The sequence below is a fragment of the Phoenix dactylifera genome, chromosome 16 (assembly GCF_051530095.1).
Source record: "Phoenix dactylifera cultivar Ajwa chromosome 16, Ajwa_hap1_PhDact_Kaust_v1.1, whole genome shotgun sequence".
Lineage (NCBI taxonomy): Eukaryota > Viridiplantae > Streptophyta > Magnoliopsida > Arecales > Arecaceae > Phoenix > Phoenix dactylifera.
Genome location: NC_143205.1, coordinates 13955636 through 14212500, shown reverse-complemented (window position 1 = coordinate 14212500; position 256865 = coordinate 13955636). Strand labels below are relative to the sequence as shown.

The window sequence follows — 256865 nt, the reverse complement described above, 5'->3', positions numbered from 1 at the left end:
TGGTCAAACCCCTTCTCTCATATATGTCCTGGAACATCAAGCACAAGCAGGGCTTAATATTTTTCTGAATTTTATTGCTGCTGTTTCTTTTTTCTTTTTCAAATGGGTTTGCCTTGTCAATGCAGCTTCTGGAATGAGATTAACATATGCAACATCATAGTTGGTGTCTTATATTACTAATTCCTTTTCCAAGAAATCATCGTTAGATATTTGCTAAAAATGTTCTATATTGTTGATATTCTATATTGTTGATATTGGCAGATCTCTGTGCATAGCATTAGCGCTATGATACCTAACAAATTTGCTTCCCTGGAACAGGCAAAACGTATCGTTTCCGTGTCCACAATGTCGGCATCTCTACGAGCTTGAACTTAAGAATCCAAAATCACAACTTGCTTCTTGTAGAGACAGAAGGAACTTACACGATGCAACAGAATTATACCAACTTAGATATCCATGTGGGACAATCATACTCATTCCTGGTTACGATGGATCAGAATGCAAGCAGCGACTACTACATCGTGGCAAGTCCTAGATTTGTAAATGAGTCACTTTGGACCAGAGTTACGGGTGTTGCCATTTTGCACTATTCAAATTCCAAAGGCAAAGCATCTGGCCCTCTTCCAGATGGTCCTAATGATTTCTACGATAAAACCTGGTCAATGAATCAGGCACAGTCTATCAGGTTTGTGCACAATTCATGGGTATCCTATCCATATGGAGAAAAGTTGTTCCTTGCCTTTGTGAAATACATGTACTTTCCTATTTTTTTATATGTTATGGATTTGGCTTTTCTGGATTTATGTTCTGAGCTTGTTTATTTCTAAGAAGTATTATGTTTTGGCTTGGCTTAAATAAGAAATTTGTAAAATAACTTGTTTTTGCTGGTTTTTTCTCCAAATATAGAAAAGATCTTTCCAGCACTGATGCCTTTTTGCTCACCAGCTGCAGCATGTTTTATAAAGTAAATAAAAGAGTTTGATATTATATATCTGTAACAAACAATAGGATTATGTACTATCTGAGGACTTGTATTGTCTATAACCTCCTTTTCTTTGGTACATAGGATCCATCATATTTTTAATTAAAAGTGTTATGTTCTAATTTATCAGGACAAATGTTACTTCTGGTGCTGCACGCCCCAACCCTCAGGGATCTTTTAGATATGGTTCAATCAATGTGACCCAGGTGTATGTGTTAAAAAACAAGCCACCTGTGGTCATTAATGGAAAACGTCGAGCTACGCTCAACGGAATCTCGTATTCTCCCCCTGCCACACCATTGAGGCTTGCTGATGATTATGATAAGAAGGGAATTTATACACTTGATTTCCCTACTAGGCCACTTGATGGGCCACCTCGAATTGGAGCATCTGTAATCAATGGTACATACAGGGGCTTCATGGAAATTATATTTCAGAACAATGATACTATAGTTCAGACCTACCATATGGACGGATATGCATTTTTTGTAGCTGGGTATGGACAACATCTCTCATTTGCATTATAAGCTTCATGCTTCTTTTGGATTTTAACTAGATGTTTTTTTCCTTGTTAATTACAGAATGGCTTATGGGGAGTGGACTGAGGATAGCAGAAGTCAGTATAATAAGTGGGATGGTGTCTCTCGCTGTACCACACAGGTCTGCCTATATGCCAGTCCTTCATGTTTTTTTATCTAAAGATAAAGTATTTGAGTTTGGTATTCTTGATAATTATTTTGCACTGCCGAAATTAAATGTCTTATCTGTTTCATCCTTAATCAGTGGATATGTTTGAATAGTTTTTTCGTTTTTTCCCTTACTTTTAATTCTGATTTTCCTCTATTCACATCATAGGCACAAATACTCATGAAAAATTACTGTCACAATCTGACTTGTGAATGATGCCATTTTCTTTTCTCTTTTTCCTTTTTTTAATGCTCTAATGTAACATAAGTAGAAAATTTTAGATTATTTTTTAAGCAGCCATTGAATTAGCATGGTGATAACTGTATCCAACAGCCAAAAGAAGTTCTATTTTTCAATGTAAAGCGTTTTGGATAAGCTTCATTTACAGTCCAACAAACATCTTTCTTCAAGATATTTTCTTTTATGTACTGCTTACCATTTGATTAGTTTACATCTAATATCTTAACAAACATTGTGCTTCATCACTTTTCATCTAATGCATGCCACTTCAGTCACTTTCTAGCTTCTTTTTTCCTTTCCAATCCAAGCGTTATTCCATTGCTATTCTGAAGTCATTCTCTCTTTTCCTCTGTGATTCTTTAACCTTTTCCAGTTATATTTTTGATTATTAAAACCATGTGCACCAGCTGTATTCTTGATTATTAAAACCATGTCCACCAGTTGTATTCTTGACCACTAAAACCATATTTATCTTGTTTTTATTTGTTTCTTGAATTCTGTACCTATGCGCAACTTCTATCCATGTGCTTTTTTACAGAATATTCAGTTTCTAACGTACTGTAGAAAGCAGTGCAGTTCAATTTGGCTCCTCTAAAACAGTATACTGAAATCATGGTACTAGTTTGCAAAATCTTAAAATGATGCCAGACTTGTATTAGAAATCACTAAGTTACATATTCATGTATGTGTGTGTGTCAACCTATATGCATACAAAATAATATTACAATTGCATATGCGCACATGCGTGAGAGATAGAGAGATAGAGAGAGAGAGAGAGAGAGAGAGAGAGAGAGAGGAGAGCAGCAGGTGGAAATAAAATCACCAAGGAAGATAACTTTCTCTTATCTAAATTCCTGTGGACCTTAAATTCTGGTCAACTATTGTGAAGTTTACATTTCCACCTTTCCTTTTATATTTATAAATTCTTTTAGTCATACGCAATGTGTTAAAGCTTTATTGTCTGGATCTTACAATCCATGATCCAGATTGAAATGGCCTTGAGAAATCTGCATTGCAGTGTTCTGTTGAGTATACTGTCAAACATTTGGGCAATATTATGTAGCTATATGCTGCAAATCAAAACAACCTTGTCCAAAATAATTGTCATATCTTTTCCCCCCAGAACTAGAACTGCTTCAACTGTGACATTTGAAAATTTAGCTTCCAATCTTTTGTACAAATGGATGATGTTGCTCTGGCTGCATGATATGTTGTGATTAGACCTAAAGTGAAAAAATCCTGCCATTTATTGATTAAAAACAAATGATTGTTAGTGGACCCTCAAAAAGAACACAAAGTGATGCATTTGTCTTGTCTTATTTATGAATATTCTTATTTGATTGTCTAAAATGTTCTCCTTTGCATGTCCATGTTAGCTTTTGCTCGTTTCTTCTCCCAATACCTGGATAGAAGACCATGCTGAGTTGACACTTGATGTCAGATTCTAGCCAAGCCACGTTATTTACCTAGTTACATTTCTATGCACTTTGATTTCAGGTTTTCCCAGGAGCATGGACTGCTGTCTTGGTCTCACTGGATAATGTGGGCTTTTGGAATGTGCGTGCCGAAAATCTTGATACGTGGTACCTTGGGCAGGAAGTGTACATAAAGGTTGTCAACCCTGAAAGTAATGACAAGACTGAGTCGCCTAAACCTGATAATGCTCTCTATTGTGGTGTCCTTGAAAATTTGCAGAAGTATGTTACTGAAAGCTTTGTTACGTTTTCTTTTGGCCAAACTAAGCCCTTTTTTCTCTCTCTCTTCTTTACAATTGATATTTGTTTCAATTTTAATAATTTCAGGCCTCAGAAACCTCATGGCTCAAGTGAAGCTTCATCTTCTTCAATTCTAGGTGTTGGAAGCAAGCTGCTCACCTTGATGCTACTCCTGGCTTCAATTGCCATTTTTGCATGATTATTTCAGTAGAAAACATTATGATTGTTCAGGTGCTCTTTTCTCCCCTTTGAGGAACAGGACATGATTTAAAGCCTTGAGTGTAGGATTTTAGGTGTGCAGATATTTTCTTGTCAATATGAATTTTCTAGTGTTCGTGACATGCTTTCGGGATGCATCTCATTTTGTTGTCTTCATACTCTTCAGCTTTGACCATTCATTCAATCTAAAAATTGTGTACTGATCATTTATGAAATCCAACTTATCTGAAAGCGTGCAAAAGTTTTTCTTGTCGAGGGGTGAAACTCAATTATTTCCAGCCACTACAGGGGCATAAGGGGGTGCTTGCTCAATTCTTTTACTCTTTGCCATTTGCTAAGTTTTATCTGTTACAAGGCCAGAAGAGTTTTATCTGCTTGATCTTCCGTTTGTCGTCCTTTGTTTGAATCGTTGCAATTGCTATGAGTGTGTTATCTACTTGGTTCCTTAATGCTTTTCATTTTCTGAAGTCAAATAGAAGTTTATTGGAAGGTGACAGCGACATGGGGTTGATGTTTCTGAACACGTAACGACAGTAGCTATCTGCTGTACTGCTTGGGTGCACATTGAAGGCTGCAATCTATGCCATAAGCATTACGTTTTGGTGCAATTTAAAAGCTGGAAAACTTGTCTATTTTGTGACCATCTATTTGAAACTATCATTTAGCATTTTAGCTGTCTTATATGGGATTAATCAGCTTCTCAAACAGCACTTTAATTCAGGAAAAAAGAAATGTCAAAGTGTTGTGAGGCTCTGAGAACCAGACACTTGGTTGTTGGACCCGTTAAATCTAGCAATTTTGGGCATGCTTAGTTGGAGGGTGTTGGGCTCTGGGATGGAAATAGGAACAAGTGACTCCCATTCTAGCTGTTTGGTTAAGGGAGTCCTATTTCACTTTTAGAGAGGAATGAGAATATTCCAGTCTCCTAAAATTTAATTCGGACTCTCCCATAGTATTTAAATTTTATTTAGATTCCGATTTCAATCACGAACTAACATACGTTAGAGAATATGACTATTCCGATTTTCATTCCGATCCATTCCGATTTCAATTGCGAACCAAATACATCTGTAGTGAATTAGATACCGAAGGACCTAGGTTCAAAAGTTGTGGGGCTTATTTGGACGTGGCATGAAACGGAGATCAACCCAACAAAAAATCTAGCCTTGGTGCTTGAATTATATTTGTTTCTGGCTCCAGCTTGGTTTATATGGCTTGCATGTTAAATCTTTCTTGTGCCTTTCCAAGTTACATAATAGTTACATGATGCAATGCTATACGTGACAGTGATCTTGCTGTTTATATGCTATCATGGTTGCTGCATGGAGCACATGAATTATATTAGCAGCAACATTATATTTTTACTATGACTTCGTCAACCGTGCTCGAGCCAGAGTGCACACTGTACTTTACGGAGCCTGAGCTGCGGGGGTTGCAACTGGGTGGGTTTGGTCAGGTTACAGGTCTATCTAGACCCAACTTGACAGATTTTATACACAATTCTCATTGGGTTGGGTTAAGAGCAAACCCTAGCCAAATCCAGTCAGGAAAAGAGACAGCCAGGTTTAGCAAAAAAAAAAAAAAAAAAAAAAAAAAAGAGACAGCCAGAACCAGACCCAACCTGCCAAGGTAACCAACCGCACAAATCCCACCCAGACCAACTTAAAAGATCTTACAGGTTTCAATCCGAACACAACTTGGTTGGATCGGGTTGGTTCTGCCAAAAGCCTACAAAAATAACGGCAGATACGGGGGTTGGATTGACTTGGAAATTTAGGACCGCGTTCAAACTGGATGTATCATCCCAACTCAACCCGACTCTTTTTGCGCAAAAACCAGCCATATAGTTCTAGATTGCAACCATCTAGATTTGACAGGGTTTTGGGTTTTCTGAATTGAGTTGCAGTCCTAACAGTAGCAAGCTCTATATTTCATCTCTCATCAAGAAATATGGTGTCAGCTTATCCAAATAGATTAGAATATGGGAACAAATCCAGATGGAACTTTCACCCTGTGCTGATGGATACGTCCGCTAAATCAAATCTGTTTCCAGCCCATGTAAAGAACAGTTACATTGTGCCATCCCAGATCCTTAAACAGCACAAGAATAAAAGAAGGACATAATTTATAAGCTCCTTTGGTCTCCATGCTATTTATATTCTTCACTTATTCCAAAGACATTACAGGATTGAGGTCAGGAACCTGCGTCTATATTGCGAATGTCCTACCCTCTTCTCAAGCATTCCACCTCCAATTTTGCAGAACTTTGTGGTTTCATGATCAAAGCACTGGCTTTTGCAATGCGAAGTAAATTAAGATCTTCATGATGCAAAGATCCATCAAAAACTGTACATAAAAGTGAGAAACAAATATGGAAAAACAGCAAAAGCTAAAAATTGTCACCCCCTTTTCTGACATAATTCCATGGAACTAATACTCTCCATGTCATGCAATCCAATATCTGCTGACTTGATTGACATAAAACAGTTATCTGACTGCCGATTCTTTTATTTCATGCGCATTGGAATACCGTGAGACTTGGTGCAGCATCTCCATCACCCTGTTGCCTTTCAGAACATTCATCATTTTGAAAGCCAATAAATAATTAGGAACAGAGTGCAAGCTGCTATGACTGCAGAGAGAATAAGTGTGTCCTTTGAGCGCTTCCTTCTGATGGCACCTGCAAGTAGAGAAGCAGCAGTAAGGACCATTATAATTAGCACCAAAAGAAAAGAGTATTTTAGAACAGGATGCCTGAATACCAAGAAGGCCTCGAATTATAGGAAATTTGTCACCCAGCTGCTTGACCTTTCCCTGAACATCACCAAACAAAGCCCTCTGTGTGCCTAGAACTGATCTTGTGGCCTGTGCTTGACCAATAACCTCATCAATCTGGTAGAAGTAATTAGTTAGAATACATGAAGCAGCCTTACTAACAGGAGAGGTTGGTCTAGGGAGAAAGTCCATCATCTGAGAAGATTAGCTTTGCTCGTCCATACAAAGAAAACCAATGTAACATTTTCAATCCACTACAAAGTTGCTGTTGAAAGGTGCAATGAATGGTATGAATGCAAATATTAAGAACAAGAATGGCTGAGGTCATACATATATGCAAAACCATCAGCGCATATTATTGCAACAAATAAAGATCTAAAACACAATAACAGAATAAATTTTCTTTATTATCACAATTATTTACTAAATTTCTCTAACATTCCTCAATTCTGTGAATTTTACTTGTCCAAATAAATGCCGGTCATGGTGGGAATCAGACCGAAGTTTCTGGAGACCACTGAGAGACTATCATCAAGCAAACTAGCACCTTAATTTTTTTTTTTTAAGTAATCAAATGAAATCCCCACCAAGCAACAAATGCAGATTTCATACAAGAAAATCTATCTTTAGGAAAAAGTTTTCCCTCAAACTAGCTGGATTTTATCAAATGCAAAATTTAAGATTATGTCCAAAAAGGCACACAAGAAACTAGCCCCAATGCAACACCTTGGAGCCATGAGCCAAGTACTTGGGCATTTCATGCTCATGAGCCCAGTGACAGAGCATCAGGGAATTACACGTTTATACAAGCCACTCTTACTTTAGAAAATGCTGATCAGAAGCATAAACATTGACTTATGTACCTACACACATCAGTATCCTGAAGGTAGATGTTTGCGGTCTCTTCCATCAGAGAAAGTATTGAATTAGGCCTCCAATTGGCTTCACACCTGGAGCTCAGAACCAGTTCTGCTTGGCCATCAAACTCCAAGTCCATCTATAGCTCAGCCATTCCTCATCCTTAAGGAGAAGCACACAGTTGTACACATAGGTGAACCCCCCAACACCCCCCCCCCCCCCCCCCCCCCCCAACAAAAAAAGGTCAAACCGATAGAAAGGCTAATATCCCACACAAAAATAGTGGAAACCACATCAAAGCTTGTCCTTAGTTGGAGAAATCCTTATATCTGAATGTAAGTGCTGGACCAGAGGTGCTAGAACTTTATCCACGCAAGTTACTTGATAACATACTCGCTTTAAATAAGGACAGATAATTTATCCAGGCCTATAAATGGGTTGGATTCAGGTCAGGTTGATCTAAAAATTGATCATCCGATTTATATGACACTGCAGGCTTCAATTATAACAAGAAAACAGCTGACACAACATACTTGATGGAAACATATTTAAACCACAAGTATTCAAACCTCAAAAAAAATAAAAAAAGTGCCAAAAAAGGAATGGAATTAATAGCTTTACAAATCTATTTTATAACAAATATGCAACTTATATGCTATACTAGCAAAAGAAAAGGCTGTTCATTAAGGAAAGCGTACAAGTACTATCTATTTCATTTTTAAAGACTCTTACTTGATTTATGCTTCCATGAATTGAAGCTCTCTCCCTTAACAAATTTATCCTGGGTGACATGCTCCCAGATGCCTGTTTGAAGTCACTAGAATTAAATCAAATATCAAATAAGAGCTAACTATATAATAAATAGCCGAAATCACAATTTCTGCTCACCTTTGATTCACTGATATCATTTTTAACAGAGTTCAGAAGCTCAGCATGCTCCATCATGGAGTTCAAGTTTCCCCTTGTTCTTTTAAATTCCTAAGCAGATGATTTCAACATAGAAGAAATTACATTAAGTTGCAATTTAAGCATTGTATATTCCTCTGGATAACGATCAAAACAACACAAAAAATCTAAAAACCATATAATAGACATTTCTGTTGTCACCTATTTAGTTTACTTGTAACTAAATTTTGTTGTTGATGTACAAGTATAGAAATTGAATTGCATTAGAGTTTTACTTTCAGCAAGTTGATTATATGACAATAATGACACACTGCAACAAACACAGGTTTAAACACACATATTTTTCATTTCAAACAAAAAAAAGAGAATGCATTTCCTACATTTATTAAGAATAATTCGTCACTGTAAAGGAGCCAAAAAGATAGTAGAAATCTAAGTTTGTGATTTGCTACTAATATCAGAAGAAAACCTCCCCAACATGTTTATGTAAGTAAAACATTGCAATATGAAACTGTCCATGTAATATACTAAAGGAAATTTTGAAAGGACATTCCTTGTCCAATGAGAAGTGTGTGCAACGCGAGCACGAGAGAGAGAGAGAGAGAGTACATATGTTTCCTAATAAAAAGTTCCATTAAATACAATGACAACTATAGGCAGGAGCATGTCATTGTTTCCTGCCTAACAAAAAGTTCCATTAAATACAGTGACAACCATAAGCGGGAACATGCCATTGTTTCCCGTCAAGACACAATTTAATATCTAAATTTGACCTGAAGATCAGCAGAGGTGTACCAAGCAAACTGACTGACAACCACGTATTGCCAAAATGGTTACTTGAAATGCATCAAGAGCCCGTGTAAAATAGACAATAACAACCAGTAAATTCTGTCCAAAGTCCAAACTATTGGAATTGGAAATTACAGAAATATCTGGCATGTCCTACTTGTTTAGAAAAAGAATTAGAGGCTTTCTGAAAATAAAGTCGCAAAATATGGATATCTCAGCACAAGGCTTAAAAAATTACGATTAGGGTATGCAGCTGAAAAAGTCTAGTGTGAAGGATGCATGGAAAATCCCGCTTACAACCAAGCACCTGCCATTCTCTCTACCCAAGTGAGATGCAGACCGCATGATTTTACATATGCAGATGATCAACTATATAATTGATGGCAAGAGAAAAGCTTGTCTAACTTAGTAGGTGGCTATGATGTTAAACTACTAAATGGTACCAGAAGTGGAAGTGACCACCCCAATGCTTGATTGGAATAATATATTGAATTGTAAGCCAGATAAGAGAAGATGTTGGAAAGATACTATTAGCTTTTATAAAATAGGATGGCGGTCTCATTCAGATTCTTGAACTAAAAAAATACAGGAGAGCCCTTAAACAGCTTGGTTTACTAATTTACTGCTGCAATTCATTGAGTTTGATTCTAAGATGGTATAGAATTGGATAGCAACACAATAAGGTAAAATGAAATATAGTGTCCAAATCTCTAAGCTAATAACGTATGAATGTTTTGCTTGCTCGTAAGTGGATGCCCATAATTGCAGTTCAATTGGAACTGTCCAATTAGGTTATTAAGGGCACGCCAAAGTGTAGGAAGTGAAGTTCTCATTTCATTCATTTTGGACTGCTCTGAATTTGGGATGGAGGGGGGAGTGAAGGGGCTGATACTATCACCATTCTCTTTCTCTCGAATAGTCAGTCCCTTTTCTATTTTCCCTCTCCTCCTCCACTCTCTCCTTCCAAACTCCACGCTGGAGGATTGGGGCTCAACACACACACAAAAAAGGAAAAACAAATCTCCTCCTTGGTTCTAATTGGCACTCCTCTTAGAATCAGATCATCTTTGGTCCCCTCTCCAGAATCCAGTACTTTACAGGATCCCTCTCCTGTTGTTCTTCCTCCAAGTTTGACTGAAATACTAGTTTGCATGGGGAGTGAAGGGGCAGATATTATCACCATTCTCTTTCTCTCAAAACACTTATTCCCCCTTCTATTTGCCCTCCCCTCTACTCTGTCCTTCCAAACTCCACACTGCAGAGGATTGGGGCTCAACACACACACAAAAAAAAAACTCCTCCTTGGTTCCAATCAGCACTCCTCTTAGAATCAGATCATCTTTGACCCCTCTCCAGATACATTCATACATACATATTATGTATAAAGAATTATAAAGAAACAAAGAAATAGGTAATTAAAAGTGTGATGTGTACATGATTTTTATAGAAAGTAAATTTGATAAACATTTATACCAAAAAAAGAAAAAAAGCATTGTTAAGTGGACAAGTGGGAGGGAGGGTAGAGAAGTGTGAATATGGGATTGGGAGGAGGTTATGGTTACCAGTGAAAACTCACACAGTGACATCGAAACATATAACTTATCACATGGTTGTCACTATACTAGGACACAATGAATAAACTTCCATAGATAATCTTTGATTAATAGCCAATTATTTATTTCTACTATAGATGCTTCTCTGTCCATACTCTAGGTCCATGCTTTTCTCTTAAGGAGGAAGCCTGTGCCTACCACAGACAAACACCTGAGCTTGTTATTCTCGATATTGTCCATTGAAACAATTCCAATGCCTCAACACACGAACTTGCTTATGCAAAAGAAATGATCATAGCTTTCCAAGAAAGTGCATCTTCTCTTAAAATTTTTCTCAAACACCCAATATGTAAAATTGAAATCTCTAGTAGCAGAAGAGGATATTTGTAACTTTCTCAATCGTTTGTTGTTCTCCCGCTCCAAACCAAATTATAATCCTTAGTGGAAGTCCAACACATTAAAAACACCAGAATATCAGTCCCAACAAACTAAATCATTAAGCATTTACCCTCAAATAAAGTTTCTCCATTCAATCTAAATGCCTGTACATACACATCTAAATGTTAAAATGCGACTCCAGAAACTCAACATATGCTACTAACAACCATGGACAAGACATGGATTTTAAGTGAGAATTAAAAAGTCCAAAACATGAATAGAGATTACATGAAAGCAAATGTTTCTTTCCAAAACTCTGATTAATTACTTTTAGCAAATATTTTCTAATAAAGTTTTCCATGAAAATTAATTATTTTTGCCCCAAGGGCAAATTTTACAAAACTAAAATCCCCATTTCACCAGCATTTCCTCCCTGTTCTCTGCTCATTTGTCCCTCAGCATTATCACATAGATTCTCCTTGCCGTTTTAAATTGGCAGGTAGTCCTAGAAGCCCCAACCCTGAAATATTTTTGGTTCAACGTTTCTACATTGGTCTGTCAACAGATTTATGCTATGTTAAAAAAAAGCCTGAAAATAGAGATGGAAGTAGAAACTAGAGCACTCGAACCTGGGATAGAAGCACCAGGAAGTCCAGGAATTTATAAAATCTAACAGAGTGGTAAAGTTATTTGAAGGGACAAACAGAGGATTCTTGGAGAGTAGATCATCAGTTCTTTAAAGATGGTTAATAAAATTGAGGATATAGAGAGGCCAAAGGTGTAGCAAATTGAATTAGATCTGAAGGATTGTAGGAAAGAATTAGGCCACATATTGCTCAAAATGTGTCAGATAGATAAGATGTCTTCTGAGGATAATGATGGAAGACTTCTTGAAACCAGAAATAGAATTGCCTTTTGGGCCTTCTACCAAAATAAAATTGTTTTGATATGAATAGAAGAACATATTATCCAGTACAATATCTAAATGCTAGTTTAGAAATTTATATGAACATGATAACAAGAGTTATGCTTGATGTGTATAGCACTATTTCAAGAGAAACGACAGATTAAGTGATATGTTACCTTGATTCCACTACCTAGGTGACTAAGGCATGTGACAGTGCTGAAAATTATCAACATTATATTGGGTATTGGGGTTTTGGTTCTTGCAACATTCTTTGAGTTTTGTAAATGAAATTGATTATGACAAGAACAAGTCCTCAAAGAAACCTCTAAGTTACCAACACATGTTTCCAAAACATATGACATATTAATGAAACACTAGAATATGGTTAGAAGACATTGTTGGACTTGATCTTCTATTGGTAGTCAGGATTCTTTTACGTGATAACTATGTACTTTTTTTTCGGGGTATAACTGATGATATGTGTCATGTAACAGTAACCAAAGCAATTCAGCCTTATCCAAAATATATGGGGTTGGCTTTATCAATTCACATTCACCGAGATTCTTATTTAGAGCTAACAATAATATTCTTACAACTTCTAGCTGTCACATTAGGTCTTCCCCTCCTCTTCCTGCATCCTTCAACAAATTATGTTACCCCTCCTTACGCGTCTTCCAATCTTTATACATTCCTATGTTATCTTAGTTGACTCTCTATTACAAAATTTGAATTTATGTAATTCATACAACACCTCTAATATATTTATTTCTCACACTATCTTTCTACTTTTACCACACATTCACCTCAAATTTCTCATTTTTTGCATTAAACTTGTTTTCTTGGACCCTATTTATTACGCAACATCATGAGCCATGCAACACAGCAAACCTGACTGTTGTTCTATAAGATTTTCCTTTAAGTTGACAACATATTCACTAATCACACAGCAAGCAATAATCAAATAATATCATCCAACCAGATTTGACTCTATTATGTGTATCTTCAGCCATTATTTTGTATAACAGATCACAGATAACAAGGTCAAACAATACATGATATCTCTTGCTCATCCATCTTATCAGAACCTAATCTTCATTTCTATTTTTGCTAAAAATTGTATTTTGCATATTCTATTTTAATGATTTTTAAGCCCTTATCCTCTAAGGCTTTCTTGGAATATCCAATTTAGCATCTGATATTGTTCTTTCCTTATCAATTGACATTACATTATCTACAAAAGCACGGTGATGGTACATCTTCCTGATAATTGAAATATTTAATTTCTACAGCTGGTACCAATATGAGTATCCAGCAAACATAACAAGATATATATGATGTAAATACTAGGCCAATGCACTGAAATCTATTAAAATGAAATAACAATGGCCATTTTAGGCAGGTCCTTTTGCAGGAAAGAATTATATATAGTAGGCTGCTACTATGAGTAATGGTAGAAAAGGAAAATTCTGATAGGCCTAAACTTTTGACAGCTGGACAAAGCATAAACGAATGGACAGATAACTGATTGAGAACACAAATTTAACAACAAAATGAAAAATGGAATAACATATGCGCTAACAAATATCAAGCAAGACATGTACCTTGTCCTTGTGACCAATATGTTCTTGGGCTCTATATTTTCTTACCTTTCATTTACTTCTCTTCAACAAAAGGTTTCAATAATTAGATTATGTTTATGTATATATGAATGGATATATGTGTGTGTGGGCGTGCATGTGTGTAGGCAAAACATGCATAAATACACATGCAGATATATATTTACACGCAGCAAATACTTGCCAAAATTTGATAGGAGATTTTTGTTAGGCTGAGGTCTGCTAGCAGTACATTCCCGAACCTCAATAGGTCATGCACTGATCCTCTTGGATGATACCAAAATGGTAGGATTTGGCTTGCTGACTAAAGTTAACTTAGTGTTACTTGCTTAAGTTAATCTGATGAAGCTGGTATGACAAGGAGTGAAGGAAAGTTAAAAGTGATTACAGTTCTCACCTGTGTGAATTCATGAAGTATGTCTCTGTGTCTTGCAAGCTTTTGGGTTACAGAAGTGGTAGGTACTGCTGATGCAGCACATCGACTCAGTGCATCATTAATATCCAGTAGCTTCTCTAGTAAAGACTGGATTTCAATTTCCATAGACTTCCATGATCTGCTGGATGCAACAGGTGAACTACTGTCTGCATAACCTGAAACATTAAATGGTTTCTGAATAAGAAGATTACCTTTATTGAACATCTCTGGCAATTTATATTTGTGAGCTTCAGCAATCTACACCTTGCTAAGATAGTATTTATCATACAACAAAAAAAAACTGAAAAAAAGTTCTCTTGTGAAACTAAAACACTGCTTAAAACAAAATCTTTCTCATCTCGTAATTTAAGAAATTTAAACTAGAAAAATCATCATCAAAACATATGGCTCCATTTTGAGAAAAAAGGCTACAAATGGAGGGTTGCCTTGGTGGTGCATCCCCAAGAATATGGGCCTAAGTTGTTATAACACGAGTAGGTCTCTCTCCCCTTCTCTCAAAAAGTTATGAGAAAAAAACATTACTAAGATGAGCGAGATAGACTTTCAATCCCTGCTCAAGACAAGCGTGCAAACAAGACTCTGTAGATGATTCTAGCTATAAGCTGAATAATGGAGACCTCTTTGAACTAAGGAAAAATTTATGGTTTCATTGTAGATTTTATCCTAACATAAAATAAAAGTCATGCCTGAACCTGACATCAAAGGGAGACATCTAGCCATACCTCGAACTCCCTGATATAAGAGCCTAACCTTATTGCTGGAAGTGCATATATAACATATATACAAGGATTTCACTGCTGCAATAAGCAGAAGAATAGAAGGAGCAACGCTAAGAGACCTAAACCGACAAAACAAGTACCGACAATAGCTTACATCATTCTTTTTTTTGCTCTACTAATGATCAGAAAGACAATAATTACCAACAGTTCTTGCCCCCAACATGTTGTGCATTGTTAAATAACTAATAACAAATATTTCATTGTAGCAAAACTTAGTTCTGGTTAGAATCAATAACTATTTTATTGAGCTTGGTACATAACAAATATTTCATCACGAGTATTAAGTGTTAAATAACTATAGCAATTAAAACCAGAGTTAATTGTGGCTAGAACTAAGGAAACTTATATTAATATTCCTTAAGATGGTGCAAGATCCTCATTTAAGCAAATAATTGGAAAACTATTGAAACAAACCGTCATATTACCAAAACTTTAACCATAACACCAACATTAGACTTGGCCATAAGCATGCAGATCATAAAAATTAAAATGAAATAGATTAGCTCAGTTGTTTCCCGTAATTCAAGACAAATCCCACATTACCAGTCCTGAAGACTTCGGTCAATAGATTACCAAAGAACAAGACCAAAATTCTATCACGGAATCAATGCCTCGTAGATTTGATTTTGTTTCGTCAATCTTGTTCGAGATCCATCCAAGAGGCAGCGGATTTTGATAATTCAGATCAGATCTGAAAGAATTTAGGAAAGGAGAGGAGAGAGCGAAGACAAAAAAAGAGTACCCGAAGAGTGAGAGAATCGGGCGCCAAGCTTGGCATAGGAGGAGAGCTTGACGTCGATATCGCCCTCGATCTTTCTCGCCTCCTTGCGAAGCTCCTCCCACCCCGATTCCTGGAGCTCCAAACTCGAATCCCCCATCCCCTTCTTCTCTCCTCCTCCTCCTCCTCTTCTGCTTCTTCTAATGGCGGCGGCGATCGCGAGGGATGGGATTTGCCATCCGGCGGCGGCGGCGGCCGCGGCAGAGACTTCTTTTTCTTTTTCCTCTCTTGTCCTTCTGATCGCCGCGGCGACGGCAGCGATGTAGTTGAGCAGGCTGGGATTTACTGGAACAGGGAAGTTTTCCCTTTCGGTTGTTGCAATTTGCTGCCTGGTTTATGATGGGCGAGATTGGTTGAGGTCTCCTTTATTATTTTTGTTGGCTTTGACAGTGGAAGGAGGAAATGTTTATTTCTTTCTCACTCTTTTTTCTTTTTTGCCCTTTTATTTAATTAGATTTTTTTTTAAAAAATTGTTTTTTATATATAATAAAAAATTTGGAGAAATTTTAGATGTTCATTGGAGTACACGTTTTATTTTAAATTAAATTTTTTTGTATAAATATCTTTCTAAATATATAATTTTACGTGAATATCCTTTCAAAATTGATATTTGCATATATACCCTCGTCAAACTCTGTTATTTTACAAATATTTTTAATATAACGATTGTTCTAACGATGTTAAAAAAAATTATATTTATATTAATTAAAAATAAAATAAAAATTTAAAATAACATTATTATCCTTTCTCTACCCTGCCAAATTTATGAGGGTATACATGAAAATATCAATTTTAGAAGGGTATTCAAGCAAAATCCTATATTTAGAAGGGTATCTATGCAAAAAAAACTCTTTTAATATTGGTCACTACTTATCTGAAATTTGGCATTTATGGAAGAAAAACACTTGCAAAGTTAAATATTGAGATTTAATAAACAATTACTGCAGCACAATTAACAGTGTTTACCGAGAATATTCTAATTCAAAAAGGTAAGGGTGACAAAAGGTTTTTTTTTTTTCATCCTTTTGTACTATTCATTTCCTTGATTGTTAGGCTATTTAGTAATCCAAAAAATTATTCTGAGAAAATATTATGCACTACAAGTGTAATCATCTAAAAGGCTTCTTATCTTTTTCTAATAATGTATGTAAAAAATTCTTTCTTAGAATTACGATCCATGATGAAAGAAACAATGATGCTTAATATCATATATAGTTGCCATCCGGAGCACCTCTTATTTACTTAATCGACAATACATGGGCCTTGCATGAATAACATAACCATTAAATAATAAAATCAGTTTCTGCAGTGATCAGTCAACTGATAAAATCCATCAATGGTGGCCTCAGCCTAGCCACTTGGGGGAGATTCCCATTTAACGCGCAATGCTCGAGCATCTCTTGATTAATCCTTTTAGGTTTTATATATTTCATAATCTTTTGATTAGCTCCTCCAAGAAACACTCGAGGATTATCATACTTGAAATCAAAGATGTATGAATTTGTATTCTTCCATATTTGTCACAACATAGAAGAAAAGAAAATCTATCTTATCTTGAGCATGATAAAGTATCCAAATCTTATTCTTCCATACTCTCAGAAAAGGAAAAAGATAACTTCCAGCATCCGTTCAAATTTCTTAGGATATTAGAAGCATCACGATATTTGAAGAAAAGATACTAGAGGATTTTAGTCTGCATATTATAAATAGGATTAATCTTTTCAAATAACCTAATTGGAATCCATGAAGTAATCTGAATCCTCCATAATTTCTTCCATATTCTCTATTTTTTTTAACTTCTTATCGCATGATAACTTTTCCATCCTTGCCTCCAAATCTCAATGAAGATAACATTTGGTCCTAGGGACTTTACCAACTTAATAAACTAGCGTTTTCTTTCCACCCATTCCATTTATCAAAATGTGGGCCACATACCTTATTAAAAAGCTATAAACTAATTGGGTCTTTGCCCATGTCTAAGGCATAAGCCAATTGTACCAACTAGGACTTGGGCATGTAAAGTAGTAATAGCTGTGATTACCAAAAGTAAGCATATTTTTAAGTCTTATATGATAAATGTACTTTCACTTTAGTTTGCAAACTCCTTTTATTTCTATTACTTGAAAAGAAAAGGTGAGGTAATTAGGGTAATATTTATTTAAAACAAGGTATATATAGGGTAGGGCATCTTAATAGATAGTGGGAATCTTTGAATAGTGGGTTGATTAGGGTTGTAATATTTGCATTATAATCATAGAGATATTGCTATCTTGCAAATATGCTTCTATTTTTTCTTCTATCCCGGTTTATTCAATTTTCAAGAATTTCCAAGCACACGTATTAACTCGAAAAAAAAAGTGATGCATTTACAAAGGAGATAGAGGGCATATTATGATTATTGAGTTTTCATTACATTAAGAGTTCGCATAAAAAAAATATAAGGTATTAATTTTTAATGAACAATCAAATTCTATCTAAAGATTAAGAAATGCAGATTAGGAAAAAAGATCTAGATTCAAGTAGGTGGAATTATCATGACTTACAACCATGTCGTGTTGGTTCTAAGCATTTGTGGGTTATCTGATGCATATAGAATGTTGGTGTGGATCTAAAAGGATGACATAGGGTCTATTCCGGAATTAAAGGACAGATTATGACTTGGATTTACTATATGTCCGTATGCATAGTAGGTGATTTTTTTGGTTTGATAAGGAACAAGGATGAAGCCCACTACAAAATATTCGAACTTTAAACTACTCCTTAGTTATTACATATTAAAAAGCCACATCCTCTTCCATGGATACTCACCAAGTAATTAGCAGTACCCATAGGGAAGATGGTCATTCAAAGTTAGAAATTATTCACCAAGCAAGTAATGCAAGACGAGGGATTTGCACTCATAATATGAGAAACATAGAATGAAGAAGGTGCCTACCATTCTCTAATACCCATAATATATGGACGAGATCATGAGTGTTTGTTTTTATTAAGGTCTTCAACAAAAGTGATGTCATGCCTTTAAACAACTTTTGGCTATTATTAGAATTTTTTTTTAAAAAAAAACTTCATTGACTTGAGGATTTCAGTTACATAGGGCTTTTCTTTTTTTCCTTTTCTTTGATAAACAATACTACTGATTTTGTTTAGTTGATCTAACAATAAAATAATGGATGCCATGCTATTTGGTTAGTGAGATATTGAATTGAGCATTAGTTATATGCAAAACTTTATAGCCTGTGTCTCCTGATTCACAGTAAATATATTTGATGTTGGTGGTAATGCAGAAGATGATAGTGATTTTTGGATGACTAATATTGTACATGAGCATGTTTTTCTTGTTCTACGTAAGTAAATACTAAAGAAATTTCTCCACAAAGACAATTTAGTACCTCCAATATGACTATGAGTAGTAAAATATATCCAAGGGGCCATGAGATTTTTCAGTTAATAAAGTTAGATCGCACTGTAATAGTAATTAAAATACATATGTCTTACTTGATTAATTGTCTTGTCAAGCTACGGTCATATATCCCAACAAGTTATAAATTTTTATGGCCCATTGGATTTAATAGTTTACCACAGGATAGTTTGTTTTATTAAGTAAGTCACAACTTATAGTCAAAGCCCCGCTTATACTCTCTGAATTCTAGCCCAGCCTGTTGACACCAAAAAGCCCAAAGGTCCTTAAAGAAGAACGTTTTTGCCCAGCAAAGCCCGAAGGGAGCTGTACTCTAAACTTCTACAGTAGCCAAGGCTAAAAACGGCCCACCTATGCTCAGAAGGCCTTCAAGAAGGGACTCCGTAGACTTTTGGGCCCAGCCAGGCTTCTCATCTGAACTATTAAAGCTGAAAGATGCCTCTGTTCATAAGATTTTTCTTGGCAATGCTCGTTTAATGTTAGAAGAGTCCCAAAGCTAATTAAAGCTAACAAATCCCGCATATTGATTGACAAATATATATATATATATATATATATATAATAGACACAGAGAGAGAGAGAGAGTGCCAATTTAAACTAGTCGAGCTAAAACTTGGCTCACCAAACCCATATAAGGCAAAGAGTTCGCCTTGGAACTGTGGTCCATGAGAGGCCACTAATACAAGCTGGAAAGAAGGGTTTGACTTCTGATTAATAAATAAATGGGACTTGCAGTACTTGTTATGGCTACTAATATAATGAGGTCAACGTAGGAACCAAATCTCGAATGTCGAAAAGATTGTATTTGCACACTCATTGATAGATCCTAAGTAAACCTAGGATAATCTCTCAGCAGCCCTTGCATGACCCGAGACAGCACTGTTAATGTGCCAATGGGCCCAATTGTACATTGTCTTGGACTAGGCCCATTGAAAAGTTTGCAAGACCTAATTAGGAAGCCCATGCCTAGCTGACATATGAAGTATCAAAGTAGCATTAAGGATTCTATTACCTATGAGGGCCCGGTTTAGTTGTGATCTGATGGCAGCATTGAGATGAACCGAGATCTGTCTTGGCCAAAATGTAGGTAGGGAATTTTGAAAATGCCAAGAATTTTTGAGAAATATATATACAAATATCGGTTTCAAGATTTATAATTAAGAAAACTTATTTAAAAATAAAATAATTAAAAATATCATAAAAAATTTCATGTTGGTTCGATATCTCGAATTTTTGTTGGCTTATATCGGTCGAGATAATAGAATCAAGGTGTGGGTAGATAGATGGATGGATAGATAAATCCTACGCCGATAAGTCAAGTTGTTGGATATGATTTGCTGTATTTACATAGCTTACACCAAAAATTACATAATTTGGAGATCCTTGGCTTATACATTAAGCGGTAAAAAAATATAAATTTTTTATGTTATTTAATCTATCTAAATTTTCGACCACTTGATGGATAGGCTTGAAGTTTCAAAAATATATAATTTTTTATGTATAAGCAATTTATGCAACAACTTATATTATCGGTGCAGGAAATTCGTTGCCGATCTAAACTTGACAAGATTTGATGGAGTTCCATTTGAGTGGAGTCAAGGTTTTTTTTTGTATACATACCATATATACATATATGTTATATTTGAAGAATACTTGATACTCATTCAAACCGGGATAAGATAAACACTCTCTCTCTCTCTCTCTCTCTCTCTCTCTCTCTCTGTGCAAAACATAGATTTTAATATGTGAAGAGAATAAATTACTCAATTCTAATCTGCAAACAGGAAGTGATTGTAAAAAGCGAGAGAGTACCATGCAAGTTGGAGAGGAGCCCCTGAACTCCGAGTGAAGAAAAGGCCTAGGGCTCGGAGAGGACAAGTGGGAGCTGTAGCTTTTCACAAGAAGAGTCCGATCTCAAAAGCAATCTTTCTACGTCTTTATCCTAGCTTAATTTAGACGCTGGCCCACGGAGGAGTAAGCATCAATCGCTGAGCACAAAAGCATTGTCCCCTCAGCCTTTCAAGAGTTCTTTTGCGAACCAAGATGACAAGTTCCCATTGTTCTTCACAGTCAAAGACATCAGACGTAGTAACTACTGGTACAACAATACAACATAACGTACTGCATACGAAAATAATTGGTTGTAGCTCAGAGACCTGATGTTGATATTTTTTATTTCAGCTTCTTCACAGGATTGAGAACCTGAAGTCGGCAAATCACTGTAGCATTTCTTGTCTTCTTCTATAATTTTTATCAATTATATATTAAAAATACGGTGAACAACTGAAAATGTTATTTTTAAATTCAACCCGCATCCTCTTCATGGCCCATGCATTAAGGAGAGGGCGATTCAAGCAAGAGACCCAATTGTCATACCATATGAGTTGCTTCTTATATAAACTCCTAGATAGTCTTATTAATTCAATATATTTGAGGTCCGCTTCATGAATTAACTGTCATTTTTCATTTAGTTCCCACTGGTTAAAACTTTAATTATAACCTTGTTCTTAATGGCTATTATAAGTACTTGAGGCATGGACCTCATACATACTCAAACATGACTGTGTGCAGAAGTGATATAATTCTATGTGGATTAAGGTGTAGGTATACACGAAAAAGATGTCACTACGTGTAAAACGCTAGTCGATTGTGTGCAGGATTAAACATAAAATGCTATGAGTGTGCAAGGGCTATGGTTAAATGATCATCAAAGAAAGATTTTACATATATACAAATTCCCTCATCAAATTTTCGATAAAAACTATCTATAGTAATACCCTTTTTTTACACTTGGTAGGAATTTATGGTGATGTATTAATTATATTAGTTTTTATATAATTTTTTGTGCTTCAGAGGTCATGTTTGATGATTTTTGCACTTAGTTGATGTCACGCCCCGAATTTGGCTCATGACACGGCCGTGCTATTGCGAACCCTTGCCCACAATAACACGCAGCTACTTTAAAACTTTAAATCAATTATGAACAATTTCTTTCCTGAATGTTATCAAATGTTTCATCAATAAAAGATTGATTACAAAGCATCTAAAAATAGCAACATTTAATGTGTCATTTTCTTTTCCCCATAACCCTGAGAGCCCTTTCCAATACATCTTGGTAACTTGTGAAAATCAGAACGGCCAATCTGGATCTGATCTTATATCTCAAACCCTGTTCAAACCTATTAGCTTTACTTATCTCTTCCTCCATAAACTAAGGATAAAACCTGCCCAATTCATTGAACTTGCTAGCATATTCCAATACTGTCATACTCTCAGTTTGTTTCAGGGCCAAAAATTCATTTTGCTTCACCAATCTCATTGATTGAGGGAAGTACTGATTGTAGAATTTATCTTTGAATTCCTCCCATGTCAATTGTTTACCATTTCCTTGAACAGCAGCTTTCATAGCTATCCACCAGAACTTGGCGTTTCCTCTGAGCATAGGAACCGCCAAGTTGACCTTGACCTCCTCGGAAAATTGTAGGGTATCAAACATCTCCTCTATCTCCCGAATCCAGGTCTCAGCAGCCAAGTAATCAGCCCCTCCCTCAAACATTGGAGGATGCAGCCTCCGAAACTTCTCATAATAGGTATCTGTGGACGATACAGGTTGGAAGGTGAGCTGCGTCTGCTGCTGCTGCTGAAGAAGTTGTGCCACCACTTGGCATACACCAGCAAGATCTGCCTGAGTGGCTATGGTGTTTGGAGTTGGCCCAGCTGGCATGTTGGTAGCTTCTTGGGATGATGCTTTCACTCCTTTTCTTTTATAGTTAGCCAGTAGTTCATTCTCGCTATCACTCATTGTTACCTATCAAAATATAGTATTAATCATTATTCATTTCATCACTATATATATATATATATAATTAAAATATTGTTATTGTTCTTACTGTGATTCTAATTATGTGAAAGCTAACTTAGCTACCCATTCCCATGATTAATTTTAAAGTTTTAAATCATGGTTAAACCTATTGCTCTGATACCACTGAATGTCATGCCCCGAATTTGGTTCATGACACGGCCGTGCTATTGCGAACCCTTGCCCACAATAACATGCAGCCACTTTAAAACTTTAAATCAATTATGAACAATTTCTTTCTTGAATGCTATCAAATGTTTCATCAATAAAAGATTGATTACAAAGCATCTAAAAATAGCAACATTTAATGTGTCATTTTCTTTTCCCCATAACCCTGAAGCATGTCACGCTCCTCGTTCCTAGCATCTCCTATTCATCTGTAAGAACATAAATAAATGGGTATGAGCTATAAAGCTCAGTAAGTAACCATGCATAATCTTATCTGATCAATCATAATATTTTCTCATACTAGTGCATTAATTTAAGAAACTAATAGTTATAACAAAGTAAGCATTTCATATAACAAACCAGTCATATAAACTATGCATGTCCATTTATGCAACTTCATAAACATGGCTATGCATCATAAAACTTTTGTCATTATCCCATGCTTTGAAATCCGCGCTCATCATTATTCATGCTTTGAAATCCGTGCTCATCATTATTCATGCTTTGAAATCCGTGCTCATCATTATTCATGCTTTGAAATCCGTACTCATCATTATTCATGCTTTGAAATCCGTGCTCATCATTATTCATACTTTGAAATTCGTGCTCATCATTATTCATGCTTTGAAATCCGTCCTCATCATTATTCATGCTTTGAAATCCGTACTCATCATTATTCATGCTTTGAAAGCCGTACTCATCATTATTCATGCTTTGAAATCCGTACTTATCATTATTCATACTTTGAAATTCGTGCTCTCAGATGATAGTGCAGCTATGGTCACTATTATTACCCGTGACAGGGCCATAATCTTTACCAACTATTATTCCCCGTTGGCAGGGTCTAAGCCAAGCTACTATAACCCGCTGGCGAGGGCCGTATGCTAAGCTACTGTAACCCGCTGGCGAGGGCCATAATCTTTGCCAACTATTGTTCCCCGTTGGCAAGGTCTAAACCAAGCTACTATAACCCGCTGGCGAGGGCCGTATGCCGAGCTACTGTAACCTGCTGGCGAGGGCCATAATCTTTGCCAACTATTATTCCCCGTTGGCAGGGTCTAAACCAAGCTACTATAACCCGCTGGCGAGGGCCGTACATAGCGATCTGAGAGTTCTTAAAAACATATCATGCTTTTCATAAATCTTTTCTCATCGGTACATTGGAAAGTGAGTAATGGCATTATGCTGAATAAAATTCATGATCATGCTGAAAACTTTATTTTTCTTTCCATGCATCTTTCTACCTCATCATAATAATGTGTAAATAATATAATAATCATTATGGATGCTATTTATCCAAAATCATGCAATCATTTGCTAACATATGTTGGATCCTAATTTTGTGAAAATATAAATAATCATATACAATTTCATAATCAAATAGTCACAAGTATTTGATAAAACATAAGATTATATCCGGGTTACTTATATTTTTCACAATTCATATACACAATTCCAATTCTATAAATAATACTTTTTCACCATATAAAACGTGATACATGATCCATAATAAGATTAAGACATGTTACTTACTTTAATTTGCCCATCAAATGCCAATTCTTCAATACCTAGCAAGATCATTAAATTACATGTCACTGACATATTTAATTTCTATTTATTTATAATCTTAAAGTCATTTACAACCCATCCATAGGACTCAATTTCATTTTCGGGTCCATAGCCCAATTTAATTTCTGGTTCAGGCCCATGGCCCAATTCAATTTCTGGTTCTGGTCTAATCTACTTCCTGGTTCGGATTTGATTAAATTCCTGATTCAGGTCTGGTTCACCTTCTGGTTCGGGTTTGACCCAATTGCTCTCTGGTTCAGGTCAGGGCCCATTTGCATTCAGGCCCAAAGTTTAATTGGTTTCTGGATCAGGCCCGTGGCCTGATTCAATTATTGGGCCCATTTGTATTCAGGCCCAGAAACACAATTAGTTAATTTATAATTAATCCTTATCAGTTCTAATTAATTTAAAAGGGAGCCTAGTCTCAAACTATATTCAATTTAGTCCCTATATTAAAATTTGAGCTCTTCAAGCCCAGTTAGTTTTAGTTTTAAGAACACTAGGCTTGAATCAGGGCCCAGCCCGGCTTCAGGCTTCTAAAGCCAAGTTTATTTGAAGCCCACTCCGGAATCAGGCTCATTTCGGAATCAGGCCCATTTCGGCCCACAGCCATTTTTTTTTCTTTTCTTTTCTTTCCCTTTTTTTTTTTCTTTTCTTTCTTCTCCACTCTTCCCGAATCTTCCTTTCCGAAGCTTCTCCCTTTCTTCTTCCATTTCCACCGCGATCTCCTCCCCCTCTTCTTGTCCTCTCCTCCCACGAGGCAAGGAGGCTCGGGAGGGACGAGCAACGGCCGACGGCGTCCGGCGCCCGGCCTGCGGCGCCCACGGTCGCGCTCGCAGCTGTGCTTGCGGTCGTGCCCGTGGCCGCATCGGCGTCCCGCATCCCACGGCCGACGACCCGCGGCGGAGGTCGGCGCCCGCGGATCGACCACCGGTAAGTATTTCTATTTTATTTTATTTTTCTTCTTCTTCCTCTCTTCTTCTTTTTCTTCCTCCCCTTCTTTCTTCTCCCGTGGAGGGGAGATCGGACCCGAAGAGGCCTGACCCACAGCCGGTGGCGCTCTCCGGCCAATCAGTGGCACCGGCCGCCCTTGCGGCCGCGCCCGCAGCTGCAAGTGGTGCTCGCGGCCGATGGTCTGCGGCCACCGTGACCTGTGGCCGACGCTGTTCGCGGCCGCCCCGGCCAACGCCCGTTTTTTTTTTCTTTTTTTTTTATTTCTCTAATTTTTTTTTTGTTCTAATCATTTATCCGGACAGGTCGGAATATGAGATGGAAAGGATAGAGTGATCAGAAGATTCACCTAGCTCCAGAAAGGGGCTGTGAGCGACGATGTCGAGCTGGGGTGCCTCCTCCTCCGGCGCCGCCGCTCTCAATCCAATTCCTTGTAGCAGGAGAAAGAGGGTAAGAGACAGTGAAGGATGGTCGATGGAATCTCACAGAGGAGCCATGGCATTTATAGCCTCATCGGAAGGTAGGGGGAGGGAGAACGGCCACTGTTGAGTGGTTATAACCGCCTCAATAGCTTTCTCCCCGAAGCTCCCACTGTTGGACCTCCAGATAGGCCACCGACTACGATCCAAGTTGGCCCGTCTGGGCCCAATAATTACAGTTGATCTTCGCAGCTAATATAGATACATCCCTTTCCATTTGCCAGAAGTTGAAGGTCTGAATTCTGGTAGCAGCATTCTGATCCTATTTCTAAAATCAATGCAACTGCACCGATCTGAAGACAATGCAAACAGGTGATCCTAGAATGACAACTGCACAAGCATCAAGTGATCTCTTTCTGGGTTACGATCCCACAATGCCACACCAACCAAAGAGTTAGAGACCCTTCTAAGCAAGTCAAGTAATGTAAATGAGGTAGCGTTTCACTAATTTCTAACCAAAAAGCGGGGGTCACTTAGTGCAAATGTGAAAATTCCTCTTAAGTAATAAATCAAGACTTGTCACATACCCAATTCAATATATGTACGTATGCAGGTATGCGAATGTGTGAATGTGTATATGTATGTATGTATCCTAATATGAAACCAAAACTTTCTGGGAGACCCACCCTAAATGATTCATGAACATGACAAACGCCCGGAGCTATAGCTCTATCCGTTTGGTATTAGATCTCCGGAGGTCATTTCCATCCACTCCGCTGCTCAAACATGTAGTATCACATAATGTACAAAGACACCTGCACTTTGTACGCATGTATAAGTGATTCGCTTGAAATTATTTTATGTACCTTAATCAATACATATTCTAATTAATAAAAACAAGTATAAGGTGCATTGTACTGGGTATGAGACTTGATGAATCATTATAATGTTTGGAAGTCATAATAAAATGGTATGGACATTGCCGAACTCCAAGTTGTCCAGCCAAAAAGAGATAAAAAACAGGTGTCTGGAAGGAAGAGATGATTAGTGAAGCCACTAAAGAAATATTAAGGTGGGGCTGACAACAAGCGTGGAAAGAAAGCAGGATGGAAGGATTGGCGTAGAGGTGGTAGAATGATGGAGGGTCACATGAGAGCTTTCACGCAGGCATCATGCTATCTTCCTCCACAAACATTATGCACTTACGACACCACTCTTAATCATTCCTCTTCCCCATTCCTATCCCATGCGTTAGTGTGCATGCATGTATGTCCACTTAATTCCCAGCAACCCACCCTTTTTTGACCTTGGACTCTCTCTCTCTCTCTCCGTCTGTGTGGTATAGAAAATTGGGTTGCTTTAAAGAGACGAGGGAGTTGGCTTGCTTGCTTGCATGGCTTTCATGTGGTTTCTTTCCTTCACCTATATAAACCACAAGCCAAGTAGGTGGGAAGCAATATTGGTTTATGCTTGCTTCTCAAAAGGGATTAAGCTTTACTGCTTCTTTTCTTGCCACAAGTTTTCAACTAGATTGTCTTTAGGGATTGAATGCATTTTTCCCTTAATTATTTTTTGATAGCTTCCCTTTTGCATTGCAGCTTTATGTCATCGTTCGCCACTCCTCAGGGTAGGTTGCGTTTTCATTTGCGTTCTTCACAGATCTAATGGGTTCTTTGTTTGCAGTAGCTCCTCCCTCCCCCTCCCGCCATTTCTAACAATACTTATTCTTCGTGGATGATATGCAGTTTAGGTATATATAGCTTCTCCTAATAACTTATTGAAGCTGAGCTCTTTTGCATAAGGCTACCTTAGGCTCTCTTAACAGTTTCACTTCACCAGTTTATAGTTATACCAAGGGGCTTCAACGGTACCAAAGATCAAAAATGATTTATTTTCGCTCATTTCAACCTCAATAAAACCCAAACCTCACCTGATAGGTTTGTGCACCATAGAGGATAATTTGATGAATGCATGAGGGACAGTTCCACAGGGACATGCGTTGTTGTGTTTTGGGTGAACAGAACCGTGATGGTCGGGATCTAGGCATGCCGCTCATTGTAATTAGAGAGATGTTAGGGTTCTGTGCTTGTGTCAACGAGGCTTCCTAGTCATGCCTCACCCACATATATGGATGACATGAAAAACAGTTTCTGAAAACAATTTCAGGTTCTGGTATGTTAGCATGATCTAGTGGCTATACTTTTGAATCTAAATATGTGATCCATTAATTTGTGCCACTTCTGCATTGAGTCATGCTCAATAATTTCATCCTTTCTGAATGAACAAAGGCTAGATGGTTGTCTTACTCTTTTTGTTACTATTCCCTAGCTTAATTACATATAAAGGTTAGTGGTTGTTGTTGACATCTAGAAATTGAAACAAGCAAACCATAAATTGGTGGGGCTATTGTACCATCATGCATGTTGCTAAAAAAAGGAAAAATAGTGCTGAACTTTTTTTGTAAGAGAGCATCTTAGCTGCTGATAGGAAGAACTAAGCTATTATGATTTTAATATGGTTATGGTTGTGTTATGACTATTGCAGTAGTAGCAGTAGCAGTAATGATTTTATGTAGTTGTTCTTGATATTATGTACATGCTGTTACTGCTGCTATTGTTGTTTTTATTTTTCTTAAGCTGGAGATACGATGTTACTTTTCTTCAATCAAAAAAAAAAAAAAAATTATGTTAATTTGTAGAAATTTCTTGATATGAATCAAATATAAGTTATTCATTACCTGGAGTGCAACAAAGTTCGAAGTCCCATTCTTTTTTCTCCATATGTTTTTCTGCTACTTTAATGTGTGCTTAGTGCTTACTCTAAAGAAAATGATCCTTACTTTATCCGTTCCCAAAATAGTTTTGAGATAAGATTCATCAGGCTAGCTAATATGTATGTCCTATCCAGGTATCTTTTTCTTTTTTTTTTTTGCTAAGGATGGAATCATTTTCTTTAGGAAGTAAGGTAGGGAGCCTCTTAATTTCTCTTGATTATACTTGCTCTTTTCTGGTAGTCGAAGATGGAGTGTTACTACTTACTTCTTTTAAAAATTAATTAACAAACAAAAACTTCACAAGGTGTAACTTTATTGTATTGTTTGTAAAAATAATTATTCTGCATTAGTTCATTTTTCCCCCAAAAAATTATATGAATTTGCAAACATTGCTCATGGTTTGAATTCATGATATACAACTAGAATATTATGTCAAGATATAACTTGATGTCCAAATAATAAATATATATGCATTACAAAGTAGTAGAACAACTTGTCACATCTGAGGATGTTAATAATTGTTTTATTTGAAGATGATCTTTTTGCTTCTGGAAGAATGCTACGATTTTCATTAGAAAAATACAAAATTGCATCATTCTTTATGCAAAAAAAAATCCTACTACATTAATTTTTGACTTTTAGGCATATAATGTGCAGCAGTTTAGAATAACCTTAATGTATTCTGTAATCAGAGCTTAAATTTCAACAGTAGAGCTCGAGCTCAATCAATAGGCAAGCATGTCATGCACCTGCACTTGTTGGACCTTACTGAAGAATGCATCTACTTGGATTTGAAATAACCTGTTAAAAGCTGCAATTATAAACAACACAATTATATTATTATTGCTGATTTAGTTTTATTACTTAGGACACTATTTTCTTATATACAAAGATTTCCCGTTTCTGACTTTTATACCTCTTTCCAGAGCAAGCAGCCTCCTAATCTTTTTCTTTTTTTTCTTTCTTTCCTTTTTGCTAATTATGGTCTTTTTTTTTTGAAACATTTAAAGTTTTCTTGAATTCTATCATTACTTATTTGCTGTTTTTAAATTCTGCCCACAAGACATATATATGCATTGAACAACAAAGCTGATTTGTTCATCAAAACCCTCAACTGCATCAACCATCACCTTATTCATATCAGTTATTCCTCATCAGCTACTACTACAAATGTCTGAAGCACAACTGATGCTACAATTTTCAGTCGCTTATGTACAAAAGCCATAATCATGCCTTGTCCATCTGATTGATATCATATTACCTAAGATCACTAATTATATATACGTCTAATTCCATCATTATACTGTTTCACTTCCATGGATCAATTTGGCAGCTTGAGGTGGATGTTGAAGCATACTCCACTGCCACTTCTTGTTTACCGGAAACTTGAAGAATATCAGCTGTATCTGAATACTCAGGTCCTTTTGTTACGTCATGGCTAAGCTGAGAAGCAACAAACCTGTCAAGAACTCTCCAATCTGTAACTTGCTCAACTGCTTGCTCTATATCTCCACTGGTATTATAAAACGTGACCATCTGAAGTTGGTGGCTAGGCTGCACTGTTTTGTCCTCCGAAGAAGTAAAGGATTGGAGGGAGTTTCCATGGTTGATGTAGTTAGGAAGTTTACGGCTCTCTAGTTGAGGGAGCTGGTAGAAAGGTTCATATGGCAAGTGGCAGTGCATTTTTGTCTCTCTTTTGTAGGATTGAAGATGCTGGTGGTACGCCATGTTAGGCTGCATCGAAATACTATTTGGGGAATCAAGGCAGTCTTGCATGACGGATGATTGTTCGTCATACCAACAAGGAGACTCAAGCTCACTTGGTTTTCTTACTGTAGGCACTCGTTTCTTGAACACTCTGCAGACAACCCAACCTTCTTCCTGTAACATGAAATTGAACAATTGGTCATGGAATCACAGTTTGAGGCTCTTTGATCTTTAAATAACTGAAGTAGCACAGCAAAAAATTATAACTGAAAAATCTGCTGCAGTTCAGTGTGAAAGATTGACTTTGGTGCAAAACAATATATTGCAGTTGCAAGAACATCTTTGCCCAAAAGAAAGACGTGCCATTTGCGAGAAAAATTGAGAGAGGACTTCTTAATTATGTGTAAGAATAATGACAGCAAATCGCTGGCTCATTATTAATTAAATTTCCTCGTGAATTTGAATGAGTCAAGATTAGCTCATCAAAGAGATCGAGAGTCCAAAGGAAGTTGAAAAGCATGTGATTCTGGTCTTTCCTAAGACTTAGTCTCAAGATGTCATTAATTTATCGTTTCCTTCTTTCACTTCTAGGAAGACCAGAATCCCATGCTTTCCTGGGACCAATTCAGATCATTATGTTGGCTACGCTTACTCGCTTTTTGCTTCTTCATATGGGAGTTGCTGGATGAATATCCAATGTTGTGCTGCAATGCAAGATTTTGAGATTGCACTTTGTTACAATTTATGACCTCACCCAAAAAGACTGGCCGAACATATTATTTAGATTTCTTAGTTCTGTATAAATACTCAAGATCTCTCGAAAAAAAAAACTGATGTGGGACTAAATATATGCCTGCATAGTTCTCACATACTTGTCAACCAATTGAATTTTTTCCTGCATTCATGTAACTTCATCAATAATGCACATTCATCTGTTCTTGGGAAATTTTATTCAGGCTTCAAATCATAAGTTCCTTGGTCAGATTTGTTTCGTTTCTTTTCTTCTTTTTTTTCCCGAGAAATGGAATTCTAAGGATATGATATATCAAATTTAAAAAATAGCTAAGAAATATAAGGTGTTTACATATATAAGACTTGAGAAGAAAAACGTTAGATTCAGCAACAAGTTTGCATCCCAAATACCAAAATGACAAATCACTTAGAAATTAAAAATGTCATTGGACTCAGAGCATAAGTCATAAATGAAAACCTCTTGCAGGTTTCCAAAGTAGGAATTGCCCTTGCATATGGTTCATTTCATTTTTGGCTCATAGAGATTTTATTATTTTAGCAACAAGATGCATATCAATTCTATTTAAAACCACTAGGAAGCCTGCAATTGGACATTATACTAACATTGTGGAAATCACTTGCATGAAAATTTATATGTGATTCACTGTTAACCACTTTATATCTACAGTGGTGCAACTGTGGTCGATCAGTTCGAACAGATACCTGAACTCCATCAGGTTAAAGTGTAGATTTGGTAGCATTGGACATGGCACATTCTGATTTAATTGTTCTAAAAAAAATGAAGAAAAAGAATCAAAATGTTTGTTAATTAATTCAAAAAAAAAAAGCAAAGCTAGCCTATATCAAGACAAAGCAACCAAAAGCTGCACAGAAATATGTTTGATCTGACTTGACATGCCACAAGATGGATCTGATCAGCATCCAGATTATACATGTTTTAAAGCAATTTAAGTTTGCGTCAGATCTATGCATGTTTGTCCAGATCTTTAACTGAGCTGCACTAGGATGAGTATTTATGTCATTACATTTCAAAGTAATATAATAAGATATAGTGAAAAAAAGAAACCAAAATATGCTGTGTTTTAGTAAAAACTCTTCTTAACATCCAAATTATATGAAGCCTATGATCTAATAGTAATGATTAATGGATTTATTCACCTAATGTTTTAAAACATGCAACAAGTATACATTTCTTCCCTTTCATCGAGAAAAAATATATTTCTTTTTTGACAAAAGAAAAAAAATAATTTCCTTCTTTATTCTCTTAATTTTATTTCTGATAGAATTATTTAATATAAGAATTATGTCATTTGCTTGTTCTAAACATTGATCTTTTACCACCATCTTGGTCCATTCCTCTAAACTTACAAATTTTACCTTACAAATTGATTTTCGTTTTCTGGAATAAAATCCTAGAAATTGAAAGAGGCAGATTAATCATAAAAACATAACAATGCGATATAATTGCTTGTCGTATTGAATCGAAACTTTTAACTTGGTTATTGTCAAATGACTCATCAGTAAAATTGAAGTTCGAGTTTAAGAATACTTGCCTGGGGAGGCCCGTTTTCATGAGTTTCAAGCCGATACTCATGCATGATCCAATCTGACTTTTGCCCATTAGGTGCTCTTCCTTTATAAAATACTAAAGTCTTCCTCATGCCAATGAGGTTATGCTTTGAGTAAATTGGCTTGTCTCTTCCAGTGGCTTTCCAAAATCCTGCTGCTGTTGCTCTATTAGTGCGAGTGCCAGTTGGATACTTCTTATCTTTGTGACTAAAAAGGTACCATTCAAGCTGTTCTTCTGCTCCTATCCTACATTTTTCTTTTTAAAGGAACATGTCAGCTGAAAATAGAAATGTCTATGAAATCAACTTGCATTTCATCATCATTAACAACTTCTAGTTGTAAATGGTACCTTGAAGATCCCATGGCTCAATTTTGTACAAATCAACATCCTTTATTACATCTAGGTCAATCTTTTTTGAAGCAACTTTTTTTCTAAGATAGTAATCCACAAGTTCTTCATCAGAAGGATGGAATCGAAAACCTGGAGGAACACGTGAGAAAGCATCCATATTCTCGTCGATGTATCAAGTCCTGTAACTAATGAAAAAAGTATCATCAGCATGGAGATTAATTAACAATCCCATAATGTCAATTTATGTGATGGCGTTTGTGTTATCCTTCTACCTTAATCATGACATCTAATATTAAACAACACAAATGATATAAAATATATTGACATTTTTGAAAGGCTGCCATTGAGGTAACAGCCTCCTAAAATATTACATTGCAAAGCTAGCTAGAAATTTAGGGTTTTGATTTTAATTTAGGGCCTGAATAAAATACAAAATTCTAAAAATATCACTTCAAACACACATTGCCCACCTTCAACGAGAAAGTTAACAAAAGAAATAAAAACTATTTGACATGAAGATGTTATAAATTTCACATATTTCAAGTAGGCAAAGGTTTTTCCTGTATGATCTCAAAAAAATTCTGTTTCCTACTTAACTTTTGGCATTTCTGGAATATAAGTGTGGAAAATATTTGCAAACTTTGGATCTTCAAATCAATTTGCTCACCTAATTACATTTTGCAAACTTCTGGAATATAAGCTTTTTTATGAACACACATGTCATCCTCTTATAGGTATAACAAGACCTTAGTCACAGCCCTGAATTGTTTCTTCTCTCATTTATGTTTCTTTTTAACTTGAAATTTTAATGGACTAGGGAAATTCATGGATGAAAGATTAATCTATCTGAATTTGCCGTGGTTTGAAAAACTAAGATTGAGAAAATATGTGCATGTTGAACCAAATCTAGACTAACTTTGATACAAGAAAATGGGCCTTGGATCCTATATAGCTAGGGTAAGAAAGGAGAAATGGAAGACGTACGAAAACCTAATATTATAAATAGAGAGCGATATTTGAAAACTTTTAAATTAAAAGGTCCTTTAAGAACAACATAGTGAATACAAATCCATAAACCAGACTCAAATATTGAAACATAAGAAATTATATAAGTACTTAGAAACAGATTTACTGAACATGGATTGCCTATTAAGTTTCTAACAGTTACTAAAGAATCGGCTAGTCATATGGGGGGGAACACTAAGGAAAATGATAAGCTCCATACAATAGCATTAGGGAACTAATAGTAAGTTAGGACCATCAACAAGAGGAAGAGGAAGGCTTTGATTCGATTATTTACCATTTATTTTTTTTATAATACTTGAAAGTAACTTTGCATTCTTCTAGTTTTTCTACTTAACTGCAAGAATTTGAATTTTTGTTTAGGTCATCTACGTATATAGTATAACAAAAATTCCTCTTCTTTATTGTTTATAGGAGTTTTTCCTTGCACATGTAAGCCTTAGGAAATAAGGTAGGAAATCCCCTCCCATCAGCTGTATTATATAATTCTTTAGAATGTACTGATATGTCTTATATGAAAATATAGAGAAGATATCTGGTTCAAAAGTTTGATTCTCTAAATATTTTTTTGTAATATATTGTTAAGATGTTGACACCAACAACTAGCACAAAAATTTACTTTCTGTCATATGTTGCAAATCTTAATTGGCAAAAACAGATCAATATTGCTTGTAAAGAGTATGTTGATATTGTAATTGTATATAACGTTTACTAGAGGATTTAAAGCATGAAGGACATATTTCATATGTACATTTTGCTTTAGCCATTGTACGTGGCAAATCAGTGCATGGCTCTATAAACGAATTCCATGGGTATAAATGTATAAGTGTTTTCCATCAGCTAGACTACAACATGTGATGCAATTAACGTCGTTGCACGCACTAGATAGAGCAAAGAAGGCATATAAATGTATCCCTGTGGATCATCATTGAGTATAACAGTATTCCTTTAATTTGTTCAAGGAAGTATTTCAGAACCAACCTATGACGAATTTTGATGTCATCTAGTCACTTTTTTCATTATTTTCTTGCCTTTTGGATAATTTGTCTTGGATATTTTACCCCATAGTAAAATATAAAAACACATTCTCTGAAAGTAATCATAAGCCCTTTTTAATTAATGAAGCATTACATTGGCCTTCATGGATAAGATAAAGAATGCTCTTCCTTCTATATTTTCTTCAACCAAAGGAAATAAGACCACAAACAATTCTCTTTATAACCCTCCATTAACAATCTTCTACCACTAATTGGTTCGATCAATGCTTGGAGCCAACTCCATCAGATGTAAACAAGATGACAATGACTATGAGCAAGATGGTTTATCTTCAGCTAGCAAATATAAGGATGAGATACTGGCATTCTATTGAAATCTCTGCTAAAACAACTTATTGAGGATGGGAAACGTCCTAACGTGTCAAATGATCGATCGGTTATAGGCTTTGGACATCGAACCACTCAACCATCAAACTCAGAGATCTTCTATTGTTTCAAACCAAAAACTAGAGGATAGATCCTCTTGAGCTAGCCTTGCTAAAAATCTCTGCAGCCAAAAACAAAAACATAAATAAAACCATAGAAAGGTTGTAGATCTACTCAACTATAAATCCTTGGCTAAAATGCATAAACCTATCCACTCGCGTTTAGGGTTGGAGGGGTGGGGCGAGGAGAGAGAGAGAGAGAGAGCGAAAGAGCTCACCGGTTGCAGCACTCGGATTCCCTTGCTGTCAGCCCAAGTATTTGCTGTGCTTCTGAGCGATTGTTGCCGCTTCTTTGATCCAACTCAGCAAGATCGAGTACTTCTCGGGAGAGAAGGGGAGAGAGGGAAGGAGAGAGAGCGCTTTTAGCCTAGCTCTTTTTGTCCGGGAGCAACATCAACCAACCTTGGGACTTGAACCCCTGAACCTCGTCTCCCTTTCCCCAGCAGTTACAGTTCACGAGCACTGAGAGGAATCTGATCCCAAAGCAAACAAAACCCAGAGAGAGAACCTGATCCCAAGGCAAACAAACCCCAGAGAGAGAGAGAGAGAGAAGAAAGAAGGCTAGATGCCGTTTCGTACCTATATCTAAGGAAATGAATATGGCGAGAAAGGATTAATTGCTCGTATATAGAGACTTCCTGGCGTGAAAAATGGCGGGGAGAAAGCCTTCGCCGCAACCGCTACCCACCCGCCTCCGACAACGACCAGATCCGATTGCCTCTCTGGAGGGGGAGGGGAAGAGAGAGAGAGAGAGGGTGGCAGCAAACGGAACGGGAGAGAAAGCAAAACAGGGAGAACCAGAACTCAAGCTTAGTTAAAAGCTTGTAAACTTCGGAACACCACCTTCCCACTCTCACACAACCAAAGCCAAGAACCTAAAGAATGCTGGTAAAATATATGTAAAGAAACACAAAAACGTTCTCTGGAACGGGGGAACGGAGAAAGAAAGGAAGATATAGAGAAGACGTGATAGAACGGCCACCTCGGCCACTCCACCCTTGTGGCCCCCACCCCAACCTTCCATTACCTTTCCATTATACCCCTCTTTTTCCCCCACCCCTGGCTCCTAGCCATCTCACACCGTGCTTTTCACTAATAGCTCATGGTAAAAGTTTTTAAGGGACAAAAGGAATGTGATCCAAAGAGAGTACAACCTTCAATCTCCCCTAGCAGTCCAGGGACCGTTCTAAGCTTTCAAAAGTGTTCACCCCCACCGTAGATATGTATCTCTCCATGGTTGGTTGGCCAGTGACTCCTATTTCTCTCTACGCTTTTGTCGAGCTTCCCTTGCAGTCGCTTTTGGGTCACGGACCCCACCAACCGACCTACGATAAGGACAGCCCTCCAATAGAACTCCACACGCAGAGAGACAGAGAGGGGGAGAGAGAGAGAGCTAGGCCTGCTCCGTTCTGAGGCACTTGGGGACGAGAGGGAAGCGGCAACGGGGCCAGAGTGAGTGGGGGTGGGACCCATAGGGGGACGGAAATGATGGGGGATGGGGGTGGTGTGGGGGAGCGGCTCGGTGTCCGGCGTGGGCTGGCCCTGATCATTAGGCTCGCAATTTGGGTGCTGGCCTGTTGTCCTCCATGGGCCCCGCATCACGCACGTGGGACCGCGCTCCCGAAGGTTGGCACGTGCCGTGGGGGGTACAGTCTGCGTTTGCTGGGTCTGACGAGGACTGCGCTGGCTGGCTGGTTCATCGCGGATGGCCACCCCCAGTTTCCCTTATACTTATTTTGCCTTCAAAATCTAAGAATTTTTCTGCATTTCATCCATGCAAGGCTTAATTTTGGCCTGCCATTTTGTTTGGGCATTTATCAGATGAATGCTAATGGAGAGATATGTGTTGCAGGCAATCCAACGTTTAAATCAAGTCTTATGGATGGAGGTAATGTTTGTGCATGTGTTTTAGGTCATGTAGAAAAATGAAGCAAGTAGCATCTTTTCTTTATGTCTCATCTTGTTTATATATATAAAAATATGAAGCAATAAGTGTCACCTGCGATGCAGGAGCATCGTACCAGCCCATTTTCAAATAGCCCATATATTAGTTTAAATCAAAAGTCTAGCCAACAAGAATACTTATCAGTTATCAATAACCAGTGGTTATTATTATGTTTTAGTTATGTATCATTCAATGGATTATTGTCGCAAAATCACTTTCTAGCTAGATATAGTTAAGATGAAGCTTGTGCGTGCAACTGTCAATCCCTCGCAGGCAACTCATAATTCAGCCTACTATACTGAAGAAGTATGGAAGATCTATCCAGCATAGGTAACATGCCCATGTTCATTTCTAGCGATGAAGTATCCCGCCTTTAAGTACCTAACGGATCCATCAATATTGATTTTAGCCACATCATAAAGAGGGAAAATCCAACAAACAATGGAAGGAGAAGTTAAGGGGCTTGGATGGCTAAAGGTATCCTAGTGTCATAATAAGGTAGTTAATATGGAAGTAGTCAAAACCTAGCCACTCGCTAGAATTAAGCATCTTGAAACTGCCGAAGTATGCGATTGAAAAATAGCAGCTCCTAGCAATCCAAATACACCAGCTAACATAGCAAAGAAGCTGTTGAAATGGATTTAAAAGGAACAAGGTACTCAGGGCACAAAACAAGTAAAACTAAAAAGACTCGAGAACAAAGAAAGAAGAAAAAAATATAGCATACATGCACAATTTTATATGGTTTAGATACAGACCTATGTCCTTGAGCAAGGATAAAGCAGAGATTCAATTATAAGCAAAAAAGGATGGAGTACATGCATAGAATTGTCTCTCAACAAACCCTAACATCTAATACACATATTTCAGCATTTATTTCTAAAACCAGGCACCATATATGTTAAAAACATGTCAGGTCCATACTGCAGGGGCTCTGCCCTTGCACCCAGAAGAGGTCAGTGGTGAGCTTCGGTTTAGACCTATCAGCTCAAACCCTTTGTTACCTTCATAGACCTCACAAAAAAAAAATCATTAGTCTTTTTCTCCAAATTTGTCAAACGAAACAGGACGGATCAAGAACTTTTCTTGGCAGAAGTTCTCTCATCTTTAGTCAACATTGTTATGAGAGTAGCAAACACCTTGAATGAGGATAATATTATTCCTTTTCTAAAATGATCAGAGACCTGGATTAATGTAATTATTCCTCATCGACGCTTTGATATATAGCTATTGATGAGACCCTCAAGGGAGACTAAGTTGACGTTGCACCAATCTAATGGTTGCAGTCAACATGACTATGATGTAGTTTTGAACCAAATCTAGCTTTGGAAACACTGGAAACATTCCTGTGGTACAGCTATCGTCAAGGGAACTCTAGCAGCACAACATGACATGCAAATTAGACGTAATTTTTTTGTTAGGATAAATATGAGATGCAGCAAACTTTGTCTTAATGTAGTCGGTGGAACCTAGCTTCTGGCTCTTTCTTTTTATTTTTCTTTCAAAAATATGATGGGCCAAAAATCAAATAGAATAAACATCTTTATAGAGATGATCCCGTAGCAAGCAAGAAGCTTGGAGCATATGGAAGACTTTCATATTTTACTTAATTGTAAATGAGGAGTTGCTTTAACAAAAAAAACCAACGATAGACTGAAGTTTCGGACAACCTTATTCATTTTTGCCCTTCAACTCCCTATGAGAGGTGAATATCCTTTAATCCTTGTAAGAAGATGATAAAAACAAGGAAAGACGCTTAACGGTTCCTCAAACAATAGAAAAAGGGAGTGTGCTTGAAAGTCCAAGTAGGCCCTTTTGAGGTCAGGTGAGCACCTTATTTCAGTCAACCTTTCAAATACTTCTATATCGATCATAATATGCATATGGAAATAATTTAGCTCCACAAAAAGGTTAACGTGAGCCCTAGCAAAACGCTTATGCTTATGACCGGAAGGGGACCATTCATGACCAACTTAACGGACGCCATGGAAACAAGTATTAAAGATGTGATTATGAATATTCCTGAAGTAATGTTTTCCACTAACATATGTTTCAGGACAAGGATTGTCGTCAAATCCCTTGTCATTATTGTCTATCATCAGTTTCAAATGCTAATTAATGTTTCAAGAGTTATCTTCTTGTTAACTTTCATTCAAACGAAAAAAAAATCTATGCAAAATATTTCATTGCTTACCTCTCTCATCACTCACTTTGTAATCATATTTACGTGGGAGTCCGGCAGAAAAAAAGTGTTCTGTTTATGTATGCAAGTGTACGGTCCGAGTCAGAGGTGCATGTGTGAGAGACCATACCAAAAAGATCGGTTTATATAGCTTTTTATGCTACATCAGAATTTATCATGTTTCTTCTTGTATATAACATCACGAGTATTGACTCCTGAGGCCAAGCCTTTTGACTTCAAAAGCTTGTCCTCTTCTCTTGACTGGCTCCTCATGTTCTAGAGAGTTGGCCCACCTTAATGGGTTTCATAATGGCGTACTACTGTCTTAGTATTGATGCCACTTTGTTGCGGGGGGTTGTGAAATATATGAGATCTCACCTAAAAATAATGATAATAATAGTAGGAAAACATATGATTGCATTTTGTTCATCTGTCCCATTCAACATAATAACATCTGTTATCGTCATATCAGTAGAACACAGCGATAAAGATCATTTATGAGCGGAATATGGAATGATTAGGATCATGCTCTCAAAAGGTAGTGTATGGGATGGAAAGAAAAGCAGACACATGCAGTTCATACCATTAATGGAAGGAGGATTAAGACTAGTATTAGGATGGAGAAATGTTGTTTAGAAAGATTGATGTACATTTTAGCATGCTTTTAGTCCAGTTGGAGAGCAGGTGCCATTTTCTAACAGATAACACCCTTGGACTTTAATAGAAGCCAGCAGCAGGTTCTGCTCGAGAAAAGAAGAATAGATAAATTATTAGAGCATTCTAAGTTGATGGGTTATTTACTATCCACTCAAGAAAGGAAGTATAGGTCCTTGCCAAGTTCAGCCATTACTTTTGCAGCTAAAGGTTCTTTCTCAAGAGAGTAGAGAACTTAGGACAGGACATCAACTGAGGATAATAACATAATTTGCTGTTACATTGACTAAGATCATCAGAAAGCTGCTTATTAGATTATGCTACTGCTTTGACCATGGCAACCTCAACCAGAGTTATATTTGGATCAAGGGAGATTCAGGACAACACAACTTAGAACAACAATATATGCTGAAAGCTGATCAAGTTCTCTTCATTGCTCTTGCTTTAAATTTCACACTAAGATAATTATATCGATGTAGCTTCAAATATAGTTGCTCCAGTGTTCGAAGCACGTATCTATTGTCTCTAGTGCCAAATCAGTTTTACCTATTCAAGTGAGTGCTTCCATCCATGAACAACGACATCATCTTTCGATTTAGATTTTTTCTTTTTCTTTTTTACTTTTTCATATTGAATAATGATCGATCTAGTTTTTCATTTTGAAGTAGAAATTAACTAGTATGCATTTGATTTCGGGCCTCACATGATCATACTTGTAATATTTAGCCTAAATGACTTGATTTCTAAGATTGTTATCAGGTCCAGTAAGCTGTATTCATCAGAAGAGCTTCCCCTGCTAAGGTTGAGCCTACCAAGCCCACTAATAGTTAGAGACAGATTGAGAACATCCCAATTCATCATGCGATTACATTTAATAGTTAAACAAGAGGGGAGAAAAGAAGGCAGTTCTTAAACATCCTAGGCTCCTGATAATAGTCCTTCTTCTTTTCGTTTCAACATCTTTCTTTCTTCTGATAAATTGGGTGGCTCTGCCTCCCCTTTCCTTCAAAAAAGAAAGTATTCTAAGCGACATAGCATTAGCACTGCTGAATTATCCAATACTCCACTTACAGGAATAAGCTATATTTTTGTACCTTGCCTGCAGAACTTCATGAGATTAATTTCTACTGGTGTTCACTGCACATAATCATTGAATCTTAGATTAACCTGTGGATGCCTCTTTCAAGAACTTGAATTGGGGTAGGGTTTCTAAATTTCTTAAGAAACATTGCTTCACATCTTTCTTTTCAAAGTGAAAGGCAGTCGAAACATTTTTCCAGTGGAATATGAATTATTACTACAAGTTTCAACCGACTCTTTAGTTTTACTCTCCACAGTTTTCCATGGAGAACTGAAGATGTTAGTTAATTTGGATTCCTCCTTTTACATAACAATGTTCATGGTTTTAATGAAGCTGTCATGGGTTCGGTAGCACCACTAAATTGCTTCAAATTCTCAAATATCACTGTACTGAAGGCATCTTGCAAATTTTGGAGCAAGATTGTAAAGGACCAGAATCTGCATAAAAGGAAGCTCCAGTTGTAAAGAGTAGAATCAATAGCTAGACTGCATTGCATTATCATTTCTAATAACAAATATAGATACAGGGTGCAGCATCATGTAGTTACAACCATAGGAGCATTCTGTTCCATACAGCTGCAAAGTCATTCCATTCCTAAGTGGTCACCACCATAGAACAGTCAACAGGTGCTTTATTCTGATCCAGTGGTTACAATCAAGAGATATTCTGTTCTCATCCAATAGTTGATGAACAGCCAGATGATGGCTAAGACTAATACCCTTTCAATGTGTGAACCTTGAAGAAACACCGCAGGACAACCATTTATTTTACAGGTGAGGCTAAAGGGAGCAAATCACAGCTGAGCTCATGCTAAGGGGATGGCAGAACACTTGATGCTGGAGATAAAACCTTGGTTATGTGCCATTAACATTGCGCTGCATAATTCGCATTTTTGACAGGCTTCTTATACCTAATTTCGGAGGCAGATTCTTTCAACTGTCCAGAATCTGATATTTAAAATAGTTGAAGAACGCTCAAGTTGCTTATTTGTAAAGTTAGTGCTTGAATACAAGAAAGTTTTCCAATATAGCCTGGCAATTCATTCTTCTGAAGAAATGATGGTTCCACCACTGCTTGCCTCAGAGTTTGCGAACATGCATTTCTAACAAGGTGGAATAGTTGGATCTTGTTCATATATGGATTAAGGCCAAGGCATTTGAAATCATTTTAAACGAATTATTTGCTTCTATTATTAAGAAATATTTGCTTCTATGATAAAAGAAGACCCTGGAGAACTGGGCTAGCCTAAAACCTAACAAGTTGAAACTGCGTGATCATGAACAGTATTTAGTTCAGACATTACATCAGGGCAAAGAACTGATTCAATTGTTAATGCAATTGTTTGCTATATTTTTCTCCTAGAAGAAGATTAGCCAGTGGTTCTCATCTGTTTGGTACCAATGGTAACTAAGTAGTGTTTTTTTAGCACTTTTATGAACCTATAGCCCGATATACACGCACTAGATTTGATATGAACTGTGGTTTCAAGATACTGGGAAGATCAGTATCTTTTGACCGATGATATGGATGCTCTTCATTTTTGGAGATATGTGAGATGATGATATATGACTTGGAAATTAACTGTTGCAAGTTTATCTAGTTAGTGCAATTTATTGCTTTTAATACAGAGAGTGACAAATGCTTCAATAATTGAAGTCTGATAAATTAGTCGCTAGCCTTTGAAAGCAATGTTCATCTGATCCTAAAGAAACATCTTTCCATGCTGAAAAATCCAAGCTGGTTATTTTCCTTCATAAGCTCTCTTGCTATACACATTGGACTTTTAGATTAGCATTGCAGTTCTTGATAACTTTTCCAATGCAATAGTATACACATGATTACGAACACAGATCTCAAAATTCAATGTGTATGGCATGCAGGCATTCGGCGGTGGAAGCTCTCGAGATATGGACAGAGAAGGCTGGAAGAACATTCAAAGCTACCCTGAACTTTTGCTTTCCTGTGCACCAATGATGCCCAACTTGAAGTGAAAAAGTTTCAGTGATGCTGCTCGTCACCTAGAGTACAGGGATGGTTACATGTCAGGATAACTACAGAGTATAAGTGATGCACTTCTAACCAAAGGCAAGGAAACAGCTAGATCGCATTAAATTGGCCAGAGCCCAGGGCTACATTTGATTGTGCATGATTTTATAGGAACTGTCAACATTGCCCTTTTGATCATGACACCATAGATTTATAATAGAAGAGAATTGATGAACAAGTTGCCAGGTGATTTTTTTTTGTGAAGTAGTGATGGAAGCATCTATCGTTTCTTGTTTGAGTTTGCAACCTTTTTCTAATACAAGCATTGAGGAGAGAACAGATGGACTCACTAACTAGTCAACTTAGATAGATTTAGAATCAAATACCTATCTTGCCACAACACTAGATATTAACAAAAAAAAAAATTAAAAATAGTATCAGCACATCTTGTCACAAAGAAAGTTACTTACTTTTCTCTATATATGTCTTGGTACATACATTGGAGGGTTTCTTCACATAGTTTCTCCTTGAATCTCTATTTAAGGGTATGCTCAAAACTTGTTTTATTTTTTATTTTTATTTTTTGGAAAAACTAAGAAATTTAGAAACTTTTGTTCTCAAAGCAGAATTTTTTTTAAAAAAATGCTACCATATTTCAAAAGAATATAGAATTTCTTTTTCTTTTTCTTTTTCATAGATTTCGTTATAACAAAACATAACCTAAGTGTTTCATTTATATACTTATCAAAACATCTAATAGGTCGCGTGTTTAGTTATTTATTAACAAAAAAATTCTTTGCTTTGTGCCAACGGGACTTTAGTCCACCTTCCATGCATATGCAATAAGGAGAGATGATCCCAGTCCGGACTCATAAAGACTAAGTTATCTACCTTGTTATCAAAGTAAAAACACTCAGCTTTTTGTTATATGGTACATCTTGCCACAAAGAAGAAGGCATAGTAGCTGTGTGATCCTCCTTATGTTCAAAAACATATGATAGAAATTACAACTCTCAAAGATTTTTCGTGGTAGAACACTTGATCCAAAAAAAAAAAAAAAATTGAAACACCAACCTAGCCCTTTCAGCCAAATTGCTGCCTATAATCCAACAAGATCAGCGGAGGAGGGCTTAGGTATTTCATGCGGATGGCCATCAGGGGCTTTCATACGTCCGACTGCCCAATGATGCATTGGAGATGCTTTGAGACGCATGATCTCGGGTGATCATGCAAGATCAAGTGATAGTACATGATTGCACATCTTAAAGTATGATTGGATGGTCTAAATGGTTGCTTTTATTACACCCCTCCAATGGAGAAATTATATTATGCTCTGCATGCACACCGATCACTGAGATGTACTCTTGCGAGTCAATCAACAAAATGGGCGCATATCTCAGTGATTGGCGTGGTGCACGGCTACCCGGTGCATGCGGTACGAGATATAATTTTTTTTTAGAATGATAAATCAAGAAACAGAAGATATTTATAGAACCTAGAAGAGGAAGATAGTGGTTCCTAAACCAAACCGGTGCCCTTGCGGCAAGGCTATTCTCCATCCCATATCCACAGTTCAGATAAATATCAGCGAGAAACAGAGGAGCATCCAACATCAAACGCCTTTAAAACAGAGGATATCAGACACAAGACATCAACCCAAACCCACCCCGCCTGGCCACACGGAAACACAGAGGACTCCTTCCGTTCCATAACACTCTCACAGCTCTCGGCCCTTCGCCTATGCTCCCCAACTCCTATATCTCCTCCCGCCTCGCTCGCTCGCTCTCTCAACAGGGGAGGCTCCCTTGTTCTTCCCTTCTCTCCTAAAAAGATCGAACTTGTCCGACGTCGGCCCGACCTTGTCCGGCCTCACCATATCCATCGCTGACACCCGGCCCTTCTCCTAAACCCCACTCTCTCTCCCCTTTCCCTGCTACCGATCTATCCATAAGAAGACACCTTCTTTCCTCCAACCATGAAGAAATTTAGAGGTTTTAGGCTGCGAAGAAGGCTAGTGCGAATTTGGAGATGGGCCTTTAGGAGACGCTCTTGCAAAGGTTACCTTCGCCTCGCCCCCACCACTCCTCCTCCGTCATCCCAACTCCAACTTCACCGCATAAAGGCCGCACCTTTGACGACGAAGCTCCGCCGGTGGGGCCGCTGCCTTGCCCGCGGGCTCGGCAGCGGAGGAGATGTTGCCCGGACGGAACGGGAAGCGGCGGCGATGCAGCTGCTAGAGGGCGGCGGAGGAAGGGAGTCTCCACCGCCATCGACGCCGAAAGGGCACCTAGCCGTGTACGTGAGCGGCGGGAGGAAGGGGGAGGAGGCAGTTTCGCCGCGGCGATTCGTGGTGCCCGTGATCGACTTCAACCACCCGCTCTTCGTGGAGTTGTTGAGGGAGGCGGAGGAGGAGTTCGGGTTCCACCACCCCGGTGGCATCACCATCCCCTGTCCCGTCTCCCGGTTCGAGCGCGTCCGGAACCGTATCGCTGCCGAGCCCGCCCGGAAGGGGATAAGGGGAGAGCCGTCCTGAGCCGCCACATAGATCTTGGACATGGCGACCTTGCTGATGCCATTTTGATGGGCTACTTTTTCTCTTTTATTTCCCCATAAAATAAACTACTTTGCTCACGTAGATGTGATGATTAGTGACATTTCCAAGAACGGATCTACTCGTTGGTGTGCCTTTAGATTTTAGCTGTTGAAAAATTTATGTTTCAATTTATGAAAAAATCATTTTATAATGAAAATATGAGAGATTCTTGGAAAATTAATATGTCACTAGAAAAGGAAAAAAAAACTTACTACATGTTATTATAATGCCAATAAAAATTACCACATACATGTAGGGGTGGCAATTTAATCCACTCCATCAAGTATTTAACCTACCCCGATCCTCGTGGAGCAACATTATCTGACCTGTAATAGATTCAGCATAGGTGCAAGCAATGGTAAAATCCGTCCCAAATCTAACTCGGATATATATATATATATATATATATATATATATATATATATATATATATATATATATATATATATATATATATATATATATATATATATATATATATATATATATAGCCCTTCACAAATTTCTTCCTCACCTTTTATCCTAGTTGCTCCACTTGCGAGAAAGATTGAACATACGAAAGGTTCTATATCATGATGTTTTGTTTTTCATTTTTTTAGTTGATTTCTTTTTTTAGTTTAATAGGTATTTAAATTCTTAAAGAACAATATTTTTATTTATTATGTTTATTATTAATGAAAATTAATTTTATCTATATCTTCTACTCTTATTTTATTTAATATTGTGAAGTACTAAGAATTACATTTATCCTCTTCTTTATTTATTTTATTTATATAAAAAATTAATTTTTGTATTTTCACCTAATCCGATCTATCCAACCAACTACGTTTAACTCTATCCACCTTGCCCTGCCTCACCCCAAAGCGAGAATGGGATAGGGATGGGTAATGGCATGCCTGACTTGGTGCCATCCATAGCCATATGTAATATGATTTTTCCTAGCTACTACTCGCCTTTTGACCATTAAAACTTTTACCTTTATAATCATGTAATGCATCATGTATGGAAAATGAATTATAGTTAAAAAATAACTTTAGAATGAAATATGGATAAGATGCAGAAATATGACAATACAGATAAACATGTATATGAATATGTGGCCTCGTCTTATAAGAAGGTTATTTATGGGTCTGTGTATATATGTTTTTCTAGTAGCATTTTATAAGTATCATGCAATCATTTTTTTCCTTTTTTTAAGTATTATACATGCATAGGTTAGAGATAGCGAAATTTGAATCTATAGTTGCTTACACCCCATCTCAACAACTTAAACAACAGTGGTGAGTAAGCACCACATGGACAAGATTAAAAGATCAGAGTAGATGGAATCACATGACCTAAGCCGGACTTAACAGGATTCGGCCATGATAATAGTATAGAAGAATAGGCTGAAAGAGTAGGACTCGGCTAGGGCTTATGCAGGCATAGGTCAAAGGATGTTAGTTTTATTTGAAAAGGATTTGCCTTGTGGTTATGCTATATATGAAGCATGTGGACTCATGGGGGCAATCTTCTAGAACCGTTGAAGATTGTAATGATATGGTAAGTTATAAGAGTTAGCGATTATTTTACAATTGTTGTTATGTATATAAATAAGTGGATGTACTATAAATTGAGGACCCTTTCAATACATCAATAAATGTAGTTTATTTTTAATTATCTGTAGTTTAACTTTATTTTTCCTCACTCATACTTTACTAGTAGGACTCTACCTTTATTAGTTAGCAGTAGACCACCTCAATCGTAGCCCAGGCTACATTCTATCTTACTCTATCCATCTTCTTTCGAATGAGCAGTATGACGGAGCGAAAGTCCTTCAAAGTCAAAGCACCTAGACCCATGCTACCCTCATCATCTTTCTTCGATCATCCTAATTTCGGCTAATCCAACGCCCACCACTAGCTTGTGATCCCATATCGGGGAAAAATATTTCATTTTTAAACTATGATAACTGGAAAGATGTTAAGCCTGATATATTTTGTCGAATCTTCTCTATTAGTTAAGCTTCTTGGATTAATTAGTTAATTAGCATGCTACCAAAACCAAGTTTGTTAGAGGTTACAATTTTGAATCTCGTGTTCAATTATTAATCCTAATGTACATTATTGGCCTTTTCATTATTAGCTTAAACTTTTGGGATCAATTGGTTCTATTTGCACCAGCTAGTGTATAGCTTCATTATATTTCTTTCAAATTTATAAAATTTAAATTCTTATAGCTAACATATACATAGTTTGCTTCTTGGCTTGCGTGCCTTTCATAATGCAAACTCAAGAGTGGGCCTACTAATAATAAAATTTTTATTTGATCAAATGATCAGATTAAATGAAATCTCCATCCAGTTGAGGGTATTTACTTCATGAAACATTTGATGACAGAAAGGGGACAATTTAAAGGATGAAAATTGGCATGTTAAAATAGCCAAGTGGATTTTCCTTGTGATTTCAATATTATTTCTGCTATATACTGAGAGTGCCTTTCATTATTGAACTTCTTTTTTGTTAATATACATAGATGTAGCTAAATTTTCTATAAGGAATTTTCTCTCTCAAAAGAAAAACAAAAAGGATGATTAAACATGTTTCCCATAATCAAAAGAAAAAAGGGTCCGGAATAATCATAGATATCAGTAAACCTATCCATCTCGAGAATCTCAAACACATCATAGGAAATGTTTAGAGTTCTAACCTTAAAAAGTTCTCTAATATCATAAACCTCTGCCAATCTATTTTTCTCATAGGATAAATCAGTGCTGATATCGTTTTTCACATCATTTAACTGGTGGTCTGATGTTGTAGCACCATCGCTTTCTCCTCAAGAGAGAGAGCCATTGTATGATAAGGCCCAGTGAGGGCATAGAGATTGTTTGTTCTCTTAGTATCCTATGTGTTTTGAGTCAACTAATATGGCTGAACTATCTTGAATGGAAGACGTCTACCATCCCAGAAGAAAGTTGGTAATGATTGATATGGCTGAACTTTGTCAACTAAAACTTCTGGAAAAATAAATGCGTGGGCTAGAAAGTAGATGGTGAGAGCTTTAGCAGTTCCACATAGTTAATAACATATCAACATACTTGAGAAGCCAAGCTTTTAGACATGCACTTTACCGAAGCTTATAACTTCGCAAGGGTGGTCATGAGTAGATCTATCCGTGAGGCAGTTCCATCTTTGAAAGCGTACCTTTTAACCATGTTGGGATGTTATTAACCATGTGGGATGGGATCTACCTCTCTACAAAGCATATTTTAAGCAAGTTAGGACTTAAAGGGCTCCATATTTATGATAAGCAAAGCTGGAAGATATGGAATATGCTAGTTGACCGTAAAAGTTAAAGCTGTGTTTCCGGAAATCATGCTATATGAAATATTAAAGGCGAGTTGGGTGTTGCTTAAGAGTACTTTTGAAAATTTTAAACCAAAAAAATGCTTATAAAAAAAAGTATTCAGTGATATCATAAATGCTTTAGTCAAGAAACCTACCTTCTGAATTCTCACTTCTCTCCGGAGTATTCTTCCTACGTGTCAGACGCTGAGCAGTCGGACCAGGCCCACCATAAATGGGTCTTTACATCAATGGTGTTTTCGTCTCATCAGCTCTGTCTCCCTTCTTCAAACTCCTCCATGAAATGATCTTTGTGAGCTTTAACCAGAAGAATGACCAATGTCCCCAATGAAATCCTCACATGGGAAGAAAACACTGTCGGGAAGAGTTATGGCCAGATGGTTGTAGGATAAATTGATAGTGTTTAGTTGGGGCATGTAATCACTGAGTGACATGACCTGAGAGCTAGCTTGCTGTTGGAGAGATCCAAGCTTGTCAAGTTCTGCAGGCTCATAAGGATTTGAGGTGTCTCTGCAGTCAGTTCACTCCTACTAAGATCCGGTGGCTGGACTGCCGAACAGTTCCCTAGCCAGGGCCGGCTCAATCCGCAGGTGACTGAGGCGGTCACCTAAGGCTCCGGCCTAAAAACTCTTAGCTATAAATACATGCCCCCAAAAGACTCTTAATTCTAAATGTATTGAGGTCCTCAAGCCTAAAGATTCTTAGCTATAAATTGCAGCATTGAGGCCCTCAAGCATAAAGGCTCTTAGCTATAAAAGCATTGAGGCCCTCAAAAGACTCCTAGCTATAAATACATTGAGGCTCCTAAATAATTTCTAAATGCATTTATTATTATTATTAGTGAGTTCGCTTTAAGCTTCTAAATCTATTGAGCCGCTCCTGTCCCCAGCTCTGGTGGTATTGGCCCACTCAGATGGTTCATGGATAGGTCAAGGATAACAAGGCAGGTCAAGCGTCCAAGCCCTGGGGGGACTGGTCTCCAGAGTCCATTTCTACTGAGGTAGAGATATTTTAGAAGGCCTAGTAAACTCAGTGATGAAGGGATCCAATTGATCAGTCCATTGTCCGACAGATTTAGGATAGAAATTTGTTGGGGATATCCAATAACTGGTGGAATTGGACCAGAAAGCTGAGTTCGATTGAGGTACAGACCATGTAGCTGAGTCAGATAACTGAGTGATGAAGGCACAGCACCTGTCAAATAGTTATTCTGACAATGAAGCATTAGGTTCCCCAATTCTTGGGGTGATTGAACCAGAAATTCTGTTAAAGCTCAGGTTTAGAGCAACAAGATTTGTCAGGCTCCTCAGTTCTCGGGGGATCGAACCGGTGAGTCTGCTTCCATCAAGGCCTAAACTGAAAAGATTTCCTCAGTTGTTGAGCAGGAGAGAGTCCAACTCACCAGTCATGTTCCCAGAAACATCAAGGTATGTAAGGTGGGAAAGACTGTCACCGATGTGTGAGCTGAGGTCGAGATATCTGAGGTCTGGAGAGAAGCAGCTCAAGTTAAGTGTGCCATTGAAGTGGTTACCGTGGACATTGAGGTGGATGAGAGGAAGCAAGCAGAGAGCAATAAAACTGCACAGATAAGTGGCTGTCTTTATTCTTTTCTATCCATGCTTCTGATGCCAATGCTGTCTTGCAGTTGAAGTTATATCTAGGACACGTGGATTTAGCCTCCAGTTCCACTTCTACTGAGGAAGTGTAGACCTGCTAGAGAAGATAACCTAGAACTGGCGACTGGCGTTATGGGGAGGTGATATTCCAAGCCCAAAGTAAGGTTTCCACACGTTTGATTTGGACTACAAAAACGCCGCGGCTTTTCCACTAATTGGCTTCCTCATGGATGTCTCTATGCATGGTCAAGAGTGCGGGTGGCAATTTATGATCTGACCGATCAATCTAACATGTGAACAATCTGCTTTAAGTAGGTTTGGATTTGACATAAACGAATTTGGTTCATAAATTTTGGGTCAGCCCATCTAGATCTGTTTATTAAATGGGTTCAGTTCAAATTTAGACTTTTGATCCGTTTAACCCATTTTCACCGATTGAATAATTGGGTCGGATCATAACCCGACCCATTTAACTAAGCCTACAAATGGGTTGGGTTGACCCGTGATTCGACCCAACCCCATTAGACCCGATCCAACCCATTTTACAGGACCCATGGGGTCGGGTTGGGTTCTAAAATTGGACCCGTTTCTTTTTGGGGGTCGAGTCTGGATTTTCTGAATTCGGACCCGACCCGACCCGACCCGACCCGACCCAATCTGTTTGAAAGTTGGACAATTTTAGGTTCCCAACTCTACAACCCGACCGGATTAGAGCCTAGCTAAACCATTTGGGCTTGTGGGCTGTCGGGGTGCAGGCCCAGCCGCCAAGCTAGTGCTTAAGGCTCGGCCTAGAGTCTTAACTCTTTGTTCCTAATCGCTCTTCTGAAGTTGACAGTGAGTAAAAATATATAATAATATAATGATATCGAGCTTCGTGGTGGTCTCAAACTATGGGGTTGCATTTTTTTAATTAAGGTAGATGGGTTAGGTAAGAGATTGATGCTCGTTAGGAGTATGAATACTTTGACTGATTGAAATCAAAAGAAAAGGAAAAAATATGCATGGAAAAATTTATTTTCTTAAAAAGAAGAAGAAGCAACAGATGCAGCAACATGTAGAGGAATTAGTGTTGCAGATCAAATCAACTTTAAAAAACATAGCAAATGTCACTGATGCCAAAAACAGGTGAGGGTCCATAAGTTTATTGTGCATGTCTGGCAATGTAGACCCAACCTTTTAGTATTATTGGGTCGAGGCTTTGTTTGGTGTTAGGTTCAGTGGTAGTAGGGCTTTTGCAGGTAGCTTGAGCCTCATGAGTCTTTGTTCTTTGCAACTTGCTGCTTTGGTTTAATGAACTAAAAGTGGGGCGATAAATGACTAATAATATCTTAACTCAGTTTATACCTGAACTTAGTAGTGCCAGCTTGTGGTAATAATATCTCAAGCATATTCTACATATTAAATATGATAAACATTAACCCATTTTTAAGTAAAATAAATATATATTCTTTATTTTTATACAACAACATTTGATTTTTAAATCTCTGTCAATCTTTTGAGGAAGTGAAAATTTCTTAAATACAGTTATTTGTGATGTAAACAAAGTCACTAGAGTATTGGCTTATATTATTATCCGGATCCGAATCAGATACGATCTGAAAATTTTTTGGATTGGAACCGGATTATACATAGACCTGACCCAACTCAAATGACTCGTTGGGTCAAAAATTGTAGCCATAGACCCGACCCGACCAGACCTGACCTGATCTAATAAGGAACCGGATTAAGTCAGGGATCACTCATGACCTGGTCCTACCTGACCTATTTGCACCCCCACGTTTAACCTATTTAGCTTGTTTAAAATCTGCTTAACCTGTTTCTGATCTATTTAATCCGACCCACTTAACTTATTTAATCTATTTAAATCCATTTAATTCGTTAAAAATTTGTTTAACCTGACTCGATATGTTTAATAAACAGATTATATGGGTTGGATTATGTTACTTGTTTAATAAACATGTCTGATTTAGATCTGAAATTTTAACCTATTTAATAAATATGTCGGATTCGGATTGAAATTTCGACCCGACCTGATTTTAATCCAACCCATATCTAACCCGACCCGACATGATTACCACGTCAAGCCAAGAGTCTTTGGCTTCTCCTAAAACTATTCTCCCGCCAGATTATCAATCTCCCAACTACAAAGAAGCTGCATTCTAATCAACTATCTTGATGTCACATAGGAATCTCCAAAAACTTCTAATGTGTGATGGAGAATGCAGAGAAGTTTTGTGAGGATCCATGCAGGCATGTGTTTAGTCCCACATCGGTTATTCGTTGGGTAGATCTTGGGTACTTATATAGGATCAAGAAATTCAAATAATACCTTTTGGCTAGCTATTTTGGCGGAGGTCCTAAGTTGTTGCAAATTTCGTTTCCGACCTTCTTAGAAAATGATGGAGAACTTAGAAAATGATGCTTCTTAGTATGTGTTGGGGAAAAAATGGATTGCTCAAAACACGTGGATATATCGCTGGCACTTGATGGCGAGCGCGACGGCGGCAACCCTCATGGCGCCCGACCTCAAGGCGCCTAACCTCAAGACGCCCAACCTCAGCATGCCCGGCCTCAGAGCTTGCAGCCTTAATCTCGGTTAAGTTGATCCCGATCGACCTCAAGCCCAAAGGAGACCCCGTCAAAGGAAGAAGCAGACCCCTCCACTCCACCGAAAATCAAGTCCCCCTCCTCCTCATCCGGGGTCCAATCTCGCGATCTCCGCCCCAGCGACTGTCAACGATTAAATGCGCACGATCTCAACGGACCTCCAGCCAGCCCAAAATCTCGGGCCATCCACGTGAACTCATTAATTTGCACAATCATGTCGCAGGTAACCTATACACCCCTCTTATAAAATGGGGGGACTTTTTTCCATCTGGAGAGAGATCTTTATTTTACGTAACCTCTCTACTGGCTCCACCAAAAAATCCCTTCTGACTTAAGCATTGGAAGGCCGGCGCCGGAACTTCCGACCACCGACTTCTTGCAAGTCCCTCGGAGAAAGCTATTGTTCGTCCGATTCCTGTCTAACTAAAAATATGCTAGACAGATCGTTGTTAGAACCGACGAACAAAAGTTAATTTAAATTTTACTCTTACCTGTTCTACTCGAAGAATAGTGGTTGTAAGAGGTCGATCCACAGGGAGGCGATTGGAGTTGCATAAAAATTAGAACGTTCACTCGGATTCAAAATCGATTTTTGAATAACAAAAGAAAAACATTACGTCGGGGATGTTGATGGATTCTCTAGTCTACCGGAGAATGATTTTTAATTGAAATTAACTAGAAGACATGTACTTAGATTCAAAAAACATTTTTAATGAAAAATAAAGCTGGCATAAAATTAAAATGGATGAAACTAAGAGGATTGAAGCAAACATAAATTTCATAAAAGAAGATTTAATGTATTGCATAAAAGAAATTAAAATTTCAGCAGAAATAAAATCTTAAAAGTAAAACACTCCACCAAAATAAAATTCTCTAAAGTTAAAAAATTAAAACATTGCTCTCAATTAAACTAAAGAAATAGGAACACATAATACCCAAAATCACTAATACAAAACATAACTTCTAAAAAATAAACAACAAAAACAATAATAATTAAAAAAAAAAAACTAAGGAAGCGTGATGCTCTGTTTTCAAATCTGAAAACAGAGCATTCTCTTCCCTTCTTTCTTCTCTCACAAACAAAAGGTTACGTTCCCCTGTTTCTTCTTCTTCCTTGGATCAACCGAAGCAACGGAGCACCTTCTTCTTCCTTGGACCAGCCCCAACCGAGCACCCCCCTTTCCCTCTTCCTCCTTCTCCTCTTATAGCCGCGGACGGATGCCTGATGCGGAAGGGAGATGGCTGACGCGGTGAGGACGCGGGGAGGAGTCGATCTTGGCGTGATCCGGGCGCTGTGAGGAGCTGGATGCGGTGATCACGGGCGGAAGCTTCGTGGTCGGCTGCTGGGAGGAGCTGGATGCGGTGAGATGGACGGCTGCGAGGCGGAGGAGGAGCGATCTTGTTTGGGGCTTCCTTCTTCGGATGCTGGGATCTTCCGTGATTGCTGGGAGGAGCCGATCACGGTTTGGGGACGTGGACTTCCTTCTTCAGCCACGCGATGCCGCTGGGAGGATGGGCTGGCTCCGGAATCATTGCTGATTTCCGTGGGATCGCAGGAGGGTGCCGTGGGATGCTTGAAGATGGCGGCCTGATGCGGAAGGAAGGATCACGGGCTCGCTGGGAATCCGGCTTAGATCACGGGAGAGGCTGATCTGGATGCTTTGTGCTGTGATTCCGCTGAGGACGGACGGCTGGCTGTGAACGCGTTGATGGCGTGGAGGATTTGGAGACGCCTTGCAGCTGGGCTGGCATGCTGGAAGGTTGCTTCTGGGCTGATCGCGAGAAGAACGGGATCACGGGATGAGATGGATCCGTGGGTGCAGAGGCGTGTCACGGATGCGGTGGATCTTGAACGCAGAAGGAGGGAGGAGCCGGGAGCTTTGTGATGCGTGCGGACGGCTGGGAGGATATGGGAGACATCAAGTTCCATCCGATTAGTCATATAGTATGATATGAAATTTTGCTTGTAGACGGATGGGTCATCTATTCTGGCTGGAGGTCAAGTGCAATTCTTTCAAGTCATGGGTCACCCAGCACCTTATGGCAAATTTAAATTTGCCCGGAATTATTTTCCAAAGGCTCAAAAGAAATGGATCCGATTCGGACCCGAACCCGACTCGGACCCGATTTGAAGTCAAATTTGTAGTCAATGTGCATTTTATCTATAATTTATACTAATCTATGTTAAATCCAAATATAATATTAATCTAGTGAATTTATTATTATCGGTTAACAATAACACTAATTTTAGTAATATGTAGGTCGCACTTTTGTGCTCTCATCACACCCCCCAACTAGCTTATTGCTAGTCTCTAGCAATTCAGTGCGAAAATGATAAAATGAGAGAGCAAAAGCGTTATTTATTATATAAATATCCTAAGATAAATACTCACTTTCGTAGAGCATTACGATTGCACTTAGCACGTGCAATAAGCCGTTAAACCCCTAGGTTACCCTAGCGGACGAGTGTTGTCTTGTGTGGGTTTGCAGTGAAGTTACCCACAAACTTCATCAGTCAGGAATTTCCAAATTTTAACTCGAAATTTGAACAAGTATTACTGTATGAAACTAGAATTGCAAGGACAATAGAGACTTGTTGTTATTATATTTAAACAAACTCTAACTCAAGTTTCATTACACCCCATCTATCTGCTAACAAGTCAAGAATGTAGTGAGGTGCAAGATAGTATCATATAAATGAGTGGCTTTCACTTACTTCCAACATGATCACTCCAATTTTCAAGACTTTCTAGAGTTAAATGGTAATGAACACCCCGGATTTATTTATTCTTTTTTTTTTTTTACTCAGACTGAATGCTAAGAAGAATGACTTGTGCAATATCTAGCCTTATTAAGTTTTCTAGCTAACCCATGTAGCGAGTGTTAGGCCAATGACTCCCGATCCAGATGGCTCAGGGCACTAGGTGTAGAGACACCCTAACAGGCTTAATAACTCAAGTTAACTAGGCTTCAAGGCCAAATTAGTCACTCAGAGTTTAATCTCAATGTCCTCACCTTTTCACGCGAACACTCGCTGCTTGCCAGGCAAGAGGCCCGGTTACTCAGTGAGGAGACTTAAATTAAACTCATTATTTTATTTTATCTCTTCTTTTTTTTCTTTTTCTTTTTTTTTTTTGGTTAGGTTAGGGTGTTCATCACAAATATAATCCCGAAGATTAAAAGTATTCATATTAGTCGTAAGTTTACATACCCCACTATTCATGTGCTTATGTGTAGGTGCTAACTCATCTTGTATTATGTTAGCAGAAGATAAGTGGGATGACAACTCAAGCTAAAACTGCTATCATATTTCTTAACTCAAATCTATTGTCAAAGCAATTCCTACTTTATACAGCCAAAAAGATTAGATTTTGAGTTAAAAATTTGAAATCCCCCTCTTTTTTTTATTATTTTTTAATTTTAATATATATTTTTTTAATTGCATCAAAAATATTCTCTCCCCCACACCTAAATCTAACATTGTCCTCAATGTGAAAGAAAATTTTAAAACAGTAATAGGATAGAGGAGAAGTTACCTGATATGGGTAGGTAAAGTGACAATAGGGGCAAAAATCACAAACCTGCAAATTTTTTTTTTTTTTTTGAAAATATTTACATATTGGGTTGCCTCCCAAGAGCGCTAAGTTTTATGTCTTCAGCCAGACAAAATGTAAATCTCCATTTTTTCAACCATTATCTAAGAATGGTTTTGGAAGAGTCCAAGGAAGAACAGTTGGCTGGTGACGATCTATGCTTATAAGAGGAACAGGACTAGGGGGTGCATGCTCGACCACTTCCTCAGAATGGGCAAGGTAAGCTTCTAAAGGGTCCTTATTATAAGTTTGTAAGAAAGTCTCCTGAACCAGACTTTCAATCATGTCAACTTCATTGATTTTTTTGTCGTCTGGTGGTTGTTTACTTATATTAAAGACATTAAGCTCGACTTTCATGTTGCCAAAAGATAACTTCAGCATCCCATTTCGACAGTTGATCACAGCATTTGTTGTGGCTAAGAAAGGTCTACCTAAAATTATAGGTGTGTGACTGTCTGGATGTATTGCAGGTTCAGTCTCAAGGATAACGAAGTCCACAGGATAGTAAAACTCATTTACTTTCACTATTACATCCTCTACAATCCCCTTGGGGTACTTCACTGTCCTATCTGCTAAGGAAAGGGTAATATTTGTAGGCTTTAATTCCCCCAAACCTAATTTTTGGTACACATAGTAGGGAAGTAGGTTTACACTGGCTCCTAAATCTAATAGAGCTCTCTGGATGATCGTCTCTCCTATTTTTATTTCAATAGTTGGGCAACCAGGGTCTTTGAATTTCGGGGCAATCTGTTGTTGAATGAGAGATGAGGCTTGTGCAGCCATAACAGCTTGCCTAGGAATATTGGTTTTTCTTTTGACCGTGGTGAGGTCTTTCAAGAATTTTGTAAAGGAGGGAATTTGTCTTATGGCATCGAGAAAAGGTATATTTATTTGAACAGTTTTAAAGACTTCCATGATTTCATCAAAGTTAGATTGTTTCTTGGAGTCCTGAAGTCTACTGGAAAAGGGAACCTTGGGTTTGTATGTTTCTATGGGTTCTTCCCTCTTTTCCGGTTTGTCCTGTTCTTGACCCCTCTTCTGAATAGGGTTCTTATCGGATTCAGTTTTATTTTCTTTTTCATGTTCAGGAAGTTGGACTTTATTGTCCACTTGCTTGCCAGACCTTAAAGTGGTAATTGCCTGGACTTCATAGGTCGAATTTCCATTAGAATTGATTTGATACTGACCTATCTGACCTTGATTTTGTTGTCTACTAGGGTTAGGCACTGGTTGACTAGGTAGTTCACCTTTCTTCCTATCCCCTAGAGAGTTAGCTATTTGGCTCAGACTAACCTCAAGTTTTGCAATTGCTTGCGCATGGAATTGGTTAGTCTGGGCTTGGGCTGTATTGGTCTGTTGTTGTTGCTTGATAAAATCTTGTTGTTGTTTCATCATATTAGCCATCATGGTTTCTAATTGTGAAGGTTGCTGTGGGATAGGGGCATTATAAGGCGGTACAGATGGAACCAAAGGTTGGTTCATTTGTGGTGGACCTATCCTGGGGAAGTTGTTCTGAAAATCTGGCGGACCACTTTGATGCTGAATAGGTTCATTTTGCTTGTATGAGAAATTTGAATGGAACCTATTATCAGGGTGGTAGACTGGACTGAATGAATTGGGAGTGGGCTTTTTGAAGGCACTATATGAATTTAGAACATTTGCTTGCTCGGCCTTAATGGTGGGTAAACTAGGACAACTCTCCACTAGATGCTCAGAACTGTTACACAAGATACATAAACTTTGTAACTCATGATCCACTTTCATGATGGGATTTAACTCTTTATATGAACTTGAGCTAGTGGAAACAGTGAAAGCATCAAACTTTTTGCTTAAGTTGTTCATTCCAGTCACCAGATTGGACATGACATTTTTGAGTTCTGGGTCTGCTTTCATTTCATAATTACTTAGTTTTCTAGACCCAAACTCATCTCTATTTACTTCCTCACCATAGCTACTCCAATTTTGGGCGTTCTCGGCTAAGTCAACAAGAAATTCATAGGCCTGATCCGGGGTTTGGTCCATGAACCTACCCTTGTGCATGGACTCAATCATGTTTCTATGTGCCGGAGGTAGTCCTTTGTAAAAGAAATGTACTAGATCAGCCTTATCAAGCCCATGGTGTGGGCATTTGACCAACAAGTCATGGAATCGTTCCCAAGTTTGGGAAAATTCCTCCTCAGATTTTCCTCTAAAAGTTCTGATGGCATCTTTAATTTTTTCAGTCTTTACCATAGGATAGAACTTAGCCATGAACTTCCTAGATAGTTATTCCCATGATGTGATGGAATTTGAAGCTAGGGAATACAGCCATGCAGCAGCACGATCTTCTAAAGTCATGGGAAATAACCTTAATTTAATACCCTCTTCATCTAAGTTTTGATTTCTAAACGTTTGACATATTGTCAAAAATTTGTTTAGATGAATATAGGGTTGTTCACTCTCGAACCCATGAAACTTGGGTAACATGTTTATTGTTGCAGCCCGAATTTCAAATTGGGTTGCATTATTAATTGGTAATACTATGCAAGTAGGGGAACTAGCGGATGCGGGTGCAAACAATTCATTCAGGGTTCTAATATGTTCACCCATTGTAGAGATCGACGGTTGGTTTACAGTTCGCAGGTTATGATGAAAAGTTCTGTCAATCTCAGGATCAAATGGGGTTAGCTTATCCCTTAATGACCTTCTACCATGCATACATTATCAACACTTCATTATATTTGACTCCTAAAATGAACGAAATCCTAAGAGAAGAGAAGGGCTAGACACAGATGACCACAACCAACACCACACAACAATTTGACCCTATTAGTCTTAGAACTAAGTGAGGTTTAGCAGCTTCTTAAATCTAGTTGCACAGAGATGTATCAGGTTAAAAAGTTCCTGAAATTCTCTCCTAGATTAGACAGCTCCTAATCTCTCTTTCAGATTAAGCTTGAGCTTACCAGTTAAGCAATCCAGTAATCAGTGACCAGGAAAGTCCCAGGGTGTGTGGTGGTGCCAGAAGGGATACACCGATACCACAATACCCGTAACAGTTCTCACTGTTGTAAAACTTTCCTAGACATCACCAATTACTAAATTCTCACTGGAGTGGCTTTCAGCCGCTTCTTTCCAAGAGCCTAATTGAGCTCGAAAACCCTAAGGCCAACGTCTAATTTGATTTTAATTTAATTTGGCTTAGGATAAGTATGCAAGATGGTGATTTTTGGGCTAAGGACAGGTAATGACTTTCCGACCTTATCTTTTTAATGGGTTTTGCCCTTAATTACTTTATGCAAATGCTTAATACTAAATGCAACAAATAATCAATGGTTTTTTTTAAAGTTTATGCAATGTCATTAGGTTGTACTGATTAAATGAGCAAACAATTTTTTTTATTTTTCTTAAATTTTTTTTAATTTTATGTTGTTTTTTTTTTAATTTCTAATATAGGAATAACTTGAATGTAAACTAAAACTAATCCTTATGCGTCAGTCAATCTCCGAATGCCCATTGAATAAGCTTTGGAGATTACTCCGTGAGGAGTCCCAATAGAGGTATGATCACCTCGGAGGATTGCACCCTATCAATTACTAGCAAAAATAATATTTTTTTTTTGAAATTTTTTTTAATTTAATTAACTTTTTTTTTAAATTTTTTTTTTAAAATTTCAAATTTCGAATCACAGAATTCAAATTTTGAATTTAAATTTTTTGAATTTTGAAAATTTTTTCAATTTTTTTTTACTTTTTTAGAAAACTTTAAATTTCGAATTTCAAATTTCAGAATAACTAATAAAAAAACTTATAATAACTAATAATAACTACGAAATTACTAACTAAAAATAATCAAAATAAGAAAAATTAATAAAAATAAAAACTTACTACCGGAGTGCGTTCACTCCGGGCATCCAAAATCCGATTTGATCTTCGTGATCGTTCTTGCTTCTCGATTTGCCTCCCCGACAACAACGCCAAAATTCTGTTCGTCCGATTTCTGTCTAACTAAAAATATGCTAGACAGATCATTGTTAGAACCGACGAACAAAAGTTAATTTAAATTTTACTCTTACCTGTTCTACTCGAAGAATAGTGGTTGTAAGAGGTCGATCCACAGGGAGGCGATTGGAGTTGCATAAAAATTAGAACGTTCACTCGGATTCAAAATCGATTTTTGAATAACAAAAGAAAAACATTACGTCGGGGATGTTGATGGATTCTCTAGTCTACCGGAGAATGATTTTTAATTGAAATTAACTAGAAGACATGTACTTAGATTCAAAAAATATTTTTAATGAAAAATAAAGCTGGCATAAAATTAAAATGGATGAAACTAAGAGGATTGAAGCAAACATAAATTTCATAAAAGAAGATTTAATGTATTGCATAAAAGAAATTAAAATTTCAGCAGAAATAAGATCTTAAAAGTAAAACACTCCACCAAAATAAAATTCTCTAAAGTTAAAAAATTAAAACATTGCTCTCAATTAAACTAAAGAAATAGGAACACATAATACCCAAAATCACTAATACAAAACATAACTTCTAAAAAATAAACAACAAAAACAATAATAATAAAAAAAAAAAAACTAAGGAAGCGTGATGCTCTGTTTTCAAATCTGAAAACAGAGCATTCTCTTCCCCTCTTTCTTCTCTCACAAACAAAAGGTTCCGTTCCCCTGTTTCTTCTTCTTCCTTGGATCAACCAAAGCAACGGAGCACCTTCTTCTTCCTTGGACCAGCCCCAACCGAGCACCCCCCTTTCCCTCTTCCTCCTTCTCCTCTTATAGCCGCGGACGGATGCCTGATGCGGAAGGGAGATGGCTGACGCGGTGAGGACGCGGGGAGGAGTCGATCTTGGCGTGATCCGGGCGCTGTGAGGAGCTGGATGCGGTGATCACGGGCGGAAGCTTCGTGGACGGCTGCTGGGAGGAGCTGGATGCGGTGAGATGGACGGCTGCGTGGCGGAGGAGGAGCGATCTTGTTTGGGGCTTCCTTCTTCGGATGCTGGGATCTTCCGTGATTGCTGGGAGGAGCCGATCACGGTTTGGGGACGTGGACTTCCTTCTTCAGCCACGCGATGCCGCTGGGAGGATGGGCTGGCTCCGGAATCATTGCTGATTTCCGTGGGATCGTAGGAGGGTGCCGTGGGATGCTTGAAGATGGCGGCCTGATGCGGAAGGAAGGATCACGGGCTCGCTGGGAATCCGGCTTAGATCACGGGAGAGGCTGATCTGGATGCTTTGTGCTGTGATTCCGCTGAGGACGGACGGCTGGCTGTGAACGCGTTGATGGCGTGAAGGATTTGGAGACGCCTTGCAGCTGGGCTGGCATGCTGGAAGGTTGCTTCTGGGCTGATCGCGAGAAGAACGGGATCACGGGATGAGATGGATCCGTGGGTGCAGAGGCGTGTCACGGATGCGGTGGATCTTGAACACGGAAGGAGGGAGGAGCCGGGAGCTTTGTGATGCGTGCGGACGGCTGGGAGGATATGGGAGACATCAAGTTCCATCCGATTAGTCATATAGTATGATATGAAATTTTGCTTGTAGACGGATGGGTCATCTATTCTGGCTGGAGGTCAAGTGCAATTCTTTCAAGTCATGGGTCACCCAGCACCTTATGGCAAATTTAGATTTGCCCGGAATTATTTTCCAAAGGCTCAAAAGAAATGGATCCGATTCGGACCCGATTTGAAGTCAAATTTGTAGTCAATGTGCATTTTATCTATAATTTATACTAATCTATGTTAAATCCAAATATAATATTAATCTAGTGAATTTATTATTATCGGTTAACAATAACACTAATTTTAGTAATATGTAGGTCGCACTTTTGTGCTCTCATCAGCTGTCTACCGCCGCACCCCCTGTCGGAGCTCCTCCTCCTCGGTCCGCGGTCACCCCCGGGTCCAGTTTCCAGCAACAGTTGGCACTAGAGGAAGGGATCGACTCGTGACCATGACGCTAAGGAGTAAAGGAGCCTTTAACGCCTCTCGGCACGCGCACCAAGTTCCGGCCACCGGCTTCTTACAAGTCCCATGGAGAAAGCTGTCCACCGCCGCACCCCCTACCCGAGCTCCTCCTCCTCGGTCCACGGTCATCCCCGGGTCCAGTTTCGAGCAACAGTATGTATCATTGTCATTGGGGTCTCATCATATCGAAAGACTCTCCTAAGCCACTGAAATCAACATAATACTCCATCCTTAGCAAGAAGATCAAAGAAAACACTTCACCTCCCCTCCACTCCCACCGGATTTCTTAGCAATCCGGAAGAATTAGATCCTCCACTCTAACATCAGTTCCCGGGACAGCAAAATTAGTCTATTACTAGTACTCTCCAAGTAACCAGAGACATTGGATATCACTATAATCGCCTACTGATAAGAATTTCAGATATCCATGGTTACAAGAATCGATTCCATGTGCCATCCATAGCCCTTAGATTTAGGCCCATTAGCACCGTTAAAACCCCAACCCATCCCATTTCCATAGATTTAAGCCCATTACCACCGTTAAAGAAACCAAGAAGTGAAGAAGGAACACCCCAACCCATCCCATTTCCACGAGCACGCTAATCGGAAAGAAGCCATGACGGTGGAAGAGCTTGATTTCGTGTTGGTACCCGTTGGCCTCGCCGTGATGGTCCTCTACCATCTATGGCTCCTCCACCGGATCATCAAATACCCCACCACCACCGTCATTGGAATCAACGCCATAAATCGCCGCAATTGGGTCCGTACCATCATGGAGGTTTGCATACCCTTCAATTCAACCTACGATGATTTGTTTTATTTAATTTATGTTTTTATAGAATTCTTTTGTTCTACGAAAAGAAACGTCTCTGATAATTTTAATTTCCTTTTATTATAAATTTGGTGATGTAGGATCCTCTCAACAACGGGATTCTTGCGGTGCAAACGCTAAGAAACAACATCATGGCGTCGACCCTCCTGGCAACGATGGCGATCACGCTGTGCTCGTCGATGGTGGTGTTGATGACGAAAAGCGACGGCGGCGGCTACCGCGTCCTCCGATGGGAGGGTTTCGTGCTCGGCGACACGGGCGATCTCGCACTCTCCGTCAAATTCTTGGCCATCTTGGTCTGCTTCTTGCTTGCTTTCCTTCTGAACGTGCAGTCGATCCGGTACTACAGCCATGCCGGCATTCTCATCACCGTGCCGGCGAGGAGTCGCCGGGTTGAGCCGGACCTCGCGGCGGAGTACGTCGCCCGGGCTTTGAACCAGGGGAGCTGTTTCTGGTCCCTTGGCCTCAGAGCTTTCTACTTCTCCATCCCTTTGTTCCTTTGCATCTTCGGGCCTGTGCCCACGTTTGTTAGCTGCTTGGTTTTGGTCTTCGTGCTATATTTTCTTGATGTGGACTCGGGTTGGGGAGAGAATGGGGAGGAGGCCAGAGGAGGAGGACGAGGTGGTGCATGAGCGGTGGTGAGGACAAGAGGCAGGTCGAGGTAAAGATCCGGATTCAACGCTTGTTGGATCCCTAGGGTTCTTCCTCTCGTTTGCATCCCCTGGTCAATTTGATGGAAACGTGATCGGGGTGAAGCCATTGTAGTGCGTAATCTTGCTAAACCACTTATCAAAGCAGAGGGGTTTGGTGCGACGGGGGGCTGTAAATACATGGACTTTGTGAAGCTGTCATTCTGAGTTGAAGTTTGATTCTGGACTTGCGATTGCAGAAAATTTTAAAAAATTACTTTTGATAAATAACTTTGTTAAAAATAGATTTTTACCTTTAAAAAAGTCCAATCCTTTATACTTTGATATCTGTTACATCTGTATGTGTGTGTATTACAAATTAATATATGATGAACTTTGCTCCTATGAGAAGAATAGTTTATCTACCCTTCTCGATTATTGAAGACCTATACAATTGATTATGATCTATACCACTAAATATGCTCAGAAATCACAAATCAGTTATTTAGGTAGTCTCCAATCTATGCATTAAGTAGGTGCAAAAATAACAATAAATATGATGTCATAACATATTTTGTTATTAACTAAGCATTAAAATCTATTAATTTTAAATCTATATATGTTTTAATATATTAGATCATAAATAATAAGGTAGATTCATAATGTAAATATTTTATTATATATTTTAATATACCAGAATAATTGAAACCAAATATATGATATTTGGTTTCTAAATCCCTTTTAGTAGTATAGATCGTGGACGATTATGTGGATTTTTATTTGAATCCTCTATTGTTTATTTTAAACTCCGCTCAGGACGAGCATACTCTATCCCAATTAATACATACTTTGAAATATGCATTAGTTGAATCAAATAATCTTATTTTATTATTAATTATTTCATGAAATTTAAATATTAGTATTTATTTCTAAAAATATGAATATGACCATCATATGCACATTCACTCCCTCATAAAGCATGTATGTATTAAATAAAATACTATTATTTTATTATTGATTATTTACTTCTTATGTAAAGGAAAAACATTTTATTATTTCTATCAAATTTGAATATAACTCTATATATATCATATTTGTTAACTAATAAAAAGCTATTTTAATATTATTTGTTATTAACCATTGATTATTAATATAATACCATTGTATTATTAATTTATACAGTATTATTCTGTATTAATATTTAAATAATAAATAGTAGTATTATTAAGAATAAATAAATCTTACATAATATTTAATTATTGATTTTGGTAATTATGATTGAATAAGATAATCTTAATATTATTTTTAACATTAAAATAATGTTAAAATTTGATTATTTATATTATTTATTATTGAATTATGACTATAATGGATATTAGGAAAAAGTTGGTGCAAGTTAGAGATCTTCCTTTTTTTTCAAAATTTCATGTTTTCAAGTAATTTCGGGATCTATGTGGTCTAAAGTCACTCTACCCCTCTCCATCTATCTTAGGGCCTGTCTGGTTTGCGGAAAAAGAAGGAGAAAAAGTTTGGTCAACAGAAAAGTAATGAGATACCTCTTGTTTGGTTGGAGTTTTCAAAGGAGAGAGATGGAAAAGTTGTATTCCCATAAAAATATGATTTTCCGCTAAGCTTTCTTGTTTCATGCCTTCTGGCTCTGCGTAACATAACATCAACTGACAGACATTTCATGGAAAAGTCTTTCCCATGAGAAACATGGGAAAGTTACTTTTCCATGAGGCGGAAATCACTTCATCTTTATTTTTTCCCCAAAAAGGCCCTTCAGCATTAAAGAGACATTAAAAACCTAATTTTTATTAAGGGTATAATAGGAATTACACATAACTTTTTCAGGAAAGTGGATGGTCAACCAAATATAAGTACTCTGAAAATCTGTCACTTTTCCATATTTAACCAAACATGCCAAAAGTATATTTCCAGACATTCTCTTCTTAGGAATCTTCTTCCCAGAAACCATATTTCTAGGAGGAAAAATACTTCCCGCGAACCAAACGAACCCTTAAAATTAATGTCACTTAGTGCCAAAGTGATTTTCATCCACTTCACCGTAACCAAACATGCTCTTATGCAAGCACATGTTTATGGTGGCATGGATAAGGTGTGATTTACATTTGTGAAGACCAAAATCCAATATTTATATAGGCAAATATGCCTGCTAAACCCTTGGTTTCATATAAAATGAGATGAGTTTTAAACATTCAAATTCATAGATCTCTAGATCCATGCTACAGTGGACAATAAAAGCTTTTTAATACAATAATTCACCATCATTATGCCTAAGTTACCGGTCAAGATTTTGGCTCCAAAATATTACTAATGCAATCAAATTTTGTTTGTGCACTTAGGACTAATGGACGACTTAGAAAAACAACCACTCAAGGCTTATTCACTATAATGCATTCTACCAATGATCCAAATCTGCCAAGCACATTTTGTAGAAGTGGTTGGCTTCAAAGTTTACAGAATGAAGCCATGTTACAATATGAAGCTTTACTTTAAGCTTCTTAATATCCATGTTACACATCTTGGAGCATGCTAACAAGCTACAAGGTGTATCTGAAGTCTCGAGTCTAATTTAGGTTGATTTAGTTTACTGCAAACCGAATTCACATATTTTGAGTTATGAGGTAAGAAAAGGGTGTTGCAACCTAAATCTAGAGAGTTGCACTGCAGCTCAAATTGCAATGCTTGAGTTCCTTGCACTCCTTCAGCATGGGAGAAGAAAGGAAGTGGCTTCCGTCTTGCGATCCCAATGGGTGATTGAAAAGGGGTGGTCGTTGTTGCCAACATTAGATTGGTGAAGAAGACACGGTTTTGCAAGTGGATAATAGACTAGCTCCTATAGGTGTATGACCAACCTAATAGACCAACTCTAAGTTAACAAAATGGTTTAGCAAGTTCAAAGATTAAGTTTATATTAGCCTCCATCCTAGCTTGCTCTAAAGTCCAATGACTAATTTATTACATAGTCTATAACCAGCCAAAATTTCAAAAGCATCTTCCTTTGATGTGCTCGTTTTACAAGATGGAACAATGATTATGGCTCATAAGGTTAATCTTCTACTTCTTTTAAGAGTAGGACCAAAAGAAAAGGGGAACTAATGACTGGTCTATTTTTTGACCGGTCTCTAACGTTTAATTCCTATTGACTGGTTGTTTGACAACTGATCCAAGTATATTTCAACATTCCAACATGAGACGAAAATGCCCCTGCTTCTCCCATTCCCACCGAAGGAGGGGAGATTTCTTAACTTTGTGCCATGCTAGATTAAGTATGTTCCAAGCTTACTTAACTGTGTGCCGAGAAGATTTAACTGTGTGTCAGGCTAGATTAAGTGTTTAAACATTGATTAATTGCGTGCCGAGCTTACTTAAATGTGTGCCATACTATATTACGTCTGTACCAAGCTTACTAACCTAATTGCAGAGAAGATTTAACTGTATTTCAAGATGATTTAATTGTATGCCAGATTAGATTAAGTGTGTTCCAAGCTTACTTAACCATGTGTCAGGCTAGATTAATTGTTCAAATATTGATTAACTGCGTGCCAAACTTACTTAAATATATACCATGCTATATTATTGCAATAGTGAATTAACTTTGTTTTTCTTTTCTTTTTTTTCTTCCTTTTACTTTTCTTTTCTTTTCTTTTTTCTTTTCTTTTCTTTTCTTTTCTTTTTTTCTTTTCTTTTTATACATTCATTCATATATATATATTCTTTATTTTCTTTCCTTTTCTTTTCTTTTTTTTAATTTCTTTTCTTTTTCTTTTCTTTTTTCTGAAGCTTCTTCTTCTACTTTTTTTTTTTTTTTTCTCTTCCCTCCTGTCTTCTTCTCCCGCGAGGCCGGCAGCACCGGAAGAGTGCCAAGGCCGGCAGCAGCTCGGCGACGTGGCCGGTGGAGCGTGGCCGAGACCCTTTCTCCTCCGAATCCTCTCATCGGTGACGACGGTGGGAAGAAGCACGAGTGGAGGGCGAGGGAAAGGAGGTAACGGCGGAGAGGGAGTCGCACTTGGCTTGGAGGTCGGAGGTCTGGTAGTTGGCGGCTAAGTGCGCGGAGGCTGCGGAGAGGAGGGCAAAGGCAAGGGAAGCGAGGAGGAAGAGGAGGTCGGGAGTGAGGGGGTGCGGAAGGAAGAGGGTGGTGGCAGCGAGAAAGAGGAAGATTAGGAGTGTGACGGCGGACTGGAGGGTGCCAAGGTGGTGGACGAGGGAGCGGCTGTCGGCCGTGGTGTGGGATAGGAAGGCGTAATGGGGGAAGAAGAAGATGAGTTTTGGTTTGGGAAGAAGAAACTAGAAACTTATGAGGAATTTATTGTTATGCTGAAGTCTTTCGGAGGGTGGGAATTAATTTCCCCAAAGAAAAACTTGGCGGATAGCATTAATACAAAGAGAAAGAAGTCTTAGATGTGGGTTGCAGCATGAAAGAAAGTTTGCCTTTAATCATGGGTTGGCAGCTCATGACTTGACCCGCCAACCCCACATAAAGTTGATTCATGATAAGTAGGTTTGGATTTGATGCAAATAAGTTTGGGTCATAAATAGATTTCTTCAGCTATCCGATTTGTTAAATACATTGGCTTCAAGTTTGGAGTTCTAACCCTGAATATATTTAGACCTATTTAATAATCATGTTTACTCAAGTTTTCTCCCTCACAATCGAACTTTTAATATACCCATAGACAGGCGCCACCTCAATCAAGTGTGCGGAGCAAGGAGGTGTATCTAAACGGCTGAATCTCCATCCATAGAATTCAATGATTCAAAAACAACCGTCGGATTGGATGGTAATCAACTCCGACTCTGCCTTATTATTGTTTTTCTTAAATAAAAAGAACGAAAAATCTACCAAGTCAAGCGCGTTGATAGGAGAGGTTGGAGCGGGCCCCACCTCTCGTTGCTCTTATGGGGATCTCCCGTGCTTCTCTCTTCCGCTGCGAGTGAATCCTTATGTATCTATTTTCTAATGGATGGAAAAGCTGTGAGGTGTTATGAGACGAACAGCGGAGTCGTCCTCGACGGAGCGAGAGCGAGCAACACGACGGGAGCGAAATGCACTCGCATATGGCCCGCAATTTCGTGTGCATTTCACTTCCATTTCGTCCGACCCTCGTGGACGCCTATAAATAGAAGACCCTTAGAGTTGGCTTTGGCTTCGCACGCGTTGGGCGAGGGAGGAGCTCTGAGGGAAAGGCTCGCCCGAGAGAGGGAGAGAGTGCTTGGCTTGTTATCCGCTTCTGTTTCCCCTTTTGGATCGCTTATTGGGGTTGCTCCTCAGCTTTCACGGTCTCTCTCCTCCTGCTGCCATTTGGTTTGCCCGTAAGTCTCCCTTTCCTTTCTCGATTTGAGGAAATATAACTAGGGTTAGGGTTAAGATTAGGGTTAGTTTTAGTAAAGGAAAATGGTACAATCTGTTCGGGCTGATCTGTTATGATCTCAATATTTATTTGTTTTGAGGTTTTTAGACCGTGTTTTCTGTTGATTGGTGATGTCTTATATGGGAGTACACGAAGCAACTAGTCATGATGTTGTCTTTAATGTGGTGTTTTCGTTTAATATATTTGGATTGGTATTAGAGAGTGTGTTTTGCTGCCTACTTGTGATATAGTTGTGGCTATATATATATTGTTATCTTTATCAACCAAAACGCGGTAAAAGGGATCTCGGTTAGAGCTATATGAATTGCCGGAATGTTGCACGACATTCCGGGGAGTTCTTGTGGACGTCCATAGCAGAGCTTCCGCCCTTTTTGTACTCTTTACTTTCTTTTGACTTGGCAGGATGTACTCAGGTTAGAGCTATATGAATTGCCGTTTTCACCAAAAAAAAAAAAAAAAGATCTCGGTTCTTATGGATTGTGAATTGACTAGAAACATTAAACATGTGATGGATATGTAGTGATCGACAAGAAAGTTGTAAATTTTAATCCATCTAGCTACAGCTGATATTGCGATGGCGCACCAAAGTGGTAGCGCAGTTGGAACGGAGCTTTGCTTCCACCGGTGCGGTTCAGGTTCGAAACGCGCGGGCGTCGATTAAATGTTGGGGACTGGATGCCCCCTGTCTAGATATGCTTGGTGGGAATGCTGTCTGGTCCAGCTGGCACTGGGGTAACGTACTCACACATGGGGTGACCTATGGGTCGAGGAGGGCATGAGCAAAAATTTTTACCCGCATTGAACATTTTCTGGCGGAAGGGGGGCTAGTGGGGGCTGCTACGAGGGTGTGAGGTTTTCCTCCCCCCCCCCCCCCCCCCCCCACCTCCTAACCAAAAAAAAAAAAAGAAAACAGTTCATAATTTTATAGGTCAAGAAAGTTGTAATTTTTTCGACTTTTGTAACCAATACCGTTAGTCATAGGGTAAAAGGTTTCCCACGTAGATCTATCCATGAACGCTGGTTGGTTGCACAGTAAAGCCAGCAATACATTGTCTTTGTCATAATATTAGTGTTTGATGATGATCTAAAATTTATGTTTGAGTTAATAGAAGAGAGAGCATAAAAGTTAAACTTGTGTAAGAAATAGTATGCCATCCATTTTGCATATAGTTTGTTTACCTTGTAAACAAGTATTTTCTTGTGAAAATACTTTTTGTCCTTCCAGCATAATTGATTGTCGACCTCTCAGTGTAACATATGAAAAAATTGGGAAAGCAAAATGGATGAGCAAGTACCTTCCCAAGCTTAACTAAAGGATCAAGGGAAGGAAATTTGATGAATGATCGTGTGTTTGGTTTCTTATATATGATTATTAATATTGCAAAAGTTTCAGTTTTATACAGTCTTCCTCACAGTTATATTTCTCATCATCTGCAGTTTGATTCTAGGAATCTGGGGTGACTCCATTAGCTTTGGATGCATTTGCCACTCAATGTTTTTGAAACAGAGCAAAATATCCTTTCTACTTTTCTCATCCTTCCCTTTTTTTCTTTGAACTGCAGAGAGGATTTGGTGTGCTAAAAGCTGGTAGAGACATTCAATACGAGCAATGGAGGTATATGGAAAACCTATGATTGCTGAGCCGAGCAATGTCATTTATTTGTCCAGTATTCTCAACCAGGATGGGCCGATCCCTAGTCACAAATGTGACATGAGATGCCAAAACGAACATGTGTTTGGGAATGTTTATCGCTGCAAACTAACAGGATTCACACACATATGCGATAAGAATTGTAACCAGAGAATACTGTACGATAACCATAGCTCGCTTTGCAGGGTGAGTGGGCAGTTGTTCCCTCTTTCACCAGAGGAAGAGCAGGCTGTGAGAGGAGTTCGGAGGAAGTTTGAAATGGAGAACTCTGATGGCTGTGCTTTTAAGCGCAGACGTGATGCTCAGCTGCATCCTTCTCCTTTTGAGATGTCTTTTTCAACGGTTGCTCCAATCTGCAGTCAAGTTGGAGATGGCATGGACATGAGTTAGAGATCATTAATTCCATTTGCTTTTGCTTTTCTTCTTCCCCATTTATCTTTCCTTGGAACTCGAGAACTTTCGTACTATGGTGGGACTTGAAAAGGAACTGAATATGTTTCAGACATGTAGGGATTATCTTTATAGCTCTTATCGAGCAGCCTTATAGGAACAGTACTTATGTAATATTTAACTGATTAAACTCTTCAGATTTCTAGAACCAATTGGTGTGGGATATTTCCTTAGGGGATTTCTTTGGAAAGTGGATGGGAATTATATATTCTAACATAGTCTGAGCTATAACATGGCTGAAGGATTTTTGAGTCTTTACAATTCTGCATTGATGTAGTGTAATATGTGGAGTTGTTTAAAGTTTCTAATTCTTGCTATTTCTTCTTGATTGCATTACATTGTATTCTTTTATTTTGTCTGTGTCATCAGGTATGTTAGACTGCTTATCTCTTCCATTCTTGTGAAATGATTATTAGTGATTGTGATACTGCTCAAATGATATATTCACTTCATCATTATCAGTGATTATTAGTGATGATTGTAATTATTAGTGACTGTTTAATGTTTGTATTCACTCCATCATTTTTGCATACAATTCAATTGGAGTTTTGTACTCAAAAGATGTGTATGAGAATATAAAGCAAGTTGTACTACAAGATCAAATGTGTTGTGTCTTTGTTTCCAAATGGCAGGTCGTCGTGGGCCTATTGAAGGGTGTTTCATGGTTTGTATTAGTAGATGTTTATCATGTCATATTCGCTTTTTTCTTAGGAATTTGTGGTGGAATTTCTTCACTTCCTTCTTTATCTGCTCTTTATATTGGATATCTAGTCTTAAACTTTCAAGTTATTTTGCAGGAGCTTTCCCTCATCACGTACCCATCAGAACTCACAAATACTGCTTTGCTTTATTTTGTTTCACATAATACAAGTGACTAATGTTTTGCTTTGTATTTTGTAGGACATCTCTCCCATTCGTCAGAAACCTTCACTGTTGCATTAATGACTTTTGCAGCCCGAGTGCAGTATTACATGAAGCAAGTGTAGCAGCTGTTTAGCATTGCTCCTCAGCCACTGATCATTTCAACTGCATTATTTGATTGTTGGAGCAGTCCTTTCAAAGGTAGTGCAATTTTGGAGGGATCCACGAAGTCTTTCGACCTGCCAATTCGAAGTGGCCGCTATGCATGAGTAGGTGCTCGGCTGTGCTACAGATAGTTCTCTATATGCTTTTGACCTTTCACTTTCTTTCCACATTGCAAATATGAACTCAATGACTTGCTCCAGGGGTGGGTGAGCCTTGTTGTGTTGCTGTATGGTGAGGGTCTCGTGTATTAGGTCACTCCTTTTTTTATATAATATATTGGCTCTTGAAGCTGCCATGCTGTTTTCAAACTCTTCTCACCATTGTTTCTTGGTATGTTGGTGACTGAGCATGTTTTGTTTTGACTTTGTTGATACAAGAACTTTTTTATTTATATCCTTTGAAATTTTCCTTTATAATCTTCCATTCTAAATTTCATTGTTTTTTGTTGACTATTAACATGCAATTGTTTTTTAAGCCCCTAAGATTACTTTATGTAATCTTTCTGGGAGTCGATCTCTTCTTTACCTGTTAATCCTCTGGATGCCTACTATTGCAGTAATTTGTATTGTGTCAGGGGAAAATAAACCATTACGGGAACATTGTGCTCTGTTTTTTCTTTGTGAACTATTATCATTGTTTTATAGATTATGAAATTCTGATACTGGTGTCTTGCTTCCTGCGCCCTCGTGTGAAATGGGTTGTAGTTGCTGAATGTTACACTGGAACGATTGGTTTGGGCCAACCCAGATTTAAGAATTCAACTAGTATAAGTATGTTGACATAATTGTTTTTGTGTTATCAACTTAGCAAATAATTTGACAGTGATGTAGCAGCTTAGAAGGTCTTTTATGTCAGTTAAAAAAGAAAAAGCTATTGTATGCACATGTTGACAATACTTAATATTAATGTTAGAAGTAATGTTGACGTACTAAAGCAGTAAAAATAACGTTTTATTATTTCGTGTATGATAGCTACTGTGCGTAATTTCAAAATTGCTCTCTTTTATCTAAACAAGTTCCTTATTGGTTGGTGCATCACTCATTTCGTTTCTTAAAGTAGGGCAAAAACTGTGTCACAACGAGAAGAGTAGAATTCCAAGTAGTTGGTCTTCATATCCTTCTCCAATAGAGAGGTTTTCCCCTCCTTTTTCCAATTCAGAGTTGAGAGTGAGATGACCGGTCTGTTTCCCCTTCCATTTTTCAATGAACTTCTGTCACGTACGCCTTTGATAAATAAAAGGATGAATAGGCTATTTTTAGCTTGTGATTTTAGGAAATTGATTATATAATCCTTTATCAATTATGGTAAACTGTTTTGCAGCTTGGTGTTTCTCTTCCATGGTAAGGTACATGATACAAAGTAGTTCCATGAGAAACCTGCTTTATGTAGTAGTTTATCTCCTTATTCAGTTTGAAATTGAAAGGAAGATGACTGCTTTGATTTCTCCTTCTCCCCCACAATATCCCGAGCATCAAGACTCTAATAAAACAATTAATTCTAGACTATAATTTGAGGAGCTTAATTTTGTTTGTGTTTGTTTTTTTAAAATTTTTATATGAAACTTAGTTCAAATAGGCTAAACACATGTTCGTATTGTTTTTTCTGGCGTCCTCGTCAGTGTAAAAGGTCATATCATGATTGATCCATAGTCAGTTTTAATAAATCCGTGCGATTCTGATACCAGCTGGAATAATTTAAGACCTTGTCCATCTAAAATCTACTCAGCTAAATTGATATGTAATATAATAATGGATTGACGTTTAAACGAAGATTTGCAAGTCCAAAGCCACATCATCCTTGGGTCCGTCTATCCCAGCATCAGCTCCATTTCGTTTTTAGCTTCCCCTGATCATAACGCAGCTCGCAAGCAATCGCAACCGTCCATCTCTCATGTTGTTCAACCGAAAAAAACCAACAATTCCCACCAAATAATACGCTTCTCCATTGCTAGGAAACGGATTTTCTTTTTTTTTTTAAAAAAAAACACCAATAAAACAGAGAAAAGGAATAGATTGAGATTTATAATTCACTCTGTTCTATTGATTCAATCTTATCTCAGTAAGAAAACAAATTCGCACCAACAAAAAAAAAAAAAAACAGAAGAAAAATTCGGGTCACCGCTTCCATTAAAGAGTACAACAAAAAGAACAGAACTTTTTTATTTGTTGATCTCTCCATTCAATTGCTCTGCTCTTTATTCTTTAAGCCGACGAGGAGTCAGCGGTGGGACGCCGACGGCAACAGCGAGGAGGACGAGCCAATAATCCTGCGGGCTTCCTCGAGCTCGTCGGAGAGCGCCTTGATCCGGCGGTGGTAATCCCTCGCCTGGGCCACGGCCTCCGCCTCGATCTCCCCCAATTGAACGCAGAGCCGCTCCTCCGCCTCCTCCACCGCCCTCAACCGTGCCCTCGACCTCTCCAACTCCCTCCTCATCTCCTCCTCTCCCGTCCTCCTCTCTCTCACCTCCCTCTCCAGCTCCTCGTTCCTCCGCCGCAGCCCCTCCACCTCTTCCTCCGCCGCCGCCGCCGCCGGCCTCAGCCCGAGGCCAAGACCTAGCTTCCCGAAGGCCGGATAGGTGATTGCCATTCCGGGAGCCATCGGCGAGCGTCCTTCGCTGCTCTCTGGTTTTTCTAAGAATGCGGGAAAAACACGAAGAATTCCGGGGGATTCGATCGACTTGGTTAGAGAACACGGAGCTCCAGCCTCCGGATTTATTGATAGGTGAGAGGAGGCGAGAAGGCGTCCAGGTTCGATGTATCTGGTCGTTGAAGGATTCAAGGAGGGGTCTTTATCTCGCCACGAAGCACGCTGCCATCCAAGGAGGCGTCTTCGGAAACTGGAGCGAAGTGGGGCCCGCCTTAGAACGGCGTCCGTCTAAGGTGCCGTTAAGTTTTCCTCATCGTACTTTTTTTTTTGACGGAGTTGCACGTAAAACAAAAGATTTCCATCATAAATAATGTCAATTTTAGTTGATTTTATTACTTAGATCGCAAATAAAAACAACAACAAAAAATAAAAGAAAAGCAATACGGGCAGTTAGCCAACATTAGAATAATATAGTTGATGGAGTTCAACATTGCTTCAAAACATGGTTATTACATGATAAAAGGTGAAAATTAATCCCTTCTTATCTCAAAAAAAAAATATAATATAATTATCACACGTCAAAGAAAAAAGATAATAATTATTATGATATATTATTTAGTAATAATATGTTATAACATAAATAATGAATATTATTATAAAATATTTGTTTTTTTCCAAAATTTTAAAAAGTATGATCTAGAAACAACAATTTTCATTTATAAAACTGACTGAAAGGATAATATTGTTATTTTTTTCTTTATATTCTATTATAATAGTATTGTACTTGATTATAGTAGAAATATATAGAATGAAAACTGAAAATAATAAGCTTGTGAAAACTAGCGTAAGGGTGAAGTAAGCTGCAAGCGCTAGGACAGTCGCAAACGGGGGCTGCTAACCGTAAGGATGGGAATAAATCCACGTCAGGGATGACGCTCCGCTTGTTAAAAGTCTCGCACGCATAGCTGTTGCAGCCTTATGAGCCGAAAGCAATGAAGATGGGTGCTCAGAAGGGGGCTGCCCTTGCTACCCAAGGGCCCAGAAGTAGACTAGTGAAGGTACAAAGATTAGGTTTCCTACTTTAGGCTCGTTTGTTCCGCAGAAAATATTTTTTCTTCTATAAATATAATTTTTAAAAAAATTTTTCCAAAAAAAAAATCTAAAACTGTATTTTTAGCATGTTTGGTTAAACATGTAAAAGTGATAGATTTTTAGAGTGTTTATGTTTGGTTGACCATTCACTTTTTTAGAAAAGTTATGTGTAATTCCTATTATACCGTTAATAAAAATTAGGTCTTTAATGCGTCTTTAATACTGAAGGATCTTTTTAGGAAAAAATAAAAAAAAGTGATTCCTGCCTTATGAAAAAATAATTTTTCTATATTTTTTTTATGAGAAAGAGTTTTTTATGAAACGTGAGAATCATATTTTCATGTAAATACAACTTTTCTATCTCTCTCTTTTGAAAACTTCAACCAAATAAGAGGCATCCTATTACCTTTCCATTGATCATACTTTTTTCTCATTCTTTTCCCACGAACCAAACAAGCCCTTTAAGAAATCATTGGAGGCTCCACTATAATAATATGTAACACGTGCTTTGAATCTGTCGAATTATCATTGTTATGAGATGGACATGATGTGTGATATGGACCAAACCTCTCATACTTAAGGTTCAAGTGCAGCTTCTTGTCTCCCTTCACCACCAGGGTTATCATAAATTTCTGGTCAAATGTTCATGAGAAATTTGCTCCCTAAGTTGGTCCATTAAGCTGATCGATTGATATGTAATGTATGGATGGATTGACTTTTGAATGAAGCTTTGCAAAATATTTTGAACAATCAGTTTCCAATAATTATGCTGCAGCAGGATTTGTAATAAGGAACAAACAAAGCAGTATGTTATTTGCTTATGGCAAAAGACTTAATAAAGTTACAGTTCCACATGCAGAGCTAGTAGTAGCTTGGCTGGGAATTGGCACAGTATTACTATTGTTTCAAGCACAAAAAATTTGGATTGAAGGAGACCCGGCAATAGTGATTAATTGAATAAAATTTTCTCACACTTGCAGGCATGCAGACCATCTTTCGATCAGAGATATTTTTAATTGGCAGTAAATTTTGTTTGCGTTTCAGACGACCCATATCTACCACGAGGCAAACGAGGTTTGCCCTAGTTTTTTGGGTGCCCCTACCCTTTAGTCATCTCAAAATGAACTTTGACGACTGCATATCGGTGGATGGTGTGTCTGGAGATGTAGGATTTGTGATTAGAGATTCCTTTCGCACACTAGTAGCAGCTGGTGGTCGCCATACGTCAGGATTTACCGTTGTTGGGACAGAGATCTGGGCAGCGTGGGAGGGCTTATCTTATGCGAGGCAGGTACTTGGTGCTGAACGGGTGCATCTGGAGGGGGATTCATCAGTAGTGATCGACTGGATTTGGAGAGTGGACAGGTATGGTAATGGTCATCCCCTTATCCGCGAGATCCGTAGACTGGCTCAGGAGATGGACGATTTTCAGACAGCACATATGTTCGAGGCGAACCGGCCTGCAAACTGCATCGCCTCTTTTGTTGCCCGGCATGCCGGGGAGGTCCTTTGAACTTCAGTAATAGACGCTCCCTCCTTTCTATATTCTTTACTTTCTCGTGATTTGGCAGGATGTACTCATGTTAGAGCTTTATAAATTACCATTTTTATCAATAAAAAATAAAATTAAAAAAGGAAACCAAGAGTAGATTCAATTGCGAAATATGCTTACAGGGTGTCATCTACCTTATTTCCACCGGCCTTATATTATGATGCCTAAGACGGTAAAGTTTTTGCTACGAGGATAGCCTCATCCTTGTATCAAATACATAAATAAATTAATAAATAAATAATTAATGAAGCTTTGCAAATCCAATTTCCAAATGAACATCATCCTTGGGTCCAACCATCCCAGCAGCCGATCCATTTCATTTTCGGTTTCCCTGCTCTTAACGCAGCTCCCAAGCAATCGCAACCGTCCATCTATCATTTCTTGAACCAAAAGTACGAGAACCAACAATTCCCCACCACGTAATACGCTTTTCCATCGCCAAAAGACGGTTTTTTTTTTTTTTGATAAACTAAAACACCAATAACAGAGAAAAAGAAATATATTTGGGATTTGAATTCACTCGGTTACATCTGACTAACAGAACAAATTTGCGCAAAAAAAAAAAAAAAAGAAATAAGAAAAATTCTTGTATCTTCTTCCAGTATATATATAATACAATAAAAAGAACAGAACATTTTTTTAGGTCTTAAATTTTTAAGCAACTTATCTTTCCTCCTTTCATTTGCTCTGTTTCTTTATTCTCTTAGTTCCATCCGTCCACGCCGACGAGAAGCCGGCGGTGGGACGCCGATGGCGACGAGGAGGAGGAAGAGCCGAGAATCCTGCGGGCTTCCTCGAGCTCGTCGGAGAGCGCGTTGATCCGGCGGTGGTAATCCCTCGCCTCTACCACGGCCTCCGCCTCGATCTCCCCCAGTTGAACGCAGAGCCGCTCCTCCGCCTCCTCCACCACCCTCAACTGCGCCCTCGTCCTCTCCAATTCCCTCGTCATCTCCTCCTCCCTGGCCCTCTTCTCCCTAAGCTCCCTCTCCAGCTCCTCGTTCCTCCGTCGCAGCTCCTCCACCTCCTCCGCCGCCGCCGCGGCCTGCCTCAGCTCGAAGCCAAACCCTAGCTTCCCTAACGCCGGATCGGCGATGGCCATTCCGGGAGCCATCGGCGAGAGCCCTTCTCTTTTCTCTGGGTTTTCTAAGAATGCAGGAAAAATACGAAAAATTCGGAGTATCCGACAGAGTCGATTTACGAACGCGGAACTAGGACCTCCGTATTTATAGGACGGGCGAGAACGCTAGAAGGCGTCCAGGTTCGATGTAACGGGTTTGGTAAGAGGCGCGAGGAGGCTAGAAGGCGTCCAGGTTCGATGTATCCCGTTTGGTAGGTTTTTGGGGGGGGGGGGGGGGAGGTCTTTTATCTCGCCACGGTGGCGGCTGGATTTCCCCTGGAATATGCGGCGGCTGTGCAAACTTGAGAAAAGTGGGGCCCGCTTTAGAACGACGCCTGTCTGCATTTATCTATTGCCGTTAAATTATGAAGTATTTTTTTTCATTTGACGTAAACAAAAAGTTTTTTTTTTTATATGGCAGGCATTTCTCCCACTACAACAAAAATAGGCTATTCCGACTCTTATGTGTTGACGTACGAAAGCCGTATCAGCAATTTCATAAGTGCACCAAAATTTACCGACATTTTTTAGTAGCTAGGGCGGGATGAAACTAAGACGAAGCTAATTAGCATTATAGAACTAAATTTATAAGACGACGCTCGTCGGACGCCAAAGAGTAAAACAGTAGACGACACTTCAGAAACTAACATACTAAATCCTTCACTTAACACAAATTTTTTTTCTAAACATATTAAAAGTAACTTAAGACGACGCTTTTAAGCGTCGTCGTACACCACTTGAGCCAGACGACGCTTAAAAGGGTCGTCGGACACTACCCCACTCCCGAACAAAATCCCCACCCCTCCCCTTCCGAACAAAATCCCTAACACTTTTAAGATGCTCCCCTCAAGCCAACTCTCACCACCTCTGAGTCCAGATTGGGGTTTGCCTTTTTCGATTTGCAGAGGAAGGGATTCTAGTGTTGGAGTACGTACCAAGTGGAAGCCTCCACGAGAAACTCTACGGCGGCGGCGCCCTTGCATGGGCGCAGAGGATGCGGATCACACACGAGGTTGCCGGCGCCATGGAGTACCTCCACGAGGGGTCCGGCGAACTCCCGATCGTCCATGGCGACATCACGGCGGTGAACGTCATCCTCGATGGCCGACTCGACCCGAAGCTCTACGACTTTGGATCGGCCTAGGCCGGGTTCTCGTTGGCGGTTCGGTCGGCCGAACCGATGGATAAGGCCGCCCCCCTCCTCCAGCTGCCCCCTTCCAACCCGGACGATGCTTAAAACCAAATCTCTTCTAATGGCATCTGCTGCTACGATTTCCAGTTCAATCTCTTCACATTCGCTCATCTCCTGCGATGCTAGAGATGCATTTTCTTTCTCCCAATTTTCTTCGCCTTTTGGTTTTTTGAGATAGATGGTTCTTGGCGTAGCTGGCCTAATTGGATCCGTGAGGCATCTGGAGGCATTAATCATGCCGTTGATGCTCAACTGTCCTTTCCGGAGGCGACGGGCCATGAAGCCGCTCCATGTAGTGGAGCCTACCTGGAGGAACAACTCCGTGGCGCTGCTGGCGGTAGTGCTGGCTACGATGGCGGAAGTGGTGGTGGAGGAGAAGGGGAAGGGGAGGGAGGAGGAAGAGAAGGTGGATTATGATCAGCTGGCGAGAGAGCTCGAGAACGCTTCTCTCGAGATCATGGATAAGACCCTTGAGAAATTTGGGAACGACATCGCCATCACCTTCAGGTTTAATCTCTTATCTCTTTGTCTCTTTTTTTTCCTCTTTTTTTTTTCTCTTGTATTCTCTATGGCAGCCGACTGATGGTGAGTCCCGAGCGTGGCAACATATGATAGGCACCACAACCTCCGGCAATGAGCATCGCATTCTCCAATGGCCGTCATCCTTCTTCTATTAGGGACATCTTAATTTTTTTTCTTAGATTTTGAATTCAAATTAGCAATTCATTTGCCGATTTCCTTCCAGATGAAGTTGGCAAATAATTCATTTGTCGATTTCCTTCCGATGGTTATTGCCATTTCATTTATTTTCTTATATTTTCTCTTAATTTCTATGCATAACTATTGATCTTATCTGAAGCCAGAAATGTAATATTATTTTGAGTTTGCTAAATGGGAAGGCGCCACGGTACTGGGAGGATGATCTCTGCAAATTTTTCAATGACCTTTATAGCTTACTAAAAGAGGAAAAAAATTAAATTATTTTTTTTTAAAAAATTATTACAATGATGCTTTAAAGCGTTGTTTTAAAAAATATAAAAGATTAATAGCCAACGCTTTGAACCGTCGCTAACTACCCGACGCTTATAAGCGTCGGTTTTTAGCGACACTAAAAAACATCGCTAAAAGCTCACGCCGTCAGCGACTCTTTTATAAAGCGTCGGCAATTTTTTTTTCCCACCCCCACCTAACCGACGCTTTTGTGACTCTTTAAAAAATGTCGGCGAAAAAATTACTGACGTTTATAAGCAATGGTATAGGCTTTAAAAAGTATCAGGTTAGCCTATTTTTGTTGTAGTGTTCGTAGCCACCTACTTGCATATGCCTTCATAGCCACATACTTGCATCAGCCACCAATAGATCTCGAAAATAACCACAGATGAGATTTTCAACAATTTGGATCCACTATGATTAGCAACAAAAGAAGCCATGTAGTTAGCTTCTCTGTTAGCATCTTTGAATATATGTTTTGCCATATAAAATGTAATACTCGATTTTAATCAAAAAATACCCAGCAATAATGGATGAATAGGCTCCTGCAGAAGTTTTTCTGTCATAATCCAGAATATAATTGTTCTAGAGTCCCCTTCCAACATAATATGCTCTACATATAGAACAATGATAGGATATAACCCTTCAGCCTTTAATTCAATTAGTGAGATTGCAACATCATGGAGATGAGAGCCTCCTACTACAACAAAAGCTGCCTTGAAATTATTAATAATAAAATCTGCTTCACCAATCCGACTCTTGTTCTTCACACTGCCATCAAAGTTAATTTTGATGAAATTAGAGGGTGGGGTTCCCAGGTGTAAAATAAAGGGGTTTCATTCTAAATATTGTTCACCCTATTTCATTTTATTTCTTACATTTTGCAAACAAAAACAATGTGATCTAGAGTATTGTAAATAGAGTCACATGCAACTCAAGATGCAAGTTTAGATGCCTGCAGCTAAAATTGTACAATACGATGAGTAGCTTATTACATATGTAATAGGACCCTACCCATATAATCCGTTTACTAAATAAGTCGAGTCAAGTTAAACAAATTAAGTGGGTTTTTAATAAATTAAATGGATTTAAATAGATTAAATATGTTAAGCAAGTCAAGTTAGACAGGACAAAAATAGATTAAGAAGGTTTTAAATAGGGTAAATAGGTCTTAAAGGAGTTAAATGAGTGAGGTCATGACCTGACCCAATTATTATATGGGTTAAGAGGTCAAAAGTCTAAACTTGAACCTAATCTATTTAATAAACAGGATTGGAAGGGTTGATCAATTTATAACGCAAACCTATTTATGTCAAACCAAACCTACTTAAAATAGGTCATTTGCATGTTGGGTTGATGGGTTGCATCATAAATTGCCCTACCTATCTCATACTTCACCATGCCACCCTTCTCCTTCACCTCACCTCTTCCTCCCCCACCACTACCCACTTCCTCTGCTCCTCCTTTTCACCTTCACTACCATCCTCCAAGTCTACATCACCATTTGATCCTCCCTATCAGCGCCAAGGTCCATGCTCAAGCCCTTGCCACTAGTGGCTTCGACATCGACCTCTTTATTCAGAAGACCCTCATCTTTTTGTATACTACCAGAGACAGCCCTCTTTTCCCAAACTTTCCTTCAAATGCAAGAAGTGAACTTTCTTATAATTTGACCACTAGTGCAACTTTAACTACAGAGCTTTAAATAGCTTGTTACCTCAAGTTGCAAGTACAAGCTAGCCTACTTGTTGGATGTCTCCAACTCAAATTATATAGTAGGTTGAGTTACTCATTAGATTCCAAGTTAAAACTATCTTGTGTTAGGTTAACTTGAAGAAATCTCCTAGTATATGAAAGAACGAAAAAGTGCTTTCGTTGTTGTGGAATAAGATAAACGCTCGAGTATGTTTCTTAATTTTAGAAAAAGAATTTTTCTTTCTTTTCTTTTCCTTTCCTCCATTCCGCCTCCTCCTCCTCCACTATCGCCGATCCTTTCTATCTCTGAGCCGCTATTCACCTTCTTTAACACCCACTTCGTCTCTCCTTCATCTTCCTCATGCTTCTCAAGGCCTGCAGCCTCACCCGTCACTCATTCTCTCCTTAAGGGCACCCACATACATGCCCAAGCCTTTGCCATCGGCAGTTTTGACGTCGATCTCTTTATTCAGAATACTCTCATTTCTATGTACGTAAGTGTTCTGACTCAACATCCAAACACAAGATGTTCGATGGAATATATATACGAGATCTCTCTTTTTCTTAGACTTTCCTCCAAACACAAGAAGTAAGCTTTCTTATAAGTCAAGTATTGTAACATAAGTCAATGCTAGTTGAGTCACAATGCAACTTCAATTGCAGGATTCTAAGCATTTCCTTGATATAATTGATAGAGATTCAATTCTGGTTAAACACATCCTTTAATGTACAGAGATAATGGGAAGAGTATAAGATAAAAAGTAGATATTAATCATTTTTTATCTCAAAAAAATAAATACTATAATAATTATACAGTCTCCTTAAGCAATAGGTATGGCAAAGAAAAATAGTAATCATTGTAATATATTATTTAGTAGTAATAATATATGATAACATAAATAATTATTATTAGTTGAAAATGTATTTGTATATAAAAACATAATTTTAAAAATTTAAATTTTATATACCATTTCTTTAAAAATGATTGTATAATCTAAAAATATTTTTTTTATTTACAAAATGGAAAGAAAATATCATTATTTTTGTTCATTTTCTATTACTATAATATATCATAACAGATTAGAATAAAATTGTTTAGATATAAAAATTAAAGATAATATTTTTTGAAACAAATGTTGTCCGTCATAACGGCATAACATGTTATTTAGAGCTTGCACACGGGTAAGGACCAGTGGTTAGGTCAAAATGTATTCATATCTAAATTAATAACAAGAGCATATAACTTACCTGGTCTAAACCTCTGCTATAGTCTTGTTCCTTTTCTTGAAAGGTCACAAGTTAGAGGCATGCCATGCACAGTTTCTATATGGTATTATATGCAGGATCTGTACTTGTAACTTGGCTTAATTTCTTCTGTTTTGTGAATAAATAGATATGATTCTTATCCAATACAAGAACGATTTCATATGACTACTTTATAGAAGTCTTGCTCGCTTTGTTCCTATTGTTGCAATTTAAGCTGATCTAATCCAATCATATGTCTGGTTAAAATTTTTGGAGTAGGACCATGTTGAAGTTCACTCTTTTTTTGGTATAAGGTTCACCTCAGGGTTTGTATTTTGTTTAGCCATGTTAGATTTCGATGATCGACCTAATTCAAATCTTCCAAATTGTACTCATGGTGGTCCAGCTACAACTTCAAGGCAGGGGTAGCAATAGTTGGGTTCATCTCAGGTTCATGTCGAGCCAAATGCTCAAATAAACCAATTCAACTTTGACAATTGGACTCGACGCCAAGTGAGGACTTGCTCGGCCTAAACCAACCTATTCCCACCTCTTCTCCATATAACAGTGAATTAGAATCCATTCTCCATTCAAATCTGACCCAATCTGGCCTGACCTAGATAAAATTTAATTCTCATGGCTCCACTAAGGTGGAAGCTTCAAACCAGACCTGACCCTTTCCAATTTTGGGTCAAAATGCTGACCAAACCCAGCCCAATCTTAACCGTTGGCCGGAACCAGCCAAGGGAGGGTTAGGTTTACAGTTGGTGCGGATTCAGGGAGAGGGTACGTAGGTCATTTCAATCAAGTAGGCCATTAGGGTTTCGGCACTCGCTCGTATATATACCTCCGATGGCTCTCATTTCAACCCATGGCTGTGGGTTTCAACGTTTCAAAGCTTCAAAAAAATCATCGCAGCCACAACTTTTCCAGATTGAAGGTCTTTTGGGCTGCTCTTTGGTCTTTGTTACGCTATCATTCTCTCCTTAGCTTTAAGAATTTTGCTCGATTTGTTTCGTTTTGTTATTGTTTTGGTATTTATGGATTCATGCGTTGTCGAGCAATGAATCAGGCAGCCCCTTTGCCCAATCCACTGGCACTGGAGGTGTTGTTTTGCTCGGAGAATAACGTCTAGCTTTTGCTCTTCAGATTGGCTGAGAGGAAGGGGGCTTCTCCCTTTCTCCCTGAGGCTGATCTAGTAGGCTTAAGTACATCTCCTTTTCATGGATCCAATTAGGCTATTTTTTTTGTTCAAATTCGATCATTCAATTGATATCATTTCTATTTTTCTTTAGTTTTTGTTCGTATTTTGTTATTCTAGTAATAAATATTTGATCAGTGGAAGAATTTAAATTTGCTCCCTTTGCCAATTTTATCTGCTCCAATTAGATAAGGAGAAAGGGCTCCATATCTAGTATTGACAAAACTAGATCCTTAGAATTATAGGAAGGAAGGGTATGTCTTGAAGAGTCTTGGAAGCTATTGCTAACAATTAGTTCTTGTGAAAGCAATGGAGGATGGTTTGGCGATGGATCACTTTCTTGCGAGCCATACATCAAACAAGAGGTGGTCATTTTGGTTATTGAACTCCCGAGGCAAAACATTGCGCATATTGGTGTTTGAGTGATTGTCTCAATGAACAAAGACACTAAAACGATCCAATAATTTTTGACCTTGGACGGGACATTAGATTCCAAGAGTAATCCAAAACCCTAACATGTCAAACCATTATTCTTAGCTCTCCTTAATAAAGGAGGATGGCCGAGTGACTTTGCGGGAAAATTCTATTGTTTGTGTTAGATAGCTCATATGTTCTAATTTTGTTATTTTGTTTCTAATTTAGTTATTCGAACTATCTCGGAACTTTTTTTTTATAAATTTACTCTTTTTTAAGAATTGAAATCATTATATCTAGCCTATTAGCTTGATTCGGGCGAAATGAAGCATGCCATACTGTACTGATTCAGTACTGGTATTGGTATGCGGCAAGGGTGGCAAAGCGATATTCGATGACTCTGTGCCGTACTGATATAGTGCTAATATGGCATTGGTATGGGGTCTAGTATCAAGACGGCGAATCTTGATTGCAAACATACAACTTGAGACTATAGCATGATGATAAATTTATATCATAGGTTGAGTTGGTTATAAGTAGGGCTAAAGACAAAGTGATATTAGTATACATAATATGCCATTTCTGCTTGGCTTATGTGATTTGTATACTAAGCTGATGCTTGTATCAACAATTATGCTACAAATGCTAAAATAAAATAATGAATCAATACTATATATTTTTTTTGTGTATGATATGATCAAATTTCATCATTTAATTATCTAAGATAAATCTTAAAGTCACCCAACTTTCTTTTTCTATTTTCTGTATCAAGCAAATCATCAAAGGAAGAACAAAGGAATCGCCCCACCGACTGTGCTTCTCGAAATGGAGACTTTGGTTCTATTTCACCTCAACAATGTTGATCCAAACTGCCACTTGAATAAATAGGAATTAGCGAAATGATCCGTACCATGACATTAAGGAAATAACCTACCAATAAATTGATATCCTACTCACTTGAACTGGCGATCACTTTATCAACCTTGGCCATATTGCTGGGGAGTTGAACGTTGCAAGGCATTTCTGGAGACAAATGCAGGGCGTACACCATTAATGTCCGGATGGTACCAATTGACCTTCTGAATTGGCCTGCAATTTATTTCCCTAATCGGACAAAGGATTTAAGGATTTCCAAGCAGGTGAGGATTTTGAAGGGGTATTTGAAGTTGCTAATGCAAGAAATATTCCTGCACCACCTCCTTGAACTCTCTCTAATCTAACTCATGGGCTCAAATATTGACATGCAATCATCATCAACAAAAAGAAGATGAGATGACTGAATTTACCGAAAAATAGAACTGGACCGAGGACATGACCATGAAATGTACTTCCAGAATTCTTTGACATGGGCTCAATTGGTGCCAGGCTAAGTTCACTCAAGCCGGATCGAAATGGAAATTTAACTTCGTAATCTTGAATTGATTTCAAGTCAGCTTGGGTTTATGCAAACAAATCGGGTTGTTTGACCCTGCCAAAATTTTTATAATGGATCCTTAACAGATCCAACTTGTGCCTAACCTAAGTTATTGGTAGCGCTCCCAGCCAAAACTTAATCCATACTTTTGTAACCAAGCTTTCAGCTCTCAAAGTATCTGAAATCTGACTTCAATCAGTATAACTCAATCCAAACTACCTTAAGCCAAACGGACCACAACTTGGCTTAACCCACCAAAATTGCTACCCTACCTCGGTACCAATTGGATCCAACATCTAGCATGACATCAACAACTGAGACAGCTTACTCACAAAGTCATAGTTATAATTGCAAACATCATTGGTGTCCGCCACTAGGGGCTCGTTTGGTTCGCGGGAAAAGAAGGGGGAAAAGTGTGGTCAACGGGAAAGTAATGAGATGCCTCTTGTTTGGTTGGAGTTTTCAAAGGAGAGAGAAGGGAAAGTTATATTCCCATGGGAATGTGATTCCCATATTTCATGGGAAAGTCTTTCCCATGAGAAACATGGGAAAGTTACTTTCCCATGAGGCGGGAATCACTCCATTTTTACTTTTTCCCAAAAAGTCCTTTCAGCATTAAAGAAGCATTAAAGAGGCATTAAAAACCTAATTTTTATTAAGGGCATAATAGGAATTATATATAACTTTCCTAGGAAAGTGGATGGCCAACCAAACATAAGCACCTTCGAAATTTGTCACTTTCCCATTGTCAACCAAACATGCCAAAAGTACTTTCCTAGGCATCCTCTTCCTAGGAATTTGTTTCCCAGGAATCATATTCCTAGGAAGGAAAATGCTTCCCGCGAACCAAACGAGCCCTAGGATTCCGCAGGGGACGTGGGCCCATGGTGCCACCTACGCCCTGGCGTCCACTTTAATCTTTCCCCTCCGTGCTCCTCAGGTTGCATGGGGCTTGGACGCTTCCTTTTTGCCAGCCCAAACCACTTTGATCCCCTTCCACTCTAAATCACCCAAATCTCCACCAACCTGACCACTCGGCCTTCTCGTGGTTAGCTTTTGAAGCAAGTCTCCAATTATATAACGTTACTTTAACGGTCGCTGGGACCGCAGAACCACTGGTCCGGCCATTGTTTGAGATCAGGGCTCAGTTGGACGGCTGTGTTTTGAGATTCCATACAATCCAAAAAGGATGGCACATCATAGAATTGGGATATGTGACTGGGGTTTTAATTCAATTATGACTGTTATAAAACGGCCATGGAAAATTTAATGGCTTATTATTTATCCAAGAAGATTCTAGAAAGTATCACAATGGATATCATAGCAACATATGATGACTTGCAAGATTTGCTACATTGATACCAAATACCATACTAATATATGCTGCTATAATGCCGATATTTTCGGAACGGGATCGGTTCTACGTACCAACTCTCGATTTCTATTACCAAATATCGGTTTGGTATTAATATGGTACGATATATATATTGAATCTTGATGGCACATAATGATTGAATAATTTTATTATAAATATATATTATCTATTTAAATATTATTTTCTTAATTCATATCAATGTTTTGAAATAATGATGAAGTTAGCAGAAGATAGTGTTATTGTAAGCATCCATTAAGTTTTAAATTACTTAGAAATTGGGAAATGTATCCATGGTAAACTTGCCAGCAAATTGTATGGAGAGGAATCTTACGTGTAGTTCCACTTCAAACAAAGATTGGTGTCTTACAATACGGACGCATTCAGCATATGCAATCCAATATCAATAGTAATGATATAAAGTAAAATTAATGATATAATTACAGATTCTAAAGCCTAGAATACAACATATATAAAATTAAATATTACATTGGAAAGGCAGGTCAAATCACTAAAAAAAGACCTTTATTCAATTAGAAATCCTAATTGCAATGAATGTGTGAGAAGAACTTTTTTTATCAGATTTAATAGTAAGTATATGTATACAAGATGGTAAATTTTACATTATATTATTTGAGTTACAATGACAAGTAAACAAAGATTTGATGTCCAATATCATGGCATGCCGTTCAATATATAATTATAAAGCTCTAACCAATATGTCGTCATACATGGTCAATATATCATCTATCTTATGACTAATCAATACACAAAGAATTATTTGATATCAAACTCTATTTTTTGTAAATGCGAGATTTTGCTAACTAGATTATATTTTGAAACCTGATATCATATCCCCATTATTGAAACCTAGGTCACTTTAGTATTTCTCCAAGCTGCCTAAATGATCTTGTTGTCTACCACCACCACTTTGTTAGTCCTTATAGAAAAGATTTTTTTAAAAAATAAAAGTCTAAGAGTTTTAAAACATAGGAACATGATTCACCATAATTTTTTCTATAGCCGGGCAATATATTGAGTTAACTTTGCAGATCAACACAAAATACCTAAGTAATATATAACATAAATAATATAAAATAAAAATAAAAATACAATATGCAAGAAATACAAGATAATTTACAAATTTTAAATAATATATAGTCAAAATAATTAGCACATATATTATGTACAAGATACCTATAAAATATTTTTTTAAGGGCAATACCAGGAGGTTGATTAAGTTGACAACGAATCCAACTAAAAACTACTCCAATTACTGAGTCAAATTGCCAGGATTTACGTTATTTAGGCTGTGAATTTTAAGCAGATTGGATCGATCAAAGAGATAATCCACCCAAAATTAAATTGATGGCATGATACTTGGGTTCCTTTTGGTACTTAGACAGCATGATACAGTCGTTAGACGCAAGAAATTTGACTGAATATATACGTTGAAAGCAACTTTTGTGACAACGAAGTCCGAAATATCGTAGTCCCTTCAAACTTAGGCTTGCCACGAAAATAAAGTGCCACTACCTTCCTTCCCTTTAAAGGAAAAACGATATTAATAATAAAATACCAATAATAAACGTTTAATATCATTTTAGGAAACATAAATGACGAGATTATTTCTCCGCATGGCCTCCCCCGTTTATGCCTCCCTCGGTTCCCATTATAAAATTTCATTTCATGTGGGTTTCATTTCCGCTGTCCTCTCTCTCAAACACACGGCTGCTCTCCTCTCTCTCTCTCTCTCCTCCGATTCCGGAGCGAAGGAGAAACCCCTCAGCGATCTTTTCGCGGTCGCGGAAGGTAGACTCTTTTTCTGGATCCGGCTTCTTGGGTTTGGTTTTTATGTTTTTTAATCGTAGATCGTTTAGATTCAGATTTTTCGGCGAGTTTTCTGGTTCTTTTGTGTGGATCTGTTGACGGGCGTGATCTAGTTTATGGTTGGATCGGATCTTTTGTTGGTCTTGTTGGATCTCTGTGATTGATGACTTGAAGGAACGTACTTTTGATTTTTTTTCCCAATTTCTTTTGGTAATTTTGGAATTTTTTAAGATCATGATGTTGATCGATGTCAAAATTGTTTAACGTTGTTGCTATAGATTTAGGTTGATCTGCTCTCCGGCTAGGGTTAGATTTGGCCGGATGGAATATGTGAGATGTTATTGAGGGTCGTGAAATTAAGTGAAGTGATCGGGCCTGAAAATGTGATTTGGAAGTGACTCGGGATTTTATAATTTTAAAATAATTTGCATGTATTTATATATAGATTATGTTAAATCCCAATGAGTGCATCGTTAGTTGATTACTAATTCATGGAATGCATGCGGTACTCCTAATTGGGCGTGATTGGACGCATTCAACATGATCTGAGCATGCCTAAATGCATTTCCCAGTGATGTGAGTTAGTTAAATATTACAAATTTGAAGATGGAAATAACTAAATGAAAGTCTTTTGGGATTTTTCTTGGTTGGTTTTGAAAGTTGATTTGGTTCATTTGAATTCATGAGAACAATGATTTGCTGTCAGGAGTATAATATTAGCTTAGGAATTGCTTTAAAGCCTCTTATAAGTTCCTGATGCATATTGAATTTCTGGTCTGTTGTAGTCATTGGTGTCAGTATGAAATGTTGTGATTTTAAACAACCAAAAGAACACACACACGCACACACATATACATACACATTCATACATACATTTCTGTATACATACATTTATACATACATATACCTACATGCATGCATGCATGCGTGCATACTTATATGTATATACATATATGTACACATTTATTTTATATTGAAATTGTTCCATTCATTGTAGTCAAAGCATATATCACCTTGGATGGAGCTCAATATCCTAAGACAAGTGGGATTATTGAATGCAACTCCTTATAATTTACCTTATTTCACTGTTTTAGTGTTGTGCTTTGCTGGGGAAGTGAGAAGAGAATGGAAATGTGATAAGTCTATGCTAATCTAATCACTTTTTGAGGATAAATCAAGGCATATCTCCATTTGTTTGCCCTGGAAGAACCTTGGGTTTTTAAGATACATCTTTCATTCTGAATTTTGAAAAGAATGTGACTATTTGACTTTTCTTTTGAAAATTCAAAGAAGAAGTCTTTTTGTTATACATATCTATTTTAACACCAGTACTGCTTACATGATGTTTTTGTTTATTTATTTTTGGATGTGAATTACTCTCTTTGATTTTTAGATTCTGTAATCTTTATGGAAGTTAAAGCGATGAGACATAAATTATGATATATATGATGCTTATACATGTCAATAATGTCTTTATTTTTTCCACTGCACCTAATGATTTTAAATTCATTTTCAGCAATCATAAGTCTCCTTAATTGTTAGAATGGTTAAAGGCAAGAAGGGAATGATTGACTTGAAAGATTCTTTTGGACCAGGTTTTTTTTTTTTTTTATTAAGAAAAGGTCAGGCAAAGGCCTCATTGCTTTCGTTCGGTAAATGAGAGTGAAGATTACAGAAGAGAACTGGAGGGGGAAGAAGAAAGATGAAGTTGGAAGAAATTACAAAAGTTATTGAAAGATAATATTTCTATATTTTAGAGCCACAAGACCAGTCCAGTTATTCAAAACAGAAATAGAATGGATAATCTCTAGCACATCAGATTCCAAATTGCAGAAATTACATATATTATTTCCTGTCCATAAGGACCAGCGAGTTGTAGCTGCTAGAGTATCCCAACTAATTTTCCCATCTTTGTCTTGATAATTTGCTGTCTCCAAGTTGTCCATAGGCTAAAACCTTGCATGGCAAACTGGGTAGGTTGAGCCAACATTAAAACTGTTTCCAGATGCTGGCTGAGAAAGGACAATTAAGGAATAAATGATCCAAAGATTCTTCATCATTTTTTGCAAAGCACACAGATGGAAGGACCAATCAATTTTTTGTTTCAAAGTTTATCAACTGTACGTGGTTTTTCGTAGGATAACACAAGTTTTAACCTTTCGGGTAGATATGTTTTCCAAGCAAAAGATGTAATAGGAGATAATTTGCCACCATTTATCAAATAGTATATGTGTCCTTGACGGTGAATTCCATGCTTATTCCATCTACAAAAAAATCCATCAGTATTTAGTATTGGATGGAAGTATTGCAGCATATTAAACAGTCCTGTAGATTATGTCCCACTATAATTGAATTGCTGTTAAAAGAATCTTAAAACTCAAGGTCCCAAGGAAATTTCAGGATATCTACTAGAGTTTGTAGTGTCTCATAACAAGGCACGTAGAATAGAAGCTTGCATTTGTCATAACAAGGCATATAGAAGAGAAACTTGTGCAATTCATTATGTTGTCTTTGTTCTACTTAGAGGCTAATACTTAAAGTTCTCAAATGCAAGATATGCATCTAATGGGTTAAGTGTAATATAACTGGACAGGAAATTCTTGCTTAAAATGATCATAGCAATTTGAGTTGTAGAAGAAAGTACTACTAGATATAAATGGTGAACTCTTTTAGTGGTAATCTCACCTATAGAAAAGCCTTTAGTAGGATTGAAGTTGAACTTGCTTTTGACTTTTGGAAAACTGCACCAATAGGAAATTTTTGTATTATTTGGATCTTGCAAATTATCTTGATAGGGAGATCGAGTGCTAGCTTCCAATAACTCCTCCTATCATGGTTTAATTGTGAGCAGTGTAGAAATATCTATACTTTATAATGCACAATTCACTCACAGAATTTATATTGGGAAAGCATTACAAGTATTGTTTCTGTACCTGTAGCAAACCTACTCTTAAATGATCTAGATCCTTGATTAAGATACAACACACGATGGTTGTGTTAACAATGTCATATTGTTATATCCATTGAAGTTAGAATATGTAGAGAATTCCATAACATCCTTTTGAGGGTGCATTGTGCAAACAGAATTTGAAGCCCTTACCCAAGAAGGTTGAACCATAAGTCTATTCAAGTTCTATGCCAATATGAAGATGAGGTCAAGCATGCAAGTAGCACCTAAAAGAAAATGCTCCATAAGTTGAAGTACTCCCCCCTCTCCCTTTCCTTGGTCTCGTACTTGTGACCTAACAGGAGTTTAAGGTCATCTGCGTGGGGAAGTTAATAACTCTAAATGCAACGAGTTCAGTTTTAACAGTGTTCCTTTTTAAGCAAATATATCGTTTTCAAGGAGCCTTGGTCAGCATAAGTTGGTTGGAAGTCTTCTTAGGATTAAGAAGCATTTTATGCCTGTTTGGTCGATATAGATATCTATCAATGATAGGTGCTGACTCTACATAGATTTTATGAAATGTTAAGAATAAAATTTATTTCAAGGTGGATTCCGTCTTTTCTTTTTTCCCCTTGTTTTCTTTACTTTCTTCATTCTCCATTCACTGTTATTAGATTTTATTTTGCCTTCTTTACATTTCTGATTTCTTAACAATTTGCATGCATACCTTAACAAGAAATTTTCTCAAAATTGTATTGTTTTTTTGTTATTAGGGAGGGGGCAATAATTTTTATTTTTCCAAATCTTAGGTTGAGACTGGATTTCAAGGTCTAGTGAAGTTAGGACTCCTGATCTCTCTTTCAATTTAACCAAATGGTTTCCATACAGTGGCTTACACCCATATTTGCTGCCATCTTATTCCAGAGTTAGTTGCACCAGCCTTATTACTTAATTAGGAACATGTTACGATGTTCTCATAACATACTAAGTTGCTAATATCTGTTTTAGGAAGGAATAGATGGTACTCATGAAATGCCTTGGTGAAGTTTCTATATGGTATTAGAATATAGGATATCCTGTCAGTGTAGCTGTCCTTCCTTTACAAGAGCACTAAAATCAGGATTCCTACTCCTTGCTTTACCATTATTGCATGCCTAGAAATCTGAATTGTCGAGATGCCAAAAGTTAAAAGGAAATTTACCTTCTGGTTTTGCTGTACCTTTTTCTTTCGATAAGCAGGTGGTGCTCTTGGTTAAATTATGGATAAAAGCTGCATGAGATTAATAAAAGGATGCTACCTTGTTGACAATTTTGTTCTCAATTAGGATTCTGGTTGTACTTGTATCTCTACCTATTTCCTCACTTTATTAGCAAAATGTTGCAAAAAGGAAAATACAGAGTCATCCAGTGAGCATGTTTTTAATCCAAAATAACACAATGACCTCACTATTCCAAGTAATTCTGGATTTTTAATCTAGATGTGCAAAGATGCACTTTTTTGAAGTTGCTGTTTACATTTTTTGTTGTCATTCGAGCTTTGCATGTTCTGATCTAAAAAATAAAATAAGACAACATAGCTCTGAATGTTTTGTCAACTTCCCTTTGGTTCGCATGAGCATGATCTGCTTCTGGGTGGTGTTTGAAAAGTTCAGTAGCTGTTTTCTTTATGTAATTCATCATTATTCATGCATAGTTCCAAAGTGGCAGCCTTTTATGCTTGATAAGAGCTGGCACATTATTTGAATATCAAAGAAATGAAAAACTTAATTCAGCTTAATATAATGCTTTATCACAATTGTGAAATGTATATTATCCAGCTTGTGTCACTCGCAATGTTTATTTGTTGTTCTTTGCATTCCTCTATCATATTCCTATTATCTTGCAAAGATGGAACATTGAGAAAATGGTGAAGGTAAGGTTCATTCTCATTCACTTGATTCAGATAAAATAACTGTTGCTCAAAGATAAGTATGATAATGAGTGCACAACATCTGGAAATGATTCTTGGAGTTTTATTTTATTTATATGAATTTATGATATTCTTCTACTTCATAATTTCCTGTCATCCAGCGTCAAGAACTTTCTTTGCATCCCAATATACCAGCTCTAAGTGTTGCAGCATTATTTAACTTCTAACCTTCTAATGAATAGGCTGTGTGCAAGTTTAACGTAAAGTATGGCTGATGCCGAGGACATTCAACCCCTGGTCTGTGACAATGGAACAGGGATGGTGAAGGTGAGAAATATGTTTGAAATCATATTGTAGGGCTGACATTTAGGAAAGAATGGAGGAAGGTGCATCTAATGTTTTCACGTAGTGTAAATACCTTGAATCCTTCTTTGCAATAGGCTGGATTTGCTGGAGATGATGCCCCCCGAGCTGTTTTTCCAAGCATCGTTGGTCGGCCCCGCCACACTGGTGTCATGGTTGGGATGGGACAGAAAGATGCTTATGTTGGTGATGAGGCCCAGTCCAAGAGAGGTATTCTGACTTTGAAATACCCTATTGAGCATGGAATTGTCAGTAATTGGGATGATATGGAGAAGATCTGGCATCATACCTTCTACAATGAGCTCCGTGTAGCACCTGAAGAACATCCAGTTCTTCTCACAGAAGCCCCTCTGAATCCGAAGGCCAACAGGGAAAAGATGACCCAAATAATGTTTGAGACGTTTAATGTTCCTGCCATGTATGTTGCCATTCAAGCTGTCCTCTCCCTTTATGCCAGTGGACGTACCACAGGTATGTTTAGTTATATGCTTTATTTGAATGTTATGTTATTGAATCTCCTCTGTTAAGGTACTTGGACATAATTTTTTTTGTGTCTGCCAATTTTAATTTATTCTGTTTAGTTGTGCTATATGATTATGTGGATAATCAAAGTCTTTTGAGCATCTGTATATGCTTTTACCCAAGAACTGGTCAAAATTGTTTACCAAAACAAAAAAAAAAGCCCTAGGCATCAACATTTTTTTCTCTCTTTTGCTGTTGCTACCTTAGTCACCAAGAGTTAATCTCCTGGCCAAGGTTTATTATCTCGGTACTGGACCCCATACCGGTGCCACACTAGCACAGTGTCGGTATAGTATGGTATGAAACTTTTTCGGCATACCGAGTGCCACCCATATTATGTACCATACGAAACTGGTATGGTACGGCACGTCCCGTACTGCCCGGTTTGGGCCGGTACGGTGAACCATGCTCCTGGCTGCTTTTTTAAGCTCTGATTCCCTCTCCTTGTTTTACACCCATCATTTCCAGGGATCATTAGATTTGTGGTAATTTTTTGGTGTCTAAATTTTTGATCAAATTTAGGTGAAATGGCAATCTGTTTGCTTTCTTTTATCTCAATTGTTCTCATGCAGAATTGTACCAACTTATTAGGATCTCAATCTCTCTGATGCAGTTTTAGCACCATGCCTTTGTTCGGTTATGATTTTCCTGAAGTGATCATAATTCCTGGGCTTTCAGAAACAATTTTTTCTCATGTTGAAACTATCAGAGTCTAAATTGTGCAACGAAAAACACATCATGAAAACTTGACAACAATGCTTTCAGGCTCATTTTTTCACGTTAAAAATTGATTACCAAATGCTTGTCCATATCAGCTCAATCTGTTCACTCTGCCCAGGTATTGTGCTGGACTCTGGTGATGGTGTCAGCCACACAGTCCCAATCTATGAGGGATATGCACTTCCACATGCTATCTTACGGCTTGATCTTGCTGGTAGAGATCTGACAGATGCTCTGATGAAGATTTTGACTGAGAGGGGGTACTCCTTCACTACCACAGCCGAGCGGGAAATTGTTCGTGACATTAAAGAGAAGCTTGCTTATGTAGCGCTTGATTACGAGCAAGAGCTCGAGACTGCCAAAAGCAGCTCGGCAGTTGAGAAAAGCTATGAGCTACCTGATGGCCAGGTCATCACCATTGGGGCCGAACGCTTCAGGTGCCCTGAGGTGCTCTTCCAGCCTGCTCTCATTGGTATGGAAACCCCTGGTATCCACGAGACTACCTACAATTCTATAATGAAGTGCGACGTGGATATCAGGAAAGACTTGTATGGGAACATTGTGCTTAGCGGAGGGTCCACCATGTTCCCGGGCATTGCCGACCGTATGAGCAAAGAGATCACTGCACTTGCTCCTAGCAGCATGAAGATCAAGGTGGTGGCACCACCTGAAAGGAAGTATAGCGTCTGGATCGGAGGTTCCATTTTGGCTTCTCTAAGCACATTCCAGCAGGTAAACCATTATCATTTGTCCTCTCTCTCCAATTTTGGATCTGCCTTGGTGCCCTATTTTCTTTCTCCTCTGATGATTCTATTTGCTTGGCCTTTTGAATGCATTGCAGATGTGGATATCCAAGGCAGAATATGATGAATCTGGACCAGCTATTGTTCACAGGAAGTGCTTCTAGATGTTCTTTCAGGATATTGGTTCTGCATCTTTATGTATCTGATGGTAGTAGATGCATCTGAGGTATGGTCTTGTTGGTTGGTTAATTTTATGTTTGTTTGTTTTTTTCTTGTTTTTTTGCCCTTTTTCTTGTTTTGTTTTTTCTTTTTTTTGGGGTGGGGGGTGGACTCTTTTTCCACCTTGTTATATCGGATATATTGTTATCAAAGTATGCTAGATATGTACCTGTACAAGTAGTTTGGATTGAGCTACTCTGAAGGTCAATGCTTTGCTGAAATTTCTACAACGCTGCTGCATCCTCCCTTGATCATGTTTAGATTTGTTGTTGGGTTTATTTGTTGATCTCTTCAGTCTTCTTGCTAGAAGAATTGTTTTGTTTTTTACCGCATTCTGACTATCAAAGCAGTACGCATTTACCCATGTTAGTCTGTGGTGGTTGGTGAGACTGGTCCTCGGAGCGGATGGGCTCGAGGGCGGTTGTGCCGTCTGCAGGGATCGTTGGCAACGGCACTGCAGAACAGCCGGTGGCCATTCTAACTCTCCGCCAACACGGAGAGTTCAGGTGCCGTGGAGTGGCCACGACTCGGCAGCAACTCTGCTCCGAGAAAGACGGAGCGGAACTTTCCCCTATTCGGGCTCTTTGAGCTTGGGCTGAAGCCGGCTGGGCCTTCCGGCTTCAGCCCATTTAGAGCCGGCTTCAGCCCATTTAGACCATTCTCACAGTTAGATGATTCAAAGGCATGACAAAAAAAAATATAATGGAATTTGTTAAACAGAAGAATAAAAGGATCCAATCTCCACTAAAAACAACAAAAAAGAATTACATGATCATAATCATTGGCAAGAAAAAAAATTGTAAAACTAACTGATTAAAAGAAAGAGTTGGATATCTCAAGTAAGAAATATGAAAGACTTTTTGGATTCTGTCAATTTTTTAGCTAGAAATGGCAAAAGATTGCCAAGAACGTCAAGGTTTGGTAGTGTATTAGCATAATGATATATTTTAGGAACAAAAAATAAGATCACTGGCTGATGTAAAACCAATTTTACTCGTTTAGCTATATCCTTTGGTTTTCATTGTTTGCATGATTTCCTTTTTTTTCTTTTCCCCGTTCCTGACCAATTCGTTCTGTTTGTCTTGCTTATTGTTAGTGTGGGCTGTGATCCACACTGGCTTTCTTTATCCGGTGTTACTGCTAGCCCGCTCTGGGCGGATCCAGAGCGGGCGTCCCGAGCAAGGTCTTTCCGAGGTGGTCAAGTGTTTCTACTAATTTTTGGATAAATGCTGTTCATAGAATTTTTTTTTTCTTTTAACATCTTATGCCGGCTAATCTCGCATAGAAACTCATATGTGCGTGCCTGGATGGTGCTAACTTTTGGGTGTTTGCCAGTGGGTTCCAGCTGACGGTTCAACGGTCGAGACCGTTACCACATGTGAATTTTGTGCTGGCAGTCGTAAAAGTTGACGCGTGTCAAAGGCATTCTTGGCACCTTTTTGATCCTTCAAAAGTACTTTTAGATAAAATAGCAATGTTTAATAAAAACGTTGGAAAGCTGTTTTAGCTTTCTTAGAAAGCTAAAAACAGATTTTAAAAGAAGCTCCATTTTGGCGATTTCCAAAAAAGCACTTTTAGATCCGGTCGGAAAGCTTTTTTTTTTTTTTGACCAAAATATCTGTAATAAAATATAACAATTACACAAAATGTTCTTTTAATAATTATTTAACCAATTTTATTACCTAGCTAGAAAATTTGTTATATTATAAAAAATTAATTTACACTAATAATTATAATATTTTATATTTTTATTATTGTATTATACTATAAATATGATATTGTTGTGGTTTAAATTTGGCCCGAGGGTGACCACGCTGGAGGAGTCGGAGGAGCTGCTGACCGGGACGAAGAAAGGACGCCACCTCCTGCGCACCCGGTGTACATGCACGAAGCCCCACCGGTGATTCCGGTGAGGGCTCTCCGATGCTTAAGTTAGCATGGAGTTTTAGTTGGCCCAAAAAAGTCCTTAGGCATTACCTGATGGGGCTATTTATAGTCCCCGTGAAGGTGCCTAGTTGGCGGAGAGCTGGTGTATCCTCATCATGGGAGGAAATGGCTTTAGCCACGTGGCGTGTGGCCACGGCTTGCTTGAGGCACATGATTTGGGCCGTTCTTGTTCACGGCATGGCGTCAGGGTATGGCCCTTGTCAGTAGGCATGGCTGAGGCAGCAAGGCGTAGTCCTTGGTCGATGTGTCTTGATGTGGCCAGCAAGCAAAGCATGGTGTGGTGAGGTTAGCATGTCCGACCGCATGTGCGGGCATGGGCGCGATCGCAAGCGAGATCAGGTAGACTTGGAGGCCACAGCAGAAAGCCGAGGTCTGCTCGGCAGGGTGCCCCGAGCTCAGGTCAGGGCGTCATTATCTGTGGTCGACAGGGTTTTTTCGGCTCTTGGTCGACGCTGCAGGGCGACCCGAGCTCGGGCCCGGGACGTCATTATAGAAACCTGCGGCTGACGGGGCCTCTTCAGCTCTTGGTCGGCGCTGCAGGGCGCCCTGAGCTCGGGCATGGGACGTCGTTATAAGCATCAAAGGAGGTTGCTGCAGGTCACGACAGCGGAGAGATCTGGCCGAGGTCGGCTTGGCCTTCGACGAGGTCCGAGATCGGACTGGCTCTTAGAGGGACCGAGGTATGGCCTGGTCGGTGCTGAGGTCTGCTTGGCCAGAATGGGATGGTCCCACGCTGTAGCAGGACGATCCATTTTGCCCCCCCATCAAATATTATATTATATTATATCATAATATATTAACATGTTATGTTAAATAATTTAATATTATATTAAATTATTATGCTATAGTATACAATATTATATTACTATATTATAATAATATTATATTATATTACAATATTATACTATATCATATATTTATGCATTAATATATATTATATTTTATTATGCTCTATTGTATAATTCTATGTAATATCCTTTATAGCCATTTTGTTATACCAAAAATATTTTCTCAGTTTGTTTATCAAATATATATTAAAGTGGCACCGCACTTTAGAAGTATAGTTACCAAACAGCAAATGACTTTTTATAAAAGTTTTACTTCAAAAAATTTCTACTTTCAAAATTTTTATTTTTAAAAGCTCTGTTGCCGGCTCTCTAAACGGGGCCTTAATCAAGTTCACATTTATTAGTCTTCTTTTTATGTTTTCTGCTATGAGTCCAAATGGGGCCTTAATCAAGTTCACATTTATTAGTCTTCTTCTTTTATCTTTTCTGCTATGAGTCCAGATGGGGCCTTAATCAAGTTCACATTTATTAGTCTTCTTCTTTTACCTTTTCTGCTATGAGTCCAAATGGGGCCTTAATCAAGTTCACATTTATTAGTCTTCGCCTATGAGGTCTTCCATGGAAGACAAGCATATCTTAGGCCCTGTTTGGGGGAGCTATTGGTAGTAGAGCTGTTAGAAGTAGAGCTGTTGGAATTATAGCTGTCTGAAGTAGAGCTGTTATAAAAAGCTGTTTGCTGTTTGGTAACTACATTCGTAAAGTGCTGTGGTACTTTGTTTTGTGTTTGGTAAACAAACTGAGAAAGTACTTTTGTATGACAAAATTACCATAAAGGACATTGCATAGTATTATATAACAGAACATAATAAAACATAACATAAATTAATACATAAATATATGATATAGTATAATATTATTGTAATATAAAATAATATTATGTTGATATAGCATAATAGTGATATAATTATTAGAGTAAATTAATATTTGGTAATATAACATAATATTAAATTATTTAATATAACATATTAATGTATTATGATATAATGTAATATATATTATATTTATAGTATAATACAATAATAAAAGTATAAACTATTATAATTATTAGTATAAATTAATTTCTCATAATATAACATAATATTAAATTATTTAAAATAACATATTAATGTATTATAATGTAATGTAATATAATACATTAATATGTTATTTTAATATGAACATTTTTGTCAAAAATACAGCTTTCCGAAAAAGCTGAAACAGCTTCCTTCCAAAAGCTCCAAATTGGAGCTTCCTCCCAAAAGCTGTTTTCAGCTTCCCGCAAAAGCTGAAATAGCTTTTTGAAAAATTTACCAAACACAGTTTTTCATCTAAAAGTACTTTTGGAAAGCTAAAAAGTGCTTTCTGGCCCTCTAAAAGCCCCAAACAGGACCTTAGGCATTTTACGTACTCTTGGAGGACCAACCCAGCTGGCAAATAAGCTTGTGCATGTCACACCAAGATTAACATCCGTTCCCCATCCAGGCAACAGAGAGTTTACCTCATGCTGCATTGCCACCTGCACACAGTCCAAGAATTTTCGCCCGATGTGCCCAGGAAAGAGGAGTACGAGGACTTAATTACCGGGCGACCGAAAAAGCAAAAGAAAAACGAAGTCTTCCGCACGTTTTTCCACTACAGAGAGAGAAGAGCTTTAATATCTTATTCAACTTTCCCCACGATCGACAACTCCCTACATCCCTCCGGGACAGTGAACATAAGTTTTGAAACTGGAGAGTCAATTTGCCATGCTTGATGACTTTATTAGCCAAAAAAAAAAAAAAAAAAAAACCAAATGAAGCTATATGATGGCCTGGGTACGGAAACGGCAATACTTTCAATTTTACCTCCATTCATTAAATGAATAGAATACCAGTTTAAATCTTAGGACAACTTTAGTTTGCAACAAAAATTTTTTTACTGGATTATTTTTTCTGAAAAACTGATTTCAAAAACATATGATATCTAAGAAAATAATTTTGACATCTTTGGCTGACAATGAGAAAACAGTACAATCTAAAATGACTTATATTTGGTTGAGCATCTAATTTCTTAGCAAAATTGTGAAAAATATCTATTATATCCTTAATAAAAAAATATTATCCATAAATTTTGATGGCTTAAAAGAGTAGTTTTGGAAAAAAAATTTAAATTTTTAGCTTTTCCATGTTCCTCGTAAATTTTCTTCTTTATAAAATATGAAAACTTATTCCAAAAAAAATGATATATTTTTTTTTTTAAAAAAAATTCAACCAAATAAGAGGCCTTTTCCTCCTTGAAGCAACGTGGGACTAAAATATTTCGCGTGGACCCGCCGCCCAAGCCAAGTCCGTCTAAAGACAGACGACTCCAGATATCCACCGGCCCAGAAATCCTACTATAAAGTTTGCCTGCTCTTAGAAGGCTTCATCCAAAGCCTCCACCAAGCTATGTGGTTTATTGTTTTCCTCTCGATCGACTTCCTAGGAGCGCGCATGGGATATCTCTCCAACTCGCAGAGGGCATGCTCTTGGTGCTCCTCTCTCATGTGTGCAACTCTTCTACTCTTGTGTCCTTTTGTGCTTTCATCTCCCCAATCTCCTGCTATCACCACCAGCACTGCAACCTCCTCGGCGGGGAACAACAGAAAAAGCGTAAGCGACCACTCAGCTCTCATTTCATTCAAGTCCAATATATATGATGATCCATATGGGGCTCTGTCCTCCTGGGACAACAAGTCGCTTCATTTCTGCCAGTGGCAAGGCGTCACATGTGGTAGTCGGCACCCTGAGAGGGTCATTGCTCTGGATTTACCCTCCCTTGGCCTGGCCGGAACCATATCACCATCCGTAGCCAACCTCGCCTTCCTCAGAAGACTGAGTCTCCAAGAGAACAAACTCGACGGATCCATCCCTCAAGAGCTCGGCCATTTGCATCGACTGCGACTTCTCAACCTAAGCGTGAATTCTCTAGAAGGACAAATTCCATCCAGTCTTGGCAACTGCAGACATCTGATTTCGCTTGACCTAGGTAAGAACCTCCTCAACGGACAAGTGCCCCATGAGTTGGGATCACTTCCTCAGCTCATCGGCTTGATCCTCCGATCGAATAATCTTACGGGAGCCATGCCAACATCTTTGGCCAACCTCTCCTCTTTGGACTACCTCGACTTGTCGCAAAACATGATTACGGGCGGCATCCCACATTGGGTAGCGAACCTGACCTCCGTCATCACTTTTGGTCTTGTAAGCAACGCTCTGTCGGGGGGCATTCCATCTTCATTATGTCGTCTTCCCTCTCTTGCTGCCCTCGGTGTACAAGAAAACCAGTTATCAGGCATGATTCCTCCCTGTCTCTACAATCTCTCAAGCATCCGTGTCTTGGGTCTTTCGTTTAACAGTCTCGGAGGGACTATCCCATCTGACATAGGCAGCACTCTTCCCAACCTCATAGATCTCCAGATGGGCGGCAATCACTTCATCGGACTTATCCCTTCTTCATTATCCAATGCTTCTGGACTGGTTTCAATTCAGTTACAAAGGAACAATCTCCATGGAAAAATCCCTCATAATCTTGGAACCTTGAACTTGTCAGTCCTGGCACTTTGGTGGAACCAACTAGTAGCCAAGGATGCCGATGATTGGAGCTTCCTCACTGCTCTAACCAACTGCAGCAAAATGACAGTACTACATATCGGCGAAAATTACCTCGCTGGTGTCTTACCCAACTCCATATCCAACCTCTCCACAGATACGCGTCTCCTTTTGTTTGAGAATAACCAGATATCTGGAAGGCTGCCTTCAGATATAGGGAATCTGAAAAACCTGGCTGTACTTTACATGGGTGCAAACCTTCTCACAGGTAATATCCCTGCCTCTCTTGGATATCTTAAAGCACTGCATCAGCTCGATATGTCTCTAAACTCCTTCTCCGGCCAAATTCCACCTTCACTGGGAAACATTAGTCAGTTGAATGAACTCTATCTGGGAGGAAACACATTGAATGGAACCATTCCAACCCACCTTGGAAACTGCAAGAACTTGCAGTCACTAGATCTCTCCCACAATCAGCTTACAGGCCCTATACCCATAGAGATTCTTGGCCTCTCTTCCCTATCTAAACTCCTACACGTATCACACAACGCATTACAAGGCTTCTTCCCTTCAGAAATTGGCAGCTTGATAAATGTCAATGACCTCGATGTTTCCGAGAACAGACTGTATGGCGAAATCCCTGATAGCATTGGCAAATGCGTGGTCCTCGTAAACCTTAATATGCGCGGTAATTTTTTTGAGGGGATCATCCCGACACCGTGGGCAATCTAAAAGGCCTTCAATTTCTGGACCTCTCAAGCAACAGCCTGTCCGGGCATGTACCAGAATATTTCCAGATGTTTCACTCGCTCCAGTTTCTGAATCTCTCTTTCAACAACCTTGAAGGTGACGTTCCGCTAGGTGGGGTCTTCGCAAATATGAGCGCATTTTCACTTATTGGAAATCGAAAGATCTGTGGTGGAATCCATGAACTGCACCTGCCACCATGCCCCTCTACTCAACCCCATGGGAAAAAACACAAAGCGACTATCTTGGTTGTGATCATCGCAGTTGCCAGTGGAGTTCTAGGTGTGACTCTGATTCTCTTCTTCGTGTTACATTACCGGACTCGAAAGACAAGAATGAGACGTTCATCCATGGCAGCCATGAGAACAGAACATGTTAGAGTCTCTTACACCGAATTGGTCAGTGCAACTGATGGGTTCTCTTCAGCAAATCTGATTGGTGTTGGGGGTTTCGGTTCTGTATATAAAGGGGTCATGGATTGGGATGATATAAAAATGGTTGCTGTAAAGATACTGAACCTTCAGCAGCAGGGGGCTTCAAGGAGTTTCATAGCTGAATATGAGGCCTTGAGAAGCATCCGACACCGGAACCTGGTCAAAATCATAACTGCATGCTCTAGTGTTGATTTTAGAGGTAATGATTTCAAAGCATTGGTTCTTGAATTTATGGAGAATGGAAGCTTGGAACGATGGCTGCATCCGGAAGTGAATGAGCAATGACCGATGAGTAATTTGAATTTAGAACAGAGAGTGAGCATAGCCATCGACGTGGCTTCTGCACTGGATTACCTTCATCATCACAGCCCGGTGCCAATCGTGCATTGTGATCTCAAGCCAAGCAACATTCTTCTGGACGGCGACATGACTGCCCGTGTGAGTGACTTCGGACTGGCGAAGTTTCTCTCTGAATCTACTGACTCATTCTCCATATCTGCTAGCTGGGCGGCAATAAAAGGATCGGTTGGATACATCGCTCCAGGTGAGACTCCATTTTCTTCCTAGGTAGGCTAATATATACTAATAATGAGCAGCTAAAGACAGATAGACTAATCTGGTTCATTCATTATGGTACAACATATTTATACCTTTTGATTTGAATTTATGCTTCTAATATAATCTTTCGGTGGCATAGAGAAATGATCCACTTCTTTGTTTTGTTTGTGGAGCGATTTATCTTGATTGTTTAATTATGTTAATTTTGCCGTTGTCTTTGTACAAACATATATCAGAGTATGGTTTGGGAAGCCAAGTATCGACCCAAGGAGATGTGTACAGCTATGGAATACTTCTCTTGGAGATGTTTACGGGAAGGAGACCCACAGATGAAACCTTCAATGAGAGCTTAGATCTTCATCGATTTGCTGAGATGGCTTTTCCTAGTCAAATTTTGAACATCGTAGATCCGCAGTTGATACGAGAGGAAGAGTATGAAATTATCGATGAAATACAACAAAGGTGGGCTGAACAAGACAGGATACAAGAGTGCTTAATTTCAGTGATCAACATTGGGCTACAATGTTCCAGCAAATTACCCAAAGAACGAATGCATACGGGAGATATTCTTAAAAAAATGACGGCAGCGAGGCAGATACTTTGCAGGGTCTAAAGTTAGAGAGAATGATCCACAAATATTAGTAAGATATTATGAAGGCTTACATAAACATACATTATGTAGCTGCTGTTACTTTCCTAAGCCGCTTGTTTTTGCTGTTGCTTCCTGTGCTCATTTCCTTCGACTTGTTTTCATTTTTTTGGTTTTTGCCTTTTGTCTGTGCCTGCTATTGTTTGAGGGGGCTCTCTTTGGATGCTCTACAATCACATGGCCTGGGATATCGGGATGAACTGCTCCATGGATTTGAAATGAGTTTTGTTTAATCTTTCTCGATAATAAAAAGTGTGTTAACTGTGTACGAAATCAATATAAGTATATATAAAGTAAGGCATAGGTATAATTAAATATGAGAGACTGAAAGATGAAATTAAGTAAGATACGTAATTAAGTGGGAGTCCAACTCATAATAAAATAAAAAAAATGAAAAAACAGAAGAAAGAAAGAAAAGAAACTTGTAGTTACCTATGTGATGCGTTCTGAATGGCATGTGGTACTGGAATGGGCATGTCCCTATTGAACTGTGACGCAATTATGCTTGTCATGGTTGCAAAACCGGATGATCCTACGCAGGAGGACTTTCCAATGCCCATGACTTTTAAGAACAAACGCCAGTAGAAAAATTATACTGGAGAGAATATAAAAACTTTATTAAATAATAAAAGTATTACAACTTACTTTTGAAGCAAAATTCTTTCTTTAAGGACATCTAACCCTTCTCTTCAAAAATACATTTAAAAAATAATAATAATAAGTAAAGTTGACAGGTTCTATATGAGCCGAGCTTCTATTTCGTTTCACAATAAGGCTCATGTTCGGGCAATGCGGAGGAGAGAGGACTTCGAAAGCTCTATCTCCCCCTCCCTCCGTCTCTCTCGGTCTCCGCCACTGTCTCCCTCTCACTCTCTCCCTTCCTTCCTCTCCCTTTTCCTCCTCCTTTCTCTCTCTATTTTTCTCTTTCTTTCTTCCTCTCCCTTTCCTTCGCTGGTTTCTTGATCCAAAGGTCGGAATCGTTTCGGATGGCTTTTGATACGGCTTGATACACCTCAAATCGGACGATTCGGGACAATATTGTCGACCTTAATGCCATCTAATGTTGTGGTCCCTCTTGCAGAGATGAGGGGATCCTGGGAGAATTTGCTTTATGCAATCATTATACTAAAGGCCTCCAATGTAATTCTTGGGAGGGACCTAGGATGGTTAATAGTTAGTTAGTTGATCAGCAAATTTATCTTGAGAATTTCCGCACTATCTTGGAGGACATAAGGAGGCTCATCAGTATCCTGCAATCTTTTAAGGCTATCCATATTTACAAGAAAGTGAACAATGCAGCGAACTAGATAGTCTTCTATATTGCTAGACACTCAAGTTCAGTTATTTGGGATCTGATTGAGAAGTATCAATTCTATTGCGAAATATGTTTAACTGTAGATGTTGGAAGCTCTATTTATTGTAAAGCCCTGTAATTGTGACTTTAAAAAAAGGTAATTAAAGATCAAGGCTCCATCAAGGAGATAATTGACCCAACCCAAGGATTCCAAGAACAAGTAATTGATGCTCGCGGCTTCTTTACAAGAACGGCCCACCAAGTAATTAATTTCACAGAATTGGATCATCTCCAATTCCGCGGTTCCTCATGGAATAGGCTTCATGGCGGTCTTCCGGAGACTCTTTCCTCGTGCAAGGCTATGAAAACTTTGGACCCAGTTGAAAATCACCTTTATGGCCAAATTCCAACGAGTTCCTTCAAAAACCTACAGGCTCTCTCCCATGTCTTACTTTCTACATATAAGTTTTTCAATATCATAGAAAAATTGGTAGCATTTTGGGAGTGCTGGAACTTGACTACTCTCATTCTAACAATGAACTATCAAGGAGAGAAGATACCGGAGGATGGAATACAAAGTTCTATATGGGTTCTTACCATTGTAAATTGTGCTCACAAAGGTTCTAACCCCTTGTGGCTGAGGAATTTAAAGAATTAGAATTGCTAGATTTGTCAGGGAATTAATCGACTGGAGTCATTCCACTGTGGATGCGTGAGCTGGATAATGTCTTCTACTTGGACTTGTCTATTAATTCACTCACTGGGGAGACTCGCCTAAGATTGTCTCAACTCGAAAGCCTTCCATTTGAAATTCCAAATAGTGATACGTTTTCTGATGAGTTTGTTCTTCAAGAAAAATCAGACTATTGAGGCTGGGCACACTGGGTACCCAAGTTTTCTTCCAACATTACATGGAGCAATAAGTGGGTAAGTTTTGGGCTAACTGTAATGTTGCTCCATTATGACATGGGTGTCCGGAATTCAAAACACAAGAACAGCTTTTCTACTCCACAGTATCGGGAACCTCATATACTAGAACATTTTGTTTAAATATTTGAGCAACAACTTATCGAATGCATCCATTTGGAATGAGTTTGGGAATATCTAAGCATGAATCACCTCTCTGTTTTCTATACCTGCTGAATTGTTGGGGCATGTGCAACTCAGTGATGATGGATTTATCTTTCAATAGTCCTTCAAGAATAATTCCTCAAGCTCGCTAACAGTTTTCTCATCGTCCTGCGTGGCCCATAATTGCTTAAAAGATCCAATCCCAGTAGGAAGCGAGTCCTTTAGCTTCCCGATCACATGCTTTGGACAATGCGGGCAATATTTCTTCTTCTGTAACTCAATTGAGGGTCCTGCCTCCCCTCCAGCCGCATTAAGCATGGATCGTGAGGCAGTGATGCAAGAGGATGAAAATTCCATCATAGGATTGGCAATTGTCATGGGGGCTATAGTTGGCTTTGTGGCAATAAATATCTAAAACATGATTAGATGGAATACTTTTAGGATACAGGAGAGGTTGAGAAACTTGGAGGGCTTTTATTTTGGTTTTATGATACAAGAGAGGTTGAGAAAATTGGAGTACTTTATTTTGGTTTGGTTCTTTGGAAGCACCATAGTTTTAATTCTCCAACTTTGTGTTATTCGATACATTATTAAACACCTCTATAATGCAAGTGTCGTGATGGATGCAATTTTGATTATTAAAACACCTCTATAACAAAGTCGGTGCGGTCGGACAATTTACAGGCGTAGTGGTGGAGGCTGTAGGATTTGGGAGTCGGACAACTTATAGTTTTATTATACCCATTCCACACAAGTTGCTCGATCACAAGTAGGGCTGCAAATGGGTCGGGTTGGGTCGGGTCCTAGGTGACCCCGATCCGACCCGGTTGCATGTTCGGGTCCTAATTTTGGACCCAGACCCGACCCGGTTGAAAAACGGATCGGGTCGGGTCGGGTCCATACCTACCCCGATGGGTCATTCGGGTCGGGTCGGGTCCGGGTAAATGGCATCTATGACACGTGGCGAATATCATGTCGCCCTTAATGATGATGGGACGGCTAAAGATATGGGCGGCCCCCCTCCCCTTTTCCATCCGAAATCGGGTAAAAAACTCAAATTAATTAATTAACATTTTCATAAATAGTAAGATTATTTTTTTAAGAGAAAACGAACTAAAAAAAAAAAAGAGATAGTGGCTTAGCTTTTTCTTTTGGTTTTTTGGGCTGCAGGGCAGTGGAAATGGAAGGAGTCACAGTGGCTGCTGCAGCACCACTCTTACCAGTCTTTCTTCGCAGAGGGATCCACACCACACTGCAGTAGATCGAGCAAATCAAAACTATATTGAGAAAAAAAAAAAGAGAGAAAAAATATAAAAAGATGAAAAATAAAAAAGAAGTTGATCTTACCGTGCATCTTCTTCTTCTCTTCCTTGGAGATTCTCTAGTTCTTGCTGAAAGGATGGAAAATCAAGAGACAGAGGAGAGAAATCGGAATAGAAAGGGTTTTAGTCTTTGAGATGAGGTATCTTGAAGAAGCTGATGGAGGTTTTAACTTTTGAGGGAGTTAGGGTTTGAGGAAGACTAGATCGTTGAGGAAAGAAGCTCGGAGTCTGTCGATCTAGAGGGATTTAGAGCCTTAGAGGTCAATCTTTCCCATGCAGCAAGATTTCAGGCTCTCACCGCTCGGAGTTGGTTGATCAGTTGATGGAAGCGGCAAAGGTGTGAATGGGTAGGCTAGTAGTTTAGTCAATAGAAGAAAACCTGGAAACCCTAAGGAACGGAGGTCGGTGGATGGAAGAACTGAAGAACCTCAAAACCCTCAAAGACTAGATGGAATGTGGCGGAGAACCAGAGAAGAAGTTGCTAGAGAAGAGAATAGAGATGGACAGACTCATGGAGTACCTATAGTGATCGGTGGATGGAAGAACCGAAGAACCTCAAAACCCTCAAGGATGAAAGATCGGATGGTAAGTGGAACAGGGGAAGAGAACCAGCGTCCAGGGAAGAAGTCTCTAGAGAAGAGATCGAGAGAATGGAGACGGACAACGACGGACTGATGGAGAATGGACAGTGGACTGGAGAATGCAGTACGGCGCCTGAGTAGGACCACGTGGGCGGCCGAAGGCGAGAAGGCAGGATTTAGGCATTTAGCTTTATATAGTAACGGGTCGGGTCGGGTCCCGGATCAAGATTGGGTGGATCCGACCCGACCCGAAAAATAGATCGGGTCTAAATTTAGGACCCGACCCGGCTCCGCGGGTCCTAAAATTCGGGTCGGGTCGGGTCTAAAGTGGGTCGGGTCGGGTCGGGTCCCGGGTCGACCCGACCCATTTGCAGCCTTAATCACAAGTAGGGCGAGGTTCAAGTTTGGAAAAATCTAGGCCTAACCCTAGACCCAGGTTTTTTTCCTCACCCTGCCCAAGGATCATGTTGGGTCCTATCAAAGTTTTCAAGTCGAGTTCGGTAGCATTCGCACTTTGAGCTGGGATTCTCGCTGTTGGACTGGAGAGGTGGCATTTTTTTGCTATGGTGGGTCCCCCCCTCACTCACGGTTGTTGTGGCATACAAGGACGGTTGTAATTAGTAAATAGGCCCTCTCTAGTCCATCAATGGAAATGGAGAGGATCTGAATTCTGTACTTTAATAAAAAATTATTAATAAAACATCCAATACTTCAAAAATTAAATTATAAGAAGCACTTGATAGTTCATTATATGACAGAAATTGGCAAAAAAAATTCAAATACACTTAATCCAAAGTTAAGTACAAACACCATAACATGTTTAATGTGATTAGTTTGATCCTTTATACTTTATTGAGCTGTAGTATTAAGTTTCATATTGGGTCTAAAAATCTCAAAACTAGATCTCACCCGAAATTTTCAATGAATTCGGCTTCAGATCCATACCAACCCATTCACGATGGGTCAATGTTGCGTTCATATCAAGGTTGGGTCAAGGCTGTCTCAGAAATCAAGTTTGCAGGTTGGAGTGGCCGACCAGTACCCTAGCCACAAGCCAGCCATATATTTGAAATGGGTCCTAGCGCACTTGAACTCTTTATTTTCCTAGGAAAAATCTCTTCCTACTTTTGTCTGGATTGAAGATTTGTGGGATAGAAACTTATTTTCAAATCTCTTGTTGGGATGCACCTTATTTTTTTAATCCTTGAACTATGCAGAGAACAAGACACGAGCATATATGAGATGAGAAAGTATGACTAGTGAAGATTATTAGGCCTAACAAAACTAACTAGGCTTCGCCTAATCTTTCTTAATAACAAAGAAGAGCAAGTGCATTTAAGTGCATATAAAATAGGTATAAGTATAAAAAAAGCAAGCATATAGTATTTTATATATATATATATATATAAAGTATGCATATATGTATATATATATGCACACGTGTGTGTGAGAGAGACTGAGTGAGAGAGAGAGAGAGAGAGAGAGAGAGAGAGAGAGAGAGAGAGAGAGAGAGAGATGATATTTAAATTAAATATGACTAAATCATTAATCTGTAGCGGAAAAAAAAAGGAAAGAGTTGAAGTCAAGTCAATTTCTGGATGTTGTCTGTTTATTAGCCTTCTTTTATCTTCCCTGCTACCAGGTCGTCCGTGTAAAACTTATATATCTTAATCAAAAATACCTCGGCGGCTTAAAATTTTCACCCAAAAATTTACACGGTGTGTTAGCGCCATGTGATCTGAGAAATTTTTAGTTGGATTAGATCCACCACTGAGCGGATGGATCAATGCAACCATGAGCCAACATGCACAGAAATAGAAATGGACAAAAAGAAAATGAGAGAGAAAAAGGAAGCAATGCATGCATAGATAAGATGAAAAAGGAGAGAAAAAAAATCATTGGGCTGGATGCTTTGATCCAATGTAATGGGGAAAATATGGAACATCTTGACCTCAACCTGAACCAACCTCCTTGACCACAGTATTAACCGAGGTGAACAACCTCGGAGAAAAACGATGTGCCATTTTGCTCGTGCTAATAAATACTAGCAGTTATAGCGATAATGCATCCAATGCATGATCAACGTAATTGCCATCGCATGTTGCTCACGCGGGACGGTTACCATGTTGTTAAAGTGCTGCCAACCGTTACTTAACAGTTAAGGCACGTTGCATCAAATCAGGTAACATATCAGTATTCTACTGTAGAGAAAGTGGTGGCCATGAGATCCTCAGATAAGCTAATTTGGAGACTTCTCTACAATTTTCTCCTTCCACACTAGCCCGGGGATCCTCAGGTATCCCAACTAATTCGCCCATCTTTTTCTTGATAATTTGCTGCCTCCAAGTTGTCCATAGGCTAAAACCTTGCATGGTAAACTGGGTAGGTTGAGCCAACATTAAAACTGCTTCCAGATGCTGGCTGAAAAAGGGCAATTAAGGAATAAATGATCCAAAGATTCATCATCATTTTTTGCAGCGCACACAGATGGAAAGACCAATCAATTTTTTGTTTCAAAGTTTATCAACTGTACATAGTTTCCCGTAGGATAACACAATTTTTAACCTTTCAGGTAGATATGTTTTCCAGGCAAAAGATGGAACAAGAGATCAGTTGCCCCCATGTATCAAAATAGTATATGTGTCCTTGACAATGAAAATTCCATGCTTATTCCATCTACAAAAATTTCCATCAGGATATAGTATTGGATGGAAGTATTGCAGCATATTAAACAGTCCTGTAGATTCATGTCCCGATATAATTGAATTGCTGTTAGAATCTTTGAAGCCAAGGTCCCAAGGCAATTTTATGATATCTACTAGAGTTTGGAGTGTCTCATAACAAGGCACATAGAAGGCAAGCTTGCATTTGTCGTAACAAGGCATATAGAAGAGAAACTTGCGCAATTCATTATGTTGCTTTGTTCCACGCACTTAGAGGCTTATACAAAGTTCTCAAATGCAAGATATGCGTCTAATGGTTTTAAGTGTAATATAACTGGACAGGAAATTCTTGCCCAAAATGATCATTGCAATTTGAGTTGTAGAAGAAAGTACCACTAGATATCAATGGCGAACCCTTTTAGTGGGAATCTCACCCGTAGAAAAGCCTTTAGTAGTAGGATTGAAGTTGAATTTGCTTTTGATTTTTGGAAAGCTGCACCAATAGGAAATTCTCGTATTATTTGGATCTTGCAAATTATCTTGATAGGGAGATCGAGTGCTAGCTTCCAATAACTAGCTCCTCTATCATGGTTTAATTGTGAGCAGTGTAGAAATATCTATACTCTGTAATGCACAATTCACTTACAGAATTCATATTGGGAAAGCATTACGAGTATTGTTTCTGCACCTGTAGCAAACCTACTCTTAGCTGATCTAGATCCTCGATCAAGATACACCACATGATGATGATGGCTGTGTTAATAGCTATGCTACCTTCATTTTGAATTTCGTGCGGGCAGTCGTCGTTGTGGGAGACCGATATCAACGGCTCAAATCGTTGAAACGTAGGGAAGGGGGTAGCGTCCTTTGAGGTTCACAGCGTATATAACGTTAAAACAATAAAATATCAGCCGGTGAAATTGTTGAAAGCGACATATCTGACTCCGACGCGTGTCCAAGACGACAACGCTAATGTCCTTCTCAGGCTTAATCAAGTCCGCATTCAGATCATTCTCCACTTGTTTTAGTCTTCCTTTTATCTTTTCTGCTATGACTGAGATTTGCACTCATGTTGCACTGCTATGAGGTAGTCTTCCGTGGAAGACAAGCATATATTAGTCAAGGAGATTAGAGATTTCCACACTTGTTTGCACTGGCGTCAGCAAACAGTGGTCCAAGAAGTTTCGCGCGATGTGCCCTGGAAGACAGATACCATGTCTTGTTCATCGTCGGAACAAAAAAAAGTGCAACGCCTTCCACACGCTTGTTTCGATCGGGTGCTGCAACTTTCCAGTCAATACAGCTCAACCAGATGTTGATACAAGGTGAGTCGGTAACAAGCGTTGAAAGCAAATATGATGAAATTTACTTTTCTTTGCAATTATTTTTCTAGATAAATAATTTTCAAAAATTATCAGACTATCTCATAGTCTGACGTACCCCAACCAAATGAATCTTAAGTTTCTTCTCTGGAGACCCAACACCCAAGATAAGCCGGCACTAAGTGGAGACTCCTCCAAATATCACCCAGCCAAGAAATCCCACTAGCTATAAAGCCTGCCTGCTCTTGGAAGGTCATCCAAAGCCTCCACCAAGCTATATTGTTCATTGTTTTCCTTTCGACCTCCAAGTTGCGCACATGGGATATCTCTCCAACTCACAGAGGGCATGCTCTTGGTGGTCCTCTCTCATGCGTGCAACTCTTCTACTCTTGTGTCCTTTTGTGCTCTCATCTCCCCAATCTCCTGCTATTACCACCAGCACTGCAACCTCTTTGGTGGGGAACAACAGCAAAAACGTAAGCGACCACTTGGCTCTCATTTCATTCAAGTCCAATATATATGATGATCCATATGGGGCTCTGTCCTCTTGGGACAACAAGTCGCTTCATTTCTGCCAGTGGCAAGGCGTCACCTGTGGTGGTCGTCACCCTGAAAGGGTCATTGCTCTGGACTTACCCTCCCTGGGCCTGTCCGGCACCTTATCACCATCCATAGCCAACCTCACCTTCCTCAGAAGACTGAGTCTCCAAGAGAACAAACTCGAAGGATCCATCCCTCAAGAGCTTGGCCATTTGCATCGACTGCGACTTCTCAACCTAAGCGTGAATTCTCTAGAAGGACAAATTCCATCCAGTCTTGGCTACTGCAGACATCTGAGTTGGATCGACTTACTCGGCAACAATCTCAACGGACAAGTGCCCCATGAGTTGGGATTACTTCCTCAGCTCATCGGCTTGATCCTCCGATCGAATAATCTTACGGGAGCCATGCCAACATCTTTGGCCAACCTCTCCTCTTTGGACAACCTCGACTTGTCGCACAACAGTATTACGGGCGGCATCCCACCTTGGCTAGGGAACATGTCCTCTATCACCATGCTTTTTATTGGATTGAACCCTCTGTTAGGAGGCATTCCATCTTCATTATGCCGTCTATCCTCTCTTTCTATACTCGAAGTAGCAGTCAACCAGTTATCAGGCATGATTCCTCCCTGTCTCTACAATCTCTCGAGCATCCGTGTCCTCGATGTGGGGTTGAACAATCTCAGTGGGACCATCCCATCTGACATAGGTAGTACTCTTCCCCGCCTCGAAAAGCTCTACATGCTCTACAATCAGCTCACGGGAATTATCCCTTCTTCATTATCCAATGCTTCTGGACTGTACAGCATTCAGTTCCAAATGAACAATCTCCATGGAAAAATCCCTCATAACCTTGGAACCTTACAGAACTTGTCAGTCCTGGCACTTTGGTGGAACCAACTAGTAGCCAAGGATGCCGATGATTGGAGCTTCCTCACTGCTCTAACCAACTGCAGCAAAATGACAGTACTACATATCGGCGAAAATTACCTCGCTGGTGTCTTACCCAACTCCATATCCAACCTCTCCACAGATATGCGTCTCCTTTTGTTTGAGAATAACCAGATATCTGGAAGGCTGCCTTCAGATATAGGGAATCTGAAAAACCTGGCTGTACTTTACATGGGTGCAAACCTTCTCACAGGTAATATCCCTGCCTCTCTTGGATATCTTAAAGCACTGCATCAGCTCGATATGTCTTTAAACTCTTTCTCCGGCCAAATTCCACCTTCACTGGGAAACATTAGTCAGTTGAATGAACTCTATCTGGGAGGAAACATATTGAATGGAACCATTCCAACCCACCTTGGAAACTGCAAGAACTTGCAGTCACTAGATCTCTCCCACAATCAGCTTACAGGCCCTATACCCATAGAGATTCTTGGCCTCTCTTCCCTATCTAAACTCCTACACGTATCACACAACGCATTACAAGGCTTCTTCCCTTCAGAAATTGGCAGCTTGATAAATGTCAATGACCTCGATGTTTCCGAGAACAGACTGTATGGCGAAATCCCTGATAGCATTGGCAAATGCGTGGTCCTCGTAAACCTTAATATGCGCGGTAATTTTTTTGAGGGGATCATCCCGACACCGTGGGCAATCTAAAAGGCCTTCAATTTCTGGACCTCTCAAGCAACAACCTGTCCGGGCATGTACCAGAATATTTCCAAATGTTTCACTCGCTCCAGTTTCTGAATCTCTCTTTCAACAACCTTGAAGGTGACGTTCCGCTAGGTGGGTTCTTCGCAAATATGAGCGCATTTTCACTTATTGGAAATCGAAAGATCTGTGGTGGAATCCATGAACTGCACCTGCCACCGTGCCCCTCTATTCAACCCCATGGGAAAAAACACAAAGCGACTATCTTGGTTGTGATCATCGCAGTTGCCAGTGGAGTTCTAGGTGTGACTCTGATTCTCTTCTTCGTGTTACATTACCGGACTCGAAAGACAAGAATGAGACGTTCATCCATGGCAGCCATGAGAACAGAACATGTTAGAGTCTCTTACACCGAATTGGTCAGTGCAACTGATGGGTTCTCTTCAGCAAATCTGATTGGTGTTGGGGGTTTCGGTTCTGTATATAAAGGGGTCATGGATTGGGATGATATAAAGATGGTTGCTGTAAAGATACTGGACCTTCAGCAGCAGGGGGCTTCAAGGAGTTTCATAACTGAATGTGAGGCCTTGAGAAGCATCCGACACCGTAACCTGGTCAAAATCATAACTGCATGCTCTAGTGTTGATTTTAGAGGTAATGATTTCAAAGCATTGGTTCTTGAATTTATGGAGAATGGAAGCTTGGAACGATGGCTGCATCCGGAAGTGAATGAGCAATGCCCGATGAGGAATTTGAATTTAGAACAGAGAGTGAGCATAGCCATCGACGTGGCTTCTGCACTAGATTACCTTCATCATCACAGCCCAGTGCCAATCGTGCATTGTGATCTCAAGCCGAGCAATATTCTTCTGGACGGCGACATGACTGCCCGTGTGAGTGACTTCGGGCTGGCGAAGTTTCTTTCTGAATCTACTAACTCATTCTCCATATCTGCTAGCTTGGCGGCGATAAAAGGATCAGTTGGATACATCGCTCCAGGTGAGACTCATGCACAAATTTTTCTACTTCTCATTTTCTTCCTACGTAGGCCAACATAGACTAATAATGAGCAGCTAAAGACAGATAGGCTAATCTGATTCATTCATTATAGTACAACATATTTCTACCTTTTGATTTGAATTTATGCTTTTAATATAATATAAGCTTTCGGTGGCATGGAGAAATGATCCACTTCTTTGTTTTTTTTTTGCTTGCGGAGCGATTTATCTTGAATGTTTAATTATGCTTTTGCCGTTGTCTTTGTGCAAACATATATCAGAGTACGGTTTGGGAAGCCAAGTATCGACTCAAGGAGATGTGTACAGCTATGGAATACTTCTCTTGGAGATGTTTACAGGAAGGAGACCCACTGATGAAGCCTTCAATGAGAGCCTAGATCTTCATCGATTTGTTGAGATGGCTTTTCCTACTCAAATTATGAACATCGTAGATCCGCAGTCGATACGAGAGGAAGAGTATGAAATTATCGATGACATACAACAAAGGTGCGCTAAACAAGTCAGGATACAGGAGTGCTTAATTTCAGTGATCAACATTGGGCTACAATGTTCCAGCAAATTACCCAAAGAACGAATGCATCCGGGAGATATTGTCAAAAAAATGACTGCAGCGAGGCAGATACTTGGCAGGGTCTAAAGTCAGAGAGAATGGCCCACAAATAGTAGTAAGATATTATAAAAGCATACGTAAACATACATTATGTAGCTGCTGTTACATACTTACATCCCTAAGCCGCTTGTTTTTGCTGTTGCCTCCTGTGCTCATTCCCTTCGACCTGTTTTCATTTTTTGCTTTTTGCTATTTGTCTGGGCCTGCCATTGTTTGAGGGGGCTCTCTTTGGATTTGAAATGAGTCTTGTATTATTATTGTCATGCCCCCGACCCGAGATCGCGAGCCGGGGGTCGCGCCAACCGCCGCACACCCATACATTACAAAAGAAAGGATATATCCCGGCGCTTTTTTTAGTCTTTACCGACACTTTTGAGCATCGGTACATTACCTGCCAACGCCCCCCAAAGCGTGGCTAACACGTCGGGCAGGTGGGGATGGGCACAGTTTCCTATATAGGAAACTCTCTCCACGAGCATTATGTTTTCTCACATAGCCTGACTGCAAGTCTGAATCAAATCATTATGTTTTCTCACATTATGTTCAGTGTTCCAAGCCGAAAGGTACAATGTCAGAGCAATTAAACACAATTCAAATCAGAAGCAAATACGTTCAATCAGAGTCATATAATATTCTAAAAATATACATATAATCCATGCATCAAATTCGTAATCACGAATAATTCGATTCGTAAAATATATATAGTTTGCCGATAAATCTAGTAAAGAGGTTACATCACTTACCTTGCGAATGCGATCCACAACAAATCCAATTAATTCCGCAAATCCCTCGCAGAACCTAATATCCAAAAATCATATTCTTCTTTTAAAATTCATCAGAATATATGTATACAAAAACTTAAATTTTAATATCCTCCCATGGCTGACCCTGCAGAAGTGCCTAGCACCCCGAGTTCGGGTTCATACCCGTAAACCACCCCCTCTCTTTATTCATTTTTTTCTTTTTCCTTCTTCTTTTCTTTTTTCTTTTTCCTTCTTTTCTTTTTTTTTCCTTCCTCTCCCGACTCCCCTCTTCTCCTTTGGCAAAACAGGGGCCCATGACCCCCCTCTTCTTCTTCTTCTTCCCTCCTCGGTCGAGCCCAAGGGCGGCCGCGGTGGCCGGCCCTGACAGTGGCAAGAGGTGGCGGAGCAAGCCCAACCACCCCCGGCGGCTGGCGGCGGCGAACAAGGCCAGCGGTGAGCACTTGGCCGACCCATTTTTGGACCCAAGTTTCCGGTGATTAGCCGGTTCCAAAACCTTGATAAACCATGGCTAAGCATCAAAAGAGGAGGAGAAGAAGGCGAGGGACTCTTACCTCAGCCTCGACGAAGACCGGCAGTTCTCTTCCTCTCCGGCGGTAATGGAAGAAAAGGGTCACCCGTGCCATGGCTTCTCGGCTCTCTCTCTCTCTCTCTCAAGCGGCAATGCGAGGAAGACGAAGCTCCAAGCAGAGGGAAGCTCGGGCATGGCAGCTTTACCTCGGGTGGCCTCAATGGAAGGAGGAGAAGAAGCCCTAAAATAGGGACTCCTTCTTCTTCGGGATGGATGTCACACCCCGAACCCAGCACCCGGGTCCGGTACGCGACCGGCCGCATGAGCCCTAGAGCAGTGCCCTAAAGATCATGCAAGGCCTATGATTAACAAAAATCCAACAAATCCACAATTAATTTAGTAATTCAAATAGACAAATCCGACATGTCCAGATAATCAATTTAGTTCATTTACAAAAGCTTTCAAATGTTCATCGACATCAAAGAAGGATAAACAAACTAACTAGCTAATGACTCTGATACTTGCACTCTGCGCCCATCCTATCCAAATCTATGCATCCTGCAACTCTGATAAAAAGAAAGAAGAAAAGAAGGTAAGCTTTACAGCCTAGTAAGAATCCCTATACATCCACACCAACACAATAATAATATAGATTTGAAAACCACGACAAATTGATGCACATTTCACGAAATCATAAACAGTTTCCAAAAGACTCAAATAATCAATATAAGAACGTACGTCAAACATCAATAAAAGTCCAGTTACACAAGAATGATATATCGTATGATAGCTCATAAATCTTGATTATAGTTTCAATGTTTCTTTCTTCAACTTGATCCGGATCAATTTTCTCTCCGCCTTTGGGTCAAATCTCGGTCACATTTCTCAACCTGTGGTGGGGCTACCAAATTATCACATTTTCAGCCTGTGGCAGGGCCTGCACATTATAGTTCCACATTTCTAGCCTGTGATGGGGCCTACCAAAGTATCACATTTTCAGCCTGTGGCGGGGCCTGCACATTGTAGTTTCACATTTCTATCCTATGAGGGGGCCTACCAAAGTACCACATTTTTAGCATGTGACGGGGCCTGCCATAACAACAAGATAAACCCAAAGTTCTTTTTCATACAATCCAGTTTACATCCACACATCAATTCTTTTTATTTATTTATTTATTTTCGGCTTTAGACTAACCACGGTCACGTTTTCAGCCCGTGATGGGGCAACAAATATCACGTGGTTAGCTTAGAGCACCACATCCATCAGTCCAATCATGTAGGTGTAGGTTATGCACATACATACTTCCATCATAGTACCAATCATAGGCCAACACAATCAAAATATAATTTAATATAACATTATTTTTGCTGTCTGGATCATAGCATATCAAACATCCATGGTGTAAAAATATTTATATTATGCAAGATTGGCGTACAAGGATTCTTACTCTTTGTTGAAAAACTCAGACAAACTATTCACCCGCCCTCACGACGATCTATGAACCGGAATGCGCAGGACTCTGCTCAGTGTCCTCTCGTCCAATAGATTGTTCCTCTACAGAATCAAATCATCATTAAAAATTTACTCAAGATATATGATAATCCAGGACCCCTGTTTAATCCTCTAAAGGGTCCTCTAAAATCTAGCATTCTAAGACTATGTAGAGTCCTCAAAGCATTGATCTCCCCGGATCCAAGTGAACCCAACTAGAGAGAGAAAAATATAATAAGAGAAAGGGAATGCGAAGCCCCTTTCTCTTTCTCTCTTCTTCCTTCTTCCCGACGGAAAGGGGGGAAGGGTGCCCGGCAGCAGGCGGCCCACGGCCGGCGATGCCCCATGGTCGTCGGCCTGTGGCGGTGCCGACGGTGTGCCACGCCAGGGGCAGCTGGCCGAACGGAAGAAAGAACCAAGCCACCGAGGGAGGGTTCGGATCTTCTCAATCCGGCGGCTTTCCGGCCATATTCCAAGGAGGTAATGGCCAACGATGAAGGAGAAGGAGGAGAGGGTGCTCACCTTGCCTCCGGCGAGATCCTCCCAACTGGATCGATGGCGAACGCTCCGATCCCTCCCGCGGCAAGGTAGAACTCCAATCTCCCTTCTCTCTTTTTTTTTTGGTGTGTGGAAGCCACTCGGCTGATGCCCTAGGAAGAAAGGGAGGAGATCCTCGCCTGATATGGTATGGTTTTATCACCCTATAACCTCCCTTCCGATGGATTCGGGAGGAGGGGAAAAATTTTGAAACAGGGGAGGGAGGTAATTCCGATCGGGAGACTCCCTCCCCCTTTTTTTCTGTGTTGGGCTGCCCTTACTCAGAGGCCGGCCCAACCCAACGTGGGCCTTCACATCTCCCCCCCTAAAAGAAAAATTTCGTCCTCGAAATTGACATACCTGAGGTTTCAAAAAGCTGCGGATACTTGACTTTCATCTCTTCTTCGAGCTCCCAAGTAGCCTCTCTTTTCGTATGATTATTCCATTGTACCTTCGCAAAGGAATGGTTCGATGTCGTAGTACCTGATCTTTTCTGTCCACAATTCGTACCGGAAACTCCTCATAGGTCAAATCCTCCTAAAGATGTAATGGCTCATATGCTACCACATGACTCGGATCTGGAACATATTTCTTCAACATTGACACATGAAAAATATTGTGCACATTGGATAAAGCCGGTGGTAAAGCCAGTCGATACGCCACCTCCCCAACCTTGTCCAAAATCTCAAACGGACTAACATACCTAGGGCTCAATTTGCCACGAACCCCAAATCTCATCACACTTTTTGTGGGTGATACTCTCAAGAAAATATGATCTCCAATTTGAAATTCCAGTTCTCTCCTTCTATTATCAGCATAACTCTTTTGTCGACTCTGAGCTGTACGAAGTCGTTCTCTGATCACTTGCACCTTATCAACAGTCTGTTGTACTATCTCTGGGCCTAACAATTTTCTCTCGCCCACATCTTCCCAACAAATAGGAGATCGACACTTCCGGCCATACAACGCCTCAAAAGGAGCCATTTGTATACTTGCTTAATAGCTATTATTGTAAACAAACTCTATTAGTGATAAGTGGCCATCCCACGCTCCTCCTAGATCCATGACATAGGCTCTCAACATGTCTTCCAAAATCTGGATGGTTCTTTCTGACTGTCCATCGGTTTGGGGGTGGAAAGCTGTGTTGAAGCTCAATTTGGTTTCAAGAGCCTTATGAAGACTCTTCCAAAACTGTGATACAAATCTGCTGTCTCTATCTGACACAATGGTAACTGGGACCCCATGCAACTTCACAATATGCTCTATATATAAACCTGCCAATCTCTCTAAGGAGAAACCAACTCTAAAAGGCACAAAGTGTGCTGATTTGGTTAGCCGGTCAATAATTATCCACACGGCATCATTACCTTGTAGGGTTTTTGGCAAGCTAGTCACAAAGTCCATAGTGATATGCTCCCACTTTCATTGACGAATAAGTAGAGACTGTAATGGTCCCGTAGGTCTCTGATGTTCTGCTTTTACCTGCTGATATACTAGACATTGAGCTACAAATTGGGCAATATCCTTTTTCATACCACTCCACCAAAAATATTTCTTTAAATTCTGATACATTTTGTGCCTCCTGGATGCATTGTATAAGCCGAGCTATGAGTCTCCTCTAAAATTTCATTTCTTAATTCTGGAACTTTAGGGACGCACAATCTGCTACCGAATCTTAAGGAACCATCCTCATGCACATGAAATTCGCTTTGAACACCAGACTCTACTATTCCCCTTATCCTCTGTAATTCTGAATCATCTTTTTGAGATGACTTAATCCTCTCAATCAGGATAGGCCGCACCATAAGATTAGCAAGTCGTACTTGAGGATCATGCAGTCGTACTTCAATTTCATATCTCTCCAAGTCCAACAAAATGTTTCTTTGCATAGTGATCAGAGCCGCTAATTTACTTGAAGATTTCCTGCTTAGAGCATCAGCCACAACATTTGCTTTTCCTGGATGGTAATTGATAGTTAGATCATAATCCTTTAATAGCTCTAACCATCTCCTTTGCTTCACCCTCCAAAAAAAAGCGAATAGTCCGCCACGCGGCTTAACCTCGATCACCCCCTCAGGAATAGGAGGCAATAATAGAGCGCCCAAGCGAAGCGTCAATTCTGTCAGAGAGTACTCCACCACCCTCTAGCCTTAAGTACAGCGTCTGCACCGAATCACCGGGAATGATGAAAGCCACGGCTTATTGGGGGTCCGGGTAGCAGAACCAACAGAGGGCCAAGGAATCGAAGAACCGTCGGTTGTCCGAGAGGACATACTCAGACTTATGGTTTAGGGCATTACCCTTACCGCGGACAAAGAGATGTCGAGGAGTCAGCTCCTTTTGAGTATAGATATATTTCAAACTTTTGTGGTCCGTAAAAATTTCACAATGTTCACCATATAAATATTGCCTCTATATTTTTAAAGCAAAGATCACAGCTGCTAACTCCAAATCATGAGTAGGGTAATTCAGCTCATATGGTTTCAACTATCTAGAAGCATAAGCTATCACTTTCTCATTCTGCATAAGAACACAGCCGAGGCTCCTGCGTGATGCATCACTATAGATGCTGAAGCCTCCTGTTCCAGATGGAAGGGCTAATATCAACGAATCTCCGATAGTATCCCACCATTCCCAAAAAGCTGCGCACCTCGGACACATTAGTAGGTCTACTCCAATCAACTACTGCCTCCACTTTCTTTGGGTCAACAGAGATGCCATCCTTGGAGATCACGTGCCCGAGAAAGGTGATATTGTTTAATCAGAACTCACATTTCTACAACTTGCCATAAAGCTCGTTTTCTCTAGGAGTTTGCAATACTGTCCTCAAATGTTCCTCATGCTGTGGGCTTTTTGAATAGACTAGAATGTCATCAATAAACACTACCACAAATTTATCCAGGTAGGGTTTGAACACCCGATTCATAAGATCCATAAAGGCTGCCGGTGCATTTATTAACCCGAAAGGCATAACCAAAAACTTATAGTGTCCGTATCTAGTTTTGAATGCTGTCTTTGGTATGTCTTCAGCCTTTATTTTCAACTGATGACATCCGGAGCGTAGATCAAGTTTTGAGAAGATTTGTGCCCCTTGCAACTGATCGAACAAATCATCAATTCTCAGTAAAGGATATTTGTTCCGCACTGTTACTCCATTTATCTCTCGATAATCTATGCAAAGCCGGAAACTGCCATCTTTCTTTTTTACAAATAGTACAGGAGCACCTCAAGGAGAAACACTAGGCCTGATGAAACCCTTGTCCAACAGCTTCTGTAGTTGTTCCTTTAGCACTTTTAATTCAGCTGGAGCCATCCGGTATGGGGCCTTAGAAATCGGTCCAGTGCCAGGAATCAAATCAATGGAAAATTCAACCTCTCTATCAGGAGGTAATCCTGGCAAATCCTCTGGGAAGACATCAGAAAATTCCCTCACAATAGGAATGTCTTCTAGTTTGAGTTCTTCCAGCTGAGTGCCCATCACCATGGCTAAAAATCCTTCATCACCTTTCCGAAGGAGTCGCTTGGCCTGTATGGCTGAGATTACTTTTGGCGGAGGTAACATTCTGTTGCCACTAAAAATAAACTATGGCTGACCAGAGATTTGAAATTTAACTGTTTTCTTGAAGCAGTCAACAATGGCATGATACGCTGCCAACCAGTGCATCCCAAGGATCATGTCGAAATCCTTCATCTCTAGGACTAGTAAATCTACTTTCATTTCCCTACCTTCAATATTCAAGATACAATCTTTGCAGACAGAGTTAACTAAGATTACATCTCCACTAGGGGTGGAAACACAAAGTTCAATCTCTAATGGCATAGAAATCATTGTATTATTTCTTCTAACAAAATCCACAGATACGAAAGAATGAGTAGCTCCAGGATCAATCAAAACATAGGCATTGGTGGATGAGACTTTAATCGTACCTGTCACCATAGTGTTAGAGGCATTGGTATCCTGTTGCGTAAGAGCATAGACTCGCCCCTGAGTTCTAGACCCCTGTTGTCCTCCTCGTTGTTGTTCACTCTGAGATACTTGATTTGCTGGAGCTCCCGGAATAGGCTGAGGTGTCTGTCGAGCCTGTTGCTCACTGCGATTAGGATAGGTGTTTGCCTGGTGGCCCTGCTGGCCACACGAAAAGCAATTCCCATTGAACCAGTTGCACTCGCTCTGATAGTGGGGTCCGCCACATCTATAGTATTTTACAGTATCCTTGCGCTGAGTTTTATTATTCACAGTAGTTTGTTTCTTGGGCCTGAATTCAGTATTTTTGCCATGCTTATTTTGTAACTCAGCTTGTCTGTTCCTCTTTTTCAAAATTCTTTCCCTCTCTTCTTGAGCGTCATTCAAGCCCCTTTCAACTACCAAAGCCTTGTTAACCACATCCTTGTAGGAAGAAAGCTCGAAGGTAGACACCTGTTGTTTGATTCGGGCTCTAAGTCCACTTTCAAACTTCTCAGCTCGTTCTCTTTCATTCTCCACCTGTCCTGGGGCATACCTGGCCAATTCCTCAAACTTTGCAGCATACTCTGCGACCGTCATGTTCCCCTGCTCTAACCGGGTAAACTTTCGAAATTTCTGCCGTCTCACGCTTTGGGGAATATACTTGTCACGGAAAAGCTCCTTAAATCCTTTCCAAGTCAAAGATGTAGCGTTCTGTCCCATCTTTCCTCTTTCCACATTCCACCAAATATCCGCTTCTCCCAGCAGCATAAATGTAGCAAAAGTGACCCTATCCTCATCAGGACATCTCAGGGCATTGAAAACCTTTTCCATTTCATTCAGCCAAGTCTCAGCCTCTAAAGGGTCAGAAGTGCTTTTAAAAGCTGAAGGTGCAAACTTTTTGAATTCTGCCAAACTAACATGATGCTCCTGCCGACTTGCAGCCCCCTGTAGATACTCATGAGGAGACACCTGCTGCTGCTGGTGCTGTAACTGTTGCTGCATAAATTGTTGATGCTGTTCCATGAAGCGTTGTTGCATCTTTATCATTCTCATCATGTCTGAACGGGAAGTAGCTTGTTGTTGCATCATTGCTTGCATCATCTGAGAAGCACTCAATGGTTCATTAGGCTGAATTCCAGGCTTACCCAAGGTTCCTGTCCTTGGAGTTTTTTCCATCTCCAAAGCACTACCAACAGGGTTGACGTGGTGTTCCTGCAGGTGCATACTCTTGGCCGGCGAGGGTGGAGCACCTTCTTGTTGTTCGGAGGGCGTCCAAGCAGCGGAGCCATCAGCAAAGCGAGTCGGCCTCCTATTACGCCCACGTCCACTCCCTCGTGCCATATCAACCTACACAAGTTACTTTTAACATTTTAAGATTGCAAAGAAAATGTATCTAGAGGATACTTTAATAAGTCATTAGATATTTTTTCCCCACTCACACTCGCCTGAACCTAAACCTTAGGATACCTTAACCTTAAGCTTTGATACCACTCTATCACGCCCCGAACCCAGTATCTGGGTCTGGTATGCGACCGGCCGCATGAGCCCTAGAGCAGTGCCCTAAAGATCATCATGCAAGGCCTATGATTAACAAAAATCCAACAAATCCACAATTAATTTAGTAATTCAAATAGACAAATCCGACATGTCCAGATAATCAATTTAGTTCATTTACAAAAGCTTTTAAATGTTCATCGACATCAAAGAAGGATAAACAAACTAACTAGCTAATGACTCTGATACTTGCACTCTGCGCCCATCCCATCCAAATCTATGCATCCTGCAACTCTGATAAAAAGAAAGAAGAAAAGGGGGTGAGCTTTACAGCCCAGTAAGAATCCCTACACATCCACACCAACACAATAATAATATAGATTTGAAAACCACGACAAATCGATGCACATTTCATGAAATCATAAACAGTTTTCAAAAAACTCAAATAATCAATATAAGAACGTACGTCAAACATCAATAAAAGTCCAGTTACACAAGAATGATATATCGTATGATAGCTCATAAATCTTGATTATAGTTTCAATGTTTCTTTCTTCAACTTGATCTGGATCAAATTTCTCTCCGACTTTGGGTCAAATCTCGGTCACATTTCTCAGCCTGTGATGGGGCTACCAAATTATCACATTTTCAGCCTGTGGCAGGGCCTACACATTATAGTTCTACATTTCTAGCCTGTGATGGGGCCTATCAAAGTATTACATTTTCAGTCTGTGGCGGGGCCTGCACATTGTAGTTCCACATTTCTAGCCTGTGAGGGGGCCTACCAAAGTACTATATTTTTAGCCTGTGACGGGGCCTGCCATAACAACAAGATAAATCCAAAGTTCTTTTTCATACAATCCAGTTTACATCCATACATCAATTCTTTTTATTTATTTAGTTATTTATTTTCGGCTTTAGACTAACCACGGTCACGTTTCCAGCCCGTGACGTGGCAACAAATATCACGTGGTTAGCTTAGAGCACCACATCCATCAATCCAATCATGTAGGTGTAGGTTATGCACATACATACTTCCATCATAGTACCAATCATAGGCCAACATAATCAAAATATAATTTAATATAACATTATTTTTGCTGTCTGGATCATAGCATATCAAACATCTATGGTGTAAAAATATTTATATCATGCAAGATTGGCGTACAAGGATTCTTACCCTTTGTTGAAAAACTCAGACAAACTATTCACCCGCCCTCACGGCGATCTATGAACCGGAATGCGCAGGACTCTGCTCAGTGTCTTCTCGTCCAATAGATTGTTCCCCTACAGAATCAAATCATTATTAAAAATTTACTCAAGATATATGATAATCCAGGATCCCTGTTTAATCCTCTAAAGGGTCCTCTAAAATCTAACATTCCAAGACTATGTAGAGTCCTCAAAGCAATGATCTCCCCAGATTCAAGTGTAAAAAGAGAACCCAACTAGAGAGAGAAAAATATAATAAGAGAAAGGGAATGGGAAGCCCCTTTCTCTTTCTCTCTTCTTCCTTCTTCCCGATGGAAAGGGGGGAAGGGTGCCCGGCAACAGGCGGCCCACGGCCGGCCCCATGGTCGTCGGCCTGTGGCAGTGCCGGCGGTGCGCCACGCCAGGGGCAGCCGGCCGAACGGAAGAAAGAACCAAGCCACCGAGGGCGGGTTCGGATCTTCTCAATCCGGTGGCTTCCCGGCCATATTCCAAGGAGGTAATGGCCAATGACGAAGGAGAAGGAGGAGAGGGTGCTCACCTTGCCTCCGACGAGATCCTCCCAACCGGATCGACGGCGAACGCTCCGATCCCTCCCGCGGCATGGTAGAACTCCAATCTCCCTTCTCTCTCTCTTTTTTTTTTTTTGTGTGTGGAAGCCTCTTGGCTGATGCCCTAGAAAGAAAGGGAGGAGATCCTCGCCTGATATGGTAGGGTTTTATCACCCTATAACCTCCCTTCCGATGGATTCGGGAGGAGGGAAAAAATTTTGAAACAGGGGAGGGAGGTTATTTCGATCGGGAGACTCCCTCCCCCTTTTTTTCCTGTGTTGGGTCGCCCTTACTTAGAGGCCGGCCCAACCCAACGTGGGCCTTCACAATGGATTCTCATCCCGCTACCTCACGTGCGATGCACGTGAGGCCGAATCTTGGGACTGGGCCAGTCAAATGGATCGGGCTGGTCAAATGGACCGGGCCCAGTTCCAGGGTCTCATAATTATACTGAGGTAGAAACCTAGTCCATGACGGTTCAAACCTCACTCACTGTTGGCTTTTATTACTAATTTCCTTGCCCGACTTGTATACCATAGCTTTTTTTTAATCTATGTATTGTAATTTTTCTTGCATGTGACCTCAAAATTATATTACAATTTAGGTAGGCAGTCAACCGCAAGCTCCCAATAACCATTATAAATGATGTAACCATAAAAGTCCACATGCACGCAGATTTCAGCACTTTCTGGAGAAATATTTAATGGCAACGTATAAATATCTTTCAAAGTTAATGCATATTTGATATTGCCGTTGAAACCTTGCCAACCTCCCATCTCGGTGGGACCGGAAGATTAATGAGGGTAGAATGACAACATTTTGAAAATTATGTAAATGAAAAGGATATGAAATATTCTATCCACATCGATTTCTTCATTGGCCAAATATGTCTTTGAATTATTTTTCCATACGATTTAAAAATTCATTAATTTCACAACGTATTTATAAATTATTTATTTCTTAATTCAAGCATCTCAATGAATTACAAATTCAGTATGTTATTTGCAATATCCATCCCCAGCCCAGAATTTCATACGTGAATATATCAATAATTTTTACATCTATAATCCATATTTTTATATAATTTTATATTTATAATCTATATTTTAATATACAATTATTTGGTCTCTGTTCATATGTTTTGGCATTTTTTTTTATTTCCTCTAACCAGAAGCTTAATTTCCTCCCTCTCCCTTTTCCTCCTTTCTCTCTTTACTTTCCTCTCTATCTTTCTTCCTCTCCCTCTCCTGCGCTTGTTTCTCGATCCGAAGGTCGGAATCATTTCAGACGGCTTTTGATACGACTCGATATACCTCAAATCGGATGATTCGGAAAATTGTCGTCGACCTTAATGCTATCTGTATGATGTTGTGGTCTCTCTCGTGGAGATGAGGGGAGCCCGAGAGGATTTGGTTTATGCAGTCATTATACTAAAGGCCTCTAATGTAATTCTTGGGAGAGACTCTAGGATGGTAAATAGCTAGTTAGTTGATCAGCAAATTTATATTGAGGATTTCCACACTATCCTGGAGGACATAAGGAGGATCAACAGTATCTTGCAATCTTTTAAGGCTATCTATATTTATAGAATGGTGAACAGTGCAGTGAACTGGGTAGTCTTCTATATTGCTAGACACTCAAGTTCAGTTATTTGGGATTTGATCGAGAAGTATCAACTCAATTGTGAGATATGTTTAACTGTAGACGTTGGGAGCTATATTTATTGTAAAGCCCTGTAGTCGTGCCTTAAAAAAAAGGTAATTAAAGATCAAGGCTCCATCAAGGAGATAACTGACTAACCCAAGGATTCCAAGAACCACTAATTGATGCTCGCAGCTTCTTTACAAGAACGGCCCACCAAACAGACAGTTGATTCAACTCTTCACGTCTAGGGCTCCTGCTCGCGACCCTTATTTCTCGAAGAGGGACGCAACCACCTACGGCCTGGCTCAAGCCATGAGCCCAGGAATCACAATTGCCTCTTAGGGCTCGTTTGGTTCGCGGGAATCATTTTCCTTCCTAGGAATATGTTTCCTGGGAAGAAGATTTCGAGGAAGAGAATGCCTGAAAATATACTTTTGGTATGTTTAGTTAAACATGGAAAAGTGATAGATTTATAGAGTGCTTATGTTTGGTTGACCATCCACTTTCCTAGTAAAGTTATGTATAATTCCTATTATACCCTTAATAAAAATTAGGTCTTTAATACCTCTTTAATGCTAAAGGGCCTTTTTGAAAAAAAATAAAGATGGAATGATTCCCGCCTCATGGAAAAGTAACTTTCCATGTTTCTCATGGAAAAGACTTTTCCATGAAATGTGGGAATCATATTTCCATGGGAATACAACTTTTCTATCTCTCTCCTTTGAAAACTCCAACCAAACAAGAGGCATTTCATTACTTTCCCGTTGACCACACTTTCCTCCCTTTTTTTCCCGCGAACCAAACGAGCCCTTTAAGGTTTGGGTCACCAAACTTATTTTAATTCCTTTCCCGAACTAACCTCAAAGACCGTTCCATCTGTTGCGGCTAGAGGTCCTGGATTCTAACAATGAACTCTCAAGGAGAGAAGATACCGAAGGATGGAAAACGAAGTTCTAAATGGTTTCTTACCAATGTAAATTGTGCTCTCAAAGGTTCTAACCCCTTGTGGCTAAGGAATTTTAAATAATTAGAATTGCTAGATTTGTCATGGAATTAATTGACTGGAGCCATTCCATGGTGGATGCGTGAGCTGGATAATGTCTTCTACTTGGACTTGTCTATTAATTCACTGGTAGGGGAGACTCCTCTAAGTTTGACTCAACTCGAGAGCCTTCTGTTTGAAATTCCAAATGGGGATACATTCTCAGAAGAGTTTGCGGTATTCATCAAGAAAAAACAGACTATTGAGGCATGACACACTGGGTACCCACGTTTTCCTCCAACATTACATAGAGCAAGAAGCGGGCAGGTTTTGGGTTGACTGTAACGTTACTCCATTATGACTTGGGTTACCTAAAATCAAAACACAGTAACAGCTTCTCCATACGCGGAAGTAAGCTTGCATACAACCCGTCTTTCGTAGACTCCACGGGAGCCTCAAGTCCTAGGACATTTTTTTAAAATGTTTGAGAAACAACTTATTGAATGGATCCATCTGGAATGTGTTTGGGAATATCTAAGCATGAGTCACCTCTCTGTTTCTGTACCTGCTGAATTCTTGGGCATGTGCGACTCATTGATGATGGATTTATCATTCAATGGTCCTTCAGGCTTCAAGAATAATACCTCAATCTCTTGCCGAGCTAAACGTTTTGTCATCCTTCAGCATGGCCCATAATTGCTTAAAAGATCCAATCCCAATAGGAAGCCAGTCCTTTAGCTTCCCTAACACATGCTCTGAAGGGGAACTTGGACAATGTGGGGACTATTTCTTCTTCTGTAACTCAATTGAGGGTGCTGCCTCCCCTCCACCCGCATTAAGCATGGATCGTGAGGCAATGATGCAAGAGGACGAAAATTCCATCATAGGATTGGCAATTGTCATGGGAGCTATAGTTGGCTTTGCTGCAATAAATATCTCAAACATGATTGCATGGAATACTTTTATGATACAGGAGAGGTTGAGAAAATTGGAGGGCTTTTATTTTGGTTTTATGATACAAGAGAGGTTGAGAAAATTGGAGTACTTCATTTTGGTTCTGTTCTGTGGAAGCACCATAGTTTTAATGGTCCAATTTTTATTATTCGAGAAATTATTAAATACCTCTATAATGCTAGTGTCGTGATGGATGCAATTTTTATTATTAAACATCTCTATAATGAAGTCAGTGTGGTCGGACAATTTGCAGGCGTAGTAGTGGAGGCTATAGGATTTGGGAATCGAACAAGTTATAGTCTTGCACCCATTCTACATGAGTTGCTTGGTCACAAGCAAGGTGAGGTCCAGGTTTAGGTAAATCTAGACCTAACCCGAGACTTATGTTTTTTTTTTCCATACCCTGCCCAAGGATCAGGTTGGGTCCGGGTTTGGGGGAAAATAACATCATATCCGATCAGAGTTTTCAACATGACAGTTACCATATTGTTAATATGGAGTCGTTATTGTACAGTTAAGACACGTTAAGCCAAATTAAGTAAAGGATCAGTATTCTATGCAATAAAATGGTTGGCCCAAGGATCCTCACCTAAGCTTATTTGTAGACTATTCTGTACAAATTTTCTTTCTTCCATCTTGTTACTCTATTATTCTGACTTAAGTGTCGGGGGATTCTCTACTGAAAACTTTCTGATGAGTGAACTTCTTGCGGGTTGACTTCGAAGAAGATCAGTTCATCTTTGCTTTGGTTTCATTCGATCTTACTTAGCTCGGTTCTTACCGATCTCAAATCGAGCCGAGCAATTTTTCGATCTTGGTTTAGAATTTAACGACAACATGACTAATAATTTCTCGTTAAAAAAAGATGGATGGTCTACGATGGATCAGATATATACAATCAAACCTATTTCTGCGGAGAGTATTCAAAGAGCGCGCATTGGAGGGAGTATTCTTTGTGAGATGGGTGCTGGGGGCAGATCGCATCATCATCGAGGGGGACTCCGCCACCTCGATCTAGGAGATCCAGGAGGCTGGGGGTGCTAATAGGGGCGTGCGGTTGATCCACAATATTCGTCATCTACTAGGCGAATGCATCTTTCATCGAGCCTTACATGTCTACAAAGAGGCCACCAGTGCAGCGAACTGGGTGGCTTCCTATGCGGCTCATCATACAGAAGATTTCATCTGGATGGACTAGACTTCTGTCCCATTTATCCTGTAGTCTGTCTTATTTTCTGGCTTATTGGGTGATATTTATATCCGTTTTGTATAAGTGTACCAAAAAAAAAAAAAAAAACGAAAGAAAAAGAAGGTTGCTTAATTTATTGTTCCCACAACCGGGCATTTTACTCTTGGACGACCAACCGAGCTGGCACATGATGTTGTGCATGTCACACCAAGATTAACATCCGTTCCCCATCCAGGCAACAGAGAGAGCTGCACTCATGCTGCACTGCCACCTGCACACAGCACTCCACGAATTTCGCACGATGTACCCAGGAAAGAGAAGTACCAAGACTTAAGACTCGGCGAAGCAAAAGAGGAAAAAAAAAAAAAAACGAAGTCTTCAGCACGGTTTCTCCTGGATAGAGAGAGAAGAGCTTTAATATCTTATTAAAAAAAACGAAGTCTAAATGAAAATATCGTACGTCACATACACGGATACATCAAAAAAAATTAAAAAGTAATACATCAGGGAGAGCACTAAGCAACTCCGCCTCTCCCACCTATAGATGGTCCTCCAAGTGGTTGCTAGCAAAAGAAGCCACCCAATTTGCAGCTCCATTGGCCTATCTAAAAACATGCTTCATCTGAATCACCATCCCATCTCAAACAATTTTTCAGAAATAATTTTTTCTCATGTTGAAACTATCATAGTCTAAATTATGCAACGAAAAACACATCATGAAAACTTGACAACAATGCTTTCAGGCTCATTTTTTTCACGTTAAAAATTGATTACCAAATGCTTGTCCATATCAGCTTAATCTGTTCACTCTGCCCAGGTATTGTGCTGGACTCTGGTGATGGTGTCAGCCACACTGTCCCAATCTATGAGGGATATGCACTTCCACATGCTATCTTACGGCTTGATCTTGCTGGTAGAGATCTGACGGATGCTCTGATGAAGATTTTGACTGAGAGGGGGTACTCCTTCACTACCACAGCCGAGCGGGAAATTGTTCGTGACATTAAAGAGAAGCTTGCTTATGTAGCGCTTGATTACGAGCAAGAGCTCGAGACTGCCAAAAGCAGCTCGGCGGTTGAGAAAAGCTATGAGCTACCTGATGACCAGGTCATCACCATTGGGGCCGAGCGCTTCAGGTGCCCTGAGGTGCTCTTCCAGCCTGCTCTCATTGGTATGGAAACCCCTGGTATCCACGAGACTACCTACAATTCTATAATGAAGTGCGACGTGGATATCAGGAAAGACTTGTATGGGAACATTGTGCTTAGCGGAGGGTCCACCATGTTCCCGGGCTGTGAGATTCGGGCTGAAGTCGGCAGCCCCAGCCGACTTCAGCCCCGTCTTCCTCTTTTGGAAGGGGCGTAGCAGGGGATCGCAGACGCGATCCCCTCCATCTTCTTCGGGCACAGAGGGGCATCCCGCGGCTGCACCGCGGTCATCCCGCGTCCACCTCGCGGCCGCACGCACGGCCGCTGATTTCGCCTCCTCCGCAATTCCCGCGGCGGAGAGCCGTTACAATGAGGCTATAAAACCCCCGTTCCTCCTCCTTCGGAGATCACCCGAGCCCTCCTCCCTCTCCTCCGTCTCCTCCTCTTCCTCTCCTCCCTCTCCTCCCCCGGCTCTTGCCTCTCGAGTGGTCGGTGCCGCCCGATCGCCGTCCGAATCCCCTCCGCAAGCCTTCCCCTGTTTTGGAGATTTGCTTCCTCTCGGTTCCAAGTGCCGCCGCCGCCGCTTGACTACCGGATCGAGCCACCGGCAGCCGAGATCTTCCTCCCACCGCCTCTGCCACCGTCGGTAAGCCCTCTCTTGCCTTGATTCCATGCCAAATAGCATGTTTTCCTCCTTTGCATCGGCCCACACCGAGACCATTCTCGGTTCTTCTTCAACGCCGGCCGTCGCAGCAGCCACCGGCTGCCACCGTGGCCGGCTGACCGTCGACTGGACGACGGCCTCCGACCACCCAGGCCGGCCACCCCGCCGATCCTCTCTCTCCTCCATCTCTCCTTCTTCCCCTGTTCGTGGAGGGGGGTTTGGGGAAGGAAGAAAGCCCATTGTGGGCCGTGGGCACTTTGTTGGGCCGTTGGGCCCAGTCCCCTGCGGGCCCAACTTGGGCCCAGTCCCTGCGGGCCCAACTTGGGCCCAGTCCAGTCCGGTTGGGCCCAGTAGGGCAGTACCCATGTGGGCCCAACTTGGGCCCAGTTCAGACCCAACCCTAGAACCTGAATCCGAAACCCAGAACCCGAAACCCGAACCCGTTTGGCCAATAAATGGAATTTTACAGTGAAGCCCTTGACAGTATATTATTTCACAAAAGGGACTCCTGTAATTTGTATTTGATCCCTATAGGAAAGATTTATTACATAAAGGTCCCCAACTATATTTATTTAGTCCCCTCACTCAAGTTTTATTATAGAATAGTACCCTGTAATTAAGTATTAGCCCCTGCAATGCATAAATAATCCATTAGAGACCAACTTTGGGGGGCCCTATTAGGCTGGATCTATGCGGGCCAATTGGGCCGTGTCCGATATGGGCCCTATCGGGCCATGCCCATTATGGGCTAATTCTGAGCCCTGTTGGGCCATGTCCAATAGTATTACTTTTGGTTTTGCTTAGCTCTGAAATTTACAAAGAAATTAATTAAATGTTAACAGGTGAACCTGATCCGCCTACCTGAAGTAGGTATTAAGCGAGAAGAGGTAAGTAACTTAATACTTCAAGTGTGATTTCTGAATTATTTAATAAACTGATTATGTTTTGATATATGTTTTGCTTTCAGTAAAATGGGTCAGACATGTTAAATTTTATTTGAAAATCATGTTATATGCTCTGAAATCCATGAAATATATTTATATATATATATATATGCATTCTCAGCATGGCTATGATCTGTTCTGTTCTGGCCCCGCCAATGGGGATTATACGTTGGACCTGTCGACTTGTAATCTGTGAGGAACCGGTTTCGACACCGTACCACCGGTGATTAGAATAGTGGTATTTGGACACCGTACCACCGGTGATTAGAATAGTGGTATTTGGACACCGTACCACCGGTGCATAATAATAGTGGTGTTTGGCATCTTGTGCAACCCATGCCACTGGGTTACGTGGCCGTAGCCTATTATGTTGAGATTCTGATATAAGAGTTTTTGAAAAAATGATAATAAGTTTTGAAAACAACAAATGATGTTATTTATGATTTATTCCAGACATTATCCTGTATTTTGATCTGATATGCTCTGACCCCACTCTGGGGTATTTTGTTGCTTACTGGGCTAGTGTAGCTCATTATTCTGTTTTCTTCATTTTTCAGATCCAAAGGCTTGATCACACGGGATTGGGGAGTGCGTTAGATTTTCCGACGATTCCTTCAGTTATTGACATTTTAGTTAGTTTAGTTTGGACATTTGAATTATGTTGGCATATGCTATTTTGAAATTTTGTAAGTCTGCTTTTGAACAATTTAAATAATTATGTCAATTTTGAACATCTGTATCTGCTTTGATGTAATCCGTTGCCTTGCACGCCTGCGCGGCCCGCCGTGCGGGCGTGCGGCGTCTGCCGCGCCTCGGGCTCGGGGCGTGACAGATTTGGTGGTATCAGAGCTCAGGTTTCAAATTCCTAGGGATTGTGTTTGAAATAGTCAGATGGAGATTAAGTTTTAGGATCTTTAGGATTCGTCGAAAAGTTTGAGAGATGGGTAGACATTAGGCCATTAGACGAAGGTATTTATTGCTTTTATTATTGATAAATTTGTGTTATTTTATCAGAATTTTGAAATGCTAAAATTAGAATGCAACCTAATTATGGTCGTTACCAAAGTGTGAATAAGCTACTATGAGAGTTTTCTTGGTGGAGCAATTTGTATTTCAAGTGTTGATTAATTAGATTTTGACTAAATTAAGTGAAGGAATATTAATCATGAGATATTATCGTGCAATGTAATTATTTTGGAAGTTTAACTTGATATCAGGCACTATGGATATTGCTTCTAGTTGAAGTTAATTATTTTGGTGGCAAATTAAGATTCATCTATAAAAAATGTTTAAAGTTTGGTCTAGAAAATATTTATTGAAATCTGTATGTGGATCATGCATGGAACTCGTATATAGAAGGAAAATATACTTGGGGATGAGACTTAAGAATTTTTATTTGGCCCTAACCCTTGAGACTTGAAACAATTAAGATTGATATTCTGATGGATCTCAATGTAAAATCATAGAGCTTATATCTTGGAGGAATTTCTTGTAAATCTTTGAACCAGATTATTTGATTTTTGTGAGTTAAATATTTATTAATCAAGGCTATGAGTTGATTGTGGATTTTGTATCACCATATGAGAAATGCAAGTGGGATTTCATGAGAGGCCCAAATAAGTTTAGCCTAAAAGAAAAGATTCGGAATGATTGAGTAAGCTCCTGAGTAAGTTAATCTAGAATCTTTTAATTATCAAAGCTTAGAATAAATATCAACTTGTATAATGGAATTGCCAAGGAAAAATAGAATTGGCTTAGTTCAAATTTGGATCTAGAATATGATCACTTGATCATATGATGGTATAAGTACGACAACTATCTCAAGGGTTAATCATGATCTAGTGTACTTGGGAAACAAGGATAAAATTTTGTTTGGATATTAAAAAGAAAAAAAAATTGCTGATGATGTGGGATCAATAAGAAAGTTTGGAAAATATTGATCTGAGTTGTGCAGCAGAAATTTGATGAACTGAGTAAATTCAAACTGGTCAAAAATATTGACTGTGTTTTGGTAACATGTTATGATGAAAGACTATATTGTTCAATAATGAAAGATTTTGTTAATAAAGGAAGGTGAATACTATTGATTCTCAGATCAATCCTGATATGATTATGTTATTTCTTGAATAGACTTTGCTATTTTTGGGTATGCTAAGAAAATAATAATAATAATAATAATTTGAACGTATCATGACTCGGGTTAGTTGATTGTTGATCAAATATGGTCTAACTTGTTAAGTATCTGAATAAACCATGCATTATTTGCTCCCATCTTATAATTTATAAGTTTAAGTTAAAAGCTTTGTGGCATATTGAATCATGGTATCAATACTTTGCCTTTTTAGACCTGCTTTTGTGATTTGATGCAAATCATTTTTGAGATAAATCGTTGCTATCTAATGATCATTAGTACATATTCATTTTGTGAATCATATTCTTAGCAATATAATGATTTAACTCTAAGGTTGGTCATTATCATTTGAGGGATCAGCACACTACCTTGATAAGTGTATGAGATCCATTTCATTTCAAGTTTTATCTTAAACGCAACTAATTTTAATCAATCCTACTGTGAATCGATCCTGATCCGATTTCGAGTGAACATGCATCAAGATGATAATTTCAATCTGAGATTTTAGTTAGTCACTTATCTAGTGTTAATCTTGCAAGTTTATATGAAGGTTTTGATAATTGATTCAAAGTTATCTATCACACTGATTTTGATCGAGGAGAATGAGATCTTGGATTTATATTACTCAATAGGCTGAGCATTTCTAAATTTGAAAGACATAGTTCTCTTAAATTTCGAGGACGAAATTTTTTTAAGGGGGAGAGAATGTGAGATTCGGGCTGAAGTCGGCAGCCCTAGCCGACTTCAGCCCCGTCTTCCTCTTTTGGAAGGGGCGTAGCAGGGGATCGCAGACGTGATCCCCTCCATCTTCTTCGGGCACAGAGGGGCATCCCGCGGCTGCACCGCGGTCATCCCGCGTCCACCTCGCGGCCGCACGCACGGCCGCTGATTTCGCCTCCTCCGCAATTCCCGCGGCGGAGAGCAGTTACAATGAGGCTATAAAACCCCCGTTCCTCCTCCTTCGGAGATCACCCGAGCCCTCCTCCCTCTCCTCCGTCTCCTCCTCTTCCTCTCCTCCCTCTCCTCCCCCGGCTCTTGCCTCTCGAGTGGTCGGTGCCGCCCGATCGCCGTCCGAATCCCCTCCGCAAGCCTTCCCCTGTTTTGGAGATTTGCTTCCTCTCGGTTCCAAGTGCCGCCGCCGCCGCTTGACTACCGGATCGAGCCACCGGCAGCCGAGATCTTCCTCCCACCGCCTCTGCCACCGTCGGTAAGCCCTCTCTTGCCTTGATTCCATGCCAAATAGCATGTTTTCCTCCTTTGCATCGGCCCACACCGAGACCATTCTCGGTTCTTCTTCAACGCCGGCCGTCGCAGCAGCCACCGGCTGCCACCGTGGCCGGCTGACCGTCGACTGGACGACGGCCTCCGACCACCCAGGCCGGCCACCCCGCCGATCCTCTCTCTCCTCCATCTCTCCTTCTTCCCCTGTTCGTGGAGGGGGGTTTGGGGAAGGAAGAAAGCCCATTGTGGGCCGTGGGCACTTTGTTGGGCCGTTGGGCCCAGTCCCCTGCGGGCCCAACTTGGGCCCAGTCCCTGCGGGCCCAACTTGGGCCCAGTCCAGTCCGGTTGGGCCCAGTAGGGCAGTACCCATGTGGGCCCAACTTGGGCCCAGTTCAGACCCAAGCCTAGAACCTGAACCCGAAACCCAGAACCCGAAACCCGAACCCGTTTGGCCAATAAATGGAATTTTACAGTGAAGCCCTTGACAGTATATTATTTCACAAAAGGGACTCCTGTAATTTGTATTTGATCCCTATAGGAAAGATTTATTACATAAAGGTCCCCAACTATATTTATTTAGTCCCCTCACTCAAGTTTTATTATAGAATAGTACCCTGTAATTAAGTATTAGCCCCTGCAATGCATAAATAATCCATTAGAGACCAACTTTGGGGGGCCCTATTAGGCTGGATCTATGCGGGCCAATTGGGCCGTGTCCGATATGGGCCCTATCGGGCCATGCCCATTATGGGCTAATTCTGAGCCCTGTTGGGCCATGTCCAATAGTATTACTTTTGGTTTTGCTTAGCTCTGAAATTTACAAAGAAATTAATTAAATGTTAACAGGTGAACCTGATCCGCCTACCTGAAGTAGGTATTAAGCGAGAAGAGGTAAGTAACTTAATACTTCAAGTGTGATTTCTGAATTATTTAATAAACTGATTATGTTTTGATATATGTTTTGCATTCAGTAAAATGGGTCAGACATGTTAAATTTTATTTGAAAATCATGTTATATGCTCCGAAATCCATGAAATATATTTTTATATATATATATGCATTCTCAGCATGGCTATGATCTGTTCTGTTCTGGCCCCGCCAATGGGGATTATACGTTGGACCTGTCGACTTGTAATCTGTGAGGAACCGGTTTCGACACCGTACCACCGGTGATTAGAATAGTGGTATTTGGACACCGTACCACCGGTGATTAGAATAGTGGTATTTGGCATCTTGTGCAACCCATGCCACTGGGTTACGTGGCCGTAGCCTATTATGTTGAGATTCTGGTATAAGAGTTTTTGGAAAAATGATAATAAGTTTTGAAAACAACAAATGATGTTATTTATGATTTATTCCAGACATTATCCTGTATTTTGATCTGATATGCTCTGACCCCACTCTGGGGTATTTTGTTGCTTACTGGGCTAGTGTAGCTCATTATTCTGTTTTCTTCATTTTTCAGATCCAGAGGCTTGATCACACGGGATTGGGGAGTGCGTTAGATTTTCCGACGATTTCTTCAGTTATTGACATTTTAGTTAGTTTAGTTTGGACATTTGAATTATGTTGGCATATGCTATTTTGAAATTTTGTAAGTCTGCTTTTGAACAATTTAAATAATTATGTCAATTTTGAACATCTGTATCTGCTTTGATGTAATCCGTTGCCTTGCACGCCTGCGCGGCCCGCCGTGCGGGCGTGCGGCGTCTGCCGCGCCTCGGGCTCGGGGCGTGACACGGGCATTGCCGACCGTATGAGCAAAGAGATCACTGCACTTGCTCCTAGCAGCATGAAGATCAAGGTGGTGGCACCACCTGAAAGGAAGTATAGTGTCTGGATTGGAGGTTCCATCTTGGCTTCTCTAAGCACATTCCAGCAGGTAAACCATTATCAATTGTCCTCTCCCCCCAATTTTGGATCTGCCTTCTTGCCCTATTTTCTTTCTCCTCTGATGATTCTATTTGCTTGGCCTTTTTGAATGCATTGCAGATGTGGATATCCAAGGCAGAATATGATGAATCTGGACCAGCTATTGTTCACAGGAAGTGCTTCTAGATGTTCTTTCAGGATATTGGTTCTGCATCTTTATGTATCTGATGGTAGTAGATGCATCTGAGGTATGGTCTTGTTGGTTGGTTAATTTTATGTTTGATTTTTTTTTCTTTTTTTGCCCTTTTTTGATTTTTTTTTTGTTTTTGTTGGTTGGACTCTTTTTCCACCTTGTTATATCGGATATATTGTTATCTAAGTATGCTAAATATGTACCTGTGCAAGTAGTTTGGATTGAGCTACTCTGAAGGTCAATGCTTTGATGAAATTTCTACAACGCAACTACATCCTCCGTTGATCATGTTTAGATTTGTTGTTGGGTTTGTTTGTTGATCTCTTCAGTCTTCTTGCTAGAAGAATTGTTTTTTTTTTACCCGCATTCTGACTATCAAAGCAGTATGCACTTACACATGTTAGTCTGTAGTGGTTGATGAGATTGTGGTTCATATCTTTACTCGTGCATAGATGTGGAAAATGTGCGCAATTTAAGCGTCCCTATGTACTCCTACAGAGATCATGTGTAGATCACGTGATGCATCTTTGAGGGACATCAATATCCGGGAACATCAAATTCAGAAATTCCTAGCATTATCCTCCAGTAAAAGTGTTCTACTATTAAGACTCAGTATTATCCTTCAGTGAAATGGTTTTACTTGTTAATGAATCCAAAGGTTAACGTTGCATGCTAGTCTGGGGCAATTTGTTGGACTTTCCATTCATGGTTTCTGCATACTTGACCATGAAAATACTATTATTCCGAAGAAAAGGATCAATTGTAAACTTTGATTAATGGGAGCTTTAAGAGACCTACGGGGGAGTGCAAGATCTCCTCGCTGATCATGCCTTACAATTTATGAAGAGTAGCTATGGTTATCTTTAGTTTTCTTTTTCTTGTTTTTTTTTTCAGAAACAATTTAGGCACGTCCTTAGGGCTTGAAATCTATCCAGAAATTTACAATTTTCTACAGAACTCTCATCCAGGCCATACTTAGAAAAATAATTTATCTATATTCTTTTATATATTCAAAAGTGGCTTTGGAATATGTCCAATATTCTTCTAAGTTGCTAAGGTTTTATTCATTTTTTTTGTGTAATATCTTTTATGCCTCTCGGTTCTACTTCTTTGTCGATTGAAGTCCAATTTACACTTTTGACCCATGCAAAATTGAGAGAGTTAGATGATTCATAGGCATGACAAAAAAAAATAATGGAATTTGTTAAACTGAAGACTGAAAGGATCCAATCTCTACTAAAAACAACAAGAAAAGAATTATATAATCATAATCGTTGGGAAGAAAAAAACGTAAAACTAACTGATTAAAATAAAAAGTTAGATATATTAAGTAAGAAATATGAAAGACTCTTTGGATTCCGCACAAGAAAATTGCCAAGAAAGTAAGACTTTAGAGTTTGTTAGTGTATTAGAATAAGAAGAGATATTTTAGGAACAAGAGATAAGATCATTTTATCTAGCTGATGAAAAATTAATTTATCCACCTTTGAGATGGTTAAGTGTTTCGACTCATTTTACGGATAAATTAATGTTCATAGAAACTTTTTTTTTTTTCTTTTAACCTCCTGTGCGTGCCTGGATGGTGCTACTTTTTTGGCGTTTGCGAGTGGGTTCCAGATTTTGTTGGGGCAGTCGTAAAAGTTGGGTGAGGACGATATCAGAGGATCAAATTGATGAAATGTTTGGAAGGGGATAGGGCGTCCTTCTACGTATATAATGTTAAAATAACAAAATCTTTGGCGCGTGTCAAAGACGTTCTCAGGTTTAATCAAGTTCAGATCTGGATCATTGTCCATTTATTAGTCGTCTTCTTATCTGTTCTGCCATGAAAAGATAAGAAGAAGACTAATAATACTAGAACATCTTAGTAGTCTTCCCTGGAAGACAAGCACATCTTAGTCAAAGAGATTAGATTTCCACTGATGTTGCACTCAAAAAAAATAAAAAAAAAAGAAAAACAGTGGTCCAAGAAGTTTCGCGCGGTGTGCCCTGGAAGACCGGTACCCCGTCTTGTTCAGCGGCGGAACAATAAAAAATGCAACGCCTCCCACGCGCTTGTTTCGGGGGCTGCATTCTTTCCAATCAATACAAGACTTTCCAATCCCACTAGACTAAAAAAATATATTATTATTTTGAATTGTTTAATCAAAAGTATTATTAGAAATTTAACAATATTTTTATATAGGATTATTTCCAAGTAGCTATAAATGGAGCTCCTCCAGATATCACCCGGCCAAGAAATCCCACTAGCTATAAAGCCTGCATGCATGCTCTTGGAAGGTCATCCAAAGCCTCCACCAAGCTATATTGTTCATTGTTTTCCTCTCAGACTTCCAAGTAGCGCACATGGGATATCTCTCCAACTCACAGAGGGCATGCTCTTGGTGGTCGTCTCTTATGCGTGCAACTCTTCTTCTACTCTTGTGTCCTTTTGTGCTCTCATCTCCCCAATCTCCTTCTATCACCACCAGAACTGCAACCTCCTTCGTGGGCAGCAACAGCAAAAGCGTAAGTGACCACTCAGCTCTCATTTCATTTAAGTCTAACATATATCATGATCCATATGGGGCTCTGTCTTCCTGGGACAACAAGTCGCTTCATTTCTGCCAGTGGCAAGGCGTCACATGTGGTAGTCGGCACCCTGAAAGGGTCATTGCTCTGGACTTACCCTCCCTTGGCCTGGCCGGAACCATATCACCATTCGTAGCCAACCTCACCTTCCTCAGAAGACTAAGTCTCCAAGAGAACAAACTTGATGGATCCATCCCTCAAGATCTTGGCCATTCGCATCGGCTGCAACATCTCAACCTAAGAGCGAATTCTCTACAAGGACAAATTCCATCCAGTCTTGGCAACTGCAGACATCTGAGTTGGATTGACTTACGTCACAACAATCTCAACGGACAAGTGCCCCATGAGCTGGGATCACTTCCTCAGCTCATCGGCTTGATCCTCCGATCGAATAATCTTACGGGAACCATGCCAACATCTTTGGCCAACCTCTCCTCTTTGGACAAACTTGACTTGTCGCACAACATGATTACGGGCGATATCCCACGTTGGGTAGCGAACCTGACCTCTGTCACCTTTTTTAATGTTGAAAGCAACACTCTGTCGGGAGGCATTCCATCTTCATTATGCCGTCTTCCCTCTCTTGCTGTCCTCGGTGTACAAGAAAACCAGTTATCAGGCATGATTCCTCCCTGTCTATACAATCTCTCACACATCCGTATCTTCAGTGTGGGAATCAACAGTCTCGAAGGGACCATCCCATCTGACATAGGTAGTACTCTTCCCCACCTCATAAATCTCGACATGATCGGCAATAACTTCACCGGACTTGTCCCTTCTTCATTATCCAATGCTTCTGGACTGGTTACAATTCAGTTACAACTAAACAATCTCCATGGAAAAATCCCATGTAACCTTGGAACCTTACAGAACCTATCGATCCTGTCACTTTACGGGAACCAACTAGCAGCCAAGGAGGCCGACGATTGGAGCTTCCTCGCTGCTCTAACCAACTGCAGCAAATTGAGAGTACTATTGATCGGTGACAACAACCTCTCTGGTGTCTTAACCAATTCCATTTCCAACCTCTCCACAGATATCCAAATCCTCGATTTTTCGCAAAACCAGATATCTGGAAGCCTGCCTTCAGATATAGAGAATCTGAAAAACCTGGCTGTAGTTTACATGAGTGCAAACCTTCTCACTGGTAACATTCCTGCCTCTCTTGGAAATCTTAATGCACTGAATGCACTGGAAATGTCTCTAAACTCTTTCTCCGGCCAAATCCCACCTTCATTGGGAAACATTAGTCAGTTGAATGAACTGTATCTGGGAGGAAACATATTGAGTGGAACCATTCCAACCCACCTTGGAAACTGCAAGAACTTGCAGTTACTAGATCTCTCCTACAATCAGCTTACAGGCCCTATACCCATAGAGATTCTTAGCCTGCCTTCTCTATCCCAATTCCTAGACGTATCACATAACGCACTACAGGGGTCCTTACCTTCAGAAATTGGCAACCTGATAAATGTCAATAACCTCGATGTTTCTGAGAACAGATTGTATGGCGAAATCCCTGATAACATTGGCGAATGCGTGGTCCTCGGAAACCTTAATATGAGCGGTAATTTTTTTGATGGGGTAATCCCGATATCGCTGGGCAAGCTAAAGGGCCTTCAATTTCTGGACCTCTCAAGCAACAACCTGTCCGGGCCTGTACCAGAATATCTCCAAATGTTTCAGTCGCTCCAGTTTCTGAATCTCTCTTTCAACGACCTTCAAGGTGAGGTTCCGCTAGGTGGGGTCTTTGCAAATATGAGCGCATTTTCCCTAATTGGAAATCGAAAGATGTGTGGTGGAATTCATGAACTGCACCTGCCACCGTGCCCCTCTACCCAACCCCATGGGAAAAAACACAAAGCTGCTATCTTGTCAGTGATCATCTCAGTTGCCAGTGGAGTTCTAGGCTTGACTCTGATTCTCTTCTTCGTTTTACTTTACCGGACTCGAAAGACAAGAATGAGACGTCCATCCATGGCTACCATGAGAATAGAACATGCTAGAGTCTCTTACGCCGAATTGGTCAGAGCAACTGATGGGTTCTCTTCAGCAAATCTGATTGGTGTTGGGAGTTTCGGTTCTGTATATAAAGGGGTCATGGATTGGGATGATGTAAAGGTGGTTGCTGTAAAGATACTGAACCTTCAGCAGCAGGGGGCCTCAAGGAGCTTCATAGCTGAATGTGAGGCCTTGAGAAGCATCCGACACCGAAACCTGGTCAAAATCATAACTGCATGCTCTAGTGTTGATTTTAGAGGTAATGATTTCAAAGCATTGGTTCTTGAATTTATGGAGAATGGAAGCCTGGAACGATGGCTGCATCCGGAAGTGCATGAGCAATGCCCCATAAGGAATTTGAATTTAGAACAGAGAGTAAGCATAGCCATTGATGTGGCTTCTGCACTGGATTACCTTCATCATCATAGCCCGGTGCCAATCGTGCATTGTGATCTCAAGCCGAGCAACATTCTTCTGGACGGTGACATGACTGCCCGTGTGAGCGACTTCGGGCTGGCGAAGTTTCTCTCTGAATCTACTAACTCATTCTCCATATCTGCTAGCTTGGCGGCGATAAAAGGATCGGTTGGATACATCGCTCCAGGTGAGACTCCATGTACAAATTTTTCTACTTCTCATTTTCTTCCTATGTAGGCTAATATAGACTAATAATGAGCAGCTAAAGACAGATAGGCCAATCTGGTTCAGTCATTATAGTACAACATATTTCTACCTTCTGATTTGAATTTATGCTTCTAATATAATCTTTCGGTGGCATAGAGAAATGATCCACTTCTTTGTTTTATTTGTGGAGCGATTTATCTTGAATGTTTAATTATGTTTTTGCCGTTGTCTTTGTACAAACATATTTCAGAGTACGGTTTGGGAAGCCAAGTATCGACCCAAGGAGATGTGTACAGCTATGGAATACTTCTCTTGGAGATGTTTACGGGAAGGAGACCCACTGATGAAACCTTCAATGAGAGCTTAGATCTTCATCGATTTGCTGAGATGGCTTTTCCTAGTCAAATTATGAACATCGTAGATCCGCAGTTGATACGAGAGGATGAGTATGAAATTATCGATGACATACAACAAAGGTGCGCTAAACAAGACAGGATACAAGAGTGCTTAATTTCTGTGATCAACATTGGGCTACAATGTTCTGGCAAATTACCCAAAGAACGAATGCATACGGGAGATATTCTTAAAAAAATGACTGCAGCGAGGCAGATACTTGGCAGGGTCTAAAGTCATAGAGAATGGTCCACAAATATTAGTTAGATATTATGAGGGCTTACGTAAACATGCATTAATTTGTGCCTTCTGTTAGTTCCCTAAGCCGCTTGTTTTTGCTGTTGCTTTTTGTGCTCATTCCCTTATACCTGTTTTCAGTTTTTGGTTTTCGCCTTTTGTCTGGGCCTGCTATTGTTTGAGGGGGCTCTCTTTGGATTTGAAATGAGTCTTGTCATAGTTGCACGAGCCATGTTTTCCTTGACACACGGGAGAGGACACTTTCTGCCTCCATCTTGCTTGCGATTTGTATATTTCTACCTCTTATTTTGATGCTTTTTATCTTTTAATCCTTCCACTTGGTAGAGAAAAGGAAACAAGCGAGTATAAAATGTGTTGTGATTAATGGAAATGTTTAGTGTTAATTAACGTGATTACTTTTGTTTAATCTTTCTCAATAATAAAAAGTGTGTTAACTGTGTACAAAATCAATATAAGTATATATAAAGTATCACGCCTCGAGCCCGGAGTGCAGCAGACATTGCACACTTGTACGGCGGACCGTACAGACATGCAAGATTGCATATCATATCGAAACAAGGACAAATTCTTGAAATTTATTTATTTTTTATGAATAATTTATTCGAAGCAAACTTCTAAAGTTTCAAAATACCATATGTCAACATAAATCAAATATTCTAACTAATCTATCTAAAATACCAATAACTGAAGGAATTATCAGAATCTAGTGCACTCTCCAATTTCGTACGATTAAGCCTCTAGATCTTCAAAACAGACAAAATATGATAATGAGCTACACTAGCCCAGTAAGCAACATAATACTCCAGAGTAGGGTCAAAGCATCCTAGATATTTAATCAAAATACAAAGTAATGACTAGAAAATAAATCCCAAATAACATATTTTTCTTTTGAAATTTACTAAGCATTTTTATAAAAACTCTGATATCATAATCCCAACATAAATAGATTGCGACCATGTAACCCAGTGGCATGGGTTGCACAAAGTGCCAGAAACCACTATTGTTAACCACAGGTGGTAACGGTGTCCAAAAACCACTATTCTAATCACTGATGGCGCAATGTCAAAACCAGTTCCTTACATATAATAAGTCGACAGGTTCAATGAATAATCTTCAATGGTGGGGACAGAACAGATCATAGCCATGCTGAGAATACATACATATAAAACAGATTTTATAAGTTGCCCTGTCATATTTTACAGATTTCATAACATATAACAAAATTTTAAAATGATTATTAACATACCTGATCTGTTTAACTAAGTACGATATAATATATATATATATAATCAATTAATAATTATTTTGCAAAATAATTTGGAAAACACACTTTGAAGTATTAGGTTAGTTATCTTTTTTCACTTCAATAATTCCACTTCAGTTAGACGGGTCAAGTGCACCTGTTTTAATATAATTAAAACATCATACATTTAATTATCATCTCAGAAGTCAAGCGGAGTCCAAATTAAACACTACTAGAGCACGACCTCATGCCCCAAATCAGATCGGTCAGCTGATAGTGTCCAACTGCCCACGTCGGTCCGAACAAGGTAAACTAAACTAATTAAGATCAAACATAATTTAACTGACTCAATGAAAGTTAATGATGACAGAATTTCAAAGAGATCTGACAAGGCCGAGGTAAAGAGTTGATCAACCGCCTGGGTACCAGGGCGGTTCAAGGTCTCCTAACTGGGTCAACTTAGATCCCAGCAACAAGTAAACAAGAGCTTAACTAGGATCCTTAAGCCTATCTAGAGAGAAAGAAGGAGAGGAGAGAGAATCTCAGCCTGGGTTCAATTAGGGGTGTGGGTTTGGTCCGTCATAGTGGACGGGCCATCCAAGATTGATCATCATATCTGGCCATGAATCAAGAGAGAGAAACGAGGACAGAATTAGAGAGGAGGGAGAAGAAGAGAGAGAGGAGGAAGGGGAGAGGAGAGAGAAAGGAGAGAGAGGACTCTCTTCTTCTTTCCCAAAACTGGGGGGAGCCATTCTCTCCTTCTTTTCTCGGAATAGGGGCGACGACCACCAGGAGGCCCAACCATGGCGACGATGGTCATCCTAGTGACGACCGCCAGCTGCGGCACCATTGGCGACGGTAGTCGGCACAAAGAAGAACGAAAGAAAAGAGGAAGAGGACTATCAAAGCACCAATCAAACTTGGCCTGATCATTGCCGATCTCCTTGACCGACGGCCACTCGAACTCAGACATCTCAGGAGGTGGTGAAGCTCGGCCAAACTTGGCGGCTGGCGGTGGCGGAACAAGGAAGAAAAGGGCCCGGGTAGAGTACTCTGTTTTTGGATGAAGGCTTGGTGATTTGCCGGCTTAATTCAAAAAAAAGCGATGGCTAGATGACCAAAAGGAAGAGAGAGAGAGGAGGCAGGAGAGAGAGAAGAAGAGAGAGGAGGAAGGAGAGAGGAGAGAGAAAACTCTCCTCTTCCTACTCAAAATAGGGGATCTTTCTCCCCCTTCCTTCACAATCAGTTCTAGGGGCGGCCATAGTGGCCAGCTCCAACGGCAACAGGAGGCGGCTCGGCCAACCTCAGTGGCCGACGGCGGCAAGCAAGGGCCGGCGACGAAAAAGAAAAGGAAGAAAGGGCCGAAAACAGGGGTTTCGGCCCCTCTCTTCCTTCCTTCGAGTTCTCCAACGGTGGGACTCTAGTGACAGCCGACAGTATCAAAAGGGACAAGCCCTCTTCTCCAGCGACAAGGGCCGGCAGCGAAGGAGGCCGGCAAAGGAAGAATCAATAGGGATTTTCAAATGTAAAGATAGAGGATTAATCAGAGCCTTTTTATTATCGAGTTTTTTTTGGTGAACAAAGAAACAGAGGAGAAGATGATCAAGGCTCATATCTGTGATTCCGGCGAAGCTTCCGGCGGCATTCCCAGCAACAAATCAAAGAAGAAAGACCCGGAAGAGAGCTCGGATCATGGTGATTTCCTTACATAAAGTAAGGCATACGTATTATTAAATATGAGAGACTGAAAGATGAAATTAAGATGAAATTAAGTATGACTACGTCATTAAGTGGGAGTCCAACTCATAATAAAATAAAAAAATAGAAAGACAGAAGAAAGAAAGAAAAGAGACTTGTAGTTACCTCTGTGATGTGTTCTGAATGGCATGTGGTACTGGCATGGGCATATCCCTATTGGACTGTGACACAATTATGCTTGTCATGGTTGTAAAACCGGATGATCTTATGCAGAAGAACTTTCCAATGCCCATGACTTCAGAACAAATATCAACAGAATACTTGCAGGAAAATTATACTATTGAGAATACAAAAACTTTATTAAATAATAAAAATATTGCAACTTAATTTTGAAGCAAAATTCTCTCTTTAAGGACAATTAACCCTTCTCTTCAAAAATATTTATTTCTTTAAAAAAATAATAAGAAAAGTTGGTAATCTTTATATGGGCCGAAGCCTCTATTTCGTTTCACAATAAGAGCCATATATGTTCGGGCATTGTGGAGAAGAGAGGGCTTTGAAAGCTCTCTCTCCCCCTCTCTCTGTCTCTTTCGGTCTCTGCCGCCATCTCCTTCTCACTCCCTCCCTTCCTCCCTCTCTCGTTTCCTCCTCCTTTCTCTCTCTCTATTTTTCTCTATTTCTTTCTTCCTCTCCCTCTCCCTCCTTGGTTTCTCGATCCAAAGGCCGGAATCATTTCGGATGGCTTTTGATACGGTTCGATACACCTCAAATCGGACTATTCGGGACAATACTATTGACCTTGATGCAATCTATATGATGTTGTAGTCCCTCTTGCGAAGATGAGGGGAGCTTGGGAGGATTTGGTTTATGCAGTCATTGCCTCCAATGTAATTCTTGGTAGGGACTCTTGGATGGTTATCAGTTGGTTAGTTGATCAGCAAATTTATATTGAGGATTTCCATCCTGTGCTGGAGGACATAAGGAGGATCATTACACTACAAAAAAAAGAAGCAAAGCTGACTCTTGAATGCCGACGCTAGGAAAAAGTATCGGCAAATTTGTTTCCCATGCCAAATTTTTCCGACGCTTTTAATCAACGACGCTTAAAAGCGTCATCATAGTCCTCAAGAGAAAACGACACCGGGAAGCGTGTGAATGGACCTAGGACGACGCTTTTACGCGTCATTGTTTTTTCCGAGCTACAACGACAGTTATAAGCGTCGGTCTAGCAAACGTAAGCGTCGATATTAGACGATGCGTATAAGCATCGTCGAAGGCGAGGATACTTCTTAGCCCGGCGCCCGACCCTGATCGAGCCCTTATTTCTCCTCTCCGGCGCCAACCGACCTGCTGCCCTAGCTTCCATCTTGCTCGTCTCCGGCGCTGCCCTATCCTTCCGTCTTCCTCCTCTCCGGTGCCGGCTGTCCGACTCCAACCTCCTCCCTCCTCTTCGGCGCCGACCGACCGATCCCAACCCCCTCTGCCTGAGGTATTTTTCTCCTCCTCCCTCCGCTCCCTCCTTCTCGCTTGTTCTCCTCCTCCGCCTCCTCTTGTTCCTGTGTTCGTTGGTATTTTTTTCTTTTTTTACTGATTCTCTAGCTTCGCCTCCGCCCGAGGATCTCCTCCTCCTCCCTCCTCTTCGGCGCCGTCCGAGCAGCCCTCAAGACTCGATCGAGTGGTATCCCTCCTGTCCGGAGACCTACGTCGACCGATCGACTTGTGGATTCAAGTATATAGTGATCAAGGGGAGACCCTGCAAGGTTCGTGCGAACTTTCGTTCATTTCTGCGATATTTTTTTTTGATCTGATTGATGGTTTGTACTATAATCTTCGCGTGCTTTCTCTCTGTGAGATGAGTTCTCTAGATTTCTTATGGATTAATGGTTTGGCTTGATCTATGAGAAGGTTTTTCTGGTGAGATTTGTCATGGATGTTTAGGGGTTACGGTGGCTCTATGTTGTTGAATTCTATTTGTCCTTAACACCCATCTGTAGCTATTGATGCCTGTTGTGGGAGGGGGCCGAACATAGTCCCACATCGGCTAGCAGCGGAAAGGTTCTGTGCCTTAATTGGGGGGCAAAATCCTTTCCTCTCGAGGCGCCTTTTGAAGGACAAAACCGTGAGGAGGGCTCCGGGTACGCTCGACCCCCAAAGCGGACAATACCTCAGAAGGAACGTGGTTCTCTTTCTCTGCTAGCTTAATGTGGGTTATGCTATTGCGCGAGGCTCCGGCCAAAGCGCCGTCTCCGCAACAGATGACGTCGTCTGTCGGAAGCGCCCTCTTGCCACAGGCTACCCTCCGGGACTGTGGGGGCTGTGTCGGGGTAAAAGCCCGGCCCAGGACCTTCCCGCCGGAGGGGCTATGTTGTGGGAGGGGGCCGAACATAGTCCCATATCGGCTAGTAGCGGAAAGGTTCTGTGCCTTAATTGGGGGGCAAAGCCCTTTCCTCTCGGGGCGCCTTTTGAAGGGCAAAACCGTGAGGAGGGCTCCGGGTACGCTCGACTCCCAAAGCGGACAATACCTCGGAAGGAATGCGGTCCTCTTTCTCTGCTAGCTTAATGTGGGCTATGCTGTTGTGCGAGGCTCCGGCCAAAGCGCCGTCCCCGCAACAATGCCCATGCTGATGGTATTCTGAATTTTGTACTTGCTATGTTCATTTTGTGGGGTGTACATATGTAAATGCCATGGTTATGGAATCTGTGGACAAGAGTTCCAGGGAGTCCTGTATCTGACTTCAAATAGGGTCACCTGTAACTGGCTTTCCAAGTTGCATCATATTGAACGAGACAATTTATCATCCTTTGCTCTTGTCAATCGATTCAGATATATCACATGTCAATACATAATGTAATATTGAGAAAAGCAGATATTACTGAAGACCTACTACAACAATATCAAACAAGAATCAGATTTCAATGACATTTGTTATGAATCAACTCCAAATTGCTGCCATATGATTTCTTAGTATACAGGATACATGCCAGGCCCATAACATGGTGAAGAACTTATACATATTATACAACTTCTTCCCATGAAACAAGTCAATTGAATCATAAACATATATGACACCCACGCACACATGCATCATGCCCGGTGCTTGTCTTGTAGGGACCAGGTCAATGAGTTGGCTTTTGAAAAATAAGTATTTATTGTGCAATAGCCAACCCAAGCTGATGACACAATCAGGTTTATCTTTTATGGGTATGTCTAGATCTATATTTGATAACAACTAAAACAATCTCGTATATTAATTTAAATGAAGAATTAAACCAGTTTTCAGTGAATATAAATTAGTATTATGGGTCTGTTAAGCAAGGTAAATTTACTCTTTGGAGAGAGTATCAACCTGGAATAAATGAAACTTGTCGAAGCAAGTTAGAATGAGTGTAGAAAACCTTTTTTGAAAGAAAAAAAAAACTATGGTACTTCATCTTTATACACATACAAGAATTGAGAATAATTCATGAATATTACCAAGATGCTGAACCCATAAACTTCAAACTTAAGGTTTATTACTTTTTGGTCTCTGATCCATGATGAGTCTGAAAGTGGGTGGTAATATGAGGTATGTCAGTGCTTTTGAGGGGACATATGTCCATTCATTAGGTATAAGCCAAGATATGTCAAGGATAATCCTGCAAAATAGGGAGACTTTTCTTAAGCCAAGTGTCACGCCCCGAACCCATCACCCGGGTCTGGCCCGCAACCGGCCGCATGAGCTCTAGAGCAGTGCCCTAAAGATCATGCAAGGCCTAAGATAAACAACAATTCCAATAAATCCATAACAAATTAATTAACTCAAATTGACAAATCCGAAATGTCCAAATAAACAATCGGTTCAATTACAAGATCTTCAAATGTTCATAAATAAAAGATAAGCTGCTTCTAACTATCTAGCAGTCAGACTCCATGCTGATCTTATTTCTCGTCCCACCTAATGGTCTCTACAAATCCAGTACCTCTGAAAAAGAAAGTAAATGTAGTATGAGCTTTTCCAGCCCAGTAAAAATCCCAACAGCCACACACGATAAAATCATAAAATAATCAAGTATCAAAATATATATATCATTTCATCATTTCAAAAGCTCAACAAACAACAAATATATGTAATCAGTACATATACACAAATCCTTTTCCACATTATGTGATCCATTCCCGTATTACTCAAATTCCAAAGTTTTCAAACTTTTCATTTTTGGCGTTGGTCTAACCAAGATCATGTCCCAGTCCAAGACTGCACAAATCCCACGCATAAGCTCGTGGCAGCTATCCCACGCGTAAGCCCGTGGAGGCTATCCTACGCATAAGCTCGTAGAGGCTATCCCACGCGTAAGCCCGTGGAGGCTATCCTACGCATAAGCTCGTAGAGGCTATCCCACGCGTAAGCCTGTGGAGGCTATCCCACGCATCAGCTCGTGGCAGCTATCCTACGCATAAGCTCGTAGAGGCTATCTCATGACAAGGTTAGTCCAACCCATATTACATGTCTAGTTTTACATGTTCAATCACATTCCCATCACATCTCATATTTTCATAAATTTTCAAAATATGTTATTTCTTCCCAAATGAATTTATCTCAATATATTCATTATAAACAACATGCACGCCTCATAGGTGCCGCATCAACTCATAAACAATAACAACATAATAATGAAAATATGTTGATAAAAATTCATCTCATATGTGTCATATCAACTCACAAGCAATAACAACAAAACCGTAAAATAAATCCAACGATAAATCAATATATGCATAGAAGTGCTCAGATGTAGGGATTCTTACAGAAATTGTAGACTGACTCAAACACAGTCCGAATCACAACCTACGCGCTGGGGTGCTGAGTCTCCTGATCAAAACCTCCTGGCTCTGCCGACTCTTCCTCTACAACATCAATTACAAATCACAAACTAAATCATTTAATATTTAAATATTCCAAACCATAATTGATATTTACTATGGGGTCCATAACCAGATCCCCAAACATCTCAATCTCTCCAAGTCTAGGGCAGTCGGGGTGGCCCGACTCCCATCCTTGTACCACCGGCCCATGTCGTCGCCAGCCGTGGCCGCTGCCACGCCGGCGACGATGGCCGGTCCCGATGAAAAGACCAAAAGAAGGGTGGATGATAGAGAAGGGTTCTTCCTCCACCTCTTTGGTCCAAGGGCAACAGCCGGGGTGGCTGTGCCCTCACCTTCCCCACCCTCGGCCACCATTGGCCGAACCATCGCCGGCCGCCCCTGCTGCAGTCACCGGCGATGGTGGCCGGCCAAGAGAAAGAGAGAAGAAGAAGTCTCTTCCTCTTCTTCTTCTTTTCCTTCTCTGTGGAGTGATTGATCATAACCCTATTTGATTTTGATGAGCTCAAAGCATTTGAGTATATCTCTTGTTTACTAATGAATTCAATTAAGTGTTTCAGTAAAAATCTTGTCTAAAGTATTTCTAGACTTGGTTCATAATATTTTGGATAAGTTAAGAAGTCAATTTGAACCAAAGTCTGAGACTCGAGTCGACTCCAGAGTATTACGAGTCGACTCCAAGCGTATCAGAATCACTGGCACGGGCTCGAGTCGACTCCGGATCATTACGAGTCGACTCCGACTGAGAACAGACAGACGAGCAGAAAGCATCAACTCAAAACCTGTCAGCGAGTCGACTCCTAAAGTGCGCGAGTCGACTCCAATGTTTACCGAGTCGACTCCGGAGTAGTATGAGTCGACTCCAAGAAGCTACAGACAGAAAAGTCAGAGAGCGATTTTCGACCCTGAGATTCGAGTCGACTCCTGTGGAACGCGAGTCGACTCCGATGGTTGGCAGGTCGACTCCAAAGAAAGTGAGAGTCGACTCTCAGTGGAACACAAGGCAAAAGTCAGAGAACCGTTTTCGGACTCTGAGATTCGAGTTGACTCCCGCAATACGCGAGTCGACTCCAAGACAGCGCGACCCAAAAAGACAGAAGATCAATTTGTTGTCTCTGAGAGCCGAGTCGACTCCCAGACAGCTCGAGTCGACTCCAAGGCAGCGGTACACCAAAAAGGCAGAAGACTAAGTTTCGGAAACTGAGAGCCGAGTCGACTCCGGGGAAGTTCGAGTCGACTCCAAGACTGGACGAGCCAAAAGACAGAAGATCGAGAGTTCGGGCTCTGAGCGCTGAGTCGACTCCCAGGACTGTCGAGTCGACTCGAGCGGACCAAATTGAAAAGTTGATCTACGGATTTCATGGGAGGAGCCGACTCCGAAAATGCCAAGTCAGCTCCAGAAGTTGGCGAGTCGACTCCGGGTCAAGACGAGTCGACTCCCAGTCGAAGAAGCTACTTTAATTCAAATCCGGAACAGTTGCCGAGTCGACTCCAGAAAAGCATGAGTCGACTCCCGCTACAGCCGAGTCGACTCCTGATCGCGCGAGTCGACTCCGACCCCAACGGACACATTGTCAGGTTGTGCAGAGTGTGCAGAACGGGCAGAAAAAGGTGTCTAACGGCTAGTTTCCGTGGGGAATGGCTTAAATAGCCACAGAGGACTGTAGCAAGGCAGAGAACTACCATTCCATTCAAAAAGATCAAGCATTCATTCTCTGCAAGTGGTTTTTCAACGAAAAGAGGGAAGAGCGCCATTAACTCCTTCCAACCACATCTTTCCAACATTGAAAGAGATCTCCTCCTGCCTTCAAGTCGTCCAGAATTTCAAGAGGAGACCCGAAGTTCAAGAAGCCCTTTCTCTTCTCCAACTTAAACGCGTTTGAGGGCTCTTAACTTTGCTTTTATTAATATTGCTGTATATTTGCTTTTGAGAAGCTCTGTTTTTTTGTTTGTCCTCATTATTAGCATATTGTCTTAGCTTGGTTCAATCGGGGGATTGAATCAAGGGTGTAGAGGTTGGTTGGTGAGCCGAGTGTAAAACCAACGCGTAAGGGTTCGATTGTGATCCCGGGAAAACAATCGGGGTTGGTTCTAGTCGGTGAGCCTGGGAAAACCGACCGAGTTCGTTGTGAGCTCGTAAAACAACAAGTTTGGTTGTGAGCTTGGAAAACAACCGGCTGTAATCCAAGGGGTTATAGTGAATTCCCAAGTGAGACTTGGGGAGTGGACGTAGGAGCAAGGGTTAGCTCCGAACCACTATAAACATCGTGTTTGTGATTGCTTGTCTCTCTTTCTCTCATTCTCATTTCACTCACAGCACATAGCAACTAATTAATCACCTTGCAAAAGTATTAATTAGTCATCTACAAAAGTTTTAATTGTAAAATTATTTTAAAACCCAATTCACCCCCCCTCTTGGGTTGTCTATCTGGGCAACATTCTCCTGTTATTATTATTATTATTATTATTATATTCTTATTTTCCCTCCTTCTTTTTCTTCTTCTTCTTCTTCTTCTCCTTCTTCTTCTTTCCAACCGACACAGACCCCTCCCCCTTCCTCCATTTCTTCCACGGAAAGGCCACCGTGATGGTGGCTCGGCCCCCAACCGACGACACCCAGCCGCCGTCGCCGCCGCCGGTGGCCAACCGACGAGGGGAAGAGGAGGAGAGGATGGGATCCCGAGGAAGAAGACCTCGGATCCACCCTCCCTCATCACATACATAGCCTAGAAAATCCTCTTCGACCCTCACATAGACCCGACCGACCCCCAATACCATGGATCCCGGCCCATCCCGGCGGCTGGCGGCGGCCAAAAATCGAAAAGAAGAGGCCGAAACAGGGGTACCCTGTTTTGGATCCCTCTCTGACGGTTTCGGCGGCCAAAACCCCTCCAACGCCACCCAAAATCCAGAACATGAAGCATAAGGAAGGAGATGTACTTACCTCAGCCCGACGAGGTACTCCGGTGATGTTTCCGGCGAGGTACCGACGGAAAAACTTGTGAGCAACTAGCGGAGGGTTCTCACACCAAAGGAAGGAGGAGGGCTTCACCGCGGCCGGCCGGATCTCGGATCTCCGGTGCTCGGTCTCCTCCGGCGAGCCTGCTCCTCCGGCAACCAATCCCTCCGACGCCGCCACCACCGGTCCCCCCCTTCTTCCCCCTCTCTTCCACGATCGTGCCCTAGGCACGATCGTTTTAAGGGAGATGGGCCCGGTCTTTTCGGGCCAGCCCATCCGCCCTCTCTTTTTTTTTTTGTTGCTTTTCTGGGGTATTACATACTCTCCCCCTTAAAAAAAATTTCGTCCTCGAAATTAACTTACTTGAAGCCTCAAACTTTAAAAAAATATACATCCATCATATCATTCCTGAGATCTCAAATAGTCTCCCTCTTGGAGTACCACTCTTAAGATTTTGACATACAAAAATCACAGCATCTCAAAACTTGATCCTTTTTATTTACCACACATAGTAAGTTCTTTTGATCTCCTTCAAAAGAATTCCAAACTTCCAACCTTAGATTAAATTGCCATAATTATATCTCAAGAAATTAATTTCTCTTGATTCTACAGAGAGATCATAATTGGCTTGATAGAAATAGAAGAAATCTTTAGTATCAAATGCTCTTAATATTCTATAATCTTTTTTTTTCTTTCTCCCACATCATTCCAACAAATAAGAGATCCATAGAATCAACAACATTCTCCTGAAACTAACTCAAGTATTTCATCATAATGCCTTTTAGATCAAATATTAATGATCTTAACCAGTTTCAAAATAAGTCAAACCACCACACTTCCGCTGCACACTCTGATTTAATTCATTTAATTCTTTAAAGTTACAAAATGATTTTTGACTAAAGTATCACTTTGCATTGAGACTAAGAAACTCCAAATTTCAAATTTCCAAGTAGAACTAGAGCAAAACCTCTAGATCTTTTTGTTCTCGATTTATATAGAGTATAGTTATCATAACTAACCCCCAATCCTTTAGTCAAGTTTAAGGTCACTACGTGATCTCCACAACCTTCTTAGAATCCAAAAATATCTAAGTTTAATTTAAAGGGGGTAATTCTTGTATTCCCTTAGCAATTTAATTAGAAAATCTACATTGATTTTCCTTCCAACAGAATTTACTTCAAATTCAATAGGTTAGATCTGTTGAGCTAATACCACTATGAGTAGGAATTAACTCTATCGATCTCCAGATCTTTCTTCACCAAGATTCTTAACATCCATCAACAATGCTATATATGATAATTCATGTAAGCATCTCATGACCGAAGTCTCTACTCAATATGACATCTATTAGTGGCTTCATCAACAATGACAAAAGATCCCTGCTCAAATCTTAAATCTAGGCTCGAGTTTTAGATTAACACATCCAATAATCTCCAACAATTATAAGAAAATTCAGGAGCCCAATCCAAACATGCGAATTCAAATAATTAGAATTCTCCCATCAATATGCATACTCTATGGCCTCAAAATAATCAAATACATCCATAGGAAATAGACCTATTTGCAATATCCAACATGCCAACACCAGATATAATCCACAAGCATTTTCAACTTCGAAGAACGTTCCTTTCAATATTATGAAATCTCCTTAGCTTACTCCAATACTAAATCAACGTACAAATCCCACTCTAATAATTAGCAGCAAAACCAAAAGTATGATCATATTAAAACCCCCATCAAATTTGAACTTTCAAATCATTTAAATAATATCTAAACATGGTATACTCGATATGCCATTGTTGATCTATACTTATCTTAGGTCAAACCTCTCTTATCATGATCAAAGACAATTTATACTTTCCTTCCGTATGCATCGAAAACCAAACCGATGCATACATTTTATCACAATGCCCAGTGATCTTACAGCTTAAACACTGAATTTAATTGTCATGTCCTAAGTGGTCATAACCTTAAGCTATGATATATTTCTGTCACGATCCCTAATGATCTTAAACATATGCTCAGATTCCAACTGGTCACATTTTCCAATAATCTTAAACCTCAAACTTTAGTGCCACTAAGGCCACAGTCCCTAGTGGTCTTAAACCTTAGATTATAATATCATTCTTGTTACAATCTCAAGTGATTATAACTTAAATCTCTGAAAGTTTTTCTATCATAATTCTCCACTGATACTCGCCTGAACATAAACCCTATGATACCTTAACCTTAAGCTCTGATACCACTCTGTCACGCCCCGAACCCATCACCCGGGTCCGGCCCGCGACCGGCCGCATGAGCCCTAGAGCAGTGCCCTAAAGATCATGCAAGGCCTAAGATAAACAACAATTCCAATAAATCCATAACAAATTAATTAACTCAAATTGACAAATCCGAAATGTCCAAATAAACAATCGGTTCAATTACAAGATCTTCAAATGTTCATAAATAAAAGATAAGCTGCTTCTAACTATCTAGCAGTCAGACTCCATGCTGATCTTATTTCTCGTCCCACCTAATGGTCTCTACAAATCCAGTGCCTCTGAAAAAGAAAGTAAATGTAGTATGAGCTTTTCCAGCCCAGTAAGAATCCCAACAGCCACACACGATAAAATCATAAAATAATCAAGTATCAAAATATATATATCATTTCATCATTTCAAAAGCTCAACAAACAACAAATATATGTAATCAGTACATACACACAAATCCTTTTCCACATTATGTGATCCATTTCCGTATTACTCAAATTCCAAAGTTTTCAAACTTTTTATTTCTGGCGTTGGTCTAACCAAGATCATGTCCCAGTCCAAGACTGCACAAATCCCACGCATAAACTCGTGGCAGCTATCCCACGCGTAAGCCCGTGGAGGCTATCCTACGCATAAGCTCGTAGAGGCTATCCCACGCGTAAGCCCGTGGAGGCTATCCTACGCATAAGCTCGTAGAGGCTATCCCACGCGTAAGCCCATGGAGGCTATCCCACGCATCAGCTCGTGGCAGCTATCCTACGCATAAGCTCGTAGAGGCTATCTCATGACAAGGTTAGTCCAACCCATATTACATGTCTAGTTTTACATGTTCAATCACATTCCCATCACATCTCATATTTTCATAAATTTTCAAAATATGTTATTTCTTCCCAAATGAATTTATCTCAATATATTCATTATAAACAACATGCACGCCTCATAGGTGCCGCATCAACTCATAAACAATAACAACATAATAATGAAAATATGTTGATAAAAATTCATCTCATATGTGTCATATCAACTCACAAGCAATAACAACAAAACCGTAAAATAAATCCAACGATAAATCAATATATGCATAGAAGTGCTCAGATGTAGGGATTCTTACAGAAATTGTAGACTGACTCAAACACAGTCCGAATCACAACCTACGCGCTGGGGTGCTGAGTCCCCTGATCAAAACCTCCTGGCTCTGCCGACTCTTCCTCTACAACATCAATTACAAATCACAAACTAAATCATTTAATATTTAAATATTCCAAACCATAATTGATATTTACTATGGGGTCCATAACCAGATCCCCAAACATCTCAATCTCTCCAAGTCTAGGGCAGTCGGGGTGGCCCGACTCCCACCCTTGTACCACCGGCCCATGTCGTCGCCAGCCGTGGCCGCTGCCACGCCGGCGACGATGGCCGATCCCGATGAAAAGACCAAAAGAAGGGTGGATGATAGAGAAGGGTTCTTCCTCCACCTCTTTGGTCCAAGGGCAACAGCCGGGGTGGCTGTGCCCTCACCTTCCCCACCCTCGGCCACCATTGGCCAAACCATCGCCGGCCGCCCCTGCTGCAGTCACCGACGATGGTGGCCGGCCAAGAGAAAGAGAGAAGAAGAAGTCTCTTCCTCTTCTTCTTCTTTTCCTTCTCCTCTTATTATTATTATTATTATTATATTCTTATTTTCCCTCCTTTTTCTTCTTCTTCTTCTTCTCCTTCTTCTTCTTTCCAACCGACACAGACCCCTCCCCCTTCCTCCATTTCTTCCACGGAAAGGCCACCGTGATGGTGGCTCGGCCCCCAACCGACGACACCCAGCCGCCGTCGCCGCCGCCGGTGGCCAACCGACGAGGGGAAGAGGAGGAGAGGATGGGATCCCGAGGAAGAAGACCTCGGATCCACCCTCCCTCATCACATACATAGCCTAGAAAACCCTCTCCGACCCTCACATAGACCCGACCGACCCCCAATACCATGGATCCCGGCCCATCCCGGCGGCTGGCGGCAGCCAAAAATCGGAAAGAAGAGGCCGAAACAGGGGTACCCTGTTTCGGATCCCTCTCTGACGGTTTCGGCGGCCAAAACCCCTCCAACGCCACCCAAAATCCAGAACATGAAGCATAAGGAAGGAGATGTACTTACCTCAGCCCGACGAGGTGCTCCGGTGATGTTTCCGGTGAGGTACCGACGGAAAAACTTGTGAGCAACTAGCGGAGGGTTCTCACACCAAAGGAAGGAGGAGGGCTTCACCGCGGCCGGCCGGATCTCGGATCTCCGGTGCTCGGTCTCCTCCGACGAGCCTTCTCCTCCGGCAACCAATCCCTCCGACGCCGCCACCACCGGTCCCCCCTTCTTCCCCCTCTCTTCCACGATCGTGCCCTGCCCTAGGCACGATCATTTTAAGGGGGATGGGCCCGGTCTTTTCGGGCCAGCCCATCCGCCCTCTCTTTTTTTTTTTGTTGCTTTTCTGGGGTATTACACCAAGATATGTGAAGGATAATATGAGGTCCCACTGATGTACCTCCTTTCCATCAATGCTATGTTTTAGAATTCAGTAGAGTGTCCATCAGTTAAAGTTGTACTCCATATTTTGGCTGAATTTATTCCCACAAGAGACAGCTTTTAAAGTAATAAAACATCTGTTAGGCCTTTTAACGATGAATATAAATTGACCAAAGTATCTAATAAGATGAACAAAAACAATAAGAATATTGTTTATGTGGAGTGATTGATTAAAACCCTATTTGATTTTGATGAGCTCAAAGCATTTGAGTATATCTCTTGTTTACTAATGAATTCAATTAAGTGTTTCAGTGAAAATCTTGTCTAAGTGTCTCTAGACTTGGTTCATAATATTTTGGATAAGTTAAGAAGTCAGCTTGAACCAAAGTCTGAGACTCGAGTCGACTCCAGAGTATCACGAGTCGACTCCAAGCGTATCAAGTTCACTGGCACGAGCTCGAGTCGACTCCGGATCAGTACGAGTCGACTTCGACTGAGAACAGACAGACGAACAGAAAGCATCAACTCAAAACCTGTCAGCGAGTCGACTCCTGAACTGCGCGAGTCGACTCCGATGTTCACCGAGTCGACTCCAGGGTAGTATGAGTCGACTCCTAGGAGTCACAGGCAGAAAAGTCAGAGAGCAGTTTTTGGGTCTGAGATTCGAGTCGACTCCAGTGGAACGCGAGTCGACTCCGATGGTTGGCAAGTCGACTCCAAAAAAAGTGAGAGTCGACTCTCAGAGGAACACAAGAAAAAAGTCAGAGAACGTTTTTCGGACTCTGAGATTCGAGTCGACTCCCGCAATATGCGAGTCGACTCCTAGACACCGCGACCCCAAAGAAGACAGAAGACCAATCTGCTGTGTCTGAGAGCCGAGTCAACTCCTAGAAAGCTCGAGTCGACTCCAAGGCAGCGGTACACCAAAAGGGCAGAAGACTTAGTTTCGAAAACTGAGAGCCGAGTCGACTCCAGGGAAGTTCGAGTCGACTCCAAGACTGGACGAGCCAAAAGACAGAAGATTGGGAGTTCGGGCTCTGAGCGCCGAGTCGACTCCCAGGACAGTCGAGTCGACTCGAGTTGGCCAAGTTAAAAATTGGCTCCGTGGACTTCATAGGATGAGCCGACTCCGAAAATGCCAAGTCAGCTCCAGAAGTTGGCGAGTCGACTCCGGGTCAAGAGGCTACTTTAATTCAAATCCGAAACAGTTGCCGAGTCGACTCCAGAAAAGCATGAGTCGACTCCCGCTACAGCCGAGTCGACTCCTGATCGCGCGAGTCGACTCCAACCCACCAACGGACATATTGTCAGGCTGTGCAGAGTGTGCAGAACGGGCAGAAAAAGGTCTCTAACGGCTAGTTTCCGTGGGGGTTGGTTTAAATAGCCACAGAGGACTGTAGCAAAGTAGAAAACAACTATTCCACTCAAAGTAATCAAGCATTCAATCTCTGCAATCTGTTCTTCAACGAAAAGAGGGAAGAGCGGCATTAACTCCATCCAACTTCCTCTTCCCAGCAATTAAAGAAGCCTCCTCCTGCATTCAAGTCGACCACACATTCAAGAGGAGACCCGAAGTTCGAGAAGCCCCACTCAACTCCAACTCAAACGTGTTTGAGGGCTTCTAACTTTTCTTCTGTTTATATTGTTATTTATCTGCTTTTTGAGAAGCTGTGTTTTCTGTTTGTACCTTTTATTTTCACCTGGTCTTTACTTGGTTCAATCGGGGGATTGAATCAAGGGTATTGAGGTTGGTTGGTGAGCCGAGTGTAAAACCAACGTGTGTAAGGGTTCGATTGTGATCCCGGAAAAACAATCGGGGCGGTTTTAGTCGGTGAGCCAGAAAAAACCGACCGAGTTCGTTGTGAGCTCGTAAAACAACAAGTTTGGTTGTGAGCTTGGAAAACAACCGGCTGTAATCCAAGGGGTTATAATGAATTCCCAAGTGAGACTTGGGGAGTGGACGTAGGAGCAAGGGTTAGCTCCGAACCACTATAAAACTTGGTGTTTGTGATTGATTGTCTCTCTTTCTCTTACTCTCATATCACTTACAGCACATAGCAATTAATTAAACAACTTGCAATAGTTTTAATTAGTCATCCACAACGTTTTAAATAGCTAAATTATTTTAAAACCCAATTCACCCCCCTCTTGGGTTGTCTATCTGGGCAACAAGTGGTATCAGAGCCTAAACTCTTCCACCCAAGAGTGAAAGATCGAAATGACAACCCCATTTGGATCTTCCCACATTGAGGGTCAGTCCACCCAAAGACCCCCATTCTTTAATGGATCCGACTACTCATATTGGAAGGCTAGGATGAGAATATTCATCCAAGCCCAAGACTATGAGATGTGGACCATTGTAGTAAATGGGCCATACATCCCATCCATATATGTAGAGGGTGTCACGGTACCCAAACTAGAAAAGGATTGGGATGAACATGACATGAGAAAGGCACAACTAAATTCTAAAGCTATGAATGTGCTTTATTGTGCCTTAGATAGAAATGAATTCAATAGGGTCTCTACTTGCAATTCTGCAAAAGAGATTTGGGACAGACTTGAAGTGACCCATGAGGGCACGAATCAAGTCAAAGAATCCAAAATAAATATATTGGTTCATAAGTATGAATTATTTAAAATGGATTCTAATGAAACAATCACATGCATGTTCACTAGGTTTACTGACATTGTCAATGGCCTAAAAAGCCTTGGCAAGAACTATACTAACAGTGAGCTTGTCAGGAAAATTCTTCGCTGTCTACCAAGGTCATGGGAAGCCAAGGTGACGGCAATCCAAGAAGCTAAAGACTTGAACAAGCTTCCACTTGAAGAGCTCCTTGGATCCCTAATGACTCACGAGCTCACAATGAAGCAGCACAGCGAAGAAGAGTCCTCCCATAAGAAAAAGGTAATAGCTCTTAAATCTACATCATCTAATAAAGACTTGTCTTGCAGCAGCAGTAGTGAAGAAGAAGAGCTTGAGGGAGATGATGGTGAGGCTCTTCTTGTGCGCAAATTCAGAAAATTCATCAACCACAAGAAGTCCTATCATCAAAGGAGAGGCCCCTCAAATTCCTACCGCAAGGACAAAGGTAAGGAAAGAGAAAATGAGGAGATTGGGTGTTACGAGTGCAAGAAGCCGGGTCACATAAGAGCTGAGTGCCCTTTACTGAAGAAGGGGAGCAAGTACAAGAAGAAGAAGGCTCTTGTCACAACACTATCCGACTCTGACTCATCATCCTCTTCATCGGATGAGGAACAAGAGGAAAAGGCCAATTTCTGCTTCATGGCCAATGAAAATGAGGTAACGTCCGAATCGCCTTTAGATTTTACTTTTGATGAGCTTTATGATGCTTTTAATGAACTAATGATTGAATATAAGGCTATAAATGCTAAAAACAAAGAACTAAAAGTAACTAACCAAACTTATATCCGTAAGTATGATTCATTAGTTAAGGATAAAGATGTTCTTATCAAAGAAAATTTAGAACTTAAGACAAGCAATCAACTCTTAACTCAAAAGACTAATACCTTGAGTAAAGATAATGAAAAATTAACTAAGAAAATTTCAGAACTTAAAAACAATAAACAAAACTTAAACGAGAAACTCATAAAAGATTTAAACATTCTAAAAATCGAAAAACAAACTCTAACTAAAGAACTTGAAAAGTACAAACCTTTGGTAGAAAAGTTTACATATAGTTCTGAAAAATTGAACATGATACTAAATAGTCAACGAGCAGTATTTAATAGAGCGGGTTTAGGGTATAATCCAAAAAATAAACAAAAACTTCTTAGTAACTTCTTTGTTAAAGCTGGAGAAAGCAAAACTAAGAAAGTAATCTGCTTTTGTTGTGGAACTGTAGGACATAAGGCAAATGTATGTGACTATAGGAAAGGGAAAACTAAAAGAAAAATTAAAAGGGTATGGGTTCCAAAAGGAACCAATATGACTAAACATGAAGGATCCAAGAAAACTTGGGTACCTAAGATTATATGATCTGCTTGTGTAGGAGTGTCTTGCAGCCAAGGTCAACAAAAATTGCTGGTACTTGGATAGTGGCTGCTCAAGACACATGACGGGTGACAAGGATCAATTTTTCACCCTTGAAGCTAAGAAGGGAGGTGCTGTGACTTTTGGAGACAACAACCAAGGTCACATCATTGGTATTGGTAAAGTTCAAATTACCCCTTCTACTTTTATTGATAATGTTAGATATGTTGATGGTCTTAAGCATAACCTATTAAGCATTAGTCAATTATGTGATAAAGGGTATGATGTTATGTTTAAACCATCACTATGCATTATAACAAACCCAAATGACAATAGTTTAGTTTTTAAAGGAATTAGACGTGGGAATGTGTATGTTGTAGACCTTGAAGATCTTGCCAAACATAACCAATGTTTAGTTGTTAATGAAACTAAGGATAATGATGCTAGTTGGTTATGGCACCGTAAGTTAGGTCATGCAAGCATGGACACAATAACTAAACTAGTTAAAAGAGATTCCGTGATAGGTTTGCCAAAATTAAAATTTGAAAAGAATAAAATATGTGAAGCATGTCAATTTGGCAAACAATCTAGAAACTCATTTAAATCCATAAAATGTGTCTCTACCTCTAGACCTCTAGAATTATTACACATGGACCTATTCGGACCAACTAGAACAACAAGCCTAGGTGGAAATAAATATGGTCTAGTTATTGTAGATGATTATTCTAGGTACACATGGGTCATGTTCCTAGCACATAAGGATCAAGCATTTTCTGTTTTTAAGAAATTTCATAAAGAAGTAACCAATGCTAGAGATACCTCAGTAATAGCTATTAGAAGTGACCATGGTACCGAATTCGAAAATCAGTCATTTGATGAGTTTTGTAGTAAAAAGGGGATAACCCATAATTTTTCTGCACCTAGGACACCACAACAAAATGGAGTTGTGGAAAGAAAAAATAAAACTCTAGAGAAAATGGCTAGAACTATGTAATGTGAAAGTAACCTCCCTAAGTACTTTTGGGGAGAAGCCATTAATACTTCTTGTCATATATTAAATAGAGTTTTATTAAGACCCATTATAAAGAAAACACCTTATGAACTTTGGAAAAACAGAAAACCAAAAGTTAATTACTTTCATGTTTTTGGATGTAGGTGTTTTGTTCATAATAATGGGAAAGATAATCTAGGTAAATTTGACTCTAAATCTGATGAGAGCATATTTTTAGGTTACTCCACAACTAGTAAAGCCTATAGAGTCTTTAATAAAAGAACCCTAGTTATAGAAGAATCCATACATGTTGTGTTTGATGATTCTAGTGATTTTTCCTCTAGTAAGAAAGGTAATTTTGATGATGAGGCTAAAATTCTTGAAGAAAAGATAAATGAGATGACATTACAAGATGACAATCAAAAATTGATTGAAGATGCATCATCAAGCCAAGAGGCTATTGTGGATCATGGGCTAACTAAAGCTTGGAGGTATGCTCACGGGCATTCTAAGGAACTAATTCTAGATGATCCATCTCAACCGGTTAGGACTAGAGCATCCCTTAGAAATTTAAATAACCATCTAGCTTTTGTCTCACACTTTGAGCCCAAACACGTAGAAGAAGCCGAAAATGATGTAAATTGGATAAATGCAATGCAAGAAGAATTAAACCAATTTACTAGAAACAAAGTATGGAATCTAGTTGAGAGACCTTCTGAATATCCAATTATAGGTACAAAATAGATTTATAAAAATAAACTAGATGAAAATGGAATTGTAATAAGGAATAAGGCTAGACTAGTAGCAAAGGGTTATAATCAAGAAGAAGGTATAGATTTTGATGAAACCTTTGCTCCCGTAGCTAGACTTGAGGCTATTAGATTATTATTAGCATTTGCATGCTCTAAGGACTTCAAGTTATTTCAAATGGATGTAAAAAGTGCATTTTTAAATGGGTATATTAATGAGGAGGTATATGTAGAACAACCTCCTGGTTTTGAAAATCATCAATACCCTAATCATGTTTATAAATTGAACAAAGCACTTTATGGTTTGAAACAAGCACCTAGAGCATGGTATGAGAGGCTTAGCAAATTCCTACTAGAACATGAGTTCTCTAGGGGTAATGTAGATACAACACTATTTCTGAAAAAGAAAAACCAAGATATGCTACTAGTACAGATTTATGTTGATGATATCATTTTCGGTGCTACTAACAATCGCCTCTGTGAAGAATTTGCTGATTTGATGCAGAGTGAATTTGAGATGAGCATGATGGGAGAGCTGAACTACTTCCTCGGGCTTCAAATCAAACAGTCTGAAGGAGGCATCTTCATCAATCAAGCCAAATACATCAAGGAGATGCTCAAGAAGTTTGATATGGAGGGAAACAAATCAATCAGCACCCCCATGAGCTCATCATGCAAATTAGACCAAGATGAATCAGGTAAATCTGTAGATCAAAAACTGTATAGAGGTATGATAGGATCTTTATTGTATCTTACTGCAAGTAGACCTGATATTATGTTTAGTGTTTGCATGTGTGCTAGATATCAGGCTAATCCTAAGGAATCACATCTAATTGCAGTAAAGAGAATCTTTAAATACCTAATAGGAACAAAGAACATATGGTTATGGTATTCTAAAGAATCTAGCCTAAACCTAATAGGATACACAGATTCAGACTTCGCTGGATGTAAGCTTGATAGAAAAAGTACCAGCGGGTCTTGTTAATTTCTAGGAGAAAACCTAATCTCATGGTTTAGCAAGAAACAAAACTCGGTTGCATTATCTACTGCTGAAGCTGAATATGTTGCAGCCGGGAGTTGTTGTGCTCAAATCTTGTAGATCAAACAACAATTAGAAGATTATGGCATTAAACAAGATAAAATACCTATTAACTGTGATAATACAAGTGCCATTAATCTAACTAAAAATCCAATTCAGCATTCAAGAACTAAATACATTGAGATAAGACATCACTTCATAAGAGATCATGTACTGAATGGTGATGTGACACTACAATTTGTTTGTACTGATGATCAATTAGCAGACATTTTTACAAAACCCCTAAGTGAAGAGAGGTTTAGTGTGCTTAGGAGGGGATTAGGAGTGATTGATCCATCCTAGTGGTAGTTTCCACTAGATTCGTTGATTTTGATGATTAGATTGTGGTTAAAATAGAGTTTCTTTTCAATGATCATCAAATCAGATCATAATTTAGCGATTTTCCCTCAATCGGCACGAACATAACATGATTTTTAGGTGCGTGCCAAAGTTAGAGACGACTCGAGTAAGTTTCAGAGTCGGCTCCTGAGGGGGAGTCGACTCGCGCATTTGCGGGAGTCGACTCGAGATTGATGGCAGCAGAGGGGGAGTCGACTCGCGCATATTCTGGAGTTGACTCGAGGTCGAGTCGACTCGCGACTCAGTGGAGTCGACTCGCAGTCGGGATCCGACTTTTTAACCCTAACTTTGTCGTTTCGAAAACACTTCTATTCTCCGCTGCCACTGTTCACAAGCCCTAGAGCCGACTCCTAGGTCGTCCCCGGTCGTCCCCAAGCCTTTTCCGTCAACCTTTCACCGTCCCTTAGGGTTTTTCTCCCAATCTTGGTCTTTATGCCGCGTAAAATTGTAGTCCGGAAGAGGTCCCGACCCGAGGCCGGTCCCGAGAGGCGCTCCAAGGCTCGGCACGATCCCGCGAGGCCGTGCGCCGGGAAGGCCGTCACCACCGGGAGATATGTCGATTTTGACTATCTCTCCCGGGAGGGTTTCACCATAGGTGAGAGATTGCGTATCCAGGGCTTAGAGTATTTCCTCACATTAGATCTCCCAACTTATCCTGGATTAGTTAGAGAGTTTTACGGTACCGTCCATCGGAGAGATGGGGGTATCGAGGGCACGGTAGCCGGTGTCCCTCTGTTCATTACGGAGGATCTTATTGCCAACATCCTCCACCTTCCACAAGTAGGGGTGGCTCCCACACACCCCGAGGACAGGGTTGAGGCCCTTATGGCCATTCTAGGGCATCCACCCCAGTCACCCTTAGACGAGGTATCCGCTAGCTCACTTCCGATTGAGGTGCGGATCCTCCTGAGTATATTGTCTAGGTCCATCTTCCCTAAGACCGGGAGATTTGATTTTGTATCTGAGAGAGACCTAGCTCTCATGTTCTACATGCTTCAGGACACCCCAATCAACTTCCCCAAACTCATTTATCGATACCTGTGTGAGCCACTAGACAGACCTAGGCTCACCCTACCCTACGGTATGGTATTCACTCTGTTGTTTAGGGAGTACGAGATTTCTATCCCTGAGGGGGAACCCTTTCGCGCATTGCGATGGACTGATCGCATGCGTCCGGGGACCCTACACAGGATGGGGTTTCGGAAGATAGAGGGGACATGGGTTAGGAAGTCCTCCATCACCACACAGACCACCAGACACTCCCCTAGTCCTGAGCCAGATTCTGACTATCCTGACTTACCGGACTTTCTATCCACTTCTGCTCCTACCACCTCCGCCGGACCCTCCTCCTCGGATCCACCACCCATGGAGGTCCGCATCGCTCCTGAGCAGCTCCGGGAGCTGCGGCAGGAGATAGTCCGAGATCTGCGGGATGATCTGCTTCGGGAGCTCCGAGGTTCAGTGCCTGCTCCCTCTCCCGCTCCATCTTCAGCGTTGGTTTCTTCCCTGACGGCCGTGACTGACATGACGGCTCATGTGCGGGAAGAGATCTACAACATGAGGACTTTGCTCCAGGCCCAGTTCCATAGCCTGAGTGAGGTCACGAGCACCACTCGACAGATGCGGGATGACATAGGACGTGACATGCACACCACTACCGAGGGGGCCGAGCGCTTGTCGAATGTGCTCATCGACAAGCTGGACGCACTTCAGACGTCGGTGACTGAGCTCTCCACTACACATAGCAGAGCCACTTCGTCGATTATCACTCAGCTCGGGCATGTTACAGATGCAGTCACCCTCCTCATGGAGCAGAGCAGATTGAGAGGAGGAGCCACATCCTCGAGAGGAGGAGCCACATCCTCGAGAGGAGGAGATACATCTTCGAGAGGAGGAGCTACATCCTCGAGGAGACCATAGCTGTTTTTTTGTGTTTTGTTTTGACATGTATTGTTTTTGCTTTACTTATTGTATTCTCAAATGTATTTACATACAAATCAATACAATGAGTAGCCATATCTTCTTCAATTCTGTGCCATTTGATCTATGATTGATTGTGTGTGCTTACCTCTTTTTTGATACGATGACAAAAAGGGGGAGAAATATGTATAAAATATGTAAAAGGAATCAATAAAAATCAATATAAAAAAAAGAAAAACTTTTAAAACACACAAAAATTTGTTCTAAGTGGATTTGGTACCTCGAGGCTCATTATCTCTCTTTTGGGGCTCCTAATAGAGTAATCTCCAGAATCTATTCAAGGGATATTCGGAGATTAGCTGAATCCTACTCAAGAACAAATTGACAGATTTTTCCTCTAAAAACCAAAAATTTAAAAGTCAAAAATTCTTATGAATCAAAACAAAGTAGATTGCATATGTTGAGGGGGAGAATCTGAATTTTAAGCAAGCTAAATCATTAAAGATATATAAGCCAAACAATTGATTGCATGATATGAAGGCTTATATAATTCCAAATGAAAGGGGGAGCTTTAACTCCGAAATTTATTGTTCACACCTTTCAAACTTGGATAAATTAAATTACCAGACATCTGAATTCATTTATGGATTTTACTTCCTTGTTTATAGAGCAATTCACTTTACATATACTCAATGTTTTGTCATCATCAAAAAGGGGGAGATTGTGGAGTGATTGATTAAAACCCTATTTGATTTTGATGAGCTCAAAGCATTTGAGTATATCTCTTGTTTACTAATGAATTCAATTAAGTGTTTCAGTGAAAATCTTGTCTAAGTGTCTCTAGACTTGGTTCATAATATTTTGGATAAGTTAAGAAGTCAGCTTGAACCAAAGTCTGAGACTCGAGTCGACTCCAGAGTATCACGAGTCGACTCCAAGCATATCAAGTTCACTGGCACGAGCTCGAGTCGACTCCGGATCAGTACGAGTCGACTCCGACTGAGAACAGACAGACGAACAGAAAGCATCAACTCAAAATCTGTCAGCGAGTCGACTCCTGAACTGCGCGAGTCGACTCCGATGTTCACCGAGTCGACTCTAGGGTAGTATGAGTCGACTCCTAGGAGTCACAGGCAGAAAAGTCAAAGAGCAGTTTTCGGGTCTGAGATTCGAGTCGACTCCAGTGGAACGCGAGTCGACTCCGATGGTTGGCAAGTCGACTCCAAAGAAAGTGAGAGTCGACTCTCAGAGGAACACAAGAAAAAAGTCAGAGAACGTTTTTCGGACTCTGAGATTCGAGTCGACTCCCGCAATACGCGAGTCGACTCCTAGACACCGCGACCCCAAAGAAGACAGAAGACCAATCTGCTGTGTCTGAGAGCCGAGTCGACTCCTAGAAAGCTCGAGACGACTCCAAGGCAGCGGTACACCAAAAGGGCAGAAGACTTAGTTTCGGAAACTGAGAGCCGAGTCGACTCCGGGGAAGTTCGAGTCGACTCCAAGACTGGACGAGCCAAAAGACAGAAGATCGAGAGTTCGGGCTCTGAGCGCCGAGTCGACTCCCAGGACAGTCGAGTCGACTCGAGTTGGCCAAGTTGAAAATTGGCTCCGTGGACTTCATGGGATGAGCCGACTCCGAAAATGCCAAGTCAGCTCCAGAAGTTGGCGAGTCGACTCCGGGTCAAGACGAGTCGACTCCCAGTCGAAGAGGCTACTTTAATTCAAATCCGAAACAGTTGCCGAGTCGACTCCAGAAAAGCATGAGTCAACTCCCGCTACAGCCGAGTCGACTCCTAATCGCGCGAGTCGACTCCAACCCACCAACGGACATATTGTCAGGCTGTGCAGAGTGTGCAGAACGGGCAGAAAAAGGTCTCTAACGGCTAGTTTCCGTGGGGGTTGGTTTAAATAGCCACAGAGGACTGTAGCAAAGTAGAGAACAACTATTCCACTCAAAGTAATCAAGCATTCAATCTCTGCAACCTGTTCTTCAACGAAAAGAGGGAAGAGCGGCATTAACTCCATCCAACTTCCTCTTCCCAGCAATTAAAGAAGCCTCCTCCTGCATTCAAGTCGACCACACATTCAAGAGGAGACCCGAAGTTCGAGAAGCCCCACTCAACTCCAACTCAAACGTGTTTGAGGGCTTCTAACTTTTCTTCTGTTTATATTGTTATTTATCTGCTTTTTGAGAAGCTGTGTTTTCTGTTTGTACCTTTTATTTTCACCTGGTCTTTACTTGGTTCAATCGGGGGATTGAATCAAGGGTATTGAGGTTGGTTGGTGAGCCGAGTGTAAAACCAACGTGTGTAAGGGTTCGATTGTGATCCCGGAAAAACAATCGGGGCGGTTCTAGTCGGTGAGCCAGGGAAAACCGACCGAGTTCGTTGTGAGCTCGTAAAACAACAAGTTTGGTTGTGAGCTTGGAAAACAACCGGCTGTAATCCAAGGGGTTATAGTGAATTCCCAAGTGAGACTTGGGGAGTGGACGTAGGAGCAAGGGTTAGCTCCGAACCACTATAAAACTTGGTGTTTGTGATTGATTGTCTCTCTTTCTCTTACTCTCATATCACTTACAGCACATAGCAATTAATTAAACAACTTGCAATAGTTTTAATTAGTCATCCACAACGTTTTAAATAGCTAAATTATTTTAAAACCCAATTCACCCCCCCCTCTTGGGTTGTCTATCTGGGCAACAGTTTATCTTATTATTTGGCCGATATATTTTGTACTTCTACATATCCTAATTTTATTTATCTTTTTTATATAAATTGCAGTTCAATCGGTATTCTAATAGAATGGACAAAAGTTGGATAAATAAGTTGAGATCCAGTGCCGAATATTTGGATGGAGTTCAGAATTTCATTAAGTTTGCTTTTGAGAAATCTAATATGAACGGAAAGATTTTATATCCATGTCAAAAATGTGTAAACGGTTCTTCTCTTGATCCAAAAATTGTTGAAGAACATTTGGTGTGGAATGGTTTTTTAAAGAGTTATACTAAATGGGTACTTCATGGTGAGTTCGCACCTTCATGTAACCAACCCTCCTATATAGAACCCACCTTCAATTTTGGAACCAGTGACACGGAACAAAATTTTGTAGAAGAAGATGATATAAGGGGCTTACTTAGAGATGCTCTTGGACATAATATTAGAACTGTAGGAGAAGATGAGTGTACAGTTATTGATCAGTCCATGCATATTGAGGAATATATACATTCTGTTGACACAGCTCGTTATGATAACTTGGTAAAAGATTGTGATCAAGAACTGTATCCGGGTTGTAATAATTTTACGAAGATTTCTTTTCTTCTGCATTTATTATATTTAAAATATTTGAATGGGTGGTCTAGCAAGTCTTTTACTATGCTTTTTCAATTATTAAAGGATGCATTTTCGGAAGGTGTTACTTTCCCATCATCTTCATATGAAGCCAAAAAACTAATAAAAGAGTTGGACCTTGGATACGAGAAGATATACAGTTGTCCGAATGACTGCATTTTATATCGTGGTGAAAATATCAACCAAGTTCTTATTGGGTGTATTCACACACGTACTGTATGAAACACCTGTTTTAAGCAAAAAAAATATCAACCAAGAGTCGTGCCGAATATATGGAACTTCACGATGGGAAAAACATAAAGAATGACTGAATTCGTAAGTTCTTTTGAAACTATTTGAAACTCTACTAACATATAGCACGTATCATGATATATAGTTTGCCAATATACTTTCCGTATGTGTAGATAGTAGAGCATGGAAGGAAGCCTGGTGAGGTAGAGTTTTATAAGATGACTCATACCTACCGAGATGGCAGCTTTGTCTGGGATGAGTCGAGAGATATAGTTGTATGTATTTATTTTTTATTTGTTCACAATTTTTTTATTAATTTTACTTCTTTTAAAATACTAATGTGACTGTTTTTTTTAGAGAGATATAGGAAAGAGCTACAACTCTTATTTCAGAGCGCATCGGGGAGTCATCATCATCCGACGCGGCCAGTCGCGTCGAGGCTCAGGTCTATGCTGAATTGATGGGCTCAGAACGTTATGGTTGCGTGAGGGGTTATGGTATCGGAGTTACCCCCACTCAGCTGTCTGCAGTGAGCCGATATACCCAAGATGCCAGACAAGGTACTAGCACTGCAGAGGTTTGTAGTTTGAAGACAGAGATGGTACAGATAAAGCAGTCATATGAGACAAGGATAAAGAAGATAAGATAGAGTCATATGACTGATATGGCGGAGTTGAAGCAGAGCCAAGAGTTGAAGATACAATCTTTGCAGGATCAGCTTGACCATATTTTATCTTTTTTGCAGAGATTTGCTCCTCCGGTACATAACTAAATCTATATGAAGCATCGATTCATATTAGCCGACGCTTTTAAGCGTCGGTTAACTCGTAGATAAACGATGCTTAAAAGCGTCGACATACATGGCCGACGCTTTCTTCAAGCGTCGATATAAACTGAGCCCACCCCCACCTGCCCGATGTCTTACCCACGCTTTAGAGGGCGTTGGCAGGAAAATAAGCATCGGTAAAGACCAAATAAAGCGTCGGGATATACCCTTTCTTTTATGGTGTTATCATCCTGTAATCTTTTAAGGCTATCCATATTTATAGGAAGGTGAACAATGCAGCGAATTGGATAGTTTTCTATATTGCTAGACACTTAAATTTAGTTATTTGGGATCTGATCGAGAAGTATCTACTCAATTGAGAGATATATTTAACTGCAGACATTAGGAGCTATATTTATTATAAAGCCTCAAAAAAGAATTAAGGTAATTAAAGATCAAGGCTCCATCAAGGAGATAATTGTCCCAACGCAAGGATTCCAACAAGAAGTAATTGATGCTTGCGGCCTCTTTACAAGAACGCCCCACCAAGCAGACAGTTGATCCAACTCTTCACGTCTGGGCCTCCTGCTCGCGGCCCTCGTTTCTCGAAGAGGGAGGGCACCGCCCACGGCTTGGCTTGAGCCATAAGCCCAGGATTCACCATTGCCTCTTCAAGGTTTGGAGCAGCAAACTTATCTTATTTCCTTTCCCCAACTAATTTCAAGGTCCTATACCTAAAAGACCGTTCCATCTATTGCAGCTAGAGGTCCTGGATTCGAGCCGCTACACCTTCTCAGGAGAGCTTGATGTGGGAATTAGAAACATTTTGGGTCTAGTCCACCTGGATATATCTTTCAATGGATTCTCAGGAGTCATCCTTGATAACTTCCATGGCCACACCCAAACAATTTTATCATTCCATTACCAATTTCATTCTAATCTTGGTCGACGCTTCAGTTGCTTGATCTTGGGAACAATTCCATTGATGGTGAAATCAAAATTAATTTCACAGAATTGGTTCATCTCCAATTCCTCAGTCTCTCGTGGAATGGGCTCATGGCGGTCTTCCGGAGACTCTTTCCTCATGCAAGGCCATGAAAAGTTTGGACCCAGTTGAAAATAACCTTTATGGCTAAATTCCAACAAGTTCCTTCAAAAACCTACTGGCCCTCTCCCATGTCTCACTATCAAAGTATAATTTTTTCAATATCATAGAAAAATTGGGAGCATTTTGGGAGTGCTGGAACTTGACTACCCTCTTTCTAATAATGAACCATCAAGGAGAGAAGATACCGGAGGATGGAATACAAAGTTACTAAATGGGTTCTTACCATTGTAAAATTTGCTCCCAAAGGTTCTAACCCCTTGTGGCTGAGGAATTTTGTTAACATGCTGCCAATTGTTACTTAACAGTTAAAGGCACGTCGCACCAAATCAAGACATATCAGTATTCTACCCTAGGTAAAGTGGTGGCCCTAGGATCCTCAGGTAAGCCAATTTGGATGCTTCTCTACAAATTTTCTCCTTCTACACTAGCCCAGGGATCCTCAGGTATCCCAACTAATTCGCCCATCTTTTTCTTGATAATTTGCTGTCTCCAAGTTGTCCATAGGCTAAAACCTTGCATGGTAAACTGGGTAAGTTGAGCCAACATTAAAACTGTTTCCAGATGCTGGCTGAGAAAGGGCAATTAAGAAACAAATGATCCAAAAATTCTTCATCATTTTTTGCAAAGCACAAAGATGGAAGGGCCAAACAATTTTTTGTTTCAAAGTTTATCAACTGTACGGAGTTTTTCTAAGGATAACCCAATTTTTAACCTTTCAGGTAGATATGTTTTCCAAGCAAAAGATGCAACAGGAGATCAGTTGGCCCCATTTATCAGAATAGCATATGTGTCCTTGACAGTAAAAATTTCATGCTTATTCCATATACAAAAAATTCCGTCAGTATTTAGTATTGGATGGAAGTATTGCAGCATATTAAACAGTCCTGTGGATCATATCCCAACATAATTGAACTGCTGTTAAAAGAATCTTTGAAGTCATGGTCCCAAGGAAATTTCATGATATCTACTAGAGTTTGGAGTGTCCCATAGCAGGACACATAGAAGAGAAGCTTGCATTTGTCATAACAAGGCATATAGAAGAGAAACTTGCGCAATTCATTATGTTGTCTTTGTTCTATGTACTTAGAGGCTTATACTTAAAGTTCTCAAATGCAAGATATGCGTCTAATGGTTTTCAGTGTAATATAACTGGACAGGAAATTCTTGCCCAAAATGATCATTGCAATTTGAGTTGTAGAAGAAAGTACCACTAGATATCAATGGTGAACTCTTTTAGTGGGAATCTCACCTATAGAAAAGCCTTTAGTAGTAGGATTGAAGTTGAATTTGCTTTTGACTTTTGGAAAGCTGCACCAACAAGAAATTCTTGTATTATTTGGATCTTGCAAATTATCTTGATAGGGAGATCGAGTGCTAGCTTCCAATAACTCCTCCTATCATGGTTTAATTGTGAGCAGTGTAGAAATATCTATACTTTATAATGCACAATTCACTCACAGAATTTATATTGGGAAAGCATTACAAGTATTGTTTCTGTACCTGTAGCAAACCTACTCTTAAATGATCTAGATCCTTGATTAAGATACAACACACGATGGTTGTGTTAACAATGTCATATTGTTATATCCATTGAAGTTAGAATATGTAGAGAATTCCATAACATCCTTTTGAGGGTGCATTGTGCAAACAGAATTTGAAGCCCTTACCCAAGAAGGTTGAACCATAAGTCTATTCAAGTTCTATGCCAATATGAAGATGAGGTCAAGCATGCAAGTAGCACCTAAAAGAAAATGCTCCATAAGTTGAAGTACTCCCCCCTCTCCCTTTCCTTGGTCTCGTACTTGTGACCTAACAGGAGTTTAAGGTCATCTGCGTGGGGAAGTTAATAACTCTAAATGCAACGAGTTCAGTTTTAACAGTGTTCCTTTTTAAGCAAATATATCGTTTTCAAGGAGCCTTGGTCAGCATAAGTTGGTTGGAAGTCTTCTTAAGATTAAGAAACATTTTATGCCTGTTTGGTCGATATAGATATCTATCAATGATAGGTGCTGACTCTACATAGATTTTATGAAATGTTAAGAATAAAATTTATTTCAAGGTGGATTCCGTCTTTTCTTTTTTCCCCTTGTTTTCTTTACTTTCTTCATTCTCCATTCACTGTTATTAGATTTTATTTTGCCTTCTTTACATTTCTGATTTCTTAACAATTTCTGATTTTATTTTTCTTGTAGGTTGCTGATACTTCATCTATTCGTAGAGATCATGATACCGTCGACCCTTGATACATCGTAGATTGTTTACCTAGGAATTTGAGATGTATGTTTTTAGTGTCGCCTTTAACGACGCTTTATAGCATCGGGCAAGACCACAAGCCGATGCTTTTAAGCTTCGGCCTAGTCCGACACAAACCAACGGTTTCAAGCATCGGTTCATATTAGCCGATGCTTTTAAGCGTCCGTTAACTCGCAGATGAACGACTTAAGGTTTGGAGCAGCAAACTTATCTTATTTCCTTTCCCCAACTAATTTCAAGGTCCTCTACCTAAAAGACCGTTCCATCTATTGCAGCTAGAGGTCCTGGATTCGAGCCGCTACACCTTCTCAGGAGAGCTTGATGTGGGAATTAGAAACATTTTGGGTCTAGTCCACCTGGATATATCTTTCAATGGATTCTCAGGAGTCATCCTTGATAACTTCCATGGCCACACCCAAACAATTTTATCATTCCATTACCAATTTCATTCTAATCTTGGTCGACGCTTCAGTTGCTTGATCTTGGGAACAATTCCATTGATGGTGAAATCAAAATTAATTTCACAGAATTGGTTCATCTCCAATTCCTCAGTCTCTCGTGGAATGGGCTCATGGCGGTCTTCCGGAGACTCTTTCCTCATGCAAGGCCATGAAAAGTTTGGACCCAGTTGAAAATAACCTTTATGGCTAAATTCCAACAAGCTCCTTCAAAAACCTACTGGCCCTCTCCCATGTCTCACTTTCAAAGTATAATTTTTTCAATATCATAGAAAAATTGGGAGCATTTTGGGAGTGCTGGAACTTGACTACCCTCTTTCTAATAATGAACTATCAAGGAGAGAAGATACCGGAGGATGGAATACAAAGTTACTAAATGGGTTCTTACCATTATAAAATTTGCTCCCAAAGGTTCTAACCCCTTGTGGCTGAGGAATTTTGTTAGCATGCTGCCAATTGTTACTTAACAGTTAAGGCACGTCGCACCAAATCAAGTAACATATCGGTATTCTATCCTAGGTAAAGTGGTGGCCCTAGGATCCTCAGGTAAGCTAATTTGGATGCTTCTCTACAAATTTTCTCCTTCCACACTAGCCCAGGGATCCTCAGGTATCCCAACTAATTCGCCCATCTTTTTCTTGATAATTTGCTGTCTCCAAGTTGTCCATAGGCTAAAACCTTGCATGGTAAACTGGGTAAGTTGAGCCAACATTAAAACTGTTTCCAGATGCTGGCTGAGAAAGGGCAATTAAGAAACAAACGATCCAAAAATTCATCATCATTTTTTGCAAAGCACAAAGATGGAAGGGCCAAACAATTTTTTGTTTCAAAGTTTATCAACTGTATGGAGTTTTTCTAAGGATAACCCAATTTCTAAGGATATGTTTTCCAAGCAAAAGATGCAACAGGAGATCAGTTGGCCCCATTTATCAGAATAGCATATGTGTCCTTGACAGTAAAAATTTCATGTTTATTCCATATACAAAAAATTCCGTCAGTATTTAATATTGGATGGAAGTATTGCAGCATATTAAACAGTCCTGTGGATCATCTCCCAACATAATTGAACTGCTGTTACAAGAATCTTTGAAGTCATGGTCCCAAGGATATTTCATGATATCTACTATAGTTTGGAGTGTCCCATAGCAGGGCACATAGAAGAGAAGCTTTGCATTTGTCATAACACGGCATATTGATGCAGCACAACTGCAGGAAAAGAGGAGAAGAAGGAAAAACAAAAGAGGAAGAAGGAAGAAGAGGTTATAGAGACGCAGGAAGAAGAGAAGGGGAGGAGGAGGAAGAAGAAGAACAAGAAGAAGGCTAGGGTCTTTGTTCTACGTACTTAGAGGCTTATACTTAAAGTTCTCAAATGCAAGATATGCGTCTAATGGTTTTAAGTGTAATATAACTGGACAGGAAATTCTTGCCCAAAATGATCATTGCAATTTGAGTTGTAGAAGAAAGTACCACTAGATATCAATGGGGATCGAACTCTTTTAGTGGGAATCTCACCTATAGAAAAGCCTTTAGTAGGATTGAAGTTGAATTTGCTTTTGACTTTTGGAAAGCTGCACCAACAAGAAATTCTTGTATTATTTGGATCTTGCAAATTATCTTGATAGGGAGATCGAGTGCTAGCTTCCAATAACTCCTCCTATCATGGTTTAATTGTGAGCAGTGTAGAAATATCTATACTCTGTAATGCACAATACACTTACAGAATTCATATTGGGAAAGCATTACGAGTATTGTTGCACCACATGAAAAGCAACAATTTCCGGGTGTTTGCGAGTGGGTTCAGCTGACTGTTCAACGTTCTAGACCGTTGCCACGTGTGAATTTCGTGCGGGCAGTCGTCGTTGTGTGAGACCGATATCAACGGCTCAAATCGTTGAAACGTAGGGAAGGGGATAGCGTCCTTTTGAGGTTTCACAGCGTATAGAACGTTAAAATAATAATATCAGCCGGTCAAATTGTTGAAAATGACAAATCTGACTCCGACGCGTGTCCAAGACGACAACGCTAATGTCCTTCTCCGACTTGATCAAGTCCGCATCTAGATCATTCTCCATTTGTTTCAGTCTTCCTTCAATCTTTTCTGCTATGACTGAGGCAGTCCTCCGTGCAAGACATGCATATCTTAATCAAGAAGATTAACATCCCTTCACTTCCCAGGCAACTAAGATTTGCACTCATGTTGCACCGCTGCCCGCCCGCAAACAGTAGTTCAGGAATTCTTCTGCGATGTGGCCCGGAAGGGAAGTACCGAGTCTTGTTCAGCGGCGGAACAATGAAAAAAACGCCTTCCACACGCTTGTTTCGGGTGCTCCAACTTTCCAGTCAATACCAGTCAGCCTGATGTTGATACTCGACGAATGGGTAACAAGTCTTGAAAGAAAACCAGCTTCGATCTCTTAAGGGCTTATCAGCTCCCACACATTATGGATAAATAATTTTTAGAAATTGTCAGATTATCTCATAATCTAACGTACCCAACCAAACAAACCTTAGTTTCTTCTCTTGAGACCCGCCACCCAAGAGTCGGCACTAAATGGAGACTCCTCCAGATATCACCCAGCCAAGAAATCGGACTAGCTATAAAGCCTGCATGCTCTTGGAAGGTCATCCAAAGCCTCCGCCAAGCTATATTGTTCATTGTTTTCCTCTCGACTTCCAAGTAGCGCTCATGGGATATCTATCCAACTCACAGAGGGAACGCTCTTGGTGGTCCTCTCTCATGCGTGCAACACTTCTACTCTTGTGTCCTTTCGTGCTCTCATATCCCCAATCTCCTGCTGTCACCACCAGCACTACTACCTCCTTGGTGGGCAACAACAACAAAAGCGTAAGCGACCACTTGGCTCTCATTTCATTCAGGTCCAGTATATATGATGATCCATATGGGGCTCTGTCCTCTTGGGACAACAAGTCGCTTCATTTCTGCCGGTGGCAAGGCGTCACCTGTGGTAGTCGGCACCCTGAAAGGGTCATTGCTTTGGACTTACACTCCCTTGGCCTTGCCGGAACCATATCACCATCCGTAGCCAACCTCACCTTCCTCAGAAGACTGAGTCTCCAATAGAACAAGCTCGACGGATCCATCCCACAAGATCTTGGCCATTTGCACCAGCTGCAACATCTCAACCTAAGCGTGAATTCTCTACAAGGACAAATTCCATCCAGTCTTGGCTACTGCAGACATCTAAGTTGGATTGACTGACGCCACAACAATCTCAACGGACAAGTGCCCCATGAGCTGGGATCACTTCCTCAGCTCATTGACTTGGTCCTCCGATCGAATAATCTTACGGGAGCCATGCCAATCTCTTTGGCCAACCTCTCCTCTTTGGACAACCTCGACCTGTCGCAAAACATGATTACGGGCGGCATCCCACCTTGGGTAGCGAACCTGACCTCCGTCACCATTTTTAATCTTCAAAGCAACGCTCTGTCGGGGGGCATTCCATCTTCCTTATGCCGTCTGCCCTCCCTTGCTGTCTTCGATGTAGAAGCCAACCAATTATCAGGCATGATTCCTCCCTGTCTCTACAATCTCTCAAGCATCCGTGTCTTGGGTGTGGGGCTCAACAGTCTCGGAGGAACCATCCCATCTTGAAGAGGTTATTAGCCTGGACTAATATACCCCGGCACAATGATGAACAGTAGCTGGCACAGACGCTCCAGTTACTGGAGTACGTTGAAGAAGAAGGAGAGTGAAAAGAATAGAGAAGATAATGAGATTACATTTCATTCCACACAATCCATGAGAGAGCGTGAGACGGAGGTTTTATAACTCTCCTGGGAACATTCTGGATGGAAGTTTGTTTGAAGTTTGTTAGGGAGAAACGGAACCCATGTACCTGGAGCTCCGTGATGAGTCTGGAAGGAATTCTGAGGGAGTTAACATCCCCCTGCAAGATGATGGTGAGGGAATCAGCATCAGCTTGTTGCAGAGAGTACGGTGGCGGCGAGTTGAGAGGGCCTTGGTGAAAATATCGGCTGGCTGATCATCGGAGGCGACGTGAGCTGTGCATAGTTCACCGGAGTGGATTTTCTCCCTTACAAAGTGATAGTCTACTTCAATATGTTTAGTTCTAGCATGAAATACAGGATTGGATGCCAAGGCTAAAGCTGATATGTTGTCACAGTGTAAGGGAGTTGATGCACCGGGTGGTATTTGAAGTTCGAATAGCAAGCGACGAAGCCAGATGATTTCCGATGCAGTGACTGCTAGAGCTCTGTATTCGGCTTCGGTGGAGGACCTGGCGACTGTGGGTTGCTTCTTCACGTACCATGAGATTAAGTTGGGACCTAGATAGATGCAGTATCCTGTGGTCGATCTCCGATCATTGAAATCCCCTGCCCAGTATGAGTCGGAGAAAGCTGAAAGCTGAAGAGAGCCAGGTTTGAAGAAGAGACCGAGAGCAGCAGTGCCTTTGATGTAGCGAAGTACTCGCTTAAGAAGTTGAAAATGTATCTCGAGTGGCTTATGCATGAATTGACACAGATAGTTAACGGCAAAAGAAAGGTCCGGTCTGGTAGTAGTCAGATATTGTAGAGATCCAGTGAGACATCTGTAGTGTGTAGGGTCGGAATATGGGGCCGAACTGTTAGGGAAGACAGGTAGTTTCAAAGGAAGAGGTGATGCCACTGGTTTGCAATCCTGCATGCCGGCCTTGTGTAGAAGTTTCAGGGCATAGGATTGTTGGTTGAGTGTAACGCCATGAGTAGAGAATGTAGCTTGAATACCCAGGAAATGAGATAATTGGCCCAGGTCTTTCATCTGGAATTGACCTTGTAGTTGAAGAAATAAGTTTGTTAAGGCCTGGGGACAGTCTCCTGTGAGCAAGATGTCGTCCACATAGATGAGAATGTACATTGAAGCATTGTCTTGGTGGGAGAAGAACAGAGACGGGTCGGCAACACTGGATTTGAAACCATGTTTGAGAAGGAAGTTCGAGAATGTAGCGAACCATTGCCGGGGACTCTGTTTGAGACCGTAGATGGCCTTTCGAAGCAGGCAGACATGGTCTGGGTGCTGAGTATCACTGAAACCTTGTGGTTGCTCCATGTAGACCAGCTCTTCTAGTTTCCCATGAAGAAACGCATTGGATACATCTAGTTGTCGGACCTGCCAGTGTTTGGTAACTGCGAGAGCAAGGAGGAGCCGGATGGTTTGGAATTTGGCGACGGGGCTGAATGTCTCAGTATAGTCTATGCCGAATTGTTGTTTGAAATCCTGGGCGACTAATCTGGCTTTATACCGAGCTAAGGACCCGTCTGAATTCCTCTTGATTCTGTATGTCCATCGGCATCCGAGAACCTGTTGGGAGGGAGGCCGAGGTACCAGATCCCAGGTGTGCTGGCTGAGTAAGGCGTCGAACTCTGTAGACATGGCTTTTCTCCACTGCATATCTGTGACTGCCTTTGTGTAACAGGTTGGTTCAGATGGTTCTGGTGAGGTGCTGAGGAGTGAGAATATTTGTTTGGGCTTAAGGGAACCAGTTTGCTGTCTGGTGATCATGTGGTGGCGAACGGGTGGTGGAGGTGTGGTAATTGTGGAGGAGGAGGAGACTCGATCCTCTGGTTGTGGTGAGATGGTAGAAATGGAATTTAAAGTTGCTGGCTGTGGGAAGTGTGGAGACGAGGCAATGATGTGTGAATTGTTAGGTAATAGGGAGGGTGGTACAAGACAAGGAAAAGGCAGAAGAGGAGGTTGTGCTGAGGTTGTGGAACGAGCGGAAGAGTGAGGAAATTTAGATTCATCAAAGCGGACATGCCTGGAGATGATGACTTTTCCCGTAGCTGAGTTATAGCACCTGTAGGCCTTGTGGTTTGGAGAATAGCCAATGAAGATGCAAGGTGTGGAACGAGGGGATAGCTTGCTATGGGTTTGAGGGAGGAGCCAGGGATAGCATTGACAACCAAATGTTCGGAGGAAATTGTAGTCTGGAGGGTGGTTGTAAAGTGCTTCGAATGGAGATTGAAAATTGAGTGTCGATGTAGGCAATCTGTTAATGAGATACGTAGCTGTGAGCAGGGCATCAATCCAGAACGTTGTGGGAAGAGAGGAATGAATGAGAATACTACGGGTAGTTTCTAGTAAATGTCGGTGTTTTCGCTCGGCTATCCCATTTTGTTCTGGGGTATATGGTGCAGAGAGTTGATGGACGATGCCAAGAGATGAGAAGAGAGAGTGGAATCGGTTATTAGCAAATTCACCCCCTCCGTCAGAGCGAAAACATTTAATGGAATGACAGAATTGTCGTTCAACAAGAGATTTGAAATGTAAAAATTTATCAAATACATCCGATTTGCGAGCAAGAGGATAGACCCACGAGTAACGTGTAAAGTCATCCACGAACAACACATAGAAACGAATGGTGTTATCGGAGCTGGGAGGAGAGGGACCCCAGACGTCGGAGTGGATTAGTTCTAGTGGTGATTTTGTAGTCCGTGAGTGTGAGTTGAATGGAAGACGACTGCTCTTGGCCATGCAGCAGGGCTCACAGAGGGAAGAATAGTTAGTTGACCGAGGAAGACGGAGAGTGCTGGAGAGATGTTGCAGTGTAGTGTTTGCCGGATGACCCAAACGATGATGCCAGATTGAAGATGGGAGGGATGTAGACGCTGTATAGGCTGTAGGAGATGACTGGGTGAAAGTGAAAGGAATTTTGTAGAGGCCGTCAGAGCATCGTCCCTGGAATAGAGTTTTGTTGGAATGCTTGTCCTTGATGACACAACCAGAGGAATCAAAGATGAGGATGCAGTTATGATCCAAAGCTAGTTTGTGGACAGAAAGAAGGTTATGTGATATGTGTGGAGTATGTAGAAGCGTAGGTAGGTAAAATTTGTGTAATGGAGTATGAAGGATACCTGAACCTGTATGAGTAATATCAGTGGAAGAACCATCTCCCAGTAGAACCTTGTCTGAGCCGGAGTAGGAACTGGGCTGATGAACCAAGGATGAATCTGGTGTCATATGTTGTGAAGCTCCGCTGACAATGATCCAATCACCAGATGAAGATCCAGTAGAGGAATGAGCGAGGTGAGCTTGTGGTCGAGTGAAATGGCGAGGATTGCCTTGATAACTGGGATCCATACGAAACCAGCAGCGAGCTGCTGAATGCCCGGGCTTATGACAGATCTGGCACTCGATGAGAAATGTGGAATCCCTGCTGGGAGAGGATGGAGACCAGCCACCTGGTCTTGAGCGACCACGTCCCCGAAAGGAGGAGAAGTAACGTCCACGGCCCCGTCCTCTAGTTGCCATTAAAGCAAAGGAATTATCAAGAACAGAGTGTTGCTTTTCTTTAGACAGCATGATAATTTCCTCGCTACAGAGTAGAGCATATAGTTCATCAAGGGTGATGGAGGAAGAACGAGTTCGAATGGCAGTGGCGAAGGAGTCATAGCAGGTTGGTAAGCCATTTAGAATGTAGAGAATGACGTCTTCTGCTTCAGGGTTGGATCCCGCAGCTGCCAGAGCATCAACCTTTGATCGAACTTCATTAAGGTACTGTTGCATTGATAAATTGTTCTTCCGAATATTGTGCAGTTCATTCTTTAGCTGGATAATGTGTGTCCGAGTGGCTGAATTCAGACGATTTTCAAGAGTCCTCCAGATCTGGTGACAGTGTTCTAAGTTGACTACAAAAGGAAGAAGAGAAGGGGAGATTGTAGAGTACAGCGCAGTGGACAGAAATTGGTCTGTAAACAGCCAATTGTCGAATTCCTCGGAATCATTGGAAGACACTGAGGGTGCTGTATTATCTAGAAAGGTAAGAAACCCACTCGCCTTGAAGACACGAGTGATTTGTGAGCGCCAGGTAAGATAGTTCTCAGCTGTGAGTTGAGTTGGAACCAAGGATTGAATCCTTGTGATGAGGAATTTTAGATTTGGGGAGATAGCAGAGTTGGAGAAACTTCTGCGAGCATCAGTAGAATTGTTTGTTGATCCGGGAGATGCCATAGCTTCGTCGTCGAGAGGAGGTAAGACCACTTCAAGAATAATTGAGTCGGATGACATGAACTATGAGAAAAAGAAAGGTTGTCGGGAGCTCACCAAAACACAGGGAGGATTCCTGCTCTGATACCATGAAGAGGTTATTAGCCTGGACTAATATACCCCGGCACAATGATGAACAGTAGCTGGCACAGACGCTCCAGTTACTGGAGTACGTTGAAGAAGAAGGAGAGTGAAAAGAATGGAGAAGATAATGAGATTACATTTCATTCCACACAATCCATGAGAGAGCGTGAGACGGAGGTTTTATAACTCTCCTGGGAACATTCTGGATGGAAGTTTGTTTGAAGTTTGTTAGGGAGAAACGGAACCCATGTACCTGGAGCTCCGTGATGAGTCTGGAAGGAATTCTGAGGGAGTTAACACATCTGACATAGGTAGTACTCTTCCCCACCTCATATATCTCGAGATGGCCCGCAATCACTTCACCGGACTGATACCTTCTTCATTATCCAATGCTTCTGGACTAGGTTCAATTCAGTTTCAACTAAACAAACTCCATGGAAAAATCCCCCGTAACCTTGGAACCTTACAGAACCTATCGATCCTGTCACTTTTCGGGAACCAACTAGCAGCCAAGGAGGCCGACGATTGGAGCTTCCTCGCTGCTCTAACCAACTGCAGCAAATTGAGAGAACTAGAGATCGGCAACAACAGCCTCTCTGGTGTCTTACCCAATTCCATTTCCAACCTCTCCACAGATATCCAGATCCTCGATTTTTCGGAGAACCAGATATCTGGAAGCCTGCCTTCAGATATTGGGAATCTGAAAAACCTGGCTGTACTTTACATAAGTGCCAACCTTCTCACTGGTAACATTCATGCCTCTCTTGGAAATCTTAATGCACTGCATGTACTGGTTATGTCCGACAACAATTTCTCCGGCCAAATTCCACCATCACTGGGAAACATTAGTCAATTGAATTGGCTCTCTCTAGGAGGAAACATACTAAGCGGAAGCATTCCAACCCACCTTGGAAACTGCAAGAACTTGCAGTTACTAGAACTCTCCTACAATCAGCTTACAGGACCTATACCCATAGAGATTCTTAGCCTGTCTTCCCTATCTGAACTCCTACACGTATCACACAACGCATTAAGTGGGTTCTTACCTTCAGAAATTGGCAACCTGATAAATCTCAATAGCCTCGATTTTTCCGAGAATAGACTGTATGGCGAAATCCCCGATAGCATCGGCGAATGCGTGGTCCTCGTAAACCTTAAAATGGGCGGTAATTTATTTGAGGGGATCATCCCGACATCGTTGGGCAATCTAAAAGGCCTTCAATTTCTGGACCTCTCAAGCAACAAACTGTCGGGGCATATACCAGAATATCTCCAAATGTTTCACTCCCTCCAGTTTCTGAATCTCTCTTTCAACAACCTTGAAGGCGAGGTTCCGCTAGGTGGGGTCTTCGCAAATATGAGCGCATTTTCACTTATTGGAAATCGAAAGATCTGTGGTGGAATCCATGAACTGCACCTGTCACCCTGCCCCTCTACCCAACCCCATGGGAAAAAACACAAAGCTGCTATCTTGGTGGTGATCATCGCAGTTTCCAGTGGAGTTCTAGCTGTGACTCTGATTCTCTTCTTCGTGTTACCTTACCGGACCCGAAAGACAAGAATGAGACGTGCATCCATGGAAACCATGAGAACAGAACATGTTAGAGTCTCTTACGCCGAATTAGTCAGAGCAACTGATGGGTTCTCTTCAGCAAATTTGATTGGTGCTGGGAGTGAAGAGGTTATTAGCCTGGACTAATATACCCCGGCACAATGATGAACAGTAGCTGGCACAGACGCTCCAGTTACTGGAGTACGTTGAAGAAGAAGGAGAGTGAAAAGAATGGAGAAGATAATGAGATTACATTTCATTCCACAGAATACATGAGAGAGCGTGAGACGGAGGTTTTATAACTCTCCTGGGAACATTCTGGATGGAAGTTTGTTTGAAGTTTGTTAGGGAGAAACGGAACCCATGTGCCTGGAGCTCCGTGATGAGTCTGGATGGAAGTTTGTTTGAAGTTTGTTAGGGAGAAACGGAACCCATGTGCCTGGAGCTCCGTGATGAGTCTGGAAGGAATTCTGAGGGAGTTAACAGGGAGTTTCGGTTCTGTATATAAAGGGGTCATGGATTGGGATCATATAAAGATGGTTGCTGTAAAGATACTGAACCTTCAGCAGCAGGGGGCTTCAAGGAGTTTCATAGCTGAATGTGAGGCCTTGAAAAGCATCCGACACCGGAACCTGGTCAAAATCATAACTGCATGTTCTAGTGTTGATTTTAGAGGTAATGATTTCAAAGCATTGGTTCTTGAATTTATGGAGAATGGAAGCTTGGAACGATGGCTACATCCGGAAATGAATGAGCAATGCCCGATGAGGAATTTGAATTTAGAACAGAGAGTGAGCATAGCCATTGACGTGGCTTCTGCCCTGGATTACCTTCATCATCACAGCCCGGTGCCAATCGTGCATTGTGATCTCAAGCCCAGCAACATTCTTCTGGACGGCAACATGACTGCCCGTGTGAGTGACTTCGGGCTGGCGAAGTTTCTCTCTGAATCTACCAACTCATTCTCCATATCTGCTAGCTTGGCGGCGATAAAAGGATCAGTTGGGTACATTGCTCCAGGTGAGACTCCATGCACAAATTTTTCTACTTCTTAGTTGCTTCCAACGTAGGCTAATATAGACTAATAATGAGCAGCTAAAGACAGATAGGCTAATCTGGCTCATTCATTTTATTACAACATAATTCTACCTTTTGATTTGAATTTATGCTTCTAATATAATCTTTCGGTGGCATAGAGAAATGATCCACTTCTTTGTTTTGTTTGTGGAGCGATTTATCTTGATTGTTTAATTATGTTATTTTTGCCGTTGTCTTTGTACGAACATATATCAGAGTATGGTTTGGGAAGCCAAGTATCGACCCAAGGAGATGTGTACAGCTATGGAATACTTCTCTTGGAGATGTTTACGGGAAGGAGACCCACTCATGAAACCTTCAATGAGAGCCTAGATCTTCGTCAATTTGTTGAGATGGCTTTTCCCACACAAATTATGAACATCGTAGATCCGCAGTTGATACGAGAGGAAGAGTATGAAATTATTGATGACATACAACACAGGATATAAGAGTGCTTAATCAACATTGGGCTACAATGTTCTTGCAAATTACCCAAAGAACGAATGCATACGGGAGATATTCTTAAAAAAATGACTGCAGCGAGGCAGATACTTGGCAGGGTCTAAAGTCAGAGAGAATGGCCCACAAATATTAGTAAGATATTATGAAGGCTTACGTAAACATACATTATGTAGCTGCCGTTACTTCCCTAGGCCGCTAGTTTTTGCTGTTGCTTCCTGTGCCCATCCCCTTCGACCTGTCTTCATTTTTTGGTTTTTGCCTTTTGTTTGTGCCTGCAATTGTTTGAGGGGGCTCTCTTTGGATGCTCTACTATCACATTGCCCCGAAGGATATCAGGATGAACTGCTCCATGGATTTAAAATGAGTCTTGTCATAGTTGCACGAGTTATGTTTTCCTTGACACACGGGAGAGGTCACTTTTTGCCTCCATCTTGCTTGCGATCTATATATTTCTACCTCTTATTTTGATCCTTCTTATCTTTTAATCCTTCCACGAGGAGAGGAAAAGAAACGGATGAGTATAAAATGTGTTGTGATTAATGGAAATGTTTAGTGTTAATTAACGTGATTACTGTTGTTTAATCTTTCTCAATAATAAAAAGCGTGTTAACTGTGTACAAAATCAATATAAGTTTATATAAAGTAAGGCATATGTATAATTAAATTTGAGAGACTGAAAGATGAAATTAAGTATGACTACGCCATTAAGTGGGAATATCATTAAGTGGGAGTCCAACTCATAATAAATAAAAAAAATGGAAAGACAGAAGGAAGAAAGAAAGAAAAGAGACTCCTAGTTACCTCTGTGATGTGTTTTGAATGGCATGTGGTACTGGCATGGGCATATCCCTATTGATCTATTATGCAATTATGCTTGTCATAGTTGTAAAACCGGATGATCTTATGCAGGACTTTCCAATGCCCATGACTTCAAGAACAAACATCAACAGAACGCTTGCAGAAAAATTATAACGCGAAGAGAAGAAAAACTTTATTAAATAATAAAAGTATTACAACTTACTTTTGAAGCAAAATTTTCTCTTTAAGGAGAATTAACCAATCTCTTCAAAATACTTCAACTTCTTTTTTTAAAAAAAATAATAAATAAAGTTGGCACATCTTTACATATATAAAGGCCGAAGCCTTTATTTCGTTTCACAATAAGGGTCATGTTCAGACAATGCGAAGGAGAGAGAGCCTCGAAAGCTCTCTTTGCCCCTCCCTCCGTCTCTCTCGGTCTCTGGCACCATCTCCCTCTCACTCCTTCCCTTCCTCCCTCCCAATTTTCTGTTAACTCCCCTCGAATTCCCTCCAGAACACCCACGGAAGCATCAGCACATGCAGTCGGTTTCTCCCTAACAAACTCTCATGTCTAGAAGGTTCCCAGGAGGATTATAAAACCTCCGCCTCATCCTCCCTTGTGTGTATGGAATAGATGAAATGAATTGTGGCTATCTTCTTCATCACCTTTCTTCTTCTTCCTTCTTCTCAAATATGATTCAGGCTTCGAAGCCTCCGTGCCAGTTACTGTTCACGGTTAGTGCCGGGGTATAACGGTCCTGGTGACTAATTATTTCATGGTATCAGAGCAGGGGAATCCTCCCTGTGTGTCCGTGAGCTCCAACCAGTCTCCATCATTCACAGTTCATGTCATCCGACTCGATCAACCTTGAAGTGATCTTACCTCCTCTCCACGACGAAGCTATGGCATCACCTGGGTCAGCAAACAAACCCAACGAAGCCTACGGAAGTTTTTCCAACTTCGCTATCTCTCCAAATTTGAAATTCCTCATCACCCGGATTCAATCTCTGGTTCCGACTCAGCTTACTGCTGAAAATTACCTTACCTGGCGCTCACAAATCACTCGTATCTTCAAGGCGAGTGGTTTCCTTAGTTTTCTTGATGATAAAGCACCCTTAGTAACCACCATTGATTCAGAAAAATTCGAAAACTGGTCACTCACAGACCAATTTTTATCCACTGCACTATACTCCACCATCTCTCCATCTCTTCTCCCTTTTGTGGTCAATTTAGAACATTGTCACCAGATCTGGAGGACTCTAGATACTCGGCTGAATTCAGCTACTCGGACTCACATCATCCAACTGAAGAATGAGCTTCATAATATTCGGAAGAACAATCTGTCAATGCAACAGTACCTCAACGAGGTCCGGTCAAAGATCGATGCACTGGCAGCCGCTGGTTCCAGCCCAGACACTGAGGATATCATTCTCTATATCCTCAATGGCTTACCAACCTGCTATGATTCTTTCGCCACTGCTATTCGCATTCGTTCTTCCTCCATAGCCCTTGACGAATTGTATGCTCTCCTCTGTAGTGAAGAAATCATTATGAACTCCAAAGACAAGCAACACTCTGCTTTTGATAGCTCCTTCGCTCTCATGGCAGCCAGAGGACGCGGCTGTGGTCGCTTCTTCTCTTCATCTCGGGGACGGGGTCGCACAAGACCAGGAGGCTGGTTTCCATCCTCTCAAAGCAGGGATTCCAAATCTCCCATTGAATGTCAGATTTGTCACAAACAGGGTCACTCCGCAGCCCGCTGCTAGTTTCGAATGGATCCTAGCTATCAAGGAAACTCTCACTCCTTTACCCGTCCCCAAGCTCACATAGCTCACTCATCTACTGGATCTTCCTCTGGAGACTGGGTTATCGACAGCGGTGCATCATTACATATGACACCAGATTCATCTTTGGTTCATCAACCAAGTTCCTACTCTGGCTCTGACAAAGTCCTACTCGGTGATGGCTCCTCCACTGATATCAGTCATACTGGTTCAGGTATCCTTCACACTCCCTTACACACATTTCACCTCTCTACATTATTACATACCCCACACATCTCCCATAACCTTCTTTCAGTCCATAAACTGGCTTCAGACAATAATTGTATCCTCATTTTTGACTCCTCTGGTTGTGTTATCAAGGACAAGATATCGAACAAAATTCTTTTTCAGGGAAGATGCTCTGAAGGTCTCTACAAAATCCCATTCATTTTCAATCAGTCGTCTTCCTCCTCTGCATTCCCCAAAGCCTACACAGCGTCTACAACTTCCTCAATCTGGCATCTTCGTTTAGGTCATCCAGCCAACAAGGTGCTACACCACCTCTCCAACATACTCCGGTTTCGCCAGCCAACTTCCTTCTCGACTCTCTGCAAGTCATCCTGCCTTGCCAAAAGCAGTCGCCTTCCTTTCCGTTTACACTCAAGAACTACACGGTCTCCTCTTGAACTCATCCACTCCGACGTCTGGGGCCCCTCTCCTCCAAGCTCTGACAGTGTCACTCGGTTCTATGTGTTGTTTGTCGACGATTTTACTCGTCACTCCTGGGTCTATCCCCTAGCTCGTAAATCCGATGTATTCGATATATTTCTACAATTCAAATCCCTTGTTGAACGGCAATTCAATCATTCTGTTAAACGTTTTCGCTCTGACGGCGGGGGAGAATTTGCTAACCATCGTTTCCACTCCCTCTTCTCCTCCCTTGGCATTGTCCATCAATTCTCAGCACCATATACCCCAGAGCAAAATGGGGTAGCAAAACAAAAACACCGTCACTTACTTGAAATCACTCGTAGCATTCTAATTCACTCCTCTCTTCCCACAAAATTCTGGATCGATGCCCTGCTCACAGCCACCTACCTAATAAACTGCCAACACCCATTCTCAATTTTAAATCTCCATTCGAGGTGCTGTATCACCAAACACCAGACTATACGTTTCTCAGAACATTTGGTTGTCAATGTTACCCCTGGCTACGTCCTCAATCCAATAGCAAGCTTTCTCCTCGTTCCACACCTTGCATCTTCATTGGTTACTCCCCAAATCACAAGGCTTACAGGTGTTACAACCCAGCTACTGGAACAGTGGTAATCTCCAGGCATGTCCGCTTCGATGAAACTCACTTTCCTCACTCTTCCTCTTGCTCCACAAACTCAACCCAGCCACCTCTACTACCATTTCCCTGTCTTGTTCCACCCTCCTTACTACCCAGCACTTCATCCAATACTCCCAATCCCTCTCCCTATCAATCACCACAACCTTCCATAGACCAATCTTCTCATGTCTCACCACAGCCGGAAGCACTAGACTCATCTTCCTCCACAACCACCACACCTCCACCTCCCACTCGTCATCACATGGTCACCAGACAACAAACTGGTTCCCTTAAACCCAGACATATATTCTCCCTTCTCAGTACCTCACCCGAAACCTCTGAACCAACATGCTACACAAAGGCTGTCACTGATACACAGTGGAGAAAAGCCATGTCTACCGAGTTTGATGCTCTGCTCAAGCAGCACACCTGGGATTTGGTACCCCGGCCCCCTTCTCAACAAGTTCTCGGCTGCCGGTGGACATACAGAATTAAGAGGAACTCAGATGGCTCCATAGCTCGGTATAAAGCCAGATTAGTAGCCCAGGGATTCAAACAACAATTTGGCATTGACTACTCTGAAACTTTCAGCCCAGTCGCCAAATTTCAAACAATCAGGCTCCTCCTCGCTCTATCAATTACAAAACAGTGGCAAGTTCGACAACTGGATGTCTCTAACGCATTCCTTCACGGGAAACTAGAGGAGCTGGTCTACATGGAACAGCCACAAGGCTTCAGCAACCCTCAGCATCTAGACCACATCTGCCTCCTTCGCAAAGCCATTTATGGCCTCAAACAGAGTCCCAGGCAGTGGTTTGCCACCTTCTCAACTTTCCTCCTTCGAAATGGCTTCAAATCCAGTGCTGCTGATCCGTCTCTCTTCTTTTCACACCAAGGAACGGTCTCCATATATATACTCATCTACGTGGATGACACCTTGCTCATTGGAAACTGTCCTAACTCCTTAACAAAATTATTTCTTCTACTCCAAAGTGAGTTCCAGATGAAGGACCTGGGCCAACTATCTCATTTCCTCGGCATCCAAGCTTCATTCTCTAACCATGGAGTTACACTCAATCAAACGTCCTATGCCCTGAAACTCCTTCAAAAAGTAGGCATGCAGGATTGCAAATCGGTGGCATCACCCCTTCCATTGAAACAACCCGTCTTCCCCAATGGGTCTGATCTATATTCTGATCCTACACATTACAGATGCCTCACCAGATCTCTCCAATATCTGACAATAACCAGACCGGACCTCTCCTTTGCAGTCAACTATCTTTGCCAATTTATGCATAACCCCCTACAAATACATTTTCAGCTTCTCAAGAGAGTTTTTCGCTACATCAAAGGCACCGTCAATCTCAGTCTCTCCTTCAAACCTGGATCTCTCCAGCTCTCTGCTTTCTCCGACTCAGACTGGGCAGGGGATTCCAACGATCGGCGATCCACTATAGGATACTGCATCTACCTTGGTCCCAACTTAATTTCTTGGTACGCAAAGAAGCAGCCGACGGTCGCCCGCTCCTCCACCAAAGCTGAATATCGAGCTCTAGCAGTCACTGCATCAGAGATCATCTGGCTTCGTCGCTTACTATCCGAACTCCAAATACCACCTCGCACATCCACTCCATTACACTGTGATAACATCTCAGCCTTGGCTTTGGCATCTAATCATGTATTCCATGCTCGGACCAAACACATAGAAGTAGATTATCACTTCGTCCGGGAGAAAATACACTCCGGTGAACTCCACACAGCTCACATAGCCTCCGATGACCAGCCAGCTGACATTTTCACAAAGGCTCTCTCAACTCAACGACATCGCACTCTCTGCAACAAGCTGATGCTGCTAACCTCATCATCACCTTGCAGGGGGATGTTAACTCCCCTCGAATTCCCTCCAGAACACCCACAGAAGCATCAGCACATGCAGTCGGTTTCTCCCTAACAAACTCTCATGTCTAGAAGGTTCCCAGGAGGATTATAAAACCTCCGCCTCATCCTCCCTTGTGTGTATGGAATAGATGAAATGAATTGTGGCTATCTTCTTCATCACCTTTCTTCTTCTTCCTTCTTCTCAAATATGATTCAGGCTTCGAAGCCTCCGTGCCAGTTACTGTTCATGGTTAGTGCCGGGGTATAACGGTCCTGGTGACTAATTATTTCATTTTCCTCCTCTCTCTTTCTATTTTTCTTTCTTTCTTTCTCTCCCTCTTCCTCTCTCTCACTGGTTTCTCGATTCAAAGGTCGGAACAGTTTCGGACGGTTTTTGATACGGCTCGATACACCTCAAATTGAGCGATTCGGGATGGTACTGTCGACCTTGATGCCATCTGTATGATATTATAATCCCTCTTGCGGAGATGAGGGTAGCTTGAGAGGATTTAATTTATGCAGTCATTATGTCACGCCCCGAGCCCGAGGCGCGGCAGACGCCGCACGCCCGCACGGCGGGCCGCACGGGCGCGCAAGGCAGCAAATCATATCAAAGCAGATACAGCTATTCAAAGATGACATAATTATTTAAATTGTTCAAAAGCGGTCTTACAAAATTTCAAAATAGCATATGCCAACATAATTCAAATATCCAAACTAATCTAACTGAAATGCCAATAACTGAAAAATCATCGGAAAATCTAACGCACTCCCCCAATCCTGTACGATCAAGCTTCTGGATATGAAAAACAGAGAAAATAAAATAATGAGCTACACTAGCTCAGTAAGCAACAAAATATCCCAAAGTGGGGTCAGAGCATATCAGATCAAAATATAGAATAATGTCTGGAATAAATCATAAATAACATCGTTTTACTATTTTCAAAAATTATTATCATTTTTCCGAAAACTCTGATACCAGAATTTCAACAGGATAGGCTACGGCCACATAACCCAGTGGCATGGGTTGCACAGAGTGCCAGAAACCACTATTGTTAGTCACCGGTGGAAACGGTGTCCAGAAACCACTATTCTAATCACCGGTGGCGCGGTGTCGAAACCGGTTCCTCACAGATTACAAGTCGACAGGTCCAACATATATCCCCATTGGCGGGGCCAGAACAGAACAGAACAGAACAGATCATAGCCATGCTGAGAATACATATATATATATATATAAAAACAGATTTCATAAATTTTTCAGTCATAGTTTATGGATTTCAGAGCATAATTTTCAAATAAAATTTAACATGCCAGACCCATTTTACTAAATACAAAACATATTTCTATTTATCAAATAATTTGAAAATCATACTTGAAGTATTAAATTACTTACCTCTTCTCGCTTAATTCCTACTTCAGGTAGGCGGATCAGGTTCACCTGTTAACATTTAATTAATTTTTTTGTAAATTTCAGAGCTAAGCAAAATTCAAAAATAATACTATTGGACACGGCCAAACTGGACCCAGAGTTGGCCCATAATGGCATGGCCCGATAGGGCCCACATCGAACACGGCCCAATGGGCCCGCATAGACTCAGCCCAATAGGGCCCCCAAGGTTGGCTTCTAATTGGTTCATTTATACAATAAAAATACATTTCAGGGGCCAATACCTAATTATATAGTACTATTTCGTATAAAGCTTGAGTAAAGGGACCAAACAAATATAGTTGGGGACCTTTATGTAATAAATCTTTCCTATAGGGATCAAATACAATTTGCAGAAGACTCTTTTGTGAAATAATATACTGCCAAGGGCTTAACTGCAAAATTTCATTTATTGGCCAAATGGGTTCGGGTTTCGGGTTCCGGGTTTCGGGTTCGGATTTGGGTTCCAGGCTCGGATCTGAACTGGGCCCAAGTTGGGCCCACAAGGGTACTGCCCAACTGGGCTCAACCGGATTGGAGTGGGCCCAAGTTGGGCCTGCAGTGGACAGGACCCAACGGCCCATCATATTGTGCTCACGGCCCACATTGGCCTTTTTCTTCATCGAGCTCCCCATGAACAGGGGAGATGGGAGAACGGGAGAGGAAGAAGAAGGGGCCGGCTGGGGGGGGGGGGTCAGCCAAGACGGCCGGGGGCTATTGCCCGGCCGACGGCCGGCCGACTGCAGTGGCGGCCGGCAGCTTTTGCGACGACGGGCATCGAGGGAAAACCGAGTGATCTCGGTTTGGGGCCAAAGCAAAGGAAAGAAAATCAAGCATGTTCCGGCAAGATCGAAGAGCAAAAAGGGAAGAAGGCTTACCGGCGGTCGACGGAGGCGGCGGATCCCGGCCGCAGGTGGCTCGATCCGACAGCTAGCCGCGGCGGCGGCGGCGGTGCTTTCCGGAGAGGAAGGAGAGCTCAAAATAGAGGACTCGTGATGGGGTTTCGGACAGCTCGGACGGGAGGGCACGCCGGTCACCAAGGAGAGGAGGAGGAGGGAAGGAGGGAAGAGGAGGAGGAGGAGATGGAGGAGAGGGAGGGCTCGGAGATAGTCTCAGGAGGAGGAGGAAAGGGGCTTTATAGCCCTATGGTAATGGCTCTCCGCCGCGTGTGTCACGCCCCGAACCCAGCACCCGGGTCCGGTACGCGACCGGCCGCATGAGCCCTAGAGCAGTGCCCTAAAGATCATGCAAGGCCTATGATTAACAAAAATTCCAATAAATCCACAACTAATTTAGAAATTCAAATAGACAAATCCGACATGTCCAAATAAACAAATTAGTTCAATTACGAGCTCTTCAAATGTTCATCGACATCAAAGAAGGATAAACAACTAACTAACTAATGACTCTGGTGCTTGCACTCTGCGCCCATCCCTTCCAAAACTATGCATCCTGCAACTCTGGTAAAGAAAAAGAAGAAAAGGGCGGTGAGCTTTACAGCCCAGTAAGAACCCCTACACATCCACACCAACACAATAATAGTATAGATTTAAAAACCACGATAAATCGATGCACATTTCATGAAAACATAAACAGTTTCCAAAACTCAAATAATCAATATAAGTATGTACATCAAACATCAATAAAAGTCCAGTCACACAAGAATGATATAGTATATCATAGCTCATAAACCTTCATTACTGTTTTCAATGCTTTTTCTTTCTATTCAATGTTAACTTGATCCGGATCAATTATCTTTCCGACTTTGGGCTACATCCCGGTCACGTTTCCGGCCCGTGACGGGGCAATCGATAGTATCACATTTTCGGCCTGTGATGGGGCAATCGATAGTATCACATTTCCGGCCTGTGATGGGGCAATCGATAGTGTCACATTTCCAGCCTGTGACGGGGCAATCGATAGTATCACATTTCCAGCCTGTGACTGGGCAATCGATAATATCACATTTCCAGCCTGTGATAGGGCAATCAATGATAACGAGATAAGCCCAAAGTTCCTGTTCATTTAATCAATTCACACACACACATCAATTCCTTTTTTTTCCATCTTATATCTAGCCTAGACTAACCATGGTCACGTTTTCGGCCCGTGACAGGGCAATCACTATAACATGGTTAGTCCATACCACCACATCCATAAATTCAATTATACAGGTATAAGTTATACACATACATACATCCATCACACTACCAACCACAAGCCAACACGATCAAAATATAATTAAATATAAAACTATTTTGCTTTGTCTGGATCATAGCATATCAAACATATATAGTGCAAAAATATGTATATCATGTAGGATTGGCGTACAAGGATTCTTACCGAAATTGTAGACAGACTCAAATACAGATCTGGATCACAACCTACGAGCTGGGGTGCTGAGTCCCCTGATCAAAACCTCCTGGCACCGCTGACTCTTCCCCTACAACATCAATTATAAATCACAAACTAAATTATTTAATATTTAAATATTCTAAACCATAATTCACATCTACTATGGGGTCCATCACCAGGTCCCCAAACATCTCAATCCCTCCAGATCTAGGGCAGTCGGGGTGGCCTGACTCCCACCTTGCACCATCGGCCTATGTCGTCGCCAGCCGTGGCCGCAGCCATGCCGGCGACGATGGCCGGTCCCGATGAAGAGACCAACATAAAGGGATGATTCCTCTCTCTTCATGGTTGGAAATACATCTCCCTCCCTCAAATCCTTTTTGATCCAAGGGCAACAACCATGGTGGCTGTGCCCTCTCCTTTCCCAACCCGACAACACCACTGGCCGAACCATCGTCGGCCGTCTTTGCTGCAGTCGCCGGCGATGGTGGCTGGCCAAAGAAAGAGAGGAGAGAAGATCCCTCTTCTTCTCCTTCCCTTAAAACCGAAAGGGTCCTCCCCCTTTTCCTGCATTATTGACAGAAGGCAAGCATCCTCACAGCCACCGTGATGGTGGCTCGGCTCCCCCCCACCCAACAGCAGCCACGGTGGCCCACGACCGCCGCCGTCGTCACCGCCGGTGGCCATCCGACGAGGGGAAGAGGAGGAGAGGATGGGATCCCGAGGAAGAGGACCTCGGATCCACCCTCCCTCATCACATACACATCCTAGAAAACCCTCTCCGACCTTCATACGAACCCGACCAGCCCCACCGCCATGCATCTCGGCCATCCCGGCGGCCGGCGGCGGCCAAAAACTGGAAAGAAGAGGCCGAAACAGGGGTACCCTGTTTCGGGCTCTTCTCCGATGATTCACCGGCCAAAAACCCCTCCCACACCCTGTTTCGGGCTCTTCTCCGATGATTCACCGGCCAAAAACCCCTCCCACACGACCCAAAAACCAAGCAATGAAACGCAAGGAAGAAGCCACGCTTACCTCGGTCCGATGGGGGTGCTCCGGCGGCCTTTCCGGCGACAAAATCGGAGAGGAAGACCCTCGGATCCCCAAGCTTCTTCACCCGATTTGTGGGGATCTTCTTGAAGGAAGGAAGAGCTTTAAAGCTTCCTCCACGGTCGGCCGGTTTTCGGCTCCGGCGCTCGATCTCCCCCGGCGATCGCCTCCAACGCCGCCGCTGCCCCCCCCCCCCCCTTTTTTTTTTCTTGTGTTTCTTCTCCAACGATCGTGCCTAGGGCACGATCATATATGGTGGATGGGCCCGGCCTTTTCGGGCCGGCCCATCCACCCCTCTCTCTTTTTTTTTTTTTTTTTAGGGGTATTACATACTCTCCCCCTTAAAAAAAATTTCGTCCTCGAAATTAACTTACTTGAAGCCTCAAATTTTAAAAAAAAATTGCATCCATTATATCATTCCTGAGATTTCAAATAGTCTCCCTCTCGGAGTACCTACCCACAAGATTTTGACATACAAAAATTACAGCATCTCAAAACTTGATCCTTTCTATTTACCACACATAGTAAGTTCTTTTGATCTCCTTCAAAAGAATTCCAAACTCCCAACCTTGGATTAAAATGCCATAATTATATCCCAAAGAAATTAATTTATCTTAATTCTACCCAGAGATCATAATTGGCTTGACAGACATAGGAGAAATCTTTAGTATCAAATGCTCCTAATATTCTATAATCAATTTTCTTTTTTTTTTAACTTTGCCTGTGATTAAATGATCAACCTTTATCCTAGGATTCCAGGCCCAAGCTTAATCACAGAGCTATCAATCCTGTTAACGCTAAAATTGAGATGCCCCAAAATTCTTCTTAGAATTATCAAAAATAGGGAAGCCACAACTACTTCCAGTACGCAAAGAATCAACGACATTCCCCTCTACTAGAAAACTAACTCAAGTCTTTTATAATAATACCTTTCAGATTAAGGTATTATTATTTTATTATTATTTTTTAATCGGTTTCAAAATAACTCAACCCACTACACTTTTGCTGCACTCACTGATTTAATTCATTTAATTCTCTAAAGTCACAAAATAATTTCTGACTAAAGTATCACTTTGCATTGAGACTAAGAAACTCCAAATTTTAGATTTCCAAGTAGAACTAGAGCAAAACCTCTAGATCTTTTTGTCCTCAATTTATATAGAGTGTACGTACCATAACTAACCTCCGATCCTTTAGTCAAGTTTAAGGTCACTATGTGATCTCCACAACCTTTTTAGAATCCAAAATATCTAGGTTTAATTTAAAGGGGGTAATTCTTGTATTCTCTTTGCAATTTAATTAGAAAATCTACATTGATTTTCCTTCCAACAGAATTGACCTCAAACTCAATGGGTTAGAACTGTTGAGCCAATATCACTATGAGTAGGAATTAACTCTATCAACCTCCAAATCCTTCTTTACCAAAATTCTTAATGTCTATGATCAATGCTACACATAATAACTGACATAAGCATCTCAAAAATCGAAATTTCTACTCAATTTTGTATTTTACAATGACAAAGATTTCAAGTTAACACACCCAATAATCTCCAACAATTATAAGAAAAATTCAGTAGCCCAATCCAAATATGAGAATTCAAATAATTAGAATTCCTCCATCAATATGCATACTCTATGGCCTCAAAATAATCAAATACATCAATAGGAAATAGACCTATTTGCAATATCCAACATGCCAATATCAGATATAATCCACATGCATTTTCAACTTCGAAGAACATTCCTCTTAATATTATGAAATCTTCTTAGCTCACTTCAATACTATGGAAGATCTACGTACAAATCTCACTCTAATAATTAGCAACAAAATCAAAAGTACAATCACATCAAAACCCATATAAAGTTTGAACTTCTAGGTCATTTAAATAATATCTAAATATGGTATAACCGATATGCCATTGTTGACCTTCGTACACTTATCTTAGGTCAAACCTATCTTATCATGATCAAAGACAATTTATACTTTTCTTCCACACTCATCGAAAACCAAATCCGATGCATATATTTTATCACAATGCCTAGTGATCTTACACCGTAAGCACTGAATTTAATTGTCATGTCCCAAGTGATCATAACCTTAAGCTATGATATATTTCTATCACAATCCCTAGTGATCTTAAACATATGGTCGGATTTCAATTTTGTCACTATCCCCAATGACCTTAAACCTCAAACTCTAATGCCACTAAGGCCATAGTCCTTAGTGGTCTTAAACCTTAGATTATAATATCATTTCTGTTACAATCTCAAGTGCTTATAAACCAAGGCTCTGATAGTTTTTCTATCATAATTTTCCACTCACACTCATCTGAACCTAAACCTTAGGATACCTGAACCTTAAGCTCTGATACCACTCTGTCACGCCCCGAACCCAGCACCCGGGTCCGGTACGCGACCGGCCGCATGAGCCCTAGAGCAGTGCCCTAAAGATCATACAAGGCCTATGATTAACAAAAATTCCAATAAATCCACAACTAATTTAGAAATTCAAATAGACAAATCCGACATGTCTAAATAAACAAATTACTTCAATTACGAGCTCTTCAAATGTTCATCGACATCAAAGAAGGATAAATAACTAACTAACTAATGACTCTGGTGCTCGCACTCTGCGCCCATCCCTTCCAAAACTATGCATCCTGCAACTCTGGTAAAGAAAAAGAAGAAAAGGGAGGTGAGCTTTACAGCCCAGTAAGAACCCCTACACATCCACACCAACACAATAATAGTATAGATTTAAAAACCACGATAAATCGATGCACATTTCATGAAAACATAAACAGTTTCCAAAACTCAAATAATCAATATAAGTATGTACATCAAACATCAATAAAAGTCCAGTCACACAAGAATGATATAGCATATCATAGCTCATAAACCTTCATTACTGTTTTCAATGCTTTTTCTTTCTATTCCATGTTAACTTGATCCGGATCAATTATCTTTCCGACTTTGGGCTACATCCCGGTCACGTTTTCGGCCCGTGACGGGGCAATCGATAGTATCACATTTCCGGCCTGTGATGGGGCAATCGATAGTATCACATTTTCGGCCTGTGATGGGGCAATCGATAGTGTCACATTTCCAGCCTGTGACGGGGCAATCGATAGTATCACATTTCCAGCCTGTGACGGGGCAATCGATAATATCACATTTCCAGCCTGTGATAGGGCAATCAATGATAACGAGATAAGCCCAAAGTTCCTGTTCATTTAATCAATTCACGCACACACATCAATTCCTTTTTTTTTCCATCTTATATCCAGCCTAGACTAACCATGGTCACGTTTTCGGCCCGTGACAGGGCAATCACTATAACATGGTTAGTCCATACCACCACATCCATAAATTCAATTATATAGGTATAAGTTATACACATACATACATCCATCACACTACCAACCACAAGCCAACACGATCAAAATATAATTAAATATAAAACTATTTTGCTTTGTCTGGATCATAGCATATCAAACATATATAGTGCAAAAATATGTATATCATGTAGGATTGGCGTGCAAGGATTCTTACCAAAATTGTAGACAGACTCAAATACAGATCTGGATCACAACCTACGAGCTGGGGTGCTGAGTCCCCTGATCAAAACCTCCTGTCACCGCTGACTCTTCCCCTACAACATCAATTATAAATCACAAACTAAATTATTTAATATTTAAATATTCTAAACCATAATTCACATCTACTATGGGGTCCATCACCAGGTCCCCAAACATCTCAATCCCTCCAGATCTAGGGCAGTCGGGGTGGCCTGACTCCCACCTTGCACCATCGGCCTATGTCGTCGCCAGCCGTGGCCGCAGCCATGCCGGCGACGATGGCCGGTCCCGATGAAGAGACCAACATAAAGGGATGATTCCTCTCTCTTCATGGTTGGGAATACATCTCCCTCCCTCAAATCCTTTTTGATCCAAGGGCAACAACCATGGTGGCTGTGCCCTCTCCTTCCCCAACCCGACAACACCACTGGCCGAACCATCGTCGGCCGTCTTTGCTGCAGTCGCCGGCGATGGTGGCTGGCCAAAGAAAGAGAGGAGAGAAGATCCCTCTTCTTCTCCTTCCCTTAGAATCGAAAGGGTCCTCCCCCTTTTCCTGCATTATTGACAGAAGGCAAGCATCCTCACAGCCACCGTGATGGTGGCTCGGCTCCCCCCCCCCCGACAGCAACCACGGTGGCCCACGACCGCCGCCGTCGTCGCCGCCGCCGGTGGCCATCCGACGAGGGGAAGAGGAGGAGAGGATGGGATCCCGAGGAAGAGGACCTCGGATCCACCCTCCCTCATCACATACACATCCTAGAAACCCTCTCTGACCTTCATACAAACCCGACCAGCCCCACCGCCATGCATCTCGGCCATCCCGGCGGCCGGCGGCGGCCAAAAATGGAAAGAAGAGGCCGAAACAGGGGTACCCTGTTTCGGGCTCTTCTCCGACGATTCACCGGCCAAAAACCCCTCCCACACGACCCAAAAACCAAGCAATGAAACGCAAGGAAGAAGCCACGCTTACCTCGGTCCGATGGGGGTGCTCCGGCGGCCTTTCCGGTGACAAAATCGGAGAGGAAGACCCTCGGATCCCCAAGCTTCTTCACCCGATTTGTGGGGATCTTCTTGAAGGAAGGAAGAGCTTTAAAGCTTCCTCCACGGTCGGCCGGTTCTCGGCTCCGGCGCTCGATCTCCCCCGGCGATCGCCTCCAACGCCGCCGCTGCCCCCCCCCCCCCCCTTTTTTTTCTTGTGTTTCTTCTCCAACGATCGTGCCTAGGGCACGATCATATATGGTGGATGGGCCCGGTCTTTTCGGGCCGGCCCATCCACCCCTCTCTCTTTTTTTTTTCTTTTTTTTTTTTAGGGGTATTACAGCGTGAATCACGGCGGCCAAGCGAGATCAGCGGCCGCTCGTGCGGCCATGGGGTGGACACGAAACCACCGCGATGTAGCCGCGGAGGGTCCGCGATGTAGCCGCGGAGGGTCCGCGGCGTCCTTGTGCCCGGAGAAGTCGGAGGGGATCGCAGACGCGATCCCCTGTTCTGCCCCTTCCAAAAGGGGTGTTGGGCTGAAGTCGGCAACCCCAGCCGACTTCGGCCTCCAATGTAATTCTTGGGAGGGACCCTTGGATGGTTATCAGCTAGTTAGTTGATCAACAAATTTATGTTGAGGATTTCCACACCATTCTGGATGATATAAGGAGTATCATTAGTATCCTGCAATCTTTTAAGGCTATCCATATTTACAAGAAGGTTAACAATCAGAGGCCGCCCAAGCCTTAGGCGACCGAGGCGGCCGCCTAAGGCCTCCGGCCCTCCACTCTCTAGCCTGGGATAGCCTCATCGCCCCTCATCGCCATCCCGGGATCGCCATGAATTTGGCTATCAGCTCCAGCTGCCTAATGCCCATGATGGGATATAGTGCCCATGATGGGATATTAGGATTCATAGCTGCCTGCCTGGCTGCTGCCTTGCCTTAGCTGCCTACGAAGTACAAACGATCCAGCCTCCAACCTCCAGGCATGGCCAATGAGCAACGGACAACGGGGCTATGGAGGAGACTGGACTAGCAAAGAATGGAAGCCGAAGGACTAAAGAATAAAAAGAATGAATTTTTTTTTTTTTAGTAAAGCGGATTTCTCCCGTAACTCTATCATCGTCTTTCTTTGTTAAAGTATGGAATTCTCTCCCAGAGCTGCGGAACTCACGACTCTATTAGAAAGTAGAGCCCTACACCCCTACGATCCTCCATAGCCCGTCTTCTCCATCCGCCGGCCGTAGTCACCACCCACCAGTCCAAAATGGCAGAATCCCATCCGGCCATCCCAGATAAGAGAAAACCAGTAAACCAGAGAAAGTCCTCCTTCTAATCTCTTCTTCGGTTCTTCCTTCTTCCCTAGTTCCTCACTTCCTCCTGAGTCCTTACTCCTTAGTTCTTCAATCTTCGGTTCTTCCGACTTCCGAGTTCCATCCTTCGCCCATTTCCGGCCGTTCGCCACTCGCTCAGTCGCTCTCGCCGTCGTCGGTCCTCCCCATTCGCACTCGGCCGAAGAGAGTGACGAAGGAATCAGGGAGGCGGCATCGCCGGCGTGACGGCGTCTCTTCTCCTTCAGTCCTTCTCGACCCAGCCCTCCGTCCTCGCCACCGTTGCCGGAGCCTGGAGGTGAGCTTCTGCCTTCTGAGAACAGCTTTAGGCCCTTTAGGGTGTTCTCTTTGTTCGGTTACTTGGGTAATGGGTTATTACTTATTTATTTTTGTTATTATATCATAATCATGATGCAGGAATCCGATTCCTACTTGGGTAATGGGTTACTTGGGGTTTATTTAATTATTTTTTATTTTTAGTTTTAGAAGTTTATTGCAATATCCATGAAATTCTAAAAGGATACCACAAAAGATAATAGACCAAAAAATACTGACAGAAATCATGACGAGAATAGTAAAGATGTCTTAAAATTCAGAACAGGTTTGGTTATCTAAAAGATCTGACATAAAAAAACTAAGGCCAAGTGGCCAACCCAATATGCATGCTTGGGAACAGACTACAGAGGAGGTATGAGAACGAACCCAAGCATGACTTGTATAACAAATTTAATGCTCAGGCACAGGGCCCAGCTCGATAACAAATTTAATGCTCATCCTTGATATCTTTCCTCCCTGGAACGGTAACAGATTCAGAATCTGTTTGAAGAAATGCACAAGCTAGTCTGAAAAAAATGGGGGTCATTTATTACCTGAATCCTGCACAGCTTCTTCCAATTTAATTTCAAGATCATTTCTTTCAGCAATAAACTTCTGAATCTGAAGCTCCAGCTCCTCAATCTTGGCCTGATATGTGCTAAGAGAAATCTTTGCAGCATCAGCTGACTCTGCCTTGGTTCAAGTCACAGGCTCTTGAGTCTTGATGAGAATATGGCAGTCCTTTGCTCACCTGATTTTAGGAGAATAGATATCAAGTATTCCTTTTCTTTAATAGTGGAGATTGCTTGTCTATATCTTTGTTCTGTTACTTCTGTACCAGACAATGCATGTTCAGTGTCCAGTTTTCTCTATAGGGACAAAAGGATGAGGACAAAAGAAAAATATCTTTCGGCAAAAAAAAAAAAATACTTTTCAATTATTCATCTTTTTCTCTTTTCCACATATTTTATTGTCTATTGTTTTGTGTATAACTTTATGTTTATTCTAAAAAATTGACAGTAGCTTTTCATGTCTAGGGTCTCCATTAAAATTGACTGCTTTGGTTTCATCTAAAGAAACTACAATTGAAATGAAAATAGAACCTATATTTCGTGAAAAACGTGTGATTCGTAGAAAAAAATAATTTGATGAAAATAGTGATGATGAGATAGAAAGATCAGCCGAAGAATCTTCTAGAATTGATTACTTTTTATATATAGTAGATCAAGCTATTTTTTCAATTCAAAATAGGTTTGAACAATTCACCATATACTAAGATGTTTTTGGTCTTTTATCTAATTTTAGAAAGTTAAAATCTTTGAATGAAGAGGATTTGAAAAAGTATTGTCTTAATCTTGAAAACTTTGTAAAGCATGGTGAATATTCTGATATTGATGGTCTTGATCTGTTTTCAGAGTTAAAAGTTTTAAAAGAAGTTTTACAAACAGAAACTAGTATCCTTATTGATACTTTAAGTTTTATAAAAAAAATAAATTCTTTTCCAAATGCATACATTGCTTACAGGATATTGTTAACAATATCTGTAACAATTGCTTCTGCTGAAAGAAGTTTTTCAAAATTAAAGTTGATTAAATCTTATTTGCAGTCAACTATGTCACAAAAAAAATTAAATGGATTAGCTATATTATCGATTGAAAATAATATTTTAATAATCTTGAGTACAAAAGTGTGATTAGTAATTTTGCATCTCAAAAAGCTAGACGAATTATTTTAAAATAAATTTTTAAAGTATTTTACACTTATTAAATTTTTTTTTTTAAAAAAAAGGGCCTCATTTAGTGAATTCGCCTTAGGCCTCCAAATGCATTGGGCTGCCCTTGTTAACAATGCAGCGAACTGAAAAACTTCTTTCTCATTGTTATTCTTTTCCGTAAAGAATGAATATACATTTATAGAGATACAAGAGAAGCTATTTTAGGAAACTATTAATCCCAGCATAACGGGATTCCTAAATCTAGTAATTCCATAAAATATTTACGGCTACATTTAGCTATGAATTCCCGAATGAAGAAGTTTCTATATCTGTTTCTTCCATGTTCGGCTGATGGAGGGGCTCATACCCACGGTTAGGAGTCCTTGAATGAAGGGATTCCTAAATAGGTTCTTTCCATTCTTGGCTGGTTGAGAGAGACTCACGCCAACACTCCCCCTCAAGTTGGTGTGTAGATATCTCTAACACCTAACTTGTCAAGTGCGTCATTGAAGTTTCGGCTGGAAACTGCCTTGGTAAGGATATTAGCTAATTGATCCTCCGATTTGACAAAAGGGAACTGAATGATCTTCTCTTCCAGGTTCTGTTTGATGAAATGTCGGTCTATCTCCACATGCTTGGTTCGGTCATGTTGAATTGGGTTGTGAGATATGCTGATGGCCGCTTTGTTATCACAGAATAAATTCATTGCAGAGTCAGGAGGAAAACCGACCTCTGTTAGCAACCCTCTAAGCCAAAGAAGCTCACATAATCCTTTCGCCATGCCTCGGAACTCGGCTTCAGCACTGGATAAGGCTACCACCTTCTGCTTTTTACTCCTCCATGTAACTAAGTTTCCTCCTACAAATGTAAAGTAGCCCGAAGTAGACTTTCTATCCAGGATATTTCCAGCCCAGTCCGCATCCGTGTATCCTTCAATATTCAGATGAGTATTCTTGGAGAACAATAGTCCTTTTCCAGGTGATGACTTTAGATAGCGGAGAATTCGAATTACAGCATCCATATGGTCTTCACTTGGATTATGCATAAATTGGCTTACCACACTTATGGCATAAGCAATGTCTGGACGAGTGTGAGACAAGTAAATGAGCTTCCCCACTAGTCTTTGATATCTCCCCTTATCGGCTGGCACCTGGTCTGAATATTCTCCAAGCCTATGGTTCTGCACAATCGGCGTATCCACAGGTTTACACTCTAGTAATCCCACTTCCGTTAATAAGTCTAGTACGTATTTTCTTTGAGAGAGGAAGATGCCTTTTCTTGACCTTGCCACCTCTATTCCCAGAAAATACTTAAGCCCTCCCAAGTTCTTCATTTCAAATTCAGTAGACAATTGTTCTTGTAGCTTTGAGATCTCATCAGTATCATCCCCAGTAATTATCATATCGTCCACATAGACTATTAGTGCTGTCACCTTGCTTTGTCGGTGTTTAAGGAAAAGAGTATGGTCTGAGTTACTTTGGCGATAGCCATACTTCCTCATAGCTGAACTCAGTCGGCCAAACCATGCTCGCGGTGACTGTTTTAGTCCATACAATGCCCTCTCCAATTTACAAACAATTTTGTTCCCAGCTGATCCTGTATATCCTGGTGGAATATCCATGTATACCTCCTCCTCAAGGTTGCCGTGAAGGAAAGCATTCTTCACGTCGAGTTGTTGTAAAGGCCAGTCCAGATTTGCTGCAAGAGATAGTAAGACTCTAACAGTATTCAGTTTAGCTACTGGTGAGAAGGTTTCTGAATAGTCTATGCCATATGTTTGAGTAAATCCCTTTGCCACAAGTCTCGCCTTGTATCGGTCAATTGATCCATCAGCCTTGTATTTTATAGAAAACACCCATTTGCATCCCACTATTTTTTTTTTCCGGTAATGGGACCAACTTCCAAGTATTATTTTTCTTTAAAGCTTCTAGTTCTTCTTGCATTGCTTGTGCCCACTTAGGATTAGATAGCGCCTCTTCAACACTACTGGGAATATGGCAGGAGGAGAGTGTTTGAGTGAAAGTCTTGAGCGGCTTGGACAGACCTTGAGTAGATACATAATTTGCAATTGGGTATTTAGACTTCCTTCCTTCTTCATCTGGGCTATATCTTCTTGGTGGTTTCCCACGATTGTGTCTAAAAGGCAACACAGAAGTAGAAAAGGAATCCAAAACATGAGTATGTAAAGGTGCAGATAACGGTGCAGTAGGGGTGCTTACCTCAGGCACGTTCTCAGGAGGAGGAGGGTCTAGTGGCACTGATGAGGAGGGGGACTGAGGATACTCTGCTTCTTTATTTTGAGGTTCTTCGGTCCTCAATTCGTCATATTCAATCTCTGGTGGTGCCTCATGCGGTTCAACCTCTCTATTTCCAGTTCCATGCTCACCCACTGGGGCCATAAACCAATTTGTCTCTTCTACTTGAGTCTCCCCCTGAAGAGAGGAATTGGGTACCGGTGAAGAATACAAATTCTCGGACTCAAGAAATGTAACGTCCATGGTGACATAGGTGCGTTTGGTAGTGGGGTCATAGCACCGGAAGCCTTTTTTGTGTAAACCATAGCCCAAAAATAAGCACCGAACAGCACACGGGTCTAGTTTGGTACGTTGATTCTTGTGGAGGTGGACAAAAGCAACACACCCGAAAATTCGAGGAGGAAGCATCAAGATTGAAGGAAGGGATATATAGGTAGAGAGGAACTGTAAGGGGGTTTTAAAGTGTAGAACTTTAGATGGCATACGGTTGATTAAGTATACAGCAGTAGCCACAGCATCCCCCCAATGGCAGTGCGGCACCATTGCACCAAGAAGCAGTGCACGGGATGTTTCCAAAATATGCCGATTTTTCCTCTCGGCGATACCATTTTGTTGAGGTGTTTGGGAGCATGAGGTCTCATGGAGGAGGCCATGATGGCGGAAATAGGCCTGAAATCTTTGATTGATGAATTCTCCACCATTATCGGAACGAAGAATTTTTATCTTGGAGGAGAATTGTGTCTGAACCATGACATGAAAGGCTTGAAAAATAGTGAAGACTTCGTCTTTGGTTTTTAGCTGATATAGCCATGTCATTCGAGTACAATCATCGACAAAAATAACAAACCAACGATGACCAGAGGAAGTGGGTATCGGGGATGGTCCCCACACATCGGAGTGTACCACAGCAAATGGAGAGTTAGCTTTATTCAAGCTAACTGGATAAGAAACCCGTTGGCTTTTAGCCTTGATACATGTATCACATTTAAAGTCCACATGCTTCATATGAGAAAATAAAGATGGGAGTAGATGCTGAAGATAACTAAAAGATGGGTGCCCCAAGCGCCTATGCCATAGCCAAATCTGCCGTTCATGGCTACGAGTTTGATGGTGCGTATGATTAGCTCTGCCTGGACTGAAGTCATCAAGGTAGTACAGCCCCCCCTCTTAGTACCACGCCCAATAATCTCCTTGCTGAGAACATCCTGAAGAAGACAAAAGGTAGAGTATATCAGCACAGCACAATTAAGTTCTTCAGTAACTTGACTCACAGACATCAACTTGTTGGAAAGAGATGGAACAAGAAGTGTGTGAGCTAGAGAGAGAGAGGGAGATAGGGGTACGGTTCCAGCCCCGGTGACTGGGTACGTGGCCCCATTGGCATTGGCAATGCAGGTCCTCCGTGGCTGAGTTGTGTTTGAGAAGTCATTTGGATCAAATGTCATATGATCCGTCGCTCCGGAGTCAATAATCCAAGCATCATTATGCCGAGTAGTAGAGCTGCAAAAACTTTGACCACAATTACCTTGATCTGGAGTTGAGGTAGACGGTTCTGTCATGGGAATAAGGGAGAGTTGATCTCCAGTTGTAGCCACCGCTGCTCGACCTGGGATGTTTTTAGTTGCAGGAGTATCTTGGTTTTTTCGGGCTTGTAATTCGTGCCACCAGTCTGGGTAACCATGCAATTTGAAACAAGTCTCCCGAGTATGTTTTGTACCCCCACAGTGAGTGCACTTATTCCCATCAGAATGACCTTTGGATCTGGAGAAGGATCCAAACTTTTGTGACTGGCCAGATTTCACGCCTTTGATGGCCATAACAGCACCACTTGCCACTTCTTCTGCTCCCGATATCATCATGGATTGTCGGAGATCTTCCCTTCGAACGTGAGCATATGCCTGCTCAATTGAAGGGAAAGGTTTCAGCTGAAGGACATCACTCCGAACATGATCCAATCGATCATTTAGTCCGTCAAGAAAAATGTATACTCGCTCCTCCTGTAACATGGAGTTGTAGCTTTGTATGTCAACTACACATTTCATTGGGTTTGGTCGACGAAAATCGATCTCTCGCCACAAACCCTGTAGATTGTTATAATATTTTTCTATAGATCCACCTGCTTGTTTCATTCGAGATACACGACGTCTGAGTTCGTATACCTGAGAGGTGTCAGTTCCATCAAAGTATGTAGTAGCAACAAAATCCCATACCTGCTTAGCCGTTGGATAGCGAATAAAGTTCACGACCAATGATTGGTCCATGGAATTGATCAACCAACCTTTCACTATGGCATTCTCAGTGCGCCACTTACGAAAGGATGGGTCGGATTCTAGAGGTTGGGGGTAATCTCCATTGATGTATCCCAGTTTGTCCTTTCCTGAGATGTACATCTCAACAACCTGGGACCATAATCCATAATTGGAACCATCAAGCTTGATGCCGATTGGAACCATCGAGGAATCAATGATGGAAGAGGGGGAAGTATGGACCCTTGACAAAGCCTCCGTCATCTTTGACGTTAGATTATCAAGGATGCACTACAAGAAAATTGGGCATTAGCGGCGCTTTTTTTGGCCATTAGCGACGCTTTTAAGCGTCGGTAAAAACCATCCTGACGCTATCCCAAGCGTCGGTAAAGCGTCGCCTATGCTACAGTGGATAAAATATTTTCCAACGCTTTCAAAAGCGTCGGTCATTAGCGACGCTTTTTAGCGTTGGTAAAGTCCAATTTAGCGACGCATAAAAGCGTCGCTAATTGCAATTTAGCGACGCTTTTTAGCGTCGGTAACTAGCGATGCTTTAAAGCGTCGTTAAAGTCAAACCTACCGACGCTTTAAAGCGTCGGTAATAGTTAAAACACCGGGATTTTAACGACGCTTTAAAGCGTCGTTAGAGTATGATTTTTTTTAAAAAAAAATTAATTTTTTTTTAAAACTCTGTTTACAAAATCAAAGGCATTCACACTAAACGAGATTATACTCATAGCACAATCAAACATATTTATCAAAACATTCATATTGTCAAATTACATTCATATTGTCAAATTACATTCATACTGTCAATTTACATTTGCAATGTACTTCCACTATGCAATGTCCTGGTCATCTCCAATATGCGGTTGAATGATCCCTTCCCGGTGAAGCAACTCCACATCTCTTGAGGTGTTGATGATGGCATCCAGAAACTTGGTATATTCAGTGACATCCATCTCGTGTCTCCTGCAACTTTGCTCCAAAGCAATTAGGTTTGCAAAAAAGAAGGAAGGGACCATATTCTCAAAGTTCTCACAGTGATGGATATAACTTCCTCTTAGGAATCTCATGAAGATGATAATATACAATTTACCCAACAGACTGAAGAACCTTCTCCAGTATTATTCACATATATGGATTCAGAGGAGAGATGCCCATGTACCTTGTTCAAGCTCAGGCAAAGAAATGGAAGGCCATATATTTGGTCGACAGTATGATGGGTACCTAGATGATAGAGTCCAATTGAAGTGATCAATAAACATAAGAGAACACATGTAAACATATGATTATAGATAAAGTCATAGTACTAAGAAGCAATTTCCTTGAAAAAAAGAAGACAAGGAAAAGGCACAGTAGCATTGAATGTAATGAATCAGCTTGTAAAGCTGTTCTGCATGACAATCATGATTGCCATGTTGGAGATGATATGAAACTGATCTAGTTCTTAGATCACATGAAGAACATGTAAGCCACATTATTGGTGCAAACATAAGGATAAAAAGACACCATATGTGTAAAGCCCTGTCAACATACGAGTATGTGTTGGGCCAAAAATCTCCTACAAATCTCCATTCAATGTTCCATATCACCAGTGAGTTATCAAATCAGAGTTCAAAACATTCAGTAATGCTTTAAACAAGATAATAACGGGAGGCACAATTTCAGTGAAAAATAAGCAAAAAGAGCTCAGTCAGCTAAACAAAGAAGCAGAATAATAGATCGAGTAACACAAATGGTGGGAAGGAGGGAAATACAAGAGAACAATCTTGTTATCTATTAATCATGAGCTTGTAACACAATTTTTCCCACCCAAAACAATTAAACCTCAAAAGCACACCAAAAGAGAAGAGGAAAGACCTTCAAGCAATAACAATACAATGGACCAATTTCGGTCAATAAAAAGCAACAAAAGAAAAGGTTAACTCCAAGAAAAAGAGAATTAATAGAATTAGATGTGAGACATCCAAGCCCATACTTTATCCTCGGATTCTAGTGATAACAACAAGTAAATGAAGAAAATCCCAGGAATTAAGGAAGAATATAGCTATCCACCAAAAAGCATTAACACAAAATAGACAACGTACAACTATAAATCCAAATTTTATAGATTATGAAAAAAAATGTAATGATTTAGACGAAATATTCTGAAAGACTCTGGAGATGCAATGATAGAACAAAAACTAGTAAAAAAAAAAGAGTCAGGTTTCACTTTCGCCCATAAAGAGTCAGGTTTCAAGACCACATGCACAGCCATCTTACATAAGAAAGCATACCTCATTTGCGCCAATAAACACAAACTCAGACCACCATGGTCTTTTGGTATACAAACATTTGCTCAAGAAACTAGATGAAGACCCCTCCTATCAGAAGTATGTCCCCATAAAACAAAGCCCGAAAGCTCCTTGTCAAGTCTTGTATTGATAGATAAAGGCATACTGACACAGGATATACAACAGATAGGAATAGATGAAAGCACAAGTTGGAGTGAGGTTGTTCTACCAGCCAGAGATAAAGCCTTCCATTTCCAACTTGCAATCTCCGTTGCCACCTTATCCAATAGAAAATTAAAATTCAAAGAGGCCAGAGGCATACCTAATAGAGGAACCCCTACATATTTCCACACCCCCTGCTCTCCTGCATGGAAAAAACCTTGCATATATTAGACTTAATTGCTCTTGGGGTTCTTGGGCTGAAGATAAGATGGGATTTAGATGTATTAATAGCTTGGCCGGCTATAATTAACAAGCATCAACAAGGGATTTTAAGTAGAATTCTATCCTTTACTATCGCCCTTGCTACTTGCATGTCATCAGCAAAAAGTACATGGGATATTGGAGGGGGTTTGGAAAACTCTCATCACAGCAGAAAACTCCGCCAGCCCCACCGCGTCGGCCCCACCTCTCAGGAGGGGCGGGAAGAAGAGCCAGTACCCGGTGCCGACGATCAACCCGAGTGCAAGCGGCGCCGCCACGACGGGGTGCAGCCGCCACCAGCCGGCCTTTCGGGCCTTCCTCTCCGCCACCGTGAGCAGCCCGTGGAGGACGAAGAACGCGGTAACCTCCCCGGTGGGAAGTGCCAAGGTGAGGTAGTAGAACATGAGCTCGTGCATGAGGCCGGAGACGAAGAAGGTGGCGAGGATGCCGGCGTCGAGCCCCCAGCGGGCTTGAACGGGGTCGTAGACGGAGGGGCGGAGGATGGAAGAGACCATGAGGTTCCAGCGGCGGCCCCAGAAGTCCTGAAGGGAGGAGGCGCCTAAGGGGTTGTTGAACTGGGGCTCCAGCTCGAGGCCAAGGAGACCGGTGGCGATCTTGGCAATGGAGGCGAGACCGAGATCTAGGATCAGGTAGATGTGGCAGCAGTAGATGGCGAGGAGGAGGTACGGATGCATTCTATCACTATAGCGGTAGCTGGAGATGATGGTGGCCAAGAGGAGAACCCTGACGGCAGTGATGAGGCGGTGAAGGGTGGATAAAGATGAAGAGATGGGAGGTTTGGGCTTGGGTTTGGTTTGGATCTTGACAGGGAAGAAGGAGGTGAACAGGAAGGGGAGAAGGGGGAGGGAGGGGCAGAGGGGGCCGAGGCCGAAGGCGAGGAGGAGGAGCTTGAAGAGGGCGAGTAGCACGAGGATCGTGATCCAGGTGACCAACGTGGCCGGCACCGCCACGGCCAGCGCCGCCCCCATGGAGAGCAGGCCGAAGACCCCTCCGTAGAGCACGGAGGCGTAGAGGGCCTTCCAGCCGGCGGCGGCGCGGGAGGAGGCGGAGGCGGCCGCCGAGTTGTACCAGGAGCGGATGGAGAGGAGGAGGTTCCAGGAGGAGGAGAGGAGGAGGGAGTAGACGACGAGGAAGAGGAAGACCCACGTCCGCCGCTTGCTCAACGCCTGCATCAGCAGCGACTCCCCCCATCGCGACGACGGAGAGCGCTCGGCGGAGGAGAATGGATGAGATCGGTGAAAAGGGTTGAGAAGAGAGGGAGTCGGTCGGCGTGAGATGGGGATTTAGGGCTTTAGAGGGAGGGGGTCGATCGGGTTTTGGAGGAATGAAGTCCGACGACGCTTATAAGCGTCGTCGTGTTCTGATTAAATATTCCGTTCTGTACCCAGACGCCAAGGCTTAAAGAAAGCTTTTTTACCGACGCTTCTCAGAAGCGTCGGCGGTTACTGTCCCCAAAAAAAAATCGCCGACGCTTTTAACTAGCGTCGGCAATACAAAGTCGGCAAAAACCTTTTCTGTTGTAGTGATGCTTTCGGTGGAGTCCGCCATGGGAGCCGAGCAGAAACTTGATCCCTGCCTGAAAGACACAGAAAAAGGAGAAGGATCATGAACTCTTAATGAGTGTGGTAATCTCCGGCCTGACCATCGACTCCACGACACTCATTGAGATTCAGAACCTGCTCTGATACCATGAAAAACTTCTTTCTCATTGTTATTCTTTTCCGTAAAGAATGAATATACATTTATAGAGATACAAGAGAAGCTATTTTAGGAAACTATTAATCCCAGCATAACGGGATTCCTAAATCTAGTAATTCCATAAAATATTTACGGCTACATTTAGCTATGAATTCCCGAATGAAGAAGTTTCTATATCTGTTTCTTCCATGTTCGGCTGATGGAGGGGCTCATACCCACAGTTAGGAGTCCTTGAATGAAGGGATTCCTAAATAGGTTCTTTCCATTCTTGGCTGGTTGAGAGAGACTCACGCCAACACTAGGTAGTCTTCTATATTACTAGACACTCAAGTTCAGTTATTTGGGATCTGATCGTGACGTATATACTCAATTGCGAGATATGTTTAACTGTAGACATTGGGGGCTATATTTATTGTAAAGCCCCGTAATTATGCCTTAAAAATTAAAGGTAATTAAAGATCAAAGCTCCAAGAACAAGTAATTGATTAACTCTTCACGTCTGGGCTCCTGCCCTTGTTTCTCGAAAAGGGAGGGTACCGCCTACGGCTTGGCTTGGGCCATGAGCCCTGGAATCACAATGCTTCTTAAGGTTTGGATCAGCAAACTTATCTTATTTCCTTTCCCCAACTAATTTCAAGGTCCTCTACCTAAAAGACCGTTCCATCTATTGCAGCTAGAGGTCCTGGATTCGAGCCGCTACACCTTCTCAGGAGAGCTTGATGTGGGAATTAGAAACATTTTGGGTCTAGTCCACCTGGATATATCTTTCAATGGATTCTCAGGAGTCATCCTTGATAACTTCCATGGCCTAAAAGGAACTAGATTTTTTTTTTTTTCGGAGACACTTTCCTCGTGCAAGGCCTTGAAAACTTTGGACCCAGTTGAAAATCATCTTTATGGCCAAATTCCAACAAGCTCGTTCAAAAACCTACACGCTCTCTCCCAAGTCTCACATTCCAAGTATAGTTTTTTCAATATCATAGAAAAAGTGGGAGCATTTTGGGAGTGCTGGAACTTTTTGACTGCCTTCGTTCTAACCATGAACCATCAAGGAGAGAAGAAACCGGAAGATGGAATACAAAGTTCTAAATGGTTTCTCAAAGGTTCTAACCCCTTGTGGCTGAGGAATTTTAAAGGATTAGAATTGCTAGATTTGTCATGGAATTAATTGACTGGAGCTACTCCACTGTGGATGCGTGAGCTGGATAATGTCTTCTGCTTGGACTTGTCTGTTAATTCACTGACTGGGGAGACTCCTCTAAGTTTGACTCAACTCGAGAGCCTTCTGTTTGAAATTCCAAATAGTGATACATTTTCAGATGATCAGTTTGCAGTATTCATCAAGAAAAATCACTTTATTGAGGCACGACACACTGGGTAACCAAGTTTTCCTCCAACATTACATAAAGCAATAAGTGGGCAGGTTTTGGGATAACGTTACTCAATTATGACTTGGGTGTCCTGAATTCAAAACACAATTACAGCTTCTCCACACGAGCGGAAGTAAGCTTGCATACATCGATCCTTCGTAGACTCCACAGCATCAGGAGCCTCATGTACTAGAATATTTTTTAAAAAAATATTTGAGCAACAACTTATCGAATGGATCCATCTAGAATGAGTTTGGGAATATCTAAGCATGAATCACCTCTGTGTTTCTATACCTGCTAAATTGTTGGGCATGTGCAAGTGCAACTCATTGATGATGGATTTATCTTTCAATAGTCCTTCAAGAATAATACGTCAATCTCTTGCCTGGCTAACAGTTTCGTCATCCTTCAGCGTGGCCCATAATTGCTTAAAAGATCCAATCCCAATAGGAAGCCAGTCCTTTAGCTTCCCAATCACATGCTTTGAAGGGGAGCTTGGACTATGTGGGGAATATTTCTTCTTCTGTAACTCAATTGAGGGTCCTGCCTCCCCTCCAGCCGCATTAAGCATGGATTCGTGAGGCAATGATGCAAGAGGATGAAAATTGTATCATAGGATTGGAAATTGTCATGGGAACTATAGTTGGCTTTGCTACAATAAATATCTCAATCATGATTGCATGGAATACTTTTTTTTTTTGATACAGCAGCAGCGCATACAGCTTGTGTTAAAGTACAACCAATCGAGTCCAAAAAAAGAAAATGGCGTAAACAAGGAGGGGTCACTGCATCACACATCCATAGAACTGCTCTGGAATGTCGAGCAACCAACGAAGCGACCAAATCAGCGGCCCAGTTCACCTTCCGAAACACATGGACAACCTGAAAGGAGTCCAAATCACTCGCCAGTCTGTGGATGTCACCCAACAATGGGTGCCCACACCCTTGTCAATCCTCTTCTCATATCTAACCGATAACCATGGCAGAGTCCCCCTCCAGGCACTCTACTATCACCGAGCACATACATGGCGAAGGTAATGCCCTCCCAAGCTGTCCAAAGTTCTGCCTCAACGGCGGTCATGCCATCAATGTGTTGTCCTCTTGCTGCAATCAGCCTGGAGTCTTGGTCTCGGATCACGAAGCCCATGCCACTACTAGCACCATCGGCGGTCGCACCACCGTCGAAGTTCACCTTGAGATGGCCGGGGGGTAAGGGCACCCAAGAGAAAAGGACAAACCTCGATGCTGCAACAGTAGAGCGGGGGTCCCAGATGTCTCTAGCCATCCGAGATGAAGTCTCAGCGATAGCCACGGTGATCTCTGCAGTATGTAGATGAGTTTTATCAACAACTGTCCTCACGGGCATCCTCCTCTCCTTGAAGAGACGGATGTTTCTGTCCAACCAGATGTGGTAGGCAGGTAAACATAGAAGATGCCCCACTCCGTAGAACTTGGTTTCCAAAAGAAATCCCTTAGGAAGCACAGAAAAGCCTTAGCTGACTCCATCGTCCGTTGCATAGGAGAGGAAGCGCACCTCCAGATCTGAACTGTCCGAGAGAACCCAATAAGAACATGACTGATGATCTCCTTAGTATCAGGGCACATCTCGTACCTTGAAGAAATCCGAACCTCTCTCTTGGCCAGCACACTTCTGGTTGGCAGACAACTCCAAACCATCTTCCAGATGAATAAGGCGACTCGAGGGTGGATTTGCAGCCTCCAAATCCACCCTCCCTCAATCTATCTAACAGGCTCTCTACCGATCAAGGCATACAAGTCCCTGACCCGTACCCTCGACCTCCCAATTGAAGCCCAAATCAGTCTGTCCAGCCCCGGCCTGGAGGGGATAGGTAGGGTCATGATCCTCTCAGCCATCGACTCACCAAAGGCCTCCCGGATCACCACCTTACTCCACCTGCCCTCTTTAGGAATAAACAGGTCACAGACCCTGCATCTTGCCAACCTCGCCGAATCAACCAGCATTGGCATACGATAGAGCGGAAACTCAGTCATCCATCTATCCTCCAGCACATCAATGTCTCATCCATCGCCAATGGCCTATCTGGTTGCAAAGAGCACCAACGGGGCCTGAGCACAAATCTCTCTCCATACAAAGGAACACCTGTGCCCTGCCATGACATCCACCGCCGCCAATAGGCCACCATAGTTGGCTCTCGCGAGGGAACACTACAAATTATCGGGCTCCAGAATGATCCTGGCTGCAAGTCTTGCTGCCAGTACCTCTCATCTCGCCACCAAGGAATGCACCCCTAATCTGCCACATCTGACTGGCTCACAAATCACCTTCCATGATACCAGGTGGATGCCCTCTCTACCACCCCACTTGCCCCAAATGAAATCTCTGAAAAGCTGCTCAAGCAATCTCAGTAGCGTCAAAGGCAAGATGGTGTTGGATAGCAAATACACCGGCATCGAACTGAGCACCAATCGCACTAGAGTGACTCTGCCTATCATGGAAAGAGCACCCATCTGCCAGCCTCAAGTATGTGTCTAATGCTATACTCCATGGAGGACTTTGATGCGAATATGCTAGCCAGTGATTAGCACACCCAAAAATCTTAGAACACCGTCCTGCTTATCCACCCTTAGAATCTCCTTGATATAGGAGAGGTTGAGAAAATTGGAAGGCTTTTTATTTAGGTTTTATGATACAAGAGAGCTTGAGAAAATTGGGGTACTTTATTTTGGTTCTCTTCTTTGGAAGCACCATAGTTTTAATGCTCCAACTTTTATTATTCGAGACATTATTAAACACCTCTATACCGCTAGTGTCGTGATGGATGCAATTTTGATTATTAAACACCTCTATAATGAAGTTGGTGTGGTCGGACAATTTGCAGGCGTAGTGGTGGAGGCTGCAGGATTTAGGAATCGGACAACTTATAGTCTTATTATACCCATTCCACACGAGTCGCTCGGTCACAAGTAGGGCGAGGTCTAGGTTTGGGTAAATCTAGACCTAACCCTGCACCCAGGTTTTTTTTTCCATACCCTGCACAAGGATCAGGTTGGGTTCAGGTCTGGAGAAAATAACATCATTTCCCATCAAAGTTTTCAAGTCGAGTTCGGTAGCATTCACACTTTGAGCTGGGATTCTCGCTCGCATTTTCTGCTATGGTGGGCCCTCCTCAATCACGATTGTTGTGGCATACAGGGACGGTTGTGATTAGTAAATAGGCCCTCTTTAGTCAATCAACCGAATGGAGAGGAACTGAATTCTGACACTTTAATAAAAATTTATTCATAAAACGTCCAATTATATGCTGCAAAAAATAAATCATTAGAAGCACTTGGTAGTTGATTATATGACGGACATCGGCAAAAAATTTTCAAATACACTTAATCCAAAGTTAAGTACAAACACCATAACATGTTTAATGTGATTAGTTTTATCTTTTATACTTTATTAAGTTATAGTATTAAGTTTCATATGCTAAGAGTTTAGAAACAGAAAGATATGTAAATAAAACTAGAATTATATATATAAATTTATCCAGTAATTAGCTGGAACCAGATTAGGTTAGGTCAAAAAATCTCAAAACTAGATCTCACCCTAATTTTCAATGAGTTCGGCTTCAGATCCATACCAACTAGGGTTGACAATCGGGTTGGATCAGACATAATCGGATCGGGTCAAATGTTAAACGGGTCAGAAAAATATAAACCTGAACCTGACCTGTTTATTAAATAGGTCAGAAATTGCAACCTGAACCCGACCTATTTAATAAACAGGTCACTCGACCCGACCCGTTTAACCTGTTTATTAAACAGGTCGATTAAACATGTTAGGTTGGTTTATGTTTACCCGTTTAACTAAATAATATTGTAAATAACTAGAAATAAAATACTTAAAATAAAAGATGACCTTTTTTGCCCGCTGCCTTCTCGGCTTCTCCCGACACATCCGCCGCTCCCCATCACCGCCGCCCGCTGCCTTCTCCCGACCCGTCCGCCGTTCCCCATCGCCGCCGCCCGCTGCCTTCTCCCGACCCGTCCGCCGCTCCCCATCGCCGCCTCGTCCACGGCAACTCGGCTGGTTCTGGCGCAGGCCCACTCCTCCCAATCCGAGCCCTCGTCTGCCCAGCCGAAGCGGATGAGGACCTTCTCCATCTACCACTGGAAGCCTGGAACCCCGACGATCCCTCCAAGCCTCCGCTCCAGAGCTACGAGATCGATCTCGCCGAGTAGATGGAGACTGTACCCTGGATTGCGAAACCCTTGAGTTGTTGCGCCGTTACCTCCATCGCAGTCCGTGGGCTTGCTCGGGTCCCTGCTGTGGTCGCCGTTGATGATGAGGCGGAACTAGTCGGCAAGGGGGAGGAGAGGGCGGAGGCGGAGGTTCGGAGGAGAGGCGAGGGGAGGGCGGAGGCAAAGAATCCGGAGAGGGCGGAGGCGGAGGTCCGGAGGAGAGGCGAGGGGAGGGCGGAGGTGAAGAATCCAGAGAGGGCGGAGGAGAGGAAGAACCAGGAGTCGGGAGAGGGACGCTGAGGGGTGAAATTGAAATAAAATCAGAGAAATCCCTAGAGAGAGAAGTCGCAGTGAAATTGATCTGAGCGGCGTGCGCGCCTTTTTGGGCCAGAAAATTTGATTCAACCTATATTAAATGGGTTAAGCGGGTCAGACATCTAAAACCCGTATCCGATCCAAATAATAAATAGATTAAACGGGTCAACCTGTTTACGATCCGAACCTGTTTAGGCCAAATCCAAACCTGTTTATGGTGGGTCGAATACGGATCGGATCATATTTTGCCACCCCTAATACCAACCCATTCACGAGTGGTCGATGTTGCGTTCATATCAAGGTTGGGTCAAGGCTGTGTCAGAAATCAAGTTTGCATGTTGGAATAAGTGACCAGTACCCTAGGCAGAAACCAGCCATATATTTGAAATGGGTCCTAGCGTACTGAACTCTTTATTTTCCTAGAAAAAATCTCTTTCTACTTTTGTCTAGATTGATTGGGATAGAAACTTATTTTCAGATCTCTCGTTGGGATGATCCTTATTTTTTTAATCCTTGAACTATGCAGAGAACGTGACACGAGCATGTATTAGATGAGAAAGTATGACCAGCAAATGTTATTAGGCTTAACAAAACTAATCAGGCTTCGTCTAATCTTTCTTAATAATAAAGAAGAGAAAGTGCATTTAAGTATATAAAAAGCCAGCATATAGTATGTGTGTGTGTGTGTGTGTGTGTGTGTGTGTAGAGAGAGAGAGAGAGTGAGAGAGAGAGAGAGAGAGAGAGATAAAGTATGCATATATGTATATATGTGCCCACGTGTGTGTGACAGAGAGTGAGTAAGATAGAGAGAGAACATAATATCTGGATGTTGTCTGTTTATTAGCCTTCTGTTGTCTGTTATCTTAATCAAAAATACCTCGGTAGCTTAAAATTTTCACCCAAACATTTAATCGATGTGTTACGTCAAGTGATCTGTCATTGATGAGCTCATTGAGTGTATATAGGCGTGCTGCATTGTAGCATCGTGCATCGGCCAATATTAAGGCTACAATTTTGTTCTATCAATTAGGATTCTTGTGGTACTTGTATCTCTACCTATTTCCTCACTTCATTAGCAAAATGTTGCAAAAAGGAAAATGCAGAGTCATCCAGTGAGCATGTTTTTAATCCAAAATAACACAATGACCTCACTATTCCTAGTATTTCTGGATTTTTAATCTAGATGTGCAAAGATGCACTTTTTTTAAGTTGTTGTTTCCATTTTTTTTGTTGTCATTCGAGCTTTGCGTGTTCTGATCTAAAAAATAAAATAAGATAACATAGCTCTGAATGTTTTGTCAACTTCCGTTTGGTTCGCATGAGCATGATCTGCTTCTGGGTGGTGTTTGAAAAGTTCAGTAGCTGTTTTCTTTATGCAATTCATCATTATTCATGCATGGTTCCAAAGTGGCATGCCTTTATGCTTGATAAGAGGTGGTACATTATTTGAATATCAAAGAAATGAAAAACTTAATTCTCAGCTTAATATAAAGCTTGATAACAATTGTGTAATGTATATTGTCCAGCTTGTGTCACTCGCAATGTTCATTTGTTGTTCTTTGCATTTCTCTGTCATATTCCTATTATCTTGCGAAGATGGAACATTGAGAAAATGGTGAAGGTTCATTCTCATTCATTTGATTCAGATAAAATAACTGCTGCTCAAAGATAAGTATCATAATGATTGCACAACATCTGGAAATGATTCCGACAAGAGATTTATTTTATTTATATGAATTTATGATGTTCTTCTACTTCATAATTTCCTGTAGTCCAGTATCAAGAACTTTCCTTGCATCCCACTTTCTTGGCGCTAGCTTTCCACCTTTCCACTATACCAGCTCTGAGTGTTCCAGCATTATTTAACTTCTAACCTTCTAATGAATAGGCCGTGTGCAGGTTTAACGTAAAGTTTGGCTGATGCCGAGGACATTCAACCCCTTGTCTGTGACAATGGTACAGGGATGGTGAAGGTGAGAAATATGTTTGCTATCATATTGTAGGGCTGACATTTAGGAAAGAATGGAGGAAGTTGCATCTAATGTTTTCACGTAGTGTAAATACCTTGAATCCTTCTTTGCAATAGGCTGGATTTGCTGGAGATGATGCCCCTCAAGCTGTTTTTCCAAGTATTGTTGGCCGGCCCTACCACACTAGTGTCATGGTTGGGATGTGTAAGGACCCGTGCGGATGTGTATTTAATTCCACAACGGTTATTTACTGAGTAGATTTTAGGTACTTATACATTATCAAAGAATCCAAATAATACCTTCTGGTTAACCATTTTGGGTATGTCCTGGGTTATTATAGGATGAGACAAAAAGATGCTTATGTTGGTGATGAGGCCCAGTCCAAGACAGGTATTCTGACTTTGAAATACCATATTGAGCGTGGAATTGTCAGTAATTGGGATGATATGGAGAAGATCTGGCATCATACCTTCTACAATGAGCTCCATGTAGCACCCGAAGAACATCCAGTTCTTCTCACAGAAGCCCCTCTGAACCTGAAGGCCAACAGGGAAAAGATGACACAAATAATGTTTGAGACGTTTAATGTTCCTGCCATGTATGTTGCCATTCAAGCTGTCCTCTCCCTCTATGCCAGTGGACGTACCACAGGTATGTTTAGTTATATGCAAATATGTTTGAATGTTATGTTATTGAATCTTTTCTGTTAAGGCACTTGGACATAGCTTTTTCTGCCAATTTTAATTTATTCTGTTTAGTTGTGCTATATGATTATGTGGATAATCCAAGTCTTTTGAGCATATGTACATGCTTTTACCCAAGAACTGGTAAAGATAGGATAATCAACATTTTTCCCTCTATTTTGCTGCTGCTCCCTTGGCCATCAAGAAAATCTCCGAGACAAGATTTGTTGTTTTAGTACTAGATCCCATACCGGTGTCACACTAGCACAGTATCGATGCATTATTGTACGAAACTTTTTTTGCATATTGAGTGCTGATATGCCATTCATACCATGTGCTCGTACGAAACACATCATGAAAACTTTACAACAATGCTTTCAGGCTCATTTTTTTCACGTTAAAAATTAATTACCAAATGCTTGTCCATATCAGCTCAATCTGTTCACTCTGCCCAGGTATTGTGCTGGACTCTGGTGATGGTGTCAGCCAAAGAGTCCCAATCTATGAGGGATATGCACTTCCATATGCTATCTTACGGCTTGATCTTGCTGGTAGAGATCTGACGGATGCTCTGATGAAGATTTTGACTGAGAGGGGGTACTCCTTCACTACCACAGCCGAGCGGGAAATTGTTCGTGACATTAAAGAGAAGCTTGCTTATGTAGCGCTTGATTACGAGCAAGAGCTCGAGACTGCCAAAAGCAGCTCGGCGGTTGAGAAAAGCTATGAGCTACCTGATGACCAGGTCATCACCATTGGGGCCGAGCGCTTCAGGTGCCCTGAGGTGCTCTTCCAGCCTGCTCTCATTGGTATGGAAACCCCTGGTATCCACGAGACTACCTACAATTCTATAATGAAGTGCGACGTGGATATCAGGAAAGACTTGTATGGGAACATTGTGCTTAGCGGAGGGTCCACCATGTTCCCGGGCATTGCCGACCGTATGAGCAAAGAGATCACTGCACTTGCTCCTAGCAGCATGAAGATCAAGGTGGTGGCACCACCTGAAAGGAAGTATAGTGTCTGGATTGGAGGTTCCATCTTGGCTTCTCTAAGCACATTCCAGCAGGTAAACCATTATCAATTGTCCTCTCCCCCCAATTTTGGATCTGCCTTGGTGCCCTATTTTCTTTCTCCTCTGATGATTCTATTTGCTTGGCCTTTTTGAATGCATTGCAGATGTGGATATCCAAGGCAGAATATGATGAATCTGGACCAGCTATTGTTCACAGGAAGTGCTTCTAGATGTTCTTTCAGGATATTGGTTCTGCATCTTTATGTATCTGATGGTAGTAGATGCATCTGAGGTATGGTCTTGTTGGTTGGTTAATTTTATGTTTGATTTTTTTTTTCTTTTTTTGCCCTTTTTTTGATTTTTTTTTTTTTGTTGGTTGGACTCTTTTTCCACCTTGTTATATCGGACATATTGTTATCTAAGTATGGTAGATATGTACCTGTGCAAGTAGTTTGGATTGAGCTACTCTGAAGGTCAATGCTTTGCTGAAATTTCTACAACGCTACTACATCCTCCGTTGATCATGTTCAGATTTGTTGTTGGGTTTGTTTGTTGATCTCTTCGGTCTTCTTGCTAGAAGAATTGTTTTTTTTTTACCCGCATTCTGACTATCAAAGCAGTATGCACTTACACATGTTCCTGTAGTGGTTGATGAGATTGTGGTTCATATCTTTACTCGTGCATGGATGTGGAAAATGTGTGCAATTTAAGAGTCCCTATGTACGCGTACAGAGATCATGTGTAGATCACGTGATGCATCTTTGAGGGACATCAATATCCGGGAACATCAAATTGAGAAATTTCTAGCATTATCCTCCAGTAAAAGTGTTCTACTATTAAGACTCAGTATTATCCTTCAGTGAAATGGTTTTACTTGTTAATGAATCCAAAGGTTAACGTTGCATGCTAGTCTGGGGCATTTTGTTGGACTTTCCATTCATGGTTTCTGCAGACTTGACCATGAAAATACTATTATTCCGAAGAAAAGGATCAATTGTAAACTTTGATTAATGGGAGCTCTAAGAGACCTACGGGGGAGTGCAAGATCTCCTCGCTGATCATGCCTTACAATTTATGAAGAGTAGCTATGGTTATCTTTAGTTTTCTTTTTCTTTTTTTTTTTTAAGAAACAACTTAGGCACGTCCTTTGAGGGCTTGAAATCTATCCAGAAATTTACAATTTTCTAGAGAACTGTCATCCAGGCCATACTTAGAAAAATAATTTATCTATATTCTTTTATATATTCGAAAGTGGCTTTGGAATATGTCCAATATTCTTCTAAGTTGCTAAGGTTTATTCATTTTTTTGTGTAATATCTTTTATGCTTCTCGGTTCTACTTCTTTGTCGATGGAAGTCCAATTTACACTTTTGACCCATGCAAAATTGAGAGAGTTAGATGATTCATAGGCATGACAAAAAAAAATAATGGAATTTGTTAAACTGAAGACTGAAAGGATCCAATCTCTACTAAAAACAACAAGAAAAGAATTATATAATCATAATCGTTGGGAAGAAAAAACGTAAAACTAACTGATTAAAATAAAAAGTTAGATATATTAAGTAAGAAATATGAAAGACTCTTTGGATTCCGCACAAGAAAATTGCCAAGAAAGTAAGACTTTAGAGTTTGTTAGTGTATTAGAGTAAGAAAAGATATTTTAGGAATAAGAGATAAGATCATTTTATCTAGCTGATGAAAAATTAATTTATCCATCATTGAGATAGTTAAGTGTTTCTACTCATTTTACGGATAAATTATGTTCATAGAAATAGTTAAGTGTTTCTACTCATTTTTCTTTTAACCTCCTATGCCGGCTAGTCTCGCATAGAAACTCATATGTGCGTGCCTGGATGGTGCTAATGTTTGGTGTTTGCGAGTGGGTTCCAGATTCTGTTGGGGCAGTCGTAAAAGTTGGGTGAGGACGATATCAGAGGGTCAAATTGATGAAATGTTTGGAAGGGGATAGAGCGTCCTTCTGACGTATATAATGTTAAAATAACAAAATCTTTGACGCGTGTCAAAGACGTTCTCATCTGTTCTGCCATGAAAAGATTAGAAGAAGACTGATAATACTAGAGCATCTTAGGAGTCTTTCCGGGAAGACAAGCACACCTTACCCAAAGAGACTAGATTTCCACTCAAGTTGCACTCAAAAAAAATAAAAAAAATAAAAAGTGGTCCAAGGAGTTGCGCGCGGTGTGCCCTGGAAGACCAGTACCCTGTCTTGTTCAGCGCCGGAACAATAAAAAAAGCAACGCCTTCCGCGCGCTTGTTTCGGGGGCTGCACCTTTCCGATCAATACAAGGCTTTCCAATCCCACTAGACTAAAAAATATATTATTATTTTGAATTGTTTATTCAAAAGTATTATTAGAAATTTAACAATATTTTTATATAGGATTATTTCCAAGTAGCTATAAATGGAGACTCCTCCAGATATCACCCGGCCAAGAAATCCCACTAGCTATAAAGCCTGCATGCATGCTCTTGGAAGGTCATCCAAAGCCTCCACCAAGCTATATTGTTCATTGTTTTCCTCTCAGACTTCCAAGTAGCGCACATGGGATATCTCTCCAACTCACAGAGGGCATGCTCTTGGTGGTCGTCTCTTATGCGTGCAACTCTTCTACTCTTGTGTCCTTTTGTGCTCTCATCTCCCCAATCTCCTTCTATCCCCACCAGAACTGCAACCTCCTTCGCGGGGAACAACAGCAAAAGCGTAGGCGACCACTTGGCTCTCATTTCATTCAAGTCCAATATATATGATGATCCATATGGGGCTCTGTCCTCCTGGGACAACAAGTCGCTTCATTTCTGCCAGTGGCAAGGCATCACATGTGGTAGTCGGCACCCTGAGAGGGTCATTGCTCTGGACTTACCCTCCCTTGGCCTGGCCGGAACCATATCACCATCCGTAGCCAACCTCACCTTCCTCAGAAGACTGAGTCTCCAAGAGAACAAACTCGACGGATCCATTCCTCAAGAGCTCGGCCATTTGCATCAACTGGAACTTCTCAACCTAAGCATGAATTCTCTGGAAGGACAAATTCCATCCAGTCTTGGCAACTGCAGACATCTGATTTCGCTTGACCTAGGTAAGAACCTCCTCAACGGACAAGTGCCCCATGAGTTGGGATCACTTCATCAGCTCATCGACTTGGTCCTCCAAACGAATAATCTTACGGGAGCCATGCCAATATCTTTGGCCAACCTCTCCTCTTTGGACTCCCTCGACTTGTCGCACAACATGATTACGGGCGACATCCCACCTTGGGTAGCGAACCTGACCTCCGTCACCTTTTTTAATCTTGAAAGCAACGCTCTGTCGGGGGGCATTCCATCTTCATTATGTCGTCTTCCCTCTCTTGCTGCCCTCGGTGTACAAGAAAACCAGTTATCAGGCATGATTCCTCCCTGTCTCTACAATCTCTCAAGCATCCGTCAATTGAGCGTGGGGCTCAACAGTCTCGGAGGGACCATCCCATCTGACATAGGTAGCACTCTTCCCCACCTCATAAATCTCGAGATGGCCGGCAATCACTTCACCGGACTTATCCCTTCTTCATTATCCAATGCTTCTGGACTGTTTCGCATACAGCTCCAAACAAACAATCTCCATGGAAAAATCCCTCGTAACCTTGGAACCTTACAGAACCTGTCGATCCTGGCACTTTTTGGGAACCAACTAGCAGCCAATGTGGCCGACGATTGGAGCTTCCTTACTGCTCTAACCAACTGCAGCAAATTGAGAGCACTAGTGATCGGCTACAACCGCCTCTCTGGTGTCTTACCCAATTCCATTTCCAACCTCTCCACAGATATCCAGATCCTTGATCTTTCAAATAACCAGATATCTGGAAGCCTGCCTTCAGGTATAGGGAATCTTAAAAACCTGGGTATACTTTACTTGAATGCAAACCTTCTTACTGGGGACATTCCTGCCTCTCTTGGAAATCTTAATGCCCTGAATGTACTGGATATGTCTTACAACAATTTCTCCGGCCAAATTCCTCCTTCAATGGGAAACATTAGTCAATTGAATTGGCTCTCTTTGGGAGTAAACATACTGAGCGGAAGTATTCCAACCCACCTTGGAAACTGCAAGAACTTGCAGGCACTAGAACTCTCCTACAATCATCTTACAGGCCCTATACCCATAGAGATTCTTAGCCTGTCTTCCCTATCTGAAGCCCTACACATATCACACAACGCATTACATGGGTTCTTACCTTCAGAAATTGGCAACCTGATAAATGTCAATGACCTCGATTTTTCCGAGAACAGACTGTATGGCGAAATCCCTGATAGCATCGGCGAATGCGTGGTCCTTGTAAACCTTAGTCTGGGCGGTAATTTTTTTGAGGGGGTCATCCCGAAATCATTGGCCAATCTAAAGGGCCTTCAATTTCTGGACCTCTCGAGCAACAACCTGTCGGGGCATGTACCAGAGTATTTCCAAATGTTTCACTCGCTCCAGTTTCTGAATCTCTCTTCCAACAACCTTGAGGGCGAGGTTCCGCTAGGTGGTGTCTTCACAAATATGAGCAAATTTTCACTTATTGGAAATCGAAAGCTCTGTGGTGGAATCCATGAACTGCACCTGCCACCCTGCCCCTCTACCCAACCCCATGGGAAAAAACACAAAGCTGCTATCTTGGTGGTGATCATCGCAGTTTCCAGTGGAGTTCTAGTTGTGACTCTGATTCTCTTCTTCGTGTTACTTTACCGGACTCGAAAGACAAGAATGAGATGTTCATCCATGGCTGCCATGAGAACAGAACATGTTAGAGTCTCTTACGCCGAGTTGGTCAGAGCAACTGATGGGTTGTCTTCAGCAAATCTGATTGGTGTTGGGAGTTTCGGTTCTGTATATAAAGGGGTCATGGACTGGGATGATATAAAGATGGTTGCTGTAAAGATACTGAACCTTCAGCAGCAGGGGGCTTCAAGGAGTTTCATAGCTGAATGTGAGGCCTTGAGAAGCATCCGACACCGGAACCTGGTCAAAATCATAACTGCATGCTCTAGTGTTGATTTTAGAGGTAATGATTTCAAAGCATTGGTTCTTGAATTTATGGAGAATGGTAGCTTGGAACGATGGCTGCATCCGGAAGTGAATGAGCAATGCCCGATGAGGAATTTGAATTTAGAACAGAGAGTGAGGATAGCCATCGATGTGGCTTCTGCACTGGATTACCTTCATCATCACAGCCTGGTGCCAATCGTGCATTGTGATCTCAAGCCGAGCAACATTCTTCTGGACGGCGACATGACTGCCCGTGTGAGTGACTTCGGGCTGGCGAAGTTTCTCTCTGAATCTACTAATTCATTCTCCATGTCTGCTAGCTTGGCAGCGATAAAAGGATCGGTTGGATACATCGCTCCAGGTGAGAATCCATGCACAAATATTTCTACTTCTCAGTTTCTTCCTACGTACGTAGGCTAATATAGACTACTAATGAGCAGCTAAAGACAGATAGGCTAATCTGGTTCATTCATTATAGTGCAACATATTTCTGCCTTCTGATTTGAATTTATGCTTCTAATATAATCTCTCGGTGGCATAGAGAAATGATCCACTTCTTTGTTTTGTTTGTGGAGCGATTTATCTTGAATGTTTAATTATGTTTTTGCCGTTGTCTTTGTACAAACATATATCAGAGTACGGTTTGGGAAGCCAAGTATCGACCCAAGGAGATGTGTACAGTTATGGAATACTTCTTTTGGAGATGTTTACGGGAAGGAGACCCACTGATGAAGCCTTCAATGAGAGCCTAGATCTTCATCGATTTGTTGAGATGGCTTTTCCTACTCAAATTATGAACATCGTAGATCCGCAGTTGATACGAGAGGAAGAGTATGAAATTATCAATGACAGGATACGAGAGTGCTTAATTTCAGTGATCAACATTGGGCTACAATGTTCCAGCAAATTACCCAAAGAACGAATGCATACGGGAGATATTGTTAAAAAAATGACCGCAGCGAGGCAGATACTTGGCCGGGTCTAAAGTCATAGAGAATGGTCCACAAATATTAGTAAGATATTATGAAGGCTTACGTAAACTACATTAATATGTAGCCGCCGTTACTTCCCTATGCCGCTTGTTTTTGCTGTTGCTTCCTATGCTCATTCCCTTCGACCTGTTTTCAGTTTTTAGTTTTTCCCTTTTGTTTGGGCCTGCTATTGTTTGCGGGGGCTCTCTTTGGATTTGAAATGAGTCTTGTCATAGTTGCGCGAGCCATTTTTTTCTTGACACACGGGAGAGGTCTCTTTCTGCCTCCATCTTGCTTGCGATTTGTATATTTCTACCTCTTATTTTGATGCTTTTTATCTTTTAATCCTTCCACTTGGTAGAGAAAAGGAAACAAGCAAGTATAAAATGTGTTGTGATTAATGGAAATGTTTAGTGTTAATTAACGTGATTACTTTTGTTTAATCTTTCTCAATAATAAAAAGTGTGTTAACTGTGTACAAAATTAATATAAGTATATATAAAGTGTCATGCCTCGAGCTCGGAGCGCGGCAGATGCTGCACACCTGCACGGCGGACCGTATAGGCATGCAAGGTTGCAAATCATATCGAAACAATGACAAATTCTTGAAATTTATTTATTTTTTATGAATAATTTATTCGAAGCAAACTTCTAAAGTTTCAAAATACCATATGTCAACATAAATCAAATACTCTAACTAATCTATTTAAAATGCCAATAACTGAAGGAATTATCGGAATCTAGTGCACTCCCCAATTTCGTACGATTAAGCCTCTAGATCTTCAAAACAGACAAAATATGATAATGAGCTACATTAGCCCAGTAAGCAACATAATACTCTAGCTAGAGTGGGGTCAAAGCATCCTAAATATTTAATCAAAATATAAAGTAATGACTGGAAAATAAATCCGAAATAACATATTTTTCTTTTGAAATTTATTGAGCATTTTTATAAAAACTCTGATATCATAATCCCAACATAAATAGGCTGCGACCATGTAACCCAGTGGCATGGGTTGCACAAAGTGCCAGAAACCACTATTGTTAACCACAGGTAGTAACGGTGTCCAGAAACCACTATTCTAGTCACTGATGGCGCAATGTCAAAACCAGTTCCTTACATATTACAAGTCGACAGGTTCAATGAATAATCTTCAATGGCGGGGACAGAACAGATCATAGTCATACTGAGAATACATACATATAAAGCAGATTTTATAAGTCGCCCAGTCATATTTTACAGATTTCATAACATATAACAAAATTTTAAAATGATTATTAATATACCTGATCTGTTTAACTAAGTACAATATATATATATATATATATATATATATATATATCAAAATTTAATCAATTAATAATTATTTTATAAAATAATTTGGAAAACATACTTTGAAGTATTAGGTTAGTTATCTTTTTTCGCTTCAATAATTCCACTTCAATTAAATGGGTCAAATGTACCTATTTTAATATAATTAAAATATTGTACATTTAATTATCATTTCAGAAGTCAAGCGGAATGCAAATTAAATACTATTAGAGCACGACCTCGTGCCCCCAAATCAGATCAATGGTAGTCAACCAGCACGAAGAAGAACGAAAGAAAAGAGGAAAAGGACTATCAAAGCACCAATCAAACTTGGCTTGATCATTGCCGATCTCCTTGACTGACGGCCACTCGAACGACATCTCGGAAGGCGGTGAAGCTCGGCCAAACTTGGCGGCTGGCGGCTGGCGGAATAAGGAAGAAAAGGGCCCGGGTAGAGTACACTGTTTTTGGATGAAGGCCCGGTGATTTGCCGGTTAATTCAAAGAAAAGCGATGGCTAGATGACCAAAAGGAAGAGAGAGAGGAGGCAGGAGAGAGAGAAGAAGAGAGAGGAGGAAGGAGAGAGGAGAGAGAAAACTCTCCTCTTCCTACTCAAAACAGGGGATCTTTCTCCCCCTTCCTTCACGATCGGTTCTAGAGGCGGCCATAGTGGCCAGCTCCGACGGCAACAGGAGGCGGCTCCGCCAACCTCGGTGGCCGACGGCGGCAAGCAAGGGCCAGCGACGAAAAAGAAAAGGAAGAAAGGGCCGAAAACAGGGGTTTCGGCCCCTCTCTTCCTTCCTTCGAGTTCTCCAACGGTGGGACTCCAGTGACAGCCGACAGCATCAAAGGGGACAAGCCCTCTTCTCCAGCGACAAGGGCCGGCAGCGAAGGAGGCCGGCAAAGGAAGAATCAATAGGGATTTTCAAATGTAAAAATAGAGGATTAATCAGAGCCTTTTTATTGTCGAGTTTTTTTCGGCGAACAAAGAAACAGAGGAGAAGATGATCAAGGCTCATATCTGTGATTCCGGCGAAGCTTCCGGCGGCGTTCCCAGCGACAAATCAAAGAAGAAAGACCCGCAAGAGAGCTCGGATCATGGTGATTTCCTTACATAAAGTAAGGCATACGTATTATTAAATATGAGAGACTGAAAGATGAAATTAAGTATGACTACGTCATTAAGTGGGAGTCCAACTCATAATAAAATAAAAAAATAGAAAGACAGAAGAAAGAAAGAAAGGAGACTTGTAGTTACCTCTGTGATGTGTTCTGAATGGCATGTGGTACTGGCGTGGGCATATCCCTATTGGACTGTGACGCAATTATGCTTGCCATGGTTGTAAAACCGGATGATCTTATGCAGAAGGACTTTCCAATGCCCATGACTTCAGAACAAATATCAACAGAATACTTGCAGGAAAATTATACTATTGAGAGTACAAAAACTTTATTAAATAATAAAAATATTGCAACTTAATTTTGAAGCAAAATTCTCTCTTTAAGGACAATTAACCCTTCTCTTCAAAAATATTTATTTTTAAAAAAAAATAATAAGAAAAGTTGGTAATCTCTATATGGGCCGAAGCATCTATTTCGTTTCACAATAAGAGCCATGTTCGAGCATTGTGGAGAAGAGAGGGCTTTGAAAGCACTCTCTCCCCCTCTCTCTGTCTCTTTCGGTCTCCGCCGCCATCTCCTTCTCACTCCCTCCCTTCCTCCCTCTCTCGTTTCCTCCTCCTTTCTCTCTCTCTCTCTCTCTCTCTCTATTTTTCTCTATTTCTTTCTTCCTCTCCCTCTCCCTCCCTGGTTTCTCGATCCAAAGGCCGGAATCATTTCGGATGGCTTTTGATACGGTTCAATACACCTCAAATTGGACTATTCGGGACAATACTAACGACCTTGATGCAATCTATATGATGTCATAGTCCCTTTTGCGGAGATGAGGGGAGCTTGGGAGGATTTGGTTTATGCAGTCATTGCCTCCAATGTAATTCTTGGTAGGGACTCTTGGATGGTTATCAGCTGGTTAGTTGATCAGCAAATTTATATTGAGGATTTCCATCCTATGCTGGAGGACATAAGGAGGATCATTACACTATAAAAAAAAGCAGCAAAGCCGACTCTTGAATGCCGATGCTAGGGAAAAGCGTCGGCAAATTTGTCTTCCGCACCAAATTTTTTCGACGCTTTTAATCAACGATGCTTAAAAGCGTCGTCATAGTCCTCAAGAGAAAACGACGCCAAGAAGCATGCGAATGGACCTAGGACGACGCTGTTACGCGTCATTGTTTTTCCCAAGATACAACGACAGTTATAAGCGTCGGTCTAGCAAACGTAAGCGTCGATCTTAGACGACGCGTATAAGCATCGTCGAAGGCGAGGATACCTCTTAACCCAGCGCCCAACCCCGATCGAGCCCTTATTTCTCCTCTCCAGCGCCAACCGACCTGCTGCCCTAGATTCCATCTTGCTCGTCTCCGGCGCTGCCCTATCCTTCCGTCTTCCTCCTCTCCAGTGCCGGCTGTCCGACTCCAACCTCCTCTCCTCCTTCCTCCTCTCCGGCGCCGACCGACCGATCCCAACCTCCTCCGCCCGAGGTATTTTTGTAAAGATCCGCCTAGGATTGGGCCGGCCTCTGAATAAGGCGGCCCAATACAAAGAAAGAAAGGGGGGAGGGAGTATCCCGATCGGAATAGCCTCCCTCCCCTGTTTCAAATTTCTCCCCCTCCCGAATCCATCGGAGGGGAAGTTAGAGGGTGATTTAATCCTCCCATATCGGGCGAGGAACGCCTCCCCCCTCCTTCTAGGGCATCAACCGAGGGTCCTTCCACAAAAAAAAAAAAAAAAAAAAAAGAAGAAAGGGATTGGGTTTTACCTTGCCGCGGAAGGGATCGGCCCATCGCTGTCGATCCGGTCGGGAGGACCTCGCCGGAGGCAAGGTGAGCATCTTCTTCTTCTCCTCCTTCTTCGTTTTTGGCCCTTGCTTCTTTGGGAATGAGGCCGGGAAGCCTCCGAAATGATGGAGAAGCCGAGCCGGTTCGGCCTTCTCCTCTTCCGTTCCGGCCGGCCGGCAGTCGTAGGGCGTGGCACGGCCAGCCGTCGCCGGGCGTGGCACCACCGGCATGCCACAGACCGACGACCATGGAGCGTCGCCGGCCGTGGGCCACCTGCAGCCGAACCCTCTCCTCCCCTTTCCGACGGGAAGAAGGAAGAAGAGAGGAAGAGAGAGGGTCTTTCCCCTCTCTTTCTCTTATTAAATAACCCTTTTATTATATTATTTGTCTATTTGTTGTTTGGTTTCCTTTTTACTATTGGATCCGGGAAGATCATGGCCTTGAGGACTCTAGATAGTCTTGGGATGCTAGATTTTAGAGGACCCTTTAGAGGATTAAACAGGGGTCCTAGATCATCTTATATCTTTGACAAATTTTAATAATGACTTGGTTCTGTAGGGGAACAATCTATTGGACGAGAGGACGCTGAGCAGAGTCCTGAGCATTCCGGTTCATAGATCACCGTGAGGGCGGGTGATTACTTGTCGGAGTTTTCAATAAGAGTAAGAATCCTTGTACGCCAATCCTACATGATATACATATTTTTGCACTATATATGTTTGATATGCTATGATCCAGACAAAGCAAAATAGTTTTATATTTAATTATATTTTGATCGTGTTGGCTTGTGGTTGGTAGTGTGATGGATGCTTGTATGTGTATAACTTATACCTGCATAATTGAATTTATGGATGTGGTGGTATGGACTAACCATGTTATAGTGATTGCCCTGTCACGGGCCGGAAACGTGATCATGGTTAGTCTAGGCCGGAAATAAAGTAAATAAAAGGGATTGATGTGTGGATGTGAAATTGATTAAATGAACATTGACTTTGGGCCGTCTCGTTATTATGGGTTTGCCCGTCACAGGCTCTAAGTGTGACACTATTGGTTTGCCCGTCACAGGCTCTAAGTGTGACAATGTTGGTTTGCCCGTCACAGGCTCTAAGTGTGACACTATTGGTTGCCTGTCACAGGCTCTAAGTGTGACAATGTTGGTTTGCCCGTCACAGGCTCTAAGTGTGACAATGTTGGTTTGCCCGTCACAGGCTCTAAGTGTGACACTATTGGTTTGCCCTGTCACGGGCTGGAAACGTGACCGGGATTTGGCCCAAAGTCGGAAAGATAATTGATCCGGATCAAGTTAATATAGAATGGAAAGAAAAAGCTTTGAAAATATTAATGAAGATTAATGAGCTGTCGTATGCTATATCATTCTTGCGTGGTTGGACTTTCATTGATATTTGACGTGCATACTTATATTGATTATTTGAGCCTTTTGATAGTCGGTTTATGATTTCATGAAATGTGCATCGATTTATCGTGGCTTTCAAATTCATATTATTATTGTGTTGGTATGGATGTGTAGGGATTTTTACTGGGCTGTAAAGCTCACCCCCCTCTTCTTCTTTTTCTTTACCAGAGTTGCAGGATGCATAGATTTGGATGGGATGGGCGCAGAGTGCGAGTACCAGAGTTATTAGTTAGTTAGTTTGTTTATCCTTCTTTGATGTCGATGAACATTTGAAGACTTTGTAATTGAACCAATTTGTTTATTTGGACATGTTGGATTTGTCTATTTGAATTATTAAATTAGTTGTGGATTTATTGGAATTTTTGTTAATCATAGGCCTTGCATGATCTTTAGGGCACTGCTCTAGGGCTCATGCGGCCGGTCGCGTACCGGACCCGGGTGCTGGGTTCGGGGCGTGACAGAGTGGTATCAGAGCTTAAGGTTAAGGTATCCTAGGGTTTAGGTTCAGGTGAGAGTGAGTGGGGGAAGAATATTAAATGACTTACTAAAGTACCCCATAGATACATTTTCTTTGCAATCTTTAAACGTTAAAAGTAACTTGTGTAGGTTGATATGGCACGAGGGAGTGGACGTGGGCGTAATAGGAGGCCGACTCACTTTGCCGATGGCACCGCTGCTTGGACGCCCTCCGAACAACAAGAAGGTGCTCCACCCTCGCCGACCAGGAGTGTGCACCAGCATGAACATCACGTCAACCCTGTTGGTAGTGCTCGGGAGATGGAAACCCCAGAAACTCCGAGGACAGGAACCTCGGGTGAGCCTGGAATTCAGCCTAATGAACCACTGAGTGCTTCTCAGATGATGCAAGCAATGATGCAACAACAAGCTGCTTTCCGATCAGACATGATGAGAATGATGGAGATGCAACTACGCTTCATGGAACAGCAGCAACAATTTATGCAGCAACAGTTACAACATCAGCAGCAACAGGTGACTCCTCAGAACCAACAGGGGGCTACGAGTCGGCAGGAGCATCATGTTAGTTTGGCAGAATTCAGAAAGTTTGCACCTTCAGCTTTTAAAGGCACTTCTGACCCTTTAGAGGCTGAGACTTGGCTGAATGAAATGGAAAAGGTTTTCAATGCTCTGAGATGCCCTGATGAGGATAGGGTTACTTTTGCTACATTTATGCTGCTGGGAGAAGCGGATATTTGGTGGAATGTGGAAAGAGGAAAGATGGGACAGAATGCTACATCTTTGACTTGGGAAGGATTTAAGGAGCTTTTCCGTGACAAGTATATTCCCCAAAGCGTGAGACGGCAGAAATTTCGAGAGTTTACCCGGTTAGAGCAAGGGAATATGACGGTCGCAGAGTATGCTGCAAAGTTTGAGGAACTGGCCAGGTATGCCCCAGGACAGGTGGAGAATGAAAGAGAACGAGCAGAGAAGTTTGAAAGTAGACTTAGAGCCCGAATCAGACAACAGGTGTCTACCTTCGAGCTTTCTTCCTACAAGGATGTGGTTAACAAAGCTTTGGTAGTTGAAAGGGGCTTAAATGACACTCAAGAAGAGAGGGAAAAGATTATGAAAAAGAGGAACAGACAGGTTGGTTTTCAAAATGAGCAGGATAGAAATACTGAATCAAGGCTCAAGAAACAAACTACTGCGAGTGATAAAACTCAACAAAAAGGTACTATAAGATGCTATAGATGTGGCGGCCCCCATTATCGAAAGGATTGCAGCTGGTTCGAAGGGAATTGCTTTTCGTGTGGCCAACAGGGCCACAAGGCGGACATCTGCCCTAATAATAGTGGGCAACAGACTCAACGGACACCTCAGCCTATTTCGGGAGCACCAGAAAATCGAGTATCTCAAGATGGACAACCACAAGGAGGGCAGCAGAGGCCTAGAACTCAAGGGCAAGTCTATGCTCTTACACAACAGGATGCCAACGCCTCTAACACTGTGGTGACAGGTATGATTAAAGTCTCATCCACCAATGCTTATGTTTTGATTGATCCTGGAGCTACTCATTCTTTCGTATCTGTCGATTTCGTTAGAAGAAATAATACAATGATTTGCATGCCATTAGAGACAGAATTTTGTGTTTCCATCCCTAGTGGAGATGTAATTCTAGTTAACTCTATCTGCAAAGATTGTATCTTGAATATGAGAGGCAGGGAGATGAAAGCAGATTTACTGGTCCTAGAGATGAAGGATTTTGACTTGATCCTTGGGATGGACTGGCTGGCGGCATACCATGCCACTGTTGACTGCTTCAAGAAAACAGTAAAATTTCAAATCCCTGGTCATCCAGAGTTTACTTTTAGTGGCAACAGAATGTTACCTCCGCCAAAAATAATCTCAGCCATACAAGCCAAGCGACTCCTTCGGAAAGGTGATGAAGGGTTCTTAGCTATGGTAATGGGCACTCAACTGGAAGAACTCAAACTAGAAGACATTCCTATTGTGAGGGAATTCCCTGATGTCTTTCCAGAGGATTTGCCAGGATTACCTCCTGATAGAGAGGTTGAATTCTCCATTGATTTGATTCCTGGCACTGGACCAATTTCTAAGGCCCCATACCGAATGGCTCCAGCTGAATTAAAAGTGCTAAAGGAACAACTACAGGAGCTGTTGGACAAAGGTTTCGTCAGGCCTAGTGTTTCTCCTTGGGGTGCTCCTGTACTATTTGTGAAGAAGAAAGATGGCAGTTTCCGGCTTTGCATTGATTATCGAGAAATAAATGGAGTAACAGTGCGGAACAAATACCCTTTACCGAGAATTGATGATTTGTTCGATCAGCTACAAGGGGCACAAATCTTCTCAAAACTTGATCTACGCTCCGGATATCACCAGTTGAGAATAAGGGCTGAAGACATACCGAAGACAGCATTCAGAACTAGATATGGACACTATGAGTTTTTGGTTATGCCTTTCGGGTTAACAAATGCACCAGCGGCCTTTATGGATCTTATGAATCGGGTGTTCAAACCCTACCTGGATCAATTTGTGGTAGTATTTATTGATGACATTCTAGTCTATTCAAAAAGTCCACAAGAGCATGAGGAGCATTTGAGGATAGTGTTACAAACTCTTAGAGAAAACAAGCTTTATGGCAAGTTGCAGAAATGTGAATTCTGGTTAAACAGTATCACCTTTCTCAGGCACGTGATCTCTAAGGATGGCATCTCTGTCGACCCAAGGAAAGTAGAGGCAGTAGTTGATTGGAGTAGACCTACTAATGTGTCCGAGGTGCGCAGCTTTTTGGGAATGGCGGGATACTATCGGAGATTCGTTGAGGGATTCTCTCGTATTGCCATGCCTCTATCTCGTCTAACCCAAAAGCAAGTAAAATTTGAATGGAAGGAGGATTGTGAGCAGAGTTTTCAGGAGTTGAAAAGACGATTGGTGACAGCTCCGATATTGGCCCTTCCATCTGGATCCGGAGGCTTCAGCATCTATAGTGATGCATCACGCAAGGGCCTCGGCTGTGTTCTTATGCAGAATGAGAAGGTGATAGCCTATGCTTCTAGACAGTTGAAACCATATGAGCTGAATTATCCTACTCATGATTTGGAGTTAGCAGCTGTGATCTTTGCTTTAAAAATATGGAGGCATTACTTATATGGTGAACATTGTGAAATTTTTACGGACCACAAAAGTTTGAAGTATATCTATACTCAAAAGAAGCTGAATTTAAGGCAAAGGAGATGGTTAGAGCTATTAAAAGATTATGATCTAACTATCAATTACCATCCAGGAAAGGCAAATGTTGTGGCCGATGCTCTAAGCAGGAAATCTTCAAGTAAATTAGCGGCTCTGATCACTACACAAAGAAACATTTTGTTGGACTTGGAGAGATATGAAATTGAAGTACGACTGCATGATCCTCAAGTACGACTTGCTAATCTTATGGTGCAGCCTACCTTGATTGAGAGGATTAAGTCATCTCAAAAAGAGGATCCAGAATTACAGAGGGTGAGGGGAACAGTTGAGTCTGGTGTTCAAAGCGAGTTCCATATGCATGAGGATGGTTCCTTAAGATTCGGTAGCAGATTGTGCGTCCCTAAAGTTCCAGAATTAAGAAATGAAATTTTAGAGGAGGCTCATAGCTCGGCTTATACAATGCATCCAGGAGGCACAAAGATGTATCAGAATTTAAAGAAACATTTTTGGTGGAGTGGTATGAAAAAGGATATTGCTCAATTTGTAGCTCAGTGTCTAGTATGTCAGCAGGTAAAAGCAGAACATCAAAGACCTGCGGGACCATTACAGTCTCTACTTATTCCTCAATGGAAGTGGGAGCATATCACCATGGACTTTGTGACTAGCTTGCCAAAAACCCTACGAGGTAATGATGCCGTGTGGGTAATTGTTGACCGGCTAACCAAATCAGCACACTTTTTGCCTTTCAGAGTTGGTTTCTCCTTAGAGAGATTGGCAGGCTTATATATAGAGCATATTGTGAAGTTGCATGGGGTCCCAGTTACCATTGTGTCAGACAGAGACAGTAGATTTGTATCACAGTTTTGGAAGAGTCTTCATAAGGCTCTTGGAACCAAATTGAGTTTTAGCACAGCTTTCCACCCCCAAACTGATGGACAGTCAGAGAGAACTATCCAGATTCTGAAAGATATGTTGAGAGCCTGTGTCATGGATCTAGGAGGAGCGTGGGATGGCCACTTATCACTAATAGAGTTTGCTTACAATAATAGCTTTCAAGCAAGTATTCAAATGGCCCCTTTTGAGGCATTGTATGGCCGGAAATGTCGATCTCCTATTTGTTGGGATGACGTGGGCGAGAGAAAATTGTTGGGCCCAGAAATAGTACAACAGACTGTTGATAAGGTGCAAGTGATCAGAGAACGACTCCGTACAGCTCAGAGTCGCCAAAAGAGTTATGCTGATAATAGAAGGAGGGAACTGGAATTTCAAATTGGAGATCATGTTTTCTTGAGAGTGTCACCTACAAAAGGTGTGATGAGATTTGGGGTTCGTGGCAAATTGAGCCCTAGGTTTGTTGGTCCGTTTGAGATTTTGGACAAGGTTGGGGAGGTGGCGTATCGACTGGCTTTACCACCGGCTTTATCCAGTGTGCACAATATTTTTCATGTGTCAATGTTGAAGAAATATGTCCCAGATCCGAGTCATGTGGTAGCATATGAGCCATTACATCTTCAGGAGGATTTGACCTATGAGGAGTTTCCGGTACGAATTGTGGACAGAAAAGATCAGGTACTACGACATCGAACCATTCCTTTTGTGAAGGTACAATGGAATAATCATACAGAAAGAGAGGCTACTTGGGAGCTCGAAGAAGAGATGATAGTCAAGTATCCGCAGCTTTTTGAAACCTCAGGTATGTCAATTTCGAGGACGAAATTTTTTTTTAGGGGGGGAGAATGTAAAGATCCGCCTAGGATTGGGCCGGCCTCTGAATAAGGCGGCCCAATACAAAGAAAGAAAGGGGGGAGGGAGTATCCCGATCGGAATAGCCTCCCTCCCCTGTTTCAAATTTCTCCCCCTCCCGAATCCATCGGAGGGGAAGTTAGAGGGTGATTTAATCCTCCCATATCGGGCGAGGAACGCCTCCCCCCTCCTTCTAGGGCATCAACCGAGGGTCCTTCCACAAAAAAAAAAAAAAAGAAGAAGAAAGGGATTGGGTTTTACCTTGCCGCGGAAGGGATCGGCCCATCGCTGTCGATCCGGTCGGGAGGACCTCGCCGGAGGCAAGGTGAGCATCTTCTTCTTCTCCTCCTTCTTCGTTTTTGGCCCTTGCTTCTTTGGGAATGAGGCCGGGAAGCCTCCGGAATGATGGAGAAGCCGAGCCGGTTCGGCCTTCTCCTCTTCCGTTCCGGCCGGCCGGCAGTCGTAGGGCGTGGCACGGCCAGCCGTCGCCGGGCGTGGCACCACCGGCATGCCACAGACCGACGACCATGGAGCGTCGCCGGCCGTGGGCCACCTGCAGCCGAACCCTCTCCTCCCCTTTCCGACGGGAAGAAGGAAGAAGAGAGGAAGAGAGAGGGTCTTTCCCCTCTCTTTCTCTTATTAAATAACCCTTTTATTATATTATTTGTCTATTTGTTGTTTGGTTTCCTTTTTACTATTGGATCGGGAAGATCATGGCCTTGAGGACTCTAGATAGTCTTGGGATGCTAGATTTTAGAGGACCCTTTAGAGGATTAAACAGGGGTCCTAGATCATCTTATATCTTTGACAAATTTTAATAATGACTTGGTTCTGTAGGGGAACAATCTATTGGACGAGAGGACGCTGAGCAGAGTCCTGAGCATTCCGGTTCATAGATCACCGTGAGGGCGGGTGATTACTTGTCGGAGTTTTCAATAAGAGTAAGAATCCTTGTACGCCAATCCTACATGATATACATATTTTTGCACTATATATGTTTGATATGCTATGATCCAGACAAAGCAAAATAGTTTTATATTTAATTATATTTTGATCGTGTTGGCTTGTGGTTGGTAGTGTGATGGATGCTTGTATGTGTATAACTTATACCTGCATAATTGAATTTATGGATGTGGTGGTATGGACTAACCATGTTATAGTGATTGCCCTGTCACGGGCCGAAAACGTGATCATGGTTAGTCTAGGCCGGAAATAAAGTAAATAAAAGGGATTGATGTGTGGATGTGAAATTGATTAAATGAACATTGACTTTGGGCCGTCTCGTTATTATGGGTTTGCCCGTCACAGGCTCTAAGTGTGACACTATTGGTTTGCCCGTCACAGGCTCTAAGTGTGACAATGTTGGTTTGCCCGTCACAGGCTCTAAGTGTGACACTATTGGTTGCCCGTCACAGGCTCTAAGTGTGACAATGTTGGTTTGCCCGTCACAGGCTCTAAGTGTGACAATGTTGGTTTGCCCGTCACAGGCTGTAAGTGTGACACTATTGGTTTGCCCTGTCACGGGCTGGAAACGTGACCGGGATTTGGCCCAAAGTCGGAAAGATAATTGATCCGGATCAAGTTAATATAGAATGGAAAGAAAAAGCTTTGAAAATATTAATGAAGATTAATGAGCTGTCGTATGCTATATCATTCTTGCGTGGTTGGACTTTCATTGATATTTGACGTGCATACTTATATTGATTATTTGAGCCTTTTGATAGTCGGTTTATGATTTCATGAAATGTGCATCGATTTATCGTGGCTTTCAAATTCATATTATTATTGTGTTGGTATGGATGTGTAGGGATTCTTACTGGGCTGTAAAGCTCACCCCCCTCTTCTTCTTTTTCTTTACCAGAGTTGCAGGATGCATAGATTTGGATGGGATGGGCGCAGAGTGCGAGTACCAGAGTTATTAGTTAGTTAGTTTGTTTATCCTTCTTTGATGTCGATGAACATTTGAAGACTTTGTAATTGAACCAATTTGTTTATTTGGACATGTTGGATTTGTCTATTTGAATTATTAAATTAGTTGTGGATTTATTGGAATTTTTGTTAATCATAGGCCTTGCATGATCTTTAGGGCACTGCTCTAGGGCTCATGCGGCCGGTCGCGTACCGGACCCGGGTGCTGGGTTCGGGGCGTGACAATTTTTCTCCTCCTCCCTCCGCTTCCTCCTTCTCGCTTGTTTTCCTCCTTCTCTGCCTCCTCTTGTTCTTGTGTTCGTTGGTATTTTTTCCCTTTTTTTACTGATTCTCTAGCTTCGCCTCCGCCCGAGGATCTCCTCCTCCTCCCTCCTCTCCGGCGTCGTCCGAGTAGCCCTCAAGACTCGATCGAGCGGTATCCCTCCTGTCCGGAGACCTGCGTCGACCGACCGACCTGCGGATTCAAGTATATAGTGATCAAGGGGAGACCCTGCAAGGTTCGTGCGAACTTTCGTTCATTTCTGCGATATTTTTTTTTTTGATCTGATTGATGGTTTGTACTATAATCTTCGCGTGCTTTCTCTCTGTGAGATAAGTTCTCTAGATTTCTTGTGGATTAATGATTTGGCTTGATCTATGAGAAGGTTTTTCTCGTGAGATTTGTCATGGATGTTTAGGGGTTACGGTGGCTCTATGTTGTTGAATTCTATTTGTCCTTAACACCCATCTATAGCTATTGATGCCCATGCTGATGGTATTCTGAATTTTGTACTTGCTATGTTCATTTTGTGGGGTGTACATTTGTAAATGCCATGGTTATGGAATCTGTGAACAAGAGTTCCAGGGAGTCCTGTATCTGACTTCAAATAGGGTCACCTGTAACTGGCTTTCCAAGTTGCATCATATTGAACTAGACAATTTATCATCCTTTGCTCTTGTCAAATCGATTCAGATCACATGTCAATACATAATGTAATATTGAGAAAAGCAGATATAACTGAAGACCTACTACAACGATATCAAACAAGAATCAGATTTCAATGACATTTGTTATGAGTCAACTCCAAATTGTTGCCATATGATTTCTTATTATACAGGATACATGCCAGGCCCATAACATGGTGAAGAACTTATACATATCACGTTATACAACCTCTTCCCATGAAACAAGTCAATTGAATCATAAACAGATGTGACACCCACCCACACATGCATCATGCACGATGCCTGTCTTGTAGGGACCAGGTCAATTATGAGTTGGCTTTTGAAAAATAAGTATTTATTGTGCAATAGCCAACCCAAGCTGATGACACAATCAGGTTTATCTTTTATGGGTATGTCTAGATCTATATTTGATAACAACTAAAACAATCTCGATATATTAATTTAAATGAATAAACCAGTTTTCAGTGAATATAAATTAGTATTATAGGTCTGTTAAGCAAGGTAAATTTACTCTTTGGAGAGAGTATCAACCTGGAATAAATGAAACTTGTCTAAGCAAGTTAGAATGAGTGTAGAAAAGCTTTTTTGAAAAAAAAACTATGGTACTTCATCTTTATACACATACAAGAATTGAGAATAATTCATGAATATTACCAAGATGCTGAAGCCATACACTTCAAACTTAAGGTTTATTACTTTTTGGTCTCTGATCCATGATGAGTCTGAAAGTGGGTGGTAATATGAGGTATGTCAGTGCTTTTGAGGGGACATATGTCCATTCATTAGGTATAAGCCCAAGATATGTCAAGGATAAGCCTGCAAAATAGGGAGACTTTTCTTAAGCCAAGATATGTCAAGGATGATATGAGGTCCCACTGGTGTACCTCCTTTCCATCAATGCTATGTTTTAGAATTCAGTAGAGTGTCCATCAGTTAAAGTTGTACTCCATATTTTAGCTGAATTTATTCCCACAAGAGACAGCTTTTAAAGTAATATAACATCTGTTAGGCCGTTTAAGGATGAATATAAATTGACCAAAGTATCCAATAAAATGAACAAAAACAATAAGAATATTGTTTATCTTATTGTTTGGCCGATATGTTTTGTACTTCCACATATCCTAATTTTATTTATCTTTTTTATATAAATTGTAGTTCAATCGGTATTCTAATAGAATGGACAAAAGTTGGATAAATAAGTTGAGATCCAGTATCAAATATTTGGATAGAGTTCATAATTTCATTAAGTTTGCTTTTGAGAAATCTAATATGAACAGAAAGATTTTATATCCATGTCAAAAATATGTAAACGGTTCTACTCTTGATCCAAAAATTGTTGGAGAACATTTGGTGTGGAATGGTTTTCTAAAGGGTTATACTGAATGGGTACTTTATGGAGAGTTCACACCTTTATGTAACCAACCCTCCTATCTAGAACACACCTTCAATTTTGGAACCAGTGACATAGAACAAAATATTGTAGAAGAAGATGATATAAGGGGCTTACTTAGAGATGCTCTTGGACATAATATTAAAACTGTAGAAGAAGATGAGTGTACAGTTATTGATCAGTCCATGTGTGAAGACCCACTTAGGATTGGGCCGGCCCCTGAATAAGGCGGCCCAATACAAAAAAAAGAGGGGAGGGAGTCTCCCGATCGGAGTATCCTCCCTCCCCTGTTTTCAAATTTCCTCCCCCTCCCGAATCCACCGGAAGAGAGATTTTAGGGTGATAAAAATCCTACCAAATCTGGAAGATCTCCCATCTCTTTTCCCCTAGGGCATCAACCGAGGGCTTCCACACACACAAAAAAAAAAAAAAAAGAGAAGGGAGATTCGGTTTTACCTTGCCGCGGGAGGAACCGGAGCGGTCGCCGTCGATCCGGTCGGAATGATCTCGCCGGAGGCAAGGTGAGCACCCTCTCCTCCTTCTCCTCCATCTTTGGCTGCTATTTCCTTGGGAAATGGCCGGGAAGCCGCCGGATTTAGAAGAACCGAACTCGCCTCGGCGGCTTGATTCTTTCTTCCATTCCGGCCGGCCGTCGCCGGGCGTGGCACCACCGGCACCGCCACAGGCCGACAACCAGGGGGTGTCGCCGACCGTGGGCCACCGGCGGCCGAACCCCCTTCTCCCCTTTCCGACGGGAAGAAGGAAGAAGAGAGGAAGAGAGAGGGTCTTTCCCCTCTCTTTCTCTTATTATATAACCCTTTTATTATATTATTTGTTTATTTGTTGTTTGGTTTCCTTCTTACACTTGGATCCAGGGAGATCAGGGCTTTGAGGACTCTAGATAATCTTGGGATGCTAGATTTCAGAGGACCCTTTAGAGGATTAAACTGGGGTCCTAGAACATCATATATCTTTGATAAATTTTAATGATGATTTGGTTCTGTAGGGGAACAATCTATTGGACGAGAGGACGCTGAGCAGAGTCTTGCGCATTCCGGTTCATAGATCACGTGAGGGCGGGTGATTAGTTGTCTGAGTTTTCAATAAAGGGTAAGATTCCTTGTACACCAATCCTACATGATATAAATATTTTGCACTATATATATGTTTGATATGCTATGATCCAGACAAAGCAAAAATAGTTTATATTAAATTATATTTTGGTCGTGTTGGCTTGTGATTGGAATTATGATGAATGCATGTATGTGTATAACCTATATCTGCATAATTGGATTTATGGATGTGGTGGCATGGACTAACCATGTTATATTGATTGCCCTGTCACGGGCTGGAAACGTGACCATGGTTAGTCTAGGTCGGATAAAGTGGAAAAAGGAATGGATGTGTGTTTGTGAATTGATTAAATGAACGGGGACTTTGGGCTTATCTCGTTATTATTGATTGCCCCATCACAGGCTGGAAATGTGATATTATCGATTGCCCCGTCACAGGCTGGAAATGTGATACTATCGATTGCTCCGTCACAGGCTGGAAATGTGACACTATCGATTGCCCCATCACAGGCCGGAAATGTGATACTATCGATTGCCCCGTCACGGGCCGGAAACGTGACCGGGATGTAGCCCAAAGTCGGAAAGATAATTGATCCGGATCAAGTTAACATGAAATGAAAAGAAAAAGCATTGAAAACAGTCATAGTGATTTATAAGCTATATATACTATATCATTCTTATGTGGCTGGACTTTCATTGATGTTTGACGTATAATTGTGGGCTTCCATTGATGCTTGATGTACATAATTATATTGATTATTTGAGTCTTTTGGAAACTACTTATGATTTCATGAAATATGCATCGATTTGTCGTGGTTTTCAAATTTTTATTATTATTGTGTTGGTATGGATGTGTAGGGATTCTTACTGGGCTGTAAAGCTCACCCCCCCTCTTCTTCTTTTTCTTTACCAGAGTTGCAGGATGCATAGATTTGGATGGGATGGGCGCAGAGTGCGAGTACCAGAGTTATTAGTTAGTTAGTTTGTTATCCTTCTTTGATGTCGATGAACATTTGAAGACTTTGTAATTGAACCAATTTGTTTATTTGGACATGTCGGATTTGTCTATTTGAATTATTAAATTAGTTGTGGATTTATTGGAATTTTTGTTAATCATAGGCCTTGCATGATCTTTAGGGCACTGCTCTAGGGCTCATGCGGCCGGTCGCGTGCCGGACCCGGGTGATGGGTTCGGGGCGTGACACCATGCATATTGAGAAATCTATACATTCTATTGACACAGCTCGTTATGATAACTTGGTAAAAGATTGTGATCAAGAACTGTATCCGGGTTGTAAGAATTTTACGAAGATCTCTTTTCTTCTGCATTTATTACATTTGAAATATTTGAATAGGTGGTCCAGCAAGTCTTTACTATGCTTCTTCAATTATTAAAAGATGCATTTTTGGAAGGTGTTACTTTGCCATCATCTTCATATGAAGCCAAAAAACTAATAAAAGAGTTGAACCTTGGATACGAGAAGATATACAGTTGTTTGAATGACTGCATTTTATGTCGCAGTGAAAATATCAACCAAGAGTCGTGCCAAATATGTGGAACTTTATGATGGAAAAAACATAAAGAATGACTGAATTCGTAAGTTCTTTTGAAACTATTTGAAACTCTACTAACATATAGCACGTATCATGATATATAGTTTGTCAATATACTTTCTGTATGTGTAGATAGTAGAGCATGGAAGGGAGCCTAGTGAGGTAGAGTTTTATAAGATGACCCACACCCACCGAGATGGCAGCTTTGTTCGGGATGAGTCGAGAGATATAGTTGTATGTATTCATTTTTTATTTGTTCACAATTTTTTTATTAATTTTACTTCTTTTAAAATATTAATGTAACTATTTTTTTTAGAGAGATATAGGAAAGAGCTACAACTCTTATTTCAGAGTGCGTCGGGGAGTCATCATCATCCGACGCGGCCAGTTGCGTCGAGGCTCAAGTTTATGCCGAATTGATGGGCCCAGAATGTTATGGTCGTGTGAGGGGTTACGGTGTCGGAGTTACCCCCACTCAGTTGTCTGCAGTGAGCCGATATACCCAAGATGCCAGACAAGGTAGTAGCACTGCAGAGGTTTGTAGTTTGAAGATAGAGATGGCACAGATAAAGCAGTCATATGAGACAAAGATAGAGGAGATGAGGTAGAGTTATAGGACCGATATGGAGGAGTTGAAGCAGAGCCAAGAGTTGAAGATACAATCTTTGTAGGATCAGCTTGACCATATTTTATCTTTTTTGCAGAGATTTGCTCCTTCGGTACATAACTAAATCTATATGAATATTTTACGTAATTATAATGTATTCTTGTATGAGCGTGATGACTTTCGTATTTTTAATTTCTAAAGTATTTTTTTCTTGTAGGTTGCTGATACTTCATCTATTCGTAGAGATCATGATACCGTCGACCCTTGATACATCGTAGATTGTTTACCTAGGAATTTGAGATGTATGTTTTTAGTGTCGCCTTTAACGACGCTTTATAGCATCGGGCAAGACCACAAGCCGATGCTTTTAAGCTTCGGCCTAGTCCGACACAAACCAACGGTTTCAAGCATCGGTTCATATTAGCCGATGCTTTTAAGCGTCCGTTAACTCGCAGATGAACGACTTAAGGTTTGGAGCAGCAAACTTATCTTATTTCCTTTCCCCAACTAATTTCAAGGTCCTCTACCTAAAAGACCGTTCCATCTATTGCAGCTAGAGGTCCTGGATTCGAGCCGCTACACCTTCTCAGGAGAGCTTGATGTGGGAATTAGAAACATTTTGGGTCTAGTCCACCTGGATATATCTTTCAATGGATTCTCAGGAGTCATCCTTGATAACTTCCATGGCCTAAAAGGAACTAGATTTTTTTTTTTTTCGGAGACACTTTCCTCGTGCAAGGCCTTGAAAACTTTGGACCCAGTTGAAAATCATCTTTATGGCCAAATTCCAACAAGCTCGTTCAAAAACCTACACGCTCTCTCCCAAGTCTCACATTCCAAGTATAGTTTTTTCAATATCATAGAAAAAGTGGGAGCATTTTGGGAGTGCTGGAACTTTTTGACTGCCTTCGTTCTAACCATGAACCATCAAGGAGAGAAGAAACCGGAAGATGGAATACAAAGTTCTAAATGGTTTCTCAAAGGTTCTAACCCCTTGTGGCTGAGGAATTTTAAAGGATTAGAATTGCTAGATTTGTCATGGAATTAATTGACTGGAGCTACTCCACTGTGGATGCGTGAGCTGGATAATGTCTTCTGCTTGGACTTGTCTGTTAATTCACTGACTGGGGAGACTCCTCTAAGTTTGACTCAACTCGAGAGCCTTCTGTTTGAAATTCCAAATAGTGATACATTTTCAGATGATCAGTTTGCAGTATTCATCAAGAAAAATCACTTTATTGAGGCACGACACACTGGGTAACCAAGTTTTCCTCCAACATTACATAAAGCAATAAGTGGGCAGGTTTTGGGATAACGTTACTCAATTATGACTTGGGTGTCCTGAATTCAAAACACAATTACAGCTTCTCCACACGAGCGGAAGTAAGCTTGCATACATCGATCCTTCGTAGACTCCACAGCATCAGGAGCCTCATGTACTAGAATATTTTTTAAAAAAATATTTGAGCAACAACTTATCGAATGGATCCATCTAGAATGAGTTTGGGAATATCTAAGCATGAATCACCTCTCTGTTTCTATACCTGCTAAATTGTTGGGCATGTGCAAGTGCAACTCATTGATGATGGATCTATCTTTCAATAGTCCTTCAAGAATAATACGTCAATCTCTTGCCTGGCTAACAGTTTCGTCATCCTTCAGCGTGGCCCATAATTGCTTAAAAGATCCAATCCCAATAGGAAGCCAGTCCTTTAGCTTCCCAATCACATGCTTTGAAGGGGAGCTTGGTGTCACGCCCCGAGCCCGAGGCGCGGCAGACGCCGCACGCCCGCACGGCGGGCCGCACGGGCGCGCAAGGCAGCTGATCATATCAAAGCAGATACAGCTTTTCAAAGATAACATAATTATTTAAATTGTTCAAAAGCGGTCTTACAAAATTCCAAAATAACATATGCCAACATAATTCAAATGTCCAAACTAAACTAACTAAAATGCCAATAACTGAAGAATCATCGGAAACTCTAACGCACTCCCCAATCCCGTGCGATCAAGCCTCTGGATCTGAAAAATGGAGAAAACAGAATAATGAGCTACACTAGCCCAGTAAGCAACAAAATACCCCAGAGTGGGGTCAGAGCATTTCAGATCAAAATACAGAATAATGTTTGAAACAAATCACAAATAATATCATTTTTGTCTTTATAAAACTCTGATATCATAATCTCAACATGATAGGCTACGGCCACGTAACCCAGTGGCATGGGTTGCACAGAGTGCCAGAAACCACTATTGTTAGTCACCGGTGGAAACGGTGTCCAGAAACCACTATTCTAATTACCGGTGGTGCGGTGTCGAAACCGGTTCCTCACAGATTACAAGTCGACAGGTCCAACGTATAATCCCCATTGGCGGGGCCAGAACAGAACAGATCATAGCCATGTTGAGAATACATATATATAAAAATAGATTTCATAAACTATATAGTCATATTTCACGGATTTCAAAGCATATAATATGATTTTTAAATAAAACTTAACATGCCAGACCCATTTTACTAAATACAAAACATATTTCAAAATTTAATCCAGCAATAATTATTTTACCGAATAATTTAGAAAAATGCACTTTGAAGCATTAAGTTACTTACATCTTCTCGCTTAATTCCTACTTCAGGTAGGCGGATCAGGTTCACCTGTTAACATTTAATTAATTTCTTTGTTAATTTCAGAGCTAAGCAAAAGAAATCAAAAATAATACTATTGGGTTTCGGGTTCAGGTTCGGGTTCGAAGCGGGTTTCGGGTTTGGACTGGGTTTCGGATTTGGATTGGGCCCATAAAAGGGTACGACCCAAATAGGGCCCAAACTAGGCTGAACTGGGCCCAAATTGGGCCCACAAAAGATTATGGCCCATCTGGGCCCAACACTATTGAACTGGGCCCAAGTTGGGCCCCTAGTGAACCAGGCCCAAGTTGGCCCAGTTCGGCCCACGATGGGCCTTCATCTTCCCCAAACTCCCCATGGACAGGGGAGTTGGATAGCAAGAGAAGGAAGAGGGGAGAGGGGAAAGGGCCGGCCTAGGTGGCTGGGGGCCGTCGCCCGATCGAC

At 41.0% G+C, this 256865-nt stretch overlaps 16 protein-coding genes, 2 long non-coding RNA genes, 1 other non-coding gene and 4 pseudogenes across 26 annotated transcripts in view; 15 read left to right on the top strand and 8 right to left on the bottom strand.

Moving 5' to 3' along the window:
• The window catches only part of LOC103720869 (monocopper oxidase-like protein SKU5), a 6256-nt gene extending 2172 nt beyond the window's left edge, over positions 1-4084 (top strand). The window contains exons 5-9 of the mRNA XM_008810812.5: positions 319-685; positions 1113-1478; positions 1564-1642; positions 3407-3606; positions 3712-4084. Of these exons, the coding sequence (XP_008809034.4) occupies positions 319-685; positions 1113-1478; positions 1564-1642; positions 3407-3606; positions 3712-3823 (1124 nt within the window). The 3' untranslated portion in view covers positions 3824-4084. The remainder of the gene's footprint in view (positions 1-318; positions 686-1112; positions 1479-1563; positions 1643-3406; positions 3607-3711) is intronic.
• A 2052-nt stretch (positions 4085-6136) lies between these two features.
• Positions 6137-16000, bottom strand: LOC103720868 (Golgi SNAP receptor complex member 1-2-like). Its single transcript, XM_008810811.6, has 6 exons — positions 15583-16000; positions 14023-14216; positions 8365-8454; positions 8209-8280; positions 6606-6735; positions 6137-6523 (listed from the first exon to the last, which is right to left on the bottom strand). Exons 1-6 carry the CDS (start codon positions 15716-15718, stop codon positions 6426-6428), a joined length of 720 nt encoding a protein of 239 aa, XP_008809033.1. The 5' UTR covers positions 15719-16000; the 3' UTR covers positions 6137-6425.
• A 13868-nt stretch (positions 16001-29868) lies between these two features.
• Positions 29869-36659, bottom strand: LOC103720867 (NAC domain-containing protein 7-like). 2 transcript variants are annotated; one of them, XM_088712652.2, is made up of 4 exons: positions 35878-36659; positions 33154-33341; positions 32789-33060; positions 29869-30656 (listed from the first exon to the last, which is right to left on the bottom strand). In XM_088712652.2, the coding sequence occupies exons 2-4, from the start codon at positions 33311-33313 to the stop codon at positions 30084-30086; spliced, it is 1005 nt and encodes a 334-aa protein (XP_088568778.1). In that variant the 5' UTR covers positions 33314-33341; positions 35878-36659; the 3' UTR covers positions 29869-30083. The 2 variants fall into 2 exon arrangements, with proteins under 2 accessions (XP_088568778.1, XP_088568779.1); XM_088712653.2 differs by having other exon boundaries at positions 29869-30652; positions 32785-33060; positions 33154-33335; positions 35878-36654.
• Positions 36660-44751: 8092 nt separating this feature from the next.
• On the top strand, positions 44752-46277 carry LOC113463631 (auxin-responsive protein SAUR36-like). The gene has a single exon (XM_026809913.4). The coding sequence runs from the start codon at positions 45483-45485 to the stop codon at positions 46038-46040; it is 558 nt and encodes a 185-aa protein (XP_026665714.2). The 5' UTR covers positions 44752-45482; the 3' UTR covers positions 46041-46277.
• A 17554-nt stretch (positions 46278-63831) lies between these two features.
• LOC103720873 (uncharacterized) lies at positions 63832-64704 on the top strand. Its single transcript, XM_088712956.2, has 2 exons — positions 63832-63993; positions 64128-64704. The coding sequence occupies exons 1-2, from the start codon at positions 63832-63834 to the stop codon at positions 64677-64679; spliced, it is 714 nt and encodes a 237-aa protein (XP_088569082.1). The 3' UTR covers positions 64680-64704.
• A 5147-nt stretch (positions 64705-69851) lies between these two features.
• Positions 69852-73507, top strand: LOC103720866 (uncharacterized). The gene is made up of 2 exons (XM_088712540.2): positions 69852-70013; positions 71635-73507. Exon 2 carries the CDS (start codon positions 71682-71684, stop codon positions 72111-72113), a length of 432 nt encoding a protein of 143 aa, XP_088568666.1. The 5' UTR covers positions 69852-70013; positions 71635-71681; the 3' UTR covers positions 72114-73507.
• Positions 73508-75211: 1704 nt separating this feature from the next.
• LOC103720865 (protein RESPONSE TO LOW SULFUR 3) lies at positions 75212-75908 on the bottom strand. Its single transcript, XM_008810808.6, has one exon. It carries the CDS (start codon positions 75795-75797, stop codon positions 75417-75419), a length of 381 nt encoding a protein of 126 aa, XP_008809030.2. The 5' UTR covers positions 75798-75908; the 3' UTR covers positions 75212-75416.
• A 2134-nt stretch (positions 75909-78042) lies between these two features.
• LOC103720864 (protein RESPONSE TO LOW SULFUR 3-like) lies at positions 78043-79762 on the bottom strand. The gene has a single exon (XM_008810806.6). It carries the CDS (start codon positions 79538-79540, stop codon positions 79133-79135), a length of 408 nt encoding a protein of 135 aa, XP_008809028.3. The 5' UTR covers positions 79541-79762; the 3' UTR covers positions 78043-79132.
• Positions 79763-85738: 5976 nt separating this feature from the next.
• LOC113463632 (small nucleolar RNA snoR77) lies at positions 85739-85883 on the top strand. Its single transcript, XR_003388254.1, has one exon. It is a non-coding gene; the product is annotated as a small nucleolar RNA snoR77 (small nucleolar RNA).
• A 4823-nt stretch (positions 85884-90706) lies between these two features.
• Positions 90707-98492, top strand: LOC103720863 (actin-2). Its single transcript, XM_008810805.6, has 5 exons — positions 90707-90881; positions 95938-96022; positions 96136-96529; positions 97419-98032; positions 98142-98492. Exons 2-5 carry the CDS (start codon positions 95963-95965, stop codon positions 98205-98207), a joined length of 1134 nt encoding a protein of 377 aa, XP_008809027.1. The 5' UTR covers positions 90707-90881; positions 95938-95962; the 3' UTR covers positions 98208-98492.
• A 4740-nt stretch (positions 98493-103232) lies between these two features.
• LOC103724158 (receptor kinase-like protein Xa21) lies at positions 103233-107557 on the top strand (annotated as a pseudogene). The gene is made up of 2 exons (XR_016398603.1): positions 103233-106330; positions 106581-107557. The product of XR_016398603.1 is annotated as a receptor kinase-like protein Xa21 (transcript).
• An 8006-nt stretch (positions 107558-115563) lies between these two features.
• On the top strand, positions 115564-117396 carry LOC149751137 (uncharacterized). The gene has a single exon (XM_089927660.1). It carries the CDS (start codon positions 115564-115566, stop codon positions 117394-117396), a length of 1833 nt encoding a protein of 610 aa, XP_089783786.1.
• Positions 117397-117461: 65 nt separating this feature from the next.
• LOC148699761 (receptor kinase-like protein Xa21) lies at positions 117462-119151 on the top strand. Its single transcript, XM_089927659.1, has 2 exons — positions 117462-118389; positions 118670-119151. Exons 1-2 carry the CDS (start codon positions 117462-117464, stop codon positions 119044-119046), a joined length of 1305 nt encoding a protein of 434 aa, XP_089783785.1. The 3' UTR covers positions 119047-119151.
• A 4725-nt stretch (positions 119152-123876) lies between these two features.
• Positions 123877-127607, bottom strand: LOC149751136 (uncharacterized; annotated as a pseudogene).
• A 238-nt stretch (positions 127608-127845) lies between these two features.
• LOC149751133 (uncharacterized) lies at positions 127846-203054 on the bottom strand. Of its 2 annotated transcripts, none has more exons than XR_016398658.1 (3): positions 202855-203054; positions 201808-201907; positions 127846-128054 (listed from the first exon to the last, which is right to left on the bottom strand). It is a non-coding gene; the product is annotated as an uncharacterized LOC149751133 (long non-coding RNA). The 2 variants fall into 2 exon arrangements; XR_016398657.1 differs by lacking the exon at positions 127846-128054 and adding an exon at positions 200661-200924.
• LOC149751135 (actin-3-like) lies at positions 135117-142726 on the top strand. Its single transcript, XM_089927855.1, has 3 exons — positions 135117-135577; positions 142137-142279; positions 142390-142726. Exons 1-3 carry the CDS (start codon positions 135226-135228, stop codon positions 142453-142455), a joined length of 561 nt encoding a protein of 186 aa, XP_089783981.1. The 5' UTR covers positions 135117-135225; the 3' UTR covers positions 142456-142726.
• Positions 144700-149119, top strand: LOC103699752 (receptor kinase-like protein Xa21). 2 transcript variants are annotated; one of them, XM_088712739.2, is made up of 3 exons: positions 144700-144970; positions 145073-147638; positions 147909-149119. In XM_088712739.2, exons 1-3 carry the CDS (start codon positions 144809-144811, stop codon positions 148283-148285), a joined length of 3105 nt encoding a protein of 1034 aa, XP_088568865.2. In that variant the 5' UTR covers positions 144700-144808; the 3' UTR covers positions 148286-149119. The 2 variants fall into 2 exon arrangements, with proteins under 2 accessions (XP_088568865.2, XP_008779978.4); XM_008781756.6 differs by having other exon boundaries at positions 144700-147638; positions 147909-149117.
• Positions 183778-184844, top strand: LOC149751134 (uncharacterized; annotated as a pseudogene).
• LOC103699436 (receptor kinase-like protein Xa21 pseudogene) lies at positions 189416-192464 on the top strand (annotated as a pseudogene). Its single transcript, XR_016398762.1, has 3 exons — positions 189416-190841; positions 191207-191740; positions 192014-192464. The product of XR_016398762.1 is annotated as a receptor kinase-like protein Xa21 pseudogene (transcript).
• Positions 203055-215370: 12316 nt separating the features above from the next.
• LOC120104174 (putative long-chain-alcohol O-fatty-acyltransferase 5) lies at positions 215371-219179 on the bottom strand. Its single transcript, XM_089927680.1, has 2 exons — positions 218156-219179; positions 215371-215474 (listed from the first exon to the last, which is right to left on the bottom strand). Exons 1-2 carry the CDS (start codon positions 219177-219179, stop codon positions 215371-215373), a joined length of 1128 nt encoding a protein of 375 aa, XP_089783806.1.
• LOC120110294 (uncharacterized) lies at positions 216021-218133 on the bottom strand. Of its 2 annotated transcripts, none has more exons than XR_016398787.1 (2): positions 217567-218133; positions 216021-216517 (listed from the first exon to the last, which is right to left on the bottom strand). It is a non-coding gene; the product is annotated as an uncharacterized LOC120110294 (long non-coding RNA). The 2 variants fall into 2 exon arrangements; XR_016398788.1 differs by having other exon boundaries at positions 217886-218133.
• An 8384-nt stretch (positions 219180-227563) lies between the features above and the next one.
• Positions 227564-229766, top strand: LOC148699758 (actin-7-like). The gene is made up of 5 exons (XM_089927859.1): positions 227564-227572; positions 227686-227771; positions 227910-228220; positions 228708-229321; positions 229432-229766. The coding sequence occupies exons 1-5, from the start codon at positions 227564-227566 to the stop codon at positions 229495-229497; spliced, it is 1086 nt and encodes a 361-aa protein (XP_089783985.1). The 3' UTR covers positions 229498-229766.
• Positions 229767-231741: 1975 nt separating this feature from the next.
• LOC148699755 (uncharacterized) lies at positions 231742-237747 on the top strand. 2 transcript variants are annotated; one of them, XM_089927905.1, is made up of 2 exons: positions 231742-234656; positions 236777-237747. In XM_089927905.1, the coding sequence occupies exons 1-2, from the start codon at positions 231830-231832 to the stop codon at positions 236797-236799; spliced, it is 2850 nt and encodes a 949-aa protein (XP_089784031.1). In that variant the 5' UTR covers positions 231742-231829; the 3' UTR covers positions 236800-237747. The 2 variants fall into 2 exon arrangements, with proteins under 2 accessions (XP_089784031.1, XP_089784030.1); XM_089927904.1 differs by lacking the exon at positions 236777-237747 and adding an exon at positions 234931-236183.
• Positions 237748-256865: the final 19118 nt, after the last annotated feature.

Excerpts from the sequence above, each read along its gene's own strand:
- LOC103720868 (XM_008810811.6), bottom strand. The coding sequence starts at position 15,718 with ATGGGGGATTCGAGTTTGGAGCTCCAGGAATCGGGGTGGGAGGAGCTT. Across the intron at positions 8,281-8,364 it reads ATGATATCAGTGAATCAAAG|GCATCTGGGAGCATGTCACC; the intron begins GTGAGCAGAAAT and ends GACTTCAAACAG. Across the intron at positions 6,736-8,208 it reads TTCATGGAAGCATAAATCAA|ATTGATGAGGTTATTGGTCA; the intron begins GTAAGAGTCTTT and ends TACTTCTACCAG.
- LOC103720867 (XM_088712652.2), bottom strand. The coding sequence starts at position 33,313 with ATGGATGCTTTCTCACGTGTTCCTCCAGGTTTTCGATTCCATCCTTCT. Across the intron at positions 33,061-33,153 it reads TGAGCCATGGGATCTTCAAG|AAAAATGTAGGATAGGAGCA; the intron begins GTACCATTTACA and ends TCCTTTAAAAAG. Across the intron at positions 30,657-32,788 it reads ATGAAAACGGGCCTCCCCAG|GAAGAAGGTTGGGTTGTCTG; the intron begins GCAAGTATTCTT and ends TTCATGTTACAG.
- LOC113463631 (XM_026809913.4), top strand. The coding sequence starts at position 45,483 with ATGAAGAAATTTAGAGGTTTTAGGCTGCGAAGAAGGCTAGTGCGAATT.
- LOC103720873 (XM_088712956.2), top strand. The coding sequence starts at position 63,832 with ATGACGGTGGAAGAGCTTGATTTCGTGTTGGTACCCGTTGGCCTCGCC. Across the intron at positions 63,994-64,127 it reads GGGTCCGTACCATCATGGAG|GATCCTCTCAACAACGGGAT; the intron begins GTTTGCATACCC and ends TTGGTGATGTAG.
- LOC103720866 (XM_088712540.2), top strand. The coding sequence starts at position 71,682 with ATGGAGGTATATGGAAAACCTATGATTGCTGAGCCGAGCAATGTCATT.
- LOC103720865 (XM_008810808.6), bottom strand. The coding sequence starts at position 75,797 with ATGGCTCCCGGAATGGCAATCACCTATCCGGCCTTCGGGAAGCTAGGT.
- LOC103720864 (XM_008810806.6), bottom strand. The coding sequence starts at position 79,540 with ATGGCTCCCGGAATGGCCATCGCCGATCCGGCGTTAGGGAAGCTAGGG.
- LOC103720863 (XM_008810805.6), top strand. The coding sequence starts at position 95,963 with ATGGCTGATGCCGAGGACATTCAACCCCTGGTCTGTGACAATGGAACA. Across the intron at positions 96,023-96,135 it reads ATGGAACAGGGATGGTGAAG|GCTGGATTTGCTGGAGATGA; the intron begins GTGAGAAATATG and ends TCTTTGCAATAG. Across the intron at positions 98,033-98,141 it reads CTCTAAGCACATTCCAGCAG|ATGTGGATATCCAAGGCAGA; the intron begins GTAAACCATTAT and ends AATGCATTGCAG.
- LOC149751137 (XM_089927660.1), top strand. The coding sequence starts at position 115,564 with ATGGGATATCTCTCCAACTCACAGAGGGCATGCTCTTGGTGGTCCTCT.
- LOC148699761 (XM_089927659.1), top strand. The coding sequence starts at position 117,462 with ATGTTTCACTCGCTCCAGTTTCTGAATCTCTCTTTCAACAACCTTGAA. Across the intron at positions 118,390-118,669 it reads AGTTGGATACATCGCTCCAG|AGTACGGTTTGGGAAGCCAA; the intron begins GTGAGACTCATG and ends AACATATATCAG.
- LOC149751135 (XM_089927855.1), top strand. The coding sequence starts at position 135,226 with ATGAAGATTTTGACTGAGAGGGGGTACTCCTTCACTACCACAGCCGAG. Across the intron at positions 135,578-142,136 it reads CGGAGGGTCCACCATGTTCC|CGGGCATTGCCGACCGTATG; the intron begins CGGGCTGTGAGA and ends CGGGGCGTGACA. Across the intron at positions 142,280-142,389 it reads CTCTAAGCACATTCCAGCAG|ATGTGGATATCCAAGGCAGA; the intron begins GTAAACCATTAT and ends AATGCATTGCAG.
- LOC103699752 (XM_008781756.6), top strand. The coding sequence starts at position 144,809 with ATGGGATATCTCTCCAACTCACAGAGGGCATGCTCTTGGTGGTCGTCT. Across the intron at positions 147,639-147,908 it reads GGTTGGATACATCGCTCCAG|AGTACGGTTTGGGAAGCCAA; the intron begins GTGAGACTCCAT and ends AACATATTTCAG.
- LOC120104174 (XM_089927680.1), bottom strand. The coding sequence starts at position 219,179 with ATGCAGGCGTTGAGCAAGCGGCGGACGTGGGTCTTCCTCTTCCTCGTC. Across the intron at positions 215,475-218,155 it reads GGGGCTGGCGGAGTTTTCTG|GCTTGATGGTTCCAATTATG; the intron begins CTGTGATGAGAG and ends AATCGGCATCAA.
- LOC148699758 (XM_089927859.1), top strand. Across the intron at positions 228,221-228,707 it reads TGCCAGTGGACGTACCACAG|GTATTGTGCTGGACTCTGGT; the intron begins GTATGTTTAGTT and ends CACTCTGCCCAG. Across the intron at positions 229,322-229,431 it reads CTCTAAGCACATTCCAGCAG|ATGTGGATATCCAAGGCAGA; the intron begins GTAAACCATTAT and ends AATGCATTGCAG.
- LOC148699755 (XM_089927904.1), top strand. The coding sequence starts at position 231,830 with ATGGGATATCTCTCCAACTCACAGAGGGCATGCTCTTGGTGGTCGTCT. Across the intron at positions 234,657-234,930 it reads GGTTGGATACATCGCTCCAG|AGTACGGTTTGGGAAGCCAA; the intron begins GTGAGAATCCAT and ends AACATATATCAG.